This window comes from Rattus norvegicus, chromosome 20, assembly GCF_021556685.1.
Source record: "Rattus norvegicus strain SHRSP/BbbUtx chromosome 20, alternate assembly SHRSP_T2T, whole genome shotgun sequence".
NCBI classification, from domain to species: Eukaryota; Metazoa; Chordata; class Mammalia; order Rodentia; family Muridae; genus Rattus; species Rattus norvegicus.
The window spans coordinates 41308543-41540923 of record NC_141553.1 but is presented as its reverse complement, the minus strand read 5'-3'; the positions used below and the strand labels follow the sequence as shown (position 1 = coordinate 41540923).

Genomic DNA, 232381 nt, shown 5'->3' with positions numbered 1-232381 from the left:
AATAGCCTCAGTAGTTTCTGAAAAAAAAAAAAAGTAGAAAAGCAGCTGGGTAAAATGCTGAGAACCTGAAGGGCTGCGTTTTCCCACAGAGACATCCCTTACATCGCTATTTCTGTAGCCCTTGCACCCAAGCACACGGAAGGAATAGGTAGCTGGCTGATTAGAGCATTTGTAGAAATGCTGTCTGATGAACTTGGACCTCGGGTCCATACTCATTTGGACTAGGTAGTGGTTGTGCTAGGACCTCAGAACAACCAAGGCTCAGGTTAAGATAGCTATTCCGAGGCCACCAGTAAGTAGGCTTTGCCCTGCTTCCCCTAGGCCACTGTCACCCTAGACCTCAGGAGCAACTGTGCAATCCTATCTGCACAGACTCTGTGCTGGTAGAGAACATCACAAAATTTCAGATGGCTGAAATTAAAGCGTCTGTTTTGTGTAAGGCATTTTGAGAATTTTTTTCTTGGGATTTGGGATGTGCTTGGAAATTAGCAGGCCTTGGCTTCAACCCACCCATATGCCCCAAAAATCTCTCTCTTGAACCATAGCCTTGAGCATGGCAAAGTCCTGTTCTTCACTTAGCTGCATTCAGGGAGCACCGGCAGGCAGGCATCCGTCAGTTCTTCAGGCCAGCCTGGTACACATAATGAGTTTTAAGACAGCCAGAACAATGTACAGAGAGATACCGTATAAATAAATAAATAAATAAATAAATAAATAAATAAATAAATAAATAAATAATAAAATAATAAAATAATAAAATAATAAAATAAATAAATAAAATATTCAACTCAGAGAGGAAAATGGGAGAAAAAAAAAAAACCCAGAGAACCATTCCCTAGAATCATATACAGAATTTAGAAGTAACATTTTGCAGAAGCAGATAAAACACAGGTAGGCTTGCAAAAGTAACCAGATGGACAAAACACTAGCTTTGTGAGCATGAGGACCTGGATTTAGATTCTAGTGCCCAAGTGAAGAAAATCAGGCATGATTACAGCCCTGTCACCACAAGCACTTGGGAAACGGAGGCAGGAGGCATCTGCCATCCTGGAGAGACCATTTCTGAAGTGAATTAAGGTTGAAAATGACAAAGCAGGCCCCAATGTCCTCTGCCCTCCACATACATGTACTCCCATACATAGACACATAACCACCATACATGTCGTACACATACACACACACACACACACACACACACACACACACACACACACAAGCCAAATTCTGAGACATATTTTGTTGTTTTATTTTACTAACATGAGACACAAAACAGAATGCACATGTAATTCCATATTTTATACAGAAATAAAAATAATGATCATGATACCAATGATTCATAACAAATATTCTGTGCCAAACACTATGAACTATGAAGGTGTGGTATCTTCTTGATGCCTTTAAACACGGATGCAGATGCTGTGGTGTCTCCTGAGACATCTATATGATCTAGAAACAGAAAAAGAGTTGGAAGGTCCGTTAGGCAGAGGTGGACCCAAACTCAACTGTGAGTGGAGTTAAGACTCCAAACACTTTGCTACTCTAAATTTAAAATATGCCTTCACTGTGACTAGGTCAAAACATTGTGAGATGAGACAGTGACAAACGCACAGCCCAGCCCAGCACAGCCCAGCACAGCCCAGCACATCAGGTGAAGAAACTGAAATAGTATCATCCACCCAAGGATGTCAGGAGAACAGTGGACTGGGAACCTGAGCCCAACACGAAAGAATTTTCTCATGTCAGTGACACCAAAGCTCTCCTGTGCACCCAAGCTTGTAGCCTGACTTTGACACATTATCTGTATGCTTTAAGCTAGTCAGTCACTTAGGACTGCTCAGCCTTCCTTTTGATTTATTATACACACACACACACACACACACACACACACACAAACCAAAAAAAAAAAAAAACTCCATCTGAATGACAGCTGGTCACTGAACAGAAAATAGAAAGTTCCACAGTCTTCACTGGCCTCCCCTCTCTTCTTCCCACTCATTCTTATCTCCAGCTTGCTTGAACCCTGAAGTGAATGGCCAGTGACTGTGGCAAAAGCACAAGCAGCAGCTGTGTATGTATCAGCACTGATTTTCTGTGTTCTGAGAACCATACTAGGAACGTTGTAAGTGATTCAGTATTTAGAGAACAAGGTCTAGGAGGGAACTAACTGGTTCTCTGTTGTTTTGAGAAGAAACTGAGACTTAGAGAGGTTAGGTGGCTTGCCCAAAGGGCCAAAGTCATCAAGTGGTTGGATCGTGAGGAGCAAGCACCCTGCAGATCCTAAAAATATAAATCCTTGGCTTTGCCAACTCCATAAACAAGCAAACAAACAAATCCGATGCCTCGTTTCAAGTCTAAATTCTCCGGCACCCTCCAGCATGTTTAGAACAAAACTAAACTCAAAACACACAAAGACCCATGAACTCCCCCAACATCATAGTCTCTCATTCCTGTGTGTAAAACCTGTTACTCAGTTCCCAAAACTACCTGCTACCAAGAGCTCCTGACAAGAGAGTCCGCATTCTCTACTATGCTGCAGCCTCCCTCCTCTCACTCCGCTGATGACCTCCTTGTCTTTTTTCCACATTGGCTTCAGTGCCATTTTCCCTGACATAATAGGTTAGTACTCTGTTCCCCCCTGAAGTGTGACACCAACTTTTTACTTGGCTGCCCACTGAGTCCCTCTTGGTTCCCTTATCATTTGCTTTTCTCAGACTAGAACCCTGTTCTCCAAACCTTTGATGCCTCCAGTACCGTCTACAATGTAAGTAGTAGAATATTTGTGAATGACTTAGTTCACAGGAATGAAAAGTGAGAGATGCATACAGAGATGGGGGGAAGGGCAGAGATGGCAGGACAGAAGGGAAAGGAAGAGGAAGTGAGGGAGGTGGGAAATGGGTTTAAGGCGTTAGAGGTGAAGCAACACTTTTTATATAACCATGCAAAGTGAGAGAGTCTGGGGGGTGAAAATGGCCTCAAGCACAGTGCAGAGGCTTTTGGAAGGCCCCGCTCTTATTTTAGACCCTTACTTCAGGCTTTACTGAACCAGCTACCCAGGCTAGCTTCCCTTCCTCTGGCAACTGTCCTCTATATTCCCTACACCAATGTAATCCAGAATACATTAATAAAGTCCCCCTCTTGCACAATAACCTTCAGCAGATCCTCATTGCCTGAAGAAAAGAAAAAATATGGCTTGGAATCAAAGCTGAGGAATGCATGCTTTATCCGGACTCTATCAGACAGGGCCTTTCGACATCCTGCTCCATTACAGTCCTGCATTAGTCCTCCAGTTCAACCAAATTAGTTTATTGAGGCTCCTAGAAAGCCTTATCTGTTCTCACATCTGGTTCTGTCTCCTCTGGCATTCTTTTGCTCAGCATTCCTTCCCAGAAGATTTTGGCCTGCATTTCAAAGTCTGAATAAAATTCCTATTGCTTCCTCAAGGCCTTCCTCTGGGCATCCCAGCCAAAACCAATTTCCCTTCTGAGACTTTTATGGCTCTGTATTCCCTGCTCCCAGTAGCCACTGCCTTAACCCTCCTCCTGCCTCTGGTTTTCAGAGTGCTGTGACATCAACTTCCACTGCTGTTTGGTATGATGTTAGGCCTCAATTCTCCACAACCATTTCTGGGCCAGTTCATAGTTTGTCTTGTTTTTCAATCTCCACACTACTGTTAAGTCACTCACCAGCCTGCCGGACGCAGTGGGCTCCACCTGTTAGCATTTTGTCTAAGCTCTGCTCCACAGTTGCCTGGCAATAGCCAGGCATGCCTGACTCACTACAAAAGGGGCTGATGGCCCCTCTCCTCTCTCTCTCTTGCCTTCTTGCTCCCCACTTTGTCCTCTTGCCCCTTCCCCATCTCTCCCTATTCCCCTCCCACCTCTCTCTACAGGTGCTCATGGCCAGCCTCAACTCCTCTATTCTGTCTCTGTCTCTGTCTCTGTCTCTCCCTTTCTCTGTCTCTACTACCCTCTCAACTCCCCTCCCCATGACTGAATAAACTGTATTCTATACTGTATGTCTGTGGCTGGTTCCTCAGGGGTAAGGGATGCCTCAGCATGGGCCTGAGGAGGCACCTCTTTCCCCATAACTACCTGCACCTCCACCAATCATACTTTTTCTCTCCTTATCCTTTTATAAAAACACAACATCACCTTCTCTGCTTATTTGTCACAGAAATGCACTGAAACATGGAATCTGGTTGATGTAATTTCTTTTGCTTGCATTAAAGACAACAGTGAAATATCACCTGGTTAACAGACACCACCGTCTTTCCTCTAAGAACAGTTATTTCTACTGCTTACACGATACCCATTTTCTTTCTTTCCTGTCTTTACTGATAATGATACATTTTGAAAAAAAAAGCAAAGAGAGGACTTTTCTTTAAAATTCTTCTAGGACCAAAAGGAAAGTAGGTAGAACACCATAGGTGAAAAAGTACTAAAGGGTTTGTAAGCAGCTGGACAACCTATTTTCTTCCTCTATAATCTCTTTCCTTTTGTGAAGAACTCACTTGAGATGTGAATAGAAAAACAAAACAAAACAAACAAACAAACAATAAACCCTCCTGGCAAGAGAATACCATCTCTGGCCCAGGTGGAGACCTGATATTGCAGGTAGTCTTTGGTTAAGGAACCACCCTTAGGAAGAGAGTTTCGCTTTAAGCAATGCTAAAGAAATAGTTAAATGGTTAAAGAATAACTAGTTCTTAATGAGACACTGTACGTTTCCTCCACAGAATCCCTGTCTCTAGCAAGGGAGTGGGAATTAGACAGAATCCCTGATGCATCTATAACAAGAGGAGCCGTGACTAGGTAATAAAGATAATGAACTTCCAAAATGGCTGGCTTCCTTTTTTCCAAGATGGCGTCTTCCTCACCCTCCAGACCTTACAAAGGAAGTCTTACAGCCAAAAACAGGCCTGGAGACTTGTTTTCTTCCATTGTAGGAATCTCTTGCTGCTAGACCTCCCTGACTAGTTCAAGGCCAGATCAAGACATGCTTACACAACAATTGCGGGCCAATCAGCCACCCTGTCTCTGTTCAAACTAACCAACCCTTAATTGGGGAAGAAAGATGATTTGAAAACTTTTAAAAATCCCTATTCCTCAAGTAGAGGCTGGATTTGGGGTTCCCTGAGTAATTTTTCTGAGAAGTCAACCATCTTTGTCGCTGCAAGCTTGGTGTGTGTATGCACATTCCCTCACTCCTATAAAAGTCTTTCTTTACCAGTTGATTCTGTCTACACCTGTCCGGCATGTTAGAGAATTTCCCAATGTTTTCCTGCCTGCAAAAATGAACCCAGTAAGACCCATAAATGGTGTACAAGCTTATAGACCACACAGACTTGTAGGATTACAAGTCTGTTGTTTTTTTTTTAATAATTCACAATTGTGACTTGTTTTTCTTAACATTTTAAGTTCCCTACCCTACCCCGACATTCTGAGTTTCCTTATTCCTTCTCTAAAGTCCCCCTCCTACACCATGTGACTGACCTCAATGCTATCTTAAATAACAGAGCTTCTTTTCTCCATCATCCTCTTCTAAGCAACCTAGGTGAGCTTACAACTCACCTGTCCAAGTTCTTTCTTTTAATCACTAATAATTTTTTATGGAACTTACATTAATCCATTGTTAAATTATCTTAGTATTGGGAAAACCCTAAAAAGTAACCCTAATTTCCCCTGAATCAAATGTTGACCACAATCAGTCTTCTTGAATCATACAGTGGCCTAAAAAAAAAAAAAACAGCAATATGGGCATGGGAGTGTATACAAGTAATTGCAGCAATCAAGAGATAGAGGCAGGAAAATCAGGAGTCCTAGGCTAGTTTGGGATACATGAGCCCATAGAAATAGAAATAGAAATAGAAAGGACTAAAATATCGAAGAAATATGTGCTATTGTAGCCCAGGAACATATATATTCAAACTTCTTTGCAATATGAAAGTGATCTTCTATAATATAAAGAATAATTATTTTAAATTTTTATATGCAATAAGACTCATTTTTCTGGCCTTCAGTGGCACACACCTTTAATCCCAGCACTATGGGGAACAGAAGTAGATAGATTTGTGAGTTTGAGACCAGCCTGGTCTACAGAGTGAGTTCCAGGAAAGGCTACACAGAGAAACCCTGTCTTGAAAAACAAACAAACAACAACAAAAACAAAAAAAAATCATCTTACCTGTTTTCAACCACAGAAATAATGCCTAGATCTTGTACCTATGTTCTTTATCCCTTGGGATCCTGAGTCCATTCAATTAGCTCTCATCTTGCTTAAAACATTGCAATTAAGTTCAAGTGTATTGATCCCCCCCCAAAAAAAAAAATAGAATATACAAAGGAAAAATGAAACAAAATGAGGAGTAGTGGAGGGAAAATATTTAAGTCCCCCTTTCCAACTGAAACTACCACCCCAGCTTTCTGCCTTTCACCTCTGGGAATCCTGAGTATTGCTTTCCAGATTTCTTTGAAGCTCTTTGAGTGAAATCTAGTTTCGATTCATGCACTAAGACTAGCCCACATGGCATCACAAGTAACATGCCACTTGCCAAAATCAGCTGTTTCCAACCTCCTTCCTGCATCTGATCCTCTCTGGCTAATGAAGGCTTTTTTTGTTTACTGTCTTACCTGCTACACAGGTGTATGTTGCCTCCATGTGTCCCTCTTTTAAAGTGCTTTGTTAAGGCTTTTCTTCCTCTGACACACAAAGGACAACTATGCCCTTTGTATTTTCACTTCTATTGCTGATATTTCCCCCAGATACATTTTGAACTACTGGCCTGCTGAACTGATCCTTCCCAGTCTGTGGGTCATGGCCCCTTTTGGGGTGGACCGACCCATTCTTTCAGGGGGCCAACTTCAGATACCCTGTGTATCAGATATTTATATTACAACTCATAACAGTGAAAGACCCCTGGAGCAGAAAGACCCTCACTCAAGTCTCAGAATGATGCAATCCTCCCAAGAACTCATGAGAGACCGATCTTGATGCAATCAACAAGAGGTTTATTGATAGGGATGACAGAAACCAATGCACTGGGGTCGACACTCGTATCCCACGCAGGGATAGAGGAGTTCAACCTCGAATGGTTTGAAGAAGGGGTATTTAAAGGAAAAACCATACCAAATCACAAGGAAGAACCTCCTGTTTCTCATGATTGTTCTTTAAGATTTTAATCTAACTTTATGGTTAACCAGTTCCTGCTACTATGGTCAGCTGCTATTATGGTCAGCTGCTATTATGGTTAGCTAGTTTCTGGAACAAAGTGGCTGAACCATCTGGAGCAATTACTCTTTCTGTGATCAGCTAGTTTCTGGAACAGGCAGTTCCAGGGCCCACTTTTGGCTTCAACTTTTGTCTAAGGGGCAATTTTAAACTTTTTCCTTTCAACAGTAGTCAAATTACTACAATAAACTAACAATAAAAATATTTTTATGGCTGGGGGTTACCATGACATGAGGAACTGCATTAAAGGGCCGCAGCATTAGAAAGGTTGAAAACCACTCACTGTTCTAAAATATCTCACAGGGACCTCAAGTTATGTTTGGCATATTCAAAGTAACACACTGGTTATGCTTCTTTCAAACATTTTACTGTCATGTGTTTGGCCTTGAGGGAAGCATCCCACATTTCAGTTGTAAGCAGCATCCTCAGTGAAGATGTCAAGACCTGAAACATGGCATCACTCAGCAGTTTAATCTTCCCATTCGCTTCTAGATAATACCTGAAATGATGCCTTTTCTAGATAATATCTTTGGCTGTTGCCTAACAGAGTACCTGGGAGTGCTCCATCTGCTTCTTCTTGTCTTTCACCAGCTCCTTGCCACCTGTGGGTCTGGACATCAACCTGACACCAGAATCTATTAGAATGAACTGGAGAGTGTGAAAAATATTATGGAGAGGTCGAAATGTATTCAAAGAAAAATGATGATGGACATGATGAGAAAGAATAGCCTAAGGTTTCAAGCAGATGACAACTTATTTTGAAATTTGTCTTAGTGTCCTTGATTATAAGGTATACTACCCAAACTAGAAATAAGGGAAAACAATGGTGACTGGGGCCCAACGTGGACTTTAAAAAAATGAAAAAGGACGCAAATTTAAACTTAGTTTATTTTTCCATGTGAAAATTCTATTATAAAGAGAATGTTTAACTTATGAGAGCACTCAGGAGATATCAATATCAAATGCTGTTTTTACCATAACTGGTTCTATCTAACCAGTTAAATGGTGAAAGGCAAAAACTCTGAGACAGTTTAGCATGCCAGAGCCCTCCTGTCCATAATCACAGTGTCTTCCCTGGCCAGTAACCACAATGGATGATCAATAATGAGGTAGCACTCAGTGCTTTGATACTTAAAGAGCTTAACCATGAAACCTCATTTTTAACACTTGAAACTCAGAATTTTCCCGATAGTGACTACTCACTGAATTTCTTTACTAATAGAACTTTACTTAATTGCCAGTAAATTAATTCAGCTTTTGTTTAAAGGAGGAGAGGAGGTAGAAGGAGATGAGGAGGAAGAGAAGGAAGAAGAGGAGGAGGAAGAGAAAGAAAAAAGAAAGAAAGAAAGACAGACAATACTTTAGGGTCTTTGGGTGTTTTGTTTTGACACTGAAAGAAATAGAATAAGCATAGAGTATCTAGAGTTGTAAGATTTTGATAAACAATATTCTATAAATATTTATGTAAAAGAGTGAGTGGAGAGATTACTTTCCAATAGGATAAGTGAAAAAATTCTATAAAGAACCATCTAGAAACAACTGATTACACTTCTGAAATAGAGATTGGCCTACCATGTAATTCAGTTGTAGTTCAGCATCTGTGAGACTCTGCCTGGCCTCTCTATACCTAGAATAGCAAAAAAAATTATAAATTTAAAAAGAAAATTTAGACACAGACATGTGCCTACCATGCCAGCACATAGGAGAGAGATGTGGGATAATGAAAATTTCAAGCTCATTTTCAGATAAAGGCTAGCCTTAGTATATGAGAAATTGAATAGAGATGGGTATCTATGGTCCACTAAGTACGATCTATTCTTACCCATTAAACAGGCACTTCCACTATCACACTATCATTCACATTTCTCTAATGTACACTAGCTACTATCCTAGACAACACCACAGTTTCCCTAAAGATATGAAACTAAAGCACATGGAGAGTTCTGTGTTCTCTCTCTCTCTCTCTCTCTCTCTCTCTCTCTCTCTCTCTCTGATTTTCTCTTTGATGTTTTCACATATATAATGGGCAATTGGGCAGACTTCACATGAGCATATGTAGGACTACAGTGAGCTTCTTACTACCAAGCACTCAACTTTCCTAGATATTCTAAACTCTGTTCAAAATAAGAACAGAAGAGCTCTGTCTCTGTTGTAATTGAATTCCTGTCAGAAGATTAAGTTTTAACTATCTAATGTAGAAAAGACTTTTAAACATTCACTAGATTCTATGGAAATAAGATGAAATCCCAACTAGCTAATCAAAGGACCCTCATATTATTTGGTTTCTCTGAACAAAATGGGGAATGGTCATATACTGCCAAAGGGAGGCAGAATGGCTTGTGAGTATAAGGACCTGTCACCCTGTGCTTATGTGGTTTGGGATAAGATGAATGGCTGCTCGTTCTCAGTTACTTTAACTATAAAATGCTATCATTTTCTTTGCAAAATATATACTTCATTAACTTATGGTAAGAATAAGAAAATGCATTAAGATATGTTTTTCTGCTCCCAGGACACCTCCATTCTTTAGGGATTCAGCCTCTTCATGAAGCCCCATTGTTGTGCTGTTTTTTTTTAAAGAGCCAAGGATAAGTTTGTAGAGCTAGGTATGGTGAGGTGAGAGGGGTGCCTTGGTGGGGAGGCATCTCTCCCCACCTCAACCCTGGATGGAATAGAATTTATTTAGGGAATGGGAAGTGGTGCTGGGAAGGGAGTAGAGATGGACAGACAGATGGACAGACAGACAGCAAAGAGGAGAGGCAGGACAGGAACACATGAAGAGGGGGGAGGAGGAGGAGAGAGGTGTCAGGAGGAGAAGAGAGTAAGAGAGAATAAGAAAGTAAGAGAATGAAGTGGGGGGCAAACAGCCCTTTTTTTATAGTAAGCCAAGCATACCTGGCTGTTGCCAGGCAACTGGAGCAGAGCCTAGAAGAAATGCTAACACCCATGGTCCCCCTGGTTTCAACTGTTTCTTTCTAGCCCATCTCCATTCCTTTGTGACTCCTTGCCACCTGCAGGAACAGGTCTAAACCACAGCCATCACATTTGGTTAGGACCCAGAGTGGATAACAGCAACCAAAAGACAAAACACCCACCCAACGAAGACAAGACCAGATACCCACACCAATAAACACTTAAAGCATCATATCTCCATATTTCTAGATTCCAGTGCAAAACATAAGTATAAACAACCAAGACAATATGTCTCCTCCAGAAGTGAGTAACTCTATTGTGTTAGGCGCTGAGAAATGCAATTTAGCAGATGCACAATCTTCAAAATACCAATCATGAATATGTTCAAAGACCTTAAAGTGAATATAAATTAATGCTTTAATAAAGACCATGAAAACAAAACTGAATAGAAGAATGGAAATAATCCAAGACCTGAAAGGAGACTTTAACAAAGAAACAAAATTACTACCAAAAACTCAAAGCAACAATAAAACTAGAAGTGAAAACTCAAGGTGGCAAACATAAACCTCAATGGTGAGCCTCACCAACAGATTAAAAGGCACCGAAAAGAGAATTTCAGGTCTCGAAGACAAGGTAGGAGACATGGATAGCTCAGTCAAAGAAAATGTTAATTGTTTTTAAAAATCTGGGCATATTGAAACATCCAGGAAATGTGGTACACTATGAAAAGAGCAAACTTATGAAAAATGATGATAGAGGAAAGAGAAAAAAACTCAGGTCAAAGCCACAAGAAAGGATGGAAGGAAGGAAGGAAGGAAGGAAGGAAGGAAGGAAGGAGGGAGGGAAGGAAGATGCCACTAATCTAAAGAAATGCCTAACATGTCCTAAGAGGTACACAGTATACAAATAGAAAAGACCAGACAAAAATTACTTTATGTACCATCAAAAGTAGCCATACAAAATTATTTTATTCTTATACACTATATAGAATTTTCCTCCAAATTGAAACTTTCTCTAGGAGCAAAGGGAAACTCTAGAGACTCTGGAGTTACAAAGAACATCTGCCCAGTGTCTAGGACAGTAGAACCACTCTCTCGGGCCCTTCACACGTTAGGAGGAATAACAACGACTGGGGAAAGAGACTGAGCAGCTGGGCTACAGAGATTTCCTGGCCCTAGAGCCATCTGCGGAGAGCTCCAAGGCTAGAGTGTTCATGAGTCATCACCATTGGTGGAGTGGACGGTTGAGTAATGCAGATGATGGTTTTGAGTCATATTTGTCTGCCCCTGTAAATAACCTCTCACCCATATTTGGTTAGTTGGTATTAAAAACAAACTAAAAAGTAAAAACAAAAACAAAACAAAAAACAACAAAAAAGCGAGTGAACCCATGGTTTGCCAAGTTTCACTTTGGTGCAGTCATTACCTTAGTTTGTCATATGTTTCCTATCTGGGGTGAGTAGGGGTGTGTGTGTGTGTGTGTGTGTGTGTGTGTGTGTGTGTGTGTGTGTGTGTGTGTCTTTTCTCTCCATTTCTCATTACCTCTTCATTTGTATATTCCTCTCAGCAAAATAACAATACATAAGCTTATGTAAACTGAGTAAAAATTTTGATTCTATTTTATTTTTATTTAGTAATGTGATTTAGCATAAAGATTCTGAAATGGATTACCAAAATGTAAAGTCCAGAATGGTTCTCATTAACACTAAGATACATCTATTCATATCTATACTGTCTAGTTCTGTGTGTCAACTTGACACAAGCTTGAGTTATCCCAGAGAATCCTCTGTTGCAGAAATGATGAGACCCAATTGTAAGGCATTTTCTCAACTAGTGATCGAGTGGGGGAGGACCCAGCACATTTTGGGTGGTGCAGTTCCTGGGCTGATAGTCTTGGTTCTATAAGAGAGCAAGCTGAGCAAGCCAGGGGAAGCAAGCCAGTAAGTAACATCCCTCCATGGCCTCTGCATCAGCTCCTGCTTCCTGACCTGTGTGAGTTCCAGTCCTGACTTCCTTTGATGACGAAGAGCAATGTGAATGTGTAAGCTGAATAAACCCTTTCCTCCCCAACTTGCTTCTTCCTCATGATGTTTGTTCAGGAATAGAAACCCTGACTAAGACAATATCTGAGAGTGCGTAAGGTATCTAAAAGCAAGTGAGACCACAACAGCTGTTGGTCATCTATTGTCCTCTGGGGGGTCCAACTACTCAAGGTTAGTTACCACTTGAAGCCAAGGTAATGAAACATTTTAATGATGGGAAGGAGCTTTTAAAAACAAAAACATGGGTCTTGCCTTTCAAGAATATTAGAAATTCTGATACCAAAAATATTAGGCAACTTTCTGTTTTCCCAGAACTCTGTGTCTCTGAAGTAGTAGGTATGTACTGGCCCCAAGGTAGGAGGGAGAGACGGGGCTTTCCTCTCTTGGTTTCCATGTGTCAGAGACCTCTGGATATCTGAGAGCAAGTCTGTGTGAGCCACAGAGGTTGGTGGGATTATTAGCAAATAGACTAGGTACGAGTTTGTGTAAAATCCATTAATTTATTAATGGAATTTTATTGAGATACCTCGAAACACATAGAAGAAAAGCTTCCCAAGAAAGACACGTGGCAAAAAATGTAGGTATAGGGTGGGAAGAGCAATGTCTAAAACATAGTCATGAAATATCCAAAATTAAAACAAACAATGTAAGATTCAGTGTCCCAGAGAGAATAAAAAAGAAGCCACTGAAAAACTAGTACGTTTTAGTGATTAAGGTCAGTTTCACTTGGTACTTCTTGAGGTGTCATATCCAGATATAAAACTTGCTCAACTGCATGGTTTCATAGATAGATGTGAAAGGATTCAGCCTGGTGAGACTTAAAGATAGAAATGGAAATTTTAGTAGGGGCTCTGAGTTCCTTACCTTTGAAAGCATCCACGGGTGGGCATCAACATCCACAAGCTTGATCGGGCCTATGTTCCTCTCAAATTTTAATGAGCATATGCACCACCTGGACATCTTGTAAAAATAAATGCTGATTGAGGAGATCTGGGGTGAGCACTGAGCACTTGGGTGTCTGTACTTCCAGCACATGGGATGGAATTTAAAAATGATTTGGCTAAGGGGAGAAGGGAGGGAAGTTGAAGTCAATATTTAAGAGGAGGCCAAGACGAAATCCCCCTCACTTCTCTTTCCTGCTTTCTGCTTTTATTGTGGTAATAGCGTTTACTTCAAATCCTTCTAATTAAGATTTGCCACTAATCATACATCCTGAAGCACAGGCTTCCCTTTCCTGTAATGCGTCTTCTTCAAGACCCCTATAAAATTAAAATAATCTTAACCTAAAGGGAAAAAAAGAATATTGGTATAAAGCTAGTCAGTATTTTCTTACTTTAAAAGCTATATAATAGCCTTATCTCTAATGCACAGACTTCTAAGAGACTAGTCATTAGCAATGCTATCAGCAACAAAAACTGGTTCTTTATTTATACATACATGGTTTTATATGGAAACAAAGAAAAAAAACTATACTTAACTTCCCAGATTTAGAATTTTCCAGTGTCCATGCCAAGCCATTGGGCAGGGCTCCAAGAGCTCCCTGGTTGAGGCCTTTTCTTGGACGCCTGATGAACTAGCAATGTACTAGGCATTTTTTTTTCTTTTGATGATGGACTATCTCTAAGTGGCCACATTCAGATTTCTACTGCTGGCATTATTGTTTGAATGTGCTGGCATTATTGTTTGAATGTTTGCATGTCTTTAAGCATGGTCTTTTCATTCGATCCTTGATTTTTAAAAGAGCTCCACTGTTCTCATAAATTTCTATCACAGGAAGGCAAGGTTAAAGAAATGCTGTGCTTAGACACAGTAAATAACTTTTAATACTTCAAACTTAATGAAAGCCTCTCTGTAATGCTTAGGTGTCTGCTACGTGCCTGGGATTTTATTAACTAGGCTATTTTTTTTCCTAATGATTCTTGTTAAAACAAGGTTTATTTTGAAAAACGAACAATCTGCTATGCTATGGTGTGCAGCTCGCTGTGTAAGGAACACCAATTCAAAGACGGCCAGTTGGTATGTTGGGTCTTGAAAGTTGGAGCTTGTCATTTTAAGAAAGGAACAAAGTCTCCAGGGCCATAAAGAATAGACAAAGTAAATGTGCTCGTATGTAATAAAAGATTGCTAAAGGTGGTTTGTTTTTCCTTTGGTTGGAGTAAAACCCAAATATATTTTGTCCCAGTGAATATAATGACAGGCATGTTTGTACACATAAAAAGTATGTGATATGTGCTCTTCTTTATGAAAACATGACAAGGTTGGCTGTGCATATACACGGTTAAGATATATTTCATAATATAAGGCATTAGGAGGGTCTAGAGAGATGGCTCAGTGGTAAAGAGCACTGATTCCTCTTCCAAAGGATCTGGGTTCAATTCCAAGTACCCACATGGCAGCTCATAACTGTCTGTAACATCAGTTCCAAGGGATCTGACACACTCACACAGACATACATGCAGGCAGCAATGCACATTTTTAAAAAGAAGTACTTAAAGGCTTGGGAATATATGTAAGTTGTGCATTAAATCCGCTCTACCACTCTAGGCCTATGTGGATGAAAGATAGAACTGGTCCCTCTTTTTTCCATCCTCCCCTTTTTTTTTCTCCAGCAGAGGGTCCATTGTCAGCTTCTAGAGGTCATCTACTGAAATTTAATTGCCTAGTTAGTGTCAGAGCCAATTAGAATTTTCCTTATGATAGAAACACTTATCTGGTAGTCTATCAAAAGCATTGTGTGTAATACCTTCTACCTTAGAAGATTAAGTCATCTAATGGCACAGTGGAAAGAAATGCACTCTAGTCACCATTATAAAGTGGTAACCTTTCTTCCTGAATCTATTTTCCTAGTTCTTGAAGCTTATCTCCTTTGCTTAACTGCCTCAACAAATACTTACTGGGCTTCTGCAATGTATTAGACATAGGGCTGCTTTTTGAAGTCTAAAATTAAATAAAATGACCAAAATATCCTCTATATAAAGTAAACCATTACAAACCAAAAGTGGCACTAAATTAATACAAGGGTGATATATATCAAGGAAGGCATAAATCTGTTTAGAAGTAGTATCCTCTTTGGCTACCTCTTCTCCCTCTTTAAATTCCAAAGCAGTATGGCATTGACGGAAAACAATGAGCAGAATAGAGAGCCCAGGAATAAATACCTCTATTATCAGGTGACTCATCCTTGATAACTTCACCAAAAGCATAAGAATAAATAAAAAATGAAATATATATATATAGATTAGATTAGATTAGATTAGATCAAAGACCTAAAACTTCTAGAAGAAAATCATTAGAATCTATAAATCTATCAGAAATATAAACAGAGAGGAACACTTTCATGTCATCACTACCAGTAATGACATCTTTAAATAAGATTCCTAAATCATAGACAACAAAAGCAAAACTAGACTCATGAAATTATATTAAGCCAAAAAAATCTTAAACAAAATGGCCAATGGAGTAAAGAGAAAGCCTACAAAATGCAAGAAAATATCTCTAGCTGTTCACTTGATAGAGGATTATTTCCAGAATATACCAAAACAAACAAACAAAAAAAAACCCATGAACAGATCAACAATAAACACTGAATAATCAAATTTAAAAATGAGCGGTTACTTGAATTTTTTATAAAACCCTTTCTGGAAAAAAATAAGGAATTAATATGAATAGATTGTTCTCAAAAAAGATATAAATGCAAAGTCAAGAAGTATAAAAAATGTTCAATGTCAGTAATGATCAGGAAAACATAAATCAAAATTCCAGTGCAACCTCATCTCACTGTAGTTACATGGCTGAGTCAGTAAGCCAAAAAGTAAATAGCACAGATGTGTTAAAAAGATGTAGAGAGTTATACATTGTGATGCGATTGAATATATATTATGTTGGCAATGATGTGATGGGATATATACTGTGTGGAAAAGAATGTGATGGGGTATACGCTGGGCAAGGAATAGACAGAAGTATGACAGTTCCACAAAAGACTAAATTTAGACTAGCTTGTCTACTCTCATTACTCAAAAGTGTACTATGAGCAAATCAGAGAGATGCATATATCCTACACTTATTCCAGAGTTAATCACAACAGCATTGATTTGGAACCAAAGCAGTGCTTATCAAGGATCAAGAAATTATATGTATACAAAAGCAGACTATTCTTAAGAATAATGAAATGAACAGCAGTGTAACTAGAAGACTTTATGTTAAATACAATAAAAACAGGTAGCTCACTAAAAGGCAATAACACATCTTTTTGTTCAAACATAGAAGATTAAAAGGTTGGTTTTATAGAAAGAATAGGAAAGTGATCATCAGAGAAAATTAGAGTAGGAAAAACAAAGTTGAAAAATGGATAGCAATACAAATGATAAACAGACTGAGAAATAAATTAGAGAAACAAATCCCTTCACAATAGCCACAAATAATATAAAATATCTTAAGATAACTCTAACCAAATAAGTGAAAGATCTGTACAACAATAACTTCAAGTCTCTCAAGAAAGAAATCAAAGACGGTCTCAGAAAATGGAGAGATCTCCCAGGATCATGGATTAGTAAAATTAACATAGTAAAAATGCCCATCCACCAAAGGCAATCTACAGATTCAATGCATTCCCCGGCAAAAATCTCAACTCAATTCTCCAAACACATGGAAAAATCAATTCTCAAATTCATCTGGAAGGCAAAAGCAACCAGAATAACGAAAACAATTCTTAACAATAAAAGAATGACTGGGGGAATCACCATCCCTGACTTCAAGCTCTACTACAGAAATTGTGATTTAAAAAAACAAACAAACTGCATGGTATTGGTACAGAGATGGACAGGTTGATCAGTGGATTAGAACTGAAGACCCAGAAATAAAACCACACACTTGATCTGTGACAAAGAAGCCAAAAATATACTATGGAAAAAAGAAAGAATCTTCAATAAATGGTGTTCGTTTAACTGGCTGTCTTTGTAGAAAAATGAAAATAGACTTGTATTTGTCACCTTGCACAAAGTTCAAGACAAAATGCATCAATGACCTCAACATAAAACCAGATACCGAATCTAATAGAAGAGAAAGTAGGAAAGAGTCTTTAATTAATTGGCACAAGGGGAAATTTCCTAAGTAGAACTCCAATGGCTCACGCTTTAAGATCAAGAATTGATAAATGGAACCTCATAAGCCTGGAAAGTTTCTACAAGGCAAAGGACATAGTCAATAAGACAAATCAGCAACCTACATATTGGGAAAAGAAAACTTCACTAGCCCCACAACCGATAGAGAGCTAATATATATATATATATATATATATATATATATATATATATATATATATATATAATTATATTATAATATATATTATAATTATAATTATATATATAATATTAGCTAACCATTAAAAAACCAAATAACTCAATCAAAAAATGAGGTATAGAACTAAACAGAGAATTCACAACAGAGGAATCTCGAATGGCTGAGAAGCACCTAAAGAAATGTTCAAAGTCCTTAGTGATCAGAGAAATGCAAATCAAAATGACCCTGAGATTCCACTTAACACCGATCAGAATGACTGAAATCAAAACTACACCTGGAAACACCTGTTGGCAAGGATGTGGAGAAAGAGGAGCACTTCTCCATTATTGGTGAGATCGCAAACTGGTATAATAACTCTGGAAATCAATTTGGCATTTCCTCAGAAAACTGGAAATAGATCTATCTAAAGACACAGCAATACCACTCTTGGGAATATACCCAAAAGATGCCCCACCATGTGTTCCACTATGTTCCTAGTGGCCAGAAGCTAGAAACAACCCAGATGTCTCACCATAGAAGAATGGATAAGGAAAATGTGGTTCATTTACACAATGGAGTACTACTCAGCCATTAAGAACGAGGGCATCCTGAGTTTTGCAGATTAATGGATGAAACTAGAAAATATCATTCTGAGTGAGGTAACTGAGACCCAAAAGGGCATGCATGGTATGTACTCACTAATAAGTGAATATTAGCCCCCCCCCAAAAAAAGTAGAGAATACCCAAGATACAGTCAACTCAAAAAGGTCAACAAGCTGAAGGGTCCAAGTGAGGACTCTTCAGTCGGACTTGGGAGGGAGAAGAAAGCAACCACTAGGAGGGAGGGATGTACCTGGGAGGGAAAAGGGACAGGTGTGGGGAGAGGCGAGGGGAACATGATCTGCTATTGGGTGGGGGGAAAGGACCGAAGACCTGAGGGCCAACAGAAAGAATGAAAACAGGTAACCTCAGGAGGTAAGAGCTGGGGAGGACCCTCCAAAAATGTATCAGAGACCTGGGAGGTGAGAGATCTCGGGACTCAAAGGTGGAGGGAGGACCCAAGATGAAATGCCCTACACTGGGGGGTGGGGGGAAACTTGTAGTGTCCACCTCCAGAAGAAAGACAGGGCATCAACTGAGTGATGGGATTGCTATCCCACAGTCAAAACTCTGACCCCTAATTCTTCCTGTCTGAAAGAGCTGCAGGGATGAAAATGGAGAACGGCCTGAAGGAAAGGTTCAGCAACAGGCCCAAAAGGGGGATCAAGTTCAAGGGGAGGCTCCAGGACCTGGCACCATTACTGAGGCTATATAGAGTGCTCACAAAAAGGGACCTATCATGACTGCCCTCTGAAAGACCCAACAAGCAGCTGAAAGAGTCAGATGCAGATATTTGCACCCAACCAATGAACAGAAGCTGCTGACCCCTCTGGTTGAATTAGGGAAAAGCTGGAGGAAGTCGAGGAGGGGTGATCTTGTAAGAGGACAAGCAAGCAGTCTCAATTAACCTAGACTCTGAATCGTCTCAGACATTGGTTCACCAGGCAGCATATACCAGCTGATATGAGGCCCCTAACACATACACAGCAGAGGATTCCGGGTCTGGGGTCAGTAAGAGAAGATGCACCTAACCTTCAAGAGACTGGAAGCCCCAGGGAGTTTAGAAGTCTGGCGGGGTGGGTGGCGTGGAGACATTCTGGAGGAGACAGTGAGTGTGGGGAGGAGTTATGGGATGTGGAACAGTCAAAATGTGGATCAGGAGGGGAATAAAATCTGGAGTGTAAAAATAGATAGATAGATAGATAGATAGATAGATAGATAGATAGATAGATAGATAGATAGATAGATAGGTAGGTAGGTAGGTAGGTAGGTAGATAGATAGATAGATAGATAGATAGATAGATAGATAGATAGATAGATAGATAGATAGATAGATAGATAGATAGATAAATACAAAAGAAAAAGAAAAAAGAAAAATGGGTACCAGCTGTGGCTAAGCAGGTGGAAAAAGTAAATGTTAATGCACAGCACTGGGATCACAGCCATTTACTACTTTTCCAAGACAGCGGAAGGAATTAGGTTGTCCACACAGAGGCACTGAAAGGGAATTGATGCTCAGGTGGCGACACCCAGGTGTGGTCATGTATGTGTGCTGGACTGTCACAATTTGCCCCATTCGGATGGTCATTATTACATAAGTGAAAATATTTTTTAAACAAAAAAGATTCATCTGACTTACAAGTGTGATATATGTTACCATGTTCAGAGTATTTCCAGTTTCCTCCCTTTCGAGGCAGACTTATCCATTCCTGTGTGTGAAAAGGAACCATGTGCATGTGATTCACTTTGGCCAATGAAATGTGATTAGAGCAGATGCCTATCACTTCCAGGTAGATGCCTTGTAGAAGAAAGCAATGTACACTTGAATACTTGAATTCCTTTTCCTTCCATAAATGACGGTGGTGATCTGCATCTATGATTAAGCAGAACCTGAGAGACCCCTCCCATAGATCAATGACCTAATCAAGGGATAACCTGTTTTCAACCTCATAGATTTATGGGTTAATTTTAAGGAGTTGAACTTAACATTGCTGATGACGTAGCTAAGGTTAGATATCTGTCCAAGGAGGGGAAACTAGTTTTGGGTTTTAAATAAAGTGATGATTCTGGTAAAGCTAGTGTTTCCTAGACCTCTGCAAAAGTCATAGGGCACAGCTGGAAAAGGAAGTACTCCTATAAAGTGGGGCCTAAAATGGAATGTATTTGTCCTAAGGAAGGTCATTAGGAATTAAAGAAGGACCTCGTGTGATTTATTAACAAATACTGAAAAAAGAAGTGATGCATAAAAAATAGCAGATTGAAGTGTCTCTTATTCATTCTGATTTTAATTACCAGGTATTTCTGTGGAACTTTGGTAAGAATGAGAAACGGGCATATTCCAGCGTGTATTAGGATGAAAATTATGAACCAAGTGGTAATATCTATTTTTCCTTTTTTAGAGTTTTATTTCCACCAAGCATCTTTTGTTACAACATCTTTCTCTGTGTTAGACTTCTGAATACGTCTACTACTACTTCCCAGCACACACTTGTTCTAGCAATTAATGCTTTAAAGTTGTGTTTAAACATTAGCTTGTGAGTTTCATTATCTAGAATATATTTTGTAAACATGGTCATTTCTGACCAACCTAATTTTCACCAAGATTCTAACTGTGCATGACTGAAGATCAGGCCCTGCATCAGGATTGACACTATTAAAGCACTAATACTAGGTCTGAAACAGCTATCAGCCTTTCGTGGCACGGCATTTTTGGGAGAAAACACACCATACAGGACCATGTAATTGTCCCTACTAATGCAGTCAAAATGTGAAAACAGTTTAATTATGGAGAAACACGTACAATAGTAATTTTAACTTTAGGAGACAGTCACCTTGTCACTCTAGAAGCATGGGAAGGAAGGGATATTTCTAGCCAGGCATGGCAGTGAATGCCTGTAGTCATAATATGACTAGCTGAACACAGATGAATCCATAGTTCAAGGTCATCGTTAGGGAAATAGATTTCAGGCTAATATAGTCTTCATGAGAACCTGTTTCAAAACAAAACAAGAATGATATTTGCAAGTGCTACTTTAACATTAGCACTATAACAAAAATTGCTATTGAAAACATGTTTAGGCTTATTACCAGTATATTTCATCGTTTATGAAAAATATACTATTTCTGCCTTAATGAATTGCAAACGTAACCCAACACTTAGTTGTAATTGTATTATACTCAAAATTCTATGTTTTCAGTCAAGTCCACTTCTAATTTTATGCTTACAAATTCTAGAATAAAGGAAGAATTTCCATCATAGGAGCTTTGCGTACAATAAAGCTAAGTAGCATATCTGTTCTCTTCAGCAGGGTGTCTCGGTGCCCACTATTAAGTGATGACAGACATCCTGAGTGTGCTGGATAAATTTCCAAACAGAAAATCACAGGCAATGATTTACAAATTGTAACTGGAAGTAGAAAGATGCATTGAACGTAACAGGAACCAAAATACATCAATGCATGACAACAATAAAAAAAACAAAGTTAACAGAAATCATCATTGAAAACATTAAATCACAAAAGCACTAAACAAATAAAAGATGAGAGGGGAGCAAAGATGACTGATCGCCCCTTAAAAACTGTTCCAAGAATATGACAGCCGTGGCTTATTTTCTTTGTGTATAATAATATATAGGAAACAGTCTTTCAGTGCATGTAGTAATATTTATACCCCACTTTCCCACATAATGCGTTCATAAATATTAATCAATTCCCTCCACAACAGTATGACATAGCTAAGAATTATCCAGAGTTGACAGACTGAGAGCTTAAAATTACATTTGGCTAAGATATCAAGGACATGAGGAAATTCCCAAGAATGCTAAGGACAGAGTCCAACGTCTGGGCTCCTGCCTGCTGCCACAGGGGTGAAGCTGTCTGAGAATCTTCTTGTCTCTTCTCTTTCTGTCTCTGTCCTCTACACCAACACACAAGAAGCCAGGAGCAGAGCAATTGGACCTACCTGGTCAACAGAGCTGTTGTGGAGGATCTGTAGGCATACAGCTTCTCCTTAGGAAAGATTAGCAGCATTCCAACACAACAATTCAGAGATTTAATGTACAAGGTCCTTCTCTAGATTTGCCTAGGACAATCAAGATGGAGTTTAAGAAATAACATTGTTACATTCTGAAAAAGCAAAATCCAGAAAACTGGGGTGGACCCAAATGAACTCTTGAAGACAGGTGTCTTTATTGACTTGCTAGCAGGCTTACAATTTGTATGTGGCATGGTAAACAGCTTGCTTACCAGAGAACAAGGACTTTCAGTGTTAAAACTGGGTAAATTCTAGGCAAATTCAGTTGGCTTGCTACTGTACATAGCTATGGTGAAATGAAATCAACCAATTGTTGTATTTTCTTAAGTATTCAGCTACATATAAATCAAAATTAAGTTTGAAATAAACACTTGAAGTGTTTTATATGTATATATATATACATATACATACACATACACATACGCATATACATATACATATACATTAGTTGATTTCATATATAACAACTTCCTTATGACATTAAAACTTTCATGAGATAGGGCTGTCAATCATCTCTCCACATCCATGAATTCTGTTTAAAAGAATCCAACCAAGTACCAAATTCATCTGATTCTATTCTTCTTGTCTCTGAACCCTTTTCGCCTTCCCAGCAAGAGAATGCCTCTTACACACCAACAGCAGCTGGGTTCAATTAGTTCATGTTTTTCTTTATTTTCATCTCCTTTGAACATTTTGGAGTTCTCTGGTAGCTTCTTTTCATGGGGGGCTAGATATTCACCTTTTGCTCTACCTTTAACAATTAGAGAAGTGCCCCACCTTCGGACAAAAAGAAAAAAATAGTACAATGATATTAGTATTCTTTGCCACTCTCTACCGTTAGCAAGTGACTTTACTTCTCTTAGGAAGACTCATTTATGACACAGAAAGAATAATCTCAAATATTTTAAAATATTTATTTTTGTGTATAAGCATGTTTTGCCTGCATATGTGTGTGCGTATTATGCAGGTGCCTGGTAGTTGTAGAAGCCAGAAGAGGATGTCAGGGTTCCTAAAACCGGGGTCACAGACAGTTGTAAGCTGCCATGTGGTTGCTAAGAACTGAGCCCAGGTACTAAGAACTAAGTCCAGGTCCTGTATGAGAACAACAAGTACACTTAATTACTGAGTCCCCTTTCCAGTCTCAATCCCAAATATATATTGCATTAGCTATTTTTCTATTGCTGTGATAAAACACTATGACCAAGGTAACCCATGGAAGAATGAGTTAATTTACACTTACAGGTACAGACGGAGACTGAAATGATACATACGAGATAGTTATTACAGGGATGCTGATCAAGCCAATTACAAGTTTTAAGTACTTTTTATTGATGGTCAGACAAAGAGTGGGCTTGTGTCTCTGATAAGTCTCAAGCTCAATTTTTAAGGGCAAAACTCACAAAGACCTTAATTTATATCAAAGTTAGATGAGGGTTGAAGTAACCTCGAAATGCTCATACATGGCAGAGTAATTATTTTGGACACAACATGACATGCCAATTATTTTTGACATAGCTTTTCTATTTATTTTAGATTAATTACTTTAGTCAGTACATCTGGATCAGGGTCAAAGCCACGAAAATCTCAAATGTATTGCCAAGACAACCATGACCGTGGGGGATGGGGTAGGGGTAGACCTGGGAACTGTTGAAGCAAGCACAAAATGGAGTCAGAACAAGATGGTGTTGGTCATTTCAGGCAGTCTGTGGATACCATGGGCAGGATGGAGCAGGAAGCAGCTATGTTGTCAGGAATAGCAAGCTGGTAGCTCATACCTTGAGCAACAAGCACAAAGCAGGGAGAGAAAGCTAGGACTCTTTAGTTTCAAAGAGTCCTACACCTCCCAAGCCTCCTCAAACAGCACCAGCTGGAGACTAAGTCCTCACACATCCCTGAGACTTTGGTGGACACTTCTCAATTAGACCACCCTAAGTGTCTATCACTCTTTACCAATTCTGTTGTTGTTGTTGTTGTTGCTGCTGCTGATGGTGATGGTGATGATGATGATGATGATGATGGTGACAATGATGGTGACGACGATGATGATGATGTGTTTGTTTTGGAGCAGGGTCTCTTACTGAACTTGGAGCTCACTTGGAGTCCAGCAAGACTGCATGGCCAATGCATCCAAAAGATCCTTGTCTCTACTTCCCAATTGATTTGATGAATGCTCTATAAACCTTTTCCAATACATGAGATGCAAATATATGTTTTAGTATTTTCTTTTGGGGTTACAGGCGTAGGGCACCAGGTCCAGTTTCTTAGATGGGTGCTGGGAATCCAATATTAGAGTCTCATGCTTTCATAGCAAGCATGTTTACAAATGAGCCATCTTCCTGGATTTTAAATCTGCTCTTACCTTTTTTTCTTTGCCTACTGTGATCTGGCTACAAAACTGGCCACAGAAAAGACAGTGTTTATACTTTTGTGAGTTTTCTATAAATTAATAATAATAATAATAATAATAATAATAATAATAATAATAATGTCCATAAAATATCTTTTACTATTTTGGCCATTTTAATCTGAACTTCTTGTTTAAAAGAAAGATGTTGGAAGGATCAAGAAAAGGAGGGTCGCGCTAATGTAATTTTAATATGCTGCATCTGCACTTCAAAAACCTTATCTCTCAATTAGTATACTTTCCACTCAATCAAGGATAATTCCAAATCATGCATATGTTCCCATTTTTCTATCACAAAAGGAATGAAAACAAGAATTTTAGGTGATTTCCAAGTTTAAATTAGGGTAATTCATACAAAAGTAAATGCAATTAACATCCCGTTTTATGCGTTTTCATGTGAAGTACTGTGACTCACCTTCTTACCTTGTCATATGACAGATAACTAAGGCTGAGGATTTGACTAATCCAGGACCCAGGATTCAAGGTACGAAATATTCCACAGTGCCTCATGTAGGAAAAAGCTTCAAGTCTCCATGCTACTGCTGGTAAAAGTATTTCCCTGGAGCTCTCTTATGCCTGTGAACTTACTCCCTTAGACTTCAGAGGATACCCAGGGTTGCTTTTATATTTGTGAAGAATACCCCTTCCTTCATCATACTCCCTAGGGAACATGACAGTTCAACCCAGTAGCTCACCGGCCAAGTCATTCACCTTAAAGCTGATGGGGGATGATCTTTCTCTAAATTAAGACCTCTAATGCTAGTAAACATTCTTTGATTTTGTTTAAATGTAATTAGTCTTTAATCTCTTTCCTGATCCTTATTTTCATACTTATACTTTCTAGCTTCTAGAGATAGCAAAGCCCAGCTTCATTCACGTGACAGTTGTGAGTGCCCAGAGAAAAATGTAGAATCCCAGAGATTTCGTGACTTATTCTCAGTACTATTAAGATGTCACTTTCTGCAGTCTACTGTCAGTCAAATCACGAGGTTAGACCCATTTTTTAAATTGGAAAAACAAGATATCTCTTAGTAAGAAAGGTGGCAGAGTTATTTTTTAAAATCTACCACTACCAAGATTATGGTTTTTATTTTTAGAGGAGAAAGAGGTTTGCAAAATATATAAAAATAAGGATCTGTCCATAATGTGATTATAATAAAAATCTGTGGATATTTTAAAAATGAGAACAGAATAGCAGTGAAAAATTAATTTTCAAGGTTAAGAATCATGGTATTACATCTCTGGTTTCAAAAACTGTAGAGTATTTGAAAATATGAAAAAAATAAAAGAATATTAAGATAAATTAGTTTTGATATTATGGAGGAAGTAGAAATATGGATGTTGATGTTTACATTGCTTATCTGGATAATTTCCAATGGGTAACTGAAGTAGTGTGGACAGCAAGATCATCATAGAGGAAGAATTAAAGGAACTGAGAGTTAAGGATATTGGAATCATTTAAAATTAAGAGATATGTGAAGTAGTATGATACTTAGTTTTAAGTATCAACCTTTTGGGACTTAGAATCAACTGAGAAGAGAGCCTCAATTAAGGGTTTATCTAGATCATAGTTTGTGGGTATGTTTGTGGGAAATAGATTTCAGTGTGGGTTAATGTAGAACAACACACTGTGGGCAGCACCATTCCCTAGACAGTATATGTGAAGTGCTTAGTCCATTCCTTGACTTCCCCTCAATGATAGACCATAGTCTGGAATTACGGGTCTAATTTACTTACTATGTTGGTTTTGATTGGGGTGCTTTGCCATAAGAACAGAAATGAAACTAGAACAGATAAAAAAAATATAATGAAAAGAAGCTAAAATATTCATTGAAAGGGAAACTTGAAGACCTGAAAGAGAATGAGGTAAATTGGCAAATATACAACACACACACACACACACACACACACACACACACACACACACACACATTTATATATCCACAGTCAAAAACAGAGAGAAATGAAATGCAACCATGCTGCCTATTTGCCAATTGCTTCTACGTATCATATGACTTTTTTCCTTTCTTTTATAAGATCTACTGCCTAGGGAATGGTGATGCCCAAAATAGATCTTTTTATATCAACCTATACTGAAAACAATTTCCCACAGACACAAACACAAACACACACACACACACACACACACACACACACACACACACACACACACACACACACACCTAAAGAAAACAAAGTATTTGCTTTTTATTAAAACAATCAGGAGGTGAGTTTACAAAATATGTGACAGGTGCTGAGTAATTGGAATAACGTTCTGGTCTGCATTCAGTTTTCTTCCCGTACCCCATCCTGCATAGAAACCACCATTTGAAAGATTATAAAGAGACAATCATTACACAGTGCACAGAAAGGTCACCCTAACACCCCACCTCCATGCAGTCCCATGTTTGTGGGAATGTGTGCGGGAACAAGCAGGGAAAAAATGAACACAAGAATTCTGTAGCTCTTAGATGTGCTTCTTAGAATGATCTCAAATTTGACGGGTAAGGGAGACAATGAACATATTTGTATTTATAGTGCCTGTCTAATTTCTAGAACATGACTAGAAATTCTGCATTTATTGATGCCAGCTATAAACAGTTTTTATTTAAACATTCTCTTCTAGAACTAGTTCATGATCAAATGAAGCTGTTTTTGCATATGTTCTTAACAACAAGAATAAATTACTAAGTACGAAAGGACTATTAGAAAGACTCTTTGTATGCAATGAACACAGTTTAACCAGGTCCTATCCACAGAGAGGCAAAATGCATTCAAAGAAACCAAGGGAACCCCATGAGACATGATAAAATACATAAACCTAAGTTCATAAAATGCTTTTCCTATGGTGAGAACTATTTTGAAATTAAGTGATTTATTGTCCTCCAAATATGTTATCGCCAGCCATCTTGATATTACCTGTGTGAGTTCTTGATGTTAAATGAATAGCTAGTAGCTACTTACCAGAATGAAAAATTAATGGTTGTCAAAACACTGCCTGCCTTGTGGCTCTAAGCAATTAAAACCTTTGTTTTCTGTGACAGGTAAACCACAATTGATTACTGGAAACACAGATTTTAGAGCTTCTCTAAAATATGGTTCTCTTATCCTAAGTAATGGCTCTTTTTGCAACCATTCTAGACTCATAATGGATAAGACAGAAATGAAGAAATGACCATTATTTCATCTAATGAGCAGTGTGAATCAGGCTGTACAGCTAGTCCCTGAAGTACAAAAATAAATAAGGCAAAGTACCTAGTCCAAAATAATTTACACCTGGTAGAGAAGCTGTCATAAAAATAGAAGCTAATGTAATGACTTAGAAGTAGGGACATCTTCAGGTTCCCACAGTTAGGCCTGACTCTTAACTCTAAGAGTAACATGAGAGATAAAAATAAAGGACTAAACAAGAGATGTGATAGGCTGTGAAGACCACATAATATTGAACATAGACAATTGGCCTGGCTAGTTGGTTCTTCTATTTTATTTATTTGAATATAAGTATCTATTTGTTCATGTACACATGTGTAAACTGTATGTGGAGGCCAAAGATTAATGTCCAGTGTCTTCTTCTCTCTATATCATTCACTGAACTTGGAGTTCATTGACTGGCCAGACCAGCTAGCTAGTAGGTGGCAGGGATCTTCCTGTCTTTGTCTCCCTAGTATTTGGATTTCAGGTACCACACTTGGCTTTTTTTTTTTTTTTTATTAACTTGAGTATTTCTTATATACATTTCGAGTGTTATTCCCTTTCCCGGTTTCCGGGCAAACATCCCCCTCCCCCCTCCCCTTCCTTATGGGTGTTCCCCTCCCAACCCTCCCCCCATTGCCGCCCTCCCCCCATAGACTAGTTCACTGTGGGTTCAGTCTTAGCAGGACCCAGGGCTTCCCCTTCCACTGGTGCTCTTACTAGGATATTCATTGCTACCTATGGGGTCAGAGTCCAGGGTCAGTCCATGTATAGTCTTTAGGTCACACTTGGCTTTTTATGTGGGAGCTTGGGATCTGAACATGGGTCCTAATGCTTGACTGACTGGCATTTCAACCAGTGAGCCAGTTTCACAGCCTCTTTTTCTATATTTTATGTGCAATATTTTAATAGGTTTGTCAAATCATGCAGCATTTTCTCTTTGAACTATAGGCTCAAGGAGAAGCTGCCATATTGCCTGATGTCATATTCCAATAGAACATAATAGAAAAAGCAGTAAATATCTGCTTATTTGAGTAAAAAAAGTTAGAACTCAAGAATTTACTAGTAATTAAAAAGAAAAGAGGCCCACCTGCCACCATGCCACTACAATGGGCACCTATGTGGTGGACAGATAGGACAGAAGAAGAAGCAGAACAATTTGAGCATTATGAAAAGAAGTGGAATTGGAAACTTATGGGTGGAGAGGAACAGCCTGATGTGAGAAGCCTGTCCTGTCACCTGAGGCCATTGTGAAGCCCCATCCTGTGCTTCCACTGAGGACCATGTCTGGGTCTCTGACTATATAGAAGTGTTCTGTGTAGACATCTGCGGCTCATACTACCATTAAAGACCATTTGGACATTCCTGGTCTGGGCCACTGCCTAGCATCATGTTGATGTCCAAGGGCTATACAGAGCTGGCCCTGCCCTTCACCGGCTGCAGCATTCTGGAGAGGTGATCCTGCCCACCCCTCCACCAGCTACAGCTCTAGGGAGAGTGGTATTGAGGTAAATATTAAAAAATGGCTGAATCTCTTATCCCGTACCATCGCTGGCACCCATAGGGCCACATGGCACTCAAGCAGCTTCATGCTGCCCCCAAGTACTTTCAGACCCAGGCGATCTTCGAGCGGTTCCAGCATGGCACCTTGTCACACTGGTCCCTGGAGTTAGTTCTGGGACTGGACAGCCATATGGAACTAACCATAATTTATCTCTGGTCAGTATCTCTTCTGGCAGCTCTCTGCTAGCTGTGAATTCTCTGGTTCCAGCTACCCTGTAAAATCAAGACTTAACAAACTGGAACCCAATGATCAGATTTATATGTTAAATTCTCAATCCACAATACAACTACACAATAAACTCACAACCAATTAATAAGGATATAAACCACCCACCTAATAAGATAAATTTACCTATAGAAATTCATTCCTTAAAAAATATGCATAACTACCTAGGGCCATTCAAGACCGCCTGGATCTGGGTCATCCTTCTCCAGCTCCATCTCGATTGTCCTTTTCCTTCCCCTTCTCTCCTGCTTTACTGCCTTATTTTTTTACTGTCCAACCATGGCCTTGACCTAACTTGTGCCAATAGACATCAACCTACAGAGTAGGCCCTGCTCTTCACTGGGCAGCATAGTAGAGCTGGCCCTCGGGCAGGGATACTGCAGGCGAGCAGGCCCCAAGGGTTGGCATGTGGAAGTGCTGCCCTCCCCTCTTGCTGTGAGGTGGCATGGGTGTGAGTGAGATGCCTTCCTCCCCTTACTCCTTGCCCCTTTCAGCAAGTGCTCCCACTTACTGGGCTGGCCCCAAGGTCATGAGACCCAGAGAGCTGTCCCTGCTCCTCACCAGCTTCAGCACTCAGGAGAACAGGCCTGTGCTTCCCCTGGGTAGCACAGTTGAACTGATCCTGATGGTGAAGGTCCGGGGAGCCATACCTGAGGGTATGAGAGTGGGAGAACTGGATCTGCCCCTGGGCAGCTACAACATTCTGTGAGCTACCTTTACAGTCCTGGAGAGCTCCCCCTGGTGGTGTGGGTATAGGATAGCTGGCAGGCTGCGCAATTCAGCTACTACCCAGGCATAGAACCAGGGCTTTGAGTTGACCCACTCCAATATCGACCTAATCTATGAACTGCTGGAGCCTGTGAAGGGGTGGATCTTACAGATCCAAATCTGCAGGATCTCATGACATAGGGCAACAAGAAGATATCTGAGAGGCATCCCAGTGAGGATAAAGTACTGATGGTGCAGCAGAAGCCAGAGACGTCTAGAATTAGACCAATGACTCATTGCAATGAACGTTTGCAAGTGAAGATACGTGGACTGAAGGATACACTGTGGGACACAGCCACGACACATTACAACTTCCACTAGGAATTTTTTTATGTCTATTTTGTTTTATATTTTCTTTTATAGGGAGGGAGGTTGCAAAGGTATAAGGTAGATATGAAGAGACTGGGAGTTGAGTGGGATTGGAGTGCATGACGGGAAACTCACAAAGAATCAATAAAAAGTTAAAATTTTAAATAAAATAAAAAGAACAGAAAAATAAACTATGGATTCAATAAAGTATTTCAGCCAGTGTGTCCTGTTAATACTCAGTTATATTTATGATAAGATACTTATTGGCCCTTTCCTGGGGTCTAAACAGGATGACCTGAACTTCATGAGCCTTGGTTGCTCTACCTAGCTGGACCAGGTTTTCTTTTGCCCTTACGATAAAATAAACACTACGAGTTTCTATGTACTCATGACATGAACATATTTGGAAAGCAGTGGGCTGAAACATTTGTGGTCTCTTCAATTAAGTTTTATTACTTTCTATTTGGAGAGAGAGCACAGAGGAGATCACAGATGGACAGAAGGAGACAACAGGATGAATAGTGGGTTGCAAACAGAGTGACCAACAGATGGAGACCCCAATCCCAGATAAATTCTTAGTGAAGTAATTTTTTGCAAACTACGTTGAAGTGATTAAGGTTTACAAGAATGGTTGGTACAGCAGATGGCAATGGGGCCCCATCCTCAACCTTTTAGCCCAGTTCTGATTTCAGCCAGTTCACAGCACGTTGGCAGTAAACCTACCTCAATAGAGCTCTGATTTATTTATTTATTTATTTATTTATTTATTTATTTATTTATTTATTTATCTATCTATTTTTACACTCCAGATTTTATTACCCTCCTGGTTCACCCTCTGACTGTTCCACATCCCATACCCTCCTAGCCCCTAACCCCCCCAAGTCCATCTCTACGAGGATGCCCCCACCCCACTCCACCCTCCCTACCTGACCTCTAAACTCCCTGGGGCCTCAAGGCTCTTGAGGGTTAGGTGCATCTCTGATTCTTAGTCTTGGTGCCCAGGGGCAAACTCTAAGGCCAAAGAAACCCAAGGTCATGTACAGCCTGAGAAGCTGTAACTCTCAGTCAAGGCAGAAAAGGAGCCAGTAGAGAAATGACCAGCCTTTCCCTCTTCCAGGAATGCTTCTGAGGCCTCTCTGTATTTCATGGGACATCCTAGCAGTATCGAACCACTGCTATCTAGAGTGGTCTTGATATCAATCTTATACTGTGTTTGCTGTCATTTTCTCTCTCCCATATCTTTATATCCTTTCCAATATATGGTAAGGGATGCATGTCCATGAAAATGAAGCAAACCTCAGGAAAACATTTAAGTATAAACATTATGGAAATCTGTGTAAAGGAGACTTGAGAACTGAGGACCATGGTGCATGATCATGGAGCAAACACCTTAAATTCAGTCAACTGCGGAAGAGACCATTGTATCCAAGAGTTATATTACTGACACGACCAAAGTAACTTTTATAAAAGGGATACTTTTCATTGTAGCTGGCTTAGAGTTTCAGAGGTTCAGTCCATTATCATCATGGCACAAAGCACGGCAGTGTGCTGCAGCCATGGCGCTGGAGAAGAAGCTTAGTGCTCTACATCTTGAGCCAAACACAGCCAGGGAAGACTGGTTTCTGCAAGCAGTTAGGAGGACGGTCTCTTCCACTTCGGGGGAGCTTAAGCATAAGACATCAAAGTCCACCCCCACAGTGACACACTTCCTCCAATACGGCCACACCTATTCCAAAAAGGCCATGCTTCTCAACAGTACCAGTTCCCATGGATCAAGCATCCTCAAACTACCATAAGCTTCCTTTACCCATAACATATACAGTCCACCAGTTACTAAAGGTCAAAGGATTTAGAAACAAATGCTACAAACCATCATACTGTATCATACAACGTTCCTGTTTTGTTTTAGGAGATCATGCATGTTCCATGTGTGCCCTAAGCATGCTACATGGGTTATGACATTTCAGACCCGATGTTTAGTAACATCCTCCATACAGTGGTTCAGCTCTCCTCCTAGACAAGGTAGCTGTAGGAAAAGCTCAATTCTCAGCTCTAGCTAACATGGTAGGTAGAATCTATGTACTCAAGTAGGCAAAGCCAGGGGTAAGGCTTGACAGTTTCAGTAAAAAGGTTTATGAATAGGTGATTGATGGATCCTTTAATGAATGAATGATCCTTTTAATGAATGATTGATGGATCCTTTAATCTGGCTCACTGTCATGCCTTTAGTCACTTAAATTAGAAGACTTGACTTCCTGCTCTGGAGTCAAGAAGGTACAGACTCAAGCCTGAGTGATAAGAAACCACTTTTTAGCAGATTTTTAAAATAGGTTCATTTTGGGTTATTCTTTGAAGACTCTTGTAGACATACATCTTTTGCAACTTACTTTTGATAAGGGTTCAACCTCTCATCTAGCCCGCCACCCACCAGAAGTACTAGAAGAGAAAAGTTATTAGGATATGGGGGAAGTAGACCTGTTCAGCAATAGTTCTTTGGGGGTGAGCTTGATCTTCTTTAGCAGCAGTTCAGTCCTGTGGCAAACACTAAATACAACTCAGCAGCTTCAGTCCAGTCCTCTCATCAGGCAGACACCATGCACAAACCAGCAGTAGTTGACTCCTGAAGAAACTGCCAGGCTCACCAACCTGCCTGAGGCAAGACACTGAAGGAACAAGCTGCTGCAGGAACCTGAGGAGCAGTTCTTGGGTGAGTTTCTTTCAATGGCAGCATTATTACAAGTTGAGTTCAACAACACTATGTGAATTGAACCAATATATGCATGTCCTTAGTGAAGAACAGCAAGGAAGAGCAAACCAAATCGAAGCTCAGTGCTCATCTCCCACTGTCCATGTGGTCATAGTTATACTCCATCATGGGTCCTTTCATGTATTCACATATCAAAACATCTTTTCACCTGTGTCTACTTCAGGAAGACATTCTGTGTCTGCTTTAGCAAGACATCCTTTTACTTGTGTGTGCCAGCAAAACATCATTGGATACAACTAACTTTCCAAAGATATTAGAAGTTTCCACTTCAGACTCTAAACTTAAACACACTTAAATATTTGAAAAATTTAAATCAAGACCTCATTGGAGTATAGAGCCATGCCGTAAGAGCCATCTCAGTCTCTGATGTCTTATTTGCTACTGTCATCACCAGAATGATCATTAGACTCCAAAACTATCTCCGAAATCTTCCGCAATTCCTTAGGAGTGTCAATTCTACATAGGAAGGCCTGGTGTGTTTCCACTATGTTTTTGCTGAGAGATTATTCCCATGGTATATAATAGCAAACAATTCAGAGAGTTCTGTGTACCACCCAGGAAACAGCAGTAACATCTTCTCAGCTTAGTCCTCAAAGGGAGATTTCCTGTAACATAAAGAGCAATGATTTTTGGTAAGTCAAGAAAATGAACTCGACTTACATTAGATAAAAGTCTTGAAGGGTATATTGGTTAGCTAGGCTTCAATAACAAAATATCACAGATGAGGCAACATTTAAAAATGTGTTTGAAAACAAAACACATTTCTGATGCTTCTGGAAATGGGGAGTCAAAATGTCAGTCTGTTCTGTTTCTTCTGAGGCCCACCCAACTGACAAATGTCACTTGCCTGTGTTTCCTGATCTAACTTTGTCTTCCTTTCCTGCTGTGTCTTCATGGGATATTTCCCTGTGCATACTCGGTGTGTTTTTAGGTCTAAGTTTCATGTTGTAAGGATACTAGACAGTGTAGATTAGAGACTACCCTAAGCCTTCCTTTTAGCCTAACCACCTCCTGGAAGGCTTTATCTCCAACTATAGTCACATGATGAACCCAATGCTATGGATTGCCCTGGAGCTGTTTGTATTTTAATGTTAATTCTGTTTCCCCAGGAGGGCTGCCTTGGACAGTACTCAGGTGACTTCATGTGAACCTTCTTCACATTTTAACTTGTAAAATAAAGGTTATTGGGCAGTGGAAGGGAAGGTGGAACTGAAAAGTTTTAAGAGAGAGGGAGAGAGAGGAGAAGGGAAGAAAGGAGAGAGGAAGACAGAAGAGGAAGAGATGGAAGGAAGATGGAGCAGAAGCATGTGGCCTAGAGAAATCACATGATGCAAGGGACTTCATAGAAGGGCAGTAGTATAGTGGTAGATCTGCCCAGTCTAGGCACGAAGCTTGTACGCATACTAATTGAGTTGTATTTTCCTTGCATGGGTGTATTTGGGTTGAAGATTTACCACAACAACCTATAAATGTTAGGATTTCAAGACATAAAACAATTTAGCTCCTAGCCAACACTAAGCCCATTTGATTTTGAATTCTAGACGTTTTAAAAGGAAGTAAATTTTAGGCCTGGAACAGAGGGGGGTGGGGGGGGAATTCCTGAACAGAACACCAATGGCTTATGCTCTAAGATCAAGAATCAACAAATGGTACCTCATAAAATTGCAAAGCTTCTGTAAGGCAAAGGACACTGTCAATAGGACAAAATAGCAACCAACAGATTGGGACTAGATGTTTACCAATCCTACATCTGATAAAGGGCTAATATCCAATATATACAAAGAACTCAAGAAGTTAGATTTTAGAGAATCAACACCATTTTTAAAAAGGGGTACAGAACTAAACAAAGAATTCTCAACTGAGGAATACTGAATGGCCAAGAAGCACCTAAAGAAATTTTCAACATCCTTAGTCATCAGGGAAATGCAAATCAAAACAACCCCGAGATTCCACCTCACATCAGTCATAATGGCTAAGATCAAAAACTCAGGAGACAGCAGATGCTAGCAAGGATGTGGAGAAAGAGGAACACTCCTCCATTGTTGGTGGGATTGCATTCTGGTACAACCACTCTGGAAATCAGTCTGGAGGTTCCTTAGAAAATTGGACATAGTACTACCTGAGGACCCAGTTATGCCATTCCTGGGCATATACCCAAAAGATGCTCCAACATACAACAAAGACACATGCTCCACTATGTTCATAGCAGCCTTATTTATAATAGCCAGAAGCTGGCAAGAACCCAGATGTCCCTCAACAGAGGAATGGATATAGAAAATGTGGTTCATTTACACATTACAGCTATTAAAAACAATGACTTCATGAAATCCTTAGGCAAATGGATGAAACTAGAAAATATCATCCTGAGTGAGGTAACCCAATCATAAAAGAACACACATGATATGCATTCACTGATAAAGGGATATTAGCCCAAAAGCTCGGGATACCCAAGATACAATTCCAAAACCACATGAATGTGTAGAAGAAGAAATATCAAAGTGTAGAGGCTTCAGATCTTAGAAGGGAGAACAAAAATACTCACAGGAGAAAATATGGAGACAAAGTGTAGCGCAGAGACTGCCCTACCTAGAGGATCCGTTCCATATACAAACACCAAATCCAGAAAATATTGCAGATGCCAAGAAGTGTTTGCTGACAGGAGCCTGATATAGCTGTCTCCTTAGAGGCTTTGCCAGAGCCTGAGAAATACAGAGAGGAGATGGATGCTCGCAGCCAACCATTGAACTGAGAACAGGGTACTCAATGGAGAAGTTAGAGAAAGGACTGAAGGACCCTAAGGGGTTTGCAACCCCATAAAAAGAATAACAATATCAACCAACCAAACTCCCACCCCCACCCCCAGAGCTCCCAGGGACTAAACCACCCCAAGAGTATACAGGAATTGACCTCTGGCTCCATCCACATATGTAGCAGAGGATGGCATTGTCAGGCATCAATGGAAGGAGAGGCCCTTGGCCCTTGCCCCAGTGTAGGGAAATATCAAGGCGGGGAGATGGGAGGGAGGGATTGAGTGGGTGGTTAAGGGAGCAGCACCCTTATAGAAGCAGAGGGAGGGGGAGGTGATGGCGTGTTTGTGGAGCAGAAACTGGGAAAGGGGTTAACATTTAAATGTAAATAAAAAAAATATCCAGTAAGAGAAAAAAAAGGAAAGGCAAAAAAAATTACCAGAAAAAGAAATTTTTAAAAAAAAGTAAATTTTAAAAACCGTTTTCAAGGCTGACGAGGTGGCCCATCACTAATAAAGCCTAGTGAACTGAGTTTGAGCCCTCATACCCTAGCGAAGGTAGGAGAGAACCATGCTATGAAGTTGCCCCCAAACCTCCACATGCATCACACACACACACACACACACACACACACACACACACACACACACACACACACCCTAAAACCAAAACTTAGGGTCTGGAGAAATGGTTCATGGGAGGGTAGGTTAAGAGCACTTGTCGTTCTTCCAGAGAACTCAAGTTCAGTTCTTAGCACCTAAATTTAAGAGTTCACAAACATCTATATAACTCCAGCTCCAGGGATCTGATGTCTTTTTCTGACCTTCAATGCACCTGCACTTACATGTACATACTCACATGCAGATACATACACAGATGCATAGTTAAAAATAAATGTTAAAAGAAATAAAAATAAAAACAACATTTCGGCTAAAAACTTCACCATGAAAGGGACTGGAGCTGCTGGATTCTGTAACTAACAGCACAAAATAATGATTTTAATGGAAAATTCATGAATACAATAGGTTTTTTTTAGTATTAATATATCATATGGAATGTTTGATTGAGGCAAATATAACTAGGCCTAATATATTTGTTCTAGTAATACAGTCTCAGGGAAACAGGCTAGAGAGAGACCTTTAGCGAGCTTTCTGGTAAGTGCTACTTTCTGCCCTTGCAAGGTTTCCCCCATATGAGAAACAACAGTACCTTCCATGTGACTTTGGGAGCACCGAACAGGGAGAATTTGATCTTTATTTGCTTGGGAAATCTAAGAGGAGGTGGCCTTCCACAGAGTCTCGTGACAATGAGGAACGGGATTAGAATATGAATCCAGGGTCTGGGAATGAGCATGCCTGTTATGGCCACCCTAATATAGCTTTTCCTTTGCCTTTCTCTACCTCCCTGTTTCCAAAGCTTATAGTTTGCTTTAACTATACAATAGAGAGTTCAGGGATTGGCTGAGGATGGCATGGCATGCCTACTGTGCTCTCTTGAAACTAAACTGGACTTTTTTCCCCCCGATAATACCACAACAAGGGGTGGTTTGCAGTTTCACAGAGGGGATTGCTACTGATGGCAGCAATCAAATACACCCAGGACAGGTACCCACAGGTACTGTTCAGTAAGAACCATGGGCATGGACATCATCAACCTTTCCCTAGACTCAATGAAGAGCCCTCATTAGCTCTCATGTAATCACATCTTACAAAGAAGCCAGAAGTCTGTGAAGTTACTGTCAGTTCAAAAGACACCGAGTTTGAACTGAACTGAGCTCACCTTGAGTCGTTTTGAACTTTACTGCTAGTGGATCAAGATTCTGCACAATGTTGTGTAAGTTGGTCACTTGAACCTACAAGTAAAACTTAATATTTATCTTTTGGCCAATTGGCACATTCTTTGGAATCCTTCTGAACCACAGTTCTGTCTTCTAATGTTTTTATTTCTCTCCTCAAAATAGGCTCATTTCATGTTCTAAACACCACCATCAAAAGTAAGTACAAACATGAAAATCTCAGTGAAATTTTTAAGTAAGTTTCTATTTTTGTTGCAATAGCAGAACCAGAGTTCCCAAGATGAAATGTTTTTTAATTAAGAAATGTAAAGATCTAAAGCTCACAAAAGAAAAATAAATAAATAAATGAATGAATAAACGGAGAACCGTCCCATGTAGAGCTAGTGCCACCTAATGGCCTTGTCCAGTATTACACTCATGCTTTTTCTACTTACCTGAATTTAGACGCCATAAAAATTAAGAAGTAATTGTAAATTTTATCATTCTTTCTAAATAAAGCTTGTTGGTACAGTGTAATCAAGATATGTATGCCAGAGAATATGTGTTGTTGCTTAGGGTGTATAAAATGTTGAATGTTCCAGTGGTTAATTAGGAGTACCAAGAAAAAGTATGCTTTAAGCTAAAGAAAAGACCATGGATTTCTCTGTGTAAAATCATACTTGGGTAAATTGTGTTTGCAATTTTGTGTTACAAGAAAGTGGTAAAGTAATAAATGGTCATTTAATGAGTTGCTTCATAATCTAAAACAAGCTAATTAATTAGTTAGTATTTAGGTAAATAATGATGAATTAATAAAAGCCATGGATCACAATGCCCAAGTAATATTCTTACTAAAAGGCTAGAAGGGGTATGGGGCTTTAATTATAGGCTTGTAATTACAACACTAAGAATCAGGCAGGAAGATTATCCATTTGAGACCAACCTGAGCTACATAGCAAGACAGTGTCAGGAGCGAGGAGAGGAACACGTTTTAATGATGAAATTCAACTCTAGCATATCAGCAATATTACAAGCTATTTCTACATTATTATGTAACTGTAGTTATAAAACACAGGAAAGGGAATACTTTTTTAAAAGACTTTTTTTTATTCATCCTATATAAGTACACGGTAGCTGTCTTGAGACACACCAGAAGAAGGCATCGGATCTCATCCCAGGTGATTGTGAGCCATCATGTGGTTGCTGGGATTTGAACTCAGGACCTTTGGAAGAGCAGTCTGTTCTCTTAACCGCTGAGTTATCTCTCCAACCCAGGGAGACTTTTAAAAGTATCTAGGTTTGTAAGAATCAACAAATGACAATGTCCTTTCTCTTTGTGGACCTTGGAAATGACAAACAATGCTCATTATACTCAACACACCAATATTGATTAGAGAACAATCTGATTATTGACTGTCTTGGTCTAGTTAGTCTGTCTTCAGAAACCCACAGGCTAGGACAGTCCTAACAACAGAGTATTTTTTCGTAGTTCTATAGATGACCTCTAAGACCAAGGAGCCACCAGAGTTGGTTCCCACAGGAGCTTCTCTCCTTCACTTGTAGGTTGGCTCTGATTAGAATATCATGTGACCTTTATTCTGTGCTTGACATCTCTGATGTTACTTTTTATCCTTGCAGGACAATAAGCCTATCTGATGAGGGACCTGACCACATGACCTTTTGACCTTATTTAACAAAATCACTTCCCCATAATTCCCTAAATGCAGTCCTGTTACATGACAGGACTCCAATATATAACTTGGAAGAGACACAGTTCATTCTATAACACTGATATTCAACATGTTATTTAGGGAAACAATTCATATATGTAATGGTTAATCTTGATTGTCACTGTGACAGGACCAAGTGTTACGTAGGAAACAAACCTCTGAGCTTGTCTTCGGGGTGTTTCCAGAGAGGTTTAAATGAAAAGAAAGCCCCTCCTTGAATGTGCACATTATCACCCCCATGGGCAATGGTCCTGGAAAGAGAAAAAAAGAGCTGCGTGTCAGCATTCATCTCTTTCTGCTCCCAAACTGCAGATGCAACGTGACCAGCTGCTTCAGTTCTGCCAACCAGGTTGTATCTACCTGCTCTGCCACCATGCAATCATCCCTGTGATGTACTATACCCTCAGACTGTGAACCTTGGTAATAAGTTGCTTTTACCACGGCAATGGGGAGAAGTAACTGATACAATATTTAAGCAAGCGATTTAACTTTTAGTTGATGACAGGGAATCTGCGTTATTTGTATTGAAGTTTGATGTTTAAGAAGAGTAAATATCTTGGGGTTGGGGATTTAGCTCAGTGGTAGAGCGCTTGCCTACCAAGTGCAAGGCCCTGGGTTCGGTCCCCATCTCCGAAAAAAAAAAAGAGGAGTAAATATCTTTATTTAAAAACCATGAGCTGCTTTTCTGCAAAGACAGACTGATAGCTAGTCTGCTTCCCGGAAGGGGCTATATCTTAAGACATACCAGAGGATCCCCTGTACTCAGAACATGTGACATCATATCCTGAGGCACACCAGAAGAATCCTGTACTAAGAGCATTCAGTACCATATCCTGAGGCATCCCAGGAGACCCACTGTTCCCAGGACATGGCAGCTTGAAGGAATTCCAGGAGTTCCTCTGTATACAGGGCAACTGGGCAATTGACACTGCAGTCTGAAGACTTCCTGAAGGTTCTTTGTCAGTGCAACTGACCCTAAAGACTTAAAGCCTCCCTGGGGAGTGGCTGCACACAAGGAAACAGAAACCACAGTCCATTGACTGGCCACCAACTCCTAGAGGACAGCTTCACACAGGACAACAGTTTGACGACTCCTCTGAAGACCCAACAGTCTGAAGGCATCCAAGGAGATCTACTGCAGCCAAGGCAACAAATCAGCAGCCTCTCTGCCCCTCTGAGTACCCTCCAGTTGGAGGGCTGAACACGAGTTCTGCTACAGCGAGGGCCACAGGCCTAGCAGGAGACCTGTTGAAACCCAGGAACAAAAGAGGCAGACTCCAGACAGAATCACTCAGACCAGCAAACACTAGGGATAATCAGATGGTGAGAAGCAAGCACAAAACCATAAGCGACAGAAGCCAATATATGTGGGCATCATCAGAATCCAGTTCTTCCACCATAGCAAGCCCTGAATTCCCCAACACACCTGAAAATCAGGAAGCTGACCTAAAATCCTATCTTAAAAAGAAAATAGAGTCCTTTAAGTAGGATATAGATAACTCACTGAAAGAAATACAGGAAAACACAGGTATAGCAGGTAGAAGCTCTTAAAGAGGATACAAATAAATCCCTTAAAGAAATGCAGGAAAACACAATCAAACAGGAGAAGGAATTGCATAAAGCAGTACAAGACCTAAAAGTGGAAGTAGAAACAATAAAGAAAACACAAATGGAGGCAAACCTAGGAATGGAAAACCTAGGAAAGAGGTCAGGAATTGCAGATGTAAGTGTCACCAACAGAATCCAAGAGATAGAGGAAAGAACCTCAGGTATAAAAGATACTGTAGAAGAGATTGACATAATGGTCAAAGAAAATTCAAAACATTAAAAAAAACTCCTAATCCAAAACATCCAGGAAATTCAGGATACAATGAAAAGACTAAATCTAAGAATAATTGGAATAGCGGGGAAAAACAAAAAGATTCCCAGCTCAAAGGACCTGAAAACATCTTCAACAAAATGATAGAAGAAAACATTCCCAACTTAAAGAAAGGGATGGCCATAAAGGTACAAGAAGCCTATAGAATACCAAACAAATGGGACTAGAGAAGAAAATTCTCTTGTTATATAACAATCAAAACACTAAACACATAGAACAAAGAAAGAATATTAAAAGCTGCAAGGGGAAAGGGCCAAGTAACATACAAAGACAGACCTATCAGAATTACACCAGAATCCTCAACAGAGATTATGAAAGCCAGAAGAGCCTGGTCAGAGGACATGCAGACTCTAAGAGAACACAAAAGCCAGCCCATGCTACTATATCCAGAAAAACTCTCAATCAACATAGATGGAAAAAACAAAATATTCCAGGACAAAACCAAATTCAAACAGTATCTATCTACCAATTCAGCCCTACAGAGCATCTTAGAAGGAAAACTCCAACAAGGAAGATACCTACACCAAAGGAAAGACAAGATATTAAGCATCTCACAACAGAGCCAAAAGGAGAGAACCACAAGCACATAAAGGCAACTACAAAACAAATATAACAGGAACCAACAGTCAACTGTCTTTAATATCTCTCAATATAAATGGACTCAACTCACTGATAAAAAGACATAATGTAACAGACTAGATACTCAACAAGATCCAGCATTTTGCTGCATACAAGAAACACATGTCAATAACAAAGACAAACACTATCTCAGAGTAAAAGGATGAAGAAAGGTCTTCCAAGCAAATGGTCCCAAGAAACAAGCTGGAGTTGCCATCCTAATATCCAGTAAGATAGACTTTCAACCAAAAGTTATCAAGTATGATGAGGAAGAGCACTTCATATTCATCTAAGGGAAAATTCACCAAGCGCAAGTCTCAGTTCTGAACATCTATGCCCCATAAGTGCATCCACATCCATAAAGGAAACTTTACTAAAAGTCAAAACACACATCAAACTCCACACACTAATAATGGGAGACTTCAACAGCCCACTCTCACCAATAGACAGGTCAATGAAACGGAAACTAAACAGAGACACAGTGAAACTAATAAAGGTTACGAACCAAATCGATTTAACATATCTATAGAACATTTCACCCTAAAACAAAAGAGTACACCTTCTTTTCAGCACTTCAAGGTACCTTCTCCAAAACTGACCATTTAATCAGTAGGAAAAACAGGTTTAAACAGATGATACAAGATTGAAATAATCCCATGCATACTATCAGACCACCATGGCCTAAGGCTGGACTTCAATAACAGCAAAAGCAACAGAAAGACCATATATACGTGGAAACTGAACAACTCTCTACTCAATGATAATTTGGTCAGGGATGAAATAAAGAAAGAAACTAAAGATTTTCCTGGAATTTAATGAAAATATTGACACATCAAACCCAAACTTATGGGATGCAAAGAAAGCAGTGCTAAGGGGAAAATTCATACCACTAAGTTTACTGGTAAAGAAACTGGAGAGATCTTATAGCAGCAACTTAACAGCACACCTGAAAGCTCTAGAACAAAAAGAAGCAAACTCCCCAAAGAGGAGTAGGTAGCAGGAAAGAGTCAAACTCAGGACCAAAATCAACCAAATAGAAACAAAGAGAACGATGGAAAGGATCAACAAAACCAAAACTGATTCTTTGAGAGAATCAACAAGATAAATAAACCCTTAGCCAAACTAACTAAAGGGCCCAGAGGCAGTATTTAAATTAATAAAATCTGAAAGGAAAAGGTATACATAACAACAGAAACAGAAGAAATTCAAATATATCATCAGATCCTACTATAAAAGCCAATACTCAACAAAACTGGAAAATCTAGATGAAATCGATAGTTTTCTAGACAGATACCATATATCAAAGTTAAATCAAGAGCAGGTAGACTTTCCAAACAAGTCCATATCCCATGAGGAAATAGAAGAAGTCATTAAAAACCTCCTAACCAATCTTCCTGGTTGCTGCCGCGGCGGACAGCTCGTAGGCAGCACCCCACGAGCAAACTTGAGCCTCGGGACCACAGGTAAGACCAACTTTTCTGCTGCAAGCGACCTGCCTGGTGAACTCACGACACACAGAAGCAAAATTCCTCTAGGACCGGGCACTTCCGGTATTTAACGGGGGGGGGGGGGGTCCCAAACCAGCAGATCCCTGCCCGCAGCAGCTCTCTGCTCCCAAACACCGTGGGAGAGACACCTCACCGCCTGGTCAGGTGGGCACTCCTGAGGCTGCAGAGCGGAAGAGACCACCAACACTGCCCACCCCTGCTCACATCCCTGGCCCAAGAAGAAACTGTATACGGCCTCTGGGTCCCCGTAGAGGAGGGCCCAGGAGCAGCAGATCCACTGTGTCTGAGACACCGCCAGAACCAGAAGGGACCGACCGGATAAACAGTTCTCTGCAACCAAATCCCGTGGGAGGGAGAGCTAAACCTTCAGAGCGCAGACACGCCTGGGAAACCGGAGGAGACTGCACTCTGCACACATCTCTAACGCCAGAGGAAAACACCAAACGCCATCTGGAACCCTGGTGCACTGAAGCTCCCGGAAAGGGCGGCGCAGATCTTCCTGGTTGCTGCCGCCGCAGAGAGCTCAAGGGCAGCACCCCGAGAGCAAACTTGAGCCTCGGGACCACAGGTAAGACCAACTTTTCTGCTGCAAGCGACCTGCCGGGTGAACTCAAGACACAGGCCCACAGGAACAGCTGAGGACCTGTAGATAGGAAAAACTACACGCCCGAAAGCAGAACACTCTGTCCCCATAACTGGCTGAAAGAAAACAGGAAAACAGGTCTACAGCACTCCTGACACACAGGTTTATAGGACAGTCTAGCCACTGTCAGAAATAGCAGAACAAAGTAACACTAGAGATAATCTGATGGCGAGAGGCAAGCGCAGGAACGCAAGCAACAGAAACCAAGACTACATGGCATCATCGGAGCCCAATTCTCCCACCAAAGCAAACACGGAATATCCAAACACACCAGAAAAGCAAGCTCTAGTTTCAAAATCATATTTGATCATGATGCTGGAGGACTTCAAAAAAGACGTGAAGAACTCCCTTAGAGAACAAGTGGAAGCCTACAGAGAGGAATCGCAAAAATCCCTGAAAGAATTCCAGGAAAACATAAATAAACAAGTAGAAGCCCATAGAGAGGAGTCACAAAAATCCCTGAAAGAATTCCAGGAAAACATAAATAAACAAGTAGAAGCCCATAGAGAGGAGTCATAAAAATCCCTGAAAGAATTCCAGGAAAATACAATCAAACAGTTGAAGGAATTAAAAATGGAAATAGAATCAATCAAGAAAGAACACATGGAAACAACCCTGGATATAGAAAACCAAAAGAAGAGACAAGGAGCTGTAGATATGAGCTTCACCAACAGAATACAAGAGATGGAAGAGAGAATCTCAGGAGCAGAAGATTACATAGAAATCATCGACTCAACTGTCGAAGATAATGTAAAGCAGAAAAAGCTACTGGTCCAAAACATACAGGAAATCCAGGACTCAATGAGAAGATCAAACCTAAGGATAATAGGTATAGAAGAGAGTGAAGACTCCCAGCTCAAAGGACCAGTAAATATCTTCAACAAAATCATAGAAGAAAACTTCCCTAACCTAAAGAAAGAGATACCCATAGGCATACAAGAAGCCTACAGAACTCCAAATAGATTGGACCAGAAAAGAAACACCCCTGTCACATAATAGTCAAAACACCAAACGCACAAAATAAAGAAAGAATATTAAAAGCAGTAAGGGAAAAAGGTCAAGTAACATATAAAGGGAGACCTATCAGAATCACACCTGACTTTTCACCAGAAACTATGAAAGCCAGAAGATCCTGGACAGATGTCATACAGACCCTAAGAGAACACAAATGCCAGCCCAGGTTACTGTATCCTGCAAAACTCTCAATTAACATAGATGGAGAAACCAAGATATTCCATGACAAAACCGAATTTACACAATATCTTTCTATAAATCCAGCACTACAAAGGATAATAAATGGTAAAGCCCAACATAAGGAGGCAAGCTATACCCTAGAAGAAGCAAGAAACTAATCATCTTGGCAACAAAACAAAGAGAAGAAAAGCACACAAACATAACCTCATATCCAAATATGAATATAACAGGAAGCAATAATCACTATTCCTTAATATCTCTGAACATCAATGGCCTCAACTCCCCAATGAAAAGACATAGATTAACAAACTGGATACGCAACGAGGACCATACATTCTGCTGCCCACAGAAAACACACCTCAGAGACAAAGACAGACACTACCTCAGAGTGAAAGGCTGGAAAACAACTTTCCAAGCAAATGGTCGGAAGAAGCAAGCTGGAGTAGCCATTCTAATATCAAATAACATCAATTTTAAACTAAAAGTCATCAAAAAAGATAAGGAAGGACACTTCATATTCATCAAAGGAAAAATCCACCAAGATGAACTCTCAATCCTAAATATCTATGCCCCAAATACAAGGGCACCTACATATGTAAAAGAAACCTTACTAAAACTCAAAACACACATTGCACCTCACACAATAATAGTAGGAGATTTCAACACCCCACTCTCATCAATGGACAGATCATGGAAACAGAAATTAAACAAAGACGTAGACAGACTAAGAGAAGTCATGAGCCAAATGGACTTAACGGATATTTATAGAACATTCTATCCTAAAGCAAAAGGATATACCTTCTTCTCAGCTCCTCATGGTACTTTCTCCAAAATTGACCATATAATTGGTCAAAAAACGGGCCTCAACAGGTACAGAAAGATAGAAATAATCCCATGCGTGCTATCACACCACGGCCTAAAACTGGTCTTCAATAATAATAAGGGAAGAATGCCCACATATACATGGAAATTGAACAATGCTCTACTCAATGATAACCTGGTCAAGGAAGAAATAAAGAAAGAAATGAAAGACTTTTTAGAATTTAATGAAAATGAAGGTACAACATACCGAAACTTATGGGACACAATGAAAGCTGTGCTAAGAGGAAAACTCAGAGCGCTCAGTGCCTGCAGAAAGAAACAGGAAAGAGCATATGTCAGCAGCTTGACAGCACACCTAAAAGCTCTAGAACAAAAAGAAGTAAATACACCCAGGAGGAGTAGAAGGCAGGAAATAATCAAACTCAGACCTGAAATCAACCAAGTAGAAACAAAAAGGACCATAGAAAGAATCAACAGAACCAAAAGTTGGTTCTTTGAGAAAATCAACAAGATAGATAAACCCTTAGCCAGACTAATGAGAGGACACAGAGAGTGTGTCCAAATTAAGAAAATCAGAAATGAAAAGGGAGACATAACTACAGATTCAGAGGAAATTCAAAAAATCATCAGATCTTACTATAAAAGCCTATATTGAACAAATTTGCAAATCTGCAGGAAATGGACAATTTTCTAGACAGATACCAGGTACAGAAGTTAAATCAGGAACAGATAAACCAGTTAAACAACCCCATAGCTCCTAAGGAAATAGAAGCAGTCATTAAAGGTCTCCCAACCAAAAAGAGCCCAGGTCCAGACGGGTTTAGTGCAGAATTCTATCAGACCTTCATAGAAGACCTCATACCAATATTATCCAAACTATTCCACAAAATTGAAACAGATGGAGCACTACTGAATTCCTTCTATGAAGCCACAATTACTCTTATGCCTAAACCACACAAGACCCAACAAAGAAAGAGAACTTCAGATCAATTTCCCTTATGAATATCAACGCAAAAATACTCAATAAAATTCTGGCAAACCGAATCCAAGAGCACATCAAAACAATCATCCACCATGACCAAGTAGGCTTCATCCCAGGCATGCAGGGATAGTTTACTATACGGAAAACCATCAACGTGATCCATTATATAAACAAACTGAAAGAACAAAACCACATGATCATTTCATTAGATGCTGAGAAAGCTTTTGACAAAATTCAACACCCCTTCATGATAAAAGTCCTGGAAAGAATTGGAATTCAAGGCCCATACCTAAAAATAGTAAAAGCCATATACAGCAAACCAGTTGCTAACATTAAACTAAATGGAGAGAAACTTGAAGCAATCCCACTAAAATCAGGGACTAGACAAGGCTGCCCAGTGTCTCCCTACTTATTCAATATAGTTCTTGAAGTTCTAGCCAGAGCAATCAGACAACAAAAGGAGGTCAAGGGGATACAGATCGGAAAAGAAGAAGTCAAAATATCACTATTTGCAGATGATATGATAGTTTATTTAAGTGATCCCAAAAGTTCCACCAGAGAACTACTAAAGCTGATAAACAACTTCAGCAAAGTGGCTGGGTATAAAATTAACTCAAATAAATCAGTAGCCTTCCTCTACACAAAAGAGAAACAAGTCGAGAAAGAAATTAGGGAAACGACACCCTTCATAATAGACCCAAATAATATAAAGTACCTCGGTGTGACTTTAACCAAGCAAGTAAAAGATTTTACAATAAGAACTTCAAGACTCTGAAGAAAGAAATTGAAGAAGACCTCAGAAGATGGAAAGATCTCCCATGCTCATGGATTGGCAGGATTAATATAGTAAAAATGGCCATTTTACCAAAAGCGATCTACAGATTCAATGCAATCCCCATCAAAATACCAATCCAATTCTTCAAAGAGTTAGACAGAACAATTTGCAAATTCATCTGGAATAACAAAAAACCCAGGATAGCTAAAGCTATCCTCAACAATAAAAGGACTTCAGGGGGAATCACTATCCCTGAACTCAAGCAGTATTACAGAGCAATAGTGATAAAAACTGCGTGGTATTGGTAAAGAGTCAGACAGATAGACCAATGGAACAGAATTGAAGCCCCAGAAATGAACCCACACACCTATGGGCACTTGATTTTTTTGACAAAGGAGCCAAAACCATCAAATGGAAAAAAGACAGCATTTTCAGCAAATGGTGCTGGTTCAACTGGAGGTCAACATGTAGAAGAATGCAGTTCGATCCATGCTTATCACCCTGTACAAAGCTTAGGTCCAAGTGGATCAAGGACCTCCACATCAAACCAGATACACTCAAACTAATAGAAGAAAAACTAGGGAAGCATCTGGAACACATGGGCACTGGAAAAAATTTCCTGAACAAAACACCAATGGCTTATGCTCTAAGATCAAGAATCAACAAATGGGATCTCATACAACTGCAAAGCTTCTGTAAGGCAAAGGACACTGTGGTTAGGACAAAACGTCAACCAACAGATTGGGAAAAGATCTTTACCAATCCTACAACAGATAGAGGCCTTATATCCAAAATATACAAAGAACTCAAGAAGTTAGACCGCAGGGAGACAAATAACCCTATTAAAAATGGGGTTCAGAGTTAAACAAAGAATTCACAGCTGAGGAATGCCGAATGGCTGAGAAACACCTAAAGAAATGTTCAACATCTTTAGTCGTAAGGGAAATGCAAATCAAAACAACCCTGAGATTTCACCTCACACCAGTGAGAATGGCTAAGATCAAAAACTCAGATGACAGCAGATACTGGCGAGGATGCGGAGAAAGAGGAACACTCCTCTATTGTTGGTGGGATTGCAGACTGGTACAACCATTCTGGAAATCAGTCTGGAGGTTCCTCAGAAAATTGGACATTGAACTGCCTGAGGATCCAGCTATACCTCTCTTGGGCATATACCCACAAGATGCCCCAACATATAAAAAAGACACGTGTTCCACTATGTTCATCGCAGCCTTATTTATAATAGCCAGAAGCTGGAAAGAACTCAGATGCTCTTCAACAGAGGAATGAATACAGAAAATGTGGTACATGTACACAATGGAATATTACTCAGCTATCAAAAACAATGACTTTATGAAATTCGTAGGCAAATGGTTGGAACTGGAAAATATCATCCTAAGTGAGGTAACCCAGTCACAGAAAAACACACATGGTATGCACTCATTGATAAGTGGCTATTAGCCCAAATGTTTGAATTACCCTAGATGCCTAGAACAAATGAAACTCAAGACGGATGATCAAAATGTGAATGCTTCACTCCTTCTTTAAAAGGGGAATAGGAATACCCGTGGCAGGGAAGAGAGAGGCAAAGATTAAAACAGACACGGAAGGAACACCCATTCAGAGCCTGCCCCTCATGTGGCCCACACATATATAGCCATCCAATTAGACAAGATAGATGAAGCAAAGAAGTGCAGGCCGACAGGAGCCGGATGTAGATCGCTCCTGAGAGACACAGCCAGAATACAGCAAATACAGAGGTGAATGCCAGCAGCAAACCACTGAACTGAGAATAGGACCCCCGTTGAAGGAATCAGAGAAAGAACTGGAAGAGCTTGAAGGGGCTCGAAACCCCATATGTACAACAATGCCAAGCAACCAGAGCTTCCAGGGACTAAGCCACTACCTAAGGACTATACATGGACTGACCCTGGACTCTGACCTCATAGGTAGCAATGAATATTCTAGTAAGATCACCAGTGGAAGGGGAAGCCCTTGTTCCTGCTAAGACTGAACCCCCAGTGAACTAGATTGTTGGGGGGAGGGTGGCAATGGGGGGAGGATGGGGAGGGGAACACCCATAAAGAAAGGGAGGGGGAGGGATTAGGGGGATGTTTGCCGGAAACCGGGAAAGGGAATAACACTCGAAATGTATATAAGAAATACTCAAGTTAATTAAAAAAAAAAAAAAAGAAAAAGAAAAAAAAGAAAAAACATCCTAACCAAAAAAAATAAAAAAATAAAAAAAAAAGCCAATGACCAGATGGATTTAGTTCAGAATTCTAGCACAACTTCAAAGAAGAACTCATACCAATATTCCTCAAGCTATTCCATAAAATAGAAACAAAAAGAACACTACCAAATTCATTCTATGAAGCCACAATTACTCTGATAACTAAATCACAGTAGGACCATATCAAAAAAGAGAACTTCAGACCAATCTTGCTTATGAATATTGATGGAAAAATACTCAATAAAATTCTTGCAAACTGAATCCAAGAACACATCAAAGCCATCATTCACCACGATCAAGTAGGCTTCATCCCAGGGATGCAAGGTTGATTCAATATATGAAAATCCATTAATGTAATCCACTATATAGACAAACTCAAAGAAAAAAAAACTCATGCTCATCTCCTTCGATGCAGAAAAAGCATTTGACAAAATACAACACCCCTTAATGTTAAAAGTATTGGAGAGATCAGGAATCGAAGACCCATACCTAAACATAATGAAAGCAATTTACTCCAAACCAACAGCCAATATAAAATTAAATGGAGAGATACTTGAAGAAATCCCATTAAAATTAGGGACAAGACAGGGATGCCCACTCTCCACGTATCTATTCAATATAGTACTCAAAGTGCTAGCTGGAACAATAAGAAAACAAAAAAAGACCAAGGGGATACAAATTGGAAAAGAAGAAATAAAGGTATCACTATTTGCAGATGACATGATAATATACATAAAGTGACCCCAAAGATTCTACCAGAGAATTTCTCCAGCTGATAAACAACTTCAGCAAAGCGGCAGGATATAAAATTACCTCAAATAAATCAGTAGCCTTCCTTTATACAAATGATAAACAGGCTGAGAAAGAAATCAGGGAAGCAACTCCCTTCACAATAGTCACAAATAATATAAAATATCTTGGGTAACTCTAACCAAATAGATGAAAGATCTGTATGACAATAACTTCAAGTCTCTCAAGAAAGAAATCTAAGATCTCAGAAAATGGAGAGATCTCCCATGCTCATAGATTGGCAGGATTAACATAATAAAAATGGCCATCTTATCAAAGGCGATCTAAAGATTCTATGCAATCCCCATCAAAATCTCAACATAAATCAAAGACATGGAAAAAGCAATTCTCAAATTCATCTGAAAAGCAAAAATCTCAGAATAGCGAAAACAATTTTTAACAATAAAAGAACAACTGGGGGGGGAAATCACCATCCCTGACCTCAAGGTCTACTACAGAGCAACTACCACTACTAGTACCACTCTGGAAATCAATTTGGAGGTTCCTCAGAAAATTGGAGATAGACCTACCAAAAGACCCAGCGATACCACTCTTGGGAATATACCCAAAAGATGCTCAACTATGCCACAGGGGCATGCATTCCATTATGCTCATAGCAGCCTTATTTGTGATAGCCAGAAGCTGGAAACAAACCAGATGTCCCACCACAGAAGAAGGAATACAGAAAATGTGGTTCATTTACACAATGGAGTACTACTCAGCTATGAAGAATGAGGGCATCCTGAGTTTTGCAGTTAAATGGATGGAACTAGAAAATATCATCCTGAGTGACGTAACTCAGGTCCAAAAGGACATGCATGGTATGTATTCACTAATAAGTGGATAATAGCAAAAAAAAAAAAAGTACAAAATACCCAAGATACAGTCCACAGAACTCAAAAAGGTCAAGAAACTGACGGGCCCAAGTGAGGACTCCTCAGTCCCACTTGGGAAGAAGAAAGCAACCACAAGGGGGTAAGAGAGGGAGGAACATGGGGAGGGGAAGGGAGAGAGGAAGATGATCTGGTATTGGGTGGTGGAAAAGGACTGAAGCCCTAAGGGTTAGCAGAAAGAATGGAAACAGGTGACCTTGGGAGGAAGGATGTTGGAAGGACCCTCCAGAATGTATCAGAGACCTGGGAGGTGAGAGACTCTCATGACTCAAAGTAGGGGACCCTAGATGAAATGTCCTACGTTGGGGGAGAGGGAACTTGTTGAGCCCACCTCCCGCAGGAAGACAGGGCATCAAGTGAGGGATGAAGTCAAAACTCTGACCTGTCTGAAAGAACTGCAGGGATAGAAATGGAGCAGAGCCTCGGGAAAAGAAGGTCCAGCGACAGGCCCAAAGGGGGATCCAGCTCAAGGGCAGGCCCCAAGACCTGACACCATTACTGAGGCTATGAAGCGCTCATAAAAAGGGACCTATCATGACTGCCCTCTGAAAGACCCAACAAGCAGCTGAGAGAGTCAGATGCAGATATGTGCACCCAACCAATGAAGAGAAGCTGCTGACCCCTCTGGTTGAATTAGGGAAAAGCTGGAGGAAGCTGAGGAGAAGGGCAACGTTGTAGGAGGACCAGTAGTCTTAATTAACATGGACCCCTGAGATCTCTCAGACACTGGATCACCAACCAGGAAGTATATACCGGCTGATATGAGGCTCCTAACACAAACACAGCAGAAGACTTCCCTGGGCCTGGGTTCAGTCAGAGAAGATGCACCTAACCCTCAAGAGACTGGAGGCCCCAGGAAGTTTAGAGGTCTGGTGGGGCGAGTGACATAGAGTCATCCTTGTGGAAACAGGGGTGGTGGGGGAGGAGTTACAGGATGTGGAACAGTCGGAGGGTGGACAGGGAGAGGAATAAAATCTGGAGTTTAAAAACATATACAAAAATAATATTAAAAATAAAAATACTAAGCTTTATGAACCAGAGCGTTTGTATTTAAGTTCAGTGTTCTGCAGGGAATGGAACAAGAGGAAGGAGAAGAGTTCTTAGAGAGGAGTAGGGATGAGGTTTGAGACAAAGGACAGTAAAACGTGGGTCAGGTTCACGACATTGAAGGGTGAAATGCCCTTCCCAGTGAAAAGATGTACACAGCACAAAGGCTCTCTGATTAGACATGAGAAAAATAATAAATAAAATGCTATTGGATAAGCAAGAATGTGACTACTGCTGAACAAGTATAATGGCCAACTCCAGCCTGGAGCCACCTGCTTACAGATGGGGATGACCCCCTCTGTCCCCACTTAGGGAACAATAACTTATTTTCCCTCTTCCCCTGAAAAATTTTTTAGCCCTGGTTCAGAACACCCAGAGGAGTCTGTAAAGGGAAGTTTCTGCTACATAATCAAGAAACAACCCTTTCAACACTTCTGGCTATGATTATCGAGTATAGTAGGAGAATCTCTAAAGTGCCTATTAACACAAATATCCCCCAGCACACACACCCCCACACACACAAATAAACACACACACACACACACACACACACACACACTCACACACACACACACAGAGTTCTGTGGCCTTCAAGTTTAAACGAAAATGGAAGTCAGATGTGGCAGCCCTTTACTGAAGATTCACAGAAGCACAGGGAAGTTGGTACTTACACTATAATTAACGAGGGGATGCTTGTTGATAAGAATGAGGGACAGAAACTAGTCAGGAAAGCATCTCAAAAAACTTCTATCCCTAGCCAGGTGTCAAAATGTCTTTGGTTCTGTTCCACACACAGGCCAGGAATGTACACGGGAATTGTGGTCCCTACACTGTCACCTCTCTGTACTATGTGGAGAAGCCCCACTGCCTGGGTACTGTAAATGATGTCATGATGGAAACTGAGCAGCACCTGGAGAGGTCGAGAGACATGGGAGACGTGGACCGAGCAATGGCTTCCCAGGTCAGCTCCAGCTTCTGCCATCAGAGCTGTAAGAATTTCCTTGTTGGTGCTCCATTCTGTGACTTGTTCCAGCTACATAGGAACTGTGCCTTCTTCTTTTACCTTAAACTCCCATCTACAATTCTGGATTAAAACTTTCTCAACTTGCTCTCCTATCTCTCTTCTCTGAATTTGAGAGCCAGGAATCCAGAGTTATTAATTCAGTGACAGTTCTGTTTAAGAGTGACCTTGTGGCACCCTAACTCCTGAGTTAAAGCCCTTCTGAATCTAGAAAGGCCTGGCCTACTCAAGGACACTACTGTTACACTCATGGACCCCATAGTTTCCTGTATCAGTGTGAGCTACAGAAATCCTGCCTTTTCTCTTCGCAGACAGTGAAGAATGGTGGATCTCAGTGGTCTTTAAGCTCTGATTAATGACATGCTCAATTTTTCTGGAGGACTTTATTGTGTTCCTATTCCAGATTTGTTTGTGGCTCAGTATGACACAACAGTTGTCAATGTGTATTCAAATGAGTCCATTAGGCATTATAAGCAAACATCCTAAACGATTGCACTATCCATTGAGCTGACAAATTAACAAACCTTCTAAGAGTTAGTCTCTGTAAGGATTAAGTGGAATTCTCAACTATTCATATTGAAAGACCCCCGGAGTGGGGAGACCCTCACTCAAGTCTTGGGATGACGCAACCTCCCAAGAACTCACACAAGACCGTCCTTGTTGTAATCACATGAGGTTTATCGATAGCAACCAGTGCACTGGGGTCGAGACTCGTATCCCACGCAGGGGCAGTGGAGTTCGACCCCGAGAGGCTGGGAGAAGAGGTATTTAAAGGGAGAAACCACAACCCGAGGGGGCAGGGATGGCGTCATTGGAAAGTGTGTAGAATAACAGTGAAAAATCACAAGGAAGAACTCTCTGTTCCCCAAGATTGTTTCCTAGGAGAAGCTGTCTCCTACTTCTCAGATTGTTTAACTTCATGGTCCGCTAGTTCCTAGAAGTTGTTTCCTGCTTCTCAAGATTGTTCTCTAAGATTTATGGTCAGCTAGTTTCTGGGAGAAAGCTGTTGAGCTGGCCAATGTAATTATCCATTCTATAGCCCTAGGAGAGGCTTCTTGGAACATACAATTCTGGGGCCTAACCTGTTTTTCTTTTCTTTTTTTTTTTTTCTGCTCTAAACTTTGTGTCTAGGGGGGCAACTTTAAAACTTTTATCTTTCACATATCATCGTGCCATTTCAATTCTTTCTCATTAGACAAAGCATTCTTTTAAAAATTTAGAGTTATTATGAAGATAATAGATTTTCATTTTCTCTTTTAAATGATGGAGTATGAGGTAAAACTCTTAATATACTTGTTTTTTCACACGCAGAGACTGGAAGTTAAATGGCTCGGACATCCTTTGTTCCAACTGTATTGAGTTCTCTGAATCTAAAACAGTATAATCCTTAATCAAGCAAAACATCATCACTTTGTACTTCCTGTTTGCAAAAGCTTTGAGTAGTATATTCCATTCATCTATAACATTTTTTGATTTCCTCATAGAAAAGCTCAATTAAAAGCAGGATAATCAAATAACCACCAGTGTAAAGACTATTCCTGGTTGTCACCTTGACTATATCAGGAATGAACTACAATACAGAACTGGAGGGCTCACCTGTGATCCAGATCTTGAGGTTCGAAGACACAAATTTCTGACCTGGATCTTGGCACGGAGATCTTGAGGCACAGTGGCCATGAAAAGGCCCAGGCAAGGTAGTACATGCCTTTAATCCCAGGAGACTTAAGGAGATCTCTAAGTTTAAGATCAGCCTGGGACAAAGCAAGTCCCAGATCCAGGTGTGGTTTACACCTTTAATCAGGGCTACACCTTCTGGAGGCCTACAGAGGGACAGTGGAAAAAAGAAGATTCACTTTTTTTCCTTTGTTTGCACTTACTTGCCAGCGTATTCTACAGAATAACAGCTCAAACAACTAGCCTCGTGGAATAGAGAAACTATTAAATCCTTGGACCTCCTATTAACAGCTGGCCAGTGTTGGGTTAGTTGGATCACAGATTGTAAGTCATCACAATAAATCCCCTTAATATATAGAGACATTCCATAAGTTCTGTGACACTAGAGAACCCTGAATAATACAATCAGCCTTTGGTACGGTGGTCCTCCATGTTTAATATATTTTCTAATGCATTCCAAGGGATAAAATGATGCAAGGAATGTCTTTCACATCTTATTAACAAACTACAGAGTAATAAAGTTATTGATTCAACATACAAAGACCACTTACCAAACTATATGCTAAAGGGGCCCAACAGTTATTTGTGCACATCATTTTCTCCATTTCACACACTGTTCCACACTCAAGCCTCAAAGGATGAGGTTTCACTGGGATCCTTTGTGTGGCGCCTAACGATGAACGGGAATCCGACTAATTCTGTGTAACCTTAAGCTAGGGACATTGGTTAGCAGGGCCCTAGCTGGGCACTTCAGCTCCTGCAGTACCTGCTCCACTGAAAGCAAGCCACTGAGCTGGTCTGTACCAGCCTGCAAAACTGGGACTTTGCAGGAGAACCTCAGGCCACAGGCAAGAGAAGCGGTAGGGGCGTGGCCTGTGGTGTGCGTAGCCCCGCCCATGTGACTAATCCCGCCCTACCAGACCACGCTCCGCCCTTCTGTCGCAAGGGTCCAATAAGCCCCGCCCCGTCAGGCCCCGCCCCGCTCCGCATCCTGGCTGCGAGTGTCGCTTGTCGGGTCTTGGCAACTTCTGCTCGCACGCTCTACCGGCCTTCCGGTCTGGATACCCGCCACTGCTCTTCAATGGCTCAGCATTTCTCCCTGGCCGCCTGCGACGTGGTCGGCTTCGATCTCGACCACACGCTGTGCCGCTACAACCTGTCCGAGAGCGCCGCGGTGAGTGGCGCGGGCAGCCTCTAAAGGCGGCTGCGCAGAGTGTCCGTAGGTCCCGGGCCGCTGGGCGGAAGTGTTCTTTCAAGGGCTCTGCTAATCCCGAGGAGGAAGCCGGGGGCAAAAGATAGCACAAGATCGAGATGGCTGGCTTGTAGGACACTGGAAAGATGGGCCCGGAGGCTTTGGTTGTCATTTGTTTATCCCGGTCCCTGGTTTATTTTTCCAACTACTCTGGGCACCAGCTGAGTGGGTATTGCCACATTTTTTTGGACTTCTAGAAAACATGGCTGCCTCTTTTCCTTCTGCATGCCCAGATTTACCTGTCACAGTTCAAGCCTTGCAAGCAGTGAGAGGTTGTATAATAGTACTGTGAAAAACACCGGCCGAAGTCCTTAACGTCTTAAACTTGCTTTTGCCTTTACCGAGAGAAGAAAACGAGCACTTGTTGCACTGTGCATTTTAAATAAACTTGTAATCTCAACAGAATCTACCCAGAATATGAAGGGAATAGATTGTTGTGTTTGTAGGCTTGTACCGTCATCTTAATTGCCCTGCTTTCTCTGACTCTTTGGGTTCACAAGAAACTGAAGAGTTAAGAATATCACAGTGAGAAATCTAAGCAGGACCCTGCAGTTAAATTACCTGGTTCGGGACTTTAGCTCCATGACACTGGGCAAATAATCTGGGTTTCTTCTGAGTTTCCCTTGTGGGGATTAAGTGTGCAGCGGATGTGTGGTGCTTAGAGCCTGGTCCTGGTAAAAGAACAATTGTTTGCCTTCGTGTCTTGCCAGAATATTGGAGTACACTTCATCACTAGTGCAGACAACAGCCAGGGTGGGTCAGTGTAGTCCTGTCAGTTCCCCAGTTCATCAGATCCTCCAAAATCAAAAATGAGGCTCCTGAATCACTCCTGTGTGTTTTCTGCAAACAGAGGAATAAAAAAAAAAAAAGTGTGTGCTCCCCCTGCTGGTGCACTGTTTTGTTTTCCTGTTACACAGACCTCATTTCCTTTCTCGTGACAATTTGAAGACATTTCTTTAAATTTTGGTCCTTTGGCTACTCCTTCACGAAGATCTCTGGGTGTTAATTTCCTTCCTTCCATAGTTTTCAGATTCCACTCTGGTTCCTATTTTCTTAATGCACTTTATCTGTATTCGCTGTCTTTCGTGGGAAATGTTGTTTAACCTCTGTCATGTTAAAAACCAATTTTGTGCATGTGTGAGCATAAAAATTTTAGGATATAAAGTTCACAAGGTGCTCTACTGCGAGTTTTGAATCAAAATGCCGTTTAAAGGCTAAAAGTAGACACTCTGAATCTCGGTTATGCTTGGTATGAAAATCCTAAGTCCCACAGAGTGCTGAACACCAGGACATAGTTAGGGACTCAGAGCAGCCACACACAGTTTGGAGCCTCTCAGTGGGCAACAACCTGTTACCAGGAAGATGATGTAAAGTTCTTTTCCATCCTTATGGTGGAGAACAGTCCTGGAGGGAGAACCTGGTCTCTTCATCATATGGGGTCTCCTCTTAAGTAATTAGGTTATGAAATCACCCCCAGTCCTTTTCTTTCCTCCTATGAAGCCTTTTGTGTCACCACTTTCCGATTCCTCTAAACCTGACTTCTCCATATGCTCACCGTAAGTTATAAGTATTCCTGATTACTCTTTGGACTCCTCCCTAAGAGCCTCTGTCTTCTGAGCACCAGCGCAACCAACAGTGTTTTCTATGTCTTGAGCATACTGAGCTCAGTAACTTATAATGCGGTTGGAGTTAGCTGAGTATGACACAGTCACTTTTTTCTTTTTGGTATGGTGTATGTATGTAAAGGTAGCTTTTACTTGCCAGATGAAATTGTTGTCTCCGAGGCTTACTGGCTTCGTTTGCTAGCTTAGACCTAGTCTTGGAAGCTTCTTGCCTACGTACAATCTTATCTAGGCCTAGACAGTTTTCAGTCTCTGAGATTTACTGCTTTCTCTCTCTTTCTGATCTCTGGCCGGCTGGTTCAACTTAGCTGTTCTGGCTTAAAACTCCTCTCCAAAATGACTGGTTCAATCTGGCTTCTCTCTCTAGGCCTCTGACTGAATGCTCTACTTGGCCTCATATAAGTAATGCATAATCCAGCACTAAGCTGGCTCCTTCTCATTCTCTGGCCTGTTCTGTCTTTACCAGTGTCTAACACACACACACTCTCTCTCTCTCTCTCTCTCTCTTTCTTTCTCTCTCTCTCTCTCTCTCTCTCTCTCTCTCTCTCTCTCTCTCTCTCTCTCTCTTTCCAATCTGTCTGTAAAACTCTCTGGGTTTCCTTTTTTTCTTTGCAAGGTCCCTCACGTAGCTTCCCTTTCCTATCTCTTCTGAGAGTTGGGCATATCATATTCACGCAGATCTTTCTCTGATTCATCACTTTCTCTGCCAGTAAATTAGACATCACTTTCAGACACCGATGCTTCTCTCTATAAACTAACTTTACCTTCATTGTTTACGACTGGGCCACATCACAACTATTAACAGTTTTGTTTTTTGTTTTTTGTTTTTTTTTCAGTCAATAACACAGTCTCGGGGTTCACAATGTGACCAAATATCTTGCAACATATGTATATGTATATATGAGTGTGCTTCAGATGTGAAGGTGTCAGATGTTTTCTTCTCCTACTTTCCACCCTATAATTTTTTTTTTGAGACATCATCTCTCAGTGAACCTAGTTCTCCCATTTCAGCTAGACTGGCTGGCCAGCAAGCCCACATGTGTCCATCCCCTGCACTCCCTTGTGGATTCATGGTACTGCACTATGTAGCCACTGTTTGAATATACTATGGCTTCGGCTTCTGTGAATAGGTTGGATTTATATTATATTAGTTGTTTTCTCATCGTTCTGACCCAATACCAGACAATAAACCACATAAGGAAGGATTTAATTTGGTCCTTTGTTTCTAGGGTTTTAGTCCACCCTGGCGATGGGGACATAGTAGCAGGAACAGGAGGCAGATGGTCGCATTGGATCAACAGTCAGGAAGGAGAGAGAGATAAATGTTGGTGCTCTGCTGGCTGTGTGCATGTGTGTGCACACATGATAAGTGCACATGTGGAAGTCAGAGGGCAGTTTACAGAAGTTGGTTATTCCCTTCCATCATGTGAGTTCTGGGAATTGAACTCAGGTTGTTGGGCTTGGCAGCAAGCACCTGTACCCACTGAGCCTTCTCTCCAACCCCTCCAGTTTATTTTTTACAAATGGTTTTGGTGCTAGCTTATTGTTTCAGCTAGGCTGGCTGGCCAGCAATCTTTGGGCAATGTTGTCTCTGCCTCCCTATGCTAAGGTTACAGTATGACAAGTACTATATCCACTGGGCCATCTTCCTGATCCTTCTGTGGCTTTTAATTCTACTTTCATTCAGTCTGGGCCCCCAGCTCTTGGGATGGTAATACATTCATTCAAGGTCGATTGTACCCTTTCCAGTTAAATCTCTCTGGGAAGACCCTCAAAGATACACCTAGAGGTGTGTTTCCTAGGTAGTTCCAGGTCCAGTCAAGTTGATACGATCATTGGTAGCAGCTTTACAAGCCCTCTGGAGGATATGTAGATGGCAGGCACTGTCACCCACAAGAGATGGTAACCACAAGGCACAGATAGTTTAAGTCCTTAGCAGATCCTGATATCTTTAAGTCACCAAGCATGGTGCTGGAGCCTGAGCTCCACTCCAGCACCCAGGCCCTCATAAAATGCAGAGGAGAGGCCCAGTGCAGGGTGTCCAGATGGAGTTGCTGTTGGAAGGTGATGGGTGGAAAGGAGCAAGCAGAGGTAGGTGTTCAGATTCTGGGAACTGTGGAAGTGTGTAGAAAAATCAGGGATGGGGTTGGGGATTTGGCTCAGTGGTAGAGCGCTTGCCTAGGAAGCGCAAGGCCCTGGGTTCGGTCTCCAGCCCCGAAAAAAAAAAAAAAAGAAAAAAAAAAAGAAAAATCAGGGATGTTCTCAGTGAGGGCATGCTGTCAAACAAATGTGGATGCACGTATGTCCCTTTCTCCAGGGCCTTGGGAATGGCAGTATCTCAGAGGGAGTGACCCCTGTGTCCCCTAGGCTTGTAGACTGAAAGGTCAGATAACACCCACTCACTTTTAATCTCTCATTGGGAGAATGGGGCATCTGACACTGAGAATGTGTATACCACCTGAAGGAGAAGCCACCCTCCAGTCTTGTAATTCACTTTTGTAAGCTGGAAATCTAAAGTAATTTAAAACCTTTCCACTCAGGGCATCACCTCATTTTCCAACACAAAGGGATTATAGGGTTGCTAGGCTCAGCAAATTAAAACACAGGGTATGCACACACCACACACACACACACACACACACACACACACACACACACACAAATTCAACTCGAATTTCAAATTACTAGTTTTTGTGAACACCCCAACTATTATAAGGAACATGCTTATCAGAAAACAACAAAACAAACAAACAAAACACTTCCTATTAATCTAACATTTATCTTTACCTCATCATTCTTTATTTGGCAAGTTCCTGTGGAAACCAAACCTCTGTTGCGGGCTTGCGGAATGGGAATATTTATATAGTAGAAATGGACAGGTGTTGCAGTCAGTCCTGTTTTGGTTTATGGCTAGCACAGGACTGGTAATAAAAGCAAGTGCTTATGTTGGATTTGCCTCCGTTCCAGGTCCCTCTGAGCTTTACCCTTGTTAACCCCATGCTGGCAATAGGCCTCGAAGGCAGGATCTTGACAAAACAGTTTTTAAAACTGTTCATGGTACTTTAAAAATTTTCTTTTCAACATGTGGGCCTGCGGTTCCTAACGTTAAGGAATCTCGTAGGAGCCATAACTCAGCACTAGAGAGGCAGAGACAGGTGGATCTCTCTTCGATCCAGGTTAGCCAGGATACATAGTCTTGTCTTAAAAGAGAGGGATTAAAAGGAATCTTACAGGAACCCACCAGGCCACTCTCATCCCTTAAAGTCAGGTGACTTTAAGAAGCAGCACCCATGCTTGATTATCTCCATGATTTAGAACTATTGGTATATGGTACTGATGGCCCAGATAACTGTTACACTACACTGGATAGGAGCCATACCTAGTGTGTTTTTAATTGGCTCGTAGATAGAGAGCAGCTCTATTTGGGGGGAGTCTTGGCTTCCTCCAGTTAGTTTGCCAGCCCTCAGCTGCCACCACCAGGTACAGTGCAGGCCCTTGGTGTCTACACCTGGCTGGTTCTCCATGTCCTTGGGTTTACCCAGCTCTGCCTTGTGTTCCAGGAGTCGGAGTCTCACTGAACGTGGCTCACAGATTCAGCCAGACTAGCTGACCGTCAAGCTCCGGGGAGCCACTGTTTCTCTGATTCTCAGTGCCTGGGTTACAAATGGGTGTCGGGCACAGATTTTACATGGTGCTGGGGATCTGAACCCAAGTCCTCATGCCTAAACAGTAGACCCTCCACTCCAGTGTCAGACTACTTATTAAAAATGGGTATCGTAATTAAGAAAACTATTGGGAGTTCAGGTCTATCAACAGCCAGAGCTTTGGTTCATCTGTGCTTGCTTCCAATGGCTTCGTTCCTTCTTTGTGCTTAGTTGTTCTCTTTGCATGGAGATGGCGTAGAGAAAGAAATGCCTTGTGTCTGATAGCCACCTCATGTCTCCTGCTAACTCACCTGCCTGGTCAGATGTATCGCACTGAATCTCCTCTCAGCCCAGGCCTTTCTAACACTGATGGTCCACAGATAATAAAATGGTCAGCAATGCTTATTGTCCTGCGGACAGTCCTGGAACAGTGACTCTCGATCTGCCTAATGCTGCCACCCTTTAATACAGTTACTCGTGTTGTGGTGACCACCAACCAGAAAATTATTTTTGTCGCCACTCCATTTTGCTACTGTTATGAATTATAAAGGAAATACTTTTGGAGATAGAGGTTTTCTGAAGGAGTTGCGACCCACACAGGTTGACTGTCACTGGTCTGGTAGCTGTAGTCAGGTCTTAACAATGATTTGCAGTCCTTTAGGACCTGGATATAAAATTAGTACCTGTCTTTGGTTGTGTGGTTGTGTGCTGGTAATACAGTTTTGGGGCTGACCATTCACCTGGGCAGAGGGTTAAACCGCAGAAGTTCACAGTTATGGACATTCCCCTCCTACCTAGCTCTGTCAGTGATTCTGTCAGGTTTTCAGCTCTATGAGGTTAAGAATGAAGTGTGAACTTTATGGCTAATCTCTCTTTTTACCTCCTTATTTGCAGCTCATTTATAACAGCTTTGCTCAGTTCTTAGTCAAGGAGAAAGGATATGATGAGGAGTTGCTCACTCTGACCCTAGAGGACTGGGATTTCTGGTAAGTCTACCAACCCCCTTTTCATCTGTGTCCCCTGTGGCTCCTAATTGTTGCTGATAAAAATCTTACTCTTCTAAAGATGAATAGTGACATGTGAAATTAGTCAAAAAAATAACCTCTATTCTAAAATTTTTATGTCTAATGGATTGAAATATTGTACTCTGAACATGTTTAGACTTTATTTAATATGAAAGTAAGCTTTCAGCTTGTGACTACTTGGAGGATATTTTTATGTAGTTTCAGTCAGTCCCAGCCAGGAGGTTGACAGGTTACTAAGAACTGTAATTTACATCTTTGTGAACAAGTTTGTTTAATTGTTAAGAACCATGGAAGAGCAGTCATTATGTTTAAATAAGTGACTGCTCTAGGGTATTCCTTTATGATTCTTACTGTTCAATTCCCTCCCTGATTCATGATTTTCAACGTTACAAAGGGCATTCTTGGTCTTTTGTCTTCATTTAAACAAGAAAAAGAAGCAAGAAAGCTTAATTTCAGTTGTTCAGTTTAAACAGGTATGGTAGCACATGCATGCAAGTATGAATATAGTTCTAGCTTCTCAAGGCCTGAGGCAGGAGGATGCTGTTCAGGGTTGGCTGGGAGAATAGGAGGTCCCTGTGTCTTTAATTAAGGTTGGAAAGATAGCTCAGTTAGTAATCTGCAAGCAAGAGGTTCAGTCTTCCAGAGCCCACAGAAACAAGAGGAAATGAGTGCCTCCCAAGGCTCAAGTATCATTGCAAAGGAGGGTAGAAAGATCGTAAAAGGTAAAAGTGGGGAGTGACTACAAGGAAGCCATTCTCAGGGAACAACAGGATAGTTGCATATAGGAACTCTCAGAGGTAATGACAGCACGCACCAGTCCTGGGTAAACTCAAGCTGGATAAAACCCAAGCATGGAGCAGAGAGACAGAACCAAACCCCACCCTTACCTGATGAGCTATTGAGAGTCGAGGGCTTAGGAAACATCAGTTTTCTTCAAGGATGGGGCCTCTGAGAGGCTACCTGTGTACAAGTGGTCACAAGCTGAAATTTCATTTTCATAGTAAAGTCTGAACATGTAAAGTCTGTACAGCATTTTAATTCATAAAATACAAAACTTTTAGAACAGAAGTTATTTTGTCCTTTGACTAATTTCACATTTCACTTGGTAAAACCAGTGGTCCCAAGTGGACTCTGGTTTTAACACACACACACACACACACACACACACACACACACACACACACACACACACAGTGGTCCCAACTGGATTTAGGTTTTAACACATACACACACACACACACACACACAGAGTTGGGAATACTTGGAGCATGGAAAGGAGAGTGGATCAAAACACACTATCTATGTGCACAGATTTCTCAAAGGAAAGAAAGTGGGGAAAAGTGGATAAGTGCAAGGGCTGCTCTCATCCCCGCTTTTCGGAGGCAAAGGCAGGAGGATCCCAGGGCCTTGCTGTCCAGTCAGCCTAGACAGCCAGTGAACTCCAGGTTCAGTGAGAGATGCTGTGTTGAAAAGCAAGGTGAATAAATGGGAGGGTACCTGATGTCAGCTTCTGGCTCGAACCGATACACAGGTGTACACATATGAACACACATGAAAACATGTATACAAAATACATTCAAATTAATTAAATAAGAAAATACATGTTAGGTTATAACTAATAATCTTAAAAAAAATACATGCAGAATGATGATGCATTGTGCATCTCTCTGAGATTTGTTTGTCTTTTGGAAATATCCCTTCTGTCCTGAAAGGTAACAGAAAGCTCTTACCATGTGGAATTATTGTTCCCAGAAACTTTACTGTGAAGGAAAGTAAGTAATAACCCCCAAGTGCCCTTTCGTGTGTGTGTTTAACCTTGCTCTTTGGCCTCCATTTGATGTTTTGCTCTTATTCATAATAATGGACCTATCCAGTTTTCTCCACATCCCACAAGTCTTTTATAATAAAGAACCTAGAACTTGGTATTTGACTGTCTTTTACTAGTTCTCAGTAATACTCCTTGACCAGAGGCTAAGAAAACTATATGGAAATGCATTAGAGGCAATGTAGGTTAGCTTGTGCTTTGTAAATGTGTGTGTGGATGTGTGTATTCCTGAGTATCTTTCTGTTTGTATGTGTTATAGTTAGATTTGTGTGTGCACATGTATGCACGTCCGTGTATGTGTACGTGCATTTAGGTACAGGCACACATGTACCACAGCACACATGAGAAAGTTAGGGGTCAACTTCAGGAGTCTGTTCTCTCTTCCACCATGTATCTGGAGCCTGAACTCTGGTTATCAGCTTTGCTCAACAATCATTTTTACCCACTGAACCATCTCACCTGCCCGTGTATTTTAGATAACAGAAAACATTAGTATATTTTAACAAGGTACAGGATAATCTTCATTTAGTATTTTCTCTTTTGAGTTATGTCTTTTTTTCATTTTACTAAAGCCTAAAGACTTTATAAGATAAACATGCTACCCTTGGCCTCCTGGGCAATTTTCCGTATGTTCCTGTTTTTAGTGAGACTTAATGTTATAGTTCCTGGATGCTCACCCGTGCTGATTAACATGTCCCTTGTTCAGGTGAGAAAATCTCTTTAACACTGTTACATTTAATAATGCAGATTTTTTTTCCTCTGAGGTGAATCCAGCATATGAGCTGATTGATAATCAAATGTTCCCATTTCAGTTGCAAGGGTTTGGCACTGGATCTGGAAGATGGGACCTTCATTAAGCTTGCGGCTGATGGCACTGTGCTCAGGTAATGTATTGTCATTGTGGTCAGAGGCTCCACGATACTTTATTACCACTGTAAAGTCCTTAAGCTACAGGGTGGGGTTATTATTTTAGTCAGTCATTTGACAGATAATAGCTCTGTATTCCTTTTAACTTCTTAGAAATATTTTCAGGGAATCCAGTAGAAAATAACATGCTTTGTGTCCTTGCCTAACCTTTTTAAAAATTTAGTTATTTATTCACTTTATATCCCAGAATTAACACCCTCTCCCCATCCTCACCCCCCCTTTTCCTCTAATGAGAGAGAAACCCCTTCTCCCACATCACCACACCACCACCATTCCACCATCACCTTGGGCACATCAACTCACTACAGGACCAGGGTCATCATCTCCTACAGTGGCCAGACAAGATGGCCCAGTTAGGGAGACAGAATCTACAGGCAGGCAACAGAGTCAGGGACAGCCCCTGCCCCAGTTGTTTGAGGACCCACATGAAGGCCAAGCTGCACATAGGTCCAGCCCATATGTGCTCTTTGGTTGGTGGTTCAGACTTTGGAAGCCCCCAAGGTTCTAGGTTAATTGACTCTGTTGGTCTTTCTGTGGAGTCTCAATTCTCATCGGGTCCCTTAATCATTCCCCTAACTCTTCCATAAGACTCCTGGAGCTCGCTCTGATGTTTTGATCTGGGTCTCTGTATCTGTTTCAGTTTGCTGCTGAGTGGAGCCTCTCAGAGGACATTTATGCCAGCCTCCTGTCTGCAAGCACAACATAGCATCATTAACAGTGTCAGTCTCATTTTGGGCTAGTCATGAGCTGGCCATTCCCTCCATCTCTGTTCTGTCTTTGTCCCTGCATATCTTCTAGGCAGGACACATGTTGGGTCAAAGATTTTGTGGATGGGTTGCTGTCTTTATCCTTCCACTGGGAGTCCTGCCTGATTGCAGGAAGTGGCCACTTTAGGATCCACATCCCCACTGCTAGGAGTCTCAGCTTGTCTCCCACGTAGACACCCTGGGGCCTTTCCACCCTCACTCACCTCTGTCCCAGGTCTCTGGCACATCCTAGAGATGCCCCTGAGCCAATTTCCATTCTCTCTTCTCTATTCTCCCTGTACCTGATGCCCTCCCTTCCCTATGCCTACTCCCACTCAGTTCCCTCCCTCTCTCCACCTATGATATCTGTTTTATTTTGCCTTCTGAGAAAGAGTCAACCATTCTCCCTCGGCCCCTCCTTGTTATTTGGCTTGTTTGGGTCTGTGCGTGGTAACACAGTTATCCTGTACTTTATGGCTCTTACAACTTTTAAGTGAATACATACCATGTGTGTACTTTTGGGTCTGGGTTACTTCGCGCAGGATGGTATTCTCCAGTTCCATCCATTTGCCTGAAAAATTCCTGATGTCCTTGTTTTTGATAGGTAAGCAGTATCCCATTGTGTGAACAAGCCACATTTTCTTTATCCATTCTTCAGTTGAGGAACATCTGGGTTCTTCCCAGCTTCTGGCTATTATAAATAAGGCTGCTATGAACATAGTGGAGCAAGAGTCCTTATCGGGTGTTGGAGCATCTTTTAGGTCTATGCCCAGGAGTGGTATAGCTGGTTCCTGAGGTAGATCTATTCCCGTTTTCTAAGAAGCGACCAAATTGATTTCCAGAATCAACAAGTTTGACTTGTACAATGTAGGAGAGTTCCACTTGATCCACGTCCTCAAAAGATCATGGATATCACACTTTTGTTTTTTACTAGATACTTAGAATACCATCAGGGATCCTTTGATTAAAGAAGATCTGGTGGGTACTCAGTAGTGGTGGTGGTTTGTGTATACTCCTGCTTCCATCATGCAGGGCTCCTTTGGACCAAGTCCACCCCATGCTCTGGTTCCCTTTTCATCCCTCTTCTGAGTACACACAGACCTCTCGGATTGATAAGGGTATGAAAAGCCGTTAGTAAGAAGCTGCCATCACTACTGAATCTTAGGGAGAACACTGTGGAGTGAGGACCTACTTTTCACCACATACTCACAGTGTCGTCATGCCAACATGACCGTATTAGTGCTCTGTTATTATTTATACCAATTTGGTCACGTCAAAGAAGACTCGGTATAGAGCCCTGCAAGTGCTCCCTCTTTCAGGAAAGGTCGTTTATTCTGTAATCAAGTTGCTTTCACGTGTCCCCCAGACTCTTCCCTGTGGTGTGTCTTAAAGGACCAGCTATGGCCTTCTCTCTGATTATTTTTGTCCTTTATTTGCCTATTCTTTTTCAGGCAGCTACGGGATGAGTCTATCTGTAGGCAAATACTGTATCCATGACCTTTAAGTCTGTAGTCAAGTTGTCATGTTCTTGGCAGTCTTCAGTCATTCTCTAGTTGTTCATTTCTGTCTGTCTCTCTCAATTCAACTTCTAAACAACCTGAGGTTCCTCTAGCCCACTTTTTCTCCTTGATGATGTCTTTGATCCCACACAATGTATATTTGTCTGTTCATGTTTGCCTGTAGACTTCCTCTATCTTGGCCCAGTCTTCTGAAGTGTCAGCCTCTAAAGGAAAGAGCTCTGTGTGTTTTCTTCCTCATCTGATCTCCTTTATTTTCCTCTTCTGATTATTTTCCAGCCAAAATTAAGTATACTATATGTTCTGTAAAGAACTATATAAAATACAAACTTTCTGTTTATATACGCAGTGAGAGTCCCTAAACAAGGGCCTAGTGAAGCAGAAGCAATATTCTGAGCTTAGAACCTAGCTCTTTCTGCCTCCTGTTCTGCTGGTACACTCCTCTGGCTGCTGCTGGGCAGTGTGATTCTGATGTGCTTGTTGATCTGACATATGTGTCCTTGTGTGAGTGGATGGTCCATTCCTATCTCCACAGACCCTTAGGGCTAGGGGCCTACCACTTCTGTGGAGCCAGTGTGGCTCATATTCTAACCTGTTGCCAAACTCACCCTTTCCACCCAGTCTACACGGTTGTCTCCTAATTGTTGCAGTTGAATATGTGTTTCCTTCTTTTCATGTGTGTGCATGTGCCTGTGTGTGTGCCTGTGCCTGTGTGTGTGTGTGTGTGTGTGTGTGTGTGTGTGTGTGTGTGTGTGTGTGTGTGTGTGCGCGCGCGCGCGCTCCCATGTGCATGCTCCTGGGGTTAGAGTCCAGGACCACACACATGCTAGACTAGTTTCTTACCACCAGTCTACATTTCCAATGCTTCCTTTTTCCTTGTCTTTGCCTAAGACAAGGTTTCCAGAATGGCTTTGAACCTGTGAGGCTCTGGCCTTACCCTCCTGAGGAGCTAGGATTTGAAGCGTGTGCCCCCACACTGGCTTTTTATCATCCTTTGATGAAGCCACAGCTTCTGTACAAAAGGACAGGATCATCTTAGCAGTACCCTCAAATAGCATAGCTCCTCCTCATTTGCTAGTGGACAGGCTGAAAGTGGAAGAACCCGGCCTGTGGTAGAAATGCATCCAGACAATGGGCTTTGAACTGATCTACTTTTACTTGTGTTACTTAGGCCAGTGTTTCTTGCCTCAAGTGCATAGTCTATTGGTTGTTATGCTGTGACCATAAAGGGCGTATAGAATCCCAGACCAGTTGACATCAACCCAGCTGAAAACCAGATACATAAAAAGAAAAGCAAAAGTTGAACATGGTGGCCCATAGGTAGCATTCAGGAGACTGAGGCAGGAGGATCACATGTTTGAGGACAGACGAGGCTATGTAACAAGATCCCATCTCAATAAATAAGAAAAACAAAACTTTGTTAAGTCCAGTGGGGTTGGGGTTCAGTTGTTTCATTGTCATCAAAGATTTAATCAAGGGAACCGCTAGCAAGCTCTGCTGTCCTCTCTCCTCAACAGGGCAAGCCACGGCACCAAGATGATGACTCCGGAGGCACTGACTGAGGCCTATGGCAAGAAGGAGTGGAGGCACTGTCTATCGGACAAACGCAGTGTGTCGGGCTCTGACATTCCTTGCTGTTCAGGTAGGGCTCATCCATGCTACTTCACTTTTTGCCTGTTACCTGCAATGTGAGGACACAGCAAAATGTCTCTGTCCCTCTGGCCAACCAAGATGTCCAGAGTAATGGATTTAACTTTATAGCACTAGGATATATTATTTTTCAGGCTTATCTGATTTCTGTTTGGCATTAGTTCAATGTGTGCTTTTGAGCTACGTTTCCACTGGTGTGATGAAGCTTTCTTTAAATTTCCTTTACCCAAGTTTGTTCTGGAGTAAAAGTATCACCCTGCGGATGGTGCGTCCCTTAGCCAGACCGGTTTAGTAGCGTGCTCCATCCTCAGTTTCCTTGTCTCCCATATCTTTGTGTCTCTGGTGCCTGGTACCCCTGTCTCTTGGATTCTGCTTCCTAACGGACAGCCCTATCTCCTGCCTCTGATTTTATTCTAAAATGACTCCACATGTTCTTCTCAAATCTGGGAAGAGCTAAATATGAACCATTATTTCAGAAATCATTTACTGACCTAGGTATACATGGATTGATTTGAAGTGGGAGTCCTCATCAAAATTATGCTGTTTCTCTGTTCTTTCTGCCTTAAACCTCTGTTCTTCCTACTGCTCTTGAGTGTTAAAATGCACCCCTTCCCTTTCATACCTGTGACAGCCTAAAAATAGCTAATATTTGTTTGTTCCTGTTGTGTGTGGCCTTCTCATATTTGCCTTCTTTTGAGCTGTTTAAGTCTTTCTAGTGGGTTGAAAGTTTTAGGAGGTATGGTAGGGTTTGACAGAAATCAGTGGGTACAAAAAATGAGACTTTGCCATAGAGGTCAGTATTGGATGCTTTTGCACATCTCAGTGAAAAGTTCCTTCCCAAGTAATGATAATGAACTTCCCTTTCTGGCTGGGAACAACCATCACTAGTAGAGTATGCCAGTGTGTGAAGTTCAGTTACCAAGAGCAAAAAGCCCTGTTAAGTCATTTCTTCTCCCCTTTTCCATGGAAAGCTAGGCACATAGCTAAGTGTTTTGCTTGGGAAGTTATTAAAAATCTTGAATATTTTTAAGGCAAATTATTCCAGTCATGAAAAAGCAGGTACCCTGTGCTTTTCAAACTCCAGTGTATATAGACATGACTGGGAACTGTGAGGCACGGGCGTGATGGGGCATGTTTGTCTGGCTGAACTTCGAGTGAGTGCCAGGAGTAGGGAGACTGGGATGCTACGCTATATGAGGAAGGGCTCCCCACAACCTCCCACAGCAGTCCTTGAAGAAGGACTTGCTTGTCCAGAATGCTTTCTTCATGGCAGATGAAGATGCATGTCTTACTCAGGGTGAACCAGAGATAAATACCTTTTGCAGGAAGGGATAGCCAGGAAGCTCATCAGCTAAGTACTCAAGGCCTATCTAGATACTTCTTTAGCATGGAGAACTCTAGGTTCTACAGCTACATGACCTGTTGTCATGGTCCTCTTAGTGGGGTGTCGTGGTCATGTGTTCCAGGACTGGGACCAGGTCAGGAGCTAGTTTGAACGCCTGCCATTCTCAATTATGAAATTTACCTTTACCAGGTTCTAAACTTGCAACAGCCTTACCAGTTGTATCTGGTAACCCCACGTGGGATATCAGACTCTGATAAAGGCTCACCTCTTCTAAAAATAAAGCTTTTTAATCACCCAGTGACCAGAAGAGGATTTCAAGACACCCTAGAACTGAGTTACAGATGTTTGGAATCGTGAGATTTTGGAGACTCAGGTCCTTTGGAAAACAAGTGCATGCTCTTAACCACTGAGCCTTCTCCCATTCCCACAGATAGAATTTTATAAGTGTAGAGAAGTATGAAGAAAAAAAGGTCTAATGGTTCCACAATGCAATTAGACTGTGCTTACATTAAATATTACAGAAGTGGGGAACAATGGGCTCTGGATTTCACTGAGATTTCAAGGAGGTTGAGGTGTGGTCAGTCAAGTTGGCTGTCTGGGCCATGTGGCCCCAGGGCCTTTGGCAGAAAGCATCAACTGGACTCTTACATCTGTTGTGTGATGCCGCTCAGCCGGAGTCAGACGTTGGGTCACAGGGATGCAGCATGGACCAGCCGTCAGAAGTGGAAATCCAAAGGTTACGAATGTGCCAAGGGAGGGCTTGGGTTTGATTTACCTGAACGCTACACAGAATAAACCTTAATCCTCTTCTCAGTTGAGACCCTGAAATGTCCTGAGTTTCTCTGATACAGGCCACTCACATGGCATGACTGCTTTTTCCTGTCATTACCCCGGATACTCTCAGGTTTTCCTAGCTGTCTGAAGTAGCATGAAAGTGGACTGCAGTGTTTGCCTGGGTTGATCAGCGCAGGTATCAGGGCAGTTTGTGGAGAACATTTCATGGGATGCTAATGTCAGATTAGACTGTTTTGAAATGTGGTGACTAATAACATATTATGGTGTCTTCATATTGCATTTTATAGTGATCATGTACTCTTTTTTGATGTCACATATTTTGCCACCAAAATGTGTTTTAATAAAATGTTTAACTTACAGATGTCATGTTTCAACTTTCTGTGTGTGTAATTGGAGCTTAAACATTCCTCAAATGATGAGGATGGGGGAATGGCTCAGCAGTTAGGAGCACTTACTCTAGCAGAGGACCTGGGATCAGTTCCCAGCGCCCATACAGCAGGTCACAGCTGTCTGTAACTCTAGTTCCTGGGGCTCTTACACCCTCTTTTGCCCTCCACAGGCACCAGGCACCATGTGGTGCATATATACATGTGGAGACAATGCTCAAACTCACAGTATTAAAAAAAAGTCTTTAAAATATGAAAAAAGGATAGCCTGTAGCAATGCCAATTTGAATTGAAGTGGGGGTTTTCACTGAAATTACTCTAAAACTTTCTCTTTATATTCAGCAAATAGTGCACAGTGGCACACTGCATTGTTCAAGGACAAATGTAACATGAATAAAATGTGCCCCAAATAAAACTTAAAAAGGCTAGGGAGGATCTGAGTTCAGTCTCCAGAAATCACCTTTAGGAACCCTGGCTTGGTGCCCCATGCCCTTGCAGTCCCAGTGCTTGGAAGCGGGAGTGCATGGGACCCCCATGTCCTTAACAAATGGCGGATGATGGTGCCTGAAGAACGGCACCCATGGTCATCTGTCCTCCACTCGCACGCTACACACTCACCTCTTCCCCTACCTCCAACACACAGAATGACAAAGTGGAGGCTTTGCAGATAATTAAATGAGATCCAGACTCTTCTCAGACACACTTCTCTGGTTTCCACAGACAGGGCATACTGATTTTGTTTGTTTGTTTGTTTGTTTTAGGAAAGTGTTATTTCTATGATAACTACTTTGACCTGCCAGGGGCTCTTCTGTGTGCCAAGGTGGTGGACTCTTTAACAAAGGTGAGTGGGCGCTCAGGATTTTTTTAAGAAAAAAAAAAACTATTTAGTCTAAGTAAGAATAGTTAATTATATGTAACTCTTGGGTTGAGATTTCACTCTGTTTTCTTTGCGTGGTTTCATACGTGACGCAGGAAGCAAAACGTGAAATTGGTTAAAAAATATTTTTGGAAAATTAAATAATGGTTCCCTTTTAAAAAGAAAGTTTGGTCAAGGAAAGGACACCCTCTTCTCCATTAGGGGGCATAAAAGTCTAGAAAAAGGAAGCAGAAAATATGCTCTGAACAAATATTTTCTTGCTTTCCTTCGCAGATTAAAAACAAATACAGTACAGTTAATTAAGAAAAATTCCATGTGTCTTATATATTCTCAATGTCAATCCTGAAACAGGAGGCAAAATTATCTAATTAACCCTTTGTTTTGTGCGTGCCCACATGAAATACATCTCTTAATTTGACAATTTATACATAGACTTAAGACCTATGAATGTAACTGGGTTTGCATACCAGCATTTCCTTTCCTTTTTGCATACATTGCCTTTTAAAATCACAATTAAGTATATAAGTGGCTTATTATGAAAGTGAGAATTACAGTCAGATATTCATGAATGTTTTCATTGAGCAGGAACAGTTTTGGGTTTGGTGCTGTGGATTTTCCTTGGGGGCCTAGAGTATGCATGCATGCCTATCTGCACTAAAGTATATTCTCAGCGTTGTCGTTTTATGAGCATAAGATGGAGTCTGTGCCTTGTCTTACACCAGTGGGGGTGGGGGGTATCAAATCTTCCCCTCCCCTCTGAGCCTGGGGATCAACCCTGGTTCTTCAGCTTCCAGGCAAAGGCTCTAGTGCTGAACTTCAGCCTGGGTCACCTTTTGTATTTTTTTAATGTGCATAATTATATATAAATATGCAGTCTTTTTTTGTATAAAAAGATACTATGTTTCTATGAAGCAAAGAGTTATAGAGTTGTGTAATTGGATGTAGATTTTTTTTTTTTTGCTAGCTTAGGAATTTGTCCACAAAATCATTTCCATTTTGGATTTGGCAGCTCAGTCATGGCGCTGCAGTAACTTACTGATTTTTATGTTAGCAATGCACGTTAAGTGGGCGTTGAATTGTAACCTAGCCTGCTTTTGGCCCAGTGTTACCACTATGCATCAAGAAGTGTGTACTGTTATTTCTGAAACGGTATAGATAATGTGTAACTTTAGGCTGTAGGAGTGGACAGGCTTTCTGTGGTAGTTGGGCTTTGTAGCAGTGGGTTGACTTGTAGCAGTGGTTTTTGAGGCAAATTTCTGTAATAATCTGTCATGTTTAAGTAGATACATGTAATGGTTTGCTGCAGCTTTACCACTGTATTTAGAAGCACAATTGCTGCACTTGTTACATTTGGAAATTTCTTTTTTTAGCAGAACAGAGGTCAAAAAACATTTGATTTTTGGAAGGATGTAGTTGCTGGTATACAACACAATTTTAAAATGTCAGCCTTTAAGGGTGAGTAACGTGAAGAGAGGCTTCCTGGTGGAGGTTTGTTAACCACCCGTGTCTACTGGATTAGATAGATTCTCCCTCTTTTGTTGTTCTTCTTACTTGGGATTTAAATGCTAAAAATGTTTGCTATGGGACTAGCCCTGATACCGGTATTTATATCTGCTCTGTGGTCGCAGTTGTCAGGCGTCCGAGCCAGTTTATTCAGCTGCCTTCAAGTGTCTCCCAGTGCAGCTCTCCTTCGTGGGCAGGAGGATGTCTCCTGGAGTGAAAGTCCCAGTCCTTGTTTTCTGGATTTAGGAGTGGGAGCTAGTGACACCTGTGACCATCAATACAGCAGAGACAGAGGGACAGATAAAGTGCCTGCTGATAGAATTTCCATTCTGTCTCTTTGTTTAAGGATCAAGAGTAGTTGGTCCAGAATGGGAGCAGTGTTATTGCCACCCCCTAAGCTGGGACTTTTAGTTTTCCTCTGCAGGTTTACAAAGTCTTATGTCAGGGAGCGAATAGCCTTAATGTTACCCTGCCCCAGTGACAGCGTCAGACTGGCTTGATTAACAAGTGGTCCGATCGATGCTAACAAGCAGGATTTTAAGTTTGGAAATATGTTGCCTTTTGATTGACACCAAAAAAAAAATTCATGTCTTCTCTTCCATAAATCAAGCCATCAAAATAATTTTAAATATTATGACTGAAATGTGCTAAAGCAATAAATAATAATTCCAGGGTATTTGTTCCAATTTGATATTTGTCTGACACCTTCTTCTCTCCCTGCAAGACAAAACCCGTGTTTTGAAGTGATGTCTCTATATTTCTATTTTCCTGTGTATGCTCAGCAGCTTTGCTCCAGGATCGTAGAGGCTGTCTTTTACACCCTCATAGGACCTGGCATGTGCCATTCCCACCTTGACAGAGGCCCAAACCCATGGCAACTGTAAAGTCACCCACCATCTCACTGTTTTTCTTATTAGTGTCAGCCAATGAGAAGCCGTAGAGCATGGTTGAGGACAACCTGCTGTCGCTTTGAAGGAAACCCAGGACAGAATGAAGATGTATTCCAGTTGTTTTATTATCTCGTAATACCAAGTAGATTAAATACTGCGTGCTTTAGTAAGTGAGGTACAGCTTCCCAGTTTTAAACAGTAACGGTAAAAATACAGTACAGAGCATAAATAAATAATGTCTTTTCGTTTTCAGTCTGACTTTGAAAAGCTTAATGTTAATTTATACTTCCAGTGGAATAGAAGGCACACAGAGTGTCTATTCTGATGTCGTATAAGCCCATTAAAATCATTTGACAAAGATGCCAGAAATTATACCATAGTAATACTGCGTTGCTGACATAAGAGTAAGTCAGACACCTGTTTCTAAGTTGCACCAGGTATGTGGACTTTTTCTAAGTTGCCCCAGGTACGTGGACTTCCTGCCGTTGCAGAAAAGCTCGAAATGGCTGTGGTAAAGCACCTTGTAATTGAAATTAACTTCACTACAGTGTTTTAGTTTCTTAGGAGCACTTCAAAAAAATCTATCCGTGCATCTGACTTTATCTCGATGTAAGGGGTTGTGTGAACCATGGAGTGATGCACCATCAGAAATATCCTAAGGTGGACAGTGTCATTTGAATTTGAATATTCAAGTATTTAAAGTAATATAAAGTGACATGATATCTCCTGCATGTTTCCGAGATATTCTCATATTATTAAAATTGGACTTTTTTGAAAAAGGAATGTTGAGTTCTTAAAACGAGATTCATGATGCGCTAGAGCCTTATTTCAGTTTTTGGGAGGTTTTTTGTTTTTTTTTTTAAACTTACGTTAAGAAATTTAAATAAGGATGGGACGACAGGAGCACCCCCCACCCTGCACCCAGGGCCTTAGAACTGCCTAGTGTTCGGGAGGATCCTCACATACCCACTGTTGCTGCTCACTCTTACAGGAGGAAACCTGGTCCCGGAGTGCACTTTAGAAAGCTTATTCACATTACTTTTAGCCTACCTCCATATGCATCACCAGGGCGGGATCGGGCGATGGAATGGGGTGGGAGGTTCTAAGCGGGGGATTAGGATGAGCTTGACAGGAAGTGTTCATATGGGAGCCACTAGGAATCCTGAGAAGGACGAGTGGACATACTCAGAGGAGTAGAGGCCGTTCGATTCCGCATTGGGCAACTGGAGCCACACCTGGTCATTTTCCGTGAGCTCCATGATCGCGCTCCCTGAAGCCTGATCCAAGTAGCCTTTGCTGTACTCATCATACGTGTACATTGTGGGCGTGCCATTCTTATACAGGCCTACCCAAACGTGAGTCCCCTTCACATGGATGTGATAGGAAAAATAGTATATGCCTGGGATCTTACAGGTAAAGATTCCAGATCTTGGGTCATAGTGCTGCTGCCTGTTGTACAGAATCTCATCAAATGGGATGGGAGCACCTACCGCTGGGTAAGCTTTGGAAAGAATCACAGTAAAAGCGGACACCGGCATGCCTGTTACCCCCTGGTTAGCACTGACAAGAGGTATCCCAGAAAGCCTGGGTCTCTGTCCGCTCTTTGTGAAGCCATCAGGTATGACTGCTTGGCTGGGAGGTCCTGGGGGTCCTGGGGGTCCTGGAGGACCTGGGAGACCAGGCTCTCCACTATGACCTCTTGGACCAGGACGCCCTGGAGGACCAGCAGGCCCATTGAGGCCCTTAGTTACTATTCCAGCTGGGCCCGGAGCACCTGGCTTTCCTGGGTCACCCTTAGATCCAGGGAATCCTGGGATACCTGGTGGTCCAATAGGGCCCCTGGTACCTGGTATTCCAGGTTCACCTCTTGGACCTGCCTCACCATTGTGTCCAGGCACTCCTTTAGGTCCTGTAGGGCCAACAAGACCTCGAAGACCAGGGGCTCCTCCCACTCCAGGATCACCTTTTGGTCCTGGTAACCCTGGGTTACCCTTAGGACCATTGAGACCTGGATCCCCAGGATATCCTGTTTTTCCATCTAACCCAGGGGGGCCCCTTGCTCCTCTAGCCCCGGGTGGCCCTGCAGGCCCCACCAGACCTGTCTCACCTTTAGTGCCTGGGATACCATGATTCCCTGGGATTCCTTTAGGTCCTTGGGGTCCCATATTCCCAGGGGATCCAGTCAGACCTGGTTCACCAGGATGACCTGCTGGCCCTTGTTCCCCTTTGGCACCTGGAGCCCCAGGAAGACCAGCAGGTCCCCTTTGTCCCCTCAAACCTGGCAAGCCTTGTTTTCCAAAGCCAGGAGCTCCTGGAGGCCCAGCTATTCCTGGAGCCCCTGGGTGGCCTTTTTCTCCTGGGATACCTGGCCGACCGGGGGATCCAGTGGCTCCTGGCTTCCCAATACCTTCTCGTCCTTGCTTCCCAGGAGGACCTTGTGGACCTGGTGGACCGGGTGGTCCCGCTTCTCCTGGGAAACCCCGGTCACCTTTTATGCCAGGCTGTCCCGGAAAGCCATTTTCACCTCTTCTTCCCACTCCAGGGGAGCCAGGGGGGCCTACGGGACCCTGAGGGCCTGGAAGACCCCTCTCACCTGGACGGCCAGGAGCGCCATATCCGGTTTCCCCTTTCTGTCCATTCACACCAGGAGCTCCTGGTGCCCCCTTTTCTCCAGGAAAGCCCCTAGATCCTGGAGCACCTGTAAGTCCCTGCTGTCCGGGTTTTCCTGGCACAGAAATTCCAGCTGGACCAGGGATTCCGGGTGGGCCTGGAGGGCCCCGAGGCCCTGGTAAGCCAGCTGGGCCAATATCTCCTTTGTGTCCATGTGGTCCTCTCTCCCCTGGTTTGCCTGGCAGGCCCGGCTTCCCAGTGGCTGATATTCCTGGTGGTCCTGGCAACCCTGGCTCTCCTTGGAGTCCAGGACTTCCATAGCCTGGCTTTCCTGGAGGTCCTGAGGGACCTGGGTGTCCTCGAGGTCCAGCTGGGCCTGGTGGACCAGGAATGCCTTGTTCTCCTCTTACTGAAATCTCTGTAAGACACACCAATATACCACCCAGCATAAGCAACATTAAAGGCAACTAGAGATTCTTCAAGCATGATGAGGATGGGGTGTGGTAGTGCCCTGTGTTCCAGGTAACTTCTACATACTCAGTAGTCCTGCGTGGGGCTGGATGGTCTGGGCAGTGTATTTGTTCACCTACTACTGAACAGCTTAGATTTAGACTTGTTAATTTTCAACCTTGATAAGTATTTGGGCTTTTGTTCTCCTTTATTGACTTACAGTGGAGGCAAAGAATCACAGGACTTATAATTAATGCATTGATGGGGCACATAGAATAGTTTTCAAATTGATGATCAAAACCCAAGAAGTACTTAATCCTATAAAGCTGTGGATTCATTTAACCAAGCACTGTCCTCGTGTGCTGAACCTGACTTTAGTGTACTCCTGAGTGCCTGTGACAGAACACGCTGTTGGCCCACTGAGTTGGGGAAAGCACAGAATATGACCTAGAGGCCTCAGATGTAATATGCGATGCTTGCTTTAAGAAGCACTTCAGCGGTGGGAAGTAGCCTGCAGTCTACTAGACATTACCGTATACTATGATGATGATGATGCTTGTTTCTATTGGCTATAGTCATTGTAAACAGCACACAGTGTTTATTTCTCAGAGAACTTACATTTAACTACTACAGATGACAATAAAGTTACAGATGATTTTTAATATTTATTCATACAATTTTTATTTAAATTGTCTTATTTGAGAAGTTTTCAGAAACCTTTAGATTTTTTTTTGTATTGGTGGAAATCAGTACGAAGTAATGTTGATTTATAAGATGAGGTAGTACATAGCTCAAAACTAAAAATGTTAACTATGATCTGTTTATTTTATCTTATGGTGTATTTGTGCACTGTGTGTGTGTGTGTGTGTGTGTGTGTGTGTGTGTGTGTGTGTGTGTGTCCCTTAGACCTCAAAACTAGGTTCTTACAAATGCTAGGTGAGTGCTTTACCACTGAGCTAAACACATAACTATATACCTATCACTTTTTAGCCAAACTTTTTTAATATGGTAAACGCTTAAGATTTTAATGACTTAAAAAAAGTCAAACTGGAGACTAAAGGAAAGTTATTAACAATTCTAAATTATCCACGATAATGCTTTTAAGACTATCATTTGCTTTAGCTGTTAGTTGTTGATGTGCAAGTACATTAGTATTTTTTTTAACTCTCTCCTATTAAATAGCTGGCACTTAAAAGAGTAGTCGACAATAGTAGTTACTGACACTCTCAATTAACTTTGGTGTATGTTCATAAGTATGTGTAATATTGACACACTTAAAATTGATTAATAAATAAGGGATTTTTAATGGCTTGGAGTTAAATAGCATGGTTTTCAAATGCAGAATTTGCTTTAGTGTCTGATCATAAGGATCATAGTTTTACAATAATAATTGTCATATATAATAATTATAATAATAATAATTATTATGGGGATACGTTTTTTATGTTACAACAAAGGGAGAAACACACGTTACTGGAAAGGATAGCACCACTTGACCTCCAGTGACAGGTGAGGATCTTTGTAGCCTGAAATGTTGCTCTTGAGACCCTACACCTCTTAGTGCAAGGAAGAATGACTTCTGTGAGTGTTTGAGGGAATAGCTATCCGCTTGTAGCTTGCAGTGTAGAAAAGTAAGACCAGGGCAGCAGTAGCCCTCAAGATTAGAAGCTATCATCTCTTAAGGTTCTTACATGTCCAACTGTGCACTGTGGCCAGGTAGCTTCCCTACAGCGCAATTGACATTTGGTTGATATCTCTCTCTGTTAGCATCACGGAGCAGATTTGTCCCGGGATTGCATAGGACCTTTCTGGGGTCCTACTGTCACCTCAGTGTGAGCATGTATGGCTGTTACAGGGCACTGACGTCTAGCAGTGAAGAGCAGTGAATGCAAAGACTAAGGTAAATTTAATAGTTATTTTAATAAACACAGCCATCGTGTCTATGAAGATATTTCTATTTGTTCTGTAAGGACAGTAGGGTGATGAGCAGTGTGTTTTAGGTGGGAAGGCAGAAATACTTCTAACAGTCATGCATTTGAGTTTTAATTCAATGCTTTTTGTGATACTAAAAGATGTAAGGTACTAAAGAAGTCTGGATTTGGTCAGAATGCTGAATCCTCCGCTGCTTGTTGGCATTTCCAACCACACTCACTGGCTTAAGTTTGTTTTCTATTCTTTCCTTCTCCCTTTTATCTTTCCTTCAGCTTATCTATATTATTAGGCAGTCATATGAATCTCTCATCCTTTTGAAATATTAAGCTGCCTTTCATGCAACATTTAAATTCTCTTCTAAAAAAGACATACTTAAACGTTTGATTTTTTTTTCCAAATGCTTGTCCCCAAAACTCTACCATTTAAAGCTTATGACACACACCTTCACTCAGTGCAAGACAAAAATATATGGCCAAATTGAACAGTGGACAAGGAAATCTGAAGATAGTTTATATTATCAGTAGTCATCACGCCTGGTGCTGTCAATGGAATTAGCAAAGATAAGACCTGATTGTTGCCCTCTGTAACAATTCCTTGGTATTTCACCTGTACTGTCTTGATGTCCTTTATAGTAACAAAGCCAAACAGGTAACGGAAAGATACAATGTCTCAGGCTATCCCTGAGAGAGAAGCAGGGGAAGCCAGCCATGCATGAATGCAGCAATGCTAGACATACACACTGGGCAGATGTAGACACATTTAAACTTCACAGCAGCGCTTGGAACTCTGAGCCCACACTAGCACTTAGCAGTTATGTTTGTGCATTGACTCACTGCAATATGTATGAATGTGTAAGTAATTATGAGACTTGCTGCTTCCTTTGCCCATTAGATTTATTGAGGACTGGTTTTATTTGATACCAGTTTTCTTTAATATCTTCAGGCTAGGGTTTTTAAAGCAAATGTTCAAGTAATTGGATACATAAAATTTCTAGTGTATGTAATTGTTTTTAGTTTAACTTAATTTTATTGAATTAATATTTCTAGAGTACGGGTAATTAGTTAATTGTATGAAACCATCATTTGAGGGAAAAAAGGTGGCCCCATGCATAAAAGTCTTTGATATTTCTCACTCTTTCTCTTATAACAACTTCTCCAGGCTATTATGTTGCTATACTGATCTGTCATTGCCACACATAATTCCACCGCAGTAATTCAACCCAATCAAGACTTTAACATAGAATAAGACCAGCCTGGAAATTATTTTGGTAAGGAGCTCATCATTAACATTATTAAAAACAGCAGCTGTCTGGTAAATAGAGCAGAGTGAATAATTAAGGTTACCTTTACCCTTTATAGGGTATGGGATGAAGTATTGTGTCCTGGGGCTGGCAAGTGCGCTCTTCACACCTGTGGGAGTTTGGTACCGCTCAGCATAAAACGTTCCATGAACCAGCGTCAAGGACACTAGCAGCAGAAAGGGTATTTGTGGCAGCATATTTTCAAATGGATTCTGAAAAACAGAAAAGAATAATTACACAGAGCCCCATCACTGATCTGTGTCATTCCTGTGATATCCTCCAGACTGATTCTTCTTTATATAGTTATCTCATAGTTTTTTAATGACTGACCTTTTATACTTTGAATATACTCCGTAAAATTTTGTTCCATGAATATTTATGGCTTACTAGTTTTCGGGAGCTACCTTGAAATATTGCTCTAAAAAATAGACCCCCACCAAATAGTCTCATTACTATGTAACTATATTTAATAATCCAGAGTCTTTGACATAATTGGAAATAGTTGGAACTTTCAAGATAAATTGAAATTCCTATTAAGGCAAATTTGTACAGTCATTTTCATTAAGAATGTCTTGAATAGATGAATACAAATGAACCCTCAGGGGACCTTTTGGTCAAACACCACTTTTAAAAATCATGCACACTCACAAAGTCATATAATGACTGAATGAAGAGTGTGTCCAAGCCAGTTGGCAGGAATGCCTCCCACTGACCCCAGTCTGGGCTTACCTGGTGCTCAGAGGTCCTGGAGATGTGTGGGCAGCTTTCCTGGCTTCCTCTGCCTAGGGAGCAGGAGATATGCTCTCTCCAGGCTGCCCTGGAGTATTTATACTGTGTTTCCCTTAGTGGATGAGGTTATCCTGAGCCTAAGCTCCTCCCCTCAGGGGAGGAGAAGCACTAATTATGGTGGAAAGTCCTATTGGGCAGGCGTACAAAATCAGGCTCTTTTCCTTGTTATTCTCATTGAAAAATAAACTCTTTGTCTCCATTATATATTAATAGCTTTAGCTGTGCACCTTTTTTATTCTGTTTTCCTTTTAGGAGTTCTGACTCCAATGTTGGTTCATGATGGAATGATTTATTTTTAAAAAGTATATTCTTGTGTTATTTGACTGAAAATATTTGAGAATATACAAAAATATGAGACTTATTTTGGGGAGACTATGGATTTAAATCATCAAGTTAATCCTTCAGTTATTAGGGGAAAATTCTATAAAAATAGCTTATCTAAATGCTGGCTAACTTGGGAGACTTAAGCTAAAGGGGAAAAGGTGAAAATGTAGGTATGATGTAGGTATATTCTTGCACAAAACAGGATTTTAGGGAAAGCTCTTAGAAGCCAGTGCATGAAAAAGATAGCATTAACTATTCCAGATATATTCATATTAAATATTTTAGAAATTTAGAGCAAGTATGAGACATCTTTCACTTGTGGCAGTTAGCTGTTCAGTATCCTTGAAGGGCTTAAATTCTGTACTCACAGCTACACAAATGTCAGCAAGTGGCCTTAGACTTTCCTCTAGTTTTCATTTTACCATATAGTTGAAAAGGCTGTAATCCTATTGTTTATATAAGATTGCTACATTCATTTCAAATGGAGAAAAACCCTCAGGCTTTGCCTTTTAAAAATACAGTTGACTAATGGTGCAGTTTCCTACAGGGATCTTGAAGTGTCCCAATTAGGCTCTTCTCCCAAAGAGATAAGCATGGTGTTCTTCCGTGTAAGTAGTTGATTGTCTCTTTCAAAGCCTTAGAGAACGATTATCAGTCTTTCAGGATCCTAAGAAGTGCAGTAGTGAGGAGCTGAGAGACCAAGTTCTGTATCCCTGTGAATGACATCATCATTCTGCATCTGAATCATATCAGCTGTGCAGGTGACGGTGCTTGGACAAGCACAGTATAAACACATCATTTTTTGTATCTAGCTAGAATTAGAGTAATAAGGGCTTAGGATTTGATTGGTAATTAGAATCAATGACACAAATGTTTGTCCTTTTCATCTTCCTGACCTTGTTACAGGTTTTTTTTCCTGTGTGTGTTTGAACAAAACCTTGTACAGAACCTTGTTGAAATATAAGTACATAATTCATTCTACCTTTCCCTTCTTTTAAATGTTTTGCTGATTGCTTTATTTAGCAGTCTACATTACCATGATACCAGAGAGATAGCTTAGCAGTTAAGAGCTCTGGCTGCTCTTCCAGAAGACCTGGGTTTGATTCTTGGTGAGTACTGGCTCACAACCAGTTCCTAGGGATCTAACCCCTTTTTCTGACCTCTTCTGGCATCGTGTGCATGAGGCACACATACATGCACACAAGAATACACACTTACACATAAAGACTTTTAAAACTATTATCATGTAACTTTCTATGTAATGTTCAAATATATGTAATATACAACTGTTTTAGAAGTTTCGCTTTGGCTTGTCCAGATCTTAGTGTATAACCTTAGCTAGCCTGATGCTCCCTTGTCAAGGTCTTAGTATATAACCTGAGCTAGCCTGATGCTTCCTTGTCAAGGTCTTAGTGTATAACCTGAGCTAGCCTGATGCTTCCTTGTCAAGGTCTTAGTGTATAACCTGAGCTAGCCTGATCCTTCCTTGTAGCCCAAGCACCTCTCAATCCACAGCATAGTTTTTATATCAGTTTAGATTATAAGGAGAACCAGAGAGCTGATAGTCTATATTTTATTTTTTATAAAGCATATTTGGAAAAATAGTTTTTATAGTACTATAAACTGCATTGCATCTGAGAAACCACAAAAGGTGAGAAGAGCTGCCTTCTTTTACACCTGGCTCCTAGGAAACCATTCTGAAGCAGGAGGTAACCTGGCTGCTGCTCCGAGCTAGGGTGAAGGCTTTGTAGAAACATGCTTTTAGTAATTCAGTGTATAGTTACAGCCACGCTGTGCCTACACTTGAGAATGGTTGGGTATCATTCCTGTGGACTATCAGGGAACTAGGTCTCAGCTCTGTAGACTCAGCAGTCTGGCCCCGCAGAGTTTCTCCAGCTATAACCACTCCTCCTATTTTCAGAACTTCCTCCTTAGCATTTCCACCCATCTGACTTTTCATCAACACAACAGAACATTTGGACTAGGGGATTCTAATCCATTCTTTTTTTTTTTCCTGAGATACCCTACCACCCCATCATCAGAGTTCATTCCATACTCTAGAGAAAAGGGTTGTGTGCCTTCCTTGTTCTTTGGAGGATATGTTAAATACATGTGCATGTATCAGTCTGTGTTCTCTAGCTTTGGAAAGCATGGGGTCTTACTGGCAGACTGGGTATTCAGCCCTTCTGGCAAATAATTGCTTACTTCAGCACACAGGCTCTGTCTACCGTTTGCTTTGTAAGCTATGAAGCACTGCCCTATCCAAAACAGATTGTAGAATCAGAGTATTTGCTGGCCACACCCACACCTAATTGTGTGTATAAAACTATTTTTATTCTGGGTGTTTACTTGTAGCTGTTCAGACTGACTGGTCTGTGGTCTCATGAAGGAGTTTATTCTGCATGAACCTGAAGGCCCAGCCCTCTCAAGTGAGTAAGGTTTCAATGTCAAATATGAATTGCTGGCTTTGCACACGTAGCAGGTAGCTGCCATTCCGTACCCTGGGTCATTCATTCATTCATTCATTCCCCCGAGATTTCTTGAATGCCTCTTAGATGTTAGACACTGGGTAAACACCGTGTGAATAATGCACCTTCCTGTCCTTGCGATGTTTACAGCAGTGGTCCTCAGCCTTTCCCTGCTGCTCCAGCACTGTGGGATAGGACACAGTTTGCTTTGTGTTTGGAGTTTTTTAAGGTGCCAAAGCCCAGCAGTTGCCATGATAGACTCTGAGGTGGAATGCGTGGTCCCATAGTGTCTTCAATAATTTTCTACTATTTTGTTATTTGTGCTCATACTTCAAATTTTATTATAGAAAAATGAGAAATTATTTATGACCAGGGAATAGCTACAGTAAATACGTAGGTAGTCATCACCTAGTCTTAAGTCACAGTCACCCAGTGTCCCTTCCACCTACCCCCAGCTCTCACCTACCCCCAGCTCTCCAGATTTGAAACAAATCACATATATAGTGCCAATTCATCTATTCATATCTTAGTAGATTTCTGCAGAAAACAGTCTTTTTCCGTTTCCCTCCCCTCCTCCTTCTCTTCTTCTTCTTCTTCTTCTTCTTCTTCTTCTTCTTCTTCTTCTTCTTCTTCTTCTTCTTCTTCTTCTTCTTCTTCTTCTTCTCTTCCTCTTCCTCTTCCTCTTGTTGTTGTTGTTGTTGTTGTTGTTGTTGTTGGCAGGCTTTTCGTGTAGCTCTGGCTTGCTGTCCTGGAACTTGTTCTATAGATGAGGCTGGTCTCAAATTCACCTACCTCTGCTTCCTGAGTGCTGGAATTAAAGGTGTGTAGCACAAATTGTTTTTTTATTAAAACCCCTATTTACCTCTTAGGTACAATACATACCTACAGAGACATAGGTGTTTGTGTATGAGCATATATTTTCATATATATATATATATATATATGTATATATATATCAGTAGAGATTCACATGCATGTATACTATAAACATGTATAAATACACAAATCTCATATAATTTTGAGTGATAATCAGATACATGCATTCACATACAAGCAAAACACTTCTCTTAGAGGGACACTCGGCTACTTTAAAAAGAGGGTGTGGTGTCTGTCAGGAGGCCCTCAGTAGCTGTTTGTCTCTGGGGTTATTAGACACAGACGATTACCCTGGTCTCATTATTTCATTATAGGTTTTAAAATGCTGGTATATGGGTAACTTTTATTATTCCTCCTTTATTTCCTCAGTTAAAATATTTGTCTGAAGGAAAAACGTGCCTGGGCCAACTGTTTGGTTATCGTGGGATACAGTCTGTAAAGAGGAGCCAGCAGTGGCACCACTCGGTTCACTGTTGGGTTTGTTTTGCTGTAGCCTTGTTTTACGTTTGCTTCGAACTTTCCTACAATTAATTGCCATTTCTTGTGGAATGTGGTATGAGGGCAGCAGTCCTGTGTTGGCTGAATTCCAAGGCTTAGACACTGCCAACCATCACCATTTCCTGGTGACCAAGGTAAAGACAGAAAACCCCCTGATTTCCCTTTCAGGAGCCAGAATGAGCTCAGCTCACGCACACAGTGTTGAGTTCCCAGCTCACATCTGTAAAGCAAAGATTGCTAAAGGCACTGGAAACCCAGTGGCCCAACTAACCGCCTGCTGTCTCTCATCACCCAGGCGCGCAGGCAGAGGCCAGCGTGCACACCCGGTGTCCTCTGCTGCTACTCCATCTTGCGTTTTGAGCAAAGGGTCTTTCACTGAGCCTGCAGCTCCCTGGTGATCAAGCCTCAGTTACCTGCCTGTCTCTGCCCAACCTTTCGCCTCACCACTCACACACAGACGCTGTAATTAGACATGTGTCTCCCACTTGGATTTTTATAAGGGTGTGGGGAAATCCAAATTCAGGTCCTCATACTCGAGAGGCAGAAACTTTATCCCCGTCTCTCTAGGCCCTTTTAAAAACTAACTTATCCTCTTGTAAACAATTCATTCCTTTATCTTCTCTTTCTTGTATTTTATCTGTTTTTTATGTAATTGTTTATCATGAAACCCATATGCACACAGTGATGATCTTGACTCTTTTTTACAGCTTCATAGTACTCCACTGTGTGGATGTACCAACGTGTTTTCTGCCATTGTCTAGCTTATTATCTCTTGTCATCTATATTTTTCTTGTTAAACAAATACTTCTACAGTGATCAATTTTGTGTATATACAAATTTTCTTGTCTGGGTAGCTTTGGAAAAGACTCTTAAAATTTGGATTCATGGCTCAGTATGTAAACACAGGTACACAATCTTCTCAGACAGCATCAAATTCCCCTCCATGGACACTGGACCATTCTACATATTCCCTTAAGTGCTTTTTCTGCTTACTTACAGCCTTACAAACACAACGTACTATTTGTTATTGACTGTTTGGGTCTTGACCCACCTTAGAGCTAAAAACGACAGTTTGATGTAGTTGTAGTTTTTCGCATTTTACAGGTAGAGTACATGGTTTAGGCCATGTCTCTGGGTCCTTTTCCCTGTGCTTAGGAATGGGAACTGCTCTTCAGTGATGAGAGCTTACATGGTTTTTGCCCCTCAGTGATGCTTCTTTAGGTCATTCTCTTGATGTTCAGAGCTTTCTTTTAAGGTCTATAGCACTTTGATTCCAAACATTATGATTCTCTATAGACTGTAAGCTGTGGAGGAAATGGAGAGGTCAAGTGGAGTGGGTATTTTCGTTCACTAGGTGGAGAGACTAGCTTGCCTGTCTTGTATGGGTTTAGTGTCTGAAGGGAACAGTGCTGGTGACAGAACCCGATGAAGGGAAGGGCCAGTGACTCAGCCTGTGCTTCAGTCCCTCTCTCAACAGGATGCTGGTGTTCCACTCCTCTCTTTCGTCATCTTTTCCCCAGTGGAAATGGTAAATGCACTCAGAAGTTCAGTTAGGGCCCTCGAGGATCCACAGTTTTCACTGCCACTGGGCCATGCCACATTCCTCTTTTTTAAAAAAATGTGAAGGGACATTTGTTGGTGCTGTGACAGAGTCAACACTGGGAATGATCTGTTTGTGTAAACAGTCTAATATGGTTTTGTGGTTAGATAGCTGCTGAGGGCTTGGAAAGAGACGCTCATGTATAAAAACAGGTGTTTACGAAAACCTCCCGGAACTTCAGGTCAGGTCAAAAGACACTGAGCAAGCCTCATTTTAGAACTTTGAACAAAGACTTTATGTTTTATTTTATTTTCTGTTACACTTAAATCACCGCATTATTTGTGGTAAGCCCCTCATGGTTTTGTACCTGCCACTAAGTGACATCAGTTTCTTTCCATGGTGGCTTGATTGAGTTAAAAATACAGAGCTTCCTGGCCCTTCACCTCAAGTCCTCAGGCTGCCCCCTGGCTTCACAGCCACCCAGACTCTCCTCACACAATGTCTGTCATACAGCGGCACCATTTGTCTCTCTGCGTCCTGTGTTTGTTATGCTTCAGAACAATTCTTTAGTCATGGACTACAGGGAACAAAATGCAGGACTGCCCATAGGTCACAACACATCTGTTGGTCCCTGAGACCTATAGGCGTTGCATGGCAACACAACCACCAAGAAATCCTGCCTGGACACTCTCCCCATTGCAAAGTAATCTCAGAGACTTCCTTAATGCTGAGGCCAAGAGACAAACAACTTTGTTGCCTGGTAACGCACCTCGGCTCCTGAAGGTCAGACGTTCTCAACCTGTGAGTCTCAACCCACTTCTGCACATCAGATATTTACATTGCAATTCCTAACAGTAACAAAATTGCACTTATGAACGGTACTAGCAATGAAAATAATGTTATGGTTGGGGGTCACCACAACTTGAGGAACTGTACTAAAGGATCACAGCATCAGGGAGGGTTGAGAACCACTGCTTCAGCTGAAAACCTTTCCTGCAGCCTCTGGTCCGTTAATTCACTCAGAGTTACCTGGTCTTCTTGCTTCTGATTTCCTCACTGGTAAATCCATAAACACCTGCTTGCTGTAGTTCACATTTGAAAGGTAATCCCTACTTAGATAAAAGAGCTAAGAAAATAAAAATCTGCCACAGAGACAATAGTGACTTTACCCTAATGAACCTTCTAGAAATCCTATCAATTATCTCTAGTCCCTTGAAAGTCGAAATAACACAGCACTTTTGATACCAAGAAAACAGAGATATAGTGAACAGGGTATAGCCTAATCATGTCTTCCCTAAATTTTACTGATAAGATACTTTGAGATGTGAAATATGAATAAATGGTAGGATCAGTTTTCTCGAATGTTTGCCAGTTGTTCGTTCTTTGCCTTTCTGCTGCGTTCCACTCCTGAGACAGCTCCAGGGTACCTCCAGCTATAGGCAGTAATCTCCCAGAGGTCACACCCAACACAACCTCTTTGGGCACTGCACAGACATTGCCTGTGTGACCCCACCTTCCAGATCATGATATGGTGTTTCGTCATCACACATACACTCTGCTGAGTGTGACTCAAGGAAGATTGGCCATTATTGGAGCACTCTTCTCCACAAAGTCCCAGCTCAGGAGTGATGCTGGCACAGTGTTCCCAGAGAAGAACTAAGAGCTTTAACCAGATTTCAGTATTTACTGGGTGTAGGCAGTTTCTCTCACAGTTGTGGGCATTCAAAGGTGGCGTCTTTTGCACAGTGCTATTTTGTATTAGAGTCTGTTCAACGATGTCAGACCTTAAAATAGTGGGATTATAAGTGGCAACAGCTGCTTGGAGAGCTGTTTTCACAAATAAGTAATAAGACTGCCCCTCAGATTCCTGTTAGGTGGCAGTTCATGATCAGCTAATAATGATGGGGACTTAGATGTAAGAGGGTTGGTGGAAGTTGGGAGCTAAAACAGAGTCCAGAAAAGAAATAAAGACAAGGAAAGGAAGGAACTCAGTGGCCAGAGAGATAGCTCAGACAAGGCCTGAGGAAGTCTAACTTCCAGCACTCACTTAAAAAGCCTGAAGTGGTCTGTTTTCCTGGTGCTCAGGAGGAATGAGGATCCCTGGGGCTTGCTGGCCAGCCAGATTAGCCAGCATAGCAAAGGCTAGCAAAATGGCTGCAGGTTCAGTGAGAGGTGCTATCTCAGAGAACTAAGGTGGAAGGTGATTGAGGAAAACAGCCAACATGGACCTCTGGCTTCCATATGCACATGTACACACACACACACATGTCCACACAAAGCATGAAGCTCAAGTCTTTGATAGGAATGGGATTTCTGTAAATGTCTCAGAAACCTCACTACCAATAAAGATTAACAAATAACCTTTTAGTCGTGGCTGTACTTCATCCCCCCCCCTTTTTTCCATCCATCCTTAATCTCATTTGCTTGGGGCATTGAGGCGTTCCGTGTCCTGGTGCAGTTAAGGTACGATTCCCAAGATTCCCAGCAGCATTTGATCCTTCTGGGCTCACAGCTCCTTGTCTGTGGGGAGTGCATGACGTTCAAAGGCAGGAGATATTATTAGTTGTGAAGTGAGTCTATAGTGGATGGTTTAGAATATTAGTCTTTTAACTAAGATGAATGACATTCAGAGTCATTTTTAATGAAAGATAGACATTAAAATGCAAATCTGGAGAAGCAAGGACGAGCAGTTAGTGCTGTTTGTGTACCAGCCAGGGAAGCTGTGGCTTTGAGTGCTTCTCCCCTTAAAATCTTAGGTAACGGGCCATCCCATCTGTTAGTGGATAATGTAACTTCTCTTTCCGAGGGACTGTTTACAAGCTATACTCAGATAGGATTTTGCCTCTTTTGGGGGATAGGTTGATTGTTTTAGTTTGGTTTTTGAGACGGGATTTCTCTAGGTAGCCTCAGCAGTCCTGGAACTCACTCTGTAGACTAGTCTCAAACTCAGAGATTCACTGGACTCTGCCTACCAAGTGCTGGATTTAACAGCATATGCCACCATGCCTGACAGATTCTTGACTTTCTTATACTTTACTTCAAATGAACAAAACTACTATTGAAATGCATTAGGGCATTTAACCAGTAGATCAGTATACCTATACCTGGTCATACTTTCACTAATAACTCTCTTTTAAAAAATTCCAGCACTATTGAGATGTAAAACATGTATATATCATATAGTTAATGTTATCTGTGAATGTGGTGAGAACACTTCAAGTCGACTTTGTTAGTATAGCTTAGAATCTCAGTATATTTTGAAATATCTACTTAGTAGCCACTTCCCCCACACAAGAATCTACAGATGCTCAGATCTCTTTCATAAGATTTGTATATGATGTGTGAGTGCCCTTCTAGGGTATATATATATATATATATATATCCATGCATAGGGGTGGAGGCTGTTTCTAGATTTCAAAGCCAGGGTCTCATGTATACCAAACACACATTCTACCACGGAGCCAGATCTCTTTCTCATATATGTTGTTTAGTCATCTCTATACTTCTTAAAATGCCTACTATGTAAATGTTATGTGATAATTGCTATAAATCTCATTTAAAGAATAACGAGACAGAAAAACACAGTTTATAGTATCTACTGCAGACACAGTTTCCTGAAATGTTTTGACTCACAGCTGAATCTACAGATGTCATGGGCCAAACATATAAAGTGCTGATAGCCATGGTCATTAAATCTCTGGAACCTTCTTATCCTGCATATTTACAGCTCTGTTCCCTTTGGTCTACACTCTCTCCATTCCCTGCCTCCCAGGCACTACGAGCTTCCATTGTGCTCTGTTTCTGAATCCTTAAGTTCCATCCCTAAATGACATTATGCAATCTCTGTCTTTGTGTGGTTTATGTTATTCAACATGGTGTCCTCCAGGTTTGACCATGTTAACAAAGATGATAGACTTTTCTTCCTTTTTAAGAAAGTCGAAAATAATCTATTGAATACATAGATTCTTTTCAACTTACCAAAGGACTACAACTCAACCAATAAACTTAGCATAAGTTGAAAATATCATAAACCTCAAGTATATTCTACAATAGTATTGTTGTTGTGATGATGATGGTCATGATCATGATCATGATGATCATGGATGACGATGATGTGTGTACATGCATACATGTGGCATGCCTCATGGGTGGAAGTAAGAAGACTACCTTCCTAAGTTGGTTCCTTCCACCTTGTTTTTAGGTAGATTCTAGCTGGTCTGCAAGCTTTCTGAGCGGCAGTCCTGGGGTACCTGGATAACCAACGTGCACCAGTGTATTCTGCATTTTTATGTGGATTTGGAGCATTACATCCAGACTATCAGGCTTTCCTGGGAAATCTTTTACCCACTGAGCCATCTTTCAGCGCCCAAATATATTTAGTATTCTTAGCCTCCCAAAGAGCATAGCATCACCTTGTAATACATAGTAGTTTCTCCTTTTGATATTCTGACTGTACACTGACAGTCCCATCTCATATGTCCCAAGCCTAGGTAAAGAGAAGAATTCAAGTTGCGTTTTGTACTCGATGCCTTTGCCTTCACACCATCATGGACTTGAAAGAACTTGAGTTGAGCATCATCAGTTTTTCTTTCTGGTAATTCAGCATCTGGATGTGCTGCATATTTTGGTGTTTGGTATATAATATTAAGACAACTGATCACTTAATGGATAAGCTTAAGAGATCAGTTATTCAATAAAGTCCACTATAGAAATGTGTTTTATTACAATCATATAAAAAGATGAATCCTAAATGTTATTAATTGCAGCAGCTCCAGTAGTGCCAGTTGACATTTTTTCTCTAACAGCTTATAACCTATCATTATTAGGTGACCTCTTGTAAAAGGGGAAGTCTGCATGGAATGTCTCAAGGCTTTTGACAATTTGATCAAAATTTGTAAGCAGAGATTAGAACCTTTTTATCATCATCATCAAGAGATGGTTTTTATCATGACTTTTTACACTCATTGCCAGGTGCATATGGCCGTTTGTGTTATGTCAGTAATACGTAATGCTTGTGTATTAGTTCAGTCAGCCATTTTCCTTTAAATACTTGGCCTTATGTAACAGCAATTCTTGTCATGATAGAAAACGCATAAACAAGTATATTCTTGTACTATTAGCATGTGAACTTTAAGGAGGACATCAGTTTTCTTCATATATACCAAGCTGCTAAATATATTTATTTGTTTATTAAGCTTGTTTGTTCTGGTTTTCTGTATTGCCTAAATAAGACTCCAAGTTTAGAACTCAAATATTTGTATGTATTTATATTAACTTTGGCTTCCAATAAAGTCGTAACTAGGTTATTGGTAGTAACTAGGTTGTTTGTTAGTAGTAACTAGGTTGTTAGTAGTAACTAGGTTGTTAGTAGTAACTAGGTTGTTAGTAGTAACTAGGTTATAGTCTACAGCCAGACCTTGGAGCAACTATGTTTAAGACTGCATTACCAGGAATGGTGATCCAGTGTCATTGTCTTTTGATGACTTACATACAGCTCTTTCTCCTTGCCTCAGTCAAAGATATGTATGATAGGGGCCTGAATCCTCACAGTGGTGTGGACTGTACGGTGTGCCACTTTTTTGTTACCATTACTGCATTTGTTTTTAAGTATGTTCATTGTCAGTAGAGAGATGCAGAAGAGAAGAACTCACCCAGGATGTGCTGCTGAGATATTTGTGGGGTCAGTAAATATGCTGAGATTTGATTGACAAGGAAGCCATACAGTGCCTTTTAAGTTTAATACAATAGGGAAATTATATAGTATATAAGCTTTAAACATTTTGCTAGATTATAAATACTATAATATATAAAAAATGATCCCTCTTACTATGTGAAATTTCACCCTCTGCAAAATGTTATATTATAGAGGACAAATAACTGGTGACTACTAATGCTGCCGAATGCATTTGCTTGGAAAGGTGAATTATGATAGTATGGTTGGCTTTTCAGCATCACTGTGAAATCCTAGAAATAAAATTACTAACATTAAATTGTTGGTGAAAAAGAAATGACGACTTTCAAAATGCAGAACTTTCTCCATTCCTACTTATCTCTTAAGGAAGAGATTGTCACGTTACCATTTCCGGACAGTCACAAGCTATCATACTAAACTTTAAGGAATATGTTAAGTCATAGCAGGAAACTATAAGATACAAGGGAACATTTCTTCTATTAACTCTTCCTTTCAAGAGGGCATGTGGGTGAGCTGAGACGGGACCGGGAGGAGTTCTTATTCTTTGTCATATACCAGTCTTTATCATGTAAGGATTGTATCAAGTGCAGTATGGTCTATGCCCACAGCCATTTGTGTTGAGGTTACAGCTTCCACTTAGGTGGCCAGTCCACAGTCTCTGCTGCTGAAGACACTGAACTCAGGGCTGGGCAGCGACCACACTTCCCGGACTTGACTTGACCTTTGGGTTCTTAACTCACTTTCCACGTTTCTCAGATTTTTTTCTGGCTTTAGGGCAGGTGTGTAACCCATAGACAAACACTGTGGACAGTAAGTAAAGAAGGCTCTCAGAAGTGTGTTTTACCTGGCAGGATATTTAGGTTAATTATACATTTGGTTCACAATTTGAAGGTAGAGATGATATTATTAGCAAACTCAACAGAATTTTAAATTTAAATGAAGAGCTTTTCTATAATTAATAGCATAAGAATGTTTTCATCACTGCAGTTTTCCAGCTATGTTAATGCACTAACCTTGTGCCTCTTCCCACTGTGTGCGACAGGAAGTTCGAATAGACATTGGGTTGACCCTGCCTTTTTAGGATTAGAGTCTTCTAAATTATTTCCATGCCAGTGCTAACCTAACTTGAACTAGTCCAGGCTGCTTTAATAGGGTAAATAAGTGGAGTCCGGGATGGAGCTTTCCAAAACAGAGAGGCGAGCGTATCACTGCTGGTTTTAACGAAGGTGAACCAAAGGACAGCTGTCATGGGACTCTAGGCTTTGGAGAATGGGTTATTTTCCACAAGAGTCTAAATGCCTGGTGCGGAAACAGAGTCGAAAAGGAACAAGTTGAAACTCTTGATTTGCCAAATCAGAGTGGAGACTGAGGAAATGCTGTGGGTGTGACGTCTACAAGTAAAGTTATCCGTGAAAGAGCCTCGCGAAGGGTCAAACAGAGGCCTTTTTTTATAAAGAAGAAAAACTTAGATGGTGTTTGACTTGCACAGAGACTCAGAATTTATTTAAACTCCTGGCTTTTACGTTGTGTTCAGTGTCCCTTCCTGTTCTACTCCCAGCTACAGCCGAAGGAATTATAATATTATTCCTTTATTCCCTCTGATGGCTCTCCTCAGTGATTGTCTAAGCTGTTTTGAAGGACTTGAAAAAAGGCTTGTGGGCCTTGTGCATTTAAGCCCAGACAGTACAAGCTACAAGGGACAGTTTTGTTAGGCCTGGTAGAGAGACTACTCTTTTTAAAAATACTATCTGGCTGAATGTAAGTGAGTTTTTCACAAGAGTGACCTGATTAGAAGAGTTTTGGTTGTTTGGGGGGGTTTGTTTGTTTGTTGTTTTTTTGTTTTTAAATCTTCTGGCTACAATATGGAGAACGTACAGAGGGAATCCCTGAGTTAAGAGGATGGTATCTTAGAAGAGACATGCACTGGAAAAGGCTGGAAGATGAGGCTAAAAGGAAAGGAGTTGCTCTTAGGTCCTTACCTTGTCTTCACAGACTGAAGCATTAGTAGAACAGTATCGGGTAAGGGTGTTCTGATTTTACATTGTTTGCTCTTGTTACTGTCTGACATTGTATCTTTTTTTTTTTTTTTTTTTTGGTTCTTTTTTTCGGAGCTGGGGACCGAACCCAGGGCCTTGTGCTTCCTAGGCAAGCGCTCTACCACTGAGCTAAATCCCCAACCCCCTGACATTGTATCTTTAACATGGTATCTGTTGTAAATCTGGAGAGACTCGGTGTATTGTATACCTAGTGATTGTCAAGTGTTTGCTTGGGAATAATACTTGAATTTCTGTGTAATATTTACAATATTCATTTTGAACATTACCTAACTTGATTTAGGTGTGTCTTTAGATTTATAATCAGAACTATGTCATGCTATGTAGTTTTATGGCTTAATGAATAAGAGAATAATATGATGGCATTTGAAGACATTATAGTGTTTGAAAGTGTTACTTTGTAGGTTGAAATCTTAATATCTCCATGTTCATATAAGTTTCTGAATTCACTCAGGGATTAAAATTTACAGTTCCTAATTACAGTATTTTCAACCTGATCAGCCTCCTTTTGCCTCAGGCAAAGATGGGCATCCCAGCTTCGGTTTCCGCAACATTGCCTGTATGGCCCATTTCTTGACTTGTGCCTCATCTTCAAAGGCTCTGACTTTCTCATGAGCATGACATTCTTCACGAATCACATAGGGATGTGAATACAATCTATGTTTTTCTTAGATACTTTCTTTTCAAAATAAATTACAAAGGAAGTAAATCTTTTTTTTTTTTACACTGGTTTTGACATCCTAAGTCGAAGTTCTTAACTTTGTACGTCATGACCCATTTGGGGGTCAAGTGACCTTTTCATATAGGTTGGCTAAGATTATCAGAAAACACAGATATTCACATTATTATTCAAAACAATATCAAAATTGCAGTTATAAAGTAGCAAGGAGAATTTTATGGGTGGGGTCACTATGACATGAGGAACTATATTAAAGGGTCACAGCATTAAGAAGGTTGAAAAACACTGCATTAGGTGATCATTTGGCTAAAAATACTCGTAGACAAAAATTTTATTCCATTTATTTCATTATTTATTCAGATGTTTTGAGCACTTACATACCATTCCTTGTTTAAGTTCATTAGCATAAGGTTACTCAGTATAGTAATCTATCTGCTATCTGTTGTACACTTTTAGAATTCTGTTGAGAAAAGTAAGATCATGTAATGTGTAAAAATGCAATTATGTGCCACTGACTTTAGAGTTAGGTCTACAGACGTATGATTGAAAATGTACTTTATGTTCTTACTTTCCAGTTATAGGTAAGACATCGATTTTAACTCATCCATATCAAATACCGACTTGCATTCCCACAACAAATATACTTTAAGTATAAAATCAAGCAGCGACTAAAGAGTTCTCCCCAGTGAGTGAAGAGCTGCGACTCTTTTCTCAATCGTTAGGAGGTTTCTGAACTAACAGCTTTGTATCATCAAAAATTCTTTTGTTTCTGGAACACCACAGTGCTTATTTTGGCTTGTAACCCTTTATGAAGACGTGTTATTAGGAGAGTAGTTGGTGCCAACTTTATTAAAAACAGCAATTTTATTTTGCTAAGGCACTTCCCTTGACTAAGGTGCAGGATTACAGTGACCTGCTTGAGTCTGGTACACTTCTCCTTCCAAAGGAGAGACATGGAAATTTTTGAGATGAGGACAGACTGTCTTCCTTTTTATTTTACTTTGCCACTGACAACAGAAATGCATGTAAGCTAATGGAAGCTTCAGAATTGGCGGTGAATGTAGAGAGTTGAGAGTTATAGGAGCTGCTTGTGTTTTCTCTATCTAATAACAATTAAGATCTTTGTGTAAATGGGGAGGTGTGTGCACATGAAGACCTGTGTGTATGCATGTTGGATTGGAGACCACAACAAGCTGCTAGAGATCTTCCTCTGCCTTAATGCCCTGAGAAAGGGTCTCTCGCTGAGCTGGAAGCTTGCCATTTCTGCTAGGCTGGCTGACCAGCTGATCCACCCTTTTCCACTCCCTGTGTTGGAGTTAGCTTCATGTGCAGCAACATCATCGTTGGTATTTTTATGTGGATGCTGGGGTTTGGAACTTGGGTACCCAGGCCTGCAGAGGAAACAGTCTATCCACTGAGCCATCTCCTCAGCACCCTTGACAAGTATTTTAATTAATATTTTGAAGATGGACATAGTAATATATTAGTTTGGGTGTTTCCGTGGTGGTGGTGGTTGGTTGGTTGGTTTAGTGGGGTGTGTGTGTGTGTGTGTGTGTGTGTGTGTGTGTGTGTGTGTGTGATGCATGTTCGTGTGTGTACAGGTTTGGAGGCTAGAGGTCAATCAATGGCAGGCCTCATTACTCAAGAGTCATTCGCCTTGATTTTCGAGACAAGCAACTCCAAGCATCTACTTGTCTCTGTTTCCCGGCACTGGGATTGTTGGTGTGCACCCGCATGCTTGGCTTATTCTCTCTAGGTTCAAACTCTGGTCCTCATGCTTTCCTGGCAACCCTCTGCCAGCTGAGCTCTCTCCCCAGATCCCAAGTGTTCTGTTTCCTTCACCATTTAACCTCCAGCACTTGTACACTGTCCTCTTAACTTCCTGACATGCATCTCTTTGCCTTTTGTTTCAGAATTCAAAGAAACATCAGCTAGTCTGGTGCCTGTGTACTAGGTTCATCCCCGTGAAGCCCTCCCAAGACTCAGGCGCCATCTGTTCTTTACCAGATCTTTATTTGACCTTTGAATGCCTACAGTCCCAAGATTCCCTCTCTTCCCCTGGCCTCCCGCCCTTCACAGCCATTCTGCACAGATTGCCCCGAGCTTCTCCATTTCCTTTGGTCATGCTGTCATTTTTGTAAACACCTAACTTCATGAATCTTGTCGCCTATCCCTCTCTTCTCTGCTCACTGCTAGCCTTGAGCTTCCTCTTGCTCTGGTATCCCTGAACGTCATACATCTGCAGTTCTCCTTCCCATCTTGGCTTAACTTCTTTAACAACGTCTTTCCTTGCTTTCTTCTCATGTAGCCTCTTCCTAGAATCGCTCACCTCTGTTCCCGAGCCTTTTTTCCAAATTTACTGTTTGAAACTCAGTAGATGCAGAGAGCTGGCAGTCAGAACACTATTGCAGTTAACCCGATGAAAGATACTCCATAGCTACACTCAGGAGTCATGGAGAGTCAAAAGAAGTTAGTTAGGCCTTTCCAGAATAGAATCAGGAAGGTAGACGATACCGTGTCGAGTGTTCTGATTGGAGTGGGAGACTGAGGGAGTGGCATTGAGATTCGCAGTTGGATCATTTGAAGATTGCTAATGTAGAGAATGAGAAAAGTGAGTAGAACTTTCAGAGATGACAGTTATATGTTTGAATGTGTGCAGAGTTGGAAATGTCCATTGGTCTTTAGGTGCTCATTTGTATGTGCGAAGTCCAGAGAGGGCTCATGTGGACCTAATGAACTTGAAAATAACACCATAGCGATAGGCATGAGAGTTCTTAGCCTGACAGGCAAGAAGGGCTAAGATTGCTACTCTTGATAGTTACTGGTGTGTTTCCCAGCCTCTCTGGGTTTCCCAGCTCTCCATGGCACCTTTCCGTTCCCTGGCTTTTGTACGTCTAGTCCCATGCCCTGTAGGCAGTATTCCTTGTAACTTAGAGCTTGTTGTGGCAAGTTTGGTGCCAAATCTATCTAGTTCCTTGTCAAGGAATTGGAATTTTGGTGAGTTGCTTTATAAACACACAGCTCACTAAAGTATAATGGAAAATTAGTCTGAACTGAATGCTTGGCTACGTTCGTATTTAAACATGATTTTTTTTTAAAGAAAATCCATCAGGATTTTCGTTGCTGCTGTTGTGTTCTGTGAGTTCACCATAGGAAAGAAATAGCAGATTTAAACCAGCTGGACCACCACACAGTAAAAAAGAAAAATGTTGCTTTGTGCTTTACCACTAGGTGGCTGAACTGCATTGCTTTGGAAAAGGAAGGTTGCCCAAAGTAATTCTGTGCATGGCATCAAGCAATATATTTTTACACTTGCAAACAATGAATGTATCTTTGTATATACATAAACATACATGGTTATGCACGTATAGCTCCATAAAAACGTAGATGTATAAATAGTATTGAGTAGCAGTTATTTAAAATTAAGAATTGTTTCTTAAAAATTCATCCAAACCCAAATTATGACCTTGCATGCTTTCAGCTCCATTTATGAGATTTATTATACGTGAAGGTTAGTACATTTAAAACATGTCCTTGCAGGGTATCCGTAACCATAAGCGCTAAAATTTTCACCAACAGCTTGAGTGAATATAGGCCTATTGAGGCTCTGACCTTAGTTGTCAGGTGAGAAGATTCACTTATTTTAATCATCTTTTCAGTCTTCCTTCAGGCAGATCATCAGTTATATTTGATGATATATGCCTCCATTTTTGTTCAGTTTTTTGTTGGGTTTCCCCCTGTAGAATCACCATTTATCTCCAGGTGTCAGAAACACCCAAGAGCAGTTTTGTGTGACTCAGTGTCAAGACTTCCATATTAGTAGTGATTTTCCTTTCTGTGTTCTCTGCAGAGAACCTGGGGAACGCCATGGAGAAGCGTTGTGACTTGACAGTGAGACTTGTTCCTCTGTCTTCTCTGTGGAATTTGGTGGGTGGTATGAATACAGAAATGTAATTTAGGAAAACCAGTTTGGCTACGTGGGTAGACCATATGACATACCACCAAATGTTTTTCAGCGACCTTTTTATGTAAAGTGAAATGCAGTATGCATCATTGGATGTAATATGTCTGTATCTAAAGTGGTTATTTCTAGACTTACTTTGACAATGTGCTCATTGAAATAATAGAGCAAGGCGGTGTTAAAGCATAGCTTCCCATTCAGCACAGATTTATGGTATGTCTTGTCTTTTCCCAGGCCAGCAGTTTTGTTTAATATCTTTCTTGTGCTTATGTGCATGTGATGTGTATATAAATATGTGTGTGTCTACATTCACATACACATTAGGTTTGCATAGCTATGTGTGTGTATGTGTACAGGTACCCATCTACATGTGTGCATAAGGGTCAGGGGTCAGCTTCAGGTACGTTCCTTAATGATTCTCTCCCACGTGTTTTGAGGTAGGATCTCTGTATTGGAGCTCACTGGCTCAGCGAGGCCATTCACAGGGATGCAGCCCTGCACTGGGACCTTCTGCAGGTGTGAGAGATCCAGATTCAGGTCCTCCCGCTTGTGTGATCAGCGCTTTACTGCCTGTTTCATCTCCTAAGCTCAGCAGTTATGTTTGACTGGTTGTGCTGGGGCCTTTCGTGTATGTTAGGGATCCAAAGTCAGGTCCCCCACTTTACTGTCTAAGTCATGTCCTAAGCTCAGCAGTTATATTTGACTATGTATTGATAGTGTTGATATTTAATTAAAATATGTGAAGTTTTGAAATTACATTGTGGTAAGCGTGTAATATTGAAAAAAAAAGTAAAAACAGAAGTGCTATTTTAGCTAAACTAAAGTGTTGTCATTGAGCCTTGATCTCCTTCCTTCTGTCCCTAGCACTGCCCACATGACCCACCTTCTTCTCCAGAGCAGACATGGCCTTGGCTTGGTTTTGTTTTGTTTTGTTTTCTTCTTGAACTCTAAGAGCAGATCACCTAACACCTAGTCTCTTTGCTACAGGTGATCCTGTTCATACTTTGGAACGCTCGTTCATGTAACCTTAAGTCTCCTACAAAATGCTAATTAGAAAAATACACAGAACTTTGTATTTTCTTAAAAGATGCTAACACAGTGAGGCAGTGTTAACCGGTTTGAAAGTTGACCATTCATGTGTTTGTTTGGTAAATTTACAGGTTGATTTAATTATGGAAGGGAGAGGTTCTCCCTGAGAAATCCATGGTGTTTCTGATTGTGAATTAAATAATTCCTTATTGGCTCTGTTTTGTTTTATCTGTAAGTCTAAAAATAAAGCCACATTTGACTTGTTTATGCCTCAGGATTATTTCTTAAAACATTCTTTTCTTACCAGAGATACCGTATTGTGTTCCTTAGCTTAGTGGTAATCCATTGGAGATGAGGAAAAGTAATGAATTAGAAAATAAAATAACAATTTTTCTTGAGTAAGCAATATAAACATAAAACAACAGTCAGGATTTTTCAAGCCTGAAAGCAATCTTTAGCAACTACATTGTTCATGGGGCTTACAGAATATATCTTAGTTTTGTCCTTGGCCAGGTATGTATGAATTTCCTGTGTTGGCAGCTATCTATGATGTGGCGTTGGGGAGTTTTTCAGGGTTATACAGTTTTCTTATCTTTAGAACAGTGGTTCTCTACCTTCCTAATGTTGTGAGTTTTTAATATTTGGTTCCTCGTGTTATGGTGACCTCCCCCAAGCATAAAATTATTTTTGTTGCTACTTTATAACTGTAATTCTGCTACTGTTATGAATTATAATATAAATATTTTGAGAGATAGAGGTTTGCCAAAAGTGTCTTGACCCCCAAGTTGAGAATCACTGCTTTAGAGGTTAAAGGATAAACATATATTGCATAATTTCCTTAATTCTTTGAACTGCTCTAAACATGGGATAATATGAAAGACAGAATCTCTCTTACTATATATGATAAACTCCTTTAGCACTTCCCATGGGTAGTTCTCCTCTCTCACTAGCAACAGCCACTTTTAGAAGACCCTCTGGATGACCAAAATGAATGATCATCTGTTCAAAAATATCTCTTAAGAATAAACACTATTCTAAAGCCAATTTTAGAAGCTTGAAGTGTCCTTTAAAAAGATGAAGTTGCATTAGAAACCATTTAAAGTTTTGAATCAATTAAAAAAATCCCAAATGCATTTGCCCATCAATTATCAAATTCAACAATGAAATAACACATAATTGTTATTCACTACTACATGGGGCACTGCATTAAAGCAAGGTTCATACTCTTCTAGGAAGTGCTATGTAAATAAACCACCTTGTGCCTATGCAGAGGGAATCTATGGTTATCAAATGCAGAAAAAAAAGTAGTTTTTTGTAGGTACTAGAATGTAAGGATTCCCCGGATATATGTTTTAAAGCTTTAGGATTCACAAATGTATGCACTGATGCTCTTTTATAAAAATAGAATGAGGATGGGTAAATATACCAAGAAATGCTGGGAGCACATAGAAGAAATTGAAAGGTCTCAGGAATGAGAATGTGCTAGAAAGAAATTGTATTCATTCCAATGAAGTTCAAGAGTAGCTTTTACCTCCTGTAATGAAACATACATACATACATACATACATATATATATATACATATATATATATATATATATATATATATATATATATATATATATATATACACACCAATCTCTTACTACATAGTTGCTTACAGTTCTTGAACTGGTTTGAGGATCAGTTTTTGTATAGTCGGAAAAGTATAATATCATTGATATCCTGTTTGTTGTCGTTTCTTGTTCAGAAAAATAGTAAAGTATTTTCCTCTTTCACTCCTTGTTTAGCTCTCCAATTTATGTATTTTTTTTTTTTTGGTTTGTTTGTTTTTTTCTTCTTGCTCTATCTGATGTTCTGTCAAAACTTTCTCATTTAACCGGCTGTTTGTTTCATTGATTTTTATTTGCTTGTTTTAAAAATGCTACATTGATTTTTTTAAGATTTGGTGCTATATTATGATTTCCTACTTTGTAGTATAATTATTAAAGAATTGTAGGGTGCGTAGAGTACAAAGTAGAAAGGGATGTGCTTTAAAAGAAGCATGAGTACTGTGTGTGTGTGGGGGGGGGGGGGTTAAGTGTTAACTGATCATGGATGGCGGAAGTCTCCATGAAGATAATTGGAATTTAGTGTTGCCCAGAAAGATGAGTATGATCATGAAAGAGACAGGAGATAAATCAGATGGGATAACACTAAAGATCAGTGTCTGCTTCCACGGTTTGCCTTTAAAGGCCATTGTTTCTTAAGTGTCTTAGTTAGGGTTTTACTGCTGTGAACAGACACCATGACCAAGGCAAGTCTTATAAAGGACAACCTTTAACTGGGGCTGGCTTACAGGGTCAGAGGTTCAGAGGTTCAGTCCATTATCATCAAGGAGGGAACATGGCACATCTAGGCAGGCCTGGTATAGGAGAAGCTGAGTGTTCTACATCTTCATCTGAAAGCTGCTAGGAGACTACTGGTTCCCAGGCAGCTAGGATGAGGGTCTCAAAGCCCATGTACACAGTGACACACATATTCCAATTGGGTCACAATTCCAAATAGTGCCACTCCCTGGCCAAGCATATACCAACCATGACAATAATAATTTCATTTCAGAGTGATGTCAGATGTATCTATAAATAGAAGAAAGTATATCAGATGCAGTAAAACTAGGCTTTTCGTCTTCCCTCTAACCTGCAGCCCCTCCCAGCACACCTCTTCACGGTTCTTAGTACCTTCTTAGACTACGGCGTGTGCGTAACCACAAGAGCAGGGCTGAGCCACTGTCTCTGCAGCAAGAGAGCCTGCCCTGTCTTCCTTGTCACAAACCTCATTCTGGGGTTTGCTTTGTTTTGTTTCTTTTTGCCTCTGGTACACTCATGGTACAGCATCACCTCCCTTCCACTGAACAGGGAAATTGTGGTGTTTTAGCAGGGGTGGGGGGTGGAGTGTACAGTCTTGGACTCAGTGATCTAGATTGTTTGGGCGAGTGTAGAAGACAAGAAAAAAGCTAACTAACTTTTGGCTAATCTATAGGCACCATAGATTTTTGCCCTGCGCCTACCCCCAGCTCCCACTCTCAGCTACCAACCCCACCCCATTCTCTTCATCTACTCTCTTGAACAATTTGGTTTAGGAACAAGTTCAAGTTAGTTCTTTTGAATGAACTGTTGCCCAACAACCAGGTTTTAAATGTCCAGCTATTCGAGAACAATCTTTATGAAATGAATGTGTGTAATGGAGCCATAGACAGAGAGTCTTGTGGGCCTCCACCTGGTTTTCATTGTTCAGCTGCCGTTGGCTTGGAAACTCAGGCAGTAGATAGAGTGTGGCGACAGGCTCAAAGAGCTGAGACTGTGGAAAGGGATGTCTGCCAAGATTTAATATTGAAGTATTAAAACCAAATAGCTTTTAAATTCAAAAGATATTAGTATGCATTGTTGAAAGGATTGGAGTCCAGTGGGGGATCAAGTGTGTGTGAACTTGCGTTTTCTTCTAGTTATCCGTCTTTTGGAGACTAAGAAGAAAGTGCACTAAGGGAGACCAACTCCTGCCCTCCCAGAATTTGGAATTCTTTCTTTTAACCAAATAAACAAGGGAATAAAGAAGACAGAAAGAATTGCTGTTGTAAGAAGAGTGTTGAAGTTGTGGAGATGGAGAGGGAGGCAGGCGTCATATCAGTCTCAGGAGCTAAATCACGGGACTAGGAGGGGCTTGCTGTCCTGATGCAGGTACTGAGGCTCATCTGAAAGGCGGGCATCCTCGTCTCTCATATCTTTTAGATTACTAAGAGCATTAAGGTGCAAAACCTAAATGCATCATCAGTTACAAGAAGGTTCAGAAAAATGTAAGGCATCTATTTCTATAGGTAGTTTTAAATTTTTCATCTACACTTTTTTTTGACGTGTCTCCCCCTTTTTTTTCTTTAAGAAAAACACATCTTGACAACTTCATACTCAGAAGAAAGCAATTCTGAAAATGTAAGAATTCTTCTTAGCCTCAGTAGTTACATTCAGATTACTCTGCTGAATTACTCTGTGGTCTGGAACTCATGGTACAGGCAGTGATGCCAGAAGTAGCTGTACCAATGCCTTCTCTCTCCCATTCCAATCACCTACACCAACTTCTCTTCCAGTCCAGAAGAAACATGTCTCTAGTAAATGATTTAACCATTGATAAGGACAAACTGGCCCAACGATAATAGTCTTACAAGACACAGACAAAAGTATTCCACTTAAAAAAACAATGTATCCTGTTTCTTCTCTGAAATTGTTTAAATACTCATAGCTAATATTTATGCTTCGTTTTGTATCTGGTCACATTGTGGTCTGTGTACCAGTTGTCACATATGAATCTCTCCTACCTGTATCCACTGAGAGTCCCTGCGCGCTTGTCCGCTGCTCTTTTAGCAAGTGACAATTTCGCCCCTGGTGTTGCCCTGTGCCTCTGTTCTCCAATCAGAAGGATGTTAACAGCAGCAATCCCAGAGAGGGTCCAAGCCATCTACCACTGCAGAACCCACAGTGATTTCTGATCCTTGTGCTTTTTATACAAAGCCCTACTAAATCACATTCCGGCTACTGATTCACTTCCAGGAGAGAATCAGTTTTCCAGTGGCCAATGACTTGGAGACGTGGCTGGGGATGGGGAACTCTCACGTTTGGTCCCATGCGTTACTATAAGGATGGAATGATTGACCCCTTGGCACAGTTAGTAGGGATGGTTGAAAACAAGTCTTGAGTGCTTTTAATTATTAGGTCCAAAGGATGTTTCTGTTTTAAAAGGGGAAATTGCATTATATATCTGCCGACTAGCCAGCTATGCCTGCCAGTTTCCTCAGACGGATGGCTCCTTATGCTGCACTGTCTCCTGGCGTCAATGCCACTTTTAAGTGGATGACTGACGTGTGACTGTTTTGTAGTTTTATTGGTTTCATTCTACATTATTGTCTTTAAAAACTAACCCAGCTGTGTATGTACTCATAGCAAAGAATCAGAAAAACCCGATTTCATTGTATACAGAGAAAAAAGGCATATATGAAATCTTCAGTCCTATTGACTTCTTACATGCTTCCTCCTGTTTACTTGACAGTTCATCTGTGTGTGATTACTGTCACACACTGATCACTGTCCTGGACTTTCCTTTGTCCCATGTTATACACTGGTTAGAATGTACCAAGCACCCCAAATGCCAGGATACCAGTGATGACTTTTTGAGTTATTACTTCATCATAGCCTTTTTTAACATCATGAAGAGTTAATTTACCAACTTACTTAATCCTTGTCTACAGTTTCAGCCTATGTATTTTCTATGCTCCCTGGAGAATACCAATCACTAATATCCTTACCTCCCTGAATAAATACAGAACATTCATTTGGAAAATAGTTCAGTTATAGTCCAAATCCATGCCAGATTCTAATTTTTGCTGATGTCTTTTGAAACAATCTCAGGATGGCCTGGAACTGACAGAATGTTCCTAGCCCAGCCTCCCAGGTGGTGGGACTACAGATATGAGCTAACCTTCCAGCTTCCTACTGAGTCCACAGTATCTTCATTTGTATCCAGTAGTTAGAGTGTGTGACAGATAAGTAACTCCCTGCAGCCAGCTTCCTTGGGTGCTTCCTGTAGAAGACAAAAGCACTTGGGCTCTGTGGGTAAAGACCCTTGCCCTGTAGAGCTCTTGTGAAGGAAGAAGGTACCACCACACATGAAACGTGCGCGCGCGCGCACACACACACACACACACACACACACACACACACACAGACACACAGTCATGGGCTCACACACATACATGATAAGAATAGCATCTTTTAAAGATGAAATGAAATGCATTTGTGGTTCCAATCTTGAACTGAGATTTTTTTCTTTTATTGGTTGAGCCTTTCTTTCCTATCTGAATGTTATTCATTAAATGTGCTTTGGAGTCTGAATGTGCTAGGATCGTTATGTACTAGGCTTGCTGTAGAACTACAAAGATGAATGAGAAAATGGTTGCATTCAAGAATATTAAATCACAGTTGCGCCAGCCAGAGAATGTAGTTCCCTTTGACTAAGCATTTATCACCTTGTACCGTGACCCATGACTTTCATGCATCAGAAGTGAGAGACTTGGTATCCAAAGCATTTGTAAAATTAGCTCGAATATTTCTGTCCTTCAAAGGCAATAAGCAGAACATAATTGTGTTTTTAATTGACTCTTAGAATTGTACATATTTATGCTGCATACACAGCTCTTTTCGACACATATACTGTGCAAAGATCAAAGGAAATTCTTCACTGTGTCTATCATGGCAGACATTTACCATCTTATGGTACAAGTTGTTGCTTCCGTCCCACTACACCGTGATTTACCTGTTTTTTTGGGGTTTTTTTGTTTATGTTTTTTTTTTCTTTTTTCTTTTTTTTCGGAGCTGGGGACTGAACCCAGGGCCTTGCGCTTGCTAGGCAAGCGCTCTACCACTGAACTAAATCCCCAACCTGCCGCCCCCCCCACCTTTTACCTGTTAAAGCATTCTCTGCCCATCTCTTTTAATCCTCTTCCTATTGCTCCCTTTGAGAGCAGCTTTTGCTAACATTAACTTATGTGTGAGACTATGTAGTATGTATCTTTCTGTGTGCTTATTCACCAAAGATGGCAACCGAGGAATAATAAGAAAATCAAAACACATATGCAATGGATTTTTTTTTCAGCCAGAAAGAAGAAAGAAGCTACATTCTCAGCAAAAGGATGGATACAACTGGAAAGAACCGTAATGAGGGAGTCTGTGCCTCCCAGCTTTATATAAAAGACACATAACTCATGCTTGCCCCGCATCCGCATGGCCATGTGGAAGGGACAGTGTGACATGGTTTCCTGACCTGGAACAGAGCCAGCAGGGCATAGACCTCCACACGTGCTGATGGCTGCTGGGGAAACGCTTGTTTGTATAGTTTGCTTTATGTTCCTCCTTCCGGGGAATGTCCTCTCTGCCAAACTTAATGACTCCATGATAACCAGGCAGCAGTTTGGAAGGCGAGGGTGTGTCTAATGTCTCAGCAAAATGCTGAGACCTTCAGGACAGCCCTTAAAGCTGTGGGAAAGAACTCTGAAAACATGAGTTCAGGAATATATAATTTCTCAACTATGCAAAATATAAGGATGTAATATGAGATATATGAGAGGCTTCACAGACCTAAAAGAACAAAGGCAACTGCACTAAGAGCCAGCTTGAGTGGTGATCACAGGGCAAGTTCATGCCCAGCTAAGTTTATTGTTTGTGCTTACAAAGACAGGCGTATTCCTCAGTTCAAGGTCAGCTTGGGACCCAGGTGACTATAGGCCTAGGCCCAAGCATGATAGGAATCGTAATTTCAGGACAGCATGTCACTCAACTAAACTTAATATCTGTGCTTACAAAGGCAGGCAAGTCTCTGAATTCATTTGCAATGTTAAAAAAATATGTTTGCTGTTTTTCTAAGAATCAGGTGACTGGGATCATGGAATGCTGGTTCATGGGATAAAGTTGAGGCTAGTCCTTGGCATGCATGAATGTATGATGTGAAGGTAGAAGTAAAAATGTCTAGAATAGCAAAAGCAATAATAGAAGAGGAACAGAGAGAAAGGAGTGTCCGGCGTATATGGGAAATTAGCTTAATTTGTATTATATACTAGTATAAAAATGCACATATGTAACAGCATCATGAAGCACATGGTGAAAACGTTTTAAAATTAAAAAATACATCAAGTCAGCTTCACTTAACTGTAGAATTTCATGTGATGAAATTAAAGTATTTTAGAATAATCTCTCCTTTTTTCTTAGCCCTGACTTTTCACCATTGTTTTAATTCATTTGAATGTAGACCATACTTACATTCAGGGCCTGACAATGATTTATTATGTTGCTCTGGCTGTGCTAGAAATGACTGTGTAAACCATGCTGCCTCAAACTCCAGAGATCCACTTACTTCTGCCACCCAAGTGCTAGGATTAGAGGAAGATGCCACTACACCTGATAGCCCATTAATTACCTCACAGAACTGTGAAGCTGTGTTAAATGGAGATGATATTTAACTCAACTGAAATGTGAAAAATTGCAATATGAATTATTTAACTTTTTTTATATTTTGTAATTATAAAATAATGATTTCCTTCTTTTCTTTCCTCCCTTCTACCTTCCCATGCACCACCTTAGCCCTCTTTCAAATTCATGGCCTCTTTTTCTTGTTATTTTACACACACACACACACACACACACTGATAAATGTTTGTTTTAAAAAATTATATTTCTGTTTTTACACTCTCTTCTAGTTCTGTGTGCTTATTGACAAAGCCCACACATGGCTTGTCTAGTTGTTTTAAAACCGTAATCTGTTTTTCCCAGACTACTAATTTATGTAGTCTGTTTCTACTATGCTGCACATTAATATCATTGATTATCTTTGTCTTCCTTGGTCTTCTCAGGACTTCGCAAATGTGTATGTAGCACATATGTAGTTTGGGAACTTTCCAAGCCATGTCTCTAAGGACACTGCATCAGTCTCCTTTCCTTAAGCTGAAATAGCTGTAGCTTGGGGGATTCCTTTTATCCTCCAGCACAGCCCTAGACCTGCAGTAGGAATTTAAGAGATTATTGAATGAAAGTTAATTTAAATGCAAATAAACTGTTATATAATTGTAACAACTGTTTCAGCTTTGCATATTTTAAAGTTGTAATCACGAGGCTTATTTGGCAATTACTTACCAAGATTATTTTAAGAAGACAAATATGAAATCAAATAAATATGTGGTTTTTGCTCAAACTCTGAAGAGCTTTGTTTTAGGCAAAGACTCCGAGCTCAGGAATTAGGACTGGATACTGTTCCAAAAGGTCATTTGTAATCTAATTACCAGGAATTTAAATATGCTTTGTAAAACAAGTCACGCTGTTGTGTTAGTGCTAATAAAAGCAGTTACTGTTGTGATCATAATCAGAATTCAGAAGTAGATTTTAAAGGAGGTCCTGGGGTGTGACAGTAGCTTGGCATAATCCAGGAAGGTGGAGAGTACCCTGGCATTTCCCAGGGAGGTCCTGGGGTGGGAGAGAGTACCCTGGCATTGCCCAGGGAGGTCCTGGGGTGGGAGAGAGTACCCTGGCATCTCCCAGGGAGATGGTCCCAGTAGGAAACTTTAGATATGTTCAATCTTGCTGAATTCTCTCTTATATCCCACATACTTTTCCACTTCACTCCACTGTTACTGGTATACATGTAAGTTAGAAAATAAATGTGAAACCTTACATGCTTATGACTTTCTCTCATGGGGAGAGCAGGGGCCCTAGCTGGCAGTTGAGCATGGAGATGTCTTGGACAGTGATTGTGTGAACATGTGATTTCTCAGTCTAGTGTTCTAATGCTGAAAAGGTGAAGGAGAGGTGGTGCCTGCCCTCACATTGTCACCTTAGTCCACCTGCTTTTTTTTTTGTTTTTTGTTTTTGTTGTTGTTGTTGTTGCTCCTATCTGTTCATCAGAATGGATACGAACATTTCTTAACTTGTTATAAATTTGTGAACATGTTTCACAAAATTCAGCGATTCACCGAAATTTTGCAAATTATTTTCTTTATTTTTTGTACTCTATAACTGGTTTTAAGCTTAAATAAAAAGGTCATATATTGGTTAGAAGTTGCATTGAAGTGCATGGGCTGTATTGTTTTCCTTAACATTTATGCTTTATAAAGATTATCAGGTTTTCTTGATGTAGATGGTAGTTCTGTTGTATAAGAGCATGTTAGTTGTCAAGAACATTTAAAGTATAAAGTTTATGTGTCAAGGCATCAAAACTACTAAAAAACTTTTCATACCTGAATATTTGGAATTTTGAAACATAGACTTTGGAAAAATCTACTTTTTGTTGCTATTTGTTATTTTGTTTTTCTTAAGATTTATTCTCTCCCTGTCTACCTCCCCCCCGAGTGCCCTCCCTCAGTATACTTGTATGAGGAAATGTAGGAAAAGTCAGAAGACGGTGACATGTCCCCTGGAGCTGGAATTACAGGCACTTCTGAGCTGCTTGACGTGGTGCTGGGAACCAAACTCTGGTCTTCTGTAAGAGCAGCTTGTGCCCCTATCCACTGAGCCACCCCTCCAACCTCCTTTGTTTTCTAAGAGAAATGAGCTAGATTACCACAGATCACAGGCTTGCAGCCACTTTTTCTCAGTGTCCTACTGCAGGAGTGGGTAGCCAATAGGATAACAGTATCCTGCTTGCTTTTTAAACACAAGAAATTGCATTTGACAAATGTACTTCACAAATATAATTGTCTGGGGTGAGCTTGTAGAATCAATTATTTTTTTCTCCATAGTTTTATAAATCCAAATTTTATGTTCCTTGTGCTTTCTTCTTTGGGCTTTAATCACTAAATCACTAAGTCAAACTGTAGTTAAAAATAATAACTCAAAATACTCTATACAAGTCTAAGTCCCAGCCCAGCAGTGTAATCTAAGAATGAGCTAGGCACTTAACAAGACTCCTCAGATTTTAAAGATCAGCAAAATCTAAAAATTAGGAGGAAACATGATTAAATATAAGATATTGGAACATTTGCCTTTCATGACCTGAAACTGAAAGAGCTTCAGCCCCCTGGGTTAGGACCACCCTAGTGGTTTTTCCTGACAGAGAGATTCTTGGACAATGGAACAGAAGGCCACAGTGCATTACGAGGGTAGCCAGCCTAGCCGTCCTTGTAGAACAGTGAACTGCTGTTCAAGTTGGGTATTGTAAAAAGCAGTGAGGCCAAACGAGTGCCTGGTATGTGGGAGAATTCAAACGCTGGCAGAGCACCCCTGTCCAGTTATAACACATAACATTTTGGTTGTTTTATAAAATGCTTGTTTTAAAACCTCTCAATTGACAGAACAAGAAAACCCAAAGCTATCCTGCCTACTGTTTACCCAGTTCCTTCTAGTGGCAACATTGTTACATACACTGGATCTTACTTTGAACCATGCTACAGAGTCCTTTCAGATCCCACCAGCTTTTCCCAGAATGACTTCTTTCTGCTCCAGGATCCTGCATTGCGTTTAGTCATCACAGCATACTGGTATCTTCTGGTCTGTGACAGCCTCCCACTCATTTCTGTTTCTCACGACCTGGACAGTGTAGAGGACTGGCCAGGTGTTTTATAAAATATCCCTCTGTTTAGGTTCGCCTGATGTTTTCCCCATGACTAGACTAGGCATCCCCAGAGGCGAAGTGCCTTTTCCATCGTCTGATATCAGAGATCCCAGCTGTTAGTCTGTCCTGGGTAATGCTAGCCCTGATGATCTAACCAACAGAGCCTCTACTGGGCTTCTTGACTATAAAGGAAATATTTTCTGGGCTAGATAGATTGCCTAGTGGATAAGAATACTTGCTGCTTCAGAAGGACCCGAATTCATTTTCTATCAGCCACTTCAGATGTCTCAGAACTAACAGCTTGTCACATCCGCTGTAGGACTTAAGACATCCTCTTCTGGCTTCTGTGAACACTTGCATGCATATGGCATGAATCCACAAACACTGGCACATACATGTAAGTACAAATAAATGAATCAGGAAGTCTTTATTCTAAGCCCTACTGTTAGGAAGCAAGATAACCAAGGTCAGTTCACACTGGGAAATTAGGATCAATCTGCCGCCTGGAGTGACAGATGAAATTATTTGGAATTACTTTATAAGAAGCATTAAGGGGTTTTCACCCCTTTATTTGAGACACGGCCTCACTTATTCCAGGCCGGTGTCCATCTCCCTAATGTCAGGCATATAACGAACATTAACCGGGATTGAATATCACTGGGATCGGACCTGGGTTTTGAGCACACTGTACAAGAACTCTCCCAAGCTAAAGCCCCTGATTTTAACCCTATCAATAGAATTAGTGGCCAGAGTTAATTCTTTTACTCCCTTCTCAGAACAAAAAAGTACTATATTCAGTGCAAATATGCATTTAATGCAAAATGCACATTTAATGAAATGAAAAACTTAAAGATGTCTGTGACTAAATGAGGTGATTACAAAACTCAAGTTGCAAGTCCTAAATAAACAAAATGTTACCTGTTTTTGGTTTCACCCATAGTAAAACTAATGTAAGAAACCTTCCATGAAGACAAAATAGACAATAGAAATAGTCATTTCCCTGCACTCTGTTCAGTGAGGTTTTCTAACCCACTCCACATACTTTAGCCACAGTAGTGTTGATCCATTTCTAATCCGTGGGTTCATCTTGCCCTTGTCTTTCAGCTTTTATTTCCTTTGGTTTATAGAATTCATCTTCCACCTCCACCATCCCATTTCTGACTGACCAAGGTGTAGCTAATTCAGCCAGATTTTAGGCTTTTAATAGTCTGTTCTGTATCCACTATGTGAGTCCTACTTGAACAGGAGTTTCTCCTTGGTTTAATCTTATTTAAAATATATCGCAAAACCATGTTTTGTAATAAACTCTTGATTTTTTAATTTCAAATGTTAGGCTCTGAACATAATATGAACATAAGGATCATAAAATAATTTTTGTCAAAACTGAGGAATCAGGGTCACTTTTATAGGCATAACAGATTTAACCTAATCAAAGTTTGATGAACTCCTGCTATCTTTATACACTTACACAGTTGCTTCCTCATCAGGATACAGAGCATTTCCAGAACGTTCCCTTTCGTCTCTGTTCCCATAGCAATCAATGCCAGTACTCTGAGAATCTAAATTAGTTTTAGGAAAACTAGTATTTTATGTTTTTCCTTGCTTCCTTCATGGTTTTCTTTTTATAATCACGTTCAACAGCTTGTCTACCGTAGATATCGCAAAGTGATGTTTATTTCTCCAGGAGTTGTCTGGAATTCTTGGATTCGTGTTTGATATCATCCATTTAAAAAAAAATTCTTTATCATTGTAGCTTCAAGGAGCTATTCCTTCAGTCTCATATAACTTTATATATGTTAGATCACTTTGCAATGGCCTTGTGGTGGTTGGAATATGCTTGGCCCATGGGAAGTGGCACTATTAGGATATATGGCCTCATTGGAGGAAGGTTGTCACTGTGAAGGTAGGCTTTGAAGTCTTACTCTCAAGCTCTGCCTCAGGGAAGAGGAGAGGCTACTGGCTGCCTTCAGCTCCTTCTCCAGCACCATGTCTGCCTGGATACTGCCATGCTTCTCACCATAATGATAATGTATGGCATCTCCGAGACTGTAAGCCAGGCCCAATTCAATGTTTTCCTTCCTAGGCAGTACCTTGGTAATGGTCTCTTCACAGCAATAAAACCCTAAGACAGTCCAAATGTCGCAGTGACCTCTCCATTCTCCTGTGGTATTTTCTTCACTTTGTGCTTTAGCTCAGGAAATTTTAATTGACTCTTTTTCACAGTCACTGTTGTTGAGCCCATCAAAGGAACTGTCCTCATCTCTGATATTTATCTCTATTTTTAATAGTTCGTTTCTATACTTAAATAAACCATCTCATCCACGGTCATACTTTCTACTAGCTCCTTTGACATTTTAGTCCTCGTTATATTTAAGTTTCTTCCTGATAGCTCTAAGGCATGCATCATCCCTGAGTGAGCCTCACAATGAGAGGCTTGAGGAAGCTGTTTGTTTAGTGCATCATTCATAAGACTTGTAGCTGAGTGCCAGACCTTGTGTGGGCGTGAACACTGTTTGTACTGTTAAATGAGCCAGCACCTTGTTAGGCAATTGCTAAGTGGAATGGGAGGTTCAGTCAGTCTCCCTGGGAGTGCACTGCATGGGGTTTTCATCCCTTCAGTGGACTGTGGATTCAAATTCCCTTGGTGCGCCTGTCGCTGTGGTGCTCAGGCTGACGTGCTAGACAACTTCCCATCAGTATCCCTGCTCCACTCTCAGGAGTTAGCTGTACCAGCACAGGAGTAACACAGCTGTGTCTCTCCGCACTCCTGTTCTTGCCCTACACAACAGTGCTGCCGTGTATCTCTCTTCCTTTTGGAGTGGAGCCATGGTGCGGTTCTGAGGTAGCTTCAGCGTTTGCCTCAGCATTCCTGGTTCTCCTCTCTGTGAGAGCCAAATGCTGCCTTTTGCTTATAGCTGACATTAGGTAGATCTTAGCATCAGATGACCTGGATTTGGTATTTACATATAATATTTGGAACATAGCTGTTTTGTACCCAGGATAGAATGGTCATCTTTTACCCAATCAGAGTTTGTCCGTTGTACTTTTTGGTGCCTGTGGACACTTGCTGCCCTTCTCCTAGCTTCCTAACAGTCTTGCTTCATCAGGAAGAGTCTGAGGAAGTAGGTGGCGTTCATACCTGTATTCCACAGAAACTTAGAGTACTCATCCTTCCCACAAGAATAGCTCGCCTTCTTGAAGCCAAGTGCACTTAGTGTTCTACCCCAATAGAACAGATTCATGAAAATCAGCCTGGTTTCTTCGTGTCTATCTGACTGTCATATAGTAGTCTAAGTCCTTCAGGCTTGATATGTGGTCCAAGGTATGAAATTGGCTTCTTCCAAGTTTACTGTACATGACATCTTATTTCTATTTATTAATGTAAATTCTTTCAAAACTACAATTTCTTCGGTGTCATGTTTCTGTGGTAATGTTAATCATAGCCCTCCTGTCCCAAAATGGTTTTTAGATAGTGTCTATCTGAAACTTGAGCTTTAAAATATAAGACATTTTTGCTTATATGTACCATGGTACATGCACATGTTACAGACATAAATGCAAGCAAAAGACTCACACACATAAAATAACAACAACACCAATAAAAAGTATACCAGGTCTTAATTTAATTAGAGTCAGTTGTTTTGTATAACTAAGTTATTCCTCTAAAAGAGGTATTAGTTTTCTATGCTTGCAACTATATAGGTATTTCCAAAAAAGAAATCCCAAATAATATTGAGAGACATAAAATATACTAAATGCTGGAGAAATTCATTAGCACCACAGTGAATCTGGTTCTATCATTCCACTATATGCCATCCATAGCTGTCTGTCTGTGTTTGCAGATCTGAGAATTGAATCAGGGTCTCATGCATGCTAGTCAAATGTCCCACTCCTAACGTAACAATCAACCCTAGAAGGAAGTGCAAAAATGAGGTGACCATGCTTGTTTTAGAGGTAGGATGTAGTCATGACCTTGATTTTTCTCTTTGATTACCAGGTGCATATTCTGATACATCTTTGAAATATTAATATCTAGTGCTATCATGGAGAAAAATCATCTATATGACACCAAGAACAAAATGAAGCACATGTTTTTCCTTCCATGGGAAATTTGGGAGTTGGAATAGAAGATAACTGCCTTTTGCCAGCTCAACCTGGGAATTTTTACTTTGTGGATGCGTGATGCATTTGCTGTTTCACATGCCTGCTCTCTTTTCTGGTGTGCTTCTGCGCTCCTAAAACACTTGTCTTCTTGCTGTCAGCTCATAAAATGGTAGGATCTATGAATTTAGTAAATTTGCGAATTTGGGGTGAGGGGGTCTCTCTAATAACAGCAATCCCAGAGTAGTTACACTCTCATTATGCAGTGTGCAGATTACTTTCAACTAATCATTTTAGGTTAACTCAAAGCTGTAATCTTCCTTCCAGCTTTACTTCAGGATACTGACTTTTTTTATAGACAAAGCTTTGTTGATGTTTAATGAAAGGATATTGTGAAAGCCGTAATTACTAACAAAGATCACTCCCCTTTCCAGAGGCAACCTCAGTGGAGAGTTAAGAGTACAATCTTGGCTTTGTTTGTTTTCCATATTTAATTATATAAATTGTGCTTATGGTGGGGGGGCAGCTCTGCTTCATTGAAAGGAGACTATAAAATACTTCTGTTTCAAGTGCAGCTTCTGTTACAACATGGGGACTATTGCTGTGATTTCAAAGAAAACATGAACGAAGTAATTTAAGAAGAAAGGGACTTATTCCAGCTTACAATTGACAGTCTATCATGGAGGGAGGTGAGGGCAGATGACCCTTGGAGGAGCATCTATGATTGGCTTGATGCCTGTACACCCAGGACAACCTGCCTAGTAGTGACTTGGCAGGTGGGCTGGGCCCTCTCACATCTATTAATCAAGAAAATGTCCCAGAGACTGCATTTGCATATAGGCAAATCAGATAGAGTCATTGTTTTGGTTGGGGTTTCCTCTTCCTAGATGACCTTGGTTATGTCAAGCTGCCAAAAGGGGGTGGGGGCAAAAAACTAACCCAAACCAGCACAGATACACTTAGCCCTATCTCCCAGAATTGAGTTCATGGTTAAGAATGTAAAAGTGTAAGTCCTTCGTTAATGGCCACTTTCCGCTTCAACCAGTTTTCCCTGCAGATAATGAAGCCCAGCTGTCTTCCTTTGCTGTTTCCCTTGACTGTGTGTCACATTCCTGGCATACTTCTCCAATTAACTGTGTTTTTATTCACGCATATTATAAAACGCATGCACAGACAGGCATTACTGTAAGATTTAGGCATTGCTGTTTCTGGAGTAGGAGCTCACTGCCCTAAATGTTATGATTTCCATCTGTCTCATTCCCGAGGAGTCGGGCGGTACTCATGAGCGTTTCCTTTTTAGTCTTGTGAATTTACTGCCCAAATGTGAACTACACAGCTAAATTTAAAATACTGAGAACATAAATAGGTCATGTTGTGAGGCATGTTCCCATCCTGAAAGTGAGGTTGACCTGCAACACGCCACGCGAACTGGTCTCCAGATCACAGCAATCCTCCTGCCTGAGTGCTAGAATTACAGGTGTGAGGCAGTGATAAAGTATATTTGTGAGTTAATGATTAGCTTCTTTATCTTTTTTTATGTTAACTCTGTAGCCACTACTGCCCTCAGTCTCATGATTCTGCCTCCTTTACTTCCCAAGTCTTGAGCTTGTAAGAGCGTGCTGCCAGAGTCATCCATGGTTAGCCCATAAACTGTCTCTGACACGTCTTCAAACTGTCAGAATGCTTGATTGTTTTTGCCACATATGCTTTTAGAAATGTGTATGTCTGTTGTCTCTGTATATAACGTGTATGTGTGTGTATATTTCTGTGAGTGTTTATGTCTATGTGTGTCCGCGTGTCTCTGTATGTGTGTATGTCACTATGTATATGTCTGTATATGTTCCTGTGTATATCTGTGTGTGTCTGTGCATCTCTATATATGTGTATATTTCTGTGTGTGTCTGTGTGCATGTGCGTATCTCTATATGTGTGTGTATGTCCCTGTGTGTATGCTTGTGTATGTCCCTGTGTATATATGTGTGTGTCTTCGAGTCTCTATATATGTGTATATTTCTGTGTGTGTCTCTATGTGTACATGTCTGTGTGTGTCTGTGTGCATGTGCATGTCTCTGTATGTGTGTGTATGTCCCCATGTATATCTGTGTGTGTCAGTGCATCTCTGTATATGTGTGTGTATGTCTACATGTGTGTCTGTGTGTATCTGTGGAATATGCTCCCATGCAACTTCTCACAGTGCCCTATCCAGGCATACCTTTCACAAAAAACCCAGAGCCTAAGCTTCTGAGTCTCCTAAGTTCTCCTGTCATAGCCAGGTTCATCTACTTTTCTTAAACAGTACCCATTTAGGAAGCCTATGCTCCCCAATATCCCTAAACTTATTGGCTAAAGTTTATTCAAAATTTATAGAAATAAGAGTTGTGATATATAATTTGAGCACAATCAAAATCAAGTAGGAGCTAAAATTTAAGTACCATTTGTAGTGGTATCACAAAATATCAAATAGTTAAAGACGGACATTTAATAAAAAAATCATTAGAGGTGTGGAAAAGTACAAAACATTGAGGAAAAAATGTAAGAGGACCTAAGTAAATGAACAGGTCTACATTTTTATAGAACAGAAAGCTCAGTATCTAGTGATATCTTCTCTTCAAAATAATTACATGTACACCTTTAATTACAGCACACCTTTAATGAAAGTTTTAGCAGATTTCTTCAGGGAACTAAAACTGATGCTAAAACATGAAGGGGCACGAAGAGCCATATGCTTCTGAAGAGAGAGCAAGTTAAAGATTTCCAAGGTGATTTTTAGTTACAGGAATTAAGACAAGGAGAATTGGAGAGGTAGGTAAGGGACCCAGACAAAGCTTGCTGTAACCTGGGAAGGTCCAGGCTAGTGGCACAGGCCAGAGTGATATCACAGGCTTTGTAAAGTGTGACTGGAGAGTTCAGTATGTACACAGTAACTTTAAAACTTCATCCGTGCTCTACATCATACCAAAAAGTCCTATGGATTAGTCGCTTAAGCATGAGGACAACTCAGTAAAGCTTAGATGAAAAATTAAGGAAAACCATAATGGTTGAAGGTAGTAAGTTTTTTCTTTTAGTGCCAAAGAGTATTGATCTTTAAGAAAAAGTGGACAAATTAACAAACAGTGAAACTGTCTCCATTTGGAAAAAAATAGATGGATGATAGAAAGGTAGATATAGATAAATATAGATGATAGATAGATTTAGATAGACAGACAGCTGACTGACTGACTGACTGACTGACTGACTGAGGGATGGGGAAGGAATTCACTAAGTCAGGCAGTAACAAGAAAGCAGCAAGGCAGAAGAATGGAGAAGTGGGGACAGGCATGAAGGCAGCCTGCTAGGAATAAAATAAACCATGTGCTTCTGCTCCTGGAAAGGAAAAGACTCATTAATATCTTCTTTGTTCACAACACCTCAGATAGCACAGTGCATCAAGGAACTGGTGATCCTGTGGATCAAAGGAAACCTGGGAGTATAAATTGGTGGAGTTTAAAGTACAGTGTCTGTGTTTATAGTTGTGATAGGTAAATAAAACACAAACCTTCTTTGCCAGGTTAGAACATTACTATAATTAAAACAGATTCTGTAAATCCTGGAAGTTGTGGCTTTGAATATTCTCAAATACAGCAGTCTCTTTAAGTTTGCACCTCATTTCAACTGTGTGTGTGTGTGTGTGTGTGTGTGTGTGTGTGTGTGTGTGTGTGTTGTGTTGTGTTCCTATTCTTGTGCGTATATGCACGTAGAGGCCAGAGTTGGTCTACAGAGTCATCTTTCACTCCCTGTTTCTCGGTGTTTTAGAGAAGGGTTCTCACTGAACCTGGAGTTTAGTGATTTGGCTGGGCTGCCCAACCAATGAACTTCAGCAGTCCACCATCTCCACCTGTTCCACCCCATCAACCAGTGGTAGGGACATGAGGGAGGCAGTGGGATGAAGGACTGTGTACATTGGTCCTGGGGATTCAAACTCAGGTCCTTGTGAATAGTGCAAGCCAGCACTTTACCTCCTGATATATGTCCCCAGCCCAACTACAAGTGTTGTTCCAAGTGCACGGTGAAACAAGGTGCAGTCCAGGGGCTATGGAGGAGAGACATTTTCCCTTCGAACTTCGGCCAGTTTTTAAAAATTACCACTCTTGAGAAACAGTTTACATGAGTATATTCTTATAAAACTTTGCTTCTGTTAGGTTGAACTTTTGCTCTTACTGTTAGAATTTTGTGACCATGCCCCTCGTGTTGAGTGCTAGTGAACTCAGAGTCCAGGTTGTGAGGTGCATGGTGTCAGTGTTACTATACTTTTTACGTTTTCCCTTTCTCAGCAATATTTCACGCTGATTTCTTCAGGTCAATATATTTTGTTCTTCACACATGTTTTTCTTATTTCTAAGTATCCTATGCCTATGACTGAGATCTTTTTGCACAAGAGAGGGAGACACAAATGGACAGTCGCAAGTGGGAGTTGTGTCTGGCACTGTAGTTGTTGCTGCTGAAGTAAAGTTCAAACGCTTCAGGCAGAGGTGCAGGCTGTTTTTCTCTCCTTTAAAAAGGCCCTCAGCTATCAGAGGAAGATAAATATTTAGAGTTGGCGACGGCAGGATGTTCTGCTGATGAAGAAATAGATTTTAATAGAGCTGTGTCCTTAGCAGGAGATGGGTACAAACATCCATTCACGGGCAGAAGGGAGGGGACATGAAGGGACACAGACAGCACTGAGGTAAGTGCAGAATGCTCCCTAGCATCTGTCAGAGGAGGTGCCGCACTCCTACTTTGTGCTATCCAGTACATGTGCACTCACCCTTCAGGGGGTTTCAAAACTGATTGAATGAGTAACAAAATGTATGTTGTTTCTCAGAAGCTATTAGGCAGTGATCGCGTAGTAGTAGAATGGAAACTGCGTGGACTTTGTTGAAGTAAGAGTAAACAGCTTCCTCCCTCTGAGTTAGCTGAAGGACTCTATTCATCTGTAGCACGAGTATAGCGGTATCTCTCAGAGTGGTCGTAGTGTGTATTAAATGACACTTATGTATTAAATATATAATGCATTTGGCATATGTTCACTTTTTCTCTTTTCCCGTCCACACATTTTTCTACACTGGGAATCAATATTCCCTGAGCTAGAACAGTACTTTTTAAATTGTCTGCCTAATTTTTATTTTTTGATGTTGTGAACTACTGTCTTTTCCCTTGAAAGACCAGACTCTTTTCACAAGATAAAAGGAGCTTAGTTTTTCTTAATTCTTGTTTTGAAATAAATCGGTTTGTTACTCAGTGTGGGAGCTGTGGGAAGGCCTCGAACATCACTGAGGGAGTAGGACATGAGCAAGCAATTCCCTCCTCCATGGGAGAAGGGCCTCTGCTCTCACCCAGCTCTGTTTTGTTGGGACTTGAATAAATCAAACAGGAAAGGTTTTAGATCTGCAAAGCTGCCAAAAATGTAGTGGTATCCAGACTCCTTACAGCTTAACTACCAGAACTGTGTGGTACGTAGAAGGTCTAGGAAGATCATTTTTCTGAGGAGTAAACAGCAGGCCCCGTAGGTTTTAGAAACTCGGTACCTGTGAGACAAGCTCTAGGTTTCACGGAGACTGATCCTGTGTGGCACTTATGTCCTCTTGAGAGGACTCGCCTATTTGTATAGAAAAATAGAGGGAACTCCTAGAATCCCATCCCTGGGAGGGCTTAAGAAATGACCTCCAGATCTCTATTTCAGTAAAGAAACTGAAGTACACAGGCCAAAATAACCCCCAAAGTTGTAGGAGTATTAGAGTTCATCATGGTGCTAATAGATACAAGAATGATCAGTTGTCTTTGTTTAAGCATTTGAAAACAAATTATATTTCAAAAGTTTGTTTTAATCGTAACTCTCCCAGAATGATGAACTTTTCCATCTTCATTAGACTAAGATGTATAATCATAATAAGTTTAGGATTTAGAGTATAGTATAAAGGTAAAGGCAATTAGGAACTTCAGGCAGAGTAAGAAGTTGGACTGAGATCTCTTAGCCCAATCCTAAAACAAAACATGGCATTTTGAGAAATCTTGGAAATCTAGAGAATTAAATCCGGGGCTGGAAAGATGGCTCAATGTTTAAGAGCACTTGCTACTCTTCCAGGGAACCGTGGTTTGGTTCCCAGCGTCCACAGGACAGCTCAAGACATCCTTATCTTTCTAGGGTATCTATTGACTTCTTCTGTGGGTAACTGCATATGCCTAGTGCACAAACATACATGCAGTATCTAAGAGGTCCTAATAAGAACTAGAGAAGTCATAAAAATGGATTCTTGAATAAGAAATACAATTCTAGGACATTCTTGTTACAGTGAAAAATAGTCACATTGTCATAAACAGTGGTCCAGTACAGGGATGTGGCAGTCGTCCAAATGCTCGTGCTTAAGACAGGATTTTAATTTTTAGAACCTAGTTGTAGACAAAGGTGTGAGGATTAGTTAAGACTTTAGGGAGAAGTTATTGTTCTTCCTAGTGAGAGTTAGGGGGCTAATCACAAAAGGGTTAAGTTATCTTTTAAAGAGTTAAATTCGTGGAATTACAAATAGATCTTGAAGTGTATTATTTAAAGTTAATGGCGGACAGTAAAATAATAAACTTATAACTATGAACATTATGAAGAGAGGATGGAAAATAAAGCATAATGGTGGGTTGATCACATTTTCATCTCTTGGTGGAAGTCAGTTGATTCTGTTCATAGCATATGAACTAAGAAGTTTTAATATTGTTATATTGTTTAGAATTGTGAGTGTCAGGTTTAAAATAAATTAATAATTCAAAGGGCTAGAGCACTTGCTCAGTAGAAGACCCAGGTTCAGCTCGTAGTACCCACATGGCGACACACAACTCTAATTCCAGCTCCAGGGGATCTAACACCCTCTCCTGGCCTTCCTAGACACCCATCATCTGTGTGATATGCACACGTAAATGCAGGAAATCACTTATACACATTAAATAAAAATAGTCTTTAAAAATTAAAATAAGTGACTCTGGATGGTGATGTGATGAGTAATTCCCAATGAGAGGAAGAAGCAAGATGGAAGTCGTCGTTCTTTATTGCAGCCCACCTGGCATCGCTGAAGAATTACTGCTCTGCCTACTTGACTTTGATGTAAGCACATTTTAGGTATCGATAGCAAAAAGCCATCAACGAATACTTTTGTCTGCCTGCCCTGTCTTGTCCTCCACATTGCTGGCACGGGCAGCTGTCACCCTCACCTTCACTCTGACTTCTTCGCTGGGCTGGAGTAGACACAGACTTTGTGGGCTTTGGGCCACTGATCAGCGCTGTGTGACTACAGTGTAGATGTCACCCCAATCCTGAATCAGACAGTACTGACAACTTTTTGGTACCAATCCCCATTCTTGAAGCTATGTGAAACAACTAAACATTTTAAAAACCTCACAACAAAGCCTTGCTTTCCATCTTGTCTGGTTTGAAAAGCTACAGGATTGTGCCATTGTAGAAGAACTTTTAAGTCATGTGCCTTAATATCTTCTACTCAAGGCTTAAGAACTAACAGGCAGATATCTTCAGGCTAGCGGTTAATATCTTTAGGTGCTGTAATAGGGCCTTAGAACAGTCTAATTCAGTAATAAATATAATCCAAGTCATTAAATGATATTGATAGATACTGAAATGTCAGCTCTACTACCTTTAAAATTGTTTCTTATTAGCCCTTGACACAGTTATTTTAAATCTGCCTATGAAAACTATCCTGATAATGGTGTTTGTCTCATGGTTATGAGGACTTAATGAGACAACATGTAAAGCAGCTAGCACAGAGCTGGACAAATGGAAGTACTAAGGAAGCCTTTGTCTGGTGTCACTGACACTGACGTGCAGTAGTGTGCTGGACCTTGTGCTGCCTTGAGTTCTCTGTATCCCCAGGTCAACTACATCAGAAGCTCTACAAATAGATTCACTCCAGATAATACTGCTGCCTTTCGGAATCTGAACTTAATCATACAATAGCAGTTAATAACTTTGCTCAGAAAGTGGCCTTTATTAGCTTACTAGTACCAGGAGTGAACAAGCTTTTTCTAAAGCTTCCAAGAGAGATCCCAGTAAACAGAAGGCTTCCATTCTCCTGTCCGAATCCTGGGTGGCCAGTGACTACATCAACAAACAAGGATTTGGTCACTGACTTCCTCTCCAAATTGAGGTCACCAAGTAGTGAACAACAGCTTCTGGATAACATCCATCTCTTTAGTGAGGTTCACTCATTCACTGACAGGTTTTCCAGCCACGTTGTGTGCACTGTTCATTCTCGAACCACAAGATGTCAACTGCCTCGCACGCTCAGTCACTGATGGCGGATACACAGGTATAGGTTCCTCCCTTTGCAAGGCCATTCACTGGAACTCTGCACACCTGAGGGAAGTTATCATGTTGCTCATGACCTGCTGGACCCAGGCAGATCATTTCAAAGAGTATCCTTCCTTCTGTCTGTCTAGTACTTAAGAGCCCCAAGAGAGCCTCGTCAACTAAAAACCACATCATTTAACGATAGTGGTCCCTTGTTTTCTGACAGACTAACTCCTGAGGTCACGCACAGAGACAGTCTTCTAGATTCGTTCTCAATAAGCCAACAACTGAAGAATAATTAAGCAAGAATAAAAATGGCATAAAATATGTGAAATTTTTCTAACAGTCATTCCCCTAGCTAACTTACCACTTACCATTTGCGACTAGATAATCCTTTGTTGAAATAGTCTATATATTGTAGGCTTAGCTCTGTTGTGTGCGATGTTCTGTATATTGTAAAACATTTAGCCATAGGTTGCCTTCTGACCACACTGTCATTGAATGCAGCCACAGCTGGTCATTTTAGGAACCATAAACTGGAGTCAACTTACACCCGGGAGAGGGCTAGCCAACACGACTTCCTGCCATGGTGAAATGGCATGTTTCTGTGCTGCCCGGTGTGGTAGCCATGAAGCCACATGCGGCTCTCAAGCACTTGAAATATGGCTAAGCTATTTGAGGAACTGATTTTCAATTTTATTTTCTTTTACCTAATTGTAAGTAGCCACCTTTCACGAATGGCCTGCTAGAGTACAGGCCTAGACACTTGAGGAGTCTTCCATTATAATGCAGGTTCCTTTGTGTCAGTTCTTTGCATAGTCTAGATACACCTGTCATCTTTTTAGAAAAAAAGTGGGGTTTATTGAGACCCTGTTGTTCTTAAAATGTTTGATATATAGATCACTAGAGGAACAGAGTTAAGTTTAAACTTGATCCATTTGTGTTTGAAGCTAAAAAGTCTTGAGTTCATGGCTAGGCAATGAAGATTCATGAGATGATGATGAGACACTGTGGTCAGAGTATGTGTCTGTGCATGTATTTATTTCAAAGAATGCATCGTTGAAAAGAAGTGGTTTGCTGAACTTACTTCTCATACTCTTTTGCGGGGTAGGGGTGAGAGAGAGCTCATGTGTCCTTGATTCTACCTTCAAGAGCATGAACCTTTAGGAAATTATTATTGGCAAAAGATTATTTCTTTAATTCTAAAAACAAAGAACTTTTCTTTTACAGATACAAATCTGTTTTTCGACGCCTGCAGAGTTTAATGCCACTTTGAATCCAGGTTGATAGTTATTTACAGAGCCAGACAAAAATCCAGCCTGGTGACATTCCCATTAGGCTAAGAATGGAATTCAGAGATTGTGGTCTGGGAAAGGGAAAGTGTGGTTTATGAATTCATAAACACTTCGAAGATAAAAATTCAACTCTTAAAACAGTGACAGCTGTTTCAATCAGTGGTAAATTAGAATAATAGATCAGGCACTCTGTAGAAGAAGTCAGGAAGGGTGACAGTTCTCAATGATTTACTTCCCTTATTGAGAATGTCCTTCAGGACTGAGGATGGTGCAGTGGTAACAGGTATTACCCAGATAATGTGGCAGAGGTAAAGGGAACCTGTGTGCTAAGAAACCTGTTTCTCTGAACCCACACATCTATGGTCACTTGATTTTTGACAAAGGAGCCAAAATCATCCAATGGAAAAAAGATAGCATTTTCAGCAAATGGTGCTGGTTCAACTGGAGGTAAGCATGTAGAAGAATGCAGATCGATCCATGCTTATCACCCTGTACAAAGCTTAAATTCAAGTGGCTTAAGAACCTCCACATCAAACCAGATACACTCAAACTAACAGAAGAAAAAGTGGGGAAGCATCTCGAACACATGGGCACTGGAAAAAATTTCCTGAACAAAACACCAATGGCTTATGCTCTAAGATCAAGAATCGACAAATGGGATCTCATAAAACTGCAAAGCTTCTGTAAGGCAAAGGACACTGTGGTTAGGACAAAACGACAACCAACAGATTGGGAAAAGATCTTTACCAATCCTACAGCAGACAGAGGGCTTATATCCAAAATATACAAAGAAATCAAGAAATTAGACCACAGGGAGACAAATAACCCTATTAAAAAATGGAGTTCAGAGCTAAACAAAGAATTCACAACTGAGGAATGCCGAATGGCTAAGAAACACCTAAAGAAATGTTCAACATCTTTAGTCATAAGGGAAATGGAAATCAAAACAACCCTGAGATTTCATCTCACACCAGTGAGAATGGCTAAGATCAAAAAATCAGGTGACAGCAGATGCTGGCGAGGATGTGGAGAAAGAGGAACACTCCTCCATTGTTGGTGGGATTGCAGACTGGTACAACCATTCTGGAAATCAGTCTGGAGGTTCTTCAGAAAATTGGACATTCAGCTATCTGAGGACCTAGCTATACCTCTCCTGGGCATATACCCAAAAGATGCCCCAACATATAACAAAGACACATGCTCCACTATGTTCATATCTTCCTTATTTATAATAGTCAGAAGCTGGAAAGAACCCAGATGCCCTTCAACAGGGGAATGGATACAGAAAATGTGGTACATCTACACAATGGAATATTACTCAGCTATCAAAAACAATGACTTTATGAAATTCATAGGCAAATGGATGGAACTGGAAAGTATCATCCTGAGTGAGATAACTCAATCACAGAAAAACACACATGCTATGCATGCATTGATAAGTGGCTATTAGCCCAAATGCTTGAATTGCCCTAGATGCACAGAACACATGAAATTCAAGAGGGATGACCAAAATGTGAATGCTTCACTCCTTCTTTAAAAGGGGAACAAGAATACCCTTGGCAGGGAATAGGGAGGCAAAGTTTAGAACAGAGGCAGAAGGAACACCTATTCAGAGCCTGCCCCACATGTGGCCCATACATATACAGCCACCAAACTAGATAATATGGACGAACCAAAGAAGTGCAGGCTGACAGGAACTGGATGTAGATCTCTCCTGAGAGACACAGCCACAATACAGCAAACACATAGGCAAATACCAGCAGCAAACCACTGAACTGAGAACAGGACCTCCATTGAAGGAATCAGAGAAAGAACTGGAAGAGCTTGAAGGGGCTCGAGATCCCATATGAACAACAATGCCAACTAACCAGAGTTTCCAGGGACTAAGACACTACCCAAAGACTATACATGGACTGACCCTGGACTCTGACCTCATAGGTAGCACTGAATATCCTAATAAGATCACCAGTGTAAGGGGAAGCCCTGGGTCCTGCTAAGACTGAACCCCCAGTGAACGTGATTGTTGGGGGGAGGGCGGCAATGGGGGGGAGGATGGGAGGGGAACACCCATAAAGAAGGGGAGGGGGAGGGGTTGGGGGATGTTGACCCGGAAACCGGGAAAGTGAATAACACTCGAAATGTGAATAAGAAATACTCAAGTTAATAAAAAAAATGGTCTTGATGGGAAAAAAAAAAAGAAACCTGTTTCTCTGAACATGACTTGTCCTTGTGTTGTCTTAGCACAGGCATGGTTTTCATTGTTTAATACACAACTTTCTCCCATAAAATTCAAAAACACTACTTAGGTTTGAAAACAGGAATGACTGTGTTTGTCTATATGAACAAATTGACAGTGTTACATGAACTATTTCATTTGGCCCATTTTATATTGATTCTGTCCATATGCACCTTTCATACGTAGTTTAGCAATTGGTCTTGGTGTCTGCTCAAATCACTTTCCTGATCATGAAATTATCAAGTCAGCTCTCTCTTATAGCAGTTGTTAAACTCTGTTGGTAAGGGTGGTATCTTCATTGTCCCCTGAAATCCCTTCATGTTCCTTCTAGCCTGGAGATTTTTCCCGGAGAGACACCTTAACACCACAGGCTAATATTACCTGGCTTTCCTGACATTTTTTCTGTATTTATAATCCCTATACAGCAGCTTTTCCACCCAGTAGATGTGTGAGGGTAATAGAACTACTTCTTGACCATCATTTGCATGTAGTTCTGCACCTGCCTGTTGTTCTAGTCTCTACCATACAATCTATACACTTTATGTCTGTATTATATATTATACAATCAGTGTGTGTGTGTGTGTGTGTGTGTGTGTGTGTGTGTGTGTGTGTGTGAATGTTCAGTTTAAGACTGCATCACCTTTTCCCAGGTATTCTCAGAACAGGAATGGTCCAGACACTTTGTAGTGTCAGAATTATTTTTTCTTCTCAGTATCTATAATGGTAATCACAATTTAAATTTTGGAGAGAGCTAGATCTTACACAGTTTTAGGTCACAGGTACTCAACAGTGATTCTCAAATACAGCCGTTCACAATTTTAGACTGTCTGACACTTCCAACCTCCAACACACACAAAAAAAGAGAAATTAAAACAAAAACCCTTAAAGGGAATAGACTTTGACCCAGTTCAGTTTTGTCAAAATAACTTGCATTTGGTCCTGCAGTAGAGCTGTTAATTCAATGTCGTAATGAGAAAGGGTGTGTGTGTGTGTGTGTGTGTGTGTGTGTGTGTGTGTGTGTGTGTGTGTATACATTAGCGCATGTGCATATGTGCTCTTTGTGTATGCGTTCATGGATCATAAATGAGAGGTGAATTATACAGGAAAATAAATGAAAAAACACTGGAGTCTTGTTGGATTGGAAGTCGGAGGAGTCAGCGCAGAAAAGGTAGAGGAAAAGGAATTGGTCCAGGAAATCAAAATTAAGGCTAGGATGGGAGGAAAGGCTGAAACTAAAAGCCCCACCTAGGGCAGAAAGCAGGCCTTACTCAGCCACCATTCACCTGTGAGCCCTTCTCTCCAGGTTCCTGATGTTTCTAGCTGAGTGTGGCAGACACTGCAAGCTGTGGTAAACAATAAGGCAAAGAAAAGTACTGGCTTTGTAAAGGATAGAGCTGATCACCTCATACCCCTACTATGTGCTCTGCTCTGCTCTGCTTCACATGTGGTCAGTGGAACGTGTGCACTAGTTGCCCCTCGTGCGTCCATCTTTGTTATTTATGTCCTCCAGGAGCTTTAGTTCTCAGCATGCGGAGACTAAGAGGCTGTCATGGAATTCTGTCGGGCCACGGCCTACAGAAGAAAAATCAGATCATAAAAACCACAGTGATCACATCGTTCCAAGATTTTCACTGGTTAAATAACTGAGCACTTGAGTCTGCAGTGGGAGGCAAATTTCCTTTAAAAACTTATAGCAAGCGAACTGTAATCTCTAGACTGTGATGTTTCTATTACTGTTTCTGATTTCTTTGTGCCTTGGAGATCAAAGAAATTTACTTTTAGAGAATAGAATGAGCACCTTCAAATTCACCATGCTGGGAGGCACTCCATTATGGTTCGCCTGTTTTCTTCCAGATCCTTACTTCTGAAGGACCTGGCAGATTTCAAATTAGGATAATCAGTCAGTGACCAAATTCTGTTGAAAACAACACTCTCTGGGGTGATTATGTGTCTGGCACATAATAAAACAAAACCACATGACATGGAACCCACAGAGCTCCTGAAGTTAGCCCCTAAAACCTGCCTAATTTTTATCTGCAGGCATCCTTAGACCACTGTCCCCATGGGGACATGGAGATCCCTTTTTTTTTTTTGTTTGTTTTCGGAGCTGAGGACCGAACCCAGGGCCTTGCGCTTGCTAGGCAAGCGCTCTACCACTGAGCTAAATCCCCAACCCCGAGGAGATCCCATTTCTTAAACAGGTAATATTTAAGGTGGTATTTAAGCAGGGTAGACTTTATTTGTAGCATTCAGGTTCTCTACATCCTTCTAATGACCCCAACATAGGCTGTCTGGGGCTTTCTACTTTCTTCTCTGACATTAACAGGGGAAAATATTGCCAGCTGTTATTTTTTAGCCCTGGGCTTACATTTGTTGTTTAATTATGGCAATAAAAAGAAAACTAAAACAGTAGCTTTGGAGATGGAAAGGAAAGGAGGCTCTTTGGCTTATCAGCAGTTTATTTGAACCATATGAATACTATTTTAAGGGAACCCTGTGACAGCCTTTCTCCCCACATGAATTCTCTAGTTACAGTTAACAAATTGGAACAATCAAGATACCATGCTAATTTGTATAAGAGCAAACATTTTAAGATAATTGTCCCCAATAATATTTCAGATAATCAAAAGTTGAGTCAGAAGATGGCTCAGTGTTTAATAAACTAGACACTTGCTGCCAAGCCTGACAACCCGACTTTGGTCCCGAGAACCCACAACTAACTTCCACAAGTTGTACTTTGTATAGCATTTGCAACACACACACACACACACACACACACACACACACACTCACTCACAGACACACACTCACACATACAGACACACACACACATGCACACACACACTCACACAGAAACACACACACTAACACACACACTAACACACACCCATTCACACACACTCACACACACATACACACACTCACACATACACACACTCACACACACTCACACAGAAACACACACTCACACACACATACACACACACACTCACTCACACACACACTCACACACACTCACACATACACACACTCACACACACTCACACAGAAACACACACTCACACACACATACACACACAAATACACATTGAAATATACAGAGCAAAATAAACAGCAGTTAATATGTGCAAGTTTCCTTTGTCATGAACAGAGGTATATTTTACCCACTAAAGATACTTTAAAACTGAAACACCCTTGATTGCAGAAAACTCTCAGAAGATGCATGCTTAGAGCAGTTCTTCTTAACCTAATGAATACTTAGAAATACTTGAAGATCTTCAACACATACCCATATTGTGGCCCAGCCCAGCTGAGTCAGATCTTTAGGATGAGGCATGGGTTTATGAATACAGAGAAAGAAATAAGTATTGTTAAAAGTATATATAGTTCATGTTTTTTCATTATATTGCATACTTCACTTTTGGGGTCCTTTTCTGAGTGTTATATGTAGCAGATCGATTTTTCTCATCCATCCATATGTGTTTACTTAAGAGTGAGTCATTAGAGCAGCAGAAACTACAGAGAGACTGTAATTGGGAAATCTGTTTTTTAACCTTCTGTTGCATCCTTTGTTCTCTATAAACACACAAAAGAAATTTACCTCTTTCATCCCCCAATAAATACCTCAGTCTTTCATAGACAAGCATTTTTTTGTTTTTTTTTTCAGAAAATAATTAATTGGATCATCCCCACAGCATATATATTTTAACAACCCCCAGGTAAAGTATTTAGCAGTTTACCACCATGCTCTTATCTAACTGGTAGAGTTGGCAATGTCAGTGCCCTCAGTTCTACAATGGCAGCAGCAACAGTTGGAGGCTGGTGGTAGGGGTGTGGCTGGTGGTGGGGGTGTTGGTGTCCCAGCGTCCCGGGCCCCTTCACAGGAACAGCGGTGTAGCTCAGTAGTGTTTATCAACCAGGGATGATAGTGGTGCCACTGTGGCCCAGGTGTCCGTGAACTAAAGCAAGTGCAGTATTTAAGTTGTAGCACCTTTCTTTGACCACAAGAGGTCTCCCAGCCCTGCGTGATCCCTGCAGGCCTCTTTTCCTGTACAGCAACCCACTGCTCCAGCATTCCACTCTGGCAGCTTTCTCCACAATGTTATAGCAACCAAGATTTTAATTAAGAGAACTAAACTTTTATTCTTTAAAGTTAGCATTCTGAAATTTTCCTTTCCTTTCCATTTGGACACAGAAAATACCAGCTAAATGGGGTGGTGGGGAAGGGAAATGAGCTCTGTAAAGCGGCAGTAAAGCAGAATTCCTTCAGTGGGTAAGCGAAAGGTCAAAGCAAACAGGACTGTTGTTTTCCACCTCAGATCTGAATCCCCTGTCTTGTCCACTTACTGTTAACCTGTTGTTAAGTGTGGTTTTAATAAGGGTGAGTACGGACCAGAACTTTACATACAAATGGCTTTGACAGCACATAGTGAATATTTGTTATGCACAGTTTGGCAGCATGCTACAAATCGTCATTACTTTGAATATAAAGACATAAATATTCTTGTATTTTCTCCTATACTAACCTAGCATTCATGCATTGATTGTCAGCTTCATGCTAAGCAGAAAGGTATATTTCCTGACTTCAAGGTTTAGTCTCTTGGAGAAAATCATGGAACAGGAAACTTATAATTCTGTAATTATCCTTTAGTAAGAATATGTTTGGATGGCAGTAGAGGGGGCTACGCAGATACAAGCTTTTGCCACAGATGCTAATAACCTGAGTTCAGTCCCTGAGTTCAATCCCTAGGACTCACAGCTATGGAAGGAGAGAACTCCCCTGTGTGTTCTTCTGACCTCCACACATGTACCATGATAAGGAGATGAACACACACACATACGACAAACTGACGTAATTTTAAAATTTGAATAATATAGTTTGAGGGGCCTAGGAAGATGGCTTGGTAAATCCTTGTCTTACAAGCATTGGAACCTGAGTCCACTCCCCACACTCCACACCTTAAACCCTACACACCATGATACTGGTAAGGTGGAGACAAGTGGGTTCACAGCCTAGCTTGCTTGTAGGTCTCCTCCAAGCCAGTGAATGATGCTGAAAAATGTATCTTCTGGCTTCTACATCCACATAGGCAGACAGACAGACAGACAGACAGACAGACAGACACACACACACACACACACACACACACACACACACACACACGGTCACACACTTGAAGTTGCAAAGGTGTATCAGTCCATGATCTTTTGTTGCACAAAACTTGGAATTTACTATTTGCATCTGTTTAAATGGTGTTGTACTTTTTAGTTTGCCTATTCAATGGCATATGAAAGGGGTAACCATTCTGGAAATCAGTCTGGAGGATCCTCAGAAAATTGGACATTGAACTGCCTGAGGATCCAGCTATACCTCTCTTGGGCATATACCCAAAAGATGCCCCAACATATAAAAAAGACACGTGCTCCACTATATTCATTGCAGCCTTATTTATAATAGCCAGAAGCTGGAAAGAACCCAGATGCCCTTCAACAGAGGAATGGATACAGAAAATGTGGTACATCTACACAATGGAATATTACTCAGCTATCAAAAACAACGACTTTATGAAATTCGTAGGCAAATGGTTGGAACTGGAAAATATCATCCTGAGTGAGCTAACCCAATCACAGAAAGACATACATGGTATGCACTCATTGATAAGTGGCTATTAGCCCAAATGCTTGAATTACCCTAGATGCCTAGAACAAACGAAACTCAAGATGGATGATCAAAATGTGAATGCTTCACTCCTTCTTTAAAAGGGGAACAAGAATACCCTTGGCAGGGAAGAGAGAGGCAAAGATTAAAACAGAGACTGAAGGAACACCCATTCAGAGCCTGCCCCACATGTGGCCCATACATATACAGCCACCCAATTAGACAAGATGGATGAAGCAAAGAAGTGCAGACCGACAGGAGCCGGATGTAGATCTCTCCTGAGAGACACAGCCAGAATACAGCAAATACAGAGGCGAATGCCAGCAGCAAACCACTGAACTGAGAATAGGACCCCCGTTGAAGGAATCAGAGAAAGAACTGGAAGAGCTTGAAGGGGCTCGAGACCCCATATGTACAACAATGCCAAGCAACCAGAGCTTCCAGGGACTAAGCCACTACCTACAGACTATACATGGACTGACCCTGGACTCTGACCTCATAGGTAGCAATGAATATCCTAGTAAGAGCACCAGTGGCAGGGGAAGCCCTGGGTCCTGCTAAGACTGAACCCCCAGTGAACTAGACTGGTGGGGGGAGGGCGGCAATGGGGGGAGGGTTGGGAGGGGAACACCCATAAGGAAGGGGAGGGGGGAGGGGGATGTTTGCCCGGATACCGGGAAAGGGAATAACACTCGAAATGTATATAAGAAATACTCAAGTTAATTTAAAAAAAAAAAAAAAAAAAGAAAGAGCACTAAAGTAGTGATAAAAAAAAGAAAGGGGTAACCCCAATATTAATGATCTTCCCTGATTAACTTGCCTTCTTGGGTTAGACCTAGTAAAAGTTAGTAATAACATTTATCTAGGTTATGAATTTAAATTGTGCTGCTTAATATGCTTTTTCTATCCCTTGTTAACACTAATTTTAATAGCAATCTGCATGTTGATCGCTAGAGGGCAGTAGGCACACAGAGCCCAGAGAAATATTTTCTGAACACAGAGAAGATTGTAAATGTTTTTGGCATCATGAATAATAAATCTTTGATTTCCAGCAGTAAAGTTTACTTGTTACAAATGTTCATGCCACTCTTAAATGTAAACGCTTCTGAAATTACATCAGGACTTAAGGCCAATATTTGTTAAGGTTGTGTTCTTGGCCATTTGCGTTTGACTTTTTTTTTTTTCTTAACATCCTTTTATTATTTACAGATCCTTCACTTCATTGAAGAACAGAATATTTTAAGGTTCATTGAGTGGCTTCTAAAATATTAGTGGCCCAGAGAACTGCACACATGTCATTGAGGGACCAAACACAAAGAGAACTATGCAAAAAACTTTGCCTTTACACTTGATCTTCTATCTGATTGGTTTCTCAGTATAGCATTTAATGTCTCGTGCTGTGTTCTAGTGTGGTTGCCGTGTCCTTGTGTATTGTTTTCTGCATCAAGATGCTTAATGCTGCTCATAATAGGTGTTTTTACTGTGTAGGCTATTACTAAAATGAGTTTATTTCAAGAGCAAATTTCATCTAGAGGTTTATTAACTCAGTGGATCATCCTGAGACCCACTGATGTCATCAAAAGTCCAGGTGTCCCTCATTTCTCTTCTTGCCCCCTGACTTGTTCTTTGTGTGGAAGGTACCAGCTGGGAATCTAGGTAGAGTTTGTTATCATGGCAAAGCTGAACAGGAAACTTAACCCTGTTTTTAGTGATTTAATTACTCCAGGGTCCCTTGGGGACCACATGTGACTCTGCATCTATCTGATAAATGGAGGAAATTATGTGTGTGTGGATAGAGAGAGCAGGATTCTACTGAGTATCCAAGGGCCATGAAAGGAGAATGAAACTTCACATAAATTCGCCAGCAAAGAAGAGAAAGGAGATGGGCCTGGGCAGGCAGGGAGCTGTACTTGCTACTCTTTTAGGCTTCATTTGTTTTACTTCATGTCTCACGTGGTGTTCTGATAATCTTAAAATTGCAAGCGTCAGAGTCTTAAAATGCAACCCTTTTTTTGCAATTTCATGTTCATCCCTGGGCAGAGTTGCAGGGGTAGTCCATATCTACAAAACCTCTTGTTTTTGTCTTTGCACTGTTCTCCTAGCATTAAAGAAGGTAGGAATTTAGCTTTCCTCCTCTGATTATTAGTACCGCACAGTCTAAAATGTGCAACAAAACTGGTAGCCTTTCAACAAGATCTGCAGTTGCCTGATGCTGTGAGAGGCAGGACCAGCAGCTCCACTTTAGGCATCCTAGACTTTCGAGTGCCTTCCAGCCTTCTCTGGTAGCTTTGCTCTGGCAAGTTACATTAGCTGTCGATTAGCTACATAGTTTCGTATTTCATCTCACAGTATCCCATCATTCCTCTGAAGGATACAGCTGGCTGCACAGCTGCTTCCAGACAAAGATGGCTCCTTGTGCATTCTGGGTACTTATTAATCAGCTTTCTTCAAATACAGTAAAGTTTGCTCTGTTTTTGACTTGCTGGTGATACTGCACTATATTATTTGAATAAGATTAATTCTTGTGAAAAGTTTGAAAACTTATGACATTTTAAAAATAAACAATAAATGATATTTTCTAATTATCTAATTAATACTTTCCATTATGTGTGTACAGTGTGTGTCTGTGTGGGATAGTTGTACTAGTCACCATGCTGAGAAGAGCAGAAGACATTGGGCCCTGGAGCTGGAATTATAGGCAGTTTATGAGCTGCCTAACATGAACTCATCTTCCTCAGGAACAGTACATACTCTTAACAATCTAGACATTTCTATAGCCCCAAAGTACTATTTTTAAAATAATAATTTTAAAAATATTAAAAGTATTTTAAAAATATTTTTTAAAGTGTTTAGACCAGGCATGGTGGTTCATACTTTTAATCCCAGCACTTGAAGGCAGAGACAAGCAGTTCTGGCCAGTCTGGTTTATATAGTGAGTTCCATGATAGCTAGAACCCTGTCTTAAAAACAAACAAACAAAAAGAGTTAATATTAACAGAATAGCTAGATTGTTTGAACCTAGTCTTCGTGCCTTTTATTTTTGAAAAGTTTTGCTTTCAAAGTTTAGCTTTGAATGACATGTGGTTGTCTGAGATTAAACTGTTTAAAACATTTTTATTAAAGACATTGCTTTTTATGTTTTTAATTTTTCAGAAAATTGTGGATTCTTCTTTCCAGAAATAAAAAGAAATCTAGGCAAATATGTGTACCGCTGCCCTGAGTCTGTAAAAAAGTGGCTTCAACAGATAAAGGATGCTGGGAAAATTACTATGTTGATCACTAGTTCTCACAGTGATTACTGTAAACTTCTTGGCAGTTACATCCTTGGGTAAGTAAAGAGCAGCTCTTCATGGATGTCATTGTCCAGCTTTAGGTGGTCATTCAGGGCAAACCTGAGAATGTACTCCCTGGCAAACTGTAGGATGCAGCCCTTGTATCCATTTCAATGCAAATGTATGACCTGTGCCAGTTAGCAGAGCCAGAGGTGGGATTAAGTAAAACCAAGGCGATAGAGTTTGAAAAGAGATAGATATATTTCAGGCTCCTCTTTACAACTTCCTGTGTGGCCTGGGCTACAGTTTATAGCTTCTTTAAGTCTTACTTTCCTTCTCTTAAAACTCGGACAGTTGCTTGTGAATAGGGGAGAGTGTTTAAATAGTGCACAGTACATGCCCGTCATGCATACCGCACAGAATAGTTCGTAAGCTTTAATGATTGCTAAATTTATGTGATTCTTGGAAATGCTGGGGAAGGCCCACAGTCAAAGCAGGATTTTCCAGAGGGTTCTTAGATTTCTTCTAAGATCGCATATCTCAGCAAACACAGTTACCCTGAGTGTGAACCAAGCTGTAGCCCTCAGCTTACCTCCATTAACAGTCTTTAGCCCCAGATTTCTATATGTTCTTTAGCATGTCTGCTGATTTAGTTTGTTCCATGGCATACTTACCTGGAAATGGGTTTTCTGCCTTCTACAAAATGCATAGGCAGTTATCCTTACGTGAATTAATTAAGGCCAGTGTCCTGAGCACCTGAGGAGAGCATCTCTTCCTGAGACCTTTGCACTCGGGTGTAGGACCGTGCATCAGCACACACAGGGCTCTCAGTTACCACCAGCATGGATAACCACAGTCCTGCTTCTACTCTCGATTTCTAGTTTTTGCACTTTTCATTTGCTGCATTCTGGAGCACTGTTTCTTCAGGGTGAGGGTGAGGCCTAGGGAGACTTTCATCAGATAGTCTTTAGCAAATACTGCACAGTACACATTGATAGTGTCATCTAAAAATTGTTATAGGACTGTACTGATTTTAAAAATAAAATACCTCCCTCATGTTTTGAACACCGAGAATTGTCACTAGGATGAATACAATGCTGCTTTCTGTAAGGCTAGTATATGCCAAATCTATTGAGTCTTCAGGCCTATGTGTACAGACAAATTCCTTCCATTCCTCAGATTTGAAACCATGGGCTATTTGCAGCTACAAGAGACTCTTGCCCACCATATTGTTTTCAGGAGAGAGTGAGTTCTGAGTCTAGGTCATCATAGCTTCTGTGTTCTCTCTCTCTCTCTCTCTCTCTCTCTCTCTCTCTCTCTCTCTCTCTCTCTCCTTTTCCTTTTTCTTCACTTGATTTTCTTTTGTTATATCTGTGCTTTAAGTATTGTCCTATTTTCAGGAACCCTGGCTAGCACCCGTCCAACCTCTCTTTCCAGTGTAGCTTCCAACTTAAAAGTGTGTAAGGTGACCTTTGTAAAGCACCTGAAAGCTGACTGAAGGGTGAACAGTGATACCCTGTAGAATGCATAGGCAGGGAGTAAGTTCTGCAACTTTTCTAATTCCTTAATGTAAACTCACTTCGCATTTTAGGAAGGACTTTGCAGACCTTTTTGACATTGTGATTACAAACGCATTAAAGCCAGGATTCTTCTCACATTTCCCAAGCCAGAGGTCTTTCTACACGCTTGGTAAGTTGTGTTTTGTTATTTCTATCTTTGACTAACCGCACATGCATAACACTGTAACGGGGAACATCATTCTCCCTTAAGAGAAGGTAAACATAAACCTGTGCTTACATTCATCTTCCCTCAGCTTTACTCTGTATCTCACAGTATATGATAATCATTTGTTTTTGTGTCAGCCTCTCCCTATTTTCAGTGATGAAGGGCATGAATCTCACCTGAATATTATGGTCTAAATAATACACTGTATGTGCTTGAGGGAATGAATTAATAAGTCAGAGTCAACCATTTGGGGAACAGAACTCCCTACAGAATCCACAAAGATCAAAACAACAAAAAAGCAAAACAACACAGGCACATGTGCATGTGCACACATGCAAACATGAATGCACACACAAACACATAATTATATAAATGTGCACACATGCGCGCACACACACACACACACACACACACCATGTGCTTCCGTGCAACGATCCGGTAAGAATTGTCACACTCATAGAGAGACTGTTGGAGAAACGAGGTTGCAGGAAAAAAACAGGCCGTTTGCAGTTGAAAAAGAATGATGAGAAGCAAGCTGCTCCTCCCTTTGTCGGACTTCTGCAGAGTTTTCTCTAGTTGTATGTTAGCACCTTGGATTTGCAACCTGCTGTGATGAAGAACATGATGCAGACTGTCCTTTCAGTTATGTTTATCAAAGAAACTCTAGAGTATTTTACATTAAACACATGGTATGAAAGAATTACAGATCTTAAGATATACATACACTGGGGCTAGACAGGTATCTCAGGGGCTAAGAGTTCTTGCTGTTCTTGCTGAAGACTAGGTTCCCAGCAGGCTCCCAGCTGCTGTTAACTCTGGTTCCAGGGATCCAGCACCCTCTTCCAGCTCCTGTGAGTACAGCATACAGGTGGTCCACACATATACTTACATAAGTAAATAAATAAACCATAAATATATATAAATATACCATACATTGTTTTACTTGTCTTTTAAAATAGAGACTAACTGTGTAACCCTGTTTGGTCTGGAACTCACACAGAAGACCAGGATAGTCTCTAACCTTATAACAATCTTCCTACCTAAACATTACCATATTTGTAGTTCTAGAAAACCTTTTTTAAAAAAATCATACTTTCCCTAACTGTAGTTTATTTTATTTACAGCTGAAATTATATATTTATGATCTACACCACGGTACTATAACATATCTGTGCACTGTGTAGTGGACAACTCAAGCAGTTTGACACATGTATCATCCCACTTAAAACCCACTTCTCCAGTGTACATCCCGTTCCTGGGAAGGCTGGTCTCCAGGAGCTGTAGTAGCTCTATTGTACTCATCCTTCCTACGGTTTGTCTTTATTGACATCTCTCCCCTCTCCCCTTCCCCAGCCTCACCTACCCATGACTTTAGTCTGCTTCCAGATCAGTGTTTTTACATTCTGCATATGAATGAATTCACATAGCACTTGTCTGTCTGTGTCTGGTTCATCTCACTGAACCTTATACCCTCCAGGCTCACTGATACTCTTACGAATACCATTTCTCTCTTCCTAAGGCTGAACAGCATTTCACTGTGTATATTTTACTGGTTCTCCACACCTGCAGATTCAACCAACCTCAGGTCTAAACTATTCAAAGAAATTGCACAGGCACTGGACACAGTATGTGCATGGTTTTCCTTACCATTCCCTAGGCAACACATTATAACAACTATTCATGTAACTTTATATTGTATTAGTAATGTAAGTAACTGGAAAGGTGATAGATGAGTAGATAGATATGGACAGTTTGCAAATACAATGCTGTTTTGTGCTAGGGACTCTGGGGGTGGCTCCGAAACTAGGCTCATATGAATGCTGAAGGATAATTATATACATACAGAGTTTTCTTAATTCCTCAATTGATGTGCACTGGCTTTGTATCTTGACCATTGGAAAAATGTCGTGAGGAACATGAGAGTGTGGATATCTCCTCTATGTGCTGACTCCCTGTTCTGTGTGTATGTACTCAGATGCAGGATTGCTGGATTCTATGGTAGTTCCAAGGGTAAGACACCAACATTCATACATGCTAAGCTCACTGGTTGCCCCAGCCTATTCAATTTTTGGAGGAACCTCTATACTATACTAATTTCGTTTTACTCAATAGTATGCAAGAATCTTTTTCTTCATACCCTTACATGTACTGTTTGTTTTGTTTTGTTTTGTTTTTAATAAGAAAACATTCGAAAGGGAGTGAGGTGATATCTCCTTGAGCCTTTAATTTAACTTCTCTCTTGATTAATGATGATGGGGTTTTTCATAAATTCCTTGAGCATTTGCATATCCGTAAGGAATTCTTTGCTTAGGTTCTTTGCCTCGTGGAGGTTGTTACTTTCTATTGAGTTGAGTTCCTTTTGTGTTTACCACTTTGGAGTGGGACCTGGGAGAGCAGAGCCTAGCAATGAGGTGGACTAAAGTCTCATGCAATACCCAACCTCTGACAGCTTTTACTATTAGGGTTAAGAAGAGTCACACGAGTAAAGTTTTCAAGGCTTCTAGCTGCATGTAATCACAAGGACAGACGACACATGGCAAAAACACTTAAGCATTTATATAATAGGTAGCTAAAACACGTAATTGAGTAACAGCAGCAAGCATTTTGATTGATCTGAAGTAAACTTACTCCTGTCTATCACACCTGGGAAGACCTCGAAAGCACAGTCCAGGAATTACATGTTTTGAAGAAACTGATGTTATAAGATTCTTATCTTTTTTTTTTTTTCTTGGAGCTTTCACACAAGCATTCAGAATTCTCCTCACACAGCTCCATTTCCGACTGTGTTCCATTTTGTGTTAAGCATTTTGGATATTGGCCCCTTATTTGAGGTTCTCAGATACATTCTCCCTGACACGTGCTGTCTTCACTCTCCATCAACTGTTTCTTTTGCTGTACAGACGGCAATTCTGTAGGACTCAACCCATTTTTACTCTATTACCCCTGCTTTGGAATCCCAAACCTTCTTATAAAACTTAAGCTTGGAACTCCATCCTGTTGTTTCGAGGATGAAAGTCTAGATTTGATGTAGATCCTTGCCCTGTTGTGACTTCTTTAAGATGCCTAGAAACCTCACATATATGCGTCATGCTCACCGTACAGATGTTCTAGTCTTAGAGCCTAGTGTGATTAACTCAATTCCTAAGGTTCTTTGATACCTTGATTTTCTGATATTAAAAAAATAGCATTTAAATGAGAACTACAAAGAACCCTGTAGTTTAGAGATTTAATGCACATAGATGACATTAGGAGTACAAAACAGAAAGAGTCAGAGCTGTGGTCACCACAGGGTGATGTGGTCCTTCCTGGAAAGCCTGTGGCCCCTGCCCTGTTGCTGTGGTTAATCCCTGTAGCTGCTCTGTGCAGCCCATCCGTTTGTGCCCACCTGCCTCCAATTGCCTTTCTCTTGCTGATGAGCCCAGCTTTCTGCTTTCTGTGGATGGTTTTGCTCTCACTTGTACATTGATAGGTTCGACTTGCTAGTCCTGTGACCCACAGAGACACAGTTTGTCTTCTGTAGTCTCCATACCCGAGATAGGTCTGGAAACTTGGGGTGTTCTAGGAGTTCATCAGCCTCCTGCCACTTAGCCTGCTGTCCTTTCCACAAGCCATAACTCTCTTAGAAATTTGCTAGCCGTGGATCTCAATGAGATGATAAAACTCAGCCATCCTCTCTCACCCCTGCCCAACATCTGTCCTTACGCTCGCTGCTGCCTTTCTGCCTTTCTGCCTCTCCCCTCATCTTCTCTCAAACGACTTGATGCAGCATCGCGTATGCTTGGGTCGCATCCGCCTGGTAATTCTCAAGCCACCCTCCATATTAACAAGTAGGATGCTCATCAGATCAGGTCTGTGCTACAACTGTCAGAAGTAAATTCAGTCTGTGTTCCAAACAGTCAAAGGCAGAGAAATAAAATTAAGATCCTGACCATGCTGGAATAGAAAATTCCAGGAGCCAATCTCTATGTTCACTGTGTCCTTGGTGAGTGGCATGGACCTGACATCAGTTGTTGTCATGGTAACTAGAGAAGAGCAGATGGTACTGCAGCCAATGCGGGCCCAGCAACTCAGTCAGCCTGACCCCTGCAGTGAGAGAAGCATCACATAGGCAGAGTCTGCCCCCTCCCCACTTCCTCTCTATGCTATGCAAAAGGAGACCCCAGCCCTTACCAGTGCTAAGGTTTACAAGATTGTCAATCTCTAGGGACCTAGCTCCTATCTGACTACTGCACTGCAGACTCACTCCCTACCTCGATGTGGGAATCCAGTATTCATCTCTGTCCCTATCAACACATGAACGCCCTCCCAGCCCCCAGCCCCCAGCCCCACACCCACCCTGCCTCTTCTTTCCCTAGCTGAGCCTCCTTTCCTGAATCTCAAGGTATATTTTTCCCTGCATAACACATAAATAGCATAAATGTTTTTAACATTTGTTTTCCTTCCGTCTAGAAAACAAAGACCACCAAGCTTGCTGATTCACACCAAGCTTGTGTGAATGAAGGGTCGATTTAACCATGAAAACACCAGAGCCAGAGACCTTTATCTTCAGCCTTTCTAGTGTGCTGTGTAGAGCTTATGTAAACCCTCACCTCTGCCGCTCTCTCGCCCACTCCTCTCTCTCCTGGTGCTTTTCATCCACACTGACATCAGTTCGTTATTTGCTTTTAAGCAGTTCAGTATCTTTGCAGTTACTTCTTGGCAGGCACATCATATATTTAACCACATCTGCACAATCATGTCGGTTCCCACTCCATAGAAGATCCTTCAGCCAGTAAGTTCTCCTCTTCCCTAATGTGTACTGGTTACTCTATCTCTGCTGAAAACATGACCTTTTATTCCTCATCCAAGCCTTTGTCCTGGCAGCTCGCTCTGTCATTGCTTCTGGGATCGTAGTGTATATACAGAATCACCTTGTTAAAATGGAGGCTGAATGAGCCAGCAGCCTGGAGAAACCTTAGCTTCTGCATTTTTAAGCTCAGAAGATGACATTTTAAGGGGCAATGAACTCGATGGGAAACATCCCCCTCCTCTGTCTGGAGACCCCCTGTGCTTGCCTGATGACACTCACAGGTAATAGCACCTGTCTGATCCTTCTCTAGGGCTCTGGGAAGCTCCTTCCTCAGCCTCACAGTGAAGTTAGCTGCTGAGCTTTCTCTCCTACTCAGGTGTGCCTCCCATGGGAAGCAGCTATGTATAGAAAGCAGTCCTTAGCACTGTGCCAATAACATGTAAAACATGACTGAATGAAAGTGGCCAAATCTGTCATTGTACCAGTTACAATTCCTGAGGCACACTGGGGTTACAGGTTTGTGCTTGCCACATTCAGCCTTATGTAAGCTCTGAAGATCCAAACGCAGGTCCATCAGGAATTACTTTTTCCACTAAGCCATCTCCACAGTGCCTCTATTCCCGTTTCTGTTCTAATGAATTTGCTCCACCTTACTAACAAAGTTGTTTATCTTTAGTAGTAAGTCTTCCTGTTTTAGCCCCTGTTTTGTGGGCATTTCCTGAGAACACACAAATAAAAATCTACTTACCCTTGTCAGGTCACCAGGAGAAACGCAGAAACAATTGTGCCAGTGATTTAGTGGGCAAATGAGTTTAACTGGGATTACGTACAGGAGCACGGGTTACTTGGAGGCAGTTAAACCACTAAGGAAAAAAAAACAGTCTTTTCCAGCAATTAAGTGGTTGACTACCTGTATGTCCTCAGAGAGGGGTAGGACTTCATGAGCCCTTCCCCCAGAAAAAGAGACAGTCAATGCGCCCAACCTTCTGCAGGTCTCCTGTCGTTTACTGATAACCACAGTTGCTAAGGATTCAAAGTGCAATAACTGTATTACCCTAGAAAAATAAGCCATTAGTAGGATAATTGTTCTATTATGACCCGAACACAAATTAATGTTTAATAGATATTTTGCTTGAAATTTTTCATTCTACCCATGGCAAGAAATATTATGATATTCACTAACTGAACCATTTTATAAAGCAGAGGCAAATAGTGGCTCAGCAGATCAAAGCTCTTGCCACCAAGACAGACTACTCAAAAACTCTGTTTAATTCATAGAACCCATACAGTCAAAGGCTAGCACCAACTCCTGAGATTGGCCTCTGTGCACCATGGCATGCACATCCCCATGGATAAATAGATAATAGGTGATGATAGATAGATAGATAGATAGATAGATAGATAGATAGATAGATAATAGATAGATGATGGATGGATGGATAGATGGATGGATGGATGGATGGATTGATGGACAGATAAATAGATGATGGATGGATAGATAGATGATGGATGGATAGATAATAGATAGCTAGATAGATGATGGATAGATGGATAGATAGATGATGAATGGATAGATAGATGATGAATGGATAGATAGATGATGGATGGATAGATGATAGATGGATAGATAGATAGATGATAAATATATAAATAGATAGATAATAGATAGATGATGGATGGATGGATAGATAGATGGATAGATAGATAGATGGATGGATGGTAGATAGGTAGATGGATTGATGATAGATGATGGATGGATAGATGATGGATGGATGGATGGATAGATGCATAGGTAGATAGATGATGGATGAATGGATGGATAGATGATAGATAGATAGATAGATAGATAGATAGATAGATAGATAGATAGATAGATGATAGATAGATGATAGATAGATGGATGGATAGATGCATAGGTAGATAGATGATGGATGAATGGATGGATAGATGATAGATAGATAGATAGATAGATAGATAGATAGATAGATAGATGATAGATAGATGATAGATAGATGGATGGATAGATGCATAGGTAGATAGATGATGGATGAATGGATGGATAGATGATAGATAGATAGATAGATAGATAGATAGATAGATAGATAGATAGATGATAGATGGTAAATAATAAGTGAGCACGCACCATGCTTATAACCGGTGCTTACTGAATGCACACATCCTTCCCACATGGTTTCCTTCTACACATGGTCCGTAGCCCAAGGTACAGCCCAACTAAAAGGTTGTTGTCAACCATACTTGCAGAGAATGATGAGGAGAAGGATGAACTGCCATCTCTGGATAAGCCCGGCTGGTACTCCCAAGGGAACGCTGTCCACCTTTATGAGCTTCTGAAGAAAATGACCAGCAAGCCTGAACCGAAGGTAATTTCTGACTGAGGCAGAGTCCTTGATGTCCATGTGCAGATCCAAATGGTGTGAGCAGAGTCTTGGCTGTAAATGGTTAACAGTTGTCTGCCTAGTAGTGGGGCTTTGGGGCTGAGTATTCTACCTCTGAGCACCTGCTACATCTCACCTTTTACCTCTTACTAGAGGCACTCGGTCTTCATTTGTGACAAGGAAAAACAAGATTCCAGAGAGACCACAGGTCTAGGAAGTACACAATTCGTACATACGATGCCTAAGAAATGACATTCTGATAATACAAAAGAATAGTTTATACATAAAACAAGAAGTGACTGTAACAGCACTGACCAGCTTTTCCTTAAAGAATTGCTTACATCCGACCCCTTAGTCTTGGTTGGACATTGATGTATTTACAGCACAGTACTTTTCCTCCACATGGTGCATACCACAAGCCTGGTGAGCAGGAAGAATCACTGGGTAGCTGGCCATGGTTCATTGGTACCAACTTTCTTGAGCTCCTGAGAACTATTCATGGGGTCAGTAGACACAGGACCTGGATGAGGAGCCTTAACCTCACACTGTCTTCTGTGAGTGGAGGGGTGTGGTCTGATCAGTAGGGCTTTGCCTCAGAATATCTGAGGCGCTTTCTAAATTGTACATGCTGGAACCGTACATTTATGAGTTCAGTTTCAGCAGATCCAGGGCAAGTCCTCAGAGTGTACAAAGTCTTAAACAGTGGTTGTAATGGGTGTTCTTAGTAACAGGTAATCCCCTATAATAAGTTGTCAGTTTTAGTTCTGTCTGCAGATTTGATTATAAACATGTGAAAGCACACAGGCTCACCTCTTAATGAGGAATATCAAATAAAATTGTTTCTCATATCCTACCTTCCTGCCATCTTCAACAAAACTGTGAATCATATAGGACTGATCATATATGTATGAAATTATTTGTGGAAGTTTAAGACACACTGTTTTGGGGTAACTGCTGCCTGAGGACCTTCCTTCTATTTTCTGTGCAGTAGTTACCACTCACCTCCATGCCTCCTTCTGAATTCTATCGATCGCAGGTGGTTTACTTTGGTGACAGCATGCATTCAGACATTTTCCCAGCCCATCACTATACTAACTGGGAGACAGTCCTTATTCTCGAAGAGCTTCAGGGGCAAGAAATGGAGAAGCCTGAGGAAGCAGAGCCTCTGGAGAAAAGAGGAAAATATGAGGTAAGGATCCTGTCAGTCCTTTTTGGGGGGAGTAAGGGGTAGCAGTGTTTGAAAGCTGAGGTCTCCTTATCCTACCTGACTTTAGAAGCAGCTGGGAGTAGTTCCTGTAGTTCCTCCATGATAAATGGAACAAGAGGATCAGAATTTCAGGACAAGTTTCATATCAGCCTGGGCTTTGTGCGATCCTGTCTCACAAAAGCAAATTATTCTGGTCTGGCTGGATGCTTTCATGTTTCCATACTCTGTATTCAAATCACTATTATTTAATGGCTCCTACCTCAGTAGATTGCTCTAGTCAACATGTTTGTGTTGTCTGCTTTTAAGGACCTGGTATGTGCCATCATCACTCCATCCCGGATGGGGAAAACTGGATGAGGTCCCCCTCTAACTGGGGAGCTGTTGGCAGTTAGTGGCTACGAGGGGAGGGGAGTCATTTTTTTTCAATGATGTAGCCAATGATAAGTGGCCCATGACCCAATAAGTGAGACCACCCCTAATTAAACTCATTAGGGGTCACTTTTTGAAAGGACATGAAAGTAGGAGGGGGACTTGTGAGAAGAAATAGTTCAGGGTAAGGAAATGAATATAATCTAAATCCGTAACATGCAAGTGTGAAACCAAGGGGAAATACCAAAAAAAAAAAAATTAATCTGTCATGTATCTCTCTGCTGGGTTTAAAAGCAGCTGAAGCAGTTGTGTGTGTTTCACCAATATCTCTTGCCATAAACCTGAGACTCCGACTAATGAAGTCCAGATGGGACAATGTTGAGCTCTAGACCTTTCCTCTGAGCAGCAGTGTACAAACATCACCTCCTGAGAGTTTAGACCCGTTGCTGCCTCCCTGTGGAGAGGACAGAACTTAGACATCTTTAGTCCCAGCAGAAGGGAGGCAGTCTCTAGAGAAGGCTAAGAGAGTGAAGAGTCCCTTGTGTTTAAGAAAAATGCAGCTTCTCCAAATGTCAAGCATGTAATATATATAGAAAGAGTCTGTCTTTCAGTTTAAAAAGTTCAAAGGTGCCTACAGACGGGTTGAATTCTGTATTTCTAATCACTTTATTCAGTCTAAATGAACTTTCAAAAAAAATTAGTTAAAAGGAAATTATCCGATTGTTTCAAAGCTGGTGGCCTGAGCTGGAAGCCTGACCATGACTGCTCTGCAGTCTGTGCTGGTGTGCTGGTTTGTTTTGCTGTTTGCATTTAGTTCCTGCAGTGTTATGCAGTAATTTTCAAGCTCAGTCCACCCTTATTCTGAGCTCACTTTTGCCTCCCTTGATTTGTGACAGGAAGCATAAGGACTAGGGACGTCTCACATGGAACCTGGCTAGCTTTTGTACACAACTTCTCGTTCTGTAATCTGGTACATCACTGATTATCCGTGCCTCTGTAGTACAGCTAATGGATGGGCAGAAATGGTGCATATAAGTGATTTGCAGCACTCGTAGAGTGACTGGGGCAAATTTTTCTTTAAAATCAAAACCAAATAACCAGCCAATCAAAACTCATTCTTTAGAGTGGGAATTTCTTGGAGCATCTCAATGCCACGCAGCAAGCCTTGTGTTGAAGGAACGCACGGACAGGGAGCCCTCTTTCAAGGTTCCCTTTGTTACTGCGCTTACTGCTCTAATTTAGTTCTTCATTTTAACGAAAAAGAAATTGCATCCCTTTAAGAATATTTTTTAAAATTTACGTCCAAAAGTAACTTACTTTTAATGGTGAGCATTTTTAACAAATAAGAAATCCCTTATTTAGGGAAGGCCTATTCATTAAATCTACAGTGGGAATGTAACATATTTGAAGAAAACTAAGGAAGAGGGAAAATATGTATGTGTATTTCATGGAGACACGGGCAGCTCCTTTAGGGTCTCTTTCCAGGTTCTGATCTAGACAAGGGTATTTCTTACTGATTACACCATCTAACAGAGCTGGCCATGAGAAAAGAGAAAGAAATGTAGTATAAGATTAAAAGACAGTCTACCAAATTGTCATATTTTATAGTTATATGACCATTAGTATAGAAGAAATCAAGATATCAAAATTAACACAAAGGTTCATTCAGAAGACTGGCGCTAAATTGGTATTCAAACGCCCAGCAGCTGTTCGTTACAGTAGCCACATCCTCACAGGTACCAAGAGACAGATTATCCACAAAGACAAAATGAACAGTTCTCAGATGTAACTCATCAAACACGTAAGATCACCGTTTATAAGATTTAAGCTTCTATTAAAGTTTTTAAATACAAACCTACATAATTGAAGACATTCACTTAAGAGGGCGTGGTATAATTTATTTGCAAAACTGATGCAAGGGTATGCAGAGTCCTGGGAAGATTTGGGCAGGTTTTCTGCAATTACATAGAAGATTTAACACTCGCAAGATTAAGGAAATAATTACAAATAAAATAAATAGAGTGAAAGAGGATTTTTACCACAAGATTACTAACCATATTACAAAGGGATTTTACTCTACAGATATTAGCCACGTTACTGTCACATGTTAATTTTAGTACTCATAACATGTACCTAGCCCAGAATTCTAATAGTCCCACACTCTGAACGTTTGGTTTGTGAGTCAGGACCTTGCTGTATAGCCCAGGCTTGTGTCAAACTTGAAGTCCTCTTACCTCAGCCTTTTGAGTTCTGGGAGTATATGGATACACCACCACACCTGGCTGGTATCTGGATTTTTTCTAGCACCAATACAATGTTCAAAAAATTCCAGATTTTAGAGCCTTAGAATTCTGAATTTCCAAATGATGGATACTTAAGTATATTCAAATATTCCCAAACTGAAAAATTCTGAGTAATCTTTCTGACCACAAGGATGTCGGAAGGATATATCCACTCCATCTGTAAAAATTGTTGTGAGTAAAGAACAGGGCTCGGACAAGGCCCCTGTATCACATTCCAAGCCAAGAGATTATTCCAGTCAGGAATGAAAGAAGGAGAAAAATATGATGGTCTCTTTCCTCATCCTTCACATAAAAGTGAAGTCTGAAGGAGGATTATAGACCTGGAAATAAAGCCATACCTTTAATGTTTATTAAGTTTGAAAATATGTTTTAAGTGCAGTGATTTGAATGAGAATGCCCCCCATAGACTCATATATTTGAATACCTAGCCTCCAGTTTCTAGGACTGTTTATGAGGGATTAGGAAGCATGGCCTTCTTGGAAGACTTTGAGGTTTCAGGAGCCAAAGCCACTCCTATTAAGGTCTCTACATCTTAGTTATAGACAAGAATGTAAGCTCTTAGCTAGTGCTGCAGCACCATGCGTGCCTTCCTGCTACCATGTTCTCCACAATCTTAATTCTGATCTCTAACCCTAACAATGAGCTCTTCTAAGATATCATAGTCAAGGTGTCTCTTCATAGCTGGAGAAAAGGAGCTGAGACAGTGACCTCATTGAAAGGAATGATTTCCCAAGTTAGAACTTGAAGGACAGTAAGAAATAGGAACACAGAGCTAGGAAGAAGGCTCAGTCAGTAAAGTGTTTGCTTCCTTGAAATCATAAGGACCCAAGTTTAGTCCTAAGAACCCATGTTTTTGTAACAGTCCCCGGTGACACATGTTTGCAATGGCTGCAAGAGATAGGGGTTGGCAAAAGAAGAATCCACAGGGCCTGCTAGCCAAACAGTGGATACCAGGTTCAGTGAGAGAACAGAAGGTTGAGAGAGACAGATGCTCAACCTCCACCTCTGCCCTGTGCGTGCACACATGTACGCACACACAGAAGTAAATCAGGACCTGGAGTATATCTGCCTCTGGGAAAACCATAATGAAGGGTCTGTGGTTAGACCTAGAAATGGACATATTTATTTCCCAGTTCTCTCAATGAAGACCTAGAAAATTCATAGGAAAAAAATAAAATAAAACGAGTCACCCAGGTATGGTGGTGCACTTAATCTCAGCACTTGGGAGGCAGAGGCAGGCAGATCTCTATAAGTTTGAGGGCAGCCTGGTCTACACAGCAAGTTCCAGGCCAGCCAAGAATTCACAATGAGACACAGGTCTGTCAACATCCAGTGCATTGCGAGATCCTGTCATGGTTTGAATATGCTTGGCCCAGGGAGTGGCAGCATTTGAAGTGTGGCCTTGTCGGAATAGGTGTGTCACAGTGAGCATGGGCTTAAGACCCTCACCCTAGATGCCTGGAGGTCAGTCTTCCATTAGCAGCCTTCAGATGAGATAGAATTTTCAGCTTTGCCTGCACCATGCCTGTCTAGATGTTGCCATGCTCCTGCCTTGATGGTAATGGACTAAACCTCTGAACCTGTAAGCCAACCCCAACTAAATGTTGTCCTTTTTAAGAATTGCCTTGGTCACGGTGTCTGTTCACAGCAGTAAAACCTTAACTAAGACAGATCCTAAGTGAGAGTCACATTAACCAGGACACAGAGGATGCAACACAAAAGCTCACTGATGTATAGTTTGAATATTCAGAGTTCCAGCGTCTTTTATACAGAAAGCAGAATAAAGAGTTCCTATAGCTTCTAGTTCTCACCAACTGCTGTTTCCCTAGCAATAGCTTATTTTGGTTCAAGGTGACCCAAGCCTCCTTGCAGACTGAGAAATCTGTCAGCAGACCAACTCTTAGATATGTTACCTCTTATAATTAAAAACAAAGCTACTTTCTCATGAGAAAAGGATCAAGAAGGCCACTTTCTCAGACATGTAGCTTACTTGGCAGAAGACCAGGATTCTCTGCTTGAGAGAATATGTCTGCTCAGTGTTTCAGTATGCTGAGAGTCACAAAGATCCCATGTTGTCTGGCAACTAGCAAGCCAGGAGCACTCACCTTAAGCCATTTCTTTTTACTTGTCAATAAATTGAATTAGTCACTTAATTAATTAGAAACTAGTCATTTTAAACCTTTATTAATGTATTGGCTTCATATTTCAGATACACTAAAAGCAATACAACCTTCTAAAAGACAAATAGAAACAGAAAAATTCCAATGAAGTAGGTTTTTTAATTACCCTACAGTATAATAATACTAATAATGATGATAGTACATAAATTTTAATTATATTAATCATAGAGAATATAGTTTTTATTATATAGATTATGACAATTTTTTAAGGAACCAATCCTGGGTCACATTAAAGTGCACTCATAATAAGGAAATGTTATTTTCTTTGCAAAGTAAAACAGGTTTCCAAACCCTGCCCCTAGGTCCTTATAGCTTTTCCTCCTGTTCATTTAGTGAGGAAAACACTTATAGGAGCACTTCGCTACAGATGCCATTCTAACCACAGTTGTGCTTTCCTTTTTCAGGGACCAAAGGTAAAGCCTTTAAATTGCTTATCTAATAAATGGGGCTCATACTTTATCGACTCAGTCTCAAGACGGGGAAATGCAGAAGACTCCTTGGTTTATACCTGGTCCTCTAAGAGAATCAGCACCTACAGTACGATTGCAATCCCAAACATTGAATCTATTGCAGGTAAGGGGGAAAGACCTGTGAGCCTCTCCCTGTCCAAGACAGTAACTGTTAGAGCTGTTGTCTTCAAAAGGAGCAGTCTTCACAAGACATTGAGTTATTTTCTTCCTTTATTTTTGAGGTTATGATTAATTACATCATTCCTCTCTTCCTTTTCAACATCTCTCATATACCCGTCCTTGTTCTCATTCAAATTCATGGCCTCTTTCTTCACTGATTGTGTGTGTGTGTGTGTGTGTTTGTGTGTGTGTGTGTGTGTCTGTGTGTGTGTGTGTCTGTGTGTGTGTGTGTGTGTCTGTGTGTGTGTCTGTGTGTGTGTGTCTGTGTGTGTGTGTGTCTGTGTCTGTGTGTGTGTCTGTGTCTGTGTCTGTGTCTGTGTCTGTGTATTCCTAAATGTATCCTGCTCAGTCTATATCATGAGTTACTCTTTAAGGGAAAGAGCTTCTAGATATGGCAGCGTGGGTCAGGATCTCCCCCATCTCCCACTTCCCATTTCCTACCCCCGGACACACACCTTTCTGAAGTTAACTGCAAAGGCTGGACATTTTTAAAATGTTTGAAGAAATAGGATACAGGTTGGGAGAAGCGTCAGGACAAGATGCTTAGGAAGCCCAGGATGACGAACCTGGCTTTGGGGCTGCTTTCCCCACAGAGGTTGAATGAACCTTTCAGTAACTTAGTGTAACTTCTCAGATGAGAACTAGAAGAAAAAAAAATGAGCCTGATGAGCTCCTTCAGATCTCTGTTGTAAGGGGAAGGTAAGGCAGAGTCCACATTTTCACAGGGGCTGAAACTCAGCTTCAAACAGTTGAATAGCAAAAATTACTAGTTCCCCCAACAGTGACTCACAGCTCTATATTCTTGATGAGAACGAATGTCCATTTTCTTTTGAGAAATATATTATTCTGGGACATAAATACTACTTAAAAAGTACACCCCAGAATGAAAAATTTCCAGGAATATGAGGCTAGGAGACCACAAAAATAATAATAATAACAAAACAGCCAACTAAATAAACAAAGGAATGGGACATTTTGTAGAGATGTAAAAACTAAGGATGGAAAATTTTAATTAAATCTTTCAAAATCAAAATTGAAATAGTAATGAGCTGATTAGACACAGTGGAAAGTGAATTGCTACACTGAGAAAGAGCTCAAAGGCGGGCGGCAGTACAGCTCCATGTCCTAGAGAGCCTGCCTGGAATGTGCAAGGCCCTAGGTTCAGTCTGCGACACTATGGGAGGGAGCCAGGCAGAAAGGAAGGTACAGAATGAAGCTCCACCAGGTAAAACCACAGGAGACTCAGAAAGCAGTGTTAAGGGATGGACATTTTTGGAACTGGGCGCCAGGAGTAGCAGTAGTCCTGTGAGACAAACTAGATGCTTTGGGAGACTTTCGTCATTAGCGTGAGAATTACTTCTTATGGTAAGTTCCCAGTTCTCTGGAACATATATGATAATTTGAAGTCTGAGACACTCACTGGGCTGCCTTCCTTATTCAGATGAAAGCAGTTTGTCCTCACCTATTTGAGAAGCCCACCCTGCTATATTAGAGGTATACGCTTTCGGTGTAGAGTCTTAGGGTCCAGATTTCTTATGAATTTGGCAAAGGACTTGAGGAAAAGAGAACAGAACCCAGTTCTCTGCTCTTCCTTTGCACTGGCCTCCTAGCTGCACTTCGGTCTCTGCTGCCCTGGAAGATCGCCTAAAGTCCCTGGTTTTCTGCCACCAGCAGCTAGCCTGACCTTCAGCCTGAACACACACACACAATCTGTGGCACAAAGTGCTTTCCCTCTTCATTCAGTTGATCTTCCTTGGAAACGTGTGTCCCTGAGGGTCACCCTGGTGTTCATCGGTGTCTGTCCATTCTCCTTCCCCTCCAAGTCAGAACCCTGGATATATGAGAGCTTCACATTCCTAAACTGGAGCTGATGGTTTGACAGTGCATTTTCTCCCTTACAGAGTGGGTACAAGGGAGAAAAGCAATTATCAGTAAGATGATGGTGGTGGCCCTAAGTTAGGTTTGATCTTCTAAAAGAACCCTGTGCCTGTATACAAACTCCGTTTGTATGTCCTTCTGAAATGGTATTTTGCTCTCAGGTGTTCCTTTATTGTCGTTCAATGCTTACACATAAAATTAAAGACAGCCTTAAAATAATCTTTCTTACAAAAAAACCTAAAAACTAAAAACAAAACCATTTTCTTCCAAAATAATTAAAATTTTTATTGGAGTTGTATAATAGTAGAAGCCACTGTATTATTCTAAGATACCCAGATGGATAAAATATATATATATATATCAAATGTGGTTGTGAACAATAAGAAAGTCAAAGAAACATGACTTTCCACTCTAAAACTTACTTCTCAAAGATTTAGAAAATGAGCTCCCAGCTGCTCAGTGGTCACATCCATGCACCTCTCTTTGTCTTCATTTTGTAAATATGTATCTAATTTTATTTGTGTATCTCTGTCACATGCATGCAGGTGCCTGTGACAGCCATCCACTGTAGATCTTCAAACTGAGAGTGGGTGCTCTGGAAGAACATCAAATGCTCATAATCACAAAGACATCTCCTGCCTCTCATTCTCATATTCTCAAATTTCTTTCCCTGCACCCTAGGAGAGAAAGTGACAGGGCCAGCTTTTCTCAAAGGAGCTAATAAGCAAGTCGGGCAAAACTGAAACAACTCCTTTAGTTGCAGGGAGATAGAGAGAGTATCAATTCTGATGCTGGAGACACTTCCTCAAACTGTAACACAGTAATCACATTGTTTGAATTGAGTAAGTTACATCTCATACAGAACTGTAGCTTGATTGTGTCAGTCAGACTCAGTGGTTAGGCACTACTGTGTGGCTTACTTCAGAATGAGAAAGGCAGCTCTAGGCAAAGGTGTGATGGCCATGGCTTTACACATACGAAAGATAAAATCTTTTATGACCTAGATCCTGCAGTTGAAGCTCCAAGAGTCACTCGGTTTCTCTGTGTCTTTTTACCGTGTAGGAATCTATTCCTTTTTGTACACTTCATGTAAGTGTTCCACAGTTGGGATAATGTGGCTGATACAGTGCATTCATGACAGAATTTAAGAGAAAACTTGCTAAAATAAGCAGGAGTCAGGAGGAGGGAGTTCTTGTTTCTCTTGTTCCAAATAGTTAACTGTCATCACTGACTTCCCTACAGCAGAGATGCACTGCTTTCTTCTTGATGACCCCATGGTCTCATGAATCACTAGACTAGTGATTTTTGTTTTTTAGTTTGCGTGTGTGTGTGTGTGTGTGTGTGTGTGTGTGTGTGTGTGTGTGTGTGTGTGTGTAGGCCAGAAAGGGGCTTCAGATTCCTTGGACTTGGAGGAATGGGAGTTTGTGAGCTACCTAATATTGGTGCTGGGATTGCAACTCTGGTCCTCCTGATGAAACAGCAATTGATCTTAACCACTGAGCTCCTTGGTTTTCTCGTCAATTTTCTTGTCTTTACTTTCTCTCTCTTTCTTTTTTTTAATTTATTTTTATTGTTCTAAATTGTGTGTGTGTGTGTGTGTGTGTGTGTGTGTGTGTGTGTGCCCGCGCGCATATGTTGATATGTGTACATGAATGCACAGATCCCCTTGCAGTTAAAAGTACTTGTGAACCAATTCATGTGGGTTCTGGGAACAGAACTTGGGTCCTCTGTAAGAGCAGTACTTTTTCTTAACCACTGATCTCTCTAACCATCCCTGCTTTTTAAGGTGTTGGGGGGTCAACAAATCCCTGAATCTGGAATCATGGGTAGTTATGAACCACTTGATGTGGATGCTGGGAACCAAATTTAGAGCCCCGGGAAGCAAAGCAAGTGATTTTAACTGTTTAGCCAACGTACCAGCCTCTCATGTTTCTTAATAAGAAATCGTTGTTGTGACCCTAGGAGGCATTGCTGCTGTGTGTTTCGTAGTTATGTGGATCATAATTAAATATCCAGGAGCCAGGGTATATGATGTTTATTGATGCTAGCTGATTGCCTCTGCACAGTAAACCAAGCTTTCTCTGACGTCAGGAAAGCACTCTTTCTTTCTATTCAACAGTAGTTTTTTTCTGGTAAAGATTAACTGCTTGAGTCTCAAAGCTTCTCAGTGGCACCTAATCCAACATAAAATTTGGGCCAGAGGTCTGGGCGCTTTCTGTTATGTCTAAATGTGACTTGGCATAGATACTATTTATTGCACATTTTATATACATACACTCTGCCTCCTTGGTGCCAACCTATCTGTAGTACAAGTATGAAAACTATGAAACTCTGAAAAGCAAATACTGAATTATTTTATTCTTTTGTTTTGTTTTTAACATTACAATTACATTTCCCCCTTTCCTCCCTCTAAACCTCCCAAATGTCCCTCTTTGCTGTTTCAAATTCATGGCCTCTGTTTTCATTAATTGATGTAACATGATATACATTATACACACACACACTTATATCCCTAAATACATAAAAACAAACCTCAGTCTGTATAACGATACTTGGTATATACAAGAATGACCACTTGGCCTAGGGTAACCAATGGTGTGCTCTTCCCTGGGGAAAACTGTTCCTCCCACTTCCAGTAGGCTTTAGTTATCTGTAGTTCTCTGTGTGCTGTGGAAGCTTCATGGTCATTTCTTCATCAGCTTTAACCTGTCTGTTATTGTTGCCCTTGTTCAGCTTATGAAACAATGGATTTTAATCTCTTTAGATTTATGAAAGGAGTTTGGCGCCTTATTAAACAAATCATTTTTTTCTTTCCCTCCCTCACAGAGTTACCCCTGGACTACAAATTTACGAGATTCTCTGCAAACAATTCAAAAACAGCTGGTTACTATCCCTTGGTCCATTATACCTTGGCTTCTCAAAACACAGACAGCAAAATAATCTCTACTTAAAAATGAACCAACCATATGTACAGTAGACATACCGTTTTAAAAAGTTAATTTTCCACAGCAATGCAGATGTTTTATAAGAACAATTTTTCAATGAAAATTGACCAAATGGATATTTGTCAGTATGTCTTTTTAAAATATAAGTAATTTTATATAAATCATTTTAATGTTTAACAGTTCTTGTTATAGTAATATTTTTAGTATCCTAGACTAAAAGAGGACATGACGTATTTTCTATACTGGTAGTTCTCAAAACTGGTAGTTTTGAGAATCTCAGGATTCTCATTGTACATTATCAATACATGCAAGTGTGTATTTATACATCTACCTGGTTCAGCAGTTTCCTAAACCTGATCCTCAGACTAATAGCAGAGCAACATAGAACTGGAAAATGCAAATCTGAATGCTTCATTCCAAACCTTCTGAAACAGAAACTTTGGGAGTGACGTCAACAATGACTTTTAAGCAAGCTCTCCATAAATCTGATGCTGTATTATAATTTGAGACCTAGTAAGTAAACCCTGTGATGAGTCTTCATACCTTTAATTGAAAGTGCAAGCTGAATTGATAACACCAGAGTCTAGGGAAAATAGGTCACTGTTCCAAGTTATTAGGCTTTTTGCTAGTTCCTTTTCCCCCGTAATACATAAAGAAACATGATTTCTTAAGATAACATAACCCCATATTTTAGTTAAATTTATACCTATTAAGGTTAAGTTCCAGCTTTGTCCAGGGGAAGGGAGCAGAAAGAAGCACTCGACAACTGTATAGGTACACGTCAGGTCAGAAGATGTTCTGTTCCATGAGGTTTGATTAGTTAACATGTGCACCAGACCATGTTTACACAAGATGTTTGTAAGTTCCTGGGTTTTCTTCTGCCTATTAACTTCACTGTCCATAATGGACAAGATTAAAAAAGTTTATCATTTTTTCTTGGAACTTAGCATATGAAAAACTGTTTTCTTAAAATTTACAAATATTCCAATAAATCCCAACTGTACTATGAGGATGTATTTCTCAGGGTAATTAAAAAGGATACAGAACTTATTTCTTTATTTTCAGTATCTTTGATGTTGATTAATCAGAATACATATAGAGATATATTTGATACCCGAAATGTCATTAGAGAGTTATGATGAGCACACACAATCAAGCTTAGGGCCAAATAAAAGATAACTATCGTATGCTTTAAGTAGAGATTTCACTTTGCTTTAAAATAAAGTTATTTTTCCCTATAGATGTTTCTTGTGTTATTAAATAAGAATACCTTTTTCATTTATATTTGTATGTTTGCATGTGCCTCTGCCTTTGTGTACGTGTATGTGTGTGTGTGTGTGTGTGTGTGTGTGTGTGTGTGTGTGTGTATGTGTGTCTATCTATGTATAAGTACCTATGTGCATGTGTGTCTATGGTGTGTATTCTTTTCCTCTAGCATGTGTGTCCCAGTGACTAAGTTTAGGTCAATCAATCACACTTGGGGCGAGTGCCTTTACCCACAGACCCATCTTGAGACCCAAGAATGCATGTTTCAATGCTTATAAATGGTTGTTGCTATAAGAATTGAGAAGCCCAAAATTCTAAAGTTAACTGTACTTCTTTTGCCGACTAAACAGTAGGGGGAAAAGCAACTTCAAGTGAAAAGTCCTTTCCCAATTCCCTCTACTACGATCAAAGATCCTGCCTCATCCAACATTGTCGTTTCCATCTTATGAAGGGAGCTGGAGTTCAGACTGCCTTGCCCTTGTCTCACCTGCTGACTCTAGTGCGTGCTTCTGTCTTAAGCTATGTTTCATTTTATCTCATGGTTCATTAAAAAGTGTCAGTGTTTCTAACTAGGTGGGAGAGGTGAACGTAGGGCTGGCAAGATGGCTTTGTGGATTAAAGTGCTTGCTGCACAAGTCTGATGACCTGAAGTTAACCTCTGAAACCCATGGAAAGGTGGAAAGAACAAACTGATGCCACAGACTTCTCTCACCTCTACATCCAAGCCGTGGCACATTTGTGTATAAATACCCACAATAGAAAATAATAAATGTTAAAAGTTTTAAAAAATTAAGTAGCCTCATAAAAATTAAAAAGATGGAGCTGGAAAGGTAGATGGCTCAACATTTAAGAGTTCTCGGTGCTCTTGCAGAAGACCTGGGCAGCTCACTATTCCCTACAGTTCCAGTTCCAAGGAGCCGGGAGCCCTCCTCTGGCCTCCTGCACTCTACAGGGACCAGGCATCCTCACATAAAATGAATAAGGCTTTTCTGCTTAAAAAGAACATTAATGAAAAGCTGTTTATTCTTTTTTATTATAGCACTTTTATTTATGTGTATGCCTTCTTGTCTGTATGTACACATACATGCAACTGCCCATGCAGGCCAGAAGACAGCCTCTGGAGCTGGGTTATAAATGATGGGGCTGGAGAGATGGCTCAGTGGTTAGAGCACCGACTGCTCCTTCAGGTGCTCCTGAGTTCAAATCCCAGCAACCGCATGGTGGCTCACAACCATCTGTAATAAGATCTGATGCCCTCTTCTGGTATGTCTGAAAACAGCTACAGTGTACTTATATATAATAAATAAATTTAAAGACAAATAAAAAAATAAATAAATGATGGTGAGTCACTAGATACCGGTGCCAGGAACTAAACTGGAGTTCTCAGCAAGAATGGGTGTGTCTAACTACTGAGCTATCTCTCCAGGTCATGTTTCTTCTTTCATAGTATAGTTATGTGAACTAAAAAAGCATGGAATTTTCTGACACAACCACTATTTGGGGTGTGGAAGTGTTAATATGTTTTGCTACTGTACTGATATTCATCACTTACAATACTGTTGTCAGAAAAATACCTTGTGAGACATCCTTTCCAGTTATGCTAACAGTATATATAGCCCTTGATCTAAGTGTTTTTCTTAAGGGGCTTAAAAGCCTTCTGAAACAAAACTCGTATCTGTGAGTGCTACTTTATTTCCCTGCAACAGTGTGGTGCTTTGAAAGGAGTACTCACAGGAGTACTTACCTTTAATACTGGCACTTTGGGAGACAGAAGCAGGAGGATCAAAAGTTGGAGACCAGCCTGGCCCACATACATGATAACACCCTGCCTTGGAAGACAACACAATTAATGGGAATACCCAAAATTCAGTCTGTGACTGAAATATACCTAAACCCCTAAAAGATTTCACAGTTTCAGTTTTGAGTAATAGTTTTCTCCTGAGCCACCATTCATTAAAGGTTTAGAGGCTAAATGCTTCTGCATCATCTGTATTAAGGTATGGATGCTGTATTCTTTGGGAAAATTAATAACCAACTAAGCAAAACGTGAGCAAATGCACCAAAATTTCTGTTAAGTTAAAAAGTGTCAAGTAGCTGGGTAGTCCCAGGCAGGTCATGCTGACATAATTACTTCTGGGCTCAGAGAAGTGAAATTCCTGGCCCCTGTGGCCTGTCTTTTTCCTGTCCTAGAAATATAGTCAGAGCATGCTACCGTTCCCTTTATTTTCAGCTTTAATCTGACAAAGGTATTGTCATTCTGACAGTGCCACTCACTTGCAGGTTTACATGGTTTCTGTTCTGCTTCATCTACTGTGAAAATTAGACCCTGACGTCACTTGCCGAGCAGCTGGTTCATTCCTACAGCCCAGTGCCTGCTCCATTCCCTTGCATTTCTTGTTTTTCTTTCTCTACTTTAGATGGTAATTTCCTTCCTTCCTCCCGCGCCCTCCCTTTCTTCCTCCTCAGGCTCTCAAGAACTGCAGTCACAGATTGTACTACCACACCCAGCTCCCCTAGTTATTCTCTGTGCAGCCTCAAAACCAGTTCAGAGAGTCTCTCACCTGCTGGCTAAAAAGGAAAAGAAAAAACATTTTAGCCCGCTCGGTTCATGTTCTGTGAATTAAGATGGAGTGCTTCATCATTGTCCAGCCCTGTATTATCCCAGACAGCACAGAGCTTTTATTCGGTTTTATTTATTTATTTTTGGTGCAGACAAGAAACATAACAGTAACATGTCTTTCCTTCGAGCACAAAGAAGACAGAGGACTAAGATCCTCATGTAGTTGCTAAGCAGTTCTAGTCCTCACACTGGTTAAGAACAAAATGTCAAGTATTACTACAGCAAGAAATATCAGTAAGACAAGTTACATTTGTCTTTTTGAAACCACTTTTATAAGACATAGCCACAGTTCTCAAAAGTTCTTCAGACTTCAGAGATCACATTGTACGGATTGTACTTCTAAGGATACAGCTATACGTGAACAGACACCAGAACAAGTTAATCTAGTAATGAATATTCACAGGAGTCTTCATACTGCAAATGACAGAAATTCCAACGTTTGCACTGTTCTCAGCGGTAAGTAAAAGGCAGGCTTGTAAACATCCATCCTGCCAGTCAGCTGACACGGAGTAACAGGGTTTGGTCAAGCACAGTGGAAAGAGGAGTGCACACCATTGATCTCCCACAGACAAGGCTCACCCAGACTTATATCTGTTTGCTAAGATCTACTGGTGGAGTTGAGTAGGACAAACTATAGGAAAATCCTCCAAGCATCCCTTTTTAAATCCCAACCACCTTGATTGCCCCCAGTGCCCCACCCCCACACTGGAATGTGCCTCAGGGACCCCAGCCCCCAACCCTGCTCCTTCCATATGTAGATCATCACAGCAGACCTAAAAAACCTCACTCTGTATCAGGCTGTTCCCTCTAGTTTTCCTCCTAAATTCCCAGCCTCCACTAAAGATATCTAAACCTCCGAGCTCAGGATAAGCTTCAGACAGGGTCTTTAAATGAGAAAGGGAATGGCTAAGGGCTACAGCGGCAGAAGCCATGACAGCATTGCTGCAAACACAGTGGGGCTTGTCTTGCAAATCCAGACCCTCACATCCCCACATCCCTGAGAAGAGGCTTGGGGTCTCCCTCTCACAGTGCTTCAGCCTGCTTCCTCCTTTGTTAGGAGGGAAACAAGAAAGGAAATTCAAAAGCTGACGGTAAGGGCCAAGGTCAAGCAAACAACAAAGAAGATGCACTGTGTTGCCCTCTGGTCATTTCCCCAGGCTGACGCCCTCACAAGAATCGCTGTCCTTCTAAAGGGCACGTTTCTAAAACGTGGTGCATTCATTCACTCACTGCTCAGGGCAGGAACAGGGTCTGTCATTGAGATTCTTTTTTCTCTTCTCCCAGATTATCAACCCAGAGTTTAAGAAACACAAATTTACTGGTAAAATGGAGGGAGGACTGGAGGTAATCTGCCTTGAAATTTTCAGACATTGCTCTGGGTAGGGCGAGAGTCAGAGCAGTGAGAGATTTTGAGTCTACTTTACAGTACCTTTTCCTGCCTGCACTTAACCAAAGGGAGGACAAATTAAAAAAAAAAAACAAAAAAACTGTTGTATGTTTTGTTTTTCTGTCTCTGGGCTGCAACTGCTTCAAAGAGAAAGAAGGGAGGAAGGAAAGAGAGGAGCCAAAGAGAGAAAGGCAGAGCAAGCCTCGTGTGCCCCAAAGGATTTCTAACTGCCCCAACCTAGCCAATTTTGACTTAACCAGAGTGGGTGTGAACACAGGAAGAGGGGGAGTTACCTGTCAAAGTTGCCCAGATTAGGAATAATTTGTTGGTGAGGGCTCAGAAGAACTAACTTCTAGAATGGAGCCACTTAAGCTTAGCTTGGGCACTGCCACATGTGACTACAGATTCTGCCCAGCAGCTAACCGAGCCACGGGAACTGATTCAGAAGGGGGTCCTGTGTGCTGCCTAGGAACTTAGGTCTTTAGACAGTTCCTGAGGAACTGCTTGGACCTGTGCCAATCCAACCAGGAGAGAAGCAGTGTGCAATTATACAGGTTCCCATAGCCCTTATTTTGATTCCCTGGACCAATTCCTTTCCCTCTACCTTTTCTGCACTGACTCCTTCCAGTTTCCAATCCAACAAGACTCCAGTGTTTCTTCAATTCCTGTACAATTCATAAACTGAGCAACAGATTTTTCACCTCTCATTTATGATCCATGAACACATACACAAAGAGCACAAATGTGCGTACACACACACACACACACACACACACACACACACACACACACACAGCCTTCCCCAACAACTCTACCGCAGGACAGAAATGCAAGTTAAACTGGGTCAAAGTCTATTCCCTTTAAAGGTTTTTGTTTTCATTTCTTTTCTCTTTTTTTTTGTGTTGGGGGTTAGAAATATCAGACAGTCAGTAGCTGATCCAAGCTGATCATGATGCATTGGTACAAGAACAATGTGGTGACAGAAAACACTCCTCACCTGATACTTCACTCTTACCTAGTAGTCACCTACCAGCCACCTGCTCATTCTATAGATAAAAAGCAGGGTAAATGGCAAAGGCCCAGGAAGACAGCTAGGATCAGTTGGTGACAGCTTGGAATGTCCTGTTGGGCTGATGGCTGGATTGGGATACAGTCCCATCTTGCAGTGGCGAAACTCACAGTTCTTCACAGTACATAGATATCGGGAACACAGTATGAAATCTGGCTAGTTCTTGGTAAGGATATGTCAAGCTTTCTTTTGATAGAGAACCACTTTTAAAAAAGAAAACAAAAAACCTAGAAGATCACAGACAGGAACCAAGCCATGCAAAGAAAAGCAGTACAAACTACAGCACGTGAGCTTGGCATAGAAGCAGTTTGGAGGCCATGCACTTGGAACACCATTAACACTATGCAGGACATCGTGATGGCCAAGAGAAAGAAGAGCAAAGACTTGGAAGCCACAACCTTGAAACTACCGGAGACTTAGAAGAACCAAAGGACACAATCCAAGGAAGAGAAAGCAGACAGAAGGCTGCATGCTGCTAGCCAAGCTGAGAAGGTGGTAAGGACTCTTCTGTAAGAGCTTCTCACGAGGGCAGAGCTTAGCCAGACTGGAACCTGAAGGACCTGGGACTCTCCACTGGCTGCCTTGGTGGGACTCGAACTCCTCTGCGTGGCCCATCGCCCATCAGGTAGTATTGTAGGGGATTGGACCAAAGCTCCCCTTTGATAATTTCAGCTATTCTGTCGAATTCTAGGAGGCTGTGGTCTGAGAACCAATTGAAGAAACTGGGAATCGTGTTCCCCTCTCTATTCCTGTGGATATGGGCCTGGGGTTCTTGACCCCGGTGCCAGCGGATTGGCGTAGAGAGCGACACCACTCGACCTGAGGATCTGCGCTCGTACTCTTTGACCAGCCCCTCATTTCGGAAGTAGGGGTTGCTTTGGAAGATGAACTTAAATTTGCACCCTGCTCTTGGGTGCTTAAGCTCCTCCACCTCTAAATTGATCATGTACCTCATCATGTCTTCATCTTGGCCACTGATCATCGGTGACAGTTGCGGGTGGTTCCGAAACGCTGTGACCCAGAAACCTGGGATGTTTTGGATGATGAAACTTCGGCGCTGCATGTGGAGCCTTCTCATCCGCCCAAATTTGCGTTCCAGCTGGAGGAAGGCCCTGTCAGCTTGCGCATTTACATTTGACAGCTCTTGATCGATGGCTTCCAGGGAGTCCATGCAGTTATTGATCTTAGGGGCTCTAGGACGAGTCTCGTCTTTCCCTCCTCCAGCTGCCTTTTTTTCTTTCTGCACCCCCTTCTTTTCCTGCATTGCCGCCCCTGCTTCTCCTTCCTTGCCTGTAGTCGCAGAGATGGCGCCCTTGGTAGTCATTACCTTGGTCTTCTTCGGCCCTGGCATCATCTGCGACCCCAGGCCCACTGCACCACTGGCTTCCAGAGTTTTTGGCTTAGCAGGGCTGAGCGGCCCTGCAAGCTGACAGCCATTTTTATTGCTGTCGTTGGCTGCCACAGACGCCAAGGGTGCGTCCCCACACTTTGATGAAGACAGAGCATCCTCCAGCCCCTCTCCCGCTGCGGCAGCACAGCCAATCTCAGCCACTCGGAGGCAGAGCTGGGGGTCGCAGTGCTCCGAATCGGGGGACGCGCCTCCCTCCGCACCGGCCTCACCTGCAGCCTCCATCTCCCGCACCGTGTCAGTTTCCTCGCTGAGCGGCTGGTCTTGCTTCAGATCCAGATCTTCCGGGACAAGGGCGGAGGTCGAGGTGTTAGCGAGAGGGAGCTCGTTGTTCCCTTCCACGCCGTTCATTTTGGCAGCTGACAGCCCTGCAGAGAAGCTTTCCTTGTTCTCTGCAGACGCAGGGCAGCACCGCAGTGAGTGCTTAGCTCCACCCCTTTTTCTTCTGGGCTAGTGCTACCATGGCAACCTGTGACGTCAGGGTACCAGCTGCAACTAACCATAGCGCGAGAACTCACAGCCCAGGTAATTTCTTTTGTCAATCAAGTGTGTTCTTTTTGTCTTTTTAAATGATGCTGTAAATTTAATCTCATCTGGGAAATTGAGTATTTACATAAATGGATGCCTAATTATTTCTTATATCTATTCGTCTCTAAATTAATTTCGATGGTATCTAAACCATGTCTCAAAATAAATTTTAAAATACAACCTATTGTCTATTAAGTTCAGATTTCACCAAGCTTCTCAGGAATAGAGAAGCGAATTCACCAGCTCACAGGCCTTCCTTTTTTCGGACACAGATTCGATTCATGGTGACTACTGAAGAATTGCGCAGAATCCGATTTTGGAAAAGGAAAAAAAAAGTGTCGTTGCTGTTTTTATTTTCAAGCAAAGATATTCCAAAGGTTAATTTCGATTTCTGCAGAAATTTTGATGTTGTATACATTGGCCAACATCGACAAAGCAACTGGATATTTCTTCACTTTTAAATAAATCGTAAACTGCTCCTTACAGGTGGCCACAACGCGTGTCATGTACAGAGTTAGTAACCCTTGAGAATTGCTGAAGGAGATATAATCTTAGAGGATTTTAATTTCTAAAATGATACATATTAATCCCCCTTTGCCTTGGGTTATGATCGTAGGTTCTGCTTCGTGCCTGTGGGTATGACGCCAACTAATGTTTGCCCAAATTTGCCTTTGTGAAGGTAGAATCAATCAATAATGTTCTTTCAGACACTTAAGCAATTGTGTTTTTAAAATATCTACTTAAAAAGGAAGTAATCAATTTAGAAAATGTATTTATTTATTCAGTCCTTTATTCAAATAAATTATATATATATATAATTTATTTGAGCATCACTGTCTGTTTGCTAAAGTCTGAGAATGAGGATGTTAATCCTTAGGGATAGGAAAGATCAAAGAGACTTAAATTTTGCAAATTTAACTTTTCAATTCCTATTAGAACCAGCTCTTTGCCCTGGGAAATTTAATTCTGCCCAGAGTATGGCTTCGCTACAATAAGAGTCTTAGAATAGGGGTTTAAGAAAAACAACATTACCCAAAGAACTCTAATGAGTGACATGATGGCATCTGGTTCAACCAAGACTCTGAGGTGATAAGAACGACACATGGCATATCATGCAGTTTGATTTTTTAACTCCAAAGTTGAGTGTCCTTATTCAAAGAGAGTATGATGCCCAGACTGTGCTCTTCCTAGCCCCTATCCCAACAAAAGGGGGAAAAAAATCAATTGATCAATTATCTAAATAAAATAAAAATATACACACAAATAATTATTTTTCTGTCTCCCTTTCCTTTTTCTCTTAACAAATGTTCTTTTGCCTTATTGAGGTGAAATCAATGTATCATTAACTTTCTTTGTAAACATATAAACACTGTGCTGTAATCGACGCTGTGACTCTTGAGTTACTCTTTAACCTTACACTGCTTCTTTACCTAAAGACTCTTCACGCTGTTGAAAGAATAACAAACACTCTTGGACTTTAGCCTAAAACAAAACACAGAATCATCAAGTGCTGAGCCAAGGTACAGGACAATGTAGGAATAAGAAAAAAGTTTGCTATTTCATCACTTCATAAAAATGAGAAAATCATAAGTGGACTTCTTTCTCATATATATATATATATATATATATATATCAGTGTTTTAAAGATTTGTTTTTCTACTGCTGGAAACACCCCTGCTTATATTATATTTATCATATTATATATTATATAATAATTTATATTGACTATTTTTCTTGAAATTCTTGAAATTCAGTATATTATTACACATATATGAGAGGGGGCAGGGAGAAGGGAGACAGAAAGGAGATAGGGGATAGGGGAAGGGAGAAGGGAGACAGAAAGGAGATAGGGGATAGGGGAAGGGAGGCTGCAACTCTCTTTGTAGCTCTGGCTGTGCTGGAACTCACTGTAAACTAAGCTGACCTGAAGCTCAGATCCACCCTCCTCTGTCTCCAAAGTCCAGCCAATAGAAAATACTTTTAAAGCCTAGAAGTCAGTCAAATATAAAATTAAAATTCTAAGAGTCGGAATAAGAATGTTTTACATTCAGGCTTGATAGCTTTTATAGTATGAAGGGGTAGTATGTTTCAGCATCAATAATGTTAGTACAGATGAAACAAATCACCTTCTCAATGAGGCATATATTGTCTTCACTGTGAAATAATGCTAAGTGCTGTGTCTAAAAAAATGTTTCATCGATGTAAAGGCTTACCACTGAATGACTATTGTATAGAGGGAACTATCCAATGACAAGCATCCTTTGGGCTCCTTTAAATGCCCACATTATTATAATTATAATCATAATTAAGTCTTACAACTAAGAAGTAGTATGCACACACACACACATACACACACACACACACACAGTTTTTTGATTTTTGTTTGGTTTCGTTTTGTTGGGTTTTGTTGTTTGTTTTTGTGTTTTTGTTTTGTTTTGTCTTTTGAGACAGGATTTCTCTTTGGAGTCCTGGCTATCCTGGAAATCACTCTGTAGACCAGGCTGGCGTTGAACTCTGCCTCTGCATGCTCGGATTAAAAGCATATACCACCAGGGCCCATCTTGTTTGTTTAAAATTTATTCATAAGGTATTTCCATTCCTGGTTCCTAGGGGAGAGGAAGCAGCCTCTAATATTAAAAATCTAGCTGTGTCAGCATTTGATGTACAGTTTTCTCTATTCTAAAGAAATACTTATGGCAATTTTAGATCCTAAGTTCACTGAAATAACCGTAACAGGCTTTTCAGCATAAATTCTATACTACCATAAGGCTGAGTTATATAGTCTTTATTCTACCTACCCTATAAATATGAAAACTGAAAACTTTTTCATAGTTATATTTAGTTATGATGGTTTCCTATATTTTTCATTAAAAACAAAGCAAAACAATTACTTTATGCAATGTTAAAAGAAACCCACTGGAAAAGACATGATTGAACATCCTCACACCCATATGTGTTGGTTATGCAAACACACTTTGTTATTCTGATTTTCTTGTTGTTATTGCTGTGATGGTAGTCCTGGGGTTTTAACTCAGGACAAGTAACTTAGGCAAGCGCTCTACCACTGAACCATGACTCCAATCTAAGATCTAAATTTCGGAGTCAAGTCTTAGTTCTTCTATTTAACAAATTGGTTGGTGTGGGTAAGTTGCTTCACTTGAGGAAGCCACAGTGGCCTCATAGAAGATGCACAAAATAAAGCTTACTTATAGAAATATCACAAAGATGAAATAAAGTGCCTGAACTGTGATATGCAAAAGACAACTTGGTCACCTTCTTTGTTGTTTTCCACTAAGAACGTCCACATTAAATAGACATGTTGGCAGCAAAAATATCAAATTATATTATACAACTACTATTGGGCTACAGAAATTCAGAAATAAAAGGAAAGAAATCATGTGTAGAATGAAGAAATAAGTAAAATCTTGGGAAAGAGAAGAGTTGAGTTATGTCAAATGAAATGCAAGCTAACTAACTGAAGATCGGAAACCAAAGGACATAGCCACAATACTTTCCCACTATGATAATTATTTCTGATTGAGGTAGTTTGAATAGGTATGTCTCCCCCGCTCCTCCCAATCCTTCATAGACTCATGTGTTACAATGCGTGGCCCATTGAGAGTGGCACTATTAGGAGATGTGGCCTTGTTGAAGTGGGTGTGGCCTTGTTGGAGGAAGTGTCTGTCACTGGGGAGGAGGGCTTTAAGGTGGATCAAAACAGAATTCTTAGTTCCTCCAGCACCAAGTCAGCCTGCACGCTGCCATGCTCCTGTCATGATGAGAATGGACTGAACCTCTGAAACTGTAAGCCAGCCCCCATAAATGTTTCCTTTAGAAGAGTTGCCTTGGTGTCTCTTCACAACAGTAAGAGTTCAAGACACCAAATGATTCCAGACACATGCTATCTCTGGCTGATTAGGAAGGGGTTTGTTGTGGAAACGAAGTACTTATTACATTGTTCCATGCACTAGTACATTAATGACATTATAGTTTTTAAAATTAACTTTGCAGTATCTGTGTTTTAATAGCTAACTCTAAACAGAATTTCCTGCATAGTCACTCAAAGTGGAACAGGGTGTGTGGATTGAAATAAATTTGTCAAACTCAAAATCTTTGCTTCTGGTGGATACTCACTGAGCACAGTGGTATTCAGTCTAGATGGGCACAGCCACTATCTAAAGTTACATCCTACTTGACTGCCTAGTATGCTAAGAAATGAGAGCCACAAGGGGGAATCTCCTCTAACAGAGCTTATAGCTTTGTAAGACTTCAATACAAGCAAGTAGAAAGCAAAAATATCCTGGAAAATAATTCTTGATAAACAGAATATCAAAATACACAATTAAAAAAAAACAAAATAACAAAATACACAATTATACTCAGTGACTGCTTGCTATCTTTCTGGGATTTATAAAACCATACATACCTTGGCTTATCTATTAGGTATCTAATAACTTGAAATGACTCACTATACTTCCCTTACTGCTGATGAAACTGGAGGATTCACCCAAAGTAGTCCCAGTTAACTTAATACACTCAAGAATATATATTGAGGTGTATTTTTATGATGAAATTAGAAGCTGCCATAATAGGGTTCAAGTGTCTTAGCTTGAAATGGAAAACTGGTTGAATGTAGCCTGTGTTACTTAGATCTTGAGTTAATATGCTTTTGTGATGAACCTATATTTGTCTACTAGATGGAAGTAATGACAAAGAAACTATGGGATTACAAAATGAAGAGCATAAACTAAATCCCTAATACAATAGTGTGTTTAGGACGGTCTCAGTTTTATGGGGTTACACATTTCCAGTGTTATCTTCTAAGTGCAGACAGTTGAAGTGGCAATATCGGGTGTTACATAGTCACTTGGTGAGAGAAATATAGTGATTACCAGTAATGTTGCAGCCTATTATTATAAAGCATAGGCATTTAATGGTGTTTACAAAACAAGAAAATATTCTCGTTTGTTTATTGGGGGTACCTGCTACCTCACTGAACTTCACACATTAACCATTATGTTCTAAAATCAACCTTCTGCTTTGGGTCTCATCCACAAGTGAGATGAGAAAGCACCCAACCCCTACTATTTTCCTGCCAATTACTTTCTGCAATGTAAGTAAACCTAACCCCTTGTCAATTATTTTTCAATTGCAACATGGTCCCTACAATATCATGAGATGCATGGGGTTGCTGGGAAGTGAACTCAAAACTTCCGGAAAAGCAGCCAGTGCTCTGAACTGTTGAGCCATCTCTCCAGACCCATCCCCCTACAATATCAAAAGAAAAGTTATGGATGAAGGAAGGTTGTTACAAGAACTAAACAGATGACTTTGAGGCAAATATGGTACTTGCTTAATTTCCAAAGAATCTGAACAAGTTTTCAAAGACTTAGTTTGAAAAGACAGCCACCGTATAAAAGACAAGCTGCCAAATCCATTGTCCCATGGCCTGTGCCACAAGGAGGGAATAACCGAACTGAAAAACAAAAAAAAACAAAAACAAACAAACAAACAAACCTTGTCTTGTCAACAGAAATTTAACTTACAGCTCAGGTGGATTCTATTACAAAAATCTGGTTGTGTGTTAGCATATTTAATGGCAAAAATAATAGAAATCATTTACCGGTGGTGAGTTTATTAAGCAATGCATGGGATGTGGTTTGACATTCAAGAGGGATATTTCTAAATTCGGTCTGTCTCACCAGAGACTAATGCAATTTGAAAAAGCTGGGTAGAAGGAGTGGAGTGGACTTTACGTTTTGATGATGGACTTTACGTTTTGATGATGGACTTTACGTTTTTATGATCGAATGCCACCCCCTGGTGCTACCAACGCAGCTCAACTTGCCACTGTTCTGAAAGGTCTTTCTGCCATTGTATTCCTGAAGATAGAACTTCTTTACTGCTATTAGAAGACAGCTAGATCAAAAGATTTATACCAAACGGTAAAATCAATCAGCCTAGGAGTCAGGTGGTGGTGGTGCACACATTCAGCTACAGCACTTGGGAGGTGGAGGCAGGTGGATCGCTAGGAGTTCCAAGCCAGTCTGGACCACAGAGTGAGTTCCAGGCCAGCCAAGGCTACAAGAAAAACCCATCTCTAAAACAAAGAAACAAAACAACAACAACAAACTCCAGCTGATAGGATTTCTTTGTTGACTGTCAACATGTCTAAAATAGTTACTAATGGTGCTTTGGAGACAGATGATAAAGGGGGGGAAGGGTTTGGAATATAATAGAACACAATGTAACCACTGTCCGCAATTCATGTTTAAGGAAGTATCATGACCAAAAACAACCACCACCAAAATGTATGCACAAAATCATTTAAAATGGGTGATGTCATGGAAATTGCCATCAGTCCGTGAATTTTGCAAGAGCCATGGAATTAATCACAGACAATGTAGGGATTCCTTTAAAGTGTTAATGCTGAAAAATTCAGGAATTAATGTTGTCTGTGGAGAGATCATTTACTTTTTAAAAGTAAGATGGCGGGGTTGGGAATTTAACTCAGTGGTAGAGCACTTGCCTAGCAACCGCGAGGCCCTGGGTTCGGTCCCCAGCTCCGAAAAAAAAAGAAAAAAGAAAAAAGTAAGATGGCTAAATTGAGACTAAATGTTAAAAAAATTTTATGGTTCAGGACATGTTATCAAGTTGTTTATGGAATTAAAAACTAAATTTGTGTCAGAACTTAACAATAAAAACTGGCTTACAGATTTAGTATTTTTATATTTGGCCTGTCGTTTAAGGGGGTTAAACATATATTCAGGATAAAAACAAACTCATCGATAAAATGTTTCCAGTACAAATAGAAATCCGAATGAAGCTGAAATTATGGCAAGTTTAAATTAAGACAAACAACTGTAGATATTTCAAAGCACAGGCTGAGCAGTTCTAAACACAGGGAAAAAAAAGATGTAACCTTGCTTTTCAATCTGATAAAGTTTGAAAACAGATTTCAAGATTTCTGGGCAAACATATTTTGGTAAAATAAAACTCTATTTTCAATCAACATAAATATGTTAATTGATAATTGTCAAATGAAACACATTAAGAGTTAATCTAACACTCAATTTAAGAGAGTGACTCTTTGTCTAATAGGACCCAGAGAAGCCAAAAAATGTGGACATCTCTAACCTAGAGCAAGAAAGGTTGCAGAACCCAACCTGCAGTGCTTCTTTCCCAGCCTCAAGCATTTCTAGACTGCTAAACTAGAGAACTACCTTTAAAAATTCACTGCATAGGATGATGGGGAGGAACAGACTGGAGCTGAAGCTGTCCGAACAGTCTTGTGGACATTATCATCACCAGAAATGGAAAGGAAGTTCTAGTAGTACCCTATGGAAAGTATATCAATACTATTTACAAGACAGGGTACCCTGAGCAGACCTCATGGCAGTGAGCAGGTGACCGTACAACTCTTCATTTATGAGTTAGAAGACTCTTCAGTAAGATCATTTTTGGCCTGGTACTAACCAGTAAAATTTTAAAGGATTAAACAGGTTTGAGTTCTCTGGTTTTCTTTTATTTTTAAAATATTCATTTGTTCTTAGGAGTGTTTCACCTGTATGTATGTATATAATAAGATAACATCAGATGACCTGAAACCCGAGTTAGAAAAGGTTGTGAACTGCTGAGTGGGTGCTGGGAATCAAACCCAGATCTTCTGAAAGAACTCTTACCCACTGTCACCTTTTTTTGTGGCTGTTTTTGTTTTTTGAGACAGGGTTTGTGTAAACCTAGCTGTCCTAGAACTCGCCCAATAGACCAGGCTGGCTTTAAATTCACAGAAATCGGCCTGTCTTTGCCTTCCAAGAGCTGGGATTAAAGGCATGCACCACCACTGCCCAGTTTCCCTCACCTGTCTTTGAGATATATCCATACTATTCTATTTTGTTGGTGAGTAATGTTCACTGAAGAGTTTTACAAGGCCAAACCTCTGAGTCAGTTTGACAAAAATGGAAGGAAACAGATATTCACTTACTTGAATTCAAAACAGTAAACCTGGCTGCACCTTAGGGACTAATTTGGGTGAAATTCCAGATATCAAGTTCCAAAGCATGTATAGATTACATGAGAAATTAACCTTAAGACAAAGAAGGGGGATAATACATTATGGGTAATGAAACTGACCCTCAAAGAAATAGATCACTTTGGTTAATACTCTGTATAATTCTTTGAAAAGCTACTTAAGCCCAACATAAAGTAACTAGCTGACCCATCATTCCATTGCTAAGTCACCTAAGTATTCATAAAAATTAGTAACTTGTATAAGTGATTCATTTCATTTTTAATTGACCAAAGTCCTTCCATGTGTTTACAAGGAAATTTCTTTAAGTGAAAATGGAGCTAGAAAGGTAAACATTCATGTGTGGCATTCTCGTTTCCTTTCCTTCTTTAAAAAGATTTATTTATTCTATATAAGTACACTGTAGCTGTCATCAGACACACCAGAAGAGGGCATCAGATCTCATTATAGATGGTTGTGAGCCACCATGTGGTTGCTGGGATTTGAACTTAGGACCTCTGGAAGAGCAGTCAGTGCTCTTAACCACTGAGCCATCTCTCCAGCCCCTAGCTTCCTTTCCTATTGCTGTGATAAACATGTGGTATAACCAAAAGTAACTTGGTGAGTGTGCTGGTTTGAATAGGTTTGGCCCCCATAGATTCATGTGTTTCAATGCTTAGCTGTAAGAAGTGGCACTATTAGGAGGTGTGGCCTTATTGGAGTATGGTGTGGCCTTTTTGGAGGAAGTGTGTCACTATGTAGGTGGGCTTTGAGGCCTCCTATAATCATGCTCTGCCCAGTCTCTAAGTCTGTCCAAGTCTGTCAAGTGTTCCCTCCTAGCTGCCTTTGGATCAAGATATAGAACTCTTGGCTCCTCCAGCACTATATCTGCCTCTATGATGCCATGCATTCTGCCATCAAAATAGCCTAAACCTCTGAAATTGTAAGCCAGCTCTAATTAATTGTTTTTCTTTTATACGAGTTGCATTAATCATGATTTCTTTTCACAGCAATGAAACCCTAAGACAGTTTAAAAAAAAAGGCTTATTTCAGCTTATAGTTATCAAGGGCAGAAATCTGAAGGCACTGAAGCAGAAACCATTAAGAATGCTGCTTATGGGTTTGCTCCTCCCTCTAATTTCCTCGGCCATCTTTCTTATATGGCCAGGCTTCACCTATCTAAGGTGGCACTGCCTACAGTGGGTCATGCCAATTATCAACTCAGAAAATGACCTATGACCACAAGTCAAACTGATCTGAACAAGTTTTCAAGTGAGGTTTCTTCTTCCCAGCTCACTCCAGGTTTGTGTCACGTTGACAAGTGTAGCTATGACATATGGGTAGGTGGAAACTTTCTTGTAGGTCTTCAGAATCTCTGAAGTCAGGGAAAATGGATGAAGGAAGACCAGTGGAACAAAGTAGCACTTAGTTGTGAAGAAAGTACTCCTCCTAAGTTATTCATTTTTTTCCTAAAATGCTCATTTAGGGGCTTGGAGACTTAGCTCAGTTGTAGGGCACTTACCTAGCAAGCCTAAGGTCCTAGGTCGAGTCCTCAGCTCTTAAAAAAAAAAAAACAAAAAAACAAAAAAACAAGCAAGCACACAAATAAAACAGATGCTCATACAACTGTGACTTCTATAGTCTAGGACTCAATAGTAAAAAAAAAAAAAGTCTTTTTTAAGGGGTGTATTGGCTATTCCTGGTTGTCAACTTGATTGTATCTGGAATGAACTACAATCCAGAATTGGAAGGGCTCACCTTTGATCCTGATCTTGAGGCTGGGAGATACAAGTTTCTGACTTGGATCTTGGTATGGAGATCTTGAGGCAGTGGCTATGAATCCCAGGAGCAAGGAGATCTCTGAGTTCAAGTCTCCTGGGACACAGCAAGCCCCAGACGCCTTTAATCTGGGACACACCTTCTGCTGCAGATTTACATAAGGACAACAGAAGAAGGGAGATTCTCTCTTTTTCGCCTGCCTGCCTGCTTTGTGGATTGAGCCATTGCTAGATCCTTGGACTTCTATTCACAGCTGCTGCTGAACATTGTTGGGAGTTTAACTACAGACTCTAAGTCATAAACCAATTCTCTTACTATATAGAGACTACCCATAAGTTCCGTGACTCTAGAGAACTTGACTAAGACAGGGGGGAAAACACCAAACAAATGATCTTCCCTTTATTGAATGAGTTCTTCAATAGCAAAGACAGCCTGTACTTAATCATCTCATTCAATCCTTATCACATCCAAAAATAGTGATTAAGATTGCTAAATTGTAAGACCACAATACTTTTCAAAAGCAAAGCATGTTCCTTCGTGTGGTAAACACTCATGAAAGTGACCTGATATAATGCTAAGCCCAGATTTGTTGTTGCTAAACAATTGTTAAATTAATAGAGGTGGATGCTCGTAGTCAACCATTGAACCGAGAACTGGGTCCCCAATGGAGTAGTTCGAGAAAGGACTGAAGGAACTGAAGGGTTTTCCAACCCCTTGGAACACTCCTCCATTGTTGGTGGGATTGCAGACTGGTACAACCATTCTGGAAATCAGTCTGGAGGTTCCTCAGAAAATTGGACATTGAACTGCCTGAGGATCCAACTATACCTCTCTTGGGCATATACCCAAAAGATGCCCCAACATATAAAAAAGACACGTGCTCCACTATGTTCACAGCAGCCTTATTTATAATAGCCAGAAGCTAGAAAGAACCCAGATGCCCTTCAACAGAGGAATGGATACAGAAAATGTGGTACATCTACACAATGGAATATTACTCAGCTATCAAAAACAACAAGTTTATGAAATTCGTAGGCAAATGGTTGGAACTGGAAAATATCATCCTGAGTGAGCTAACCCAATCACAGAAAAACACACATGGTATGCACTCATTGATAAGTGGCTATTAGCCCAAATGCTTGAATTACCCTAGATGCCTAGAACACATGAAACTCAAGACAGATGATCAAAATGTGAATGCTTCACTCCTTCTTTAAAAGGGGAACAAGAATACCCTTGGCAGGGAATAGAGAGGCAAAGATTAAAACAGAAACAGAAGGAACACCCATTCAGAGCCTGCCCCACATGTGGCCCATACATATACAGCCACCCAATTAGACAAGATGGATGAAGCAAAGAAGTGCAGGCAGACAGGAGCCGGATATAGATCTCTCCTGAGAGACACAGCCAGAATACAGCAAACACAGAGGCGAATGCCAGCACCAAACCACTGAACTGAGAATAGGACCCCCGTTGAAAGAATCAGAGAAAGAACTGGAAGAGCTTAAAGGGGCTCGAGACCCCATATGAACAACAATGCCAAGCAACCAGAGCTTCCAGGGACTAAGCCACTACCTAAAGACTATACATGGACTGGCCCTGGACTCTGACCTCATAGGTAACATTGAATATCCTAGTAAGAGCACCAGTGGCAGGGGAAGCCCTGGGTCCTGCTAAGACTGAACCCCCAGTGAACGTGATTGTTGGGGGGAGGGCGGCAATGGGGGGAGGATGGGGAATGGAACACCCATAAAGAAGGGGAGGTGGAGGGGATAGGGGGATTTTGGCCCGGAAACCGTAATAAAAGAAAGAGGAGGAGGAGGAGGAGAAGGAGGAGGAGGAGGAGGAAGAGGAGGAGGAGGAGGAAGAGGAGGAGGAGGAGGAAGAGGAGGAGGAGGAGGAGGAGGAGGAGGAGGAGGAGGAGGAGGAGGAGGAGGAGTATCAACCAACTAGACCTCCCAGAGATCCCAGGGACGGACCTATGGCTCCAGCAGCATATGTAGCAGAGGATGGACTTATTGGGTCCCCAGTGTAGGAGGATGTCAGGGCAGGGAGGTGGGAGGGAGTGGGTGAGTGGGTGGGGGAGCACCCTTATAGAAGCAAGGGGACGGGAGATGGGATATTGGGCTTCTGAAGGGGAAACTGGGAAAGGGGATAACATTTGAAATGTAAACTTAAAAAATATTCAATAAAAAAATTGTTAAAACACAAAGTCCATGTAATATGTACAATGCCACAGTATTATACAGCCTAGAGTATAATATCCTTTTTTCAGGGTTAATTTTCAGTTATTATAACATCTGAAATAAGTAATTTCTGAATACAGTGCATATCTCTAAATTAGTGATACAGAGCCATTTTATGCTAGAAAAATATGAATCTACACTAATCTTTAAAATTAGTTAGAATTGAGAGAATATAAACCATAGTGTGCCAATTTAGACTCAACCTATTCTACATTTACCCAGAAACAGACTGAGCTGCACAGGACATTTTATAATCAATTCATTGTATCTTAGACATTCAAGTTAGTAAAAATATTTCACCCCCTTTTAACCCACTATTCTTTTTTTTTAAGAATTATTTATTTTATGTATATGAGTACATTATAGCTGTCCTCAGACACACCAGAAGAGGACATCAGATCCCATTACAGATGGTTGTGAGCCACCATGTGCTTGCTGGGAATTGAACTCAGGACCTTTGGAAGAGCAGTCAGTACTCTTAACCATTGAGCCATCTCTCCAGCCCTAACCCACTATTCTTTACTGATTTGCATCTTAGCTAGATAACGCTTGACTTACAGAAAAACACATGCAGTTCATGGGAAGAAAGAAATACCGTTTAACTTTTAGAGATGTATTTACTTTGTGATTCATTAAATACTGTCCTATATAATTACCACTGGCCACGTTAAAATAAAGGAAAACTGGTTTATATTTATATACTATATAAATTTATATAGTATATAAATATGAAATATATGTTTAGTCCAGTTCGGAAAGTATTCTCCATATGTAATGTGAAAACCTGAAATATCTTATTATTCACACTGTGTTTGTAACTTAGTGTATAAATGTTATTTACAGCAAATCTCAGTTTAAAGCAGATAAACATGCCCAAACAGTAACCCATGATTAAGGCTGCCAGTGTATTAGACAACAAATGCCTTGAGTATAATATCCTATTTTCAGTGTAAGATTTACCTTACAATGTTCAAGAGCAAATTACTTTTCCAAGAATATTCAACATAAAGTAATGTTATTATTATGGCAGATGAAAAATTATACATTGAAAAGTCTAAACCTTGTCTAAAGAGATTTTTAAAATTTTACTATTTATCAAATTGCTTTGCAAGTTCTTCTGACATCAATTTTACTGATGGTTTGAAAACTATCACCACAGTTTTTAAGGCAAGATACCAAGATCCTTCTTCCCATTCATGCAAGTCATTCTGGGCATTTACTTCTGTCATCTGTGGGGTTCATTTGGTCATTATTTAATTTGCTGACAACTATGTGCAAACATATAGCAGCTGCAATAAAGAACTAGAATCCACTTAGCTCTATTTTCACAAGGTTTCTAAATTCTGAGGGACGTAAAAGTGAAAATGTGAAATATTTCTCTACTTACTGTATCACAGAATTGTTTGCATATCAGGTCTGATATTTTATCACTGAAAGGAACAGAATGTATCCATTTTCCTTCTCAAGGCCTAGCAGAATGCCTTAATAAAATCTTGTATAATTCATCACAGTAAGTAATTAGGTTATTTCCCAGCAACAGGAGTCCCTAAAAAGATCATCTCACACTGGGGAACAGAAATAATACAAGGCAGAGAAGTTACCATAAAAGGTCTTCAAGTACTTGACAAATGGAAGATAATGATAAAGTTAAAATATTTTCACAGGTGAAAAGTGTAAAAATAGTATATTACATGGTAAGTACTCTATAAGTGTCTGCTTATGAAATGTACATTTGAATAACACATGAAAATACCCATGGAGGTGAGTTGTGAACCTGAAGAAGTGAAGGCGTGGTACTACTGCACAAGTTGTGTAGGAAGATCTGAAATCACAGTAATTAGTTGAAACTGTCAACCTTCGAAAGCAACAAAACAATGAGAGTAACAGCCACTCTTTAAGCAGGAGAAAGTTACTGTGTTCTCTTGATACCTCTGGGATAATGTCAATTGTGTTCATTTAAGAAATCTGATAATTCAGCAATCTTGTTAATTATACAAACCCATTTAGGCAGGCTTATGGCCAAGATGCGAGGGGAAAGAAAGCCATCCAACTGGGTACCATGCTTTTATTTACCATCATGCATACAAACAGCAACAAATACACTCCGAGTACAGTGCTAATCTGACAAAGAACTTTTATAACTATGTGCAGTTTAAGAAGAGACTATCAAGTCAATCAAGTCACATATTTACTTTTCCATAAGTCAATAACTTGACACATTTGATAAAGACCAAATTATCCAAGCTGTTTCTAAGAATTTGGATTAATATTGAAAACTGTTATGAATATTCACTTAAGTCTATTGCTCTTCCAAGTGGTTTCAAATGAATGCAAATGAAAGTGTTTAAATTTCTCCAGTAAGTAGAAACAAGTAGCATTTTACTAAATGTTGGTAAAATATGAACACAGTATTACCCTTTCACTTACATTAGATCACATATAAAGAGAGAAAAATAACCCAAACGTGAACTGCTTCTTTAAAGAAGCGTTGTCTAGGCAACATTCAACACTCAGAGAAAGTATTTTTCCTGAGAAATTCTCTTCCCATCACCAATGACTGGCCAAAATATGAAAGCTCTCATCCTGTCTTCATCCTCAGCCCAATTTTTATCTGACTTACTTTGACTCTAAGCCTTTTCATTTTCAGCTCACTTTTCCTGCTTAAGGTACCCATCACAATCTCTTTAGTTCTTCCATACATTATTAGGAAAAGCTCACCTGTTTCCATCTAATTCTGTCTCTGTATTCTGTCTCCATATAAGCTTTTTAGGACTTGCTAGCTAACCAGGCTGAGGAGTGGGTAAGAGAGGAGACAAGGCAGAGTTCTGTGACCTCTTTTACAGAGCATCCTCTCAGGAAATGCTGAGTATAAATGAACTACAACTCCTGATCTTACAGGTGTTTTTGAACTACTTTTCTTTAAAATAACAGGAGAAAGGTGGGAGAGTGAGGGTGAGGAGTACTGGCAAACACAATGAAGCCTAGAAAAAGTCACAAAATGACACAGAAGGTGGCCCACTCCTGCAATGACCTTTAGGCCCAGCAACTGTCTGAAAACTTTTTGCCCACATTGCCACGTGCTGAACAGGTAAATAGAAGAGCCCCCAGATAAAGCAAGACATCTAGGTGGCAGTAAATGGGTAACACTGAAAACAGCGTCCACACAGTGTAAAGGCAGTGCGATACAAAGTTTCACTGTTAAGCTTAGAAAAGGTACAAGTCAGGGCCACGAACCGGCAGATACTAATTCAGGACAGCATGGGAGCCATGTGAAGGCAGAAGCATGCCCACAGTCTTAATCTCGAGGTGAGGAGACTATCCAAACAGAAGATGCTGAAAAGTCAGGAGGAAAGAAATCAAAACACTGCGTACCCGGTGCATTTGCTCAAGCACAGGCGAGAAGGGACTTGTTCCAGCCAGCTGCATTTTCAAAAGCAAGGTTAGCCTGACTGGAAGCCAAAAGGCCTGGGAATCTCCACTGGTTCCCTTATTGGGCGACGTCGGGGTCTACGGATTCCTTCACGAGACAGGTAGTATTGCAGTGGGTTTGGCCACAGGTCCTCTTTGATAATCTCGGCGATCCTGTCAGATTCTGGAACGCTGTGGTCTGAGAACCAGGTGAAGAAGCTGCAGATGAGGTCTCGGTTTCTGCGAATGAAGGACTGGGGCTCATGCCCACTCCGCCATATGATTGGAGTGGAAAGAGACACCACTCGGCCGGATGATCTCACTTCATATTCTTTGACAATCAGCTTGTTTCTGAAGTAGGGGTTTCTTCGGAAAAAGAACTTGAATTTGCAGCCAGTCTTAGGATGCCTCAGTTCCTTCACCTCCAGATTGGTTATGTACCTTAACATCTCTGCATCCTGACCCCTAATCATGGCGGACAACTGAGGGTGGTTGCGGAAGGCGGTCATCCAGAAGCCTGGGATATTCTGAATGATGTAGTTCCTTCGCTCCAGATAGTGTCGCCGCATCCGCCCAAACTTCTGCTCCAGATGTTGGAAGGCCCTGTCGGCCTGAGCATTCACGGTGTCCAGTTCCAGCTGGATGGCCTCCAGCGGGTTCGTGCGAAGATCGATGCCCAGGTGCCAAGGCCCTGCCTCCTCCTGCGCCTCCCTGGCTCCTCCACTAGCCTCCGGCATCTCCATTTCTTCACCCGCGGGCTTCTGCTCCACCTCCATCACCTCCTCACTCCCTTGCATCGCCACTTCTGACTGCTCTCGCGCTGCCACCGCGACGGTGGCCCGTTCAATCTTCACGTCGTGGGCCCGGGCCTCCGCTCCCCGAGTTTCTAGGGCCTTCTCCGCATCTTTCGGTGCCACGAACGCCGCCGCCGCGGGGCCCTCGACAACAGGCGGAGTCTCTCCTTGCCTAGCTGCGGCCACCCGCACCTGGGGGCCAAGGCCCGCGACACCCCGGGGCGCTGGGCTCCCCACGATCCCCGCGCTGCCCTCACCTGTCACCGCCTTCTCGCCGAGCAGCGGACGCCAGCCTGGGGTCCCCGGGATAGTGTCAGCATCGCAGAGGCCGCGGTGGTCGGGCACAGGGGTCCCCTCGTCCGGCTCCCGGACGCTCATGTCCGGTCCGGTCGCACAGACCTCAGTTTACAAACCCTCAGGGTCCACGCAGCCCCACCTCCGCCCCTCGCTGTTTCTAGGGCGGTGACGTCAGGGCCGCAAGTACCGCGAGAGCCGGCAGCGCACCTGATTGGTTCCTCAGCGAGGATTGGCTTCCGTATTTGTTTGGCTTCTGTAAACGTAGCGGTTTGCGATTGTCACGTTTATTTCGGTAAAGGAATGTCAGTTATCCTAGGAGACTGAAGGCAGTGGCGGGGCTTTTGGAAACGTCTCCCGCATCCCGGCTGCCGCCATGTGTGTCTGGGTGTCTGTGTGTCTGTGTGTTTGTGAGTGTGCGCACAGCCTTTACTTTGCTTACTGTCCACAGCAAACAAGTTCATCCACTTTCCACTGACGTGAGAAGGTAAAAATACCGCCGGATATTCGAAAAAGCTAGGAGCCAAAATGTCTGTTTTTAACCAAGGTGAATGCCAAGGCACCCCCAAACCCCTTCACAGAACTGAAGAAATAATGAAGTCTGGCCTGGTGTGATGGCCCTTGCCTGGCGACTCGGTGCTCCGGTGCTGAGGCTCCTTGATTTGGAGGCTAACCTGGGCTGCATACACGTTGGCTCAAAAAGAATAAAAAAGCAGTTCTATTCTAACCTCGGACGTTACTGGGAACGAAGCTCGGTGGGTTTGGTTTTGAGAATTCCTGTTTTTTTTGGGAGATGTTTTGTGGTTATAATTAACGATTGTTTATACGGGTGCACTGTGATACACATCACGCTGTATAGTTCTTATAACAATCTTGTGATGTATTAAGATTTTTTTTTTGAACAAGGAAAAACTGGGTCTCTTACCAAAATAACATTAAAAATGACAGAGCAATGATTTGAGCCCAGGAGATTTGATTCCGAGGCTCTTTGGACAGGATGTGACTTCACTTTAAGATATAAGCATTAACGCATAACTAATGTCAAGTTGGTACATATTTTCTCCCATCACCTTTCCTCATGAACAAATAAATTAATATTTAAGAACTTATTTCCTTTCTGTTTTGAGAAAAAGAAGGTAGTTATTCATGGTCCCCAAATTCAAATTTATCAGAACAAATGCCACCTTCTGAATAACAAATGTTTCCAAAAGGCCGTTTAACTCCTTTCGATAAAGTTCATAGACAATGTAACCCAGCTATACACATAAATAGCAAATTTAACAATTTTACTATAAAGGTTATTGTAGTGGTGGCGATTTTAGTATAGCAAAGGGGTCAACGACTTAGATTATTATAAGAACTATATGACGCGGTGTTTATCACACAGTGGTAAATTCACCAATAAGAACATGGTTAGAAAATTACATGCTTCATAAAAGTCAGTGTGGATGGAGAGTAACACAGATATCTATATCAGCTCTTCTGAAACTGTGACCCAATTTTCGTGAAATTCTGGGTAAATCATGCCCCCGCCTCTCCCCAGTGCACTGCTTTTTCCACGCAGAGAAATGAATTTCCACTGCTAAATACTTGCCAGGCATGTTATTCCCAATAACTGTCACTAGAGGGGGCCACCTGTCCTTTAGAAATGCTGCGCCTGTGACAGACTAGATTCTTGTAAATGAAATTGAGCCACAGTCTTTTATTGAGACGAAACTGTGATTGTTAAACGATGCATCTCAGACATGATTCATTTTATTATGATTTTCCAATAACCATTAGACGGGAGAGCCCCACTTGGTTCTGTTTAGTCCAACACGGTCCCCACTTGCCTTGGATTTGATTCAAGATCTAGCTCTGGTTTATTTGACTTGGACACGTCACACACACACACACACACACACACACACACACACACACACACACACAACCAATTAATGAATTAACTAGATTATTTGTTTTGATTATTGTCTTTGTTTTTCAAGACACGGTTTGTCTGTATAGCCTTGGGCGTCCTAAAACTCTATCTGGTGCTTCTGCCTCCCGAGTGCTGGGATTAAAGGCACATGCCATCACTGCCCAACTATTTCAAATAATTGTTAATACTTAAAATGGAAACTATCAGTCATATTTTCGCACTCTAATATGAAGATAACACAAGATGTATAAAGTAAAAAAATTATATATAAAATAGTATAATCTTTCAATTAGTGGAACAGAGTGATATAACTTACATTTCATGCTGAAGCTTACATGTATTTTAGTTAAATTTTTGTACATGGACGTAATGATTTCCTATAGAGCATTAAAGCATTCATGCAGATAAGGGTCTTGAGTGTGTGCATAAAGTATATCCACAAAGGAGGAAGTGAGCTTGACTTGGTTCTAGCTTGAGAAAGAGGTGAAGCCTGGGGACATAGGAAACATATTTGCACAGCACCCCAGCTACTGCATGTGCATTCTGCCCTTGTCTAGTATAATAGCTACCATGTCCATGTTGCTTCTTCTTTTGTAAAATCAAAGTGAGATGAAATCATTAGCTCATCAGTCACACTCGCTTCGTTTGATGCGCTGAATGACGTATGTGGTGTATGAGAAGTGGCTGCTAAACTGCAGAGCACACAACATCCCTCGAGAGATGGACGGTTCGGTTGGACATGTTTTAGACACATAATTATGGCAGGAGAAAGAAGGATGGCTGGAACTAAAATGGCATACAAAGAGACAGTGGAGACACCACTTATAAATGCTTTATGCAGAAAAAATGGAGTCCATCCTTTAGTTCACATTATTAAAAGAATGTATATCTATATGTAATATATAATATACAATGTATAATATATAAACATATAAATGTAATATGTATCATTATATGTGTATATATTATATATAATATAAATATATATAATTGCTCATATACTATATAAGTAAATTGGGAAGAAATAGTAATATTACAAGTACTTACTGTCCCACATAATATCAAATAGATCATCCAGATGTTTTGCTCCTTCACTATGCAATGCACAGTTGTAAAATTAATCACAAAACCGACTAAGCCATCACCCTTATCTCCTTAAATGGAGAAAAGAACAAAATGAAATGCAGCAGGTGCTAGAAGTCTCACTTGCAAAATTTGAAAATTAAATTATTTATAAGATCAGAAAAATAAATTGCTGTTGAAAAATACCCACTACATTTTTGTAAAGTAATAGTGTAAAATAATATAAAAGACATGTATATGCTACATAAGTATTTTAATGTCACTGTGAAACATAGAGACTTACCTGGTGTAATTTCTGAATTTAACAGTGAGGCTACTTCATAATATAGCTTTTGTATCCAAAACATTTCAAACTCATAAGGCTCAAAAATTTCATACAATGCAAAATATTTCTGTGTATTTTCTAAGTATGGGGCATAGATCTGTAGCCAAATCCCTTTAAAGATGGTTCCTATGAATTTGTGTTAGTCACAGTTCATTAAAACTCCAGACCTCTTTCATAATCTTACAAAAATGCTTTGAAATATATGAGTACAGACTCAAAGTCAAAGGGCCTCTTTAGAACAGCCAGATTTTCATGATTAAAATCACAACAAAACAAATAAATATAAATAGATAAGTAAGAAACAATGAACCCTCTTGTCTTAAAGGAAAGTTCATCCAGGTCACTCATTTCCAAGTAAAAATTAATTCAATGTGAAAGATTAATGTTCTGAGATCTAATTTAAAGCCTTAGTTGCCATAACTCTTCATCTTTCAGATGAAAACTCTGCCTTGTGAGATGTTTGGCTCTGAGATTACACTGTAGCTCCCTTTGGTTTGCAGCAAACATTCCATGCATATCTATTGAAATGTGAAGGCTGATTTGGAAGGAGACCATCGGAACAGTTCGTAGATATTGAACTTTTGCCAAATAACATATGTTGTGCTAAATGTATCCATAACATAGAAATAAATTCACTTTATTGTGAAGATCAAGATACCTCTAAAATTATACTAGCTAATCTATAGTGGAATATAGGTATAGCCTTGTTTGCCTGACTTCAGAGCTCTTCCTGCCATATACCATGTTGCTTTCCTGACTTCTTGAAATCTTTATCAATATACAGAAACCTAACATTATAATAGCATAAATGTCTATTGACATTTTTTCCCAGGATCTCTATCTCGAATGATAGCACCCAAAAGATTCCTAAGCAGCGTTGTCTTCGTTGAGTGAATGAATGATTCTACCCTTGTTAGAGTTAGAATTTCTACCCTTGTCAAAGTTAGATGAAAACACCATGACCAAAAGCAAGTGGGAAGAAAAGGATTCGTTCAGCTTACACTTCGACATCATAGTTCATCACTGAAAGAAATCAGAGCAGGAACTCAAACAGGGCAGGAGCCTGGAGGGAGGAGCTGATGCAGAGGCCATGGATTGGTGATGCTTACTAGCTTGATCTTCATGGCTTGCTAAGCCTGCTTGAGAATAGAAGCTAGGAACACCACCCTAGGGACAGCGCCACCCACAATTGGCTGGGCCCTCCCAATCCACCACCAACGAAGAAAATGACTTACAGGTTTCCCTACAACCCTATCTTCTGGAGGATTTTGTTTGTTTGTTTGTTTGTTTTGTTTTGTTTTGTTTTGTTTTGTTTGTTTTTCTCAATTCAGGCCCCCTCCTCTCCAATGACTCTACCTTGTGTCATGACATAAAACAACCCGGAAGGCTAACAACTGTGAAAACTTTAATGTGAGTTACAATGCACTAATCTGAACAAAAAACATAGCTTTAGTAGGTAAGTATTCTTCAGTAGAAGCAACCATTAAATGTGGGACAGAGGGACTGGAGAGATGGCTCAATGGTGAAGAGCTCTGACTGCTCTTCCAGAGGGTCCTAAGTTCAATTCCCAGCAACCACATGGTGACTCACAACCATCTGTAATGGTATCCAATGCCCTCTTCTGGTATGTCTGATGAAAGTTACAGTACACTTAGATAAATAAATAAATAAATAAATAAATAAATAAATAAATAAATAAACCTTTTTTAAAAAGGACTGCTCTTCCACATGCCTTCTTAGTTTAAATGTGGAACAGATTTTAATATTATGTTATGGGAGTTGTGGATGTAGCTCAATACCACAATGCCTGCATGGCATTCGTAAGGCCTCAGCTTTAATATCTGCACTGCAGGAAAGAAGGACAAAGGGAGACAGAAAGGAAAGGATCCTTTGTTTAAACTAATCTTTTAACTTTTAACAAGTTTTCCAGATTCCTATGCTTGAAATTCAAGCACTTGGCTTACTGATAAATTAACACAATGATTAAATAGAGAGTTCTTATATTTGTAACAACTGTGAGACGCTCAATTTGGAATTATCTAGCTACAGAGAAAAGAGTGAGACACAAACCCTTCCCATTTAGGATGTTGTAATCCTTATAATTGGACAGTTCTCCATAGCTCCCCAAATTGAGAGGGACCAGCTCAGTCCTCTCCTGAAGGGAGAAACTTTTCCTAGCAAATTGCCTCATTAAATTTAATTCAATTCTTTTTCCAGAATTGCATCACCAACAAAAAAAAGTAACGACAGCACCTAAATTTGCTTGGCCACTATGGTTACCTGTCATCTGTAACACCCAAGACTAGAGGTACCTGCAACTTGTTCTTTACAGACACTATAAACTTAAAACACATTTTTACTGCACACAGGACACTGAGAATGATACCATTCGGAGCCTGTGTTCACTGGGGATGTATGACACTGTGGAAAAGATAGAATAAATAATCAAAATATCAGATGGTAAATACACCAAGAGATGAGAGCAAAGGACTTTGAGTAGGCAAGAGGAAGGGCTTCTATGATTGCAATTAATAATAGAACCGAGTCAGGATTCATTGAGGAGATAATTCTAAGATAAATCCTAATAAAAATAAGATTATAACAAGAAAAGGAAGTCAGACAAGTTCTAGGCTGACCAAACTCACCAAAATACAGGCAAAAATTTAGCCAGCCTGAGAGGGGAAGACAGGATGATCCTGTTCAGTTGATAACCTTCCTGCTGTGCTGTTATATGTGTATAATAAATGATAGTGGGTTAAATATAATGATTATATATGCCTTCATTAGTCCTAAGGGTGTTAAGAGTATTTGGGATGGGATTTAAATGGAAGTTACCTGAATCAAATCAGGAAATAAAACTAAGCACGGTATGGAAAGTTGTACCATTAAAAGTTGAAATATCAGCTGTAAATATTTTTAAACTTATGGAGCATCAATGAGGGTATCTTTAGGGATATGATTATAACAAAATACTTAACAGAAAAAAATAACTGATTAAAACGTCAGTATTAGTTTGAAGAGTGATTTAAAACAACTGAAGTTCAGTCAAAAATCTTAACTTATACCAATACGACTCGATGTTATGGAGTGTGTTAGTGGGTTTAATAAGTGAACTAGAAACAGCCTTGAGGATATATTTGATAGTATTTCTTTTATCTAAAGTACATTTTAAAAATGCAAACTAATAATTTTCCCAGTTAATAAAATTCATATTTGTTATGTACATTTGGCATATAGAAGATCTATTTCACATAAAAGACTTAGGAGCTAAAATCAACAAATGTTAACTATCAGCCAAGTTAACATTAATCTGTGGACTATGTTTTTATTGGTAACAATGATTCCTTTTAAAATAGAAATGAGTTCCTGTAGTCATATGATAGTATAAATAATTTGAATAACCGACAAAGCAGATTTAGATTGAACGTTGGGGTTTATGCATATTAATGGCAGTACCAAAGGGGACCCAAAAGCCCTTTGTACAGTTCTTGTAAAAATTGAGGAGATAGGATTTCTTGGAACAGAGAGTAGGTGGTAGGTATATTTGTAAATGGATATAAAACTATGTCAGGAAAGCTCTCAACGGAGAGGCTGAGCCCAAACCCCAGCACCACATCTTGTCTCCCATCTTCATACCAAAAGGGAGAACAAAAAGAAAAATTCTTAAAAAAATAAAACAAATCCTTCCCCAATTCTCCCCTCAGGAGACCTTAAAACCAGCAGCAGTTTTCAGCAACTCCTTGATGAGTTTAAGTGTTGCAAACTGCAACATAAAAGATGGTGCCCCTGCCCTTAGCAAACCACAGCACATGCAGAGGTTACTCTGGAAGGTAGTCATGACATTCCGCGGAGAGTAGACAGAATAGAATAGTGTTCCTGTCAACACTCCTAAAGACGTCCACCACCTACTCCTCATAGGCTGTGAATATATCACCTTCACAGGAAACTAAGGTCCACAATCAGCTGGCCTTGAAATAGGGCTATTTCAAGCCCTATTTCATTAAATAACAAATCATTTGAAACAAGATAAAATAATATAAATATTATAACTTATTTATATATCTGGGACCAGTGTTGTATTGCAAAGGTCCTTTAAAGTATCAAGGAGGGCAGAAGATGCTAGAGTGACCCAATAAGTAAAGAATTCAAACTTCCATTGATGCCTTGGAAGAGAGGAAGGCACCATAGTCAAGGAATGCCACTAGCTTACAGGAGCTGAAAAGATCAAGGGAATGACTGTATCTCTCAAGGCCATGGAAAGACAGAAGCCCTGATGATCAATGCCTGCAGGTTAGTGCCATGAAGTTGTTTTGGACTTCTGTTCTCAAAACTGTACAATAATATATTTGTGCTGTTCTAAGTTACTAAATTTGTGTTGATTTTAGGGGAATTTCAGATAACAAAATATATAAAACATTTAATAAAATTTTACATTTATAATAATCATAAAGCCTTGACTTTTCTGAGTTTGCCTAATGGTCCAGAGAAAAATAGTCCTTTTTTCCTTTATCTATTCATTGAACCCCAACTTAAAAAAACAAGCCTGGTCCAACTATATTCTTTTTCTATGAGCTGTAGGCATTGCTTACATATCTGTTATAATACTTATATTATTTTATCTTGTTTCAAATGATGTTATTTAATTTATCCTTCCTAGTTTGGAAACAGATTGAATGTGAGGAAGATTCTCTGGAGGTTTACTCTTCCCAGGATAGCATCAATTTTTATGAGCAGGCAACACATGCCAAGTAATGAATAAAGAAGAGAGAATAACCCACAGTATGTGTAAGAGGATACCTACTGTCATGCCGAGGGCAAAACTTCTTTTGTAAGAGAGACAGAGAAATTAGTCCTCATGAATGTCATTGTGTACTCTTGAGGAAAGTGAGGTCTGAGTATTGAGGAACAGAGAAGTTGCTCCCTCTTCTGGCTTTGACAACAAATTGAGTCAATTCTCTATAATTATAACTTTAGAAATGTGAGCATAAAGTGGCCAAAAGTTTGTTAGCCTGGAAATATAAGTCAGGCCTTACCCTGAGAAGCTTCTAAGATTGAGAGAAAAAAGTCTTGACCTTGGACTTTATAGAACATGATCTCATATATTTTTAGGACTATTATAACCAGAAAGTACTTGATTCTTGTGTTTGAAATCTTGACTCTAATACTGACTAAAGTAAAACTAAAAAAAGGCTAAAGGTAATTTATGCTATGCTTGCCAGCCATAGGAATGGGCAGACAAATTAGCAGAGTTCTAAGTATAGCTACCTATGTTTGTTGATGTTTTGTTTTGTTTTGGTTTCTCTGTGTAGGGCCTAGATGTCCTGAAACTCAATAGCTCCAGGGAATTAAAGGTGTGTGTTACCCATGTATACTCATGTTTTAAAGGTACTTGTTGACATGTACTGGAAATTTTAGGAGGAAGATATGAACAAATAGAAACCCTAACCTAGTAGCTAGGCGTGGTGGTGCAGACTTTTAATCTCAGCACTAGGGAGGCAGAGGCAGGTGGATATCTGTGAGTTCAAAGCCATCCTTGTCTACAGAGCTAGAAACCCTAGCCTACTGAAATCCTTACAGAGCTTCTCTCTGTGCTACTTAGTGTCTGATTTGACTCAGCCATCACGAAATCAGTGTGTGTGTGTGTCCACATTACTAAAGAATATGGGCAATTTGTTCTTTTATCCCAAATCATCCTATAAAGCAGCATTAATTAATCCAAACATGTATGTGCATAGAGTGATTAGATACAAGTTAGATACAAGTAGAAATATAAGTTGGATCAAGAAAAACATGAAGCTAGAGGTGGTGAGGGAGATGAAGAGAGGAGCCAGGTAGTGATATAGTGAATGGGGAGTTCCTTGTGCATTCAACTTCACCCAAAATAACAACTCCAAAACTAAAAGAAACTACAGTACCTCTTTGTTTCTTACCCTAGAGGGAAAAAAATAAACTTGAAGTGTATATTGTTAAAAGTTGCTATGATTAAATGTGGTCAGATAGCCTAGAGGGTTAACATATTTGCCTCAAGCCTGGTGACTTTTGTTGACTCTCTGAAACCTATGTGGAGGTAGAGTGAGAAAACCAAGTCCAAAGTTGTCTTCATGAGCTTCACATGCAGACCATGACACATGCATGCCTTCATTCACATATCAAGAAGCACTAAAATAAAAAATTCCAAAACATTTCAAATGTATTTTCTTTTATGTGTGTGAGTGTTTTGCTTGCATGAATGTTTGTGTGTCACATGCATGCCCAGGGCCTACAGATGTTAGAAGAAGCATTAGATCCCCAAGAACTGGAGTTATAGATGATTGTGAGACACCATAGGGAGAACTGGGGGTGGGGGTGGGGGAGAGCTGGACTTCAGAAGTGCAGACAATCCTGAGACCTCAGGGGAGATACCCGCTTCTGCTGACATTCCTGGCCCAAGAGGAACCTGCCTAGTGCCCTCTGGATACAGGAACTTAAGAGCAGTCAGGGGCAGGACATTTCTGGTTTCTGCCTGAACCCAGAGCTGAAAACCAGTCACCTGGAGTGCTGACACACCTGAGAGCAGAGGTAAGACCAACTCTTTTGCTCTAAGCCACCCACCTGAAGGCTTTAGGACACAAACCCAGAAGCAGCTCTCTGTTCCCAGAACTGGCTGAAAGAAAACAGGTCTACAGGAGTGCTGACACACAGGTTTACAAGAGGGCCAAGCCACTATCAGAGTCAGCAAGACAAGCTAACACCAGAGACAACCTGATGGCAAGAGGCAAGCACAGAAATGTAAGCAACAGAAACCAAGAGTACTTGGCATCATTAAAGCCCAGTTTTCCCACTAAAGCAAATATTCAAATACACTTGAAAAGCAAGATTCTGATTTAAAATCACATCTGATGGTGATGATAAAGGACTTTAAGAAGGATATAAATAATGCCCTTAAAGAAATACAGGACAACACAGGTAAACAAGTAAAAGCCCTTAAAGAGAAAACACAAAAATTCTTAAAGAATTACAGGAAAATAGAACCAAACAGGAGAAGGAATTGAACAAAACCATCCAGAATTTAAAAACAGAAATGGAAATAATAAAGAAAGCACAAACGGAGACAACCCTAGAGATAAAAAACCTAGGAAAGAGGTCAGGAGCCATAGACCTAAGCATCACCAACAGAATACAAGAGATAGAAGAGAGAGTCTCAAGAGAAGACGATACCATAGAAAATATCAACAAATCATCAAAGATAATATTAAATGCAAAAGCTCCTAACTCAAACATCCAGGAAATCCAGGACACAATGAGAAGATCAGGCATAATAGGTGTAAAAGAGGATGAAGACTCCCATCTCAAAGGGCCAGTAAATATCTTCAATAAAATCATAGAAGAAAACTTCCCTAACCCAAAGAAAGAGATGCCCATAAACATACAAGAAGCCTACAGAACTCCAAGTAGATTGGACCAGAAAAGAAATTCCTCTCATCACATAATAGTCAAAACACAAAGTACACAAAACAAAGAATATTAAAAGCAGTAAGGGAAAAGGTCAAATAACATATAAAGACAGACCTATCAGAATTACACCATAGTTCTCACCAGAAACTATGAAAGTCAGAAGATCCTGGGCAGATGTTATCCAGACGCTAAAAGAGCACAAATGCCAGCACAGGTTGCTGTATCCAGAAAAACTCTCACAACATAGATGGAAAAACCAAGATATTCCATGTCAAAACCAAATTTATACAATATCTTTCTACAAATTCAGTCCTACAAAGGATAATAGATGGAAAACTCCAACACAGGGAGGGAAACTATACCCTAGAAAAGGCAAGAAAGTAATCTCCTTGCAAAAACTGAACAAGAGAGCCACACAAACATAATTTCACTTATAACAACAAGAATAACAGGAAACAACAATCACTATTCCTTAATATCTCTTAATATCAATGGACTCAATTCCCCAATAAAAAGAGACAGACTAGATATGTAAAGACGACCCAGCATTTTCCTGCATATACGAAACACACCTCAGAGACAAAGACAGACACTACATCAGAGTAAAAGGCTAGAAAACAATTTTCCAAGCAAATGGTCTCAAGAAACAATCTGGAGTAGCCATTCTACTATGGAATAAAATCTACATTTAACCAAAAGTTATCAAAAAAGATAAGGAAGGACACTTGGTAGTCCGCAAAGGAAAACTCCACCACGATGAACTCTCAATCCTGAATATTCTGCAAATGCAAGGGCAATTACATTCATAAAAGATACCTTACTAAAGCTCAAAGCACACATTGCACCTCACAAAATAATAGTGGGAGATATCAACACCTCACTCTCATCAATGGACATCAATGGAATCAGAAACTAAACAGAGACATAGAGAAACTAACAGAAGTTATGAACCAAATGGATTTAACAGATATTTACAGAACATTTCATCCTAAAACAGAATATACATTCTTCTCAGTACTTACTCCAAAATCAACCATATAGTCAGTCACAAAACCGGACTCAACAGATACAAGAAGATAGAAATAATCCCATCCATCTTATCAGATCATCATGGACTAAGGCTGGTCTTCAATAAAAACAAAAACGACAGAAAGCCCACATACGTGTGGAAGTTGAACAACGCTCTACCCAGCAATAATTTCCTCCTCTTGGTCAAGGAGGAAATAAAGAAATTAAAGACCTTTTAGAATTTAATGACGATGAAGGCACAACATACCCAAACTTATGGAACACAATGAAAGCAGTGCTAAGAGGAAAAGTCATAGCTTTCAGGGCCTCCAAAAAGAAACTGGAGAGAGCATACATTAGCAGCTCTAAAACAAAAAGAAGAAAATATACCCAAGAGGAATAGAAGGCTGGAAATAATCAATTCAGGGTGGAAATCAACCAAGTAGAAACAAAAAACTACAAAAATAATAAACAAAACCAGGAGCTGGTTCTTTGAGAAAATCAACAAGATAGAAAAACCTTTAGCTATCCTAACCAGAGGTCACAGAGAAAGTATCAAAATTAACAAAATAAAAAATTGAAAAGGGAGACATAACAAAAAATGAGGAAATTAAAAAAAACTTTAGATCCTACTACAAAAGTCTATACTGAAAAAACTGAAAAAATCTGGATGAAATGTACAATTTTCTAGACAAATAAATTTAAATCAGTATCAGATAAACCATCTGAACAATCCCATAACTCCTAAGAAATAGAAGCAGTTATTGGAAGTCTCCAAACCAAAAAAAGCCCAGGACCAGATGGGTTTAGTGCAGAATTCTATCAGACCTTCATAGGTGATCTCATACCAATACTGTCCAAACTATTCTACAAAATAGAAACAGAAGGAGCACTACCGATTCCTTCTGTGAATCCACAATTACGCTTATACCTAAACTTCACAAAGACCCAACAAAAGAAGAAAACTTCAGACCAATTTTCCTTAAAACTATAGATGCAAAATTACCAATAAGATTCTTGCAAGCCAAATCCAAGAATACATCAAAATGACCATCCATCATAATCAAGTAGGCTTCATCCCAGGGATAGTTCAATATACAGAAATCCATCAATGTAATAATGTAAACAAACACAAAGAAAAAAACCACATGATCATCTCATTAGATGTTGAGAAAGCATTTGACAAAATTCAACACCCCTTCATGATAAATTCCTGATCAGGAATTCAAGGTCAATACCTAAACATAGTAAAAGCAAACCATTAGCCAGCAACAAATGAAAGGGAGAAAAACTTGAAGCAATACCAGTAAAATCAGGAACTAGACAAGGCAGCCCACTCTCTCCCTACTTATTCAATTTAGTACTAGAAGTCCTAGCCAGAGCAATCAGACAACACATGGAGGTCAAGGGGATAAAATTGGAAAGAAAGAAGTCAAAATATTACTACTTGCAGATGATACGATAGTATACTTAAGTGATCCCAAAAGCTCCACCAGAGAACTACTAAGCCTGATAAACAACTTCAGCGAAGTGGCTGGGTATAAAATTAACTCAAATAAATTAATAGCTTTCCTCTATTCAAAGGATAAAAAAGCTGAGAAAGAAATTAGGGAAATGGCATCCTTCACAATAGTCACTAATAATATAAATACCTTGGTGTGACTCTAACCAAGGAAGTGAAGGATCTATATGACAAACACTTCAAATCTCTGAAGAAAGAAACTGAAGAAGATCGCGGAGGATGGTAAGAACTCCCATGCTCATGGATCGTCAAGATTATTATAGTAAAAATGGCGATTTTGCCAAAAGTAATCTACAGATTCAAGACAATCCCCATCAAAATCCCAACTCAATTCTTCGGGGAATTAGAAAGAGCCATTTGCAAATTCACTTAGATTAACAAAAAAACCAGGATATCGAAACCTATCTTCAACAAATATCCTCAACTGGGGGAATGACAGTATGACAGAGCAACAATGATGAAAATGGTACAGAGACTGGCACATAGATCGATGGAATAGAATTTAAGATTCAGAAATGGACCCACACATCTATGGTCACTCAATCTTTGATAAAGGAGCTAAAACCATCCAGTGGAAAAAGAGATAGCATTTTCATCAAATGGTGGTGATTCAACTGGAGGTCAGCATGAAGAAGAATGCAAATCAACCCATTTTGATCACCCTGTACAAAGCTCAAGTCCAAGTGGATCAAGGACCTCCACAAAAAAAGATAAACTCAAAGTAATAGAAGAAAAAGTGGGGAAGAGTCTCAAATACATGGTCATTGGGGAAAATTTCCTGAACAAAACACCAATCAATGGCTTATGCTCCTAGATTAAGAATTGACAAATGAGACCTCATAAACTGTGAAGCTTATGTTAGGCAAAGTCCACTGTCATTAGGATAAAATGGCAACCAAAAGATTTGGAAAACATCTTTACCAATCCTATATCTGATAAATGGCTAATATCCAGTATATATGAAGAACTCAAGAGAATAGACTCCAGAGAGCCAAATAACCCTATTATAAATGGGGTACAGAGCTAAATAAAGACTTTTCAGAGCAGCTCTCTGCTCCCAGACCCTGTGAGAGAGAGACCCAACCGCCTGGTCAGGTGGGCACTCCTAAGGCTGCAGAGCGGAAGAGACCACCAACACTGCTCACCCCTGCCCACATCCCTGGCCCAAGAGGAAACTGTATAAGGCCTCTGGGCTCCCGTGGGGGAGGGCCCAGGAGCGGCAGGACCCCTGCCAGAGACACCGCCGGACCCTGAAGGAAACAGACCGGATAAACAGTTCTCTGCACCCAAATCCCGTGGGAGGGAGAGCTAAACCTTCAGAGAGGCAGACAAGCCTGGGAAACCAGAAGAGACTGCTCCCTGCACACACATCTCGGACGCCAGAGGAAAAAGCCAAAGACCATCTGGAACCCTGGTGCACTGAAGCTCCCGGAAGGGGCGGCACAGGTCTTCCTGGTTGCTGCCGCTGCAGAGAGCCCCTGGGCAGCACCCCACGAGCGAACCTGAGCCTCGGGACCACAGGTAAGACCAAATTTTCTGCTGCAAGAAAGCTGCCTGGTGAACTCAAGACACAGGCCCACAGGAACAGCTGAAGACCTGTAGAGAGGAAAAACTACACGCCCGAAAGCAGAACACTCTGTCCCCAGAACTGACTGAAAGAGAGGAAAACAGGTCTACAGCACTCCTGACACACAGGCTTATAGGACAGACTAGCCACTGTCAGAAATAGCAGAACAAAGTAACACTAGAGATAATCTGATGGCGAGAGGCAAGCGCAGGAACCCAAGCAACAGAAACCAAGACTACATGCCATCATCGGAGCCCAATTCTCCCACCAAAACAAACATGGAATATCCAAACACACCAGAAAAGCAAGATCAAGTTTCAAAATCATATTTGATCATGATGCTGGAGGACTTCAAGAAAGACATGAACACACTTAGGGAAACACAGGAAAACATTAATAAACAAGTAGAAGCCTACAGAGAGGAATCGCAAAAATCCCTAAAAGAATTCCAGGAAAACACAATCAAACACTTGAAGGAATTAAAAATGGAAATAGAAGCAATCAAGAAAGAACACATGGAAACAACCCTGGATATAGAAAACCAAAAGAAGAGACAAGGAGCTGTAGATACAAGCTTCACCAACAGAATACAAGAGATGGAAGAGAGAATCTCAGGAGCAGAAGATTCCATAGAAATCATTGACTCAACTGTCAAAGATAATGTAAAGTGGAAAAAGCTACTGGTCCAAAACATACAGGAAATCCAGGACTCAATGAGAAGATCAAACCTAAAGATAATAGGTATAGAAGAGAGTGAAGACTCCCAGCTCAAAGGACCAGTAAATATCTTCAACAAAATCATAGAAGAAAACTTCCCTAACCTAAAAAAAGAGATACCCATAGACATACAAGAAGCCTACAGAACTCCAAATAGATTGGACCAGAAAAGAAACACCTCCCGTCACATAATTGTCAAAACACCAAACGCACAAAATAAAGAAAGAATATTAAAAGCAGTAAGGGAAAAAGGTCAAGTAACATATAAAGGGAGACCTATCAGAATCACACCAGACTTCTCGCCAGAAACTATGAAGGCCAGAAGATCCTGGACTGATGTCATACAGACCCTAAGAGAACACAAATGCCAGCCCAGGTTACTGTATCCTGCAAAACTCTCAATTAACATTGATGGAGAAACCAAGATATTCCATGACAAAACCAAATTTACACAATATGTTTCTACAAATCCAGCACTACAAAGGATAATAAATGGTAAAGCCCAACATAAGGAGGCAAGCTATACCCTAGAAGAAGCAAGAAACTAATCGTCTTGGCAACAAAACAAAGAGAATGAAAGCACACAAACATAACCTCACATCCAAATATGAATATAACGGGAAGCAATAATCACTATTCCTTAATATCTCTCAATATCAATGGCCTCAACTCCCCAATAAAAAGACATAGATTAACAAACTGGATACGCAACGAGGACCCTGCATTCTGCTGCCTACAGGAAACACACCTCAGAGACAAAGACAGACACTACCTCAGAGTGAAAGGCTGGAAAACAACTTTCCAAGCAAATGGTCAGAAGAAGCAAGCTGGAGTAGCCATTCTAATATCAAATAAAATCAATTTCCAACTAAAAGTCATCAAAAAAGATAAGGAAGGACACTTCATATTCATCAAAGGAAAAATCAACCAAGATGAACTCTCAATCCTAAATATCTATGCCCCAAATACAAGGGCACCTACATACGTAAAAGAAACCTTACTAAAGCTCAAAACACACATTGCACCTCACACAATAATAGTGGGAGATTTCAACACCCCACTCTCATCAATGGACAGATCATGGAAACAGAAATTAAACAGTGATGTCGACAGACTAAGAGAAGTCATGAGCCAAATGGACTTAACGGATATTTATAGAACATTCTATCCTAAAGCAAAAAGATATACCTTCTTCTCAGCTCCTCATGGTACTTTCTCCAAAATTGACCATATAATTGGTCAAAAAACGGGCCTCAACAGGTACAGAAAGATAGAAATAATCCCATGCGTGCTATCGGACCACCACGGCCTAAAACTGGTCTTCAATAACAATAAGGGAAGAATGCCCACATATACGTGGAAATTGAATAATGCTCTACTCAATGATAACCTGGTCAAGGAAGAAATAAAGAAAGAAATTAAAAACTTTTTAGAATTTAATGAAAATGAAGATACAACATACTCAAACTTATGGGACACAATGAAAGCTGTGCTAAGAGGAAAACTCATAGCGCTGAGTGTCTGCAGAAAGAAACAGGAAAGAGCATATGTCAGCAGCTTGACAGCACACCTAAAAGCTCTAGAACAAAAGGAAGCAAATACACCCAGGAGGAGTAGAAGGCAGGAAATAATCAAACTCAGAGCTGAAATCAACCAAGTAGAAACAAAAAGGACCATAGAAAGAATCAACAGAACCAAAAGTTGGTTCTTTGAGAAAATCAACAAGATAGATAAACCCTTAGCCAGACTAACGAGAGGACACAGAGAGTGCGTCCAAATTAACAAAATCAGAAATGAAAAGGGAGACATAACTACAGATTCGGAGGAAATTCAAAAAATCATCAGATCTTACTATAAAAACCTATATTCAACAAAATTTGAAAATCTTCAGGAAATGGACAATTTCCTAGACAGATACCAGGTATCGAAGTTAAATCAGGAACAGATAAACCAGTTAAACAACCCCATAACTCCTAAGGAAATAGAAGCAGTCATTAAAGGTCTCCCAACCAAAAAGAGCCCAGGTCCAGACGGGTTTAGTGCAGAATTCTATCAAACCTTCATAGAAGACCTCATACCAATATTATCCAAACTATTCCACAAAATAGAAACAGATGGAGCCCTACCGAATTCCTTCTACGACGCCACAATTACTCTTATACCTAAACCACACAAAGACACAACAAAGAAAGAGAACTTCAGACCAATTTCCCTTATGAATATCGACGCAAAAATACTCAATAAAATTCTGGCAAACCGAATTCAAGAGCACATCAAAACAATCATCCACCATGATCAAGTAGGCTTCATCCCAGGCATGCAGGGATGGTTTAATATACGGAAAACCATCAACGTGATCCATTATATGAACAAACTGAAAGAACAGAACCACATGATCATTTCATTAGATGCTGAGAAAGCATTTGACAAAATTCAACACCCCTTCATGATAAAAGTCCTGGAAAGAATAGGAATTCAAGGCCCATACCTAAACATAGTAAAAGCCATATACAGCAAACCAGTTGCTAACATTAAACTAAATGGAGAGAAACTTGAAGCAATCCCACTAAAATCAGGGACTAGACAAGGCTGCCCACTCTCTCCCTACTTATTCAATATAGTTCTTGAAGTTCTAGCCAGAGCAATCAGACAACAAAAGGAGATCAAAGGGATACAGATCGGAAAAGAAGAGGTCAAAATATCACTATTTGCAGATGACATGATAGTATATTTAAGTGAACCCCAAAGTTCCACCAGAGAACTACTAAAGCTGATAAACAACTTCAGCAAAGTGGCTGGGTATAAAATTAACTCAAATAAATCAGTTGCCTTCCTCTATACAAAAGAGAAACAAGCCGAGAAAGAAATTAGGGAAACGACACCCTTCATAATAGACCCAAATAATATAAAGTACCTCGGTGTGACTTTAACCAAGCAAGTAAAAGATCTGTACAATAAGAACTTCAAGACACTGAGGAAAGAAATTGAAGAAGACCTCAGAAGATGGAAAGATCTCCCATGCTCATGGATTGGCAGGATTAATATAGTAAAAATGGCCATTTTACCAAAAGCAATCTACAGATTCAATGCAATCCCCATCAAAATACCAATCAAATTCTTCAAAGAGTTAGACAGAACAATTTGCAAATTCATCTGGAATAACAAAAAACCCAGGATAGCTAAAGCTATCCTCAACAATAAAAGGACTTCAGGGGAGAATCACTATCCCTGAACTCAAGCAGTATTACAGAGCAATAGTGATAAAAACTGCATGGTATTGGTACAGAGACAGACAGATAGATCAATGGAATAGAATTGAAGACCCAGAAACGAACCCACACACCTATGGTCACTTGATTTTTGACAAAGGAGCCAAAACCATCCAATGGAAAAAAGATAGCATTTTCAGCAAATGGTGCTGGTTCAACTGGAGGTCAACATGTAGAAGAATGCAGATCGATCCATGCTTATCACCCTGTACAAAGCTTAAGTCCAAGTGGATCAACGACCTCCACATCAAACCAGACACACTCAAACTAATAGAAGAAAAACTAGGGAAGCATCTGGAACACATGGGCACTGGAAAAAATTTCCTGAACAAAACACCAATGGCTTATGCTCTAAGATCAAGAATCGACAAATGGGATCTCATAAAACTGCAAAGCTTCTGTAAGGCAAAGGACACTGTGGTTAGGACAAAACGGCAACCAACAGATTGGGAAAAGATCTTTACCAATCCTACAACAGATAGAGGCCTTATATCCAAAATATACAAAGAACTCAAGAAGTTAGACCGCAGGGAAACAAATAACCCTATTAAAAAATGGGGTTCAGAGCTAAACAAAGAATTCACAGCTGAGGAATGCCGAATGGCTGAGAAACACCTAAAGGAATGTTCAACATCTTTAGTCATAAGGGAAATGCAAATCAAAACAACCCTGAGATTTCACCTCACACCAGTGAGAATGGCTAAGATCAAAAATTCAGGTGACAGCAGATGCTGGCGAGGATGTGGTGAAAGAGGAACACTCCTCCATTGTTGGTGGGGTTGCAGACTGGTAAAACCATTCTGGAAATCAGTCTGGAGGTTCCTCAGAAAATTGGACATTGAACTGCCTGAGGATCCAGCTATACCTCTCTTGGGCATATACCCAAAAGATGCCTCAACATATAAAAGAGCCACGTGCTCCACTATGTTCATCGCAGCCTTATTTATAATAGCCAGAAAATGGAAAGAACCCAGATGCCCTTCAACAGAGGAATGGATACAGAAAATGTGGTACATCTACACAATGGAATATTACTCAGCTATCAAAAACAACGAGTTTATGAAATTCGTAGGCAAATGGTTGGAACTGGAAAATATCATCCTGAGTGAGCTAACCCACTCACAGAAAGACATACATGGTATGCACTCATTGATAAGTGGCTATTAGCCCAAATGCTTGAATTACCCTAGATCCCTAGAACAAAGGAAACTCAAGACGGATGATCAAAATGTGAATGCTTCACTCCTTCTTTAAATGAGGAAAAAGAATACCCTTGGCAGGGAAGGGAGAGGCAAAGATTAAAACAGAGACTGAAGGAACACCCATTCAGAGCCTGCCCCACAGGTGGCCCATACATATACAGCCACCCAATTAGACAAGATGGATGAAGCAAAGAAGTGCAGACCGACAGGAGCCGGATGTAGATCGCTCCTGAGAGACACAGCCAGAATACAGCAAATACAGAGGCGAATGCCAGCAGCAAACCACTGAACTGAGAATAGGTCCCCTATTGAAGGAATCAGAGAAAGAACTGGAAGAGCTTGAAGGGGCTCGAGACCCCAAAAGTACAACAATGCCAAGCAACCAGAGCTTCCAGAGACTAAGCCACTACCTAAAGACTATACACTGACTGACCCTGGACTCTGACCCCATAGGTAGCAATGAATATCCTAGTAAGAGCACCAGTGGAAGGGGAAGCCCTGGGTCCTGCTAAGACTGAACCCCCAGTGAACTAGTCTATGGGGGGAGGGCGGCAATGGGGGGAGGGTTGGGAGGGGAACACCCATAAGGAAGGGGAGGGGGGAGGAGGATGTTTGCCCGGAAACCGGGAAAGGGAATAACACTCGAAATGTATATAAGAAATACTCAAGTTAATAAAAAAAAAAAAAGAAAAAAAAAAGACTTTTCAGCTTAGGAATATCAAATGGCTAAGAAGTACCTAAAGAAATGTTCAACATCCTTAGTCATCAGGGAAATGCAAAACAAAACAACCCGAGATTTCACCTCACACCAGTGAGAATGGCTAAGATCAAAAACTCAGGTGACAATAGGTGCTGGCGAGGATATGGAGAAAATGGAACACTTCTCCATTGTTGGTGATTGCAAGCTGGTACAACCACTCTGGAATTCAGTTTGGAGGTTCCTCAGAAAATTGGACATTGAACTACCTGAGGACCCAGATATACCTCTCTTGGGCATATACCCAAAAGATGCTCCAACATACAACAAAGACACATGCTCCACTGTGTTCATAGCAGCTTCATTTATAATAGCCAGAAGCTGGAAAGAACCCAGATGCCCTTCAACAGGGGAATGGATACAGAGAATGTGGTGCATCTACACAAGGAGTCCTACTCAGCTATCAAAAACAATGACTTCATGAAATTCATAGGCAAATGGAACTAGAAAATATCATCCTGAGTGAGGTAACCCAATCACAAAAAAAAAACACACATGGTATGCACTCACTGATAAGTGGATATTAGCTCAAAAGCTCGAATTACCCAAGATGCAATCCACAGACAGCATGAAGCTCAAGAAGGATGATCAAAGTGTGGATGCTTCAGTCCTTCTTAAAAGAAGGAACAAAAATATTCATAGGAGGGGATATGGAGACACAGTTTGGAGCAGAGATTGAAGGAATGGCCATTCAGATACTTTCCCACCTTGGGATCCTGCCCATATATATACAGCCACCAAAACACTGGCAATATTGATGAAGCCAATAAATACATGATGACAGGAGTGTAATGTAGCTGTCTCCTAAGAGACTCTGCCGGAGCATGACAAATACAGAGCCAAATGGGAGCACCAAACCATTGAATTGAGAACAGGGTAGCTGTTGAAAGAGTTAGAGAAAGGATTGAAAGAGCTGAAGTGTTTTGCCACCCCATAAGAACAACAATACCAACCAACCAGATCTTCCAGACACTAAACCACTACCCAAAGACAGACCCATGGCTCTGGCTGCATAAATAGCAGAGGATGGCCTTGTTGGGAACCAATGTTGGGACCAAGAGAAGTTCTTGGTCCTGCCAAGGCTGAATCCCCGCCCCCAGTATAGGGGAATGTCCCGGCGGGGAGGTGGGAAGGGAGGTGATTTGGGAGGGGGAACACCCTTATAGAATAAGGAGGAAGGGGATGGGATAGGGGGCTTACGAATGGGAAACGGGGAATGAGAATAACATTTAAAATGTAAATAAAAAAATCCAATAAAAAAAGTCAAGTTAAAACATTTAAAATGAAAAAAAGAAGGGGGCAAGCAGCCCATTGTACAGTGTCAGAGGTACCTGGCTATTGCCAGGTATTATGGGGTGAAGCTTAGACAGAATGCTAACAGCATCCTCTCCCACTGAGACCAGACAAGTATTCTTTAAAGAAGCATTTTATTTTAGTTTATAAACATATCTTTCTATAAATTTTCACATATCACTGTGACTACATTACTTTATTCTTTGCTTCTTAAGATCATGCAATTTACAGATAATCCTCTTTACAATGTCATTCTGTATTATAGCTGCCTTAAATTAATGTGGTTTATTTAGTAATCATTGTTCTAATCTGTTTGCACATTTGCCACCACTAGTAGATTCTAATATTCTTGAGGACAATCACTTAGTGGTGTGATAGTCTCATCCTACCGTGGGGTTGTCTGCTGGATGCACAGCTGTGCTTTTCAACTTTACCTTGACATGGAGACAGCAGGTCGTCTCATCAACTGCCACAAAGAATGTCAAACCATAGCACATGCCTTTAATTCCAGCACTAGGGAGGCAGAGACATTTGCATCCCTATGAGTTCAAGGCCAGCCTGGTCTATAGAGTGAGTTCCATAACAGCCAGAGCTACACAGAGAAATCATGTCTCTCTCTCTCTCTCTCTCTCTCTCTGTCTCTCTCTCTGTCTCTCTCTCTCTCTCTCTCTTTCACACACACACACACACACACACACACACACACACACACACACACACACACACACAAATCTCTCTCACTACTTTCCAGTAAATTAAAGACAATTGTTAAGAATGCTAGCTACGTCTAGGTGGAGACAATTCAGGATGGTAAGTTATGAACCTAACTAAGGCACCAGAGTCAAATGGATAAGGTGCCTATTTATCATGTCAAACCAAACCCTAACCACCAGGTTGTCCCAGCATCCATCCATCCCTATGTGGTAGAGGCTGCTCCATGCCAGCAATACCCCAGCCCCTACCATGAACATTCCAGCCCACGAAGGAGCTGGGCTGCCCATCCCACAGAGGCTCTTCCCAATATAACTCAGTCAGTTTGGCTATGCTGGTCCCTTTACCCCTTTTAACACTTTCACCTTTTGACCTTTGCCTCTTGGTCTCCTGATCTCCCCTACCCTCTTGTCTTTTCCCCTCTCCTCCTATAGCCTGGAGGAGCCTGGCTCATGTTTACTCAGATGGCCCTGCCTCTGGCTATGCTCTCCCTCACATCTAAAATAAACTTTCTCCTCCACCACACCGAGAAGCAGTCATGTGTTGATCCCAGAGATGGAAGGAGAAATATCACCTACCCAATCATCAGGGCCAAATTAATTAAACAACCATTAAAGAAGTTTTTTTTTTTTAAATGCTTCAGTGGCACAATCGGTTAGCGCACGGCACTTATAGAAAGTTTTTTTATTTATGTACACAGGGTGCCTCCCCATAGATGGGGTTTGAGAAGTCAGCATTATATGTGTGGAAGACAGAAGTTTTTATAGCTCAGGAATAGGGGTTTGCCCAATGGGGTATGCTGGTTTGGATATGTGTGGTCCATAGGGAGTAGTACTATTAGGAGGTGTGACCTTGTGGGAAGAAATGTGCCACTCTCAGGGTGGGCTTTGGCAGTCTCCTGTGCTCAGGATCCACTCTTTTCAGAAGAGAGCTCTCTCCTAGCTGCCTGAGGATGGCAGTTTCTCCGGGTTGCTTTTGAATCAAGATGCAGAACTTCTCCAGCCCCAGGTCTGCCTGGATGCTGCCATGCTTCCTGCTATGATGATAATGGACTCAACCTCTGAAACCGTAAGCCAGCCCCAAATAAATGTTGTCCTTTATAAGATTAGCCTTGGTCAGGCATCATGTCTTTTCACAGCAATTGAAACCCTAACTAAGACAAGGATATTTGTTGGGCAAAATAGATACAGTTATAGGAGCAGAACATAAGCTTATCAAGTCAGTCATAGTGACCTCGTAAAACAAAGGCATAATTGCAAGGCATCATAACAACAGGTGGTCATAACAAAGTGTCCATAATAACCCTTTTGAAACAAAGGTAGTGTTGCAAGACGGTTATTAACTTTTTGAAACAAAGACATGATTGCCATTCCTAGAACAGGCAGTAGAGAACCATTTAGAGTTAGGATTACAGGTGAGGCATAGCCCAATACTTGAGAAACAGAACTCTCACCTCCAGGGCAGCCCCTCAGAGAGGGCTTGGGGGTTTGGCTCTGTCTACCCACCCTTCCGAGGTGTTACTATTATTTTTCCCTCTCTTCTGTCCATTTCTTTTGGGAGCTGGCTAGAACACAGGTATGCCTTTAAACAGCCTAGCTAATGCACGGGGTCCTTATTCTTTCTCTAAAGCTCTGTTTAGTGGCTGCCAGCAACTGGAGGATGAACTTCCTGCAGCATTCTCTCTTCCTCTGAGCTTTTGTTCCTTCTCTTCTCCCTTTTCCCTCTCCCTTCTAGGCAGCTGTGAGATTTATAGCTGGCCAGCCTTGGGGTTTTCCTTTTAAATTCTAACAAATTGCCCTCACGCTGGTATCATACAATGGCTCTCTTGGGAGACCCCAAAATTTCTAGTAACACTTCCTTCCTGCCATTTAATTAAACGGCAGAGAAAACAAACCTTTCCTGCACCCCTAGAATTGGGCTTTGGTTTTCCCTCTGAGGCCATTCCCTTTGCTCTCTTCATTTGCACACTGCCCAGGTATCACAAGAAGATGTTGTTCTTGGGGAAAGTGATTGCCTGTCTTTGCTTCTGCTTGCTTGCACTGTCAGAAGTCACCAATTTGACCAAGTTTAGTTTAATCAGTATTTTTTGTGAGTCCAGAAAGGGTTACTACCTCATTCTTTTATACGGAATGGTGTTCGGTGGGCATGACTGAATGCTTGTTTTTTGTGAGGTGGGAGCAAGGAATCATTATAATTATCTTTTAAAAGAAGCAAATAGACTAGGATCAGGCTCTCTGAGGTCATGAAGGTCATAGCATTGGGGACTTCATTACTGTGTACTTGTAGGAAGAGTGAGCTCTTTTGCTGTGATTCTCTTGCTGTGAATCTGTTTGTAGGTAAATCCCATCTATTTAAGGGTCTATTTGCTTCCTTAAAGTTCCAGTGTGATCCCTCAGGAACATACCATGAGCTTTAGTCTGGTCTGCTGGGGCTAAGTGCAGGAACAGTCTACACGAGCACCTCTTGTTAGCTTTAAAAGTCCCTAGTTACAAGTGTCACTCTTGGATTTGCAGTTCCCATTTTAGTGTGTTTACTATGTACATATAATCAGACATCAATGCTTTAGGATCTGGAAAGAATTTTGTCATGGTTATATTTAATAATACTGTAAAATATAACTTTGTTTTAGCTTTCTAAATATATGCATATGTATTATATGTAATATATAGTAATATAATACATACCTTGCAATATATTTTTATATATTTATAATTATATATACATATATATTAACAGACATGTCTCTTGAACAGGTTTCTGCTGACCCAGAGAGTCTACAGTGGAATGAGAGAATGCTATGCAAACCACAGTTAAACAATATGATGGAGTTAATTTTAGCAAGTCTTAGTTTTCTAAATGTAAAAGTTATAACTTCTAAAAGTTGTGCTACAAATAAGCATTATTTTAAAACTAGTATTATTACAATACTACCTGAGCAATATGTAGATTTTTCTGACATTTTAAAAGAAAAAAATCAAAGTAAGTCCATACAATAACACCATGTTCAAACATCTGATTTTTATTTTAATTTATTTTTATTTTATTTTAGTTTAAGTTCATGTTCTTTCTTGCAAAAATACTAATCTTACCATATTCTACTTCCAACAGTCATATTAAACAATAATTTTTATTAAGTTATCAGTATAGGTGAGATTATTAAACATTAAAACAGTGAGACTGAAGGCAGCAATACTCCATGACTTCCCAACAAGAACTGTGTTTAGATCTTTTGAAATGCAGCATCCCTATAAGCTGTAAGTGCCAAACCTCTAGTCTATGGATGAAAACACTGAGGCCAGAGAGTAATATTTGTTCAGTGCCATAGCTGATGAGGACAGAGACATAAATGTAAAATCTTCCTCTAGAACTCAGTTCTCTGTCACCAGGTTCCAGAACCTTCTATATCCCAGCAAAGTATGTAAGATGCATTGTGCAGACTGCTCAGTGGAAATTTCACTGGAGTATCATTGTTCTTCTTTAAAGTTTAAGATGCTTGAAATATAGAATCACCTCATAGAAAAAACAATGTTATTACTGGTAAGTAGACTCTTCAGATAAAAATAAAAACTTCTGGTGAAAATCATCATTTAGTAGAGTAAATAAAACCATTTTACGTACTTAAGAGAAATATTTCATGAGACTTTTTAAAAATGACTTTAAGGACATTGAAGATTAATCCAGGTTGTTTTAATTTACCCAGGTTTTTCATTTTTTTTTTGCATGTAATAATACCCTTGACAGGTTTGGGGAAGTGGGAAGCAATATAAAATTTGCTGTAATTAAATACATTATATCATTTGCAAGTAGGAGATAAATTTTAGATACTTTGATTCTTTTTGCTACAGAAAATGACAACAATAAGAATGCCTGCCTAGCTCTGCTTTGGCCCTCACTGTGTCCAAGTTTCTCACTGGCACTGAGAGAGAGGAACAGAGCTCATCCTGGAGGGGTAGTTTCTCAGGATCTCTTTTGGCCAACTTGAGTGCAGTGGAGAAAGAGCCGTCTCCTAGATTTCAGTGAAACAGCTCTCTTTATGCTGTCAATAAAAAGGGGCTATATAAACCTCAGGGAGTAGATAGGGAGGCTTCAGGGTAAGTGTACATTATTGGTTGATACCCAGTTGCTGTGAATGCTTTATTTACCTGAAAAACTCCAGGTGCTCGATGGATATGTCCTTATAGGGAAAGAGGAAGTTAAAGCTGTAATTTGGCCACCAGATTATGTGACTATATCAAAGGTTGTCGGGGTGGGGGTTGTTGGGGAGTGGTGACACAAGGCTATTTGCCCATGCATGCAGGCCCAGAACAAGGAGAAAGCAAACCTTACTCCTGCAGGTCTCAAGTTGAGATTTTCGGCGTTTGGACACTTCTTGACCCCAGTCTTGCTCCAGGTTCTTATGCCATCCTCACTTTTTTCACAAAGAGAGAACCTCGTTAAATTCTATGCTGTAAACTACAGTCTTTTCTCATCTTTCTTTCCTGTTCTGATTAGTTTGTGTTCTCTCTCTCTCTCTCTCTCTCTCTCTCTATATATATATATATATATATATATATATATATATCTTAGTTACTATGCATCCTTCCTTCATTAATTTGAGGTCTACATACTTGAAATTTGATGCAGACTGAGCACCCACACTCAGAGAGGAAGGCTAAGCAACCCACCCAACCATGGCCTCTGCATTAGCTCCTGCTTCCAGGTTCCATCCCTACTTGAGTTACCCTTTTCTCCCCAACCTGCTTTTTGGACATGATGGTTTTGTTGCCGCAATAGAAACCCTAACTAAGACAGAAAAAACATTTAATTGGGACTGGCTTACAGTTTCAGAGTTCATTGTCATCATGGCAGGAAGCATGACAACATATAGGCAGACACAGTGTTGGAGAAGGAGCTAAGAGTTCTATATTATGCACAGATGGCAGGAAGTAAATGCAACATTAGGCACATGGGTTGATCATTTGAGACTGCAAAGCCCACCCACAGTGACACAATTCTTCCAAGAAGGTCATACCTACTCCAACAAGGTGATACTTCATAATAGTGTCACTATGGGCCTATGGGGGCCATTTTTATTGAAATCATCACAGCCTCTGTATCCTCTCTTTCTCTCTCCCTCTTCCTCTTTTGCACTCTTCCTCTATCCTCCTCTCTCTTTCTCCCTCCCACATCTTCCAGAGAAAAGGCCCTCACTATGTATCCTAGGCTTCCTTTGAACCTGCAATGCTCCTGCCTCAGTATTCTGAGTGCTGAGATTACAGTTGTGTACCTATGCCTGGAAATATAACATTTCCTGATTTTATACATCCGTGTAGTCAGAACCCATATTGTGTGGTACCTTACCAAATAATAGTTTCTGTTAGTCAGCTATGATGTATCTACATGGAGAACAACCTGTTGGGCTTTAACTTGTACTGCTACTAAGGGTCAGTTCATCTGAAATGATCTCCTAAACACAGGTGTCACCCAAACCCAAGGCAGTCTGCAGTGATAAAAACCCTGCCTCAGAAGAATCTCTCAATGTGGTTCTCAATTTGTGTGAGTTAATGGCCTTAATCTCCATATTCTGCATGAAGTTATCAAAGCCTGAACAGTGATTCAAAAATTCACCCTTAATATAAATAGGGCAGAGGGCAATAGCCCGAGCTTGATAGTAAACATCAAGGAATTGAGAAACAAACATTTTTAAGAACAAGAATTTTAAGATGCTTTGAGAAACTTTCTCAAAACCACTAAAACCTCAGATGTTTGTGCTAAAGAAGTTAAAGAGGAAAGAAGAAAATAGTAGTCAGGTCTGGGACTCCACTCACTCCAGTAATATGCCTGGCAGAGAAATCATTAAGGGCAGACCCTTAGCGGAAGTCTGGATGAGTGCTGGGCAGAAAAAAAATGGCCTCACCAAACTGACTTAGTTTGTCAACCCATATCACAGGTATATATCATTCATGACCCCCTAACTTTGAATCCCCCCACCAGTGGTGTGAGTGTGTGTATGTGTGTGTGTGTGTGTGTGTGTGTGTGTGTGAATATGAAGTTTATACAGTATGAAATGTTTGTCTAACAGGAATTGAAGTTAAACATAGCAGGAAGAAAGGGTCTTAAGGTCCTCATACATGGTTGTTTCTCCGCTATGTTATTCGCTTGTATTATCTAAATGCTAACATTAAAGTTTTTACTGATGTATAGTTCAAAATCAGCTGTATGTGTGTGTTATTGTGCTCTGGATGTAAATGTGTATGTAGTCCTATTCATACATGTGGGTCTTTGTATATAAATGATGATGGGATTTTTTTTCTCAAATGAACTTATGCTGACCTCTAATTGGTGGTTCAGATGGAACTTTATGTTCTGCTTTTTCTCTGGAGAAATGAGAAGACTACTAAGGGTGGTGGTGGAGTGTTAGGTAACAGTGAGTAGAAATACTCAGGGATACATTCCTTTGTAGTCTTCCAAAGAAATCTTTTTGTGTCATGGAGAGTTCCTTGGGATAAACATCTTTGTGAGGATGTACTTGACTTTCAGAAAATTTTGTAATTATTTATTGTTAAGTTATCAAATAAACTTCATTTTGATTATAAAAGCTACAATTGGACATTTAGTCTGCTCTTACCTTCTGCATCTTTAATTTGTGTAATCCCAAAATGTGGGTATTGATATCCTCAGAAAGCTAAAACAAAAGAGACTAAATACCTTTCCTAGAGTTATAACATGCTACACAAAGATGTGGAATGTAGACCTAAGTGACTCTATGGTGATTTGAATAAGAATGGCCCCATAGGCTCATATATGTAAATGCTTGGTTCCTAGGTGGCAGATCTGTTTTGAAAAGATTAGATGTGGTCTTATGGAAGGAGATGTGTCATGGGCATGGGAAGTGTTTTGCTGTTTTAAAAGCCCCATGCTGAGATCCAGGCAGGCAGGGCTACACAGCTTTTGGGGCTACTTGCTTCTAAACATTTGGAGGGAATCTGAAATTATCAGGACAAAATAAATAAGCTCAGGGCTGGAATCTGACTTTGGGCCAGTAGTCAGGACAGAGGCCCAGATTAAGGACTTTTACATTTGAGTTAATGCAAAGTTCAGAGCAGTCTCAGTGGAAGCATGTGTGGCAGTCCTCTTTTCTTGGTCATCCTGATTGGCCCCCAGAAAGGTATTTGCAGGATTTTGTTTATCACCTTGCTTGTTCCTTGACTCAGAACTGATCTTACTATTATGAATGTAATTAAGGTGGTATAAAAGCAAATTAGAAGATAAAAAAAATCTGCTTCAGCCTCAGAAATCATGGCTGGAGTCATGTTAAATGCTGTCTAATTGTCTTTTTTCTTTTTAATCCTCACTCCTGCCCTGGATAACCTGGCACTCCAGTAAGCAGGATACAGTGAAGGACACCATGAGAATTAAAAGCACATACAAAAGAAAGTAAAGAAGATTTGGGCCAATTGGCGAACAAACCTTGTAAAACGAGAAAAGATTATGGTAAAGTGTTTTTAGTGTATGTGCTCTTTAGAGTTATGCTAAAATCTAGAGAAGTGAAAATTCTCATAGATGCTTTTAGTCTTGGGCCCTGACTGGAGACAGTTTACACCCTCGACCTGAGAAAGAATGGGAGTTTGAGAAAAGCAATCCCCTACTCGCTGGGTATGCTTCCTTGAAAGAGAAGGAAAATGAGCACGAGCTTTTTCTGAGCTCTCCTAGGGACAAAAGGTGAATCATCTAGTTCTTTTCCCTCTCTGTCTATTGTTTGTCCTTGGTGCACCAATCTGTCCATGTCTGTTAATTTATATCTGTGGTTTTTTTCTTGTTCCTTGAGTATTCTGTATGTCATGTTCAAAAGAAAAAAAATGCTTCAAACGTTATCTTCTGGTTGTTCACACCTTGATTTAGTTTTAACTCATTTCAAAAAATAAAAAAGCAGTCTCAATTGACCTTTGAAGCCCTGCACCTGTAGCTGGAGAAGCTCTGCCAGAGGCTGATTATCTGCACAAGTTCTCTGGTGGAACTTTTGGGATCACTTAAATAAACTATCATATCGTCTGCAAATAGTGATATTTTGACTTCTTCTTTTCCGATCTGTATCCCCTTGACCTCCTTTTGTTGTCTGATTGCTCTGGCTCGAACTTCAAGAACTATATTCAATAAGTAGGGAGAGAGTGGGCAGCCTTGTCTAGTACCTAATTTTAGTGGGATTGCTTCAAGTTTCTCTCCATTTAGTTTAATGTTAGCAACTGGTTTGCTGTATATGGCTTTTACTATGTTTAGGTATGGGCCTTGAATTCCTATTCTTTCCAGGACTTTTATCATGAAGGGGTGTTGAATTTTTGTCAAATGCTTTCTCAGCATCTAATGAAATGATCATGTGGTTTTGTTCTTTCAGTTTGTTTATATAATGGATCACGTTGATGGTTTTCCGTATATTAAACCATCCCTGCATGCCTGGGATGAAGCCTACTTGATTATGGTGGATGATTGTTTTGATGTGCTCTTGGATTCGGTTTGCCAGAATTTTATTATTTTTGCGTCAATATTCATAAGGGAAATTGGTCTGAAGTTCTCTTTCTTTGTTGGGTCTTTGTGTGGCTTAGGTATAAGAGTAATTGTGGCTTCATAGAAGGAATTCGGTAGTGCTCCATCTGTTTCAATTTTGTGGAATAGTTTGGATAATATTGGTATGAGGTCTTCTATGAAGGTTTGATAGAATTCTGCACTAAACCCACCTGGACCTGGACTCTTTTTGGTTGGGAGACCTTTAATGACTGCTTCTATTTCCTTAGGAGTTATGGGGTTGTTTAACTGGTTTATCTGTTCCTGATTTAACTTCTTCGGTTCCTGGTATCTGTCTAGGAAATTGTCCATTTCCTGCAGATTTTCAAGTTTTGTTGAATATAGGCTTTTATAGTAAGATCTGATGATTTTTTGAATTTCCTCTGAATCTGTAGTTATGTCTCCCTTTTCATTTCTGATTTTGTTAATTTGGACACACTCTCTTGGTCCTCTCATTAGTCTGGCTAAGGGTTTAATCTATCTTGTTGATTTTCTCAAAGAACCAACTTTTGGTTCTGTTGATTCTTTCTATGGTCCTTTTTGTTTCTACTTGGTTGATTTCAGCTCTGAGTTTGATTATTTCCTGCCTTCTACTCCTCCTGGGTGTATTTGCTTCTTTTTGTTCTAGAGCTTTTAGGTGTGCTGTCAAGCTGCTGACATATGCTCTTTCCTGTTTCTTTCTGCAGGCACTCAGCGCTATGAGTTTTTCTCTTACCACAGCTTTCATTGTTTCCCATAAGTTTGGGTATGTTGTACCTTCATTTTCATTAAATTCTAAAAAGTTTTTAATTTCTTTCTTTATTTCTTCCTTGACCAGGTTATCATTGAGTAGAGCATTGTTCAATTTCCACGTATATGTGGGCATTCTTCCCTTATTGTTATTGAAGACCAGTTTTAGGCCGTGGTGGTCCGATAGCATGCATGGGATTATTTCTATCTTTCTGTACCTGTTGAGGCCCGTTTTTTGACCAATTATATGGTCAATTTTGGAGAAAGTACCATGAGAAGCTGAGAAGAAGGTATATCTTTTTGCTTTAGGATAGAATGTTCTATAAATATCCGTTAAGTCCATTTGGCTCATGACTTCTCTTAGTCTGTCTACGTCTCTGTTTAATTTCTGTTTCCATGATCTGTCCATTGATGAGAGTGGGGTGTTGAAATCTCCCACTATTATTGTGTGAGGTGCAATGTGTGTTTTGAGCTTTAGTAAGGTTTCTTTTATGTATATAGGTGCCCTTGTATTTGGGGCATAGATATTTAGGACTGAGAGTTCATCTTGGTGGATTTTTCCTTTGATGAATATGAAGTGTCCTCCCTTACCTTTTTTGATGACTTTTAATTGAAAATTGATTTTATTTGATATTAGAATGGCTACTCCAGCTTGCTTCTTCTGACCATTTGCTTGGAAAGTTGTTTTCCAGCCTTTCACTCTGAGGTAGTGTCTGTCTTTGTCTCTGAGGTGTGTTTCCTGTAGGCAGCAGAATGCAGGGTCCTCGTTGCATATCCAGTTTGTTAATCTATGCCTTTTTATTGGGGAGTTGAGGCCATTGATGTTGAGAGATATTAAGGAATAGTGATTATTGCTTTCTGTTATATTCATATTTGGATGTGAGGTTATGTTTGTGTGCTTTTCTTCTCTTTGTTTTGTTCCCAAGACGATTAGTTTCTTGTTTCTTCTAGGGTATAGCTTGCCTCCTTATGTTGGACTTTACCATTTATTATCCTTTGTAGTGCTGGATTTGTAGAAAGATATTGTGTAAATTCGGTTTTGTCATGGAATATCTTGGTTTCTCCATCTATGTTAATTGAGAGTTTTGCAGGATACAGTAACCTGGGCTGGCATTTGTATTCTCTTAGGGTCTGTATGACATCAGTCCAGGATCTTCTGGCCTTCATAGTTTCTGGCGAGAAGTCTGGTGTGATTCTGATAGGTCTACCTTTATATGTTACTTGACCTTTTTCCCTTACTGCTTTTAATATTCTTTCTTTATTTTGTGTGTTTGGTGTTTTGACTATTATGTGACGTGAGTTGTTTCTTTTCTGGTCTAATCTATTTGGAGTTCTGTAGGCTTCTTGTATGCCTATGGGTATCTCTTTTTTTTTAGGTTAGGGAAGTTTTCTTCTATGATTTTGTTGAAGATATTTACTGGTCCTTTGAGCTGGGAGTCTTCACTCTCTTCTATACCTATTATCCTTAGGTTTGATCTTCTCATTGAGTCCTGGATTTCCTGTATGTTGTGGACCAGTAGCTTTTTCTGTTTTACATTATCTTTGACAGTTGAGTCAATGATTTCTATGGAATCTTCTGCTCCTGAGATTCTCTCTTCCATCTCTTGTATTCTGTTGGTGAAGCTTGTATCTACAGCTCCTTGTGTCTTCTTTTGGTTTTCTATATCCAGGGTTGTTTCCATGTGTTCTATCTTTATTGCTTCTATTTCCATTTTTAATTCCTTCAACTGTTTGATTGTGTTTTCCTGGAATTCTTTCAGGGATTTTTGTGATTCCTCTCTGTAGGCTTCTACTCGTTTATTAATTTTTCCTGTGTTTGTCTAAGGGAGTTCTTCACGTCTTTCTTGAAGTCCTCCAGCATCATGATCAAATATGATTTTGAAACTAGATCTTGCTTTTCTGGTGTGTTTGGATAATCCATGTTTGCTTTGGTGGGAGAATTGGGCTCCGATGATGCCATGTAGTCTTGGTTTCTGTTGCTTGGGTTCCTGCACTTGCCTCTCGCCATCAGATTATCTCTAGTGTTACTTTGTTCTGCTATTTCTGACAGTGGCTAGACTGTCCTATAAGCCTGTGTGTCAGGAGTGCTGTAGACCTGTTTTCCTGTTTTCTTTCAGCCAGTTATGGGGACAGAGTGTTCTGCTTTCGGGCGTGTAGTTTTTCCTCTCTCCAGGTCTTCAGCTGTTCCTGTGGGCCTGTGTCTTGAGTTCACCAGGCAGGTCACTTGCAGCAGAAAAGTTGGTCTTACCTGTGGTCCCGAGGCTCAAGTTCGCTCGCGGGGTGCTGCCCATGAGCTCTCTGCGGCGGCAGCAGCCAGGAAGATTTGTGATGCCCTTTCCGGGAGCTTCAGTGCACGAGGGTTCCAGATGGTGTTTGGTGTTTTCCTCTGGCGTCCGAGATGTGTGTGCAGAGTGCAGTCTCTTCTGGTTTCCCAGGCGTGTCTGCCTCTCTGAAGGTTTAGCTCTCCCTCCCATGGGATTGGGTGCAGATAACTGTTTATCTGGTCTGTTTCCTTCAGGTTCCGGCGGTGTCTCAGGCACAGGGGTCCTGCCGCTCCTGGGCCCTCCCCCATGGGAACCCAGAGGCCTTATACAGTTTCCTCTTGGGCCAGGGATGTGGGCAGGGTTGGGCAGTGTTGGTGGTCTCTTCTGCTCTGTAGCCTCCGGAGTGCCCACCTGACCAGGTGGTGAGGTCTCTCTCCCACGGGGTCTGGGAGCAGAGAGCTGCTGCAGGCCAGGATCCGCGGGTGTGGGACTCCCAGTAAACACAGGAGGTGCCCGGTTCTAGAGGAATTCTGCCTCTGTGTGTCCCGAGTTCACAAGGCAGGTCTCTTGCAGCAGAAAAGTTGGTCTTACCTGTGGTTCCGAGGCTCAAGTTTGCTCGCGGGGTGCTGCCCATGTGCTCTCTGCGGCGGCAGCAACCAGGAAATCTGTGCCGCCCTTTCCGGGAGCTTCAGTGGACCAGGGTTCCAGATGGCGTTTGGTGTTTTCCTCTGGCGTCCGAGATGTGTGTGCAGAGTGCAGTCTCTTCTGGTTTCCCAGGTGTGTCTGCCTCTCTGAAGGTTTAGCTCTCCCTCCACATCTGAGATACTTTTAACACCCTTCTCCGTGGGACTTTGAATGAGAAATATCTCCTACAATTATGGCCATTTGAACATGTACACCAATTGTCAGCACAGTTTGGGGAATGATAATATGGCCTAGCCTTGGTGGCAGAAGTCCATTACTGGTGGTGTCCTTGAGATGAATAAGCCTAGGCTTTATTTGCAACCTCTGTTTCCTGATTGAGTTTGAGAATGTGATGCTCTCAGGTGTTTTCTTTTGCCTCCAAGATGCCAGCTAACTGCCATGCCTTGCCTCACCATCATAGGCCCTTATCTCTCTAAAAAATAAGCCAGCTATGCCATTTTTCCTTAAGAGTTCATGTTTATGAGCTTTTATCATGCACATGCACACACACGAGAATAATAACCAATATGCACATTCTTAGCAGAGAGGGCTGCTACCCACCTCCACCCTACCTTTGTTGCCTAGAATTCAAGGCAGATTCAGTGCAGTAACAAAGTCACACATTGCTCAGGTCTCTCTCATATGCCGCTTCCAAAGAAACAATGATCCTTGCAAGTAATTTAAACTCCAGATCTCATCTTCTGTCATGTAGAATATGTCTCATGTGAACCAAGCCTGCTTCCTGGTGGCACAAGATTTCCTCTTCCGTTAGAAATCTTGAAGTCCATAAAGGCGACTTTTGCCTGATGGCAACAAAATTGTCTGCTTTAGGCTGTCATTGAGAGGCCATTACTACTAAAGGCATTTTGCCTGGAAGGAGCATGTCTCCAACCATTATGGTCCCTCTAAATCTCTCATCTTTACCCTGCTCACCTACAAAAGAAATAAACTTATACAACAAATGAAAATACAAGAATCAATGGAAAGCTTAAAATTTTAAATAATATAACTAGGCAATGCAATCTGAAAGAACCAGTGGGTCAACAAAGTCTTATAGTATGGCCAGGGAAATTGAAAGATGAGTCAAGCAATCTAAATGGACAGCAATGATCAACAAGAATTTCAGCAGTCCATAAAACTGAGGAAAGGGACACTTTCAAATGTTTCAAAACACAAGAATTAACCTTAGTCATTAACCAAGTAAAGATACCTTGAAAAAATTCAAGTATCTGAGAGTGTCTTTGACTACCAAGATGAGAAATTCCTTATATGAGTGTACTTCATGTCCAGTAATACATTAAAAAGACCATTTTTCGATATGTTTTCACTAGGTACATAAAGGATCATTGTATATACACAAATTGATAAATAGCAGAGCAAACACATATCTAGAGGGGATTGTCAGCCATGAAAAAAAATGAAATGCCATTGCTAAAGACAAACATGTAACTATAGCATTTTACCAATTTTACAAGCACAATTATCATTTTTGCCTATTACAGGTCACATTAAGGAATGAGGATGAATTTTCATATTCTGGGACGTTTTGGTTACGTGAAATGGGTTGGGCATGACAATGGAGCATGAGAATATGACCACAATGTACTACAGGCAGGGATGAGAAGTCATGATCAAGTTCCTCAGTCTATACATATATACCTTACTAGTTAAAAAAACAAGGACAAAGCCAACATTTACAAAGCAATGAATGATAACTGGAAAGTCTCAGTCAATGAAGGAGTAGAAAATACAGCCAAATGTCAAAACCAAAATGAATATCATAAAAAACATTCATTTAATAAATGTTGAAAACAAAAAGCCAGACTGAAAACATAGGTAATTAACTCACTCTATTTGAATCCAACACTTTGGGAAAATTCAAGTTTATGAGAATTGTTTGATGCAAATTGCTTACCCATTAAGAAACTGTCTGCAGAATGAGGACAAAATCCATTTCTCGGCAGGGCCTTTTGTGGACTGGTATCTAGCACATATCACAATGACTGCTTGTGACGTTACATACAATATACAAACAATGGACTCATCAAGGCTCAGCAAAACCCCAAAACAGTTCTTCTCTCTCTCTCTCTCTCTCTCTCTCTCTCTCTCTCTCTCTCTCTCTGTGTGTGTGTGTGTTTGGTTCATTGGTTGTTTTCTCTTATGTTATTTCCTGAAAACCACACTAATTTTTCTTGTGGCTGGTATGAAATAGCTGGACAGGCTTTACTGAAAACACTCCTTATAAGAACTTCTGGAGGGTTGGGGATTTAGCTCAGTGGTAGAGTGCTTGCCTAGCAAGCACAAGGCTCTGGGTTTGGTCCCCAGCTCCTGAAAAAAGAAAAAAAAAAGAACTTCTGGAGGTATCACCTTCCCTGATTTCAAACTGTGGTGCAGAGCAAAAACTACATGGTATTAGCATAAAAACACACAGGCTGATAAATGAAATCAAATTGAAGATCCTGAAGTAAATCTGTATACCTACACACATCTGGTTTTTGATAAAGAAGCTAGAATATACAATGGAAAAAAGTATGTTCAACAAATGGTATTGATATAATTGGATGGGTATATGTAGAAGAATGCAAACAGATCTATATTTATCACTTTGAACCAAACTGAAGTTCATGTGGATCAAAGACTGCATAGTAAAATCAGATACACTGAATCTGATAGAATAGAAGGTGCTAAATTGTCTTGAACTTATTAATCCAGGAGACAACTTACTGAACATAACACCAGTAGCTCAGACACTAAGATCAACAAGTAATATATTGACCTTGTGAAATTGAAAAACTTCTGTAAGGCAAAGCACAAGGTCAAAAGTACAAAATACCATCCCACAGAAGGGGAAAATATCTTCAACAAACCCATAATCTGACAGAAGGATGGTTTTCAGAATATATAAGGAAATCAAGAAACTGGAAGTCAACAAACAAGACGATCCAATTAAAAATGGGGTACAGATACAAAAGAAAACTCTCAGCAAAGGAATCGCTAATGGTTGTTTTGACAAGCAAAGAATACACTGTGGGACTCATGGAAGCCAGACTATCCAGAGAAGTCTGCAGCTGACCAAATGGTATCTGAGGTTTGGTCAGTAGAACAGGAAGCTCTAATCTGGAATTTATGGCTTCATGCATTGCTTCTGCCACTGGTGACCATGAAGTGAAAGCTGTGGTTTCAACATTGTAAGACAGGCACAAATTGTCTCAGTGACTCTCCTTGAGTCTTCATCTGTGACCCGTTAACCCAAATGGAAAGAACTCTGCCATTCAGACTGGGTAGCAAATCTATACTTTCCTGGGTTGTCAGGTTGAATTCATGGGACTTGTGCCTGAACTGCAAGTAAGGGATCCTCTGAGAGCAGCCAGGGTTAGAGGATAAAGCTCTGTGCCTTATTTCCAAGGATGTGTCAGATAGGGCACACATTCCCTTGTCCACTGGCATCTGTCCACACAAGTATGCTAGACAGAATGCTCCCCCTCCCCACAGGTATCTATTCACTTGAGAACATAAATTCTGAAGGCTAGATTTGAGGATTTCTCCCTGGTCCTAGAAAACCATGGATGGGAGTGCTTTCAGTTTAATTCCTGTTCTTGCCAAAATGAAAACTGCATGAAACTGGTATAATTCTACACGGAATGATTAGATGACTTGATTGATTGATTGATGATATATGCTACTTGAATCCAGGCAGGGTAGTAGCACATGTAGTCCCTAAACTCAAGAGGCAGAGGCATGGGAAGATCTTTGTGAATTTTAGAGCCATCTATTCTACATAAAGAGTCCCAGGTCAGGAAAGAACTGTAAGGTGAGATCCTGCCTCAAAAACTAAAACTAAAAGTAAAGTAAAAATAAAAATAGTTGGGCATAGGGAATTTCCTTATCTATATTGAGAATGCTATAGTACCCCCATCCCTTCAACAGTCCTGGCTTCATTGATACTCAACAGCATCACAGAGTGACCTTTATTGTTAGCCTTCATTTTAATGCCTGGAGAGTTGAGACAGGAGCAGATAGCATTACATGGTGTACAGAGGGTTGGAGGGGCAGGAGAATAGTTTGGCTAAAGGGGGAAAGTTTCACATAGGAAAAAATGAGGATGAGATCTATTGCAAAGCAGATCAGTTCAGGGCTGAATAAGTCCTGTCTGTGTCAAGGTCACTAATAGATGAATTTTAATATTTCTTTTAGCTTTGAAGTGGCGAAACTAAAATGACCTAGTAGATTTCTAGCCCTGGTGAGGAATGATGCCACAGTAGAAAGCCAGAAGAAAATTACAGGTGCAGTGTCCCTCCAATGGGGGGAAATTCCTCATCCAGCTATTGGGTTTGTCCTTCCTGTGTGCAGCTCCTTCAGCTTATCCAGCCCAGGAGTGCTTCAGTCCTAGGACTGCTTCCTGGACAAAGATTGCCATAAGGTACATCTAACCAACTTGTTGGTTGTGGTTATACAACCAAACCCCACAGCATTTAAAACATCTGCTTCACAAGGAGGAATGACTTGTACCTGGACCTCAGGTTCCTCGTTATCTTGGTCACTTTATTACTCCATCTCTACAGAGATCCTCCTGCCTCTTCCTCCCACGTGCTGGGCTTAAAGATTTGTGTCACCACACTACCAAAACAAGTTTTTATGCTTCCATTTATACAAAGTATCTAGAATTGGCTGCTTCACAGAGATAGAGAGGAACTTGGAGGGAGGGAAAGTAAGTAGTGGTAAATTATCCCTCTCCATCTTATGACTGTCTTTTGGGAAGAACTTCAAGAACCATGTAAGTCCCCTGGAAGGAGGTAGATATGAAGTGGTTGGCAAATGGGATGGACATGGTGAAAGGTAATGAGAGGTGGTGTGACTGAGGAATAGTCTCTGTCCTTAGGAACTTCCTATCAATAACATTATATAAAAGAGATATACCTGTGGGCCTAAGGCAGGATCATGGGGCCTAAGAGCAGGGACAAAATTACCCTGAAGTGCTGCATGGGAGGAAGATGAACATGGTCATCCCTGAGCAGAAGAGGGCTTTCTCTGATGGGCCATATCGTGGATCAAGGCACACAAACAGGATGCTGTCTTGGAAGCATCATCCTGTTCTCTACTGCTGAGCTATCATGTGGCAGGGGAAAACATCAGCCCTATTGGTCTTTGGAATCCGATCCTCCTTAGTACTGAATAAGTCTTATCTTCAAAAGCAATAACATAAGTGTTGTATGCTGCAACAGGAAAGACCCATGGCAGAAATCTGAAGTGCTGTGTGAAAATATGTCAGGGTTAGAGGTCACAGCATCCATCTTCCAAGTATAGAGTCTCAGCTACCATGTTTACAGTCCCTCAACACACTTCAGGACCTGCATTTCTCTGTGGACCTGCCTAAGTAGTCACAGGTAGCATGGACCCAATGAAGGTCTACTTCTCTAACTTTGTTATACAGCTGTCTCTGGAAACAGAACAGACTTACACATTGCTTTCAGGTATCATTTCACTTTGATCACTTCATTAAACACAAACTGCTTTGACTATTTTTTATTTATTTATTTTTTTTGAAGAAGTGGAGAAACTCTGAAAGACCATTTCAAGTTGGGATTTAAAGAGAGGGAGATAAGGGAGAGGATAAAGGGAAAGGGTATGGAGATAGAAAAAAAGGAAAGGAGGGGACCTGCAGAAAGACACAGGTGTGCTGAGAGACTTCCTGTGAATGAGTAAGGAGAAATGGATGAATATGATGCACTTGGGAAGGGGCACTGAAGAAGGAAGACCAGAAACAAGTGTCCCCTGCAGACTGTGAGTTTTCAGGAAATGGCAAGCCATGAAATAAGGCCCTGATCTGAGGGCTCCTGGCATGTGTCATGGTAGAAACATGGAGGGTCTCTCATTAAATGCACTTCTATCCTGGGCTCCTGAAGGAAGGCTGTGACAGCTCCATGTTCAGTCACTCTTCTTCTCTTGTGTCATACAAATTACAGTTGATCTGACATTTGTGCCTTTGTCCTCATAGCCTTTTTCATACAGGCCTTCCATGTTGCTTGCCATCTCATGATCCAAGAAGTTTGTATCATATTCTCTTCTCATGGAGGGATTCATGACTTTTATTTGAACTGGCATTTAACATTGTTCTGCTCTACTATGGCAAGGTAAGTAGGCCTTTCAAGGCCTTATGCCAAGTACTGTCCCTACGAGACTAGAATCCATGGAACTACTTCGATTCCAATACCCAACAAAAATTCAGGATTAGAAGGAAACCTTGATCATTATGAAGTCACTGATGTCAGCCACTTGTACAGTACAGAGTGCTGATGAATGTCTTTTCTGAATTGTTTCCCAGGACAGCTACCTTGTAAGCAAGAGCCCACTGAGATGACATAGCAACAGAAGTCCACAGGCAATCCAGGGCCCTAATATGTGTGAAAATTGGCCCTGAAGTTAAGGTTGAGTACAGTAAGTGTGTACATAATATGGAAGATTAGTTTCTGAAGTTTGGTCTTGATATAGAGAAGAAAAGGAGCACATGAGTTGATTATGCCCATATCCCATACACAGAGGGAACATTTTTATTGACTTGTTTACTGAAAAACAACTAGAAACCACAGGAGTGCAGAGGTACAGAAAGGGAGCAACTACTTGCTCCATTGTACTTTGCAGTGGCTTCCATTCTAACCACCTGGTCCTGAGCACTTATCAAACACTTGAACATAGTGACAACATTGGCCACATCTTAACAGCAGTGACAGGAGCTTTAGACTGTTAATACTTTCTAGAACCATGATCATCTGATGAGTCCTATGTAAACAGAACAACAAGGAGCTTGTTTAGCATATGAGGGCAATTTTGACTTTTGGGGTAACAACTGGGAATACTTTGTGTTGGTGTTGAACATCAATGAAGCCAGGGTTGTTGAAGAGATGGGGTACTGTAGCATTCTAATATTGCTAAGGAAATTTCCTATACCCAAATATTTATTTATATTTTTATTCCTTAAGACAGGATCTCACTAATGGTCCTTTACGGCCTGAGACTCTCTAATCAGTGACTCTCAAATTGACAGAGATCTTCCCATGCTTCTTCCTCATGAGTGCTGGGATTTGAAATACCTACTTCCCTGCCTGGCTTCAAAATAGTATACACTATCAATCAATCAATTTTTCTAATCACTCAGTATAGAATTGTACAGTTCAATGCAGTTTTATTTTGGCAAGGACAGGAATTGAACTGAAGGCACTTCCATCCATGGTTTCCTAGGACCAGTGAGCAAAACTCAACTCTAGCCTTCAGAATAGAAGTCTATGTTTCTCAAGACGGATGATCAAAATGTGAATGCTTCACTCCTTCTTTAAAAGGGGAACAAGAATATCCTTGGCAGGGAAGAGAGAGGCAAAGATTAAAACAGAGACTGAAGGAACACCCATTCAGAGCCTGCCCCACATGTGGCCCATACATATACAGCCATCCAATTAGACAAGATGGATGAAGCAAAGAAGTGCAGACCGACAGGAGCCGGATGTAGATCGCTCCTGAGAGACACAGCCAGAATACACCAAATACAGAGGCGAATGCCAGCAGGAAACCACTGAACTGAGAATAGGACCCCCATTGAAGGAATCAGAGAAAGAACTGGAAGAGCTTGAAGGGGCTCATGACCCCATATGTACAACAATGCCAAGCAACCAGAGCTTCCAGGGACTAAGCCACTACCTAAAGACTATACATGGACTGACCCTGGACTCTGACCTCATAGGTAGCAATGAATATCCTAGTAAGAGCACCAGTGGAAGGGGAAGCCCTGGGTCTTGCTAAGACTGAACCCCCAGTGAACTAGATTGTTGGGGGAGGGCGGCAATGGGGGGAGGATGGGGAGGGGAACACCCATAAAGAAGGGGAGGGGGAGGGATTAGGGGGATATTGGCCCGGAAACCGGGAAAGGGAATAACACTCGAAATGTATATAAGAAATACTCAAGTTAATAATAATAAAAAAAAAAAGAAAGTGGACAAAGCATACACTAGCAGCTTGACAACACATCTGAAAGCTCTAGAACAAAAAGAATCAAATACACCCAAGAAGAATAGGTAGCAAGAAATAATCAAACTCAGGACTGAAATCAACCAATTAGAAAGAACAAGAATTATACAAAGAATCAACAAAAGTAGAAGCTGGTTGCTTGAGAAAATCAACAAGATAGATAAAGCCTTAGCTAAACTAACTAGAGGGCATATAGACAGTATCCAAATTAACGGAATCAGAAATGAAAAGGGAGACTTAACAACAGAAACTGAGAAAATTCAAAAAATCATCAGATCCTACTACAAAAGCCTATACTCAACAAAGGGGAGAGGCAAAGAGGCTTGTAAACAAAGCCAGCTCGTTGGCGTCTGGTAACGTGACAGTTTTAATAAAGCTCCCATGGCCCACTGGAAAAAAAAGAAGTCTATGTTTCCAAATGAATGGATACCTGCAGGGAAGCATTCTTCCTTTTATACTTATAAGGACAGATGCCAGTGGACAAGGGAGTGTGCCCTAACTAACACATCCTTGAAAATAATGCACAGAGCTGGATTCTTTAACCCTGGTTGCATTCACCTGATCCTTTACTTGTGCAGTTCAGGCACAAGTCATGTGACCTCATCCTGATAACTCAGGAGAGTCTAGATTTGCTACCCAGTCTGATTGACAGAGTTCTTTCCATTTAGGCTAACAGGTTACAGATGAGGACTCAAGGATAGTCACTGAGACAATTTGTGCCTGTCTTATAATATTGAAGGCATAGCTTTCACTTCATGGTCACCAATGGCAAAGCCAGTGCAAGAATTCATGCATTCCAGATACATTCTGGTCAACTGCAGATCTCAAGAGTCAGATTAGTTTAGACTGCTGGTCTTCTTATGGGGTTGCCCACCTCCTCAGCTTCTTCCACCCTTTCCCTAACTCAACTGCAGGGATCCCTGGCTTCTGTCCATGCTTTGGGTGTAAGTGTCTGCATCTGACACTTTCATCTGCTTATTGGGACTCGCAGAGGGCAGTCATGCTAGGCTCCTGTTCATAAGCACATTATAGCATAAGTAAGAGTGTCAGACCTTGGAACCTCCCCTAGGGATGGATCCCAAGTTGAGTTGGTCACTGGCTCTCCTTTCCCTCAATCTCGTCTGCATTTTTGCCTCTGCAGTTTTTTTTTAAACAGGGATAATTCTGGGTCAGTTTTTTACTGTGGAATGGCAACCTCATCCCTCCACTTGATGCCATGTCTTTCTACTGGAGGTGAACTCTACAAGTTCCCTCTCACCACTGTTGGGCATTTTATCTAAGGTCCTTCCTTTTGAGTCCTAAGTCCCTCACTTCCAAGGTCTCTGGTATGTTTCAGAGGGTCCCCTCACCTCTGACCTATCAAGGTTGCCTGTTTCATTCTGCTGGCCCTCAGGGCTTTACAACTATCCTACATGTTACCTGATCATGTTTCCCTTTTCCTCTTTATCCACATTCTTGCCAACATGTGCTGTTATCTAAGTTTTTGATCTTAGCCATTTAAATTGGTATAAGGTGAAATCTCAAGGTCATTTTGATTTGAATTTCCCTGATGACTAAGGATTTTGAACACTCCTTTAAGTGATTCTCTGCCTTTTGAGATTTCTATGTTGTGATTTCTCTCTTTTGTTCTGTCGCGCGCCCAACGTCTCGCCAGTAAGAACGACAAGCGGCAACAGGATTCTTCTGCGAACAAGCCTTTATTGTACAGCTCTCTTGAACAGGGACAGGGGACCCCAAGGGAGGAAAAGGCACTGCTTATATATGCTTAGGAGACTCGTGTCACTACCCGATTGGTGCAAGCCCCAATGCCCAATTTGAATGCCCCGAGAGCGGGCTGTGATGTGCTTGGCTCATGCGCACTGGGTCCTTCAGGGTAGACAACGGTTGTGCCCTGCTGACTCACTCACAGGAAATCGGCGCCATCTTTGGGCGAGGTACGGGTGGCTACCAACATTGTTCTATATTTTTTGCTTATGTTGTTTGGTTTTTTGGAAGTTATCATCTTAAACTCTTTATATATTTTGGATATTGGCCCTCTGTTGGATGTGGGGTCAGTGGAAGTGTATTACCAGTCTGTATGCTGGTGATGTATCCTATTTCCTATGTCCTTTGCTTTACAGAAGATTTTCAGTTTCACGTAGTCCCATTTACTAATTGTTGACCTTAGAAACTGAGTCACTGAGTTCTGTTTAGAAAATTCACACTCTCCTTGACCATGTGTTTGAGGCTTTTCCCCGATTTCTTTTCTTTTCTTTTTTTTTATTTAATACTTAATAATAATTCTTTGGTTTCCGGGCAAACATCCCCCTCCCCCCTCCCCTTCCTTATGGGTGTTCCCCTCCCAACCCTCCCCCCATTGCCGCCCTCCCCCCAACAATCACGTTCACTGGGGGTTCAGTCTTAGCAGGACCCAGGGCTTCTCCTTCCACTGGTGCTCTTACTAGGATATTCATTGCTACCTATGAGGTCAGAGTCCAGGGTCAGTCCATGTATAGTCTTTAGGTAGTGGCTTAGTCCCTGGAAGCTCTGGTTGCTTGGCATTGTTGTACATATAGGGTCTCGAGCCCCTTCAAGGTCTTCCAGTTCTTTCTCTGATTCCTTCAATGAGGGTCCCGTTCTCAGTTCAGTGGTTTGCTGCTGGCATTCGCCTCTGTATTTGGTGTATTCTGGCTGTGTCTCTCAGGAGCGATCTACATTCGGCTCCTGTCGGTCTGCACTTCTTTGCTTCATCCATCTTGTCTAATTGGGTGGCTGTATATGTATGGGCCACATGTGGGGCAGGCTCTGAATGGGAGTTCCTTCAGTCTCTGTTTTAATCTTTGCCTCTCTCTTCCCTGCCAAGGGTATTCTTGTTCCCCTTTTAGAGAAGGAGTGAAGCGTTCACATTTTGATCATCCGTCTTGAGTTTCATTTGTTCTAGGCATCTAGGGTAATTCAAGCATTTGGGCTAATAGCCACTTATCAGTGAGTGCATACCATGTATGTCTTTCTGTGATTGGGTTACCTCACTCAGGATGATATTTTCCAGTTCCAACCATTTGCCTACGAATTTCATAAAGCCGTTGTTTTTGATAGCTGAGTAATATTCCATTGTGTAGATGTACCACATTTTCTGTATCCATTCCTCTGTTGAAGGGCATCTGGGTTCTTTCCAGCTTCTGGCTATTATAAATAAGGCTGCGATGAACATAGTGGAGCACGTGTATTATATTCAGTGTATCTAATTTTATGTTAAGATCCTTGATCTACTTGGACTTCAGCTTTGTGCAAGGTGACAAATATGGATCTATTTTCATTTTTCTACATACTGACTGCCAGTTATACCAGCACCATTTACTCAAGACTCCTTCTCCTTTCCATTGTATATTTTTGGCTTCTTTGTCAAAGATCATGTATCCATAACTGTCTGATTTTATTTTTGGGTCTTCAATTCAATTCCATTGATCATTCTGTCTGTCTCTGTACCAATATCATGCAGATTTTATCCACATTGCTCTGTAATATACCTTGATGTCAGGAATGATAATTTTCCCAGAACTTGTTATTGTTAAGAGAGTTGTTTTCACTACCCCCTTTTTTTTTCATATGAAATTGAGACTTGCTCTTTTCGCATCTGTTAAGAATTGTGCTGGAATTTTTATGGGAATTACATTGAATCTGTAGATTGCTTTTTGTAGGATGGCCATTTTTTTTCTATGTTAATCGCACCAATCCACGAGAATAGGAGATCTCCCCATTTTCTCAGGTCTTAGAGATTTCTTTCTTGAGAGACTTGAGGTTCTTGTTATATAGATTTTTATCACTTGTTTTGTTAAGTTACCCCAAGATATTTTATATTATTTGTGACTATTATGAAGGGTGGTGTTTCCATCTTTTATTTCTCAGAGCATTTTTCATTTGTATAGGAGGGCTAAAAATTTGTTGAAGTTAATTTTATACCCTGCCAGTTTGCTGAAGTTACTTATTAGCTGAAGAGGTTCTCTGATAGAACCTTTGGGGTTGCTAATGCAAACTATCATATCTTCTGCAAAAGTGATACCTTGACTTCTCTGCCAATTTTATCTCATTAAAATAGTTGTCTTATTGCTCTAACTTGTACTTTGAGTACTGTATTCAATAGGTACATGGAGAGTAGGTATCCTTGTCTTGTCCCTGATTTTAGTTGGTTTGTTTTAAGTATCTCTTCCTTTAATTTTATATTGAATATTGATTTGATATATGTTGATTTCCTTATGTTTATGTATAGGAATTGAATTCGTGTTCTCTCCAATATTTTTAATATCTAATGAGATGATTGAGTAATTTTTTTCTTTGAGTTTGTTTATACAGTAGATTACATTACTGTATTTTTGTATATTGAAACAACCTTGCATCCATAGAATGAAGCCTACTTGATCATGGTAAATGATGGTTTTTATGTGTTCTTAGTATCTGTTTGCAAGAATTTTATTGAGCATTTTTGCATTGATATTCACAAGGAAAATTGGTCTGAAGTACTCTTTCTTTTGGGGGTCTTTGTGTAGTTTATGTATCAGAGTAATTGTGGCTTCATAGAGCGAATTAGGTAGCATTCCTTCTGTTTTTATATTATAGAATAGTTTGAGGAGTATTTGGTATTAGCTCTTCTTTGAAGGGCTGGTAGAATTCTCCACTAAAACCATGTGGCCCTGGACCTTTTTTAGTGCTTCTAGTTCCTTAGTGGATAGAGGTCTGTTTAGATAGTATACCTGCTCTTGATTTAATTTTGGTGTGTAGTATCTAAGAAATCATTCATTTCATCTAGACCTTGTTTTGTTGAGTATAGGCTTTTGTAGTAGGATTTGATCTTTTTCTTTTTAAATTTCTCACTCTGTTTCCCTTTTCATTTCTGACTATTAATTTGGATCCTGTGTCTGTGCCCTTTAGTTGGTCTGGCTAGAGTTTATCTCAAAGAACTTGCTTTTGGTTTTCTTGGTTCTTTGTAACACTTTCTTTGTTCCCATTTGGTTGACCCTGAGTTTGACTATTTCCTGCAATCTAATCCTCTTGGGTGTGTTTCCTTCTATTTGTTCTGGGGCTTTCAGGCATGCTGTTAACTTGTTAGTGTAGGATCTCTCCAATTTTTTAAAGGCTAGTTAGTGTTATGAATTTTCCTCTTAGCACTGTTTTCATTGTGTCCCATAAGTTTGGGTATGCTTTGTCATAATTTTTATTGAAGTCTATTAAGTATTTTTAAAAATATTTTCCTGATTAAAATGTCACTGAGTAGAAAGTTGTTTAGCTCCCATGTGTATGTGGGTTTGTTGTTGTTGTTGTTGTTGTTGTTGTTGTCATTGTCGAAGTCTAGCCTTAGTCCCTGGTGATCTGATAGGATGTGTGGGATTACTTCAATCTTCTTGTATAAGTTGAGGGTCGTTTTGTGACCAATTATATGGTCAATTTTGGAAAAGGTGCCATGGGGTACTGAGAAGAAGTTATATTCTTTTGTTTTAGGGTAAAATATTCTGCAGATATTGTTTGGTACATAACCTTAATTAGTTTCACCGTTTCTCTGTTTAGTTTCTGTTTCAATGACATATCCATTGGTGAGTGTGTAAGTGTTGAAATCTCCCAGTATTATTGTGTGTGTTTCAATGTGTGCATTGAGGTTTAGTAACATTTTTTTGTTTTTTAAAAATGTGAGTGCCCTTGCATTTGAGGCATAGATGATTAGAATTGAGACTTTCTCGTGGTGAATTTTTTCTTTGATGAATATGAAGTGTCCTTTCCCATCTCCCTTGATAACTTTTGGTTGAAAGTCTATTTTATTGAATATTAAGATTCCAACTCCAGCTTCTTTCTTGGGACCATTTGCTTGGATGATTTACTCTAGCAATTTACTCTGAGATACTGTTTGTCTTTACTATTGAAGTGTGTTTCTTGTATGCATCAGAATGCTAGACCCTGTTTGTGTATCTAGTCTGATAGCTTGTATTTTTTATTAGGGAGTTGAGTCCACTGATGTTGAGAGATATTAAAGAAAGATGATTGTTCTTATGATGTTTTTTGTTATAGGTAACATTATGTGTATGTGATTCTGTCCCTTTGGTTTCGTTGAGAGGTATTTAATATCTTGCTTTTTTCTTTGGTGTGGATACCCTTCTTGTGTTGGAGTTTTCATTCTAGAGCCCTCTGTAGGACTGGATCTAGATATTGTTTAAATTTGGATTTTGTCCTTGAACATTTTGGATTCTCCATCTTTGATGATTGAGAGTTTTACTGGTTATAGTATCCTGGGATGACATTTGTGTTCTTGTTG

General features: G+C 40.6%; 5 protein-coding genes and 2 long non-coding RNA genes across 19 annotated transcripts in view; 3 read left to right on the top strand and 4 right to left on the bottom strand.

The window, feature by feature from the left end:
• Positions 1–38924: 38924 nt before the first annotated feature.
• LOC120098933 (uncharacterized) lies at positions 38925–57759 on the bottom strand. Of its 4 annotated transcripts, none has more exons than XR_015645237.1 (4): positions 57462–57759; positions 55571–55794; positions 39727–39821; positions 38925–39133 (listed from the first exon to the last, which is right to left on the bottom strand). XR_015645237.1 is itself a non-coding variant. In XM_087598466.1 (4 exons), the coding sequence occupies exons 1-4, from the start codon at positions 57482–57484 to the stop codon at positions 39099–39101; spliced, it is 426 nt and encodes a 141-aa protein (XP_087454592.1). In that variant the 5' UTR covers positions 57485–57756; the 3' UTR covers positions 38928–39098. The 4 variants fall into 4 exon arrangements, 1 of the variants encoding a protein (XP_087454592.1); XR_015645235.1 differs by lacking the exon at positions 57462–57759 and adding an exon at positions 56200–56844 and having other exon boundaries at positions 38928–39182; XM_087598466.1 differs by having other exon boundaries at positions 38928–39182; positions 57462–57756.
• Positions 56616–159500, top strand: Nt5dc1 (5'-nucleotidase domain containing 1). 9 transcript variants are annotated; one of them, NM_001106393.2, is given in 12 exon segments: positions 56616–56822; positions 63061–63152; positions 65829–65900; positions 69724–69848; positions 73144–73223; positions 74630–74714; positions 137721–137895; positions 139431–139528; positions 146616–146734; positions 147786–147938; positions 153213–153381; positions 158142–159500. In NM_001106393.2, coding segments are annotated over 12 exon segments (1386 nt in total). In that variant the 5' UTR covers positions 56616–56729; the 3' UTR covers positions 158267–159500.
• On the bottom strand, positions 75760–82749 carry Col10a1 (collagen type X alpha 1 chain). Of its 2 annotated transcripts, none has more exons than XM_087596963.1 (3): positions 82674–82749; positions 81994–82156; positions 75760–78680 (listed from the first exon to the last, which is right to left on the bottom strand). In XM_087596963.1, exons 2-3 carry the CDS (start codon positions 82139–82141, stop codon positions 76792–76794), a joined length of 2037 nt encoding a protein of 678 aa, XP_087453089.1. In that variant the 5' UTR covers positions 82142–82156; positions 82674–82749; the 3' UTR covers positions 75760–76791.
• On the top strand, positions 105769–110119 carry LOC147998703 (uncharacterized). The gene is made up of 2 exons (XR_015645238.1): positions 105769–105818; positions 108532–110119. It is a non-coding gene; the product is annotated as an uncharacterized LOC147998703 (long non-coding RNA).
• Positions 159501–164423: 4923 nt separating the features above from the next.
• On the bottom strand, positions 164424–166418 carry Tspyl4 (TSPY-like 4). Its single transcript, NM_001012075.1, is given in 1 exon segment — positions 164424–166418. A coding segment is annotated over 1 exon segment (1224 nt). The 5' UTR covers positions 166362–166418; the 3' UTR covers positions 164424–165137.
• A 14204-nt stretch (positions 166419–180622) lies between these two features.
• Tspyl1 (TSPY-like 1) lies at positions 180623–183182 on the bottom strand. The gene is given in 1 exon segment (NM_001013033.1): positions 180623–183182. A coding segment is annotated over 1 exon segment (1140 nt). The 5' UTR covers positions 183152–183182; the 3' UTR covers positions 180623–182011.
• Positions 183183–227818: 44636 nt separating this feature from the next.
• The window catches only part of LOC108349077 (uncharacterized), a 16856-nt gene continuing 12293 nt past the window's right edge, over positions 227819–232381 (top strand). Inside the window, exon 1 of the long non-coding RNA XR_015645234.1 lies at positions 227819–228038. This is a non-coding gene — a long non-coding RNA (uncharacterized LOC108349077). The remainder of the gene's footprint in view (positions 228039–232381) is intronic.

Excerpts from the sequence above, each read along its gene's own strand:
- LOC120098933 (XM_087598466.1), bottom strand. The coding sequence starts at position 57,484 with ATGGAGCTAAAGTCCCGAACCAG. Across the intron at positions 55,795-57,461 it reads GAGCTAAAGTCCCGAACCAG|GCCTCCAGAAGGTGTAGCCC; the intron begins GTAATTTAACTG and ends GTCCCTCTGTAG. Across the intron at positions 39,822-55,570 it reads CCTCAAGATCTGGATCACAG|GACCATTGCCCATGGGGGTG; the intron begins GTGAGCCCTCCA and ends TTCTCTTTCCAG.
- Col10a1 (XM_087596963.1), bottom strand. The coding sequence starts at position 82,141 with ATGCTGCCACAAATACCCTTTCTGCTGCTAGTGTCCTTGACGCTGGTT. Across the intron at positions 78,681-81,993 it reads CATCCCATACCCTATAAAGG|AGATTTCAGTAAGAGGAGAA; the intron begins GTAAAGGTAACC and ends TGTGTCTTACAG.
- Nt5dc1 (XM_087597201.1), top strand. The coding sequence starts at position 56,730 with ATGGCTCAGCATTTCTCCCTGGCCGCCTGCGACGTGGTCGGCTTCGAT. Across the intron at positions 56,823-63,060 it reads ACCTGTCCGAGAGCGCCGCG|CTCATTTATAACAGCTTTGC; the intron begins GTGAGTGGCGCG and ends CCTTATTTGCAG. Across the intron at positions 137,896-139,430 it reads CTTGGCAGTTACATCCTTGG|GAAGGACTTTGCAGACCTTT; the intron begins GTAAGTAAAGAG and ends TTCGCATTTTAG.